The sequence below is a fragment of the Carassius gibelio genome, chromosome A17, assembly GCF_023724105.1.
Source record: "Carassius gibelio isolate Cgi1373 ecotype wild population from Czech Republic chromosome A17, carGib1.2-hapl.c, whole genome shotgun sequence".
NCBI lineage: Eukaryota > Metazoa > Chordata > Actinopteri > Cypriniformes > Cyprinidae > Carassius > Carassius gibelio.
Genome location: NC_068387.1, coordinates 20852501 through 21085340, shown reverse-complemented (window position 1 = coordinate 21085340; position 232840 = coordinate 20852501). Strand labels below are relative to the sequence as shown.

At 37.4% G+C, this 232840-nt stretch overlaps 7 protein-coding genes, 2 long non-coding RNA genes, 1 other non-coding gene and 1 pseudogene across 16 annotated transcripts; 5 read left to right on the top strand and 6 right to left on the bottom strand.

The window, feature by feature from the left end:
- Nucleotides 1–1227: 1227 nt before the first annotated feature.
- Nucleotides 1228–27248, top strand: LOC128031730 (calmin-like). Its single transcript, XM_052620094.1, has 13 exons — nucleotides 1228–1662; nucleotides 14846–14907; nucleotides 16307–16402; nucleotides 16491–16574; nucleotides 16671–16763; nucleotides 17172–17365; nucleotides 17477–17670; nucleotides 19186–19268; nucleotides 19355–21289; nucleotides 22867–23030; nucleotides 23419–23497; nucleotides 24250–24308; nucleotides 25667–27248. Exons 1-13 carry the CDS (start codon nucleotides 1578–1580, stop codon nucleotides 25821–25823), a joined length of 3285 nt encoding a protein of 1094 aa, XP_052476054.1. The 5' UTR covers nucleotides 1228–1577; the 3' UTR covers nucleotides 25824–27248.
- Nucleotides 27249–44195: 16947 nt separating this feature from the next.
- LOC127933232 (zinc finger protein 395) lies at nucleotides 44196–52248 on the top strand. 2 transcript variants are annotated; one of them, XM_052530050.1, is made up of 10 exons: nucleotides 44196–44538; nucleotides 46848–47074; nucleotides 47191–47378; nucleotides 47455–47561; nucleotides 48502–48695; nucleotides 48800–48900; nucleotides 48995–49232; nucleotides 49402–49500; nucleotides 50112–50230; nucleotides 50883–52248. In XM_052530050.1, exons 2-10 carry the CDS (start codon nucleotides 46931–46933, stop codon nucleotides 50992–50994), a joined length of 1302 nt encoding a protein of 433 aa, XP_052386010.1. In that variant the 5' UTR covers nucleotides 44196–44538; nucleotides 46848–46930; the 3' UTR covers nucleotides 50995–52248. The 2 variants fall into 2 exon arrangements, with proteins under 2 accessions (XP_052386010.1, XP_052386011.1); XM_052530051.1 differs by having other exon boundaries at nucleotides 44196–44639.
- Nucleotides 52249–52419: 171 nt separating this feature from the next.
- Nucleotides 52420–65560, bottom strand: LOC127933233 (prepronociceptin-like). Its single transcript, XM_052530052.1, has 3 exons — nucleotides 65433–65560; nucleotides 56217–56369; nucleotides 52420–54283 (listed from the first exon to the last, which is right to left on the bottom strand). Exons 2-3 carry the CDS (start codon nucleotides 56337–56339, stop codon nucleotides 53693–53695), a joined length of 714 nt encoding a protein of 237 aa, XP_052386012.1. The 5' UTR covers nucleotides 56340–56369; nucleotides 65433–65560; the 3' UTR covers nucleotides 52420–53692.
- Nucleotides 54326–90311, top strand: LOC127933234 (uncharacterized). Its single transcript, XR_008147470.1, has 4 exons — nucleotides 54326–54907; nucleotides 86081–86235; nucleotides 87023–87186; nucleotides 89167–90311. It is a non-coding gene; the product is annotated as an uncharacterized LOC127933234 (long non-coding RNA).
- Nucleotides 90312–93124: 2813 nt separating this feature from the next.
- LOC128031727 (kinesin-like protein KIF13B) lies at nucleotides 93125–136293 on the top strand. 3 transcript variants are annotated; one of them, XM_052620088.1, is made up of 40 exons: nucleotides 93125–94292; nucleotides 98978–99062; nucleotides 106899–106914; nucleotides 107060–107120; nucleotides 107609–107701; nucleotides 107811–107991; nucleotides 108082–108169; nucleotides 108756–108890; nucleotides 115206–115318; nucleotides 117896–118007; nucleotides 118177–118389; nucleotides 118473–118583; nucleotides 118738–118872; nucleotides 119246–119376; nucleotides 119959–120045; nucleotides 120166–120353; nucleotides 120779–121037; nucleotides 121139–121301; nucleotides 121496–121642; nucleotides 121737–121886; nucleotides 123028–123153; nucleotides 125087–125260; nucleotides 126047–126204; nucleotides 126341–126473; nucleotides 126810–126956; nucleotides 127036–127065; nucleotides 127344–127443; nucleotides 128003–128129; nucleotides 128400–128455; nucleotides 128584–128708; nucleotides 128797–128973; nucleotides 129263–129355; nucleotides 129980–130132; nucleotides 130309–130386; nucleotides 130471–130524; nucleotides 130616–130730; nucleotides 131175–131272; nucleotides 132243–132308; nucleotides 132567–133245; nucleotides 133342–136293. In XM_052620088.1, the coding sequence occupies exons 1-40, from the start codon at nucleotides 94223–94225 to the stop codon at nucleotides 133548–133550; spliced, it is 5436 nt and encodes a 1811-aa protein (XP_052476048.1). In that variant the 5' UTR covers nucleotides 93125–94222; the 3' UTR covers nucleotides 133551–136293. The 3 variants fall into 3 exon arrangements, with proteins under 3 accessions (XP_052476048.1, XP_052476047.1, XP_052476049.1); XM_052620087.1 differs by having other exon boundaries at nucleotides 129977–130132; XM_052620089.1 differs by lacking the exon at nucleotides 133342–136293 and having other exon boundaries at nucleotides 129977–130132; nucleotides 132835–132992.
- Nucleotides 136294–136571: 278 nt separating this feature from the next.
- On the bottom strand, nucleotides 136572–153758 carry LOC128031728 (homeobox-containing protein 1-like). 3 transcript variants are annotated; one of them, XM_052620090.1, is made up of 9 exons: nucleotides 153532–153758; nucleotides 148566–149102; nucleotides 148344–148429; nucleotides 147986–148096; nucleotides 146603–146759; nucleotides 142483–142565; nucleotides 142279–142374; nucleotides 141920–142041; nucleotides 136572–141157 (listed from the first exon to the last, which is right to left on the bottom strand). In XM_052620090.1, the coding sequence occupies exons 2-9, from the start codon at nucleotides 149099–149101 to the stop codon at nucleotides 141014–141016; spliced, it is 1335 nt and encodes a 444-aa protein (XP_052476050.1). In that variant the 5' UTR covers nucleotide 149102; nucleotides 153532–153758; the 3' UTR covers nucleotides 136572–141013. The 3 variants fall into 3 exon arrangements, with proteins under 3 accessions (XP_052476050.1, XP_052476051.1, XP_052476052.1); XM_052620091.1 differs by having other exon boundaries at nucleotides 141920–142038; XM_052620092.1 differs by having other exon boundaries at nucleotides 141920–142035; nucleotides 153532–153757.
- LOC128031729 (uncharacterized) lies at nucleotides 144207–146592 on the bottom strand. Its single transcript, XR_008188161.1, has 2 exons — nucleotides 145564–146592; nucleotides 144207–144326 (listed from the first exon to the last, which is right to left on the bottom strand). It is a non-coding gene; the product is annotated as an uncharacterized LOC128031729 (long non-coding RNA).
- Nucleotides 153759–155680: 1922 nt separating the features above from the next.
- Nucleotides 155681–161167, bottom strand: LOC128031578 (potassium channel subfamily K member 13-like). Its single transcript, XM_052619898.1, has 2 exons — nucleotides 160286–161167; nucleotides 155681–158327 (listed from the first exon to the last, which is right to left on the bottom strand). The coding sequence occupies exons 1-2, from the start codon at nucleotides 160620–160622 to the stop codon at nucleotides 157426–157428; spliced, it is 1239 nt and encodes a 412-aa protein (XP_052475858.1). The 5' UTR covers nucleotides 160623–161167; the 3' UTR covers nucleotides 155681–157425.
- A 10920-nt stretch (nucleotides 161168–172087) lies between these two features.
- On the bottom strand, nucleotides 172088–184008 carry LOC128031625 (tyrosyl-DNA phosphodiesterase 1-like; annotated as a pseudogene).
- A 607-nt stretch (nucleotides 184009–184615) lies between these two features.
- Nucleotides 184616–232210, top strand: LOC127933595 (EF-hand calcium-binding domain-containing protein 11). 2 transcript variants are annotated; one of them, XM_052530668.1, is made up of 6 exons: nucleotides 184616–184841; nucleotides 186876–186971; nucleotides 188501–188549; nucleotides 192831–192932; nucleotides 199800–199890; nucleotides 231377–232210. In XM_052530668.1, exons 1-6 carry the CDS (start codon nucleotides 184764–184766, stop codon nucleotides 231531–231533), a joined length of 573 nt encoding a protein of 190 aa, XP_052386628.1. In that variant the 5' UTR covers nucleotides 184616–184763; the 3' UTR covers nucleotides 231534–232210. The 2 variants fall into 2 exon arrangements, with proteins under 2 accessions (XP_052386628.1, XP_052386629.1); XM_052530669.1 differs by lacking the exon at nucleotides 186876–186971.
- trnak-uuu (transfer RNA lysine (anticodon UUU)) lies at nucleotides 185140–185212 on the bottom strand. Its single transcript has one exon. It is a non-coding gene; the product is annotated as a tRNA-Lys (tRNA).
- Nucleotides 232211–232840: the final 630 nt, after the last annotated feature.

Genomic DNA, 232840 nt, shown 5'->3' with positions numbered 1-232840 from the left:
TCACTTACACGGCACATACAGTATGCCGCATAACACCGCATACAGACGCGATTCTTTCAAGACGTATTTCGTCAAGTGATTAAGAGCGCGAGAGACCAGTTGTTTGAAAGTCTGATTCACTCAATAGTGAACCGTTCTGACGGTTCGTTCAAATGAATCGAATCGCATGGCTGATTCACCTGTTCCCTTTGAGTCTTCACTCAAAATAGCCTCAAAAAATCATGAAGGATTTGATTCTGTGAGTCACGATATTCAATCTTAACTCTGAATAAGCGATTCTCATAATGGCTTAGGGTCTTATAATAGGCTAATAAGATATTAATATGCATCTAACATATTTTACCTGTTTTGTTTTGTTACATTTTTTACTATGTAGGAACTTTGAATATTTATCAATAGCCTAAGTTTAGGCTTCAGTTTCTTGGGTGCTGCTTTCTAGAAGTTTCTAAAAAGAAGACATGGAGTCAGTTAATGCTTATTATCAACAATGTCATGGATTTTTTTTTTACACCAAAATTTCCCTATACACTCATAAATTTTGGATTATCAATTTACTAACATATTTATTTTCATAATGTTATTTTGTAAAGAAGAACACCTAGAAAATGGAAGCCCATATAAAGCTGAAAATACTTATGTCATACAAATACTATTAGCTCCAGGGTTATTATATTTCTAAATTTCAAAAAGGCATCATGAGAATTATTATGCTAACTCATAATAACAAATAATAATAATAATAATAATAATAATAAAGATATGTAATCATAAATACAAAAAAAGCTTTCTGTTATTATTAGATTCACAATATTATAAAATGTTAACTCCTAATTCCCCGTTTTCTCATTCAAAGCTTAAGCCTAGTCCCAGACTAAAATGCATGTCTGGATTATTTTTAACAAAAAAATAAAAATAAAAAATAATAAATCTTGTAGCCTACTGACATATCTTAAAATATGTCAGTGCCTTTGATTAGTCTAAGATGCACTTAGATGTTTTTCTTCTAAGGCATGTTTATAAAAAATACTTAAATTAGCCTATCTATTTGAACTATGGCCTAATCGTGATTTAATCTAAACCCTGGTCTGTGAAATCCGGCCAATAAGACTTAATATATAATGCAATAACATTTAATGATTTAAACCGGCTTCCATAAATCGCAACTGAGTTTGCCAAACGATTCGATTTAAAAAGAATCAGTTCAAATCAATGATTCGTTCACGAATCAAACGAGAAAGAGACAGTCCCGTCCTCAGAGTATCGGAGGTAAGTGTGGGTGTGCAGAGAATCCTGCAAACATTAACCAGGTGGTTTTTCCTCGCACATTTCCCTCTCATTTTCCTCCTCCAAGCTGCGTTGGACATACTTTACTGTGCGTCCCGAGGAATCAAAGTAACTTTACTTGAGCAATGCGGGAGCCGAACACCAGCATCTCCTTGGATCTAGACCTCTGAAACCTCCACGAACTCCACTCATGGTCACCGCCTGGCCACACATAGAGCACTTTATAAGAGAGAAATCGACCGACATCACGGGACGGGAGCTTTATAAAACGAGCGACTCTCTGTTTGATCCAGATGGCGGGACACGAATGGGATGATTGGTTTGAACGGGAGGAATTGATCGGGCAGATCAGCGACATCCGAGTGCAGAATCTGCAAGGTAAGAGTGCTGGAGTCATCGGATGGGTAAAACACGATAAATATTCATGAGCAATAACATTGGTAGAGGAAGTAACTCGAGTAGATGCAATGTCTCCATTCAGGTTTCGCTATGAAAAAATAAAATAAAAAAACCCGTCACACTACAACAGTGTTGCGCTTTAGTGTTCCACGATGGCAAGCCATTTTAACATGCGTTCATTTTTTTTTTTTACTCGTACCTCTTTTCTAAGTAACAATAATGTATACATTAGTGACTAGCATATATATATTATGGTATTACATTTGCTTAAATAAAAATGAACGTAACTTTATAAAACTGAACCTAACTTTTTCAGAAACTATCAAAAATATGCTATTACAAAAGAAGAAAAACACAATGAAAATGAAAAAAAAAATTTAACACAGTTGCACAAATGTAACAGGCTCTTCAAATATGTTTCATTTTTCTTAATGTTTTTCAAAGATTCATTTTCGCAGATCATGGATTCTGAATGCATTGCCACAGATTTCGCTTTTGCTTCACAGATTTTCATTTGGTGTTTTGACACAAACTTCCCGGGGGGTGGGGGGGGGGAGTTAACAGTGATTTACTCTGATTGGATAGTGAGCTTTTGATGGACAGTGGCGCCCATATTGGAAAGCTCTCGCGGTGCTTTATATTACTAAATATGTAAATAATATTTGACCTTCGATCGTCTCAGTCTGTTAAGATGAGCTCTTGTCCTGCAGCTTGAAGTAAGCTTGTGTTACTGAATGACAATAACTACCCGCAACAACTGTTGCACACTGTAACATGAAAAACTTGAATCAGTGTTGTTGGTTACTTCAGTAACACAAGTTTACTTCAAGCTGCCTTGAAGGACAAGAGATTTAAATCTTTGTATAAACAGGGTAGGACCTGTGTATGAGCTTAAAGTAAATTTCTTTCACTTTGTCTGAAAAATAATTTTTGTGGTAGAAACCAGATTTAATCACCATGAGAGCTTTCAATATGCGCGGCGCACGCCACTGAGTGACGTCTCTACTTCCTGGTCAGAGAGCACCTGTCCATCAAAAGATCACTATCCACAATCAGAGTATATCACTGTTAACCCCGCCCCCACAAGAGGTTTGTGTCAAAACACCACACGAAAAACTGCGAACCAAAAGCGAAATCTGTGGCAATGCTTTCAGAATCCACAATAAGTATGTTTATTTTGGGTTGTTTACATAGACAGCAATTTATATTTACATTCATTTTCAATGACAGCTGGTGAGTTCCAGTAACAGAGGTCATTGCCAATTCTACAGAGTTGACATGTTTAGGTTTTTTAAGCCTCTGACCATGAGTTTTGAGCTTTTGAGGTGACTTGTTATTATTTTAATATGCCGAAACCTATTTGACTTTGAATTAAGATATTAGTCAATTTATGTAAACAATCAGGCAAACAATCAACTAGTCAGTATTTGAGCATAAGCTTTAGATGCTACTGGATAATTTACTATTAATAAATAAGTTTATACAATAAGTACAAATAACATAGATACTGGTTAGTTTTAAAGAATAAAGCTTGCCGTAAGTGGACTTTTATTCAGTACTTTGTATGATTATTAACTTAAGGCTGATGATTATAACCATATAATTTTGAGAGTTTGAATAACTGTTAAAAACCAAATTTGTTTGTTGTGTTATGGACACGATGCAATACCAATGAGGCACTGGAATACCAGTCTTTTTAATTTTCATAGACAACTTTTTAGTGAAGGGAAGCAACAGTTATCTGAATATAGTCTGCATGTATTCACCTGCAAAGCAGCATCTGGCCTGCGTGTTTGACGCATAAACAAGAATAAATCATTACCCTGGAAAGAATTGATTTAATGAGCAGGAGTTTTACACACCAGTGATTGTGCATGTTCTCAGCTTTGCCATCAATTACTTTAATGTTCACTGTTAATCACTGCTCAGTGTTGGCCGCTGGCATTTCAGGGCTGTTTTATGTGTTAAGTATTGCAGGTTGCATGACTAAAAACATGTCAAGTGGGGAGAGAATGAACATTCTTTCAGACTGGATGGAAGCCCTTCTGCTCCTGTGGCCTAGTGCTGTTCATTGCAATAAGGATTAGTTTGTAATGTGGCCTGTATAGGGCTTAGTGGTAGAGAAATTACTGTAGAATATAAAAGAAGCACTGCAGAAAACAGATTCTGGAAGCAGATTACATTAACATCTTCTCTTCATTAAAAGAGCAATGCCCTCTGCATTGGACCACTGGAATTTCAGTGCATTGTTCCCACAGTCAGGCCTTTCAGTGCTTTCCAGATAATTGGGATGCAGATTAATCTCAGTGCATGTCTGCCGTAGGTTTGTTTTGAAAAGGAGGCAAAATCCATATCTGTATTAAATGTGCATGTGTGCACACACATTCACACACACACGCTCCTTACCTCATGGTATTACCTCCTCTGCATATTAGAAGTGCACAAAATATCAGTGACTTAACCATTATTCAGTGGTAACTTGTGAAATTAAATTATCATCATTAATACAGAGAGTAGAGTTAGAGCTGATAATTGAAGGATATTTGCTGTTTTTGCTAGAGGATTATTTTGAGATCTGTTCATCGTGATATGCAAGTGAAACAAATATTCTTCCTTTATTATACTCGTTAATACCTTTATCAACAATATAGGACACTTAAAACTAAATAGATATGTATAAAAAGATGTAAATAGAACATACAAACAGATAGGCTAAATATGCTTTTATAGATTACTGTTATGATTATTGGAATTATATTTAGCAAATAATGAAACTGAAACCAAACGGTGTGCTTCTAAGAAAGCATGTGTTTGTATTTCAGGGTTTGGATTTGGTTTGTAAGTGCCATGAAGCAGAATGCTGCTGATGATGGCAGTATTCAGTACAAGAGTCACATCTGCGAAGTGTTGAACCAAAGCCAGTGTGGGCTATGGTTGAAAAAGTGCAATAAAGTAGAGATCAGTGCGACTATACTCACCTCTCTCTGGATGAAATGGTTTTGGAGTTGTCAAACAGGACAGCTTTTCATATGAAGTGTTGAATGAGAAATTACTGAAGTTCTCCCTCCTCTCCTGCTTCACATGCACACTTGCAGAGCAGGCACTTCTTTTTTGGAAAGCGCTGTTCTATATTAGAAAGCTTTTCAAGAAGAGTTGACCGTAGGGTAGAAGTCTTTGGTATGAGTTTGCAGAGACGTCTGGAAATCAGGACTTTATCTCCCTTTCTTTTCCGTTATTTTGGTTTTCATATCTAATTTTCCTTAGGCAGCTGCAGCAACTCTGATAACTCACTTTAGCCTCACTTTAAAGTCATCCCTTCTGTTCCCTGTTTATGTATGAAGCAAGCTGAAATGATGAAATCTAAGTAGTCCATCCTTGCTGTGTGGCATGTTGATTGGTTCAATGGATAGTTCACTCAAAAAGGGAAGTTCAGTCATCATTAGCTCAGTATTTGTTGTCTAAATATCTCCTTTTAGTGTCCTACAGAAGGAAGTTGTTTGGAATGACTTGAGGGTGAGTAAATGATGACAGACTTTTCATTTTTGGAAGAACTCAACTAACCCTTCAAAACCCAGCATTCATATGTATTGTCTGATTGGAATCCAATCCATACAATACAATGCACCATTCTCTGTTCTTTTCAAAAGTGCTTTCCCTATTGTTTAGCTTCAAACATAGTTCCATATTTTCTTTGTGTTACTTGAGGAGTCCCCTTGAAATATCACTACCATTTTCCACAATTCTCCTTTTTTAGATTTTAGGGATTCTGTTTGTCTCTGGACATCTAGAGCCGAAACATCAGTGAAGGAGAGCCATACTGTAGGTGTACCATTATCTATATTTAGCAGTACTTTCTCCAGCACGCCTGAGCGACTCGCCTGCCTGACACAGGCTGCATGTAAGGAGGATGCAGCTGAGTGCTACAAACCTCTGCAGCTGAGAAATTATGTAAACCTTGTTAACTCTATAGTTTCCAAGACAGTTACTGGCGAATCTCAAAATGGATAACTGCGGGATTGCTTTATTCATGCTTTGCTTATGGGATATTATAATCTGCATTAGGCTTTCATATTGTCATGGAAATATTGGCCTGGCAAACAATGTGTATTTTATTAGTGATGCTAGTGATCCGTGAATCATACGTACAATTATGTAGCTTAAATAATCATACTTGATTTTTAGATGATAAAAAAAACTAAAGAATGCTATATAGTTACAATGAGCATTGAAGAACATTTTAGCAAATGTATAGCATTATGTAGGTGAGATTTGGATGAGAAAGCAATGTATTTGTATAGTGTATAATGAAATTGGCTTATAAATCCTACAAGCTGTCAGTATTCTATAACTAACATTTGTGCTGCTTCGGATAGTTGCCAAACTATATATATATATTTTTTTGTTCTAACATTTTTATTTTTTTCAGTTTTAGGTAAAGAGAACATCAGCAAAGCTATTTTATTCGTTGCAGGTGTTTCTGACTGCTGACACAGCCCAGAATTGATAAATAGCATCAATGTTGTTAAACCTGTGCTGGCTCTGTCAGTTTTTTTTTCAAGTAGACTTGTCTAAAAGAGCCTAATTTTCCTGATTGGCCAGTCGTCATGATAGGAAGATGATAAAAGTCTTATTCAAAAGGTGTAATGTCTTGGACATAAATAAACACGATACAGTAGGTTAAAATTGATAGCCTGAATGCACTTTAAGTCGCTTTGGATAAAAGTGTCTGCTAAATGCATTAATTTAATTTAATTTAATTTAATTTAATTTAATTTAATTTAATTTAATTTAATTTAATTTAATTTAATTTAATTTAATTTAATTTAGTTTAATTTAATTTAAATGAATGACGTCGTTCATCATGAAAAGCACATCCATCCTTTTCTCTTAAACAGAATATTGCTGGATCATCAACGAGTTGCATAAATGCTACGGGCCTCTGTTATGGTTTGGTCAAAGAGGTTTCTCCATGGCAGATTTGCAAAACTGTCAGTTTTACATTGTTCACTGCAAATTGCTTAGGGAGAGAATCAGGCTCTAATTGCTCTTGCATAAGAGTCTCTTGGTGTCAAGTAGAGTTGGGCTTTTGTGAAAGGCTTAATTAAACTCTTTGGGCTGACAGATAATAGCCATTGTCCAACAATAACACCTCTTCTGCTGATATTCTGAGCTAAGCACTACAGGGCTAAATGGTAACATTTTGTCTTATAAACATATATGCTGTGAGAATATCAGCCAACAGGTTTTTGAATATCTTTTGTAAATTTCTTCATTCACCCACCAACATTAATATGTCTGTTTATTAATTCTGCACATCTGTGATCAGAGGTGAGCTGTTTTCTCTTGACATTGCACAGCCTGACTAGGTACCTCATTCCCAGTCTAGGGACAGACGTACGATTCATTTGATGTTTGAAGTGTCATTTCCACTCTGAAGTCCTTAAGCCTCTGAAACAAATATAGTTGTGACATTTAATCCCATTTTTTAAGCATGTAAATGCTTCAGTGTTCACTTCTTTCATGCTGTGAAATGCTTCATATTTCAATTCACATTAGATTTTTATGGGTGAATCTCACAAAACCATGTGTTCATTTATTGTTTTACATTTAACAAATTTCTACTACAGTAAAGATAGTCTAATAACAATAATGTTTTCTAATGAGAAACACTTGTTTTATGAGCATTTTAATGAAAATTTGGGAGAAAAATCTGTTTTAATTAAGAATGTTACAATGCAAAAACTCTATTATTTAGACCAAGGAAAACATTGACATGCTCACAATGGCTGCTTTCAGAGGTTCAGTTAAACTGTAGCATGACTCTGTGACGTTATCCTGTGTTCCATCTTTTAAATGAACACAGTAGAGTTTTTGACCATTTAACTTGTTAATGAAAAGCCCTAAATACATTTCAAAAGACCTTCTTTCGTGTAGCCCCTCTCATTCCATATATGGAAAATGTTCCTGTTAAAATTCACAATGTCTCCTAAATGCAAGAATGGTTGGTTTTCTGCTGGATGATATCTCACTTGCCAAACCCATTCTTTGCATGTTAAGCAAATGAGAGTCACATGATTCTTAGTCTCTATGGATTTATCAGGTGAAGACAGACTGGAAGTAAAGAGTCCTGAATGATAATGAATCTGACCACTGAACCTTAAGTGATTTTGTTAGTTACTTTATCTGAATTGCTTGCATTTGATTCTCAAAATATTGATATAAAATCTGAGCGTTTTGAGAGATTATTGAGAAATTATATATCAGAGACAAGGTTTTCCCACAGAGAAAAATTGTGTTGTTCTATTTGGACAAAGCATTGTTTTCATGGACACATCCACGTTTCTGATTTTAGTTTCTAGCTTTGTTTCTTGATCGATTTACTGTGAACTGCTATTTTGAAGAGCATGTACAATCATTGTAACTTAAGCTATTTGTCCTATGAAGTGAACTTCTGTGGATCTCAAAATGCAAACTTTGGGCAAAATAAAAATGTGTCATGTAATTTTAAGAGATATGTGGGAACATGTGAGCTATTCATTGGGAACTGAAAATGGAGTAGAGTTTACTTTGTTAAGCAAAATGATTGCAAATAAGCTAATACTTAAAACGTAAAGCATATTTCTGAAGCCGTCTTGTTATAAATTCACTCAGCCCTTGATATAATTCAATATTATTAATTACGGTTGGAACAACTAAATGGTTTGTAAAATACGATAATGAAAATGACTGTTTCATTATTGATTAGTCAGTTTATTCATTAATGATTTCATTATGATTAATTTTGTGTTTTCACAGTGCATAGAGAACCTCCATCCTGAAGTGCTGAAAAATGCATTCTTATGGAAAAAAAAACATTTACTTAATTTTTGCCTGTTAATTTTATACATTTTGGTCACAATTCTCCACAAAATTTTAAGAAAAATAAATATGGAATTTTTGCACAAAGAATTATTTTTTTAATTACTTTGTTGCATTATGACATTATTTTCATGACAGTTGAGAACAAACCAATATGTGAACATAATGAACATAATGTCACAATGCAAAATTCATTAGACATTATCATTAGAGCTCAACCGATATGGTTTTTTGGGGGGACCAGTGCTGATACCGATATTAGGGAGTAAAAAAAGGCTTATATCAATATATCGGCCGCTATTCTTTATGTTCAGGCTATATTATAGTACAGTATAATTAAAAGTTTGGACACACTTCCCTTCGTGTGTCCAAACTTTTGACTGGTACTTTATATAGTATACAGTATATAGCCTGCATAAACCGAATATATATACAGTACATAAACCCTTTTTTTGCTCAAAAAGTTATAATGATGTGACAAACATAGGCCTAAGTAGTGGAGGCAGGGTATTTAACAATTTAACAATATCCATGAACATGCAGAACATTCAAATTTAAATAGTCTTTTTGCAGTTTTATATTCACAGACATCAAAAATAAGAAAAATTTTATGAAATTCTGCGTTATACAGTAAGTTCTGTTTTATGACTGGATTCCGCGATTCCATCCACATTTTATGCATCGCGGAAATCATAAGGCCCTACTAATGTAGTAAACAAGTATCATAAGCTCATTGTGAGAGTAATAGATGGGGACATTGTTGTTTATTTACTTAGAATTGAGTCTCTCCAACCAGGTGATAACATAGCATTAAATCACCATCAGACTCAAGCCACCACTTCACTGCTGTCTATTGGACTGCAGAAAGATACTAACTTTTCAATCTGCTGCATTACTGACTGTACTGACAAACTATGCTGACACCGTGTCTGCACTTCAACAGTACGCAACAAAGCAGCCATTGAAAATCATTTAAACTTCTGTCAGCGCATCATAAATAGAACAAGGCATCAGTTTACTGCCTCCAGTTTAGACAACATCACTGATTATAATGGGTTCTGTTCTACACCAGATGCAAGTGGCGCAGCGCAACAAAATGCAAAATGATTATATTTTATTTTATTTTGTCGCACCATGTGATGTGATATGACTGATATGATAAGCAAGAGTTCTGGGCCGCGGTGTGGCCGGTATAAACACCAGCATCAACTGAGTGGCTGTGATCAGCTCCGGGCGCCGTAAGGCTTTATAGTGCCACAGACGCGTGCCATGATGCACAGATCAGCTCTAGTCTCTGACGTCACTGAATCTGCTGTTAAAAATTAACCATCCATTCATCATATCAACATGCAAAACTAAGAAGTAGAAACATTGCAATGAGACGATCAAATATATGTGCGGGTGAGTGGCGGACTGATAATTTGAAGCAGCGGACTTGGGTGAAGTTTAAAGAGCCACACAGATGGGAAATCAAAAATTACCTGTATTACAGTGTATGATGTAGCTGTACATCAGTGTAAACAATGTATAAAGTAATTAAACCAAAAAGTACACGATTTATAAAGTTATTGGCTTCTAAAGTAAGGAGTCAACTCTGAATCGCTAAAACGAGTCGTTATAGATTTCAAATCTTTTGCCCATCTCTATGTACGTCACTAGGAACACTTTGCATAATAATCTCCGCCTACAGTCTTGGGAGAACGGAACTCTGACCTGCCCCACCCCCACACACAGACGCTCTGTTTGGTGTGATAGCATCATGTCGAGGAGACAGTGTGTTTTTAATTGTAAAGGCAAGTTTGTTTTTTTTTCACTGCCAAAGAATGAAGATCAGAAGAACCAATGGCTAAAATTCATTTTTACCACAAAACCAGAGCAGTACAACAAATCCCTTTTATTGTGTTCACAACATTTCACTGATGACTGCTTTTCTAATCTCGGTGAGTACAGCGGGTTTTTCAAAGCGCTTGGCCATAAAAGAGGGTTCATTACCAACTTTATTTAGAACAACGAGCATCTCCGAATCACAACGTGAAGTATGATTATGAAGTTATGTGTTTGTTTTCTCCCGAGCGTCTTATCAGTATGTGTGCTGTTTGCTGCCTTTGTTTGTGCTGATCGTCATGTACAAACACGTCATTAAAATGAAGTGTAACTCCGTGAATACTCAACGAAGAGACATGAGAGAGATATCTATAGAAAGCTTGACATGTCTATTTTAAAACTAAACAAGTGCTGCCGAAAACAGATATTCTGTGATAAAGTAATCCATATGAAAACAACGCGATGTCTGTTTTCCACGTCTTCCTTCACTATATCTAATGTGACCACGCCCCCGCGCTGAACGCGCTATTCAGATTCAAACTGAAGCGCGCGGCTTGAATACACCCACACAGAAGAAAAAGCAGCGAGACTGTTCAAGTTTTTTATTTTACTGTTTGCTTCTCAGTGAGAGGAATAAGACATAATTCACCCCAAACAGATGCTAACGCATAGTTTACCGTGGAGGTGTGTGCGGAACAACCAATCAAACCTGACTATGTTAGTTGACCAATCAGAACACAGTATGCTACCGAAAGGTGGGGTTTAAGGAAATTGAATCTTTTGAACAGCTTTGCGCGAACCGTTTGGGGATCTCTGAGAATTGAGGTAATTTTAAAATGATATTTTGACAAAATGACAATGTTTTTTAACCTTGGATGGATTTAAACCTAATGTACAGGACTTATAAACAGTGATAGGAAGCTTAGAATTTTCATCTTACTGGCTCTTTAAGTTCATCTGTGCATCTCTACACTACACTCGCCAATAGCAAACAATGGACAAACTTAATAATAAAACAATTCAGAAGCATTTCATCTGCGTTATATGTTCTGTAAAAAAATCTGTGGGAAATTCACTGGTACCGATATATCGGGCGACAGGCTGATATTGGCCAATAATATCGACTGGACTATATATTGGTTGGGCTGTAATTAACATAATGCAAATAACTACTTTTTAATTTAATTTTTTAACTCTAAAAATTGCTGCTACAGTAATGATAATTGCTGAAAAATAAAGAGCAGCTTCTTTTAATATCTGATGGAATATTCAGTCAATCAAAGAAAAAATCTGCTATGGTCATACATTTGTTATATGAACAGAATCACAAACAGAACTGCTGGTCACAGCAAAACAAAATAGCTGTGCTAACAAAGATATTTTCATGAAAAGCCACAGCTTTGCTCATGTTGAACCCCCAGATAGCCAGAGTTCAGGCCCTTCTGTCACTCTTGAGTACTCAAAGCTGTCCCACACAACCAGGCAGTGGCCTTTTGTGTTTATGAGTGCTGGCTCTTTGGAGCTGGAAGGTGGCCCCCTCATTAAACAGACACGTCTGTGCAGAAAGATGGAGAGGCCTGTGTTCTTGGCTGGGGCCCCTGGCCTGAAATGCTGGATAGCTCCTTTGGCAAGAAAAAAAAAGTGAAGGCCGTCGTGTTAATGTTCTTTGTGATTTCTACAAAGGGATTGCTTTTGCAGTTTCGTAAAATTGATATTGCTTCACCGAACATCAAAGTCATTATTTAGTTTCATATCTTTTGTATGATTTTATGTAGAACACAAAAGTGTATGGCCTTCTGATATGACAGGAAGTGTTCTTGTGTTCAGAAACTGCTAGATGAGAAATCTAAGGAACATGGTACCATATTGATTTTTTTTATTTATAAGTATCGGTGGATATTGTATATTTATGTGTGCATGTGCTTTTTTTCCTAAATTTTTACATTTAGATTAACTTTACCGTCATCAAACACTTTATATTTAAAAACACAAATTTTTAATAACACTTATATTACATATTTTTTCATACTGTACATTGTAATGTTATCATTAAATTATTTTGTAGCTTTTAAACTATAATTTTTTTAATGTTTTATCATTTATTAAGTAGTGCAGCAATTTAATTTAAACCATTTTGCAATTATTAATTCACGATTTGGTACATAAACACTAAAACATGTTCAGATGATGCACATGTACATATGTTGGATTAACATAGTATTGTGAAAAGACTCCATTTGTTTTTGGACTTGACAAAACATCTTAAGCACTGTAGGTGATCAAAACTGTTAGTCATGCTGGCTCTGGTAATGCAAGAGCAGCCAATAGTAACCAGAATCCTTTGCAAGAATTAACTGTTTATTAGGGCCGACCAGAAAGAACCAGTTCTTGGAAGCCAGGAAATGACAAAACAATGTGTTGTTTCATTAAACATTGCATTAGGCCTGCGTATTTGAATTCGGTAGCCCCCATGTTTCTAGTGAATATAGAAGACGGTTATGAAGTCACATGGAAAACGTAGATAAACATGTAAAATAAAGAAGTGGCCAAGTCGAAACCATTTTTTTTTTGTGACAACGTGTAATAACACCATAAATACCTCACAGTAGAGTGCTTTCTTAATAGAAATGATTTTGGCAGATAATTCATTATTCAGAACCCAAGCCAGTGTTTAGATAACGTGACCCCTATAAAATGTCTCCTTAAATTCAGCTTGTGCTAAATTGTGTCAACAAAAAATTCAATGTGCACTATTGTGCTGTTGAGTTCTGTATGTATGTGGCAATATGCCTAGACTTCCTGTTAGACTTTTCGTTCATTATTCCATCATGGCATTTGGACCACAGTTATTGATTCTAGCAAATGGAGCCTCTTTATGTTTTGGCAGTGAATATTGAATGAGGAAAGCCATGTCTCCACTCGCCAGTGATATCCCCATCAGGATCTTCCTGTGTACACCTATGGAATCCAAGCTGCCACAAAGGAAGAGAAAACTTGTGAAGAAACCATTCATCATGAGGTAGACGGTGTAATCGCTCTGCCTGACGGATCATATAATCAAGCACAGTCTCGTGGGAGTCTCGCCGACCGCCACCATCTCTCTAGACCAGATGTCTTTTATTTTGAAGAGTGTGCACAAGATACAAAGTAATATGTGTCCTTTCCTCCCAAACATAAAGTAATAGTCACCACTTGGTACCATATTTATGACAGAAAATAGGGTGACCGTATGTTCTCTTTTTCCTAGACATGTCCTGGCTAAATTGGTTAAAATATCTGGTATATAACTTTGTTTTCCTATTGACATGCTCTCTGCAGTCCTCATACATTATATGTACCGTAGATATATTGCTTTGCTTTGACCATTCTCTGTAGATCCCACCTTGCCATGATTGGTCAATTATGTACAATTCCTGCACACTATTGGTCAAACCACTTTTCAGTCATTATCTTCAGCAGATATGAAAACAATAGCAAAACAAAGACAAAGTTGGACATTTTGGACAAATTAGAAATCCTGGTCCAGGACATATCTGGGGAAAAAGAGGATATACGATCATCTTCTTGAAACAGTTACTCGGTTAGCTGGTTTTTGAGACAACAGGCGTGTGTACATTTTGTGTACAACTACATTTCCCATCATTCACTGTGGTAAAATGAGAAGGATAAAATACAGATCAAGCATCAGTTATAGAACTAATGTGAATCATTTGCTTTTAATATTTTTTAGAAAAAAAAATAAAAAAAATAATGCAATATTTGTCATTAAGTGCAAGGGCCACAAATTAAGATATAACTGTATCCTAGACAGAACAGCAATAAAGAAGTTTACAAGCAAAACGTATCTGCGGTGAAAGACAAAAATATTGTTGTGTCAGTCTGGGATTTGCATAAACAGTTTATGATTTTTTACGATATAAGAAAAGTTTAAGGCATTTTCTTGATGTTGTGAGCATATTAAGTATAATTGTGTGTGAGTGTGCATATTATAATGCCTTCACTGATTTATTGTGTACTTGATATACTTGCCGGGCTAAACTGCATTGCTCCTCAAGAGCACAATTGTGGTAGTTTTTTTACTAGCCTAATCATAGTTTTGCTTTGCACAATATGTTTAATGTTTATTCTTCATGTCAGCAGTACTCTTACAGCATTTAGGTTTTAATGATGTTTCTACAAGTGTCAGTGCATTATTAGTGTAATAATGCAAAGATAAGCACAAGTAGCCGTTGGCTGCTCATTAAATAAAACAGCTCAGGTTTGCCGTTTATGGGCACTGGTCATTCCACATTGACTGTAATGTTCATGTTCTGTTTGGCTTTTGTTGCAATGGCGTGCTCACAAGTGAGCGATTGTTTCAGGCTACGTGTGATTAATGACATGGAGCTGCTGTTTTAGGTGAAGCTACCTCTTGCTGTTTCATCTGTATGCATCATTTACCTCCGCTGACGTGATGCTGTGTTTTTTGTTTCTCTTCCAGTTGAGAGGGAGGTGGTGCAGAAGAGAACATTTACCAGATGGATGAATCTACATCTCGAGAAGGTCAGTAAGAATATATTTGGATCCCATGAACCTAGTAGAAGGAGTTTATAGACTTCAGATGTTCAGATTTTCCTCGTGGTGCACAGATCAAGCCTTCTTTGTGCTTGAAACATGTAGCCTACTACAAACAGGAAATGTTTACATCTGCCTCTCTGCTGAATTATTAATGAAGGAAATTGAAATTGTAATTTCTTAGCATTAATTATGCATGAGTAGAAACATTAACCTAAATTGTAGGAAGAAATATCAGGGGAGATAGTGGTTTAAATGTATTACTTTATTTTTTTATTTTTTTATAAAATTGGAGCAAAATACAATTTTACTTATAAAAAGTTAATTACAACAAAATTGAGTATTAAAACGAAGGATAATAGAAGAAAACTTACATAATTGTCACAAAAACATTTGATTTATATATATTGTTCATTATAAAATAAATTTTCAATTTTGTTAAATTATACATATTAAATACTTTACATGTCCTATACATATGCATATTAAATAATATCTTTTGTGTGTGTTTGTGTATATATATATATATCTTTATTTTACCCTCTGAAGCTCCCTTTTACAACTTTTACTCTCAGATTTCTCCTCCTCCTTTTATTAGTTACCACACACACACATTTGAACACAACAGTAGGGTGACTTATTTAAGCCTGCTCTTTTATTTTCTCTGCCAGCCCTCCGCTGGTCTTCTTGTGATGTAGACAGCTTATAGATTGTAGTGCTGCCATTCTTCAGAGTCTCATAATACTGACTGAAAACACTCAGCGATGAATCCTTTGTTTTCATACACAATGTCACTCTATTCTGTGACCCCAAGTTTGGCTTTTTCTCAAAACTTCGACCCACTATTGAACAATTACACTTTGTCTGTTCTGTTTTGGTGGAAAATTTCACCCTTAACCCTCCAGTTCCACTGTTGTCCCATCATATCCTTTTTATTCTTCCGAGAAATGTTATTATTGAAGAAGAGTGGGATTTTACTCAATATATACATACACATGTTGGCTTGTTTTAAATCACAAACTCTGTAAAAAAAATAATTACCCCGAAGGAAACTTTTGCTGTATCAACTTTGTCTTAGTTTCTAAAATTTCACTTTTTTTCTCTTAAAAATAAACCTTACTTTTGACCTAGATTAAGAATATATCTGAATATTTAATGAATATTTTAGTTCATATCAAAATATCTGACTACTGATTTTTTTACGGGAGAACAATCTGACAAGCATTTGATCTTTTGACTTTTAGGACAACAATTTTTTATATATATTATTACATGATATTTGGATTTCCCCTCTCTTTTTAGATTTATATATTTATGACAGAAATATAATCTTTCTTTTTTACAAGAAGTTTAAATACTGAACTGCATGTGTTTTTTTGCTGTGCAGTGCAACCCTCGTCTGGAGGTGCAGGATCTGTTTCGTGATATCCAGGATGGGAAGGTTCTGATGGCTCTACTTGAAGAACTCTCAGGATGCAAATTGGTGAGAATCTTTTCAGTAGATTTTCTGAGTCATATTACTTCATCTGTTCCATGAATGACTAAGAAAATGCTGACCTTTGACCTTCTAGCTGCATGGCTTTAAGCCATCCTCACATCGTATTTTTAGACTCAATAACATCGCCAAAGTATTGACATTTCTGGAAGAAAGAAATGTAAGTATGGTTTGAGGCCACACACCTTCACAAAAAGCAAATAAAAAACCCTGAATGCTTTTCCTGAAAGTGTGATACATCTGTTACTGGTTGTAGGTGAAATTAGTCAGCATCGATGCAGCAGATGTCGCAGATGGGAATCCATCCATAGTTCTTGGACTTATCTGGAACATCATACTGTTTTTCCAGGTAGCGTAATCTTGTTTTCTACTCGCGTGTTTCTTTATTTCAAAATTTTGATGCTTTTGCATTTGAATTAGATCACATTTAATTGGCTTTAGTGGGGTAAATAGTTTTGCAGTGAGTAGTTATACAGCACTTAAGAGTCTTTTCTAAGTGTCTGTGGGTAACAATGATGTCTAATTGGACCAACGATTGAATATGCACTTTCTGAAAATGTTGGGAATCACAAAATATTGGATTAGGGTCCAAATGTGCACTAATCGCGTCTAGAAACAGAGCAACTCTCTTATCACTTATGTCTAGTCAGTTTTTAGGTAGGACCAAAGAGTTTACTTAGCAGGATTATAGGAAAAGCAACCACGCAGAGTAAATGCTCATCATCTTTTTTTCAGTAATGACCTGTTTGTATTACAGATCAAGGAACTCACAGGGAACATTAAGAGTCAGTTCCCATCCTCGTCCAGCCTGTCATCCATACCCACCAGTTCAGATTCAGACACTTCTCACTCCAGCTCGCCTTCAGATGAGAGAAAGCCCACCATTGCTCCAAGAGGTCATGGAAGGGTGATCAAGACCCTCCTGCAATGGGTCCAGAGACGTACTAGGAAGTAAGAGATTTTAGTGACCACTGGGACTTATATTCAATTTTTCTATTAGAACTGGCTAGATTTAGGAACTGTTGTTGGTTTAGAGAATCGCTTGATGCTTTGTTCTTCCAGATATGGAGTTGCTGTGCAGGACTTTGGAAAGAGCTGGACTAGTGGTCTGGCTTTCCTTGCTGTGATTAAGTCAATTGACACTAGTTTGGTGGATATGAGGAGGGCTCTGCTCCGAACGCCAAGAGAGAACATTGAGGAAGCCTTCAGAACAGCACACTACAGTCTTGGCATCCCAAGACTCCTAGAACCTGAGGGTAAATATCAAAGTGTTGAATGATTTACAGTGGCCTCAAAACAATAAAATCACACATAAAAATGTACAGATGTGATTGGAACGAAGTAGCATCAGCAAACAAAAGATGCTAGAACCTTTCTCCAAACTAAATTTTCATTTTTTCTTCATTTTTATAATACCCTTTAACCAGCTGATATCAAAGTAATATTTAGTAAACGTATGACTTCAGTTTTTTCTTTATTCCTCTACCAGTTGGGATTGTTATGATATGTTTCTTTTTGAAAGAAGGAATCCTTTTTTTTAGGATTCTTTGACCAGTATATTTTTTGGGGATATTTTAATGAATAGAAAATTCATTAATAGCTTTATTGATCCTAAATTTAGTTCAGTTTGTGTTCTCTTTCTTTAAAATATAATTATTGTATTTTAAAATGTATCAAATAATTGTAACACATGACTAAGACAACCAATGAACCAATCACAAAGCAGAACAAAAACCATGGCTGCGTTCAGCCCCGACAAAACAGTGCAAATCGTTTTATAAACGGAAATGGTGGTGTGTTGAACAACCTGTTCTGATGACGAGTTGGAACTAAGATGAGAAGGCCATTCTTTGTATTCTTTATGAAGATTTTTCAGAGCCTGATGAAATCGGTATAAAAACTTTTTTAATAATGCAAAATACGTTCGATGTTACAGTCCCTGCCCTTGCCATCCAGAATGAAACAGAACATCCCAATCAAAAGAAAGGATTTGTGGAAACTGTGGTTCCTAATTATTGTGATCCAACATTTACCTTGCATTTCAGGATGGAAAGACAAAATATTTCAGGTTAATCCACTTCCGAGACTGTGTTATGATCTATATGACCTTGTTATTTTTATTGTAAATATTAGGCTTATAAATATTACTGATCACTGTTGTTGTGCTATGTTATTGTAATATTTACCATTATATAATCAGAGGTCTAAAGAAAAGTTTATGAAAGTGTCAATCCACAATAAAATAGCAAAATATATAAATATGTATAGGATTTTTATGTTACATTATTAACTAACTTTTTTGACACACCCACCAAACATGAGAAAACATATCTCAAACCGCATTGCACACCAGTAATATAAAATATAAATTTTTATTTTCTTTTCTAAATTGCACTTCTGCTGTCCCTTGAGTTCTGTAACTCTGCATTGTGTACTGCAAATATTGGCTCTTATAATAAAAAACGTATAATGGTGTTCGTTTGCTTGCTGCTTTGAATAGTGTTTGGAAAGTGTCTGCTGAATGAATACATTTAAATGTAAAATAAATAGCACTTGGTTTGATATTGATATATATTGGTTATATAATAGAAAAATATGAATATAGAAATAAAAATAATATTGAAGTGAGGCTGAAGTGTCCAAATTCTTTTGGGGCCACTGTATTATGCAACAAAATATATCTTGGCTACTTTCCATTTGCCATAGCTTTGTTTTGTTTAGCTATTGAAATGCATTTGCACAGTTGAATTAAAAATGATGTGGTTTTTCAGATGTGATGCTGAATCCTCCTGATGAACAGTCCATAATGATCTATGTGTCGCAGTTTTTGGAGCACTTTCCTGGAATCGAAGAGGTAGGAATGTTTCAGTGAATTACATCATCACATCAATATACCGTAAGTCTTGTACATCTCAACTTAATGTGCTTTGTTTTCTCCAGGATGACACGTCAGATATTCTGGAGCGAAACAAAGCCAGCGCTCGAATGAACGAACCTCCTGTTCGGAATGGAGTACAGAGGAAACGGGAGTCTTATATGGTCAAAAAAGACGTGGTTCAGCCACCACCCAAGATCTTCATCTCTTCAATGTCTGAAGATCATGAGCCGATCACTTCCCCAGTTTTTTCACACAGCCCTGAGGACAGACCTTGGACGAGTGACGAGTCATCGGTCGGATCAAGTCCCAGTCCTGCAAATGACAAGCCACTCTTGGACTTGAACGCAGACGCGTCCACCACTAGCTCTACACAACCTTCGTTCTCGAATTCCTCTGTCAATTCGCCAGACTCGTGGAGTGAGATACTCAGCGAGACTACTAACCCCCACTGGATCAGTGAGGATCCAATAAACGAGAGCAGTACTGCTGGTACTGTTGAAGTGACCTCAGATTTAGGATCACCATTTTCACCAGAGAGCACACCGGAGAATCATTTGGACCGTGAGCTTTTCATAGATGAGGGCAACTTTTCCCTGAGCTCCATGGATAGTTTACATGCCAAATCCACTGTGCAATCTGAAGAGGACAATGCTTACAAATACATCTTAGATCTGAAAGAAGAACAATCTGCTAATCATTTGCCCAGTGACGGCATGAGGAATAAATCAGATGCAGAATGTTTGGAACGAACCGAAACCAATCCTTTGGAACACCAGGAACAAGTCAAGCCATCCTCTGATGATTCTTCGTGTTTGGAAAGTGACTCAGGATACTTTCAGGATAATAAGGAAGCCATGCCAGCTCAACCTGAGGATGAGAGTCTTCTCACTTCCACTGGTGATGAAGAAGTGAGTAGAGTTCAGGAATCCAAACCTTTTCAGGACAATGTTGAGTCTTTCAATAAAGAAGCCATGCAGAGGGACACTGTCGAATTGACGGATGGACCTGAGGAGAAGCCTTTCATATTTGAGGATGACAATGAATGTCCAGTTCTACAGTACGAGAGGGTTTCTATATTAGGAAGTGAGGAGGATATTTTACTGTGCGCTGATCTGGCTGAAGAACCAACAGAGGAACCAAGCAAAAACCTTCTTAATAGTAATTCTGAAACCAACGAGAACAGTGACCTCCATGATAGGGAACAAGAAGATGTCTTGGAAAGTGAGGTGAGGGACGTGGCATTTGAGGAGCCAGAAGAACCTATGTTGAATTGGAGCCAAAAAGAAGTTGATGTTCCTAATGAAGATCCAGTGTGTTATATGTGTGGAGTGCCAGTGGTGAAAAGCTCGGCTGAATCAAGCGAACAGGGTGACGAGAGTCCGTCCCATTTAAACTCAATTGAGAATGACTGTAATTCAGACTCAAGACATTTCAGTGAATCAGAAGCAGGTGTAATCTTTGAGGACAATCCAATGGAAAAGAACAATGAATTAACCGTAACTGTAAGTGATCTCAAGAATGAGTCAAGAGAGTTGAACGACTCAAGGAGGATAGAGTTTTCTCACAATACAACTGTTGAAAGCCAGGCTCAGGTTTCAGACAATACGGTGCCTGGAGGGGCCAAGGATAACAGACCCGAATCAGTAGTGGACTCCCACTCTAGTGTTCTGAATTCAGTCACTGAGGCCTTTGTGGAGCCTCTTTCTGAAGCCAACAGCTATGATGGAGAAAACAACTCTAGACCGTCCCAAAGCCAGCACAGACAGCATCCAGAAGTGTCCAGTGCTGAAATACCAAATGAAGAGGAAAGCACCTTTGAGGACTCAAAGATTATTATTGGGGTCTGTGGTTACCCTGAAAGACGTCCCGCAGAGCTACGTCTGTCCCTCAGCATGACTCCGCTTCAGCCAGCACCTCCCAAGCGCTCACTTACTGAATCAGATACGGACACCGAAGACGCTTCAGAAGACCATAGCAAGGGATTCAAGTCGAGAAAGGTTATTTTTCATTCTCACTTTCCTTTGGCCTAGACAACAAGGCACAGTTTAATGCACAGACTGACCTACAAACAGAAGCAGTGGTATCTGCATAATTTGAGCTCTTTCACAGGGTCACAGCCTCCTTTTCCAAATGTAGTTCACTTGAGCACATTACTCCGAGTGATCTCTTGCTTTAATGATCCGTTACAGTTGCTATCGAGTCCTTTGAGTATAGACCAAATATTCAGAGCCAAAAGAACTAATACTGTATTCATTCTCCTATCTAGCATCCTTTTGATTCCCAATTAAAGACTGATAGTTGAGACAAACTATGAAAGACAAGTCCAGTTCTTTCACATATCTTGAAGGTTAACATAAAATTGGGTTCAGTTCCAGTGCTTTGTGTGGCTTTTTTGGAGCCACACATGCTCTTACTGTACATATTGAGCGGTGGTGCTCATATCGGTAGTGTTGGATTAAAGGGTTAGTTCACCCAAAAATGAAAATTATGTCATTAATAACTCACCCTCATGTCGTTCCAAACCCGTAAGACCTCCGTTCATCTTCAGAACACAGTTTAAGATATTTTAGATTTAGTCCGAGAGCTTTCTGTCCCTCCATTGAAAATGTATGTATGGTATACTGTCCATGTCCAGAAAGGTGATAAAAACATCTTCAAAGTAGTCCATGTGACATCAGAGGGTCAGTTAGAATTTCTTGAAGCATCAAAAATACATTTTGGTCCAAAAAAAAAAAAAAATTAACTTTATTCAACATTGTCTTCTCTTCCAGGTCTGTTGTGAGCGCATTCATGACGCTGCTGATGTATGATGCTGCTGACGTGTTTTCTGGTGCACCCAATAACAAAGATAACACATCAGCAGCGTTATACATCAGCATGTACATCAGCGTCACTGCAGTCTTGTGAACGCGCTCACAACAGACCCGGAAGAGAAGACAATGGTGAAGGTGGGACAATGGGGTTTCATTAATGACATAAGTTTAATTTTTGGGTGAACTAACCCTTTAAGTCTGGTTCAGGGAATTTCTCTATTCTCTCTCCTTTTTCTCCAACTTTCCTTTTTTAATAAATGTGGGGAGAAAAGACAAAATAAAAAACAATAGTGGCTGAAATTCTGATATATATTGAATATAAATGGTATATATTTTTCATAGGTCATATTAACTTTAATCTTTAGCAGCCATTAATTTAGTCTTCGGTGTCACATGATCCTTCAGAAATCATTTTATATGCTTATTTGGTGTAAATGAAACGGCTATGGAAACCGTGATACATTTTTCAGGATTTTTTTTTTTTTTTTTTTTTTTGATGAATAGAAAGTTCAAAAGAAAACATGTATTTGAATTTATAGAAATCTGTGAAATTATAAATGTCTCACTGTCACTTTTGATCAAATTAAGCAAAATTGCTTAGTAAAATATAAATAATTTTGCCTTTTATTACTTCAAGTTTTTGAAGTCATCACAGTTGATGAATTACAAAAGTGTATTTTCAATATCTTGGGCTTGTATTTTGGATATTGAACTTAAGTCTTGCATTATAGATTCACTATATTCTACATGTGTCTATCTAGGAGAGAGCGGAATCCGTGCATATCCAGGAGCAAAACCCATTTGACAGGCACCCAGGAGAATGGGGCGCAGTGGAGCCTGATTCACCAGCTGAGCATTGTGAGCTCATTAAGACAGATGACGACCTAACCAGCGCTGGTGCCAGAGAAAACACTGGGGCTCTGAGGTACGGCTCTATTAATAGCACGTGCCACAGCGGAGCATTATGTTTTCTGAAGGACGTGACTTCATAAGCCTCTTAGATCCTTCGCAAATTGCCTTAAATGTACTTAATATCTAGTTTGAAAACTTTGGTGGTTGGTGAACAAGTCATATCCATTCTAGATGAATGATGCAAACGTTTTTGATCTTACAGCATGGTGTGATAATGTAAAAATGTGTTTTCCCTTAGAGCTGATTGCAGTCATGAAATGTACTTTTTTTGGCCTAGATTATATCTGTCATGAATAAATTAGCTTAATTGTAACTTAGCTCCATGTATGGTTTCTTAAATATCAGTGAGGCATATGAAATGTGTTTCATCAGCCATAACAAATTTGTCATTCTCTTAAAAGGGAAGGAGCTGTGCCGGATGCGTACCAACCTTTGACTACTATACACTTGAGAAAGGTCATTGACATCACCGAATCAAAGGTCTGTTAATGCAAGAGGTATTGTTAGTGACAATAAAAAGCATAGACTTTAAAAGATTCAAGCTGTATCTATGTATTATAGAGACTCGTGGATGGGCTCTTTTGACTTTTGCCAGTAAATAAGGCCCAGAAAACCCTAGAAACCACATTGCAATTTGCTAAACAATAGTCAGAACACCTTAGCAACCACATAGGAACAAACTGGCAACCAAAAATCTTATGAATTATTATCATCAGAGTCATCTCTATTCCCGGGGTTTGTGACATTGTTCCTGTTTGTGCCCTCAAATCTTACAGCCTTGTTAATGATATAGAAGTATTCTTTTTATTTTTTTTGAAAGAAAGTCATATTTTTATTCAGCCAGGATACCTTTAATTGAATAAAAGAGACAATAAAATATTTATAATGTTACATAAATAATATGTTTGTAACATTTTGCTGTCATAGTCATAGTTTCCACAAAAATATTAACTGTTTTCAACATAATAATACAAAGAAATGTTTCTGTAATATACAAAATATAAAACAGTTAATATTAATTGTAATAATATTTCACAGTTTTACTGTATTTTTGATTACATAAATGCAGCCTTGGTGCACATAAGAGACTTCTTTCAAAAACATTTGAATAAATCTCACTGATTTCAAATTGTTAAACGATGGTGTATATAACTATCTCAGCTTGCAGTGTAAGTGTCCAGATGTACATTTACATGTTCTTTGATTTCAGTCTGTTGTTTTCTTTTTACTAGGGACAAAATGGGAAGGCCTTAGACGGCAGCAAAGAGCACAGTACCATCATAAATAAAAGGTAACTAAAACTACATGTTCGTACTGAAGATTGGTTTAAATAAACCTAATCTTTTACTAAGTTATGAAACAAAATGTTGTAATGCAATACAAAGACTTGAATCCATGATTCAGCCTGTGGTGTGGTATTATTGTTATTATCTTATCTTACAGAAACAGTCAATCCCAATTTCCACCCTAACCTCATGCAGTGTAGCAGTTGTAGTTTAAAATGACTCGGTGCACTTGAGGGCATTAAAACTTGCTTTGGCAAACACTTCTATCCCTGTTTTATTAGACCTTGTTTTTGTGTTTGAATTGTTCAGACTGGGTGTCATCTTTGTACCTGTAATCCTCAAATGTAAGATGCTTTGTGTTGTCAATGGCAGACTTGCAGTGATGTACTGTAATTGAGTAAACCATTTACAGCAACAGTAATTTAAGAAAGACTGAAGCACAATGTGATAAACCCTCTGAAATTGTTTTTGCACAGAAATGCACAGTAATTGACATGACTTTTAATTGACTTGAAAAGTTTCATTTTGACAAGTCACATGACAAGCACCTCTCCCAATGCTGACATTTTTTATTGAAACCACAGTGCAAGATGATTCATCAATATTTTTGGTTTGTTTTCCCTGGAAGAGAAAGACTGTACATTTTAAATGTGTATATCAGCTGAAGATTAATTTAGTCAACTTTTAGCAGGGCACTAGCATATAAATTAGGTTCAAAGCTAATAGACACAAACTAAATGCCAAAAAACTCATTTTATAGGGCATTTAAAGGAATAGTTCACCCAGAAATGAAAATATGCTAAAAATGTACTCACCCTCAGGCCAGAGATTTAGATGAGTTTGTTTCTTCACCAGAACAGATTTGGAGAAATTTAGCATTACATAATTTGCACACAGTGGATCTTCTGCAGTGTATGGGTGCCATCAGAATGAGAGTCCAAACAGCTGAAAAACATCACAATAATCCACAAGTAACCCTAATGACTCCAGTCCATCATTAAATGTCTGAAGTAAAAAGCTGCGTGTTTGTAAGATCTTGCATTAAGATGTTTTAACTTTCAAATTTTGTTTCCAGCCAACGTGTGTCAATAATCCATAATAATGCTTCCTCCAAAGTCATACATTTGTTTAGAACTGTTTTTTCTTTTTTTTTGTTTTTCGCTTGAGGGCATATTTATGAATAAAAATATTGATTTTAGATAATAAAATACCTAAAAAGTTACTTTGAGTCCCTTTAAACAAGTTTACATTTTTGTGTGAACTAAAGGCTTATTTAAAGCACAAGGGGGAAATTCTAATCTGATAGCTGTAAAAATAAATTTGACTTGAATAATACTTTGTGCACTCTTTCGTTTCATTACAGCTCGGAGAGCAAGATTGCTGCAAGCTCGGAAAGCACAACCTTGTATGACCTTGTCTACATCCTTTTGGCTGCTTGGCTATTTGTGTACTGCCTTCTTGTGCTGCCTCAGATTGACTCAAGAACGCTTCCTAAACTCCTCTTCAACATAGATGAGTGACTGCAATATTAACACACAAGACAATGAATTCTCACACCTACAACTCTGATCACGTCCTTCTAGTTAAGGAATAATTCACCTGAAAATTAAGGTACAGACATTCTGATAAAGATTTCATTTATGTTCAGTGGAACATACATGAGGGTGAGTAAATGATGACAGAATGAATTTTCTTTGTTTGAGTATTTTTGAGTGAACTATTAACATGAACCAGGAATAAATAAAAAAGTTTGAAAAATTGGCCATGTTGATCAGCTTAGTTGCCTTTCTATTTCCTTTCACACATGCACACAAAGAAAAAGTGTTTTTTCTCTTTTAGTTGGAGGGTTTTTGTTTTCAGTCAACTTTTAACTGGTAATATTTGGTGCACATGCAGCACAATTACATAACAGATATACCAGATTATTTATAATGCTTCTGAAGAACATGCTTTTTGGCCTTTTATGTTGTTTGTGCATACACTATATGAAGAAAAAGTATCTGTCAGACTGTGCAGCTGTTTGTTTAATGTAAGAGAAGGTATTTGGTATGCTTTAAGCTATTATGCTATGAGATTTTGAATGTATTTTTTTTTAAGTGATCACATTAGATAAACCCCTTTATTTTTTGCATTATATAGTAAAAATGAAGGCTTTTCAGCACAGCATGCTTTGATTATATTCCAATTACATTTTTGATAAAATAAGGTCAGGGTATTATGGTATTAAGAAATATCATATAGGGCTCTCTTAGTTAAGGGACACTTTAACATAGTATCAACAGCACTTTTTTTAACTCAAGAAAAGAACTGCCAAAGATTCAGTTAAAGAGACTGAAACCTATCCCCAACACAGTGAACAAATTATGAATTAGCCTATTATTTTAGTAATAAATCCTGCACTTACAGTATATTTTATGCAAACTACAAAATGCAAGAGCACACAAAAATCTATCACATTTATTGGTCATTTTACACATTTATAAATACAATATATTGACTGAATTTGTAATATTTTGGACGCTGAAGGTTTTAGTGGTGGTTTTTAGGTCTTTGGGCTGGTATAAATCCTAAAACTGAAGGATTTAATCTGAACCTGTGAGGCCTGTAATATGTTGTAAAAAAAAAAAAAAAATTCTTATATTTTCTTAAATTGTAAGCTGATATTCACAGTAAAGAGCACAGACTGGCTGCATGATCATAGAAAATAAAAGTGAACTCTGGACAAAACCAGAATGTTAATGCATCCTGATTTATTTCTAAACAAAATATGTCCAATATTGCAAACAAGTCAAACTTTCTGCATGAGAATGTGTATGGAAAGTAACTTGTGTCTTTAACATTTTTAAAAGTCACTAAGTGTATCCATGTCCTGCTTTTGTAATGAAAATTGTTACATTTTCATGTTTAAATGCACTGGAGTGCAATAAATGATATATCATTTGGTTGCCATGACTGTTAATTGTGTGTTTTATCATGTCCTAATTTTATAAATTTATTATTTTTATTGCTTAAAGGCAAGAATAAAATTTTGATTTTAATATTTAGACTACTTTATGTTCAGTGTCTATGACTATTCATAAACAGAGCTGGGTAGATTACTTTGCAAATTATAATATCTGTTACTGATTCAAAATTACAAGACAAAAAATTTATTTTAGTAATGTAATTAGTAACGTTACATTATACACTTTAGTAATGTGATGATAATATGATCCGACTACTTTTAGATTACTTTTAACCTAAGAACATTTAAGAAACAATCTTGTGCCATAATGACATAAATATATAAAGAGTTAGTTATTAACCCTCTCAGGTTCAAATTAAGTTTTAGTAACACGTTTTTAGTACTCCAAATACATAAAATATGTATCTGGAGTAATAAGGTAGTTAGTTTTTAACTGTTGCAAAATTAGCAACGCCTGCCTTGAGAGGGTTAACAACATGAAGTGCATTAAATATTATATTACATCAGGGTTTCCCAAAGGGGGGTTTATTAAAATAAATAAATAAAATAAAAATAAAAACTTGAAAATGTTATATTTATTTGTTTAGCTGCATGTCATGTGAACAAAACCAATGTCAGAGAACTAATTAAGATGTAAATGCGATACATAATAAATATATTATTTATTTTTAAAATCTCAGGTTTACTTCAAGTAAATTTTTTAGGTGAAAGAGGATCAGATGACAAAAAAAGTTTGTGAATTTTAATGTGTTTGAAAGACAATGTTGCAACAATGTTGAAACAATTTTCAAACCTTAAATTTAGTCTAGTCACAGGGAATACTGGAAATGTTTATTGCCTTGTAGCGCCACCTGCTGGACTCGAACATCTACGTTTGTTTATAACTGTACACGTCGTTTTAATCAGGCTGTCGACACGCCTCAGTTTAATATACCTGGATATATAAACACATAAAACTTCTGTCAGAGAGATTTATTTGAGATACTTCATGTTCATCATCTTAAACCAATATGAGGTAACATATACGGCTCACAGTTGGTCGACTCAAAGAGTGTCAATCAGCAGCTGTGGACAGGTGACGCAATTAGCCCAAATTTACTTGTGAACTCCACTGTAGTCTTCAAACAGCGATGCATTTGTGTCTCTGATGCGGCTTTGCTGGGATGATTCAACCAAATGTTGTCCAAACTCCCTTTAATCCCACAAAATCTGGTAAATGCTGCAAAAATTCAATCCACCGAGATTCAGTGTCTGTTTATGGATGCATGTGGCACTTTCCAGGAATAGGGACCAATTCGTCCCATTTATTTATTTATTTATTTATTTGAGAATTAGAGGCACAAATCCAATCTTTTTGGACGATTAGATAAACTAGATAAATTATTATCTAACGTGAAGTTAAATTGGGCATTTTGGCCTGTCTGAGACTCGGGATGTTTTCATAGAACCATTAACGTTGTACAATAACGTCACATTTTTGCCATAATCCGTTGAATTCATATTCAGTTAACTAGTAAAAGATCTGAATATTATTATACTGAACCGCATGCCATCTCAGGATTCTTCTCACCTGAGGTTTGTCACCATTTACCAAACATGTAACAACGTTTTCTGGGTACAAGTACATTCAGTTCTCTCTCAATTTCCTCAGCGGGACATGTGATGGTTATTCCTGTTTAATAGTGTTTTTATACAATGTCAAAATACTCAAAAAAAAAAAAAAAAAAAAAAAAAAAAAATGGTTACATAAACTCCTACAACCAGCAGTTTTTTTAAAAATCGTATTTACTTACACCAATAAAAAAGGAATACAACTGTTTACATCTTTATTACGCCATATCTGCAAAAGCCTCTATCATTGCACAAGGTCAGCAGACACCAGCACACTATAGTAATGTTTATAAGTCAGACGAGAGCACATAATTTTCATTTATTAAAAGGGCTTGTGGGTGGGTGTTTTTATTTGGAACAGTTTAATAGCAGCATTGCAAAACTAATACACAGATATAACCATTCAAAGGTTTGGGGTTTGTATGATTTATTTTTATGATGCTCACCAAGGTTGATTTGATTGAAATAATAACAATAAAAAATATAGTGAAATTACAATTTTAATGAAAAAATATATATCATTTATTCCTGTGATGCAAAGCTGAATTTTCAGCATCATTACACCAGTCTTCAGTCTCACAGGATGCTTCAGAAATAAGTATAATATGCTGATTTGGTGTTCAAAAAATGTATTATTATCAGTGTTGAAAATATAGCTGCTTTTAAATTTTTTAATATTTCTTTTTTTTAGGATCCTTTCATTCAAAAGAACAGCATTTATTTAAATATTTTTTTTTTTTAAAACAATCTTAAAGGGTTAGTTTACCCAAAAATGAAAATTATGTCATTTAAACCCTCATGTTGTTCCAAACCCGTGAGACCTCCGTTTATCTTCGGAACACTGTTTAAGATATTTTAGATTTACTCTGAGAGCTCTCAGTCCCTCCATTGAAGCTGTGTGTATGGTATATTGTCTGTGTCTAGAAAGGTAATAAAAACATCTTCAAAGTAGTCCATGTGACATCAGAGGGTCAGTTAGGTTTTTTTGAAGCATCAAAAATACATTTTGGTCCAATAATAACAAAACTTACGACTTTATTCAGCATTGTCTTCTCTTCCTGTTCTGTTGTGAGCACGTTCATGGCGCACATATCTTAAACTGTGTTCTGAAGATGAACGGAGGTCTTACGGGTTTCATTTTACAAATACAAATTAACATTTATAATCAAAAGCATTTGTGAAATACTAAGACACAAAAGAGAGCAAGATTCACTGATAGTGGAAAGGTAAGAATAATAAAATAAACCCTCTCCATCTCCTGCTTCAGTCTGTTCCTCTTCCTCCTCTCTCTGGAGTCAGGTTTGTCTCCTTTTCTCCGTCAGCAGGCAAGTGGCCTCTTCAGCGTCTGTAGTCCAAGCAGGAGGTCTGACTTGAGCCCCGTCACCAGTCTGACTTGGTCCTAAAAGTGAAAGAGTAGAGAGAGAGGAATTTTATATGTATTAATTAATGTATAAAATGTATATATTCAGTTTAGAACCTTTTTGCTACTAAGTTATTGTACTATGGAGCAAACATATAAATTGCAAGTCAACAAAACTATGAAATAACACAAAATGTGAATGTATATATTGTTAAAAATGTTTCTTAATGCTGATTTTGGGGGGGGGGGGGGTATTTTATTTGTTATTTAATAGTTTTGTTGACTTGCAATTTATTTGTTTGTTCCATAGTACACTAAACTGAATTATTAATATAATAAAAATGTGTGAATTATTGCAAAATGTGTCTGAGCAAGTCTTTGACTTACCATTAGGAATGGGATTCAGAGGCCCATTAGTAGCTGGATTCGTCTGGAGTTGGTTATCTTGCAGACACTGAGCAGGTGTTTCTGCAGATTCTAGATCCTCCTCTTTTGGCAGTGGAGGCAAACTGTCTTGTTTAAATGTGACTTGTCTGAAATGTGATCTGTTCTGCAGCCTTGGAAATGGGTAAATAAAGCAAGAACGGGTCATAATGTCCAAAAGTATAAATTTGAGAGTTTGAGGAAAGTTTGATTTCACTCATTCCTTTAAAGAAAGTAAAAAAAGCTGTAATACATAATTTTAGCGCCTCTGTCGCCCTCTGTGGTTGGAACGTAAAATTGCAAGTTACTTCTGGAGTTGTTTCTTTAGTCAATTGTGCTTTTTCGTTGATCTTCTGCATGACATGCAAGAACGAATGACACAAACCTGAAAATTACTACCATATAGTGCAGCTTTGATATTGATTTGATATCCTAGACAGCAGTGATATAAAATGGAATGACTTGCTGAAGTCTAAGAGATTGTTCTGTAGAAATATATAATATGTACCATGATGTTGGGAGGACTTTATTTTCTGGTGGAGCTGTGTCCAGTTTGGGCTTGATTTCATGGATTGTTGCTTGTAGTTGTGGCTTTTTCAAGTCCTGTCCCTCAGGATCACCTTTTGCCACCTGAAATATTTTTTGTAAAAACCACATGCAGTATGTCATGCAGCGAAGAACTGTTTAATTTTATATTTAACCAAATAGCTTAAAAATGATTGTGGTCTCTAACCAGCTCTCTGTTGGTGGTTCTGCGGATGGTGAAATTTGGACTTGAGCTTGCAAGCCTGTTTGGCACTTTCCCACAATGCACCTGGGGCTTTCGTGTAGTGCTGGAGTTCGTGGTATGACATGAGCCTGAACGACGACAAATATGAACAACTGAAGACGTATGTTTGTTTTTTTTTTTATGGGTGAATGAGTACAAAGAAATGGGTTTTATGAGCATGAGAAGTAGGAAAATTCAGAAAGGGAGGTCAGAAAGGGAGTTGGGAAAATAGATGCAAGGCTAGAAGAGTGTTTTAGCACCAGTTATTGCTTTTTGAATCGTGCATTTAAATATTCACTATTATTGATTTTATTCTTGGTGACCCTTCGTGAGCAGTGACCAGTTTTCGGTTTGGTCTTATGAGTTTTCTCCATCGTCTTCCTGCTTCTGTGTATCCTGCTTCTGCTCCCGCTCCTCTAACTTCTTCCGTCGCTCCTACGAGATGTTTCTCGTAGAACTGCTTGGCCCTCTCTTCCTTTGCCAGCCAGCCGTGCTCACGCAGCACTACAGTCCAGGTACACCAAGAAAAACTTAATAAAGCTTTCCGTTTGTTCTTCAATTGGTAATAATGTTATATGTTCAGAGTAAGAAAAATACCCAGCTGTTTTTGATGCGCCTCTCTCCGTTCACGGGCCAATCGCAGTATCTCATCCACTTTTAGCACATTTGACTCTACATTTATAAAATTGAAATTTGTCATGCAGCACATAATAAACTTTGTTGGAATGAATGAGACAAATGAGCAACTGGGAAGATTCAGCTTTAAAGACAATCGTTGTTGACATTGTGTCTATGGCAGCAGTATATCAGGTACTAAAGGTTTGAGATAGGAAAATGCAAATTGAATTGATGGATAAATATTAGCTATTTAAGACCTGTGTTGTTTCCATTTCGTTTGTTGATAATCTGTGCTGATGTAATGTTCAGTGGAGCACATGCTTTTCTTTTTTGCTCCAGGGCTGTGGGTTTCACATCAGATCTGGAATCTGAAAAATAAAAATAAAAGAGGCTTTTTTTTACTTAGTGCTCAGAAATAGAAAAAAGATAAATGAACACCAAACATGAAAGTCTTCTAGTGTTTTGGTCTTTAAACACTGCTGAAATTTAGCAAACTCTTCAGCCCAGTTTGAAAAGCAGACAGGTAGATTAGAAGGTAAGGGGTGTGATGATTTACAGCATTATGACAATGAAGAATGCATAGCATAGAGGAAGCCTTCATGATTGAGCTCTTTGTCTTTACAAATTCTTGAAAAAATAACCATGCAAGGATGTTACTTAAGCCCTTTGAGTGACACATTGGTTTCATTGTTATTCAGGCAAGTAAGAATCCCATTGACTCACTTAAGGGCCAAAAGGCAGATATAGAGGTGTACATGAGGCCTGTCTCATGCCAGTTTTGACTTTGTCCTCTGAATCAAGACAGCAAAAGGCTTGTAGACCATTACAAAGGCAACATTTGTTTTACTCTTTCTGTGTAGAACAACAAATTCAGTGCCTGACTGAGAGTATGTGGAGATGGTGAACTTCACACTCCAGATCACCACAACAATGATATCGAGGGGTGAAGTGTGGAGCATGACTGATGCAGAACATATCAGAGCTGCAGAATTTGCTAGCATATAATAGTCACTTGGTCTAAGAAAATTAAAGCAGAAGAACTTGACATCGGGGGCGTTGTGTAACAGACATCTATCATGTGATGAGAGACCCTTATAAACCCCTTACGCACAGCTAGCATCATCACACACAAGCATAACCCGTTCTTAATGTCACTGAGCTTACCATGAAGAAGTGTATTGTTATTTAGTATATGTACTCAGATGGGTCTAACAGCTTATGCCACATAAAAGGATCTATATATGTTTGTTTCCAGAATTTTAAGATGCACATGCTCTGTCAAAGTTGTGTGCAGTTTATTTTGAGCTCTGAATTAGCAGATGGGGTTAATGAATGTCATATTTATCGTCTGCATCTCACCAACCTCTCTGCTTCCTCGCAGTGTCGCACATATTCATCTGTCCTTTCTCCAAAAATGCAGCGAGACCCAGCTCTGCTGTCCTTGCCGTCTTCCTCCACGCACGTTCCTGCTCTGTCAGGCTCAGATGAGCTGGCATCTTACAGTGAGTGAGTGTGTGTGTGTGTGTGTGTGTGTGTGTGTGTGTGTGTGTGTGTGTGTCCGTTTAATACATGTAGAGCATCTGTGTTCCCTGTGCACAAGTCTTCCACTCCATCCAACGGCTGATCAGTGCATCTCTAACAGGGAATAGACTGGTTGAGAGCGCGAGACCGAGTGTGAAACAGAAATTCATCCTGAGGGAGATTGTGTGAACAGCTGATTTGCTGCTGTCTGGGCTGCGTCTAGCACACGTGCACGGCAGGCAAACTCCATAAGCTTCTGTAAGTACAGAGTGTGCATGTGTCATGCTCTCACAAAAGATGCCCACCCATCTGGAGTCAGCTGTGGTTACTGGAGGTGCTTTTCCCCCTAACAATCATCGGAGCCCTTTGCATTGCATTGGCCGGTCACATTGACCGCATACAAGCAGCTGCAGCAAGGATGAAATATTCACACTATAACAAAAGAGACCTAGTTGGATGCAAGTGCTTTTTTTTTCTAAGTGGTTACCTGGCTGACTGTGATATGCAAAATTGTGAGAGGCATGACACTGCATGCTGGTGTGCAGAGAAAACTTGCTTTCATCTTGTGGATCGATTAGTGAGATGTAACATAAAATATACGGCCAATCATAGATCAGATTTAAGGTTCTAGTACCAAATCTTTTCACATCCCATAATGTTTCTGATCAGCTTGAGGATCTGCTTTCAGACAGAGAGATGACGTTATGCCTTCACTATCAGTAACAACATTTGGATTTTTATGTAATAGTCCACAATATTACATTGCATTAGTCTTCATTTAGTAAATCTTTTCTATCTAAAACAACTTGCAGTACATGTTTAGGGACAATCACCCTGGAGCAATGGGTTGGGTAAACTCATAAATCACCTTTTCAGCACGCAGTTTTGAACCGCACCATTCATGCATAAAGAAGAGATCGAGACGGCAGACTACATTTTCACTCTTTTCCACTCTGTCTGCCCCATATACATTTATTTATTTTTTTGCACAAACTTTGTTTAACTAGAAAAAGGCTATTGAAAATTCCAACCATTATTGCATATGAACAAATGTGCAGTTCATTGAACATAAATTGATTGGTAATGGGGTGGGGCATGTTGTCACAATGGGAATTGACTATAGGTGTTTCCACAAACTATTCAGCAAAAATATTTAAAATATCAAGATTTTTTGTTGTTGTTATTTTAGTATTTCTTATATACTATAGTATGTATTCATATTTTGAGTTGGCTTTCAAAAAATTTGAATTTTTATGTATGAGCAACGTGTGTGTGTGTGTGTGTTTGTGTATTGTTTAGTAATTTACAACTTATATTAATATTACAGTAAATAATATTATTGTAATTTTAGTACTTCAGCTTAAACTTTTATATTAGCACTGGATATAAAACCAAATGCCAAAATATATTTTATATAAAAGTCTGTAATTATTACATTAAAATGTTGTAATTCTTTTAAAATTAAATTATTAATCAGTTTTTATATTATACAGGTAAGTTCCACAATTACATTTGGGAATTTTTTTTTTTTTTTTTGTGTGTGTGGGATAGGACTTTGGAATAATGAGATATATAATGTAGTTTTATCTATATCCTAACATTACACCATTATCAAATGCAAATTACATTTATCTGGAAATGAGTGTCAAAGGCAAGAAAATTATTTAAAAATGTTCCCAGGGTTCCCAGTATGCCTTTTAATTTGTGTAAATGCAAATTTTCTATTAGTTACACTAAAAACTCTTCTGAATGAGGAGCAGCTAAATGGAATAGTAAGTCCCTTCATTACAGTAATGTTCTGTACTTATCAGATTTAATTTCTGATTAATAAACAAACATTTTTTGGGTATTTATGATAGAACGTCATTCATGAAGTGTTTTGATTCTGAAAGTGGATATCAGTAGGCTACGTGCATCTGAAAGTGGGTGAGAGGGAGGAATGTGCATCAGGAGTCAATGAGTGATTAGCAGTCTATCTGATGTGAAAACGACTGAAAGAATGTGGAAATGTGGCTTGTCAAAGCTCATTTTTCCCTTACTGTCAGGAAGGTAAAGTCAGTGTTACGCTGACAGGAGCTGGCTGAAGGATGTCTGTTGTCTGCACTGATATGTAGGATACAAGAGTAGAGGAGGACTGCATCTGAAGGCTTCAAACAAGAGTTCACTGACAGAAGGAGCTCACTGAATTATCTGTATAGGTAATTTATCCTTTTTTCCCCGCTATATTTTTGCTCATATTTTGCACCTGTTATGCTCTATTAAAATGAATCCTGACTAGGTCATTGTCACTATGGAGATTTATCTTATTATATAGTTAATTATTTAGTTTCTGTCTCTTTAAGAAAGTTTCTTTGGTCTTACATTCTTCTTCAATGAGCGTAATAATCGAACAGCGAAACTGGGGGAGGTGTGGTGTTTAATTTTTTTGCCTTTTTTTTTTTTTAGTTTTTTTTTTTTTACTGTTTGTAAATGACTAAGAGCAGGTGCATCTCTAAGTTTTGGTCAGGAACCTGTTCCATGTGTTATTTTGGTTTTGGGGTGAGGTTTACCTACCGTACCTGTAGTTCTGTTGTATTTATAATTATATGTTAAAGACATGTCATTACAGTATAACCACCAAGAAAGAGGGTTTACCATTATCATTAAAAAAACGATCCCAGCTAAAGTTTTATATGGATAGTAAATAAGCAATATTAAACTCTTAGAATGTGCCTTCTATGTTTTATGTAACAGTTTACCCAAAAATTTAAATTCTCTCATCATTGACAGTATTGACCTTCTTTTTGTTCCAAACCTGTATCATTTACATTCTTTTGTGGAACAAAACATTTTGGTTCTGGTTATTCCAGGCAGCGCACTTATTACATGACTACGAAAACTTGGAGCTTCAAAAAGGAAATGAAAACATCATGAGATCATAAAAATAGTCCATACCACTCTTGCGCTATATTCCAAGTCTTCTGAAGCCATAAGTTAGATTTGTGTGAGAAACGGACTGAAATTTACATGGTTTTTCAATGAAGGTATTCGTCCCTAGTGAGCTGTTAAACACTACAAATCTAGTAATTTATTTAACTCCAGATCCGGCTCAGTCAGATCCAGTTTAAGACTACTTTTCTTTTTTTTTTTCTGCACTGGACCAACCAATTCATTCAAAAGGTCTGACTCAAATGAAAGATTCATTCGCATGTCAGGCATCATGCTTGAGCAAAGCCTTCTTATGGCCTGAGAAGACTCAGTTTTATGCTACTTTTATAGTATTTTTGTGACGCACTGTTTTGGAACTTGAAAACTTCAGTACTTGAGAGTTTTAATTTTTAGGTGAACAATGTCTGGTGTTTCATATTTAAGAGCCCTTAAGAGAAGAACAATCTGGTTTATCAAAAGTGAACTGTGACGACTTGAGAACAGTTTAATCGCTTAATTGCAGTTTTGGAAAACTTTTGGTAATACCAGTGGAAACATGAAAAAAAATTTCTGTGGTGACCAATGTGCTTCATGAGCTTTTGAATTTTATAAGTTTGTAGCTAACTTTTGTGACAGGATTCTGAATATATTTTTAAATAGATCCCTTCTTTTATGGGTAAAGCAGCAATCAGGCACAAAAAAAAATTACGATATCCACTCCTTAAAATGTATACATTATGATAAAGACTTGTATGTACAGTATTGTTCAAAATAATAGCAGTACAATGTGACTAACCAGAATAATCAAGGTTTTTAGTATATTTTTTATTGCTACGTGGCAAACAAGTTACCAGTAGGTTCAGTAGATTGTCAGAAAACAAACAAGACCCAGCATTCATGATATGCACGCTCTTAAGGCTGTGCAATTGGGCAATTAGTTGAAAGGGGTGTGTTCAAAAAAATAGCAGTGTCTACCTTTGACTGTACAAACTCAAAACTATTTTGTACAAACATTTTTTTTTTCTGGGATTTAGCAATCCTGTGAATCACTAAACTAATATTTAGTTGTATGACCACAGTTTTTTAAAACTGCTTGACATCTGTGTGGCATGGAGTCAACCAACTTGTGGCACCTCTCAGCTGTTATTCCACTCCATGATTCTTTAACAACATTCCACAATTCATTCACATTTCTTGGTTTTGCTTCAGAAACAGCATTTTTGATATCACCCCACAAGTTCTCAATTGGATTAAGGTCTGGAGATTGGGCTGGCCACTCCATAACATTAATTTTGTTGGTTTGGAACCAAGACTTTGCCCGTTTACTAGTGTGTTTTGGGTCATTGTCTTGTTGAAACAACCATTTCAAGGGCATGTCCTCTTCAGCATAGGGCAACATGACCTCTTCAAGTATTTTAACATATGCAAACTGATCCATGATCCCTGGTATGCGATAAATAGGCCCAACACCATAGTAGGAGAAACATGCCCATATCATGATGCTTGCACCTCCATGCTTCACTGTCTTCACTGTGTACCGTGGCTTGAATTCAGAGTTTGGGGGTCGTCTCACAAACTGCCTGTGGCCCTAGGACCCAAAAAGAACAATTTTACTCTCATCAGTCCACAAAATGTTCTTCCATTTCTCTTTAGGCCAGTTGATGTGTTCTTTGGCCAATTGTAACCTCTTCTGCACATGCTTTTTTTTTTAACAGAGGGACTTTGCGGGGGATTCTTGAAAATAGATTAGCTTCACACAGACGTCTTCTAACTGTCACAGTACTTACAGGTAACTCCAGACTGTCTTTGATCATCCTGGAGGTGATCATTGGCTGAGCCTTTGCCATTCTGGTTATTCTTCTATCCATTTTGATGGTTGTCTTCCGTTTTCTTCCACGTCTCTCTGGTTTTGCTCTCCATTTTAAGGCATTGGAGATCATTTTAGCTGAACAGCCTATCATTTTTTGCACCTCTTTATAGGTTTTCCCCTCTCTAATCAACTTTTTAATCAAAGTACGCTGTTCTTCTGAACAATGTCTTGAACGACCCATTTTCCTCAGCTTTCAAATGCATGTTCAACAAGTGTTGGCTTCATCCTTAAATAGGGGCCACCTGATGCACACCTGTTTCTTCACAAAATTGATGACCTCAGTGATTGAATGCCACACTGCTATTTTTTTGAACACACCCCTTTCAACTAATTCAACTAATTGCCCAATTGCACAGCCTTTAGAGCGTGCATATCATGAATGCTGGGTCTCATTTGTTTTCTGAGAATCTACTGAACCTACTGGTAACTTGTTTGCCACGTAGCAATAAAAAAATATACGAAAAACCTTGATTATTCTGGTTAGTCACATTGTACTGCTATTATTTTGAACAATACTGTATACAAAGTGTATAATTAAAATAATTGCCAATGTAATGAGTAGAGGATCCATTTTTACAAGCTGTAATCAAGTATTGTAGATGTGCATCATATTAATGTAGTTAATTTTCTACTTAAGAATTTCACATTTTAGTGTTACTCGCCACTTTTGCCATTCTTTATGAAAATTTCAGGTTCTAAGTGAAAATATTTTCTACACCATTTTTTTTTGTTCCAGTGTATATGTACATGAAATAATGTGTTCAATATCTGATCTGTTTTCCTGTAGGTATCAAAATCATGGCACCGATCAGCACTGATCTGGTAGAATGGGCGTTCACAGAGCAACCAGAGGCTGCATTTCTCTCCATAGCCATCCTCTTAATCGTTAGCATCGCACTCCTCGTTCTCTGTGCAAGCTGTAAAAAGTGAGTGGTTTCTGAGTGACCTTTAAAAGATTTTGATGGAAGTTAGTTACAAAAAAGCATGCCTCAAAAGATGAAGTCAGGCGAAAAGGGCAACTATACATGTCCTATAGGTACAGTATGTAGCAGCAAATCACCCACTCTGTTGCTGTAAGCCACATTCCTAGACATCAGGTCTTTCTACTGTGGAAAATTGTAAGGAATGAGGCAGGAATGTGGCTCTGTCACAAAACACGAGAGCAGCGTCTTACTCATACTAGATCATGCTTAACATAAGAATACATGAAAAAGAGCCCAAGCAAATAGGCGGTATATTGTGAGACTGTACTCTATGAAGTCTATGCATACTGTCCGCATACTGATGATATATGTGACCCTGGACCTCAGAACCAGTCATAAGGGTACATTTTTCGATTTCGAAAATAATATTTGAAGATAATATTTGCCCAAGAAGCAACTATTTGAAAATTTTGCATTCTAAACTATTAGAAAAAATTGCCTTTAAAGTTGTCCTAATTAAATTCTTAGCAATGGATATTACTAATCAAAAATAAAGTTGACACATTAACAGTATTTATAAAATATCTTCAGGATCAGGTTTTTGGCATAAAAGAGAAATACATTTTGACCCATACAATGTATTTTTGGCTATTGCTACAAATATTCCCATGAGATTTAAAGGGTTCATATGATGTTGCTAAAAAGAAAATTTTGTGTAATTGGTGTAATGAAATGTTTCTGCGGTTTAAGGTTCAGAAAACACATTTTCCACAATGTACATTATTATTTCTTCTCTCTGTCCTGCCTTTCTGAAATGCATCAATTTCTACTAAGCTCATCGTTCTGAAAAGCGATCCATTCAAAGTGCATTGAATTGTGTGAGATGTAAATTCAAATAATATTTATTTATCAAGTTATATGATGTCACGTGTGTGTGTGTGTGAAGAAAACGTGCTTACAGTTTGTGAATCAGAACAGCCAGCATTGTAGTCCTTAAAAAATAGTCATCCATAAAATGCAATGCAAACATCTGAATATTTGGGTTGAACTGTTCTGGAACAATGTTGTTAATACAACTTGACCACGGATTTCTAGTTGTGTTCTAATTTTTTTTATGTTTAAAAAAGCTTACTATTAATCCAATATAATTTTTATATTTTCATATTAATATTCATTTATTTGGCGATGTACCCTCAGCGGTGCTTTTAATCTCGGCCACCAGAGGGCAGTCAAGAACTTTGGTGCATGTGGGATAAACGTTAGGCTTAACACTTTATTGCACTGGCAGTAATTCTTGTTTAGTGTCATAAATTGGGTTCGTAGGAAAACTGCAGTGAAGTTACTTTTGTGTTTTATACAAAAGACTAAACCCATTCAGTGCAAAAAAAAAATCACCAGTAGCATGACAACACTACATACTGATTTATTGCTTTGCAGAGAATCATTTGAGTTAGACCGAAGCAGCGCACCCGAGCAGAAAGCATCCACACTTGTGAACGTGGTGAGTGTCATACTTTGTGAAACCTAAATGGAAATGCATGCATGTAAAATACATACGTTTTTTATTGTAAAATAAATTCACAATATTACGGTTTCATACTTGCAATATTTCTATAAAATATTATATAAATGTGATGTATATCTTGTACTCAAGTGCAATTCTTAATTGAACAGGCGAGAATGGACAATTCAAGTGGTGAAAGACAAAACCCTGCTGCTAATGACATTACAAATGATGAAATGGGTAAACCGAGTTGTGAATGAATTTCTTTTGAATCTGAATAGCTGTGTATCTCTTAGCAATACTATCAACCTCAGTCAGCAGATTTGAGCACTTTAATCTGGTCTCTGTTGGTTTAGAGGCTGTGAATGGTGACTCCGTGTACAGACCCTGGAGAAGTCACACTCTCACTGGGGGTATGTCTCTCCAGGACAAAAAACATGATTGAGAGTAATTCAAACCCAGTGAAAATGCTTCACAATTCACCACACATGAGAAATATACATGATGGTCTTATGTATGACTATATATCTGCTTTTTTGCAGATTCAAGTCCACCAACTCAAGAAAACAGCGGGGCCGGGACAACGAACTGAGGGTTAGGTAACGCTTCAAGCTATCTGAGAAAATGTAAGCACTATGGATGACCCTGTTCTACGTTTATAATACTCTTTAAGTGAAATTTCACTTGATAATACAAACATTTGTGTGTATATATATAAGTACCCTCTTAATATATTTTTTCCCCCCACTCAGATGACAAACCGCATCACCTCTGACCTCAAATGGTGGAAACAAGTCTGCAGAGAGTGCCACCGTATTTATTATGCAACCTGAAATGCTCATACTAAGCAAAAGCCCTCATTACTTGAGGGGATTTTATCAGAGATAAAAGGTTTTTGTATCCTTCTGGGGCTGGTCTGAAGTCCTGCTTTGTGGCATTTACTCCCATAAGTGCCCATCAAACTCCATTTGAAGAAGAAGCAGAAGTGTCCGCATCACTGGCAGAGAGACCTAAAGAAATTAAGATTTTTCCTTTCTTTTTCTAATAAAGTCCAGTATTGTGAAATTATTCTGCATTCACATTTATAGTAGTGGCGATATATTAGATTTATCTCTCAGATTGACTGGTCTGTGTATGTTTTACTTTTTGCATATAATCAGGTGGTGAATATTTTTTAGGTTTTGAACAAATGTATGAATTCCAGTGTGCGTGAATAAATTGGATTTACAAAAAAATCTTATAAAATGTAAAGTAACAGACTCTTTATCAACAGAACCACCCTGTTCTGTTGAGATTTACTTTCTTTTATTTAGAAAAAATATAACCTTACCTTTTTTTTAACTGTTAGGAAGGCATTTAGAGGCTGAGATTCTTAATCATTAAAATAAGATAATAAAATTTTTATTTTTAAAGAAATAAGCGGTTAAACAACTGTACATGATATTTTATGTACTGAACTGATGAACTGTATATGATGTACACTTAATTAGTAGTGTAAACATGCAAGAAACCATTTAAAGAAAAAAATGACTCAATGTATGCTTTTTGTAAAAGTTTTATGACCGTAAACGGGGGAAAATAAACATTTTGCTTTTTTTAGTTGAACGTTTTGTAGAAAATGTAGAGAATTTTTCAAAATATGCTACGCACATGGTTGTCAACTGTTTTTTTTTTGTTTTTTGTTTTTTTTTAATTTCAAACATCCTTTTTTTCATTAATATATTAAATAGACACTATACTGAACTCAAAACTAGATCTCAATAAAAATACTATGTAATACATCAGATATTAGATTACATAAAATGAAGCATTCACCACAGGGGCATTTACCACAGAATTATATATTTTGACAATGTGTTGTTGCATTTATTAATGTTTTATATCTGGGGTCTGTTTCATTACTAAGGATGTTTTGATTCATGAGCAGGTGAACACTGTTTTGAACCTGTTCTTACAATATTAGGAAAAACCTCATAAACCTGATACTTCAATGCAACGCCTATGTTTTACCATATATTACTTTCATTTGCATGCCTTATCTAATAAATTCTTAATGTAAATAAATGTTTTTGCTTATGCACAATGACAAATACACTATTAAAAACATAAAAATCAAGCTGCGCAAAAAGACTGCACCATGGATTTATCCTAAGCTTATCAACACATTTTTCTATTAGATCACACGTAATGTTAGCTGCCCAAACATGTCGAAACCCTGCAGGGGACAAAATCCTTTAAAAATTTCTATTAAAATAACTTTAAACGTATTTCTTTGACATAATTTCTGTAAGTAACGCTTAATACTCACGTTCGATGGTGAGTAAATAAATAACAATAATAAAACCGCTGTCATGTTTAAAGACCCTCTTCACGTGACGCCTGCTCTTGCAGTCTTTGGGAAACGTACGCGGATCTGTGGCCGACGTGCAGCACGCGGGTTCAGTATGTTCCAGTACGTGTACGTGCTCTCGCTCACGTACGCACTTCATTGGCCTCAACTGGTGCACGAGCTCAGCGCGTGGGGAGATACGTCACAGCGATCGACCAATGGGCGTGCGGCGGCTTTGCCAAGGCCTGGGAAAACTCGTATTATGTAACCCTTTCATACCCTCTCCCTTCAGAAAACAGCTACTGAAGAAGAAAGAATATATATATATATAAATGAAAGAAAGAAAGAAAGAAAACTGCTACTGAACTCAATATTCTCTATTGTACGTGTAAATACAACATGCTGTTTGGTAACCATATAGATTAACATTTTATTAACCCTCTCAAAATAAAACATTGCAATTACTTGACTTGCACATCAGATCCCCACAAGAGTTATTCAAAAACGTGAAGTCTTTGCATTGAAATCACTCTGCATATGTTGTATATTTTGTAACAGGAAATATATTTATAGCATATTCTTTATTGAAAACAAGTCAAAGATGACCCAAAGGGTTAATCCTATAAAGTAAATCCATACAATGCAACATCAGCCAGCCACGAGTTACAAGGAACACGAAGCACACACACATACACAGAGACAAATACTGCACCGTGCAGATTTATGATCATTAAATAGGTGCAATTTTAATGCACACTTAATGTTATGCAAAAATTAATATGTTTTAAATTATGATCTGCACAGTAAGCAACAATGCAGCCGTTTGCACGTTGTTTCTCTGCATTCCTCTGAAAACGCATTTTACAGGAGTAACGTTAATGCAAAGCCAGAAAGATTTAATTAAAGAGCTGCAGGAGTACGTGAAATACAGTGCCCTGTGTGTGTCCATTGTGTTTCTTGACCCTTCTTCAACTTCTGAGTAAACAAGTTGGAATTGTAGGGCGTGTGTCTTGGAAAGCGGTGTTCAGCCAATGAGCGTCGACATCTCTACCACATGGTCAGGTTGTTTACTACAAGAGCAGAAGCCCGCTAGAAGGCGCCGAGTGAAAAACCCGGCATCGGATTACACTGGAACGACACATCTCTGTGAAGACGGAAGCAATGCGGATTAAAACCGAATCAGACAGAAGCTCGACGCATCCATGGCGTGTAAAGTGAACACTGTAGATTAGAACAGACTGCTTTAATAGTAGTGTTCTTACGCGCGTGGTGCTTTGTCAAACAAGGACAGTTATGCGTGATTGTGTAAATCCAGGCCAGGGTTTTGAATACATGAACACAATCCGTTTTCTGGGCTCTGAAAAAGGACATTTTCAAGTTGCTGCCGGTCAGAGCGAGCCTTGTGGGAAAGGGGGTGTGTTGAAATTGGCAAAAGGTACGTTCATTGAAAGTTTTAACCTCTGTTTCAATGCATTCGCGTCTTTTCGTTGCTCTGTATGCTTCTCAGTAAAGACTTGCATTGCTTCTGCCATTAAGGTTAGTATACCGTGACTTCATATGAAAAGGCTTTTGCATGTTTGATAACTTGGTTTGTTCATGCGATGTAGTAACTTACTTCGATTTAAAATCCTTTAGGAGGAAGATTGTTTTAGTGTTTCTGTAGGCTACTAATTATATCAACACAATTGTGCAATTTTGCATTTTTTGCGTTTCTAAACAGAATGAAAAGAGTCAGTTGGTTTATTAACTCTGGTTTAGAAATCTGCAGGAACTGTCTCTAACTGTTCCTCATTGGAAGAGATTAACTGTCAAGTTGCTATATTATGGTCAGCATTCAGTGTTTTGAATGAATGAATATTAGATGGTTAATGTGCTCCGGCTGCGGGTTCTAGTCGCTTCGCTTCTGCAACGCGGCTGTGAGCATCCGTTTCAGTATTGATGTGTGATCCTGAACAAACGCTTCTTTTGAGTTCGATATCTTCAGTGAATTGAATGAACGGGTTCACAAAACCGGTCTGAAACAGAATGGGTTTTCAAACATGTCACAAGCGAATTGTTGAATGGTCAAACAACATGCACGTTACAAATAAAACGTTTATGATTGTATATAAGTTTATACGAGATCATGGTTTAATAAATAATGTTTTATGCTAAAACGTATCGGCTCTGATAATGTTCATTGTAGGCTTTTTCTACAAGTTATTAGTTCTGACTTTGTTTTTATAAGCTGAATCTTGACTGCAAAAAAAAAAAAAGGGATACATTTTAATCACCGTTAGCACCACTGTTAGTATAAAACAGCGCTACGTGCCTGCAATGTCGTCTCTTCGGAATGTTTTAGAAACATGTAATATGCCTAGCCGGTGTGCCAAGAAGCACGCTATGACGTAATTACGTTATGACGTAATAGAATAGCCGGGTCGTTTTTTTTTGGCGTGGCTTTCTATCACTAGTATATTCCGAAACCATTATCTCATATTCTTCAACTTTTATAATCATCCAGATATCATTAGTTTTAAACCGATTTAGGAAAGTCAAACGGATTTTGTTGCAGGCTGGATGTAGATAAAAGGCGTTTGCATTTAAAAAAAAAAAAATATATATATATATATATATATATATATATATATATATATATATATATATATATATATATATAACACTTTTGTTTAAATTATTATTATTTTAACATTCAAGGAAAAACTTGTTCTTATTAGACTCAAGCATTTTAATATTATCATCTTGGGCAATATCAAGTCTTTTAAAATGTTTTGCAGTATTTTCTGCTGTGTTGTTATAGATTTTTCTAATACCAGTTATACACAATACCAATACATTTCCTTCAGAAATATGCTGGTTTGGTGCTCAGGAAATATTTTTTATTATCAGGTGTTGAAAATACAGCTGTTTGATATTTATGCTGAAACTGCCATTTATCAGGATTCATTGGTGAATAGACAGTTCAAAGGAACATCATTTATTTGAAACAAATCTAAAGTGGCTTAATAAAGGTCTTTACTGTCACTTTTCAGCATCTAGCTCTTACCCCCCCTGGTTTACAGGACATTTACATTTTGGATTTGGCACATGTTCTTATTTACCTCTGATAATCTGTTTGCAATGAATGACTTTATACATAATACAAATAAAATTGCAAGAAGTAATTTCTTTTTCATGCTGTTAAATGTGTAGTATTTGCCAATCAAAGGAAATTCCACTTCAATCAGTTACAGTTACTCTGAATCACCTTTTACTGGAAGAGAGGAAACTTAATACCTGACAGCAGCTGGTAATAATGGGCGATTCCTTTGTGCCCTAAATTCTTGAGTGAACATTCTCAAGTGACAGGGCCTAGCATGACCATAGCAGTTTTATGAACTACGTCAGTTTAAAGCAGTTTTCCCTGGAGTTCATTCTGTGCTGACAGTGACTCATAGTCAGTGTGCACAGTTGCACGTCAACTTTAGATTTTGCATCATTCGTTCTGTGATGTCTTAATAGTTTGACATTTAGTTGTCGGATGTTTCACAGAAATATGGTTGGTTACTCATGCTGATTTCACTGATCAGATTCAACAGGTGACAGCAATGTTGAGACTAATACTAATATTTTTTTAATTTTTTATAAAACCACCAAATGAGACGTACAGAAAATTGCTATCTCCAAAACATCAGGCTCTCCTTCTAACAATAAAATTTGCTGAGTGCTCAGAACCGTAATCATTTGTTTGTTTCCTCTTCTCAGCTTCCTGTTCGTCATTTGAATAGCGCTGCTGCATCTCCATCAGGAGTTCTTCAAAGCAGTCAAGAAGGTGCTAGGCACAGAAAATGTTGCCGAAGACTAGGCTTGGGAAACGGTCCCCACTGGGCACCCTGGTGTGTGGTTCCTCAGCTGAGGGCCTGACAGAAACGGGACCCCTTGGATGCCTGGATAGTGGGCCTCACAGAAGCAAGCTTTACCCGGGACAGAAGGTAAGCTTTATTCATGTAGATTTAATCAAAATATGAATGGCATGCTCAGGTGCGGTACACAAGGTCAACAATGCTATGCTCAGCCATTTCATGGTGTTTTACCCGATACATTTCAGGTGTATGTGCACTGTGGAGGACAAGAATGTGGAGGTGTGGTCGAACAGCATAACCACGTGGACAATGAGGTGTCTATTTTCCTGCCGCAGCTCAACCAGCACGTTCATCGCAAGCTGGAAGACGTGTGGACGAGCCCCACGTCCAGTCATACCACCTCAGTCTCCTCCTCCATTGATGTGCCAAGAAGGTACGTCATGTTATAATTTTTAGAATGACCTTTTGAGTGTGAAACACTCCTTTATAACTCTACTTCAACACTGCAGGAGTACAGACACAGTGGACATGGATGAGATTATGGCTGCAATGGTGCTTACAAGTCTGTCGTGCAGTCCAGTCATCCAGCACTCCGCTCCGGTGAAGGCCACTCAAGGTAAGGAGAAGATTACTTTTGATTTTTGATTTTTTTTGGTAAAGTCACAAGCAACAATGCACTGCACAAATCTGGCATGAACCAGCTGTGATTAGTCAACGCTTGCTGAGATAGGTGTTAATCACCAAGAAGAAATCCCTAACAACTGCATGATCAGTTTTCATTGGTAAAGCGAAATCCTTAAGGAGCTAGAACAGGATTGCATGTCATTGTGATTTTTAATCACTCCTGAAGGATCATATCCAGAGTAAATAAGATGCTACTTCCTTAAATATTAATATATAAATTTAATAAATTAGATTTTTACTTTTGAAAAAAGTCTTTGTTGCTTACAAGCTGCATTTATTTGATCAAAAATACAGTAAAAACTAACATTGTGAAATATTGAAAAAAATTTTAAGTAACTGTTTTCTATTTTAATATATTTTCAAATGTAATTTATTTCTGTGATGGCAAAGCTGAATTTTAAGCAGCCATTACTCCCGTCTTCAGTGTCACATGATCCTTCAGAAATCAGTCTTTAAAAGCATTGTTGAAAATGGTTGTGCAATATTTTAGTAGAAATACCTTTTTTTTATGATTCTGAATGAATAGACAATTTAAAAAGAACAGCATATGTTTGAAACGGATATAGTTTGTAATATTATAAATGTCTTTACTGTCTCTGTTGATATATTTAAGGCATCAGTGCTCAATAAAAGTGTTAATTTCTTAAAAAAAAATCTTTGATCCCCAAACAATAGTGTGTATATATACATTATCATTTGTTATTTCATCTGCATTGTATAAATTATTTATAGAATCTTTATAATAGAATAATTATATAATTAATCATACTTTTGGTTTTAAAGTTAACATGCTAGACACGTGTCCACTGGTATATATTTTTGATTAAGCTAATCTGAGGTCTAATCAAGGTCTGTTATTGTTTTTGTGTTAGCTTCGTGTCGGATGGAAAATGGTGGTGGCGAACTGTATGATGGTGGATATTGGAGCTGCGACCATGGAAACGGAAGCCCCGCCCCATCCCCACCCATCACAGAGATGGACAAGAGCGCCCCTCTCATTGATGAAGGCCTGGACATGGAACTGGACCAAATGTTGTTTAATGAGCCAATGCCAAGGAAACGCAAGGTACACTGTAAAACCTTAAGAAAGTAATAAAACCTAATATATTAGGTGTTGGTTGTTTATGCAGCGTGTAGCTCATCTTTTTCATGTTGCTTTCCACTTTTTAGAACTCTGTTAAAGTTGCATATCGGTGCTTGTGGCCAAACTGTGGAAAAATACTGACCACAGTAGTGGGCATCAAACGTCACATCCGAAATTCTCATCTTGGGTGAGCATCACGAGCACCATACATTCAAACCAATGAATGCGGCAATCTGGGATTTTTTTTATTGTAATCACATGGTGCATTATGTTTCCTGCAGACATAGTGATGAGCACTCCCAAAGGGAAGAAGATTTCTACTACACTGAAGTCTATCAGGACCTGGAACAGACCACTCCCTCTGGTGGCCACGTGGCTTCCTGCACTTCTCCATCCAGTCCCAGCCGGCACACGCCTCCCTGTTCCTCTCCCACCACCCCAGAGTTGCACCAGCCCAGCCCACTCAGCCAGTCCGCCCCGGGCAGCTTCTGGCAGGTCCATTCTGAGCACTCTTACCAGGTGAGATGCTTGACATTGTTGTGGCGTAATAAACAAAATGTTTCTCTTGAGGGTGTGTAGCACATCAAAGATCATATCAGTGTCACATGTCACTTTTTGCATGTAAATAAAGGATATTGACATGAATGAACACAAATGGCTTAATATGTTGATGTTGATGATTCCTCAGGCTCCTCCACCCATTCAGGTTGTGACTCCGAGCAAACCAGTGTCTGTTCCTGTGTCTTGTCATTGGACTCCATCTCTCACAGTTCACCAGAGCAAACAGGTGAGCATTTCTTTTATGAACTGATTCCATTATCATCTTCAAGGCCGGAGAAATTTCAGCACAGATGTCTTCTAAGAGGCCTTTTCACTGTGAATATTTATAGGTTATGAATTGGCTGTGCAGCATTTACTATAAAGCTTTCAGAACATACAAAGCACCATGCGGTCTCAAAGACATTTTTTTTACTGAAAATGGGAGTAACATCATGCACATGTTTTTGTGTCCTTTGTTCCGCCCACAAGAAATGTGGATGATATTGCAGTGCCATCTAGTGGAGTTGAGGACACTGTGTTCTCTTATGCTTGTTGATGGGTCAAAAATATTGTGGTCTGTGTATTTTGATCTAGCTTTTCAGTTTTAAACATCTTACATGCTGATTTATATCTCCTGAAATATTGTATCATGTAATGGCCTTAATGCATGAAAATTAACAGAAAAATTATATTACAAGAATATCTTATTGGAAATCTTTTAACAGTTCAAAGTTGTGCTGCACTGATGCATTATTTGTACTGTAGAGTATTGTTTGCAGCTCTAAGATAAACTGCAGTGCGTCATTCTGTGACTAAGGGTGGTCTCTCTCTCTCTCTCTCTCTCTCTCTCTTCCTCAGGGGTCACCATTCCGCCGTCGTTCAGTGAGTGTTGGTGAACAGTGGCTCCAGAATAACAACGCCACCTTCAAGCCACTTCCTGCCAGTGTTTCACCTCCAAGAAACCATTGCACTTCAAGGTGGGATGTGATTGGTTTGTTTTGTTTTTGATTTAAAAAAAGAAGAAAAAAAAACGCTTGAAAGCAGAAAAAGATTGGCAGAGAAAAAGAAAAGTGCTTAATAAAATAATAAATACAAAACCATAAAATACTGATGGATTAATTCTAGTCCAGTTTGGCTGGGATTGTTTTACACTGGTTGTTGGAGAAAAACATGGACATTCTAGATTCAGTATGAAATAAAACCACAGACTAGTCCCTGCAAATGCTGAAAATACCTTACGTTCCCATGAGAAACAATTACCGTCCGAATAGGGCGAATGTTGAAACCGTTGTGCTGCTTAATAATTCTGTGGAAACTATATTACATTTGTTTTCAGGATTCTTTAATGACTAGAAAGTTTAAAAGAACAGTGTTTATTTTTGAAACAGAAATCTTTTGTAATAATCTTAAATCTTTACTGTCAATTTTGTTGAAAAACTGAATAATGTATCATTGCTGAATAAAAATATCAATGTCTTAAAAAAAAAAAAACGTATTTAGCCCAAACTTATGAACTGTAGTATAAATTACACAGTTCACCCTTAAAATGTTGCAAATAGCTTTTCATATGATTTTGTTGTGTTTAGCTGAAATGGTAAATTTAACTCTGATTTTATTTCATACTAACAGGAGGATTCGGGGCGAAGCCAAGAAATGCCGGAAGGTGTACGGCATTGAACACAGAGACCAGTGGTGCACCGCCTGCCGCTGGAAAAAGGCATGTCAGAGATTTCTCGACTGAAAAAAACACTTACCTTATAGAGACTCGAGAGGGGATGAACCTGGAACTATATGGTTGGAAGAAACCAAAAGAGCACCTTTTGTGACTTAAGACTTTTTCAACTTTCATCACAATTGCGTGTTTTTGAAATGTGCTGAGGTGCTGCAGTCTTCCTGCATCTTATATCGAGAACTGATGAAGTCGAACCTTTCTTTTACAAGCAGTATGCAGCCATATACAACAGCAGACATATACTTTTTGTTTAATGTGGTTTATACATTGTCGTCATCAGACAGATATGGAAATTTTACTTGTCATTCCAACTTAATAGATAATATAAGACCGGAGAGAGGTTTTTACCACAGGCTATTGCTTTCGGGGCAAAATTGGCAGCTTATGCTTAATTGTAGATAAGCAAGAAAGCAGAGTAAATGTATTAATAGCATATAACATTTATGTTCATGTATGCCATGTTTACCTGCTGAGAAGCAGCTTTTTCTTTCATTTCAAACTTTTGAAAAAGAAATGGGAAGAAATAAGGGTTTTTTATTACGATTTTGATATCTGTGATGTGTTAAATCCTGTTGTGTCATTATCAGTGTATTTCTGTGTCACAGGGTATACTTCTGTGGAATGATATGATTCACTTTTCTGTCACATTGATACTAATGAAGTATCTGTGCAAACATGCATGATGATATGCAATTATTCATTTACTTTTGTGCTTCTCGCCCCAGCCTGCTCACTCGCTGTTTGTCTGTTTGCCAAAGAATCTCAGCAAGATAATAAATCATATACATCTCTGCATAATAATGTGAAATGAATCTGATGACCATTTATGTGTAACCAATTGTTTGATTAGTTTATACTCCTAATACTGGGTCCAAATATTTTCTTACTTTGTAAAACACTTATGCACATTATCTTTTTTTGTTTTTTTTTTGATCTGTTGCTCAATATATTTTGCAAAGCATGATGCTTTGACATCATAAAACTGAATGTACCTGAATATCTCCATAAGTCTTTATGAACTTCCGACAGTCAGTGTCATAGCTTCTTTAAGGATATCCTAGTCTGTAAAGTCTGAGAGACATTCAATTAACCACATAGATAGAGAATAATCTATTTGTACATTTTTGTAAAGTACTTCCCAAGTATTTCCTTTTCTGAAGTCATAAACTGAGATCTGTTTAAGATACAATTTATCATTTCTTTTCATGAAACTTATGTTGCTCCCTGTCTTTTATAAATAAACATTTGTTTAAACAAGTACAACCGACGGTATTGCATTTTAATATTTGTACTTTTGAGGATGAATAGGCAGATTACTTTCAATATGCAATAATTTTAACTGTTGGGAAATATTGCATTTTTTATGTTTAAACAAACATAATGATGAACAAAATACTTCAGGACACACAATCATTTGCTGCATGACAAGCCACAGAAAATAGTAAACTATTTTATTGATATAGTTCAGTTACTATGTACAGTTCATTTGGTGAACATCATGAGTTTTATCATTAGAATAAAGAGAGAAGCATGATTTAGCAATGTTTGCATAAATACATCATTGCATCTGCACAAATACAAATCAATATTATCAGTTAAAAAATAATCCAATGAATGCTTTGGGTTTCCCACTCTTAGATGAGGATGCAAACTCAGTGTGCATGTGCAGGACATAATTTGTTATGTTTGTATAGGCATTTTACAGTGATGAGTTTTTGCTGGAATGGTTTATGTGAAATCTGGCTTTATTTATTTTTTCGGGAGAGACCGTAAACACAGATTAGCTTTCCTTAATCCCCTTAAAGGAATAGTTCACCCCAAAACGAAATGTACAGCAATTACTTATGCTCATATGATTCTGATCCTATTTTATTTTGTTTCTTCCTTAAAACACAAAAGGAGATGTTAAGCAGATTGTTAAAGCTGCTCTTTTCCCCTACACAATCTCATGGCAATGCATATGTTTTGGTCAATTGGTGGCTAATTCATATGAATTTGTACAATCTGTTTACGCCCCAGTGATGGTTATGCTATGCTAAGGGGTGAAACTTCATGCTTTATTTTTTCCAACAAAAAGAAATGCTTTGTAGAATTTCATATGAAATTGCAACTTTGTAAAACAGTTACTTTTTTAAAAACTTTTTAAGAGTTAAATGTTTTTAAAAGTTACCAAACTTTAATTTTAGTCTGTTTCTCTTGCTTTCTTTAGACTTTAATTCTGATTTGCGTTCCATTTAGATCTCTAAATGACATGAGGGTGAGTGAGCATGGCAATTACTTAATTTTTGGAGAACTATTCCTTTAATAATTCTATTTGGTCTAGTAATGACCTCTCCATATGAAGTCCACCTCAATTTCAAGGATTTTCATGGAGATTTAATTATCATTGACCAATAGGTGGCAGTGTCGTAGAGGAGATGAATTTGGAACAAATAACGTTTTCAAATGATGTATAATAAAACTACAGGGGCCTTCATATGCAATACCAGTCAAATCAAATCATTAGAGTTTTCGTCAAATTTCAAGCTAATATCACTTAATGTAAGCTTTGTTTGACACAGATTAGATGCTTCATTGAGTAAATGCACATGAAACCCTGTGGCACTATGAGAGCTTTTTGTGTTTGAGGAGAACGGTGCATGGTATCTTTCGAATGAGCATGACAAAAGGTTTGCTTGGTAAGTTTATTCACTTCAAAGGTCAAAGCTTATTCATTCTGTTGAGTGACATCAGAAGACATACTATTAAACTCACTAGCTCGAGTACTCATGCCCAAATACTGCTTGAGGAACTCGCTAAAGCGCTTCTGGCTGTTCCACTTGCGGGCAGATTGGCGGACGCCTATGAAACCCCCATATCTTTTTTGCAAAGGCCTTCCAGGATCCATGAACTTTCTGTAGCCATACTTGTTTTTGAGGAAGCCTCCGAAGCGTTTTATCAGGTGGACGGCAGCCTCTTCCTCCTTGCCTTCCATCTCGCTATCTCTGTCTCGCTCTTCCTCAGATTCTTGTGCTGAATGTACTTGCAGGAACTTGTATTTTTTACTGAGCTGCATATCTTGGTCCTGATCATCCATTCCCAAGGCCTGTGTTATGTGGTCGAACCTCTGGAGGGTTTCAGAATACTGCCCATCATCCTGGTCCACAGGCAGAGAGGTGTCTGCTTCCTCATCTTCTCTTTTCAGCATGCCATTGGCAACCGATAACAAGGCTATTGGTTTCGGCTCCACAATGGTCCTGCGACACATCTCCCAGGTGTCGCCTGGAGAAAGTTTACCATGACACTCCACCAGACACACCTGAAAGAAGACCCGCACAAACACACACGTTACACGGTCAACATTATCATGCCTTATTACAGTCACACCGTATTATATTACAATAAGAGAGTGTGTAAATGTTTTGTAACTTTATCTTCAGCACAATCATTTATATGTCATCTGGTCCTAGCTGCTTACAAGTGTTCAGATAGTTTTAGCTGGTTTACCAAAGTGCCCCAAACCCCTCTAAAACCAGTTAAAAAGGCTGAGGAGTCTTTTAAAAAAAATACAAAATCTTGCATATAAATAATTTTTAACACCTCCCCTGTCTGCAGCCACTTCTGTTATTCTTTAAAAACTATTTTAAGAGCTATTAAAGATCGATAAAATATTAAACCACGCCCCTTTTGTCTCTAATAATGGTAAAATGTGATTTATTAAGTAAAACCTTAGTTTTATTTGACTTGGCCTAGCGTCTTGTCAATGACACGACTTTTTGAAGTGACTCGTTTGGCAGGTTACAAGTGAATCATTGAATCACCAACTGAACCGAGTCGTTCAAAACACTCGATCTGATTCGATCTGTGAGGAAACACATCTCATTTGGGCTCGTTATAATTTTCTTTGTAGGAGGAAAAACAGACAACTGTAACTGGAAATGTGGTATGTACTGTAAAATGTAAAGTACCCAAAATATAATCTTGTTTTTAACGGTCCATTAATCTGTATGAAAGCAACTCGCAATAGTTGTTTGGTCTGATCTGGAGATCGGAGGAGCGTATATTTGGAACAACAGCTCTCTTGCTCGTGGATATTGCCTAATTAGACCGTTTTATCGATAAGTGTACTGGACCAAAGATTTTTTATTTGTTTTCCGTTTCAAAAGTGTTTCTGAAAATATAATTTCATGAGAAATTAAGTAACGTTGCATCTAGAAACTAAAGTCACGTTAGGACAGGAGCGCGAGCTGTTCCTCGGAATCCAATGTAACGTTAATCAATTAACCCTTAAAATTAACAGTTTCGTTTCAAGGGAGTTGGTAGTTATCAGAAGGGTTATAGCCTATCTGCTCATTCATGCTGTAAAAACGATAAGAACACCTCAGGGTGAGCCTGCGCCATGGAGGGCTATTCAGGCCCATCAGACTTGCAGAATGATGTTATTGTGTTTCTACTTAATTACAGAACAAGATAACTGAATCACCCCGGCTGTTTTGAGTCAAGGGGCCATTTTTAACCAAATTAGCACTTCTGCCCCCTCAAATGCGTGTTATTGACATGAATCAGAGAGTATGTCCTCCTCCTCGGAGCTATAATAAGCCGCAGAGCACAACCACATTCCACTGTTATTATGATCGTTATGATTATGGCAACTAATGGCGAGTCACTGCGAAATTCGATTCAATTTAGGCCATGTGTCTTGGACAGCACAGAAAATGAAATAAGATTAAAGAAGCTGTAGAAGATCTGTGCAGAGTAACATATAAGTCTAGATTTAATAGAGACATAATAACTAAACATATACATAACAGAAACTAAACAAACTAAAAAACTAATAAATAAATATGAATAAATACTTTATATATTAGAAATAATATTCTGGTTTCTATGGTGTGGATATCTACTTTATTGTAAGATTATGGGGTGTTTTCATTCTGTTTTATCATCTTCCAGACACAATTAGAGGATCAACTTTGTATGTTTCTCTGTTGAAAGAAGAAACTTTAATAAATTATATAATTATTGATGTATATAAGAACGTACTAAAGATATAAAACCTATGTGGCTGACATAACCAGTATGTTTAGTTTGAGAATTTAATCAAATGGTTTGAGTTCATAGTAAATGTCTGATTGTTGGCACAATCTGTGATGTTGAGATCTCTTTTGAAATACTTGTGAGAGATTATTATTTATTATAGTTTACTTTTTCATCTTGGGTTACAGGAAGTGATGTACACTGAAGGGAATTACCAAATTATTGAAGGCATATTCAACAGGCAGTTTTTGGCTGCAGAAGAGGCAGTCTTTCTTGCAGTCACCCCATGCTGGGTTACACAGTCCAAGCAACAGTATCGTCCACAGTGGAGTCTTCATCACGCAGTGTTTTAACAGCTGAAGTGCAGTCTGTAGAGAGGATAGAGACAGAGATGATGGTGCGAGAGAGAAAATAGGTTACGATTCCTGGAAGAAAATCTCACCACAACCGTATGTATGTTAGTTCAGTTTATTAAAGGGATATGCCACCCAATAATATAAATTCTGTCATCATTTAATCACCCTCATGTCGTTTCAAACCTGTATGAGTTTCTTTTTAACGTTGAACATAAAAAAAAAGATATTTTGAAGATTGCTGGTAAACACACAGTTGGTGGTTGCCATTACTTCCATAGTATCTTCTTTTATGTCCAGCATACGATAACAACTCATACAGGTTTGGAACGACATGAGGCTGAGTGAATGATGACAGCATTGTAATTTTAGGGTGAATATCCCTTTAATAGGCTTTCTGGAAAATTTCTGATTGGTCAAGTGCATCATTTGCCATCTTTGTGACTCAGATCTAATCAATTCAAAAATAACCAACTGAGAACTTAAAATAGTTAAATATGTAGTGAAAGGTTGATAGCAGATTATACAATTTATTCTAAATGATATTTTATTGGTGCAGTGTTTAGTTGGTTGCTGTGCGACGTGTTTTCTACATTGTAATGGGCTGTTTTTCTTTGCAGAAACTGTAAAGTAATCAAAGATATATTAATTTAATAAAATCATTTCAACGCCGTTCAATATTTAATGACCTGTTATTTGTTTATTTTGGCAAGGAGCTGTGTAATGTACAGTCAGAATGTCATTAGTGCAAAATAAACTCCTTCAGGGTGAGATTATTTTGTGATAATGACTGTATGAATGTCCCTCACATAATCTAAACTAGATTTAGTCAAAAATCCTGCCTGTCTGTGTGACGTTAACTAATCATATTTAATGGTACTTTTTGGATGTATCCGAGACCAACTTAGCATTTTTCCTATTACTTTATTATCAGAACTCATCATCTGTAGTAATTGAAGCTAGAATTAGTGCTTGTGGCGTAATGGGAGCAGAATGGAGAAGAGGAGGAGGATTTGAGCCGCTGTGATGCATGCTGGTTAAGCAGTCTTAGTCACCACATTAGTTCAAACAATAGAAAGGACTATAAAGCGCTTCAGTCCTTTTTATGCCAAAGCTTTAAGAATAATAACCTTATCCTGCAGCTGCCTTGTCAAGCAAATAAAGCACCGGTGAATGTACGTTTCAGCACTGACGGCTGGCCGGTGACATGCTGCCCATTGTTTAGTTGCTTCAAAAGCAACTTCAAGATAAATCAATTTCACCTGCATTACACTTGTACTAACAGGAACAAAAGCAAAGGTGTAAGTCACGGAGAATCAATAGGCACCCCTTGAGTGAGTCTTATTGAATTTAGTCATTGTAAGAGTAACAGACAAGGAAAGAAACATTATTATAAGTGTGAGTGAATTACACACAACTTTATGCAGTGAGAACAAACTGGATATTGATTTTTGTTGCTCCTTTTAGTTCATTTTTGTATTTATTTTTTCTCAGGAACTACAAGATGACGCAATAAATGGATTCAGGCTAGGCCGCTGCATTTTTTTAGAGGGGATATTTCAAGTGGGGATTGTTTGTTACAACTATAGTTTTTCCTTTTCAGCAGTAATTTGTTTCTGGTTGAAGTTTCTCATTTGATTTTAGATTACCTGTACACATTTCTGTGCACTTCAGGTGCCCCAGAAGTTCTTAATCTCACTGCAGTTTGTACAGACTCGTACATACATGTGGGATGGGAGATTGGCAGGCCTTCAAGATTTAATTAACTAACTCAATTATGTAATAAAAAAGACTTAACCAAGATGGACAGAGTTATTTAACTTTTGACCTTTAGAATTATCTCGTATGCTCAAAAGGAAAGAGCAATCTCTCATTGACTAGGAGGAAATCTGTGCACTTTGAGAAACGGTGCTTTCTAAATCATAAGAAAGCTTTTCTGTTTTGAAAAGGAATGACTAATTATTTACAGAATTTTAGTGCTTCATAATCTGTTCTACAGTAGCAGAACATTTAGTGATTTTTGACTTTGTTTAATGTCATCTTAACAGTACATTGCATCTAAAGTGGCATTTCTACCACGATAAGAATTATTTACACAAACAGTTTAATGCTGCACGGATGTGGCAATACATGCATTTGCATAGAAATTACCATTATTAATAAATATATGAAATTTAAGTTTTGAATATGAAATAATTGTAACATATGATGAATGCGTATTTACCTCAATTTTAACTTTTTTTACACTTTATTTCTTGTAATTTTGACTTAATGTGTCATAATCGCATTCTATTTCAGTTCAAACTTTATATCTCCATTACTTAATCTCACAGTGTTATTATAATTGTGCTTCAGTTTCTTGTAATTGTGATTTTTCGTAATTGCAACTATATATTGCAAAGTTTCATTATTTCTCACAACTGAGACTTTATATCATACAATTTGAATTTTTATTTCACATTTGCTTAGTTGTTACTTAATTTTCCATTGCAACTTTTTTTTTTTTTTTTACATGTAGGACTTAATATCTCTCAGTGATATTTTACATCTCACAATTGCTACTTTGTGTGGTACGACTTTACTTCATATTCAATATAGTCTGCGTAGCATTGTTTTTTTTTGTTTAAATCTTTCTGAAAATCCTGCTTCGAATTGTGCCTCATTTGTAAACGAATCCATGGTAAAATAAAGTGATCAAAGGACTACATTCTTACTGAATTTTATCCACTCTTTTCTAATGTTGGGATCAGAAGGAAAGCAATGACCATGTTTTTCCACAACTTGGCACTGCAAAGCACCTTGTTGTCTTCGGAGTATCTTTATCATTTGATTTCTGCATAGACCTACTTTTTCCTGTCTTATTAATTACCCATGTGAGTAAATCGTTGGGCGGTAGTGATGTCATCTCATAACCTGTGGGTCGGGTTGGGTTGGGTAAAGAAATTGTCACTTTATATGCGGGGCGGGTCATGAAAAACAAAATAAAAAGTACATGTATGTTCCGTGCAATTCCCTATAGCCTATATGAAATATTTGGAATAACTATTTTTTATGGCTGCACTATTAATCGCATGTGATTGTCATGCGTGTCTCATCAGTAAATAGAACCGTAGTTCGCTGACAAGCTACGCAATACTGCGTCATAATGGCAGATGAATCACATTCGGTTATGAACGCAGCAAACTACAACTAAACTGTTTATTTAGTGCCACTCCATTTAAAAGCAGGTGATGGATACTTAGTACTAATCACAGAACTTTACTTTACTGACGAGACATGCATGACAATCACATGTGATTAATTGTGCAGCCATGACGAGACACGCATGACAATCACATGCAATTAATCATGCAACCCTACTGTTTTCATATTTTATTAGGTTCTTTGATAAGGTTACAATATGAAGGCCAACGTAGGAATGTAACTTGCGTGATGTCCCCGATGCGCGGGTTGTATCATAACCAGCGGAACCCATGGGTTATCCATGGCTCAGTTGGGGCAGGTAAAGAAATGTTATTTTATATAGTACAATGACCATTTATATGTCAAAAGAACAAGGGTTTTTGATTTCTCAGTTCATGACCCCTTTAATAGGCTTTAGGCAGTTTTGCGTTTTAATGCAGAATCTAACAGAGACACACAGTCTCCTCTGAGTAGCATTAACTCATCGGTGTAAAAACACGCCTTAAGTGTTAATTTAACTCTTAGGGCCCTATCTTGCACCCAGCGCAATTGACTTTGTACACCGACGCATGTGTCATTCCTATTTTGCACCTGCGCAAAGCGTGCTTTTCCCTCCACAGAAGCACGTCGCTAAACTAGTGAATGAACTTGCGCTCCCTGGGCGGTTCAGCGCAAAAAAGGAGGCGTGTTCCGGCGCAAACAATCCCTGGTGCTATTTTGCTGTTCCATTAAACAATTGCGCCACTGACCAGAAAAAACCTAGTCTAAAGTCAGTGGCGCGTTGCGCGTTGTTCATTATGCTGTTTTAAGGGCGCATGCTTGACCATAATGTATAGCGTGCACAACGCGCATACACTTTGCTCATGTAATCTACACAGATGCAACAGTTATTTTTGCAAATCATAAATTGTTACACTAAAAAAAATATTAACACATGAGATGACGGAAATCATTGTGGTGTATTCTGGGTGGGTTTCTCCCATCCCCATACAACACAACTTCTCTGTCTTTCACTGCTCTTACAAGAACATCAGTCTCCTCGGCTGTGAACCGCTCCTGGCGTGCGCCTGGTAAATACGCCACAATAATAGCAATCCATAATGGAACTTGCGCACCTGCTTTTAAAGGGAATGTTGGATGACGCTCTGATTGGTTTATTTCACGTTACGCCCAAACCACACCTATGAATAATGAAGCTACTTCAGACCAACCCATTTTAGATTTGCGCCGGGCGCAAGAGCCATTTATCCCGCCGGGAAAATAGCAACAGCGCCGAGACCCGCCCACAAAGTTACTTGCGATTCGCGCTTTGACACTTGCGTTTCAGATCGTTAAAATAGGGCCCTTACACTTAAAGGTGTCCTGTTTTCATATTTGAATCCACCCTCCACTGTCAGTTTCTTTTCCATTTTCTGGTCATATAAAAGGAGATAAGAGAAATGGTTTCTAATGAGTACAATGAAGCACTTGTGTCATTTGTCATTAATATCATGACACAAAACGACAGACGTTTTCCAGTAAACAAAGCAAGTGGAAAGAATTCCAAGTTCTGCTTCATTTCCTTTCTCTCATCACCAGTCGCTATAGTGTCATAGAGATATTGTCCATCATTTCAAATGTGTAATCTCTTGAGATTTTGATTATTTGCCAAACACGGTCGGCTAAAAACACTCAATGGCTCAATTAAACTCCAGAGGTAAATGGGGCTGGTTTTGCACAGGTCATTTCTCAATCAAACCCAACATAATCAAAGTTTGATACCAGAGGGGTTCTCAGTGGCAGAGACCGGCAGCTCACTGCTGTGTCTAATTAGACCACGATTGTGCAACTGCAGATGGAAAGCTTTGAGAAATTGCTGTAAAAACTAGTTATTTCTGATACATAGTAATATGACACTGACACCATAAACTAGAAAATATTGAAATATGATCATAATGTGCTGCACAATAATTTGAATTACGTTGGAGACTATATGATGCTAACTGCTGTACCTAGTTTTGATTAATGATGTCAATTTCCTTCAAGCATGACACACTAGATCAATTTGGAGAGAAAATAAATCAATGACCATTATTACCAGTCCACTACTAACCCCTTGAGCCTTTTACCAGTCCACTACTAACCCCTTGAGCCTTAAGATCCAATAGTTGATGAGTAAAAGTGTCATTATGGTAGGCTGGAAGTATAGTGAATATATCAATGAAATGTAATGTAATGTAACAACATCTCTGAGGAACATTTATTGCTCATATGTTGCTCTTAGATAGCTCAGGAGATCATTTGTGTTTCTCCTTAAATTCCTGATAAGAAATACAAATGATGTATAATGATATACATTGAGAGGTAGAACTATAAAAAAGAAGGTAGATGACAGTGCAGATGTAATTTGGTTTTAGAAGAATCTGATGAGAAATATTTGCGTTTATATATCGTCATCTCTAATGTTTGATTGCTTTTGAGATCTTTCCTGGGGGGTGGAGAATAGACTGTGTGCACTTTGTTCACCTGTATGTCTCAGTAGGTTTGCTGCAGCCCATGAAGGTCAAATTAGGTTGGACATTCACCTACAAACTCACTATAAGATAAACGCAACCACAAATTGAATGGAAAATTGCCCCAATGACCACAACTGTATCTTTGATGATAAATGAACGATGGCTGGAATAATCAATGGGATGGAAGGATTCACCACACTTAAACATAGCTGTCAGGGCTTTGCATTGACGCCCATGACATAATGATAGATTATCTAATCAGAAAGCTTAAGGTTGTTTTCATGCTTGTGATGTAAAAGTAATTGTTTCATCTGCCATATTGAATGCAGTTGTTAAACTGACGTTAAGGGCTGAGAAACTTCTTCATGAAATATCCATCTTCAAACAAGGCTTTTTAAGGATAGAAGCATACACATAAAATTTTATTTTGTATCATTTTATTCTGAAAATATTGACTTATTTTCGGATTTTTGTTCATGACTTTTTGCACCTTTAATAAGCATGTGAAAACTTCACAAATTAGTATAGAAAAATTTTGATTGTACCTTTTTTTTAAGGTTTTCCTTGGCCAAATTAGAAGTAATAATTCTCCCACACGTTCAGGTGAGAACTAGGGGTGTCTCTGAAATCAGTGAGGGTGCTCTATTCTCAATGTACATCTATTTGAACAAATTTTTTGATAATAATTAAAAAGCTGTCATTCATTTCAGTTTATTACGATCTCACAAAGTTCCGTTATAATCAATGAAGCTGCACAATGAATCTCTTATTTCCATCAGGTTATACTTTGACATACAAGACCCACCCACTTTTTAAGACCAGTGATATTGGACCCATTTACTTTCAAAATCTCTAATTCAGTGCATATGTCTGTTCACTTTTCAGAGAACCATCAATCAAATCCATTCCACTTGAGGAATGCCCTAATAAATTAAACTCCATTCCACATTTTAGCTACAGCCTTGACTTCCAGGCTGCTGCTTCCTCAAATCCATTGCACTTGGCTCATTTAGAGTCCATATAAATTAAACTCCATTCCGTGTTCTCTACTCGCACCTGCAGCACTCCCGCGACACAGCAAGGTAGACAAAGCATCTTAGTATACTTGTATACATATCTGCTGTTCAGATGGGTCTGGCTGTGTGCTCACATACTGTCACTAAACAAGCTGCTATTTAAGTAAATGTTCATTATTTGTCCACCTGTTGTTTTTGAAGGCATCATGTAGTCTTTAATGCTGATTTGAATTACATCTGTGTCTGTGTCACACATAGCAACGTTTCTGCTGCTTCTCACTGTTGATTAACTACTTGGCAGAGGAAAGATTTTTAGTTCAAAATAACTTAATAGACTTTTGTTGCTGTTCATTTTTGGGAAACCTTACCAGGTATGTGGTAACTATTTTAGGCTATAAAAGCAATTGTTAAATAAAACTGCACCAGAATACAGGAAATGGCATCTACTCCTGTAAAATTTTTCTAGGGGAGGACCCACTTTTTTTTTATGCATCCGACGCCCATAGGTTACAGGTAGCCACATCAGTAGCGTGAGAGGGCGCTTATATCATCTTTATATAGGTGCTAAAAAAGCTAGAAATTAAAATTAGCATTTTATATACATTAAAAACAAGCTTTAAAATTTTTTTTAAGCAAATACAAATTTTGAATAATGAAAATTAGTTTGTGTTTGCTAATTCTATTCATCTGTGTTTGAACGATTAAAGAGGAACATCTTTTTTTGCATGAGTTAAAAAACTAAAAATGAACAGAATCAAAAGTAAACGACCACCTTGGTATGTATTAGCTCACTTAATCTTTTATTATAAAGCTAATTATTTTGTATATATTTATATTTGCAGTTATTGTCATTATACTGATATATTTTGCTTTTATGCTTATTAATATGCATTTTGTGCATCAGGATATTTAAAGCACTGCAAGGACAGCTAATCAGGAGTCAATTTCACAGTGTCTAAAACTGAGCAATGATTTTTGGATGAGGCGATACATATGCCTCAGGGCCTTCTGAGGAATAATCTGACTAATATTAGGTTCTGCAAATATCCTAGCTGCACCTCCCCTGAATGAGTTTTGTACCATATTTGTGAAAAAAATGTATATTAATCACCATGTCAAATTGTCTTTTCATAAGTTTTTAAAAGAGGAACTGAGCCAGTTGCCATGATTAGGCTATTGCATAATCACCTAAATGTAATTACACAACATACAAAATTAAGAATTTGCATAGAAGGAACCAATAGCACTTACATTTTCTTTTTGTTTTAAGTCAGCCAGGTATCTTTCTTTTTTTTCTTTTTTTTTTAAATAAATTTTAGTATAACTTTTTTATATATGATCATAGCCACAGTTCTTCATATCAGCTAAAACCGAGCTTTTAGTCACACTCTGTGGATTACAAGAAGTATGAAATTATCTAGCACAGTGCAACATCAGAAAGTCACATTCTGAATGAACCAAGGCAGAATTGCTCCACAATATTTAAAGGCTAATTCATTAGGATCTCATGTGAAATCAACGAACAATTATCTGTCGCTCCTTAGTTTTGAAACTTGAGCAGTGAGCAATAAATCCAAACTTACTCTAGTAGATAAGACATTTAAAGACAATGGCCAAAGATAGTAGGAAATTGCATGGTAATGGTCCATGAATGGAGCAGGTGCCAGGAATTTTGTGCACCGAAAGTCAGCTCCTTTTTAAAAATATTTCACAGTACTGCCAATATTTCTCTCAGTTGAATTAAACACCCCAGAGTACAGTAAATTTCGCCCTAAAATGAAATGTGGTGTATAGTAACCTGGATTATGCCTTGTAAAGAAATGCATTGATTTCACTATGTATCAATCGATGACTCAATTATGAGAGCAAAGTGAAAAATACGTCCATGTCATTCACATAAATAGGTTTCAGAAGAAAACCATAAATCATAATTTTCATACATCATTTGATGTTTTATGTCAGTTAATTATGTGAAGAAACGTCAAATTTCTTGCATGTGGTCAACTGTGAATGTATTCGTATTGTAGATACAAGTGGAAAAAATAGTTATTTAGCTTGAGATATTCTGCAAACACTTGCAATAAACTACAGATTTAATGAAAAGTTTATTTAGAAAATGAAAATATTCTCAATTACACCCCATGTCGTTCAAAACTTGTATGACTTTCTTTCAAAAGAAGAAATGACACAGAAGAAAGTATTTAATTTACAGGTTTGGAAGGACATGAGGGTCAGCAAATGAGTGAAATATCCCTTTAAGTTTAATGAAAAAAGAAATTGTATTGCATGCTCTAAATTAAAAATAATCAGTAAACAGATTCATGCAAGGAAGCTTGAGTAAACAGATGTGAATCTAAAGTGTTTCTTGCCATTTGTCAGCTTACCTGAGCTGTGTGTGGTTCAGGCACCTGTCCTGAGCAGATCTGCTGAAACTGAAGACTGTTCTTTTCTCCTATCTCCTGCTTCTGTTTGTTTCCTAAGAGGATGCTGTTGCTCGGTCGTCTTATAGAGACACACCCCTCCCTGTGGTCCAACCCCTAACCCCCTGTTTTACAAGTGTGTGTGCGTGTGTGTGTGTGTGTGAGAGAAGAGCGAGAGAGAAGTCTGTCTTACGTATTGGGATGGGTGGACGTCAAGACTTCTCTCTACGTCAGGGATTGCAGTCTCTGAGAACAAACTAGAAAACTAAAAATACAAGCAAACATTTTCCCAGAATACTTGCACACTCATTCACAGTGTGTCCTCTGTCCATTCATCCTCTGATGAAGTGATGCTCAATGCTCAAGACAATAATGATGCTTTGAGAGCTGTGTGCAAAAGCCTGACCAATTAAGCTTCAATCTGTGCCATTTTCAATATCTCATTTGTAGTCTAGAAGTTAAAATTAATGTTGATCAAGCAATCAAAACTCTAAACTATGAATTTAAAGGTAAACAATGGGAATTGGGGAGGTTAAACGAAACATTTTAAAAGACGGACCCAGTGAAAGAGAATGTTCTATTGCTCATAGGTTGGTCTTTTAAACATTTTCAAAGTTGGAAATAAAGATTATTGGAGTATTTATAAATAAAATACTATTTATTTGTCAAATTTACTAGGCATTGAGTGAAAATTGATACACCACCTTTTTAATTTTTTTTTATTTTGCTAGTCGCTTCATAAAAGTTAGTTGCTTTTATCTGAATAAATGTAATTTTAATCCAAGTTCATATTCTTGGTGGATCTGAACACAGTTTCAGACATTATGAAACTAATAGTGATGAGATAATCATAACCAATGAGATAATATGAATCTTATTTTGCAGGGGAAAATTAAAGCATGTGCAAAACTTCATTTGTTCACAATGTAATTATATTTCTGTATAGGTGAAACAATTGAGATTTTAAAGAAATCTTATTTGTGAGCTTTCTTTGGGAAAGTCTCCTGAAGTTATGAGTTTCTTTGTGATTTATGAGTTTGTTTGAGACTAGAAATTTTATCTAATGTTTTTATAGATATGGAAGTAAAATAATGACATCTACAGTATTTGAAACAAAAAAGCATGTTGAACTGCACTAACTGAAAAATAATGCATTGCATTAACAGTGCTTGCTTTTTATGCCTTGTATTATCAGGGCTTGCATTTTTAGGGGCTGAAATTTAACAAAGTTGTTTATTTAAGCTGTCAATATTTAAATAAAAAAGTTGTTGCACACATTTTCATAATAAAAAAAAATCGATTATTCATATTCACCTTCTAGAGTTCACTTCCGAAACATTCAGTCAGTTTAAAAATATGATGTATAGTATTCGACAGGCAATTTTCAGTCAATTTTATTTCACTTTACAAATTCGCTTCCACTAATTCAGTGGTTAAAATTTGGAAAAAATTTAGCATTGCACATCTGGGAACTGCAGGGATAGCAGTAGAGTATCAATGCCTGATCTGCATCTGCTGTAAGTCGCTCACCAGCAGGTGGCGCAAGCGGGTGTTGATGAAGAACAAAGCAACAGGTAGAGCAAGTCATTAATTCACAAAAACTGATCTGCAGAAATGGAGTAAGCGGTAAATTGAATGTTCAGTCACTAAAAATGCAAAGCATTATTTTTTCAGCTAGTGGAATTCAACATGCTTTTTTTTGTTTCAAAGACATTTGTCATTATTTTACTTTCATATACAGAATAATAATAATAATAAATTTTTTTTTAAAAAACACTGTCACAGAATTGATTGACCAAAAGTGAAATACAATATAAAGAATCCGCAGTTATAAAAATCAAATCAGTGTTTTTAAATTCTTTCTATTTTCCCATCATATTTATTTTACTATTAATTTTATATTTATTCTAATTGTATTATTCCCTTAACATTTGCATAATCAAGAAACCAGTAGTTTTGAATGTTCTCAGAATGTTCAGAAATAGTGTCTTCATAACTTAATGTGAATATTAGCAAAACATTCTTAGAACATATTTTTGTTAGCTGGGACTATACTTAACAACATTCCCTGAACAAGTTCTGAAAAATCAATCTTTTAAGACAACTCAGTTATAGCGTACTGCCAGTTACCAGTCAGGTGAGAAATTCAGAGCGTTTTTCATTCAGAAATCTATAGACTATTTTTTTTTCACTAAATAGTCTATAGATAAATGTGCCTGCAAATAGCGAAAGCTCTTTTGCATAGTCTCACAATGAATGGCATTTTTAAAATAAAACTATTTAATGGTGATAAAGCAAAATCCAAAATACAATGTAAGGACTCAAAAGCATTGAGATTGCTTTTCTAGCAGTGAGTCGCTTGTGAATTGAAACCCAGTCTTGTCTGGCAAGTCCGAAACAACCAAATCAGAACAGGCCAGCACTCTGTCTACAGGTGAAGGGACCAGAAAATTAGGCCTCCCAGCTGTGGGCTCCACAGTTGCTTAAGCCAGATCTTATAAAGTGAGTTTAAACAGTCATGTGTTTGTCCTTGGGCGGGTATATAGAAAACCTCTGATTATGGTGATGGTAAAAACAGACTCTTGCTGAGATGACCATCTCGTGAGTCGTGATGCTAACAAGGTCTTCTGGCCCAAATGATGTATCATTGTAGCTCTCAGCTGGATGGCATGGAGGAAGAGATCTGATAAGTGTGTTACAGGATGAGTTGTGTTCGCTCATATAGCTGCAGCGTGTCACCATGCTGAGGAAATGGGGCTAGAGAAGAAACTCCTGCTGAGAGAGCAGAAAACATTTTGCGAGATATTCTAGGGATCAGCTCTAGGGTGAGTCTGCCATGGGCAGAATTGTTGCTTTGTATCTGCACTGGTTGCTGATTATTGTGTTATGGACTTGGGGCATGATGCATAGAAGATAAAATATGCATATTACAGAAGTCCCACGCAATTCAGTGAAAAACAAAGGAAATACTTCAAAAAGAGCCCCTCATTAGAATATCCATCTTGATTAAACATTTTCAAAGTGTTTTCTTCAGTGATCTGATAATTAATATCATCACTTGGCACCTTCTATGAATTAGTGCTAGAAAAATAATGAATTTTCAGTTTAACTTTAAGAAAATGTTTTTTTTGTCAACTTAAAGATGTCAAATTGTTACATTTAAATACATTGCTTTAATTTGGCAAGGTGTATTTGTTCGGGGCGAGTGCTGAATGGAGTACTTTTTGTGGCTTTGTGTGCTTTTTGCGTCTTCTAATGCTTTTAAATCGATTGAATGCTTTAAAAACACATGCAAATAATAAACTTTGTGAGAACACAGCAGTGACCCTATTGGGGCAGTGACATCCTCTACTGCCCTGAGCATCAGGCAGTCCTTATTATCGAGCCATGCATGTAAAAATAAATAAATTCCAAAAAAAAAAAATTCCAAATATTTTTATTTATTTATTGGTGGAAATAATGTTGTAATTCAGTTTCTAGTAATAATGTAGTAATTACATTTTTGTTAATCAAAATAAATAAATTGAATAGGAAGATTGTGGTAAAATGACATTTTTTGACATGATTTTGTTTGTTTGATCCAGGCACAGACCCAAATTACCATTTTTAATGGGGACATTTAATGTGTTTAAGACTAGTTCTTTTTCATGCTAGGTTAATTTAAATTTTCTAGATAGTAGTAATTTTCTAGATACTAGTATCACCAATATCTAATAGTCTCAAGACAAAAAGCATTTGGGATGTGTGCCTCTAGTGCTTTAAAAAAGTAATGAGACACCAAAATGTAACATATTAATGGAAAGTATCACAACATAACACATTCCTTTGTTGATGATGGCAGCGTGCTTTGTTAGATCTGTCAATTTCATAATGATATTACATTGTGTATTAGTCTTTTCACTGATTCAACTCTAAGAATGTCAGAACTATGTGATTTCAGAAAGCCTCCCAAAGGTCCTTGTACAGCTGTATTTCTTTCCTGGCATCATCAGCTTGATTGTCAAGTAAACATTGCCGAGTTGTGTCAACCAAAATCAGAGTCATTGATAAGAATGCATCACAACAATGAATGCAATCAATCAAGGGCCCAAGAAATCCCCAGTATCATTAAAAACATGAGAGAGAACAGAGATGTATCATGTGCAATCAGTTTGATTAATAGAGCTGCACCGCACTGCTAGAATCCCACAGGATTGGTCCTATATGACGTTAACATATTACTTTTTCTTTTATTATATTTTTTACTTCTGAAAAGAGGTAAAGATGCACTAAACTTTTTTTTATGGGGCTGCAAAATAAATAAGATAAGAAAAGATAAACCAGAACCTACCAACTCAAAATGATAAGCACTGTTCAGATTAGCTCTTTAAAATACCTGAGACTGTTTCAGCGATTTAAATGACATATTTTCTTTATGAATACCAAACAATGAAAATTTAGGGTTTGCCAGATTTAATACGCCTTTGCAGTAATTTATTCCTTTGAGTTTTTTTTCTTTGTTAATTCCTAGAAAATCACTAGATAATAGATGCAAATGAATCATCTTCAGCATCATTTTTCTGAAAATGGTACATTTTATGAACTTTAGTGTTCATCAGCGGTTCAGCTGTTGCTGTGGTCAGCTGGTAGAAAATAGTGCCAGCAACATCACTGTTTGTATAAAAGCATCTTCTACGAAGTAAATAACTGAAACATTTTGCAAATGCAAATCCCACAACATTTTCTGTATATTATGCACACGTTTCATATTTAAATTGTTATTTGTTGAAACGGACAAGTTTGTCTTTGAAGCAGGCATGTACTGGAACTATTATTAAGTTCAAGACAGCTCCAATTTGCCCTTGTCACTTAACATAGCCATAGTACAGCGTCATATCAGCTTCTATCGCCAAGGGCGAACTGCAAAAGAGTAAAAAGATGTTGGAGTGGTTGTCAATCAAAGAATACGAGCCTCACGTTGAAACTTAATTGAAAAATCTCATGATATTTATGTAGGGTATCATTGCCAAAGGGCATCTACAGCATCTTAAAGAAGCCAACAAATTAAAAACAGTTCCTCAATTAAGGAAAATATTACCGGTTATGCGCTCCACAGCTCAGGCTTACTTTTGCTATATAACAAGTTGTTAAAAGCATGTTTTCCAACATGAGAGTAAATAACTGGACTGCACTTTGCATGGTTAAACATTAAATCCTCTTTCTCATGGTCATATTAAGTCCATACATATGGGGTAAATTTACACAGGAAAGTACCATGTTGATGGTTAATGACCATGCTTAGTGCTTTAGAAACTGAGAGATTGTGAAAGCTTGAGATCAGGGCAACAGCATGTGCACTAAAGCCAGCTCCAGACGGAAGGCTAACATTGGTTGACTTACGCTTTGCACTAAACAGGCTGCCATCAGCAGGCATTAGATCGCTACTCACTGTGATTCACCACAGCAAACTTCATCTGAATACATTACCAGCTGATTATTTCATCACTGCTCAATAAACAGATGGGGTTATACAGTATATTTGGACTCTACATGCCCATATACTGACTCATCAGACTGACTCATAAATTGTATTGTACATAACTTTCAATACGTAAATGTTTTAAAGGGGTCAAATAATGCAATTTCAATTTTTCCTTTCTCTTTGGAGTGTTACAAGCTCTTGGTGCATAAAGATTTGTATAGTTGCAAAGACTAAAGTCTCTAACCCAAAGAGATATTCTGTATCAAAGTTAAGACTCTGCAATGCCCCCCTAAAGCGGCTCGTTTAAACAAGCCCCCACGTCTATGTCACTATGTGGAAATATTTGCGTAATGATGCAAAAATGTACGCACAAAGAAAGAAAGTGTGGTTTCAGTAACACAGAGTTGAAGCAGACATGTCAGGAAGATGCTGTATCTAGACGAAAGCAAAAACACTTTATTTGGCCTTCTGAAAGTAGATGCATTTAGGAATCTTTAAGATTACTTAAAACAGAACACTAAACACATTTTATGGCTACCAATTCGTGAACCTAAGAGAGAGTGTAATTCTGACAGAGAGAAGAGAGAGTGAGAATGCGCAGCTGGGTGTGAAAGCAAAAAAAAAGAGTGTTGAAACTGTTTTAGATACTGTATCTAAAAATCTATATTTTTGACAACACTAGTTGCTATGGGGCATTATTTTTAGGGTGGTTGCTTTAAAATTCCTTGTGGTCATTAGGTGGTTTCTATGTGGTTTCTCACACAAAATAACCCTCTTCTGAGTCTCAAGTTCATTCCTCAGTGTAAGTCTGTGGGATTTGTCAAAACACACCTCTCCACAATAAGCTGCATGAGTCGAGGCCGCAAACAATGCAAGCTGAATTATAAAAGAAAGTTTAATACTTGGGGTTAGGGGTTTTGTGAAAGTATTGATGCTTGCTTTAGTACATACTGTTAAATAAATGGGAATTTGTCTCATTGATTGGTCAGGTATTGATTAAATTGCAGAAAATGACATGATCTGTTACTTATAATGAAATTGTGTACTGATGTTGTCAAACAAAAGATTTATGAAATTACCTTTCGGCAGTAAGGTACTCGTATAATTAATCATACAACGTCACAGCAGACTGTTGTCAACAGATGATACATCATGGAAGGCAGCCATACTCATTGCCGAACAAAATCTCCTTGAAAATGAATCATGATTGTTTAACAATACCACACACTTATTTAGTCAGAGAGCGTTTCTGCCAAATAAACGTGACTCTGCCTGTATGATGTTCAGTGTTGTCCTGTAGGAGCCAAAACACGTGAGGAGAACTTGAGCTTTGGTTAGATGTTTTTAAGACCATTTATGATCTTTTATGTATTTTCTGCATAAAGTTGTCGTTGAATTTTTTTTAATTTTATTTTAGTGTTTAATGTATTTACAAATTTTGATTTGTTTAAATATTTACATAGCTTTAGATCTTAATATTTAGCAATTATTTTTTTTTAAATGCTTCTTGTAGATTCTGCAATTGTTGTGTAAACTTTGTAGATGGTGTAAATTAATGCATTCATTTGACGGTCAAACCATGAAAAATCCCTTTCATTATTTCAGTCATTTTGCCGCTAATTAAATAGTCATTAGGAGTTGCAGCTCATTTATGATTACCCTGAGGAGGAATGACAGAGGGACTTTGCTGGCTCCACGCTATATTTAAAGAAAAAAATAATAATTAAGCCAGTTATTTTCTTTTTTTCCAGTTTAGTACACAGTGAAGCAAACTAATTTATATATACACACAAATATAATCATTGCTTGAGTTCATTTAATGATTTTGATTTACATTTAATAATGCTGTTACTATAAGAAAACACTTTGCCAAGCTCTGTGATGCTGAATTATAACAGTAAACGAGCAATTATATTTTTTATGTGTGTTTCCCCATAATCCAGTGTGAAAGGATGCGGAAACACTGAGGTTTGGAACATTGCGAAGATAAGTAGCTTATCTCTCTTTCTGCAGGTGTTTGAGAATGAAATCCAATCAGGGAATTTCAGAAGGAATTCATTGACTCTTGAACTCCAGTATATTTGAGAAAAAATTATTCTGGATCCTCTAATATGGCAAACAACACTTCAGTGTGATCAAAGATGAGAATATAATTCATGGTATATAATATAATATAATTGGGTTATAATAGAATCTGAAAATTCTATGATAAAATTGGAAAAGAAAAGAGTTTTTTTGTGAATTGAATAGTATATACATAATCAATACTCTGCAGTGTACATTTTACTCTACCTACAATGTTTTATTCAACAAGTGGTAGTTATCATCAAACAGCAATGTTTATTTTGCATTTTAATCAAATTGGAAATACCCCCCCCCCCAAATAAATTAAATAAAATAAAATAAAAAAATGAAAACAAACAAACATTAACTCCTGGTAGTCCAAGCAGTGAATCAAGAAAATTATTCAAAAATCAGATTGATATTAATTTCAGTTAATTTATCATATGGATTTAGAAAGGTCTAATCAAGCATATTTCATTATGGGGTAGACTATATGTACTGACCGGGGGTATTCTGGTATTCTGACTAAATTTTTTAATTAATTTTTTTTATTTTTTACATAATAATATGTTATATTTATATATCATATTTTATGGTATTTTTTTGTAAATATCATATTTCATCATAGTAGTCATTGTATCATTATAGTAGATGTTTTACCAGTGACTAATTTTTTTTTTAATTATTATTATTATTAAAAAAGCAGAACCCTTTAAAGCATGAAATTGATTGTTTTTCCCTCTCTGCTGCTTTGTTTTTTATGGCATGTCAAAATGTTTTCCTGCAGCTCCAAAGTGATTGATCACATGGCTTTTACAGCTCAGTTGATTGGCTTAAAAAGGCCAGTATCAATAAACAAGCACCCATGAACATACATAACATTAATAGCAGAAATGGTAAAAGCAGTGTGCTGTTCAATATGATATTAATATTTGCTCTTTCATAATGTCCTTGTCTGTTATAAAGAAAACTCAGTAGCTTCGGCGTTCAACATACCCGTCATTTTAACCCTAATCCTTAAAGAACAGAAGTACAGGATGTATATAAACTGTGTGTATTAGTTTTATTATTAGAATAAATCATAAGTATGTAAGGAATGACATCAGCATTCTTTTGAGCCACAGAGATTGGCAAAGCAGTGTGTAATATGAAAATCCCAGAAGAGTTTGTTTTTTATTTGTGAAGGACCAGGAACTGTGTGTGTGTGTGTGTGTGTGTGTGTGTGTGCGTGTGCGTGTGTTTATGTGTGTGTGTGTTTATGTTGGTAGGCCAACTGTGAAATTTTCCCTGTACATTCTTGATAAGTCCACTTTAAGACGCCTGTCTTTCTCATTTAAGTTGATACAAGGAAATCCTCCACATTGGATATGAGGTCCTTGGGAGTTATCTGGCCGGAAAGCTGAGAGCAATTTGGGTGTAATTTCTAAAACGGCAATCTCTGTAAGTGCAATGGAGCGAGGAATTACGGAAGCATAGCTTGTCCATATGCATGGTGCGTGGACGTTAAAAATGATTAAATAATTAACTGCTCCGAGACTATTCTTCAAAAAGAACCAATGAACATTAGAGTCCTCAAATTGGACAATAGCAATGATAAGAATGCTGGTAATTGCGATTAGAGAACGTTGTATACGAGTCGTGGCTTGTCGTAATGAAATTGTGTCATTCGGACAGTGTTGCTATTTAAAAAAGTATTTTTGTGGAACTAACCTTTTGAACAGGAAGCTTTACCAGGGTCGGACCTCAGATCAGAACCAACATCGCAGTTCAATAACGTAGCTAAAAAGACACACTGTTGCCACATCTGGCAGGGACACGGTGCGGCTGGGTGGTCGACTCTGAGGTGTTCAGAGGAAAGAGGCAGTGTTTCATTTTCAGTTGAACCATGGTGGTGCAAAGAAAAGGGCAACCCTCTCAGCAGAAACCGCACTACAGATGCCATTCATTTAAGAGCTGCTCAAGTGTGTCATCTCATTCCAATAAAAAAGCCCAAAGGTTACTGTCCCAGCCCCCTCCTGTCTCTCTAACACACTCCCCATCTTTCACAACCACCCTCCGTCCATTAAGTTAATGGACCCATTGTGATGTAGAACACATTTCCAGCTCTCCAGTGTTGACAGATATTCTGGGTGACGATGGAAGTGTTTGATTGTGCATCTAAAGTGTACAACTCAATACTTTCGCACTCACAGACCCCTTTCAGTGCTCTACTTCTCCTAAAGTAAAGTCCTTAACAAGATAAACCAGTAAAGAATAATGGAGGAAATCACAGCAGGCTAAGATAGGGATTCCCTCCTTAAAGAGAAAAAAGCCTTTTTGAACACGACTTCTTAATCAATTCGTTCCACCACTGATACAGTATCTTAAAAGGAAAAGCCTTTCCAGATTGTCCTAATTATATACTGTAATATATATTTACTGTATGTATGTGTATATATGTATGTGTATATATACACACACACACACACACACACACACTGAAAAAAATCATGCAACCCTTTTGTTTTTGCCTTAATTGTTCATGAAATGAGCTCAAAGATATAAGACTTTTTGTGGAATGTTGGTCCACTCCTCTTCAATGGCTGTGCGAAATTATTGGATATTGGCAGAAACTGGAACACACTGTCGTATACACCGATCCAGGGCATCCTAAACATGCTCAAAGGGTGACATGTCTGGTGAGTATGCTGGCCGTTCAAGAACTGGGATGTTTTCAGCTTCCAAGAATTGTGTACATATCCTTGCAACATGGGGCGGTGCATTATCATGCTGCAACATGAGCTGATGGTTGTGGATGAATGGCACAACAATGGTCCTCAGGATCTCGTCATGGTATCTTTGTGCATTCAAAATACCATCAATAATATTCTCATGTGTTTGTTGTCCATAACATATGTCTGCCCATGCCATAACCCCACTGCCACCATGGCACACGACACCATACACGCTGTCTGCCATCTGCCCTGTACAGTGAAAACCAGGATTCATACGTGAAGAGAACACCTCTCCAAAGTGCCAGACGGCATTGAATGTGAGCATTTGTCCACTGAAGTCAGTTAAGATGATGAACTGCAGTCAGGTCGAGACCCCGATGAGGATGACGAGCATGCAGATGAGCTTCCCTGAGACGGTTTCTAACAGTTTGTGCAAAAATTCTTTGATTGTGCAAACCGATTTTTGCAGCATCTGTCCGGGTAGCTGATCTCGGAGGTAAAGATGCTGGATGTGAAGGTCCTGGGCTGGTGTGGTTACACATGGTCTGCGGTTGTGAGGCTGGTTGGATGTATCAACAAATGGTAGAGAAATGAACATTTAATTCATGGGCAACAGCTCTGGTGGACATTCCTGCAGTCAGCATGCCAATTGCCTACTCCCTCAAAACTTGTCATCTGTGGCATTGTCTCTCTGTGATAAAACTGTGTTGTTTTGGAGTGGCCTTTTATTTTGGCCAACCTAAGGCACACCTGTGCACCAAAAGTGTTGTGTTTTATAAACTTGTTCTGTGTGTGTGTGTATGTATGTATGTATATATATATTTACACACACACACATACTCGCTTAAAATGAAGATATTCCCTACTAACAACACCGCCGCGTAAGAGACAGAGAAAATCAGTGGTTCATGTGGGAATTAATTCAAATGAGAGGAAAAGCTTCATTAGACTCAGGCATAATTGATAATTACCCTGTGTATGCGTAAATACATCTTGCGGGCCAGTGTGTCTATAATTTATCTGCCTTTCCATAATGCATCCCAGAGGAACTTTTTGGAAAAAAAAAAAGAAATAAATGATTTCAAAGAGATCATAAAAACCAAATATTAACCATATCTAATACTTAACCCCGAAAAGCATATGTGTGTCAAGCTGACCTGATTATTTTTTGTAATTGTGATGGGTATTGAAGAGAGGGGACTCAAATGCGAGGGCAAAATGACAGTCTTTAATCCAACAAAGGAAAGCCACAGGAAAATCCAACAAAGGAGTACAAAGATGAAAACTGAGGAAGACCCGAAGGCTGGGTTAAACTAACACAGGAAACCTCCGTGGCTGGAACTACCAGAAGGCTGGCGAGGTGGAGGCTTTGATTGGGCTCAGGGGAGAGCCGGGGATCGGTGCTCGCAGTGCGGGGCGGTAGCGGCGTAGAACAGCAGGTAAGGTTCTGTGGGGTATAAAGGGTGAGCACAGAGAGGTACAGGTAGCGATAGTAGATAACTAACTTCACCCCGGCTAGACAGGACAGGACAGGACCAAGACAAACTGCTAACACGGACGCCAAAGGCAACGGCTTCATTCGGAAGTAACAATCTGACAATGAGACACGGGAACGAGAGGGTAGAAGTAGCCCAAATAACAAGGCAAGATGAGAACCAGGTGGAGGGGGAATTATCTTAATGAGAAGTGAAGACAGCTGTGACACATAAGCGAAGAGCGAGGGAGACAGGAGGGGAAAAACCAGCAGGGGGAGACAGAGGGAGAAGAAGAGAGAGATAGAGACAGGATCATGACAAGACCATGACAGTACCCTCTCCTCAAAGAGCGCCTCCAGGCGCTCCAGCGGGGAAATGCTGGCGAGACCGGAGGAAATCATCAATGAGCGAGGGGTCCAGGATATCCTTAGGGGAGACCCAACTCCTCTCCTCAGGACCATACCCCTGCCAATCGACTAAGTATTGGTAACCACGACCCCGACGCCGCCTATCTATGATCCTGCGGACGGTGTAGACCGGGGAGTCTTCGATACGAACGGCAGAGAAGGACGTGGGAGGGGGGGAGCGAGAGGTCGGTTTAATGCAGGAGACGTGAAACACCGGGTGAACACGACGAAGATTATGCGGCAACCGGAGTTTGACGGCGACAGGGTTAACGATCTTGATAATGCGGAACGGCCCGATGAAGCGGGGAGCCAGTTTACGGGAGTCAGACTGGAGGGGTAAATTAGATGTAGAAAGCCAAACCCTCTGACCCGCGGCATAGCGAGGACTCTTGACACGCGATTTATTGGCAGCCACGCACATGCGTCTCTTAGAACGACAAAGTGCGGATCTCACCCTCTTCCAGGTTCGTTTACAGCGACTGATAAAGGTCTGAACGGACGGGCAGTGAGAATCGGTCTCTTGGGACGAAAATAAGGGCGGTTGATAGCCGAGGCAACATTGAAAGGGAGAGATACCAGAGGCTGAGGAGGGGAGGGAATTATGAGCATACTCAGCCCAGGAAAGCTGTTCGACCCAAGATGAGGGATTGCGAAAGGCTAGACTGCGGAGCATGCGGGCAACAATCTGATTGGCTCGCTCGGCCTGGCCGTTAGTCTGTGGGTGAAAACCCGAGGAAAGGCTAGCAGTGGCCCCTATGAGACGGCAAAATTCTTTCCAGAACTGCGAGGCGAATTGCGGACCCCTATCGGACACGACATCGGTGGGCAACCCGTGATACTTAAACACATTATCAATCATAATCTGGGCCGTTTCCTTCGCAGAGGGAAGTTTGATAAGAGGAATGAAGTGCGCCGATTTTGAGAAGCGATCGACTACCGTCAGGATGACAGTCTTGCCGGCTGAGGGCGGAAGACCGGTGATAAAGTCGAGAGCTATATGGGACCACGGGCGAGAGGGAACAGGTAGCGGTCGGAGAAGACCAGCAGGCGGAGAGTTGCCTGCTTTGGTTTGGGCACAGACAGAGCAGGCAGCGATAAAGCGGCGCGCATCACGTTCTAAAGAGGGCCACCAGAAACGCTGGCGGATAAATGCGACAGTGCCTCGAGCACCGGGATGAACCGCTAGTCTAGAAGAATGGGCCCATTGAAGAACCGCTAATCGTGTGGGAATGGGGACAAAAAGGCTGCCCCTAGGGCAGTTACGGGGAGTAGCGACGTGAGAGAGAGCGCGTTTAACCTGTCTCTCGATTCCCCAGACCGTAGCCCCCACCACCCGACCGGAAGGGATAATTTCCTCTCGGGGGGTGCGGCCGACCGAGGGATCGAAGAGTCGAGACAACGCATCTGGTTTACCGTTCTTAGAGCCCGGACGGTATGAAATGACAAAATCAAAACGCGTAAAGAAAAGGGCCCAGCGAGCCTGACGCGAGTTCAATCTCTTGGCGGAGCGAATGTATTCTAAATTGCGATGATCCGTTAAAACAATAAAAGGGACAGAGGATCCCTCTAACCACTGCCGCCACTCACCCAACGCCAGGCGGATGGCGAGGAGCTCTCGATTCCCGACATCATAATTACGTTCAGCGGGGGAAAGGCGGTGGGAGAAGTACGCGCAAGGGTGTATCTTATTATCCGACGCTGACCGTTGGGAAAGAACGGCTCCCACCCCCACCTCGGAGGCATCGACCTCAACGATAAACTGTCTAGAGCTATCTGGGGTGCGGAGGATGGGTGCGGACGTAAAAAGGGTCTTTAGCCGGTCAAACGCCTCCTGCGCAGAACCGGACCAACTGAAACGAGACTTAACCGAAGTGAGGGCAGTGAGTGGCGCGGCCACCTGACTGAAGTTGCGTATAAAGCGGCGATAAAAATTAGCAAAACCGAGAAAGCGCTGTAGCGAGACACGAGACTCAGGGACGGGCCAATCGAGCACGGCCTGGACCTTGGTAGGGTCCATCTTGATCCCCTCTGCCGAGATAACGGAGCCTAAAAACGTTATAGACGAAGCATGAAAGGAGCACTTCTCGGCCTTAACAAAGAGTCGATTCTCAAGCAAACGTTGGAGAACGCGGCGAACGTGCTGCACATGAACCTGGAGAGAGGGCGAAAAAATCAAAATGTCATCGAGATAGACAAAAACGAATAAATTGAGCATATCCCGAAGGACGTCATTGATCAGAGCCTGAAAGACAGCGGGGGCGTTAACCAATCCGAAGGGGAGGACCCTATACTCGAAGTGGCCGAGGGGCGTGTTAAAGGCGGTCTTCCACTCGTCCCCCTCCCGAATGCGTACGAGATGGTAGGCGTTACGTAGGTCGAGCTTGGTAAAGACTTTTGCCCCCTGCAGGATATCGAAGGCTGAGGACATCAGTGGCAAGGGGTAACGGTTCTTAATCGTGATGTCGTTCAGCCCCCGATAATCAATGCATGGGCGTAAAGAACCGTCTTTCTTCTTAACAAAAAAGAATCCGGCGCCGGCAGGCGACGAGGACGGAACGATTGTGCCGGCGCTGAGAGACTCAGATAAATAATTCTCTAAAGCCTCCCGTTCGGGAGCAGAAAGAGAATAGAGCCTACCCCGAGGGGGCGTGGTCCCCGGGCGGAGATCAATAGCGCAGTCATACGGACGGTGGGGCGGAAGAGACATGGCTCGAGAACGGCTGAACACCCCTCGCAAATCGTGATACTCCTCCGGAACCCCAGTCAGATCTCCCGTCTCCTCCTGCAACACAGAAACAGAAGACACGGGGGGAACAGCCGAGGCTAAACACTTAACATGACACGACAACTTCCAAGACAAAACAGACCCCCTAGCCCAGTCAATGTGTGGATTGTGAAGTTCTAACCAAGGGTGCCCCAGTACTAAAGGGGTAAAAGGAGATTGAAAAATTAAAAAGGAAACTGTCTCTTTATGGTTGCCAGAAATGGTTAGAGTTAAAGGGATAGTCTGTTTCTGTACCCTAGGTAGGGCGCTGCCATCAAGGGCAAATAAAGAGGTGGAGTCTCTTAGCGGTGTGAGCGGAATACCTTGTTGGAGCGCCCACTTCTCATCCAAAAAGTTTCCCTCGGCCCCAGAGTCGATCAAGGCCGCACAGGAGGCTGACGACCCCGCCCACTGGAGATGCGCTGGAAGTATCGTGCAGGAAGTGGAAGGGATGGACTTAGTGGTAGCGCTCGCCAGTAACCCTCCTCCTACTGGCGAGCGTTGGCTTTTACCGGACACGAAAACACAAAGTGAGAGGCACTAGCACAGTACATGCAGAGGCGGTTAGAGATCCTCCTCTGACGCTCCTTAGGCGAAATACGCAGACCACCCAGCTGCATGGGTTCCGGTTCTGAGTGGGAGGGGCTGACTCGAGGCGGCGAGAAGAGACTCTCCTCTAGGCGATGAGCACGACGGCGCTGATCAAACCGTCTCTCCACCCGGATGGCCAGGTCGATAAGGTCGTCGAGCCGGGCGGGGATTTCACGGACGAGGACCTCGTCCCGCACCTCTGGAGACAAGCCCTCCAGGAAGCGAGCAGTCAGTGCGGGCTGGTTCCACCCACAGGTGGTAGCGAGGGTCCGGAACTCAACGGAGAAATCCGGCACGGATCGTCTTCCCTGCCGGAGTGTGGAAAGTCGACGGGACGCCTCCTCTCCGTAGGCGGAACGGTCGAAGACCCGGATCATCTCCTCCTTGAAGCGCTCAAAGGTTGAGGTACACTCTGCCTCCGTCTCCCAGTTGGCCGTTCCCCATTCGCGAGCCCGCCCGTGGAGGAGTGAAAGAACGAAAGCCACCTTGGCCCTCTCCTTAGCATATGTAACGGGCTGGAGCGAGAATACCACCTCACACTGGGTAAGGAAAGCGCGGCACTGAGTTGGCTCACCCGAATAGACCGGAGGATTGTTTATCCGAGGCTCCGTCTGACCCGGAGGAGAATAAGAGGCGGAAGGCTGGAGACGCAGGTTGTGGACCTGGCTGGACAGCTCGGACATTTGGGCAGCCAAAGAACCGACGGCGTGTCGGGTAGCGGAGATGTCTTCCTCATGCCTCCCGAGGAGGACGCCCTGGTGCTCAACGGCGGTCTGGAACGGACTGCCACTCGCTGAGTCCATCGTGGTCAGATTGTTCTGTGATGGGTATTGAAGAGAGGGGACTCAAATGCGAGGGCAAAATGACAGTCTTTAATCCAACAAAGGAAAGCCACAGGAAAATCCAACAAAGGAGTACAAAGATGAAAACTAAGGAAGACCCGAAGGCTGGGTTAAACTAACACAGGAAACCTCCGTGGCTGGAACTACCAGAAGGCTGGCGAGGTGGAGGCTTTGATTGGGCTCAGGGGAGAGCCGGGGATCGGTGCTCGCAGTGCGGGGCGGTAGCGGCGTAGAACAGCAGGTAAGGTTCTGTGGGGTATAAAGGGTGAGCACAGAGAGGTACAGGTAGCGATAGTAGATAACTAACTTCACCCCGGCTAGACAGGACAGGACAGGACCAAGACAAACTGCTAACACGGACGCCAAAGGCAACGGCTTCATTCGGAAGTAACAATCTGACAATGAGACACGGGAACGAGAGGGTAGAAGTAGCCCAAATAACAAGGCAAGATGAGAACCAGGTGGAGGGGGAATTATCTTAATGAGAAGTGAAGACAGCTGTGACACATAAGCGAAGAGCGAGGGAGACAGGAGGGGAAAAACCAGCAGGGGGAGACAGAGGGAGAAGAAGAGAGAGATAGAGACAGGATCATGACAAGACCATGACAGTAATATTTTAATATTCTTAAATATTTATTTATTTATTTGATATTTCACATATTATTCACAATTCTTGTAAGCCTCATTGATGTCATTTGTTGATAAAATGTTTAGAATAATTTTTTCATTTTGTAACATTTGGTTTCCATATTTTTTGACAGTTTAAATTATTTTTATTTATTTTACAAATGTTACTTGTATAAAGGTTAATGTATTTACTACAGCACTTTGTCCTAAATTGTTTAAATGTCTTTTTATATATAATTTTTCTGTAAAAAATAAATTGTTACATCTGAAAAAAAAGTCAGTCATGCTGTTTTGGAATGGCATGAGGTTTGCAATCGTAAAATTTTCATCTTTGGGTGAACTGTCCCTTTAAGACATTCTATATTTGAATGGCTCTGCACAACGTTGGCTTGTAACCCTGAGAGATGAATACACATTGATACTTCATCACCATTATCTTCTCAATGTTTGCTGCAGAAGTATTGAATAGATATTGAAGACTATCTTGGTTTTATTGCAAATCATATTTCAGGTGTATAATCATTTAGGGCTTTTATCTTCAGGAGCTGTCGTCATATTGTTTGTGACATGTGGTGCCACGAAGGCAGTAATGGAAGCATAATTGGATATTGAAAACAGAGAAATAATGAGATGAGAAATAACAATGGGAAATGAACCCCTGCATGCATCTGGCCTATAAACAGCTTGAAAAAAAAATGGCCTTTGGATCCTGAAAGGTTTTGGGTAGAGGAGACAATCTAGGTGTGAAATTATGAAATATGATCTAGATTCTAGACTATAAAGACGAGTGTTACTTTGACTTTACAGTTGAAACATGCTATGCAAGTATGTGCAGCTGCAATGATCAGAGAAGCCTGTGATATCTTTTGTGATGAAACTGAACAAAAAGCTTTGTTTTAACTTGTTCCTCTTGACTGAATCCTCCATTGATATGTACCGGGGGTCTTTCTCTCGCTGAGGCAATCATCAGCTCGCTGAACTGAACGGATGCACCAGTTCTCTTTCCGTCCTGGCCGGGAGACACGGACGTCTTAGGATGACAGTGCTCTGTGGATGCTTGTCCTGACTACTCTGACGTGTTGATAGGCTTTCTAAAGATAGAAGGCACCCCCATGATAAATGCTCCCAATCGACTGAACTCTGCAGCTAACGGACCTTAAAGCTTTTTTATCCATTTTACTGTTCTACTGCTGCACTGCAGAGGCTAAAAGACGAGGGCTGTGAGGTGAATAAGTCCAACGAACAAATAAGCACTCTGTGATGCGCGAGAGAACAAATGGGTTTCAGATAATCAACTGAAGCTGAAATCAACATCAGTTTCTGCAAGAAACAAGCACCTTGACTAAAGGAGTGGTGATGAAGACTATTGATTAATTAAATAACAAGTGAATTAAACAAGTGCATTAAAGGAATAGTTCACCCACGCAGCCAAAATGAGTTTCTTCATTAAAACAAGAAATTTAGCATTATCACTTGCTCGCCAATGGATCCTCTGCACTGAATGGGTGCCGTCAGAATGAAAGTCCAAACAGCTGATAAAGTCATCCAAGAAGAAACATATCGATTGTTAACTTGTTTTTAAACTGTTGATTCTGACCAAAATATGAGTCCGTAATCAGTAATAAAAGTCAGTACTCTCACATCATTGACGTATTAGCATATTTCTCTCCTAATTAAAATGTTTCACTGGAGAAAGCAGTTTTGTAGATAAATGACTCCATATTTTGACCAGAAGCAATGATCTGAAGTTAAAAACATCTTAATGATGCATTAGTTTATTACAAAAATGCAGCTTTTCACTTCAGAAAATGTTAAATGATGGACTGAAGTCACGTGGATTACTGTAGATTGTTGTGATATTTTTATCAGCTGTTTAAACTCTTGTTCTGATGGCACCCATTCACTGCAGAGGGTCTACTGGTGAGCAATTGATACAGAGCCAAATTTCTCCAAATCTGTTCCAATAAAGAAACAAACTCCTTTAGAAGGATGGCCTATGGGTGTGTACAATTTCAGCAGCTTTAGATTAAGAACTATTCCTTTAATGAACTTTTCTTCTTTTTAGAAATTCCACATATCAGGAAATGCCATTGAAGAAACAGTTCACCCAAAAATGGAAAATACTGTCTCTCGTGTCATTCTAAAAACTATTAGTCCTGTCATGTCTTTAAATGAAACAAAAATGCAGAAAAAAGTTTTTCAGTACAAAGATGAGTCATATTGAACACATATTAATAATAAAAACATACAAGCAATCCATACAGAAAAAAAAGAAAAAAGTGTGCACTATTTGAGGGAAGCAAATAATTGTTCACATATATTTCAACTGAGTTTAAGTGAATCAATCATGCATTTCTGTTTCTGCTTACTATGTCTGCACAAGGAATTCCTCTCAGAAACTTGCAAAACATGTAATGAGACTATTCAGATCAAATTCATGTGAGTGGCTGACCTGTGATCCGAGAGGCAGTCTATTAACTGGCTTACTAAACACGGTAATGATGGACAGCTGGCGAGGGTCAGGGTGCTGCCTCCAAATTTAGAGAGCGCAAATAGAAAGCAATATAAAAATAACATGCTTATCAGTGTTTATTTTATTTTATTCGTCTGGTCCAAAAATTGGACAATTTAAAAATATTTAAAAAAAAAAAAACTTTTTATTGAATTTGATTAAACTAAATTATATAAAAAGAAATGACAAAAGGATCTTCTTCTGATTAAAAGTATGCAAATACAAAGGCACTATAGTGATAAGGGGCAATAATATGGCAAAATATTATATATAAAAAAAATTGCTTAGTGTCAAACAGTGTTTAGACAAGTGCTGTGATAGTGTTAATTGCTACTTAGTGTTTAGGTGATGAAATAAATCAAATGGGTTGTTGCTCCTACTTACTAGGAAGTAAGTATTTGATCAGGAATTCAGATGTTCAAAGCAAAGATATCAAACTCCGATATCAACTTTTTTTTTTTTTTTTTGTAAGTGGATAGGAATATATTTAACTGTTGTCAACCAAAGTGACTTCCTGGGAGTTGTAAAAGCAAGGACCTGTCTGCGTGTGGTGGACAGGAGGTACGGAGAGGGAGGGACGGGAGGTAATTGGGGTCAAAAACATTTCTGCTGGTGACACAGATGGCAGCTGTCTTGGGCCTGTGAGACTCAAACATCATAGCGATTGTGGCCTTGAATTATACTTCTCTAAAAGATTCTACCTCAAGGACTAGCATTTTTTAAATGTCTTTCTGAATTACATTTATAAATATTTGATTTGGTATAGCTTTCCCAACAAAACAAAGAGCATCCATCAGTCAAAAAAGGGGCTCCACCTTGCAAATGTATACATAATATTTCTATCCCTTAACCTTGAACCTAACCCTCACCCAAACTTTTCTGAATTTTTTGATCTTCATTAGGATATTATTTAGCATGTTTATAATTTTTTTTCCTTATGGGGACTGGTTTCTACAATGTAGGTGATTTTAAGTTTAACAATCTTTCTTGGGACATAAAGTCTCCACAATGTTGGGAACTTTTGTTGGATTTAATTCATTTCTAGTGACAGTAGTAAACGCACACAGGTGCATATCTCTCTCCTGAAAAAGTATTTTCTTAGATCCTCACCAATAAATGTTTTTTTTTTTTTTTTTTTTTTTTTTTAACCTTCAGGTGTGCATACATTTGAATCCCAAAATAAATTTTACAAGTGGTCTCTGTGGGACAGTCAAGGTTCAGTCACAGGCTCATAGACGTCAATAAACAGATCCTGCTGTGCTGCTCTCACTGTGGATGACTGCCAAGTGCCGTGTAGTTTGAACACTAATGTGAGTTTCCTTTTATTTCACACTCATATAAACATTTAGAAATACAGCCTTACATTACTTGCTCACCATGAATACTCTGCAGTGAATGGGTGCCGTCAGAATGAGAGTTTGAACATCTGATAAAATCATCACATTAATCCACACAGCTCCAGTTCATCAGTTAATGTCTTGGTGAAAGAGAAAAGCTGTGTGTTTGTAAGAAACAAATTCATCGTTAAGGTATTATACATTTCTGGCCAAAATATCAGCCCATAATCCATAATACTTCATCCAGAAAAAAATTATATCCCCTTTTTCTGACAATGCGTGATCTTGATCATATTACTCAGTTGATTCAGACGTGAAAACGTCTTCACTGATTAAGCAAGATTATGGATAGAAGACTGATATTTTGGCTGGAAGCCATGGTTTTGAAGTTAAAAACATCTTGATGGATTGGTTTATTACAAATAATCAGCTTTTTGTGATGTATTTTCAGATGTTTGAAATCTCATTTTGACGGCACCCATTTACTTTAGAGGATCCATTGGTGAGCAAGTGATGTAATGCTAAATTACTTCAAATCTTTTCTAATGAAGAAACAACCATCTACATTTATGCATTTAGCAGACACTTTTATCCAAAGTGACTTGCAGTGCATTCAAGCGCTACATTTTTTACCAGTATGTGTGTTTCCTGGGATTTGAACCCACAACATTTTGCACTGCAAATGCAATGCTCTACCACTGAGCCACAGGAACACATCTAGACCTTGTATTATTTTATTGTTACCATTCTTTCTCTCCAGTGGGCCAGCAGGAGCCGAAAGATGCAGACAGATCCAAAGGTCCCAGTCCCTCACTGTGACGTACATGATGGGAGTCAAATCAATGAGATGAGGCTGAATCAATGAGATGTCAGTGTTGTCTTATCATTGCCTTTTGAAGCTTAATGATGATCTTGCAGCTGCAGGTAGAGGACATTCTGGGTTTTTCTGGCTATTTTTCTGTCAATCATCACTCACAGAATATTTGAATATCTTTTAGTCGAATTAAACAGTGTCTGGTGTTCCTTTCTGACTTTTTAAAGATAAATGCAATAGGTTTTAAACAACTTTTGTTAACTATCATTCACATGCCTCTCACACTCTTTGGCTTCCTCACTGCTACAAGTGAGATTGATGGGGTGTACAAACTGGCAAACGCTTAATGGGATTTCTTTATCACTGCAGTGATTCACAAAAAAATGCAGTTTGAGGTTTGAACTCGGCTGATGGAGTGAGCTGCTCTGTTGCTCCATGCACATTTTCCCTTTTAAAAATAACACTTTTAATAGTAATTGTATAGATTTTTCTAACATTACTTTTTTGACCACATGGTAGACACAGAAATCAATTTATAGGGTATTTTTCACAGATTTTTCAACCTTAAAACATTTAGAATGTTTGCCAAAAAAAAAGAAAAGCTTTTGATAAATAAATGCCAAACGGTATGGTACTGATAGAATTCCAAACTTACTGTATAGGTTTGAACATTAACGGGAATAGTGGATTTATTATAACAATTCTAGTAAATATTTATTAATTCAATATTTATTTTGCATTGGAATGACAACTAGCTGTTGTCGGTAAGTTTGATAGTAAACCAACTCTTATAATAAGGCAAATATCAAATCACACCGTAACCTCTCCATCACCTCTTTTAATATCTCCAGAATAGGAAAAGGACCCAGAGGGCTACTCCCTGATTTTAGTAGAGCTTACATCACCCACAATCTAATCTGAGTCATTTTGCGTATATGGTAAAGCCCCAGATGAGGTTCTTTGTCATAGGCAGTGACCCCTCCCCATAAACACGCTCAATTCATTTGACTTGACAGAGTCCTGCATAATGTGAAACAATATATTGCCACAGGACACATTAGGAAAGACCGTAAAAACACAGCAATACACCTGCACCACTGAGAGCTCCATATGTACGGCATCACTAATGCAGTGGTTATCTTCTAAAAAAACAAACAAACCTCAGTTGCTATTCAATAATGGAATACTGATGGATGATGATGAGATCAACACACTAAGTCCAAGGATGCAAAGAATTGAATTGCATTTGTAAAACTGCAAATTCATGAAAGGCAAATGGGTCAACCAAAGAAATGTCTGGGCTACATTTCACTGCAAAATCAATCAATCAATAAATAATTATTTTATTGAATTATTTTTTTTCTTCAACATTATGTTCAACTGTCCTTGCTGTAAAATGAAATATCATTTGTATTTATTTATTTATTTATTTTGAATTTGTGATATGATCCAGGCATTTCTTAATGTTTTCTGTGAGATTCACCCAATTAATCATGACTCAACTATTCATCTATATATTCACGTCTAGAATGTGTTTACACTTGGCAGGTTTGGTTTGATTAAAACAAACTGCTGTTCATTGGAATAAGTGTGAACACAGCCATCCTTGATGTGCACCAAACAAGTTAACCGAGAACCCATGAAAAGGTTCATCTCGGTCCTCTTCCAAACTCAGGTGCTGTGACTTTGTATCTTTGGTTACAATATTAAAAACGACTAACTGGATCTTTTACTTTTTGGTCCAGACCAAGAGAACTGAACTACAAGTGTAAAACACACTTAAAAATAGAGTATATATGTATATATACACACATGCATATAATTTTCACTATTAACTAGTTGCTTATTAGCACACATATTACAAGCATATTGGTTGTTTATTAGCATATTAATGCATTATTTAGCATTAGCATATTTTAGATCTTTTACAACTACCCTCATAACTATTAATAAGAAACAAATTTGGAATTTATTGAGGCACAAGTTAAGCTAATAGTCAGTTAATAGTGAGAATTGGTCCCCAAATTAAAGTGTGACATACACACATCTTAGTGAACTCCCTGACATTGACGTGTCTTTTGTTTTTTTAGGTTATAATTTGACCAAACAAAATAAAGGGGAGACGACAAAGCTGAGAAATGAAACCCAACATCGTGCTGAGTGAAAGAAGAAGGTTGCTCACCTCCGATTTTCCAAAAACCAATTTCCAATCTACTTATTCTGTTCTCGCACAGTATGAGTCATCTAACACACGGAGCAGCGCAGCTCCAACTGTATTCTCTATGGGGCAGGAAACATCATTTAATTTCAGCATTTTTGCTGAAAAACTGCTGATGTATATTTCTGCCTCTTTACCTCTGCTTTCACCTTCTCAGGTTCATGATTCATGCTTGGTTTTTGCATTTTAAAAAAGGTACAAAGTCAATTATATTTAGCCCAAACAGTCACATTAACAGTCATTAAAGTGTGAAAAGTAATTAAACACTAATTTGAGAGCATTTGCAGTGAGTGCTCTTGTTGTCAGATGTTCTGCTTTAGATCATCTCCTCACTGTATTGTTGTGGACAGGACCATTCATAGTCAGCACCTCTCTAAGCTTAGGAACAGTTAATTGATTAGCCATGCCACCTACTCCCTCTGAGCCCTCTCTCTAAAGATAAGTGTCGTCTCTGAAATCGAACCCTCTGCCTGGCATGCTTCCGTCTGATTAGCTGGCGGAACAATTATCTTAATCGTGTCATCTTAACAAACCCCCGCGATAAGCCGCCTTGGGGCCAGTAATCCAGAAGACCTTCGCCTACACGGCAAACTGTCCCTTATCTCTCTTCATAATAAAGATGAATTAAGTTGAGGAAAAGACAACATAAAGTTCCCATTGCGGGTGTTTACGCGTCTTTGTTAGTGACAGTTGATAGTTTATCAAATTAAGAAATTAGGAGTCAAATCATCATGACTTAACAGCATTTAATGTGTGGAAAAACAATGTTAGAAAAAACTAGTTAAGTAATGATGAGTGCATAGCTAGCTTGCAGTGCACAAAATAGCCAACCCTCAATTCTCTATTCTAGTCTCTGTGTGTAACTGTTCAGAAGTTTAGGGTCAGTAACATCTTATGCTCTGCATTTATTTGATCCAAAAAAACAAAACTGTAATATTGTGAAATATTAATATAATTTAAGATATCTGTTTACTATTTTAATATATTTTAAACATAATTTATTCCTGTGATGCTAAAACTGAATTTTCAGCATCATTACAGTCTTCAGTGTCACATGATCTTCAGAAATCATTCTCACATTCTGATTTGCTGCAGTTTTTGTAAATACAATTTATTTGAAATAGAAATGTTTCGCAACATTATATCTTTGTTTAATTTAGTTTTTTCACACTTTTATACATTTTTAAACTTTCGTTTTAGTCATTTTATTAAATTAACTGTTTTTTTTTTGTTGTTTTTTTTTTATTCAGGTAATGTTTTTTAAAAGATTTTACTTTCAGTTAACCAAAATAATAATGGTCTGAATGCTAAAAAAAAAAAAATAGCACAGCTATCCTTAACAAAGCCACATAATTTGAGGTTTCAAATAAGAAAGAGTTTCTATAGCCACAGAAAACCCATACCAATGTTCAATACTTAGGCCTGAAGCACAAAAAAAGTATCAGAAAGCAAGTGTTTCTAGCAGCGTAAGCTCAATTTCAGAGTTTTGCAACATGGCTGAAAGGGCTAAATTGTTTTCTGTGGAGAGCTACAGTTAGAGAAGAACCTTGCTAAATAAGTTAATCGAGAATAGTTAGCACATCTGATTTAATGACACAAAGGGTTTGAAGGTTATTTTAACTCACCTTCATGGTAGTTTGTTACCACCACATGTAGTATGTTTCTGACCTTACGATTGGGTTTGCCTAATCTTATACAACAAACAAATATTTACCCATAATAATCCAATGGAAAGGAGCTCATTAATATTGGTCTGAAGTAAATGTGAATCTTCAGGTCTGAAGTAGGTGAAAGCATAACAGTGGGGTGGAGGCGGCCCGCGTGGTGGGATTCAAAGCAGATGCCCTTTCCCCTGGAAGGCCCCTCCTCTCATAGCCACACAGATCACAGGAGTTCCCTCTCAGGCCCCGTCAGACCCCTCACGCTCTAACATTTACACTAAATTACCAAGCTTCAAAGTGCACTGTATGTACCCAGACTGAAATGATTAAGTCATAGATCCTGACAAACAACAACACAAGGATTCAATTTCACTGTGGAATTTTGCTTACATTGTGATTAATGGATGTGATTTGTTCGGTAAGCTGATCTAAATCTAATTTAGACTTTAATAGGGGTCTTTTTCAATAATTGCACAATTGCGGCAACTCCAAATAAATGATACAATCAGCAAATGTCATATTGTATTTACATTTCTGCCCTTATTACCATAGACAGCTATATTAATTTTGTTGGGTTTTCTCCATATTGTGATTCCTTGTTCTTGAGCAGACATGTTTTCAATGCAACGCTGATGCATGAATGTCTACATAAAACTTTTTTTTTATTTTTCTGAAGAACAAATTAAACTTTCACTAAAGTACAGGCACTCTCTCATCTGCAATTACTGTACCTAATTTCAACCTTTATGTATAGGGTGGACCATGACATTTCAGCAACAGACGACTTACTCATGTAAGTGCAGTGGGTGTATTACAAGAACCAGTGACTCAGCTTCAAGCAAACTTAAGTTACAAGTCTTAATCAAAATTTTTTTGGCCCTTTTTGACAGTATAATAATTATGCTTGCTTTTCAGGTGAAATATAAGATACTTTTATTATAAGTGAATCATAATTGTAAAAATCCAAGCAAATTTATTACGTTTATCATCCCTTTGGTTACATGAAAGTACATTTGGGTGGCTTTATTTGAGAGTTCAGCATCCTCTAGTGGGACATAACAGTATTACGTAACCAAGAGGGACAACACATCATTATCTTAAACAGGCTACATATAACTCACGTTTTACATTATCGAGAAGCCTGCCTTTTGGCATCTGACATACAAATACTCCCTCTTTATAAAATCTCTTTGCAAAAAAAATTATAACCAGTAAATGCAAAAGACTGATTGGACGGTCCAATTTAAACAGCACTGAAAAAAACTAAACGTGTAACACGTGACAGAGCCAGAATACAAACTATTATAGTGCATTTATTATTATTATTATTATTATTATTATTTGGAGTAACGCCCGCTTTTATATTGTGTTTTTTAAGTTCTCTGTAACAACTATTACTCTGTATCTTGCACTTATTAATAAGCATTGATGGTTATACTTTTGTCGTAAAAATTGTAAACTGAAAGCTCAAATAAAGCATAAAGAGAGAGAGAGAGAAAATACAACTGACTGATGAAAAACAGTAAAGTTATATACGGTATTTCTATTTATTTGGTATGTGAGGGTCAGTGTTAAATACGACCAGCAGATGTCGCACAGCATGAACAATTAAAAACTAAACCGTTAAACTTTAAATTCACAGAATGTAAACTGCTGCATTTATTTGTACTACCAGTAAAAGTAGACATCTTATGTTGGTAGTATTTAACCTTCTTAAATCAACCTTTAATCTGGGCTTATGTGAGCATTCGGAACATCCAGCTTTATATGGATAGGACATAAAAACTTCTGTAAACGATGAAAAAGGTGGACTAAAATGGGAAAACTACCGAAATATATCTGACCTCACCACAGTGGCACGAACTTCCAAACACAATCAGATCTTCGTCATCGGAGGCTGAAAGGCTTTTCCAGGAGATCAGCTGATCGTAAATTAATAGTTTCAGTTCTGACTTGAGAAATATACATAATCATTTAAAAAGGATAAAAGTTCGATTACTACTCCTATAATAATAATACTTAATTGTTATTAATATATGACTGGTGGTTTTTGGTCATTAGTAATAATAATACATTGGTGAATGTATGATTTACATTAATAATAGTTTTATTTGTGTTGTATGTTTAAGGACTTTTACTTTGAAATTTAAACTTCCGCTGGGCGTCAATGGATCGCAGTTTAACATCACCGGATTCACGCTGTTCAGTCCTGAAATAAAGCGGCTAAACATCCACGCCGGAGTCCTTAAATCAGTCCAACATTCATTTTCCTGGATTCGCAAATTCTGTCGAAGACGTGTGTCTTGTCTCCGTCGTATTGGATATCAATCCTGAAGATTTGCCGAACTGGGTGGGAATGTAGAGCAGCACCGTTGTTTTAATCAGCTCGTGAAGTTGGACCCTGTCTGAAAAGAAATCAAAATTCAACAGACACGCCTCAGATGCTGTTTGCGATCAGATTTCGGAAATAACTGCCACAGTAGGATTTTATGTTTGTTTGTTTGTTCTCAGTCGTTGACATTTACCTTTATGGTCTTTCTGTCTAAAACCGGTTTCTTTGCCATTCTGTGCATGTTAATGCGCTACATTGACAGATCAGAATCTGATAGCCTAATATTAGTCTAATAATTGTGTGTATTGCGAACATTGTCGTCTTTGTTTGATATCTTTTTGGAAAAACTCTATTCAGACCTGCCTGTATTGCACTTTACCCAGATAGATACGATTAGACCACCACTTAAATAGGTCTGCAGTGTTCCCCTGGATTAAAACACCTGTAAAGATAAATTGTTTCTTTGTTTTTGCTTTTTTTTAAATGCAAAACCTCCTTTAAGCAAAATGTGGTTATTAGACTGTCACAGCCAGGCATGCATTATTAAAACCCTGCTTAATTATTAGTTACTCGGTTTCCTGCTGGACAGAAGTCTTCACATTTGCAGTCTGACAGGAATCCAGGAGGGAGCTTGCTTCGCTTTCGACTACTGTTTTTGATCCAACTAAATCTCCAGCAGTCAAGACATTCCACTAAACTTTGCTTTTACACTATTAAAAGCGACAATGTCTTATCTGTGCCGTTCAAAACGGAGAAAATCAACGCAGTGAGGACGATGCTGGCCATTTTTGGACACGACACGCTTCACTCAGAGATTACTCGGGACTCCTGTGACAGACAAATCTAGATGAGTTTAATTTTATGAACTCGAGGCTGTTGGGAAGCGTATCGATCGTTTTATAACACATCTTCTCGTGGATATATCGACATACATCATGGGCGACGCTAATTTGAACAACTCCAACGTGAAGGTGGCGGTTCGGGTCCGGCCCATGAACCGGAGAGGTGAGTCGAGTTTCAGTTCTGTCACTTGATATCTGTATTTCCAAGACCCAGTGTAGTTCTTTCCTGGACGTCTGAATCGTCCCCGTGATCCTCAAAAAGCTGTCTAGCTAGTTTGCACACTATGTTTTGACACGGCCTTTTAATCTTGTGATCAGTAACAGAGTTTGAGAAAGTTCCGAGAAAGTCCTTCTGATCAGGCCATGCTGGATTCTGTAATGATGTGTGCTGGTCACGTGACCAGGGAGTTCATGAGAAATGTGACTGTCTGTCTAGAATCAGAAAGACCTTTATTGCCAAGTAGGTTTACACACACAAGGAATTTGTCTTGGTGGAAAAATATCTGTCTATCTATCCATCTGTCTGTCAATCTATCTGTCCGTCTAGAATCAGAAAGACCTTTATTGCCAAGGAGGTTTACACGCACAAGGATTTTGTCTTGGTGAAAAATATCTATCTATCAATCTAGAACTTCATTATAGGTCAGATGACATGCAAACTTTTTTATTTTTACATCAGGACATTCAGTTAAGTTGATAAAGTGTATTTTTAAAAGCAAAAAATATGTATAGCCTACATGTAATCAATCATATTACATTTATAGAAGGATTGTTTGAGAGATCTATTACAACATGTTAGACTGCTTGAAGTTGTCAGCTACCTGTTTCCAGGTTCCCTGTTTCTATAGAAACTCTGTTTAGCCTATAAGATATAATGGAACATCTATCTCTCTTTCCATCCGTCTATTTGTCCCTAGGACACCCCATCAATGTCATGCATAATGTTAAATAAAATTCCCCTTTTTCTGTTCACCATTTCTTCTTCCCCAAGATTTGCATGCCATTTACTTAAACGCATCACATTAAAACAGGTCTTGCTGTGGGAGAACGTGTGTCTTGGTAAAGCCACGGATGCGTGGAATTTGCTGCATTGTAGACGCTGTCACGTGTGCGACTGGAGCGTTACATTTGGTCACAAGACTCAAGCACCGATCGAGTGTTGACAGCCTGTGTGAGCTTTCCGAGTCACACATCCTTTTAAACACTTCCCAGTCTCCATTTGCAATGCTGGAATTGTGACCTTCATTATTGTATTATTCAAATACCAAAGATTTTTCTGATGTTATTTCATACAACATGGATAACTTGTTTTTGAAAGTCTCTAAATAATATTTAAAAATTGAACTTTGTGTTATACTTGTGCTGTCTCTCTCTCTCTCTCTCTCTCTCGGTGTGTTTTGGACAAAAGCAGGAAGAGAGGCTGAATGGACTATTTGCCAACGTTGCATAAGCAACATGTTCCCTTGGCCAAATGAGTTTAGGCCATTCTGAGAAAATTTTCATATTAAATCCCAACTCTATGTAAAGATATTTTCTCAAAACCATTTGGTGGATAAAGAGAGATGGAGGTTCAATAGTTAATGATTTCCCGGTTCACCACATCAGTTGAGGACACCAATTGCCTCATTCCCTTCTCGTATGGCCTGAAGAATTCAGTTACAGTTCCATGTAACTAACTGAACTGTGCATTATTAATAGTTTTACTTCCATAAACTTGTGCAAATAATTATAGAAATGAGCTGCAGCAGGGCATTGTCACTGCTTTTTGTTCTCTGTAGTTAAATAGTCGCTTTGTTTTTGTGTTATTGTGTTCAGGATTCTGTCAGTCTTTCCAGTTCGTCACTGTTGCCAAGATAACATGTGTTTATTGCTCTCACCTGAGTGACATAATGCAGGACATTCAGATTTTTGGACTGGCCAGCTGTGGTAAATCCAGATGGCTCTCCTCCTTGGACCTTGGCCACCAATGCTGGGAGGTTTCCTGCTCTAACAGGAAGTTGTTACAGCTAGTGTGGCCTCAGAGTACATCCTTTCCAAGGATTTCTGAGTCAGCTGCAGATGCTTTTCACTTCCCTGTTGTTGTCAGTAGGAGGGTTTGGTGGTTTCATACATGCTTTGGCCTGCCGTCAGATTGGGTATTGGGTTTGTCAGGAGTGCAATATAAACTTTCAGCTGACCGAACCGCAAAACTTTATTTGGAATCTATTTATTTGGACCGGAAGCTGCTTTAGCAGAGAGCGGCTGCTGACATAGTGTTTGAAGGAATCCTGTTGCAGGTTCTTCCCGCTGTTTCTGTCAGTGTGACAGCTCCGGTCAAGCTGAGACCCGATCCAATCCCAGGGTTCCACTTTAAGGATGGCCCGATGGCATTTGGCCTGTGTGAGAGAGTTTCATGCCAGTTCATGGAAGTGTCACTTGAACTATACAGCTGGTGCTGTGTTGTCACTAGATCTTGTGACCATTGTTTTGGTGTTACAACCAAAACTTAATGTTTTCTGTGAGTTTAAAAAGGACAAAAAATCTTTTAATTTATGCATTAATTTCTTTCCATTTCTTTAAATATTTATAACGTTTTTTTATATATAAATTATATAAATTATTTTCATGAATATGAGCATGTAAATATTGTATATATTTTTTATTTGTTTATTTAAATAACTGTGTTTGCCAGCTATTCAATATGATCCAATGTTTTCCTAAATTTAATCAAATGATTCCACTGTTTTAAACTGAATAATGCAATGCATTAATACTGGTCAGTATTGCAAAATACATACAAAAATACAAAATACTTTTTCCAAATCAACTCATAACTGGACATGAAATATTGATGGTCTTAGAATGGTTTTGGCATGTGAGAACTGTGGCATCTCATGACCTGCTGATGAATTTGTTGCACTTTCACACTGAAATAATTTCATTACACTTAGGAGAAATCAGATTTTTTTGGAGAACTAGTTGGTTGGCTGGCAAAATCATTGATTAAAAGGGCTAAATAAGATTTCCCCATGGCATCCAGCATTGTGTATAGAGATGTTCCGATACCCTTTTTCTCTTCCTGATACCGATTCCGATACCTGGGCTCAGGGTATCGGCCGATACCGAGTACTGATCCGATACCTGGGTGTGTATCTGCTGTATATACTACTAGCCCTGTGTAAATTGCTAGAATTATTTTATGGTGTGCTTCAGACTTATCCCTTGATAAAACATGAACAAATACATGGTGAACTACTGTATTAATTACAGTATTTTTTTTATTATCTGACATGAATTTGATAGTAATATTATTTAAAGGTATTTTAGTTTTACAATATAACTGTATAAAAACAAATAAGTCTATGAATATAAAAAATTCTATATTAATCAGATAATCTCTTTACAACAAAACAAGTAAAAAACAAGCAACCGTCTAGGCATAATTATTATTATTAATAGAGACGAATTATTATTACTACATAGAGACGTAGCTAAATCTACTGTAGGCTACAACAGTAGCTTAATATATTGTCAATTTACTCGCCATGAAGATCTTTGAGTGTCTGTGTTTATGATCTGACAGTTTTCTCAAATGAAATGGTAAATTCTCATGAAGTGACGGTTTATGCGTTCGTGTCCTCATATAATGACGCACGGCAGAGACTACAAAACAGCGAGCTCCCGCGCATCGGCTCCCATCTCCCACAGAGATGTAGAATTTGCAGGAGTAATATTTAAATAGTATTTTGCAGTTTAATATTCACAGACACTAGTATATATTTGGCTACAGTATGGAGCCCTGCGCTTAGACTAACACGGAAGCGACTGAACGCAGCTGCGGGTACCGAGTATACTCTGGAGTCGGTAACTTACTACCGGTACTACAGAGACGCTGGTATCATCACATTTTTTAATTTTCAGCACCGACTTGGTAGTGAAATGCCAGTACTTGTGGCATCCCTATTCGCCGTTTTACTGTCTGGTTGGTCCAGTCTGAAATACTGCTAAACAGCGGACATACTGCTAACCACTTATCTATAATCTAGAAGTGGCTTCACTGTCTGTTGGCAGTTTAGAACGTGATGAGTGATCCAGTCATATATAGATCAGTGCTGCTAACGCGTTTTAATTTCTTCACTGCTCTAAACGGGGGTTGCTTGTGGCAACACAGCACAACTTCCTGTGTTTGCAATGCATTCTGAGCAGCGAAGAAGAACCCTGCAGTGGTTAGGCAAAGCAAGCGGTCATAACTAGGTCTTGAAAATGGTATCTGATCAGTATATGGGTTCATGTACTCGCCGATGCCAGAATTTGTTGTGGTATTGGTGATATTTCCGATAGTATCGGAATCGGAACAACTCTAGTTGTGTAGGATCATCGCTTTAGTTTCACAGTTTTTTTTTGCTAATGTAGTTAACAGCCTGTCAAGGGAGATTATGATTGTCCAGAAATGTCCTTCAGTATCCTATCTGAGGACATGAGTCTATAAAACTTGTTTTGCTCTGAATTCTTTTCATAGCTGTGATGATAATGTTGGGTGATTTCAAGAAAACTGTCAGAATGCTTGTTTGATTTCTGTCCTCGAGCATCGTCTCCTGCTCTGAAATAAATCCTTTGATTTCAGCCTTTTGTTCTGCGTAATCAGGATGCCTGGAAACTCAGTAGGTCATACAATTGTCTTATTAGAGTCATCTAAGTGACTGAGATGGGGAAATATAAGATATATGCTTCACCTGATCAGTTTAGTGGCTTTGGATCCTTTTTAATGTTCCAACATCCTGTTTCTTTTCTTGTGACACAGCACGAAAACAAATTGAAAACTCATATAGATCTTTAACCTGCCATCTGTTTTTGTTTTTTTCCCAACAGAAAAGGACCTGAACACAAAATGTGTTGTAGAAATGGAGGGGAATCAAACACATCTGTACCCGTCAAACCTGGCTAAGGATTCCAGGTAAGTTGAATTGGAAAATCTGACATGCAGTATAGTTCAAAAGCTTGGGCTCAGCAAGGTATTTTATTATTTCTACAGAAATTTATACTTTTATCCAGCAAGGATACATTAAATTGATCAAAGGTGACAGTAAAGATGAAAATTCAAATAAATCCTTTACTTTCTAATCATCAAAAAGTCCTGAATAATGTATCACTGTTTCATTTTTCAACATTGATAATAAGAAGAAATGTTTTTGAGCACAGAATCAGAATGTTTTTCTGGAATAATGGCTGCTGAAAATCAGCTTTTGCCATCACAGGAATACATTGCTTTATCAAAGAAATATATTAAAATAGAAAACCTGAAGCAATAATATTTCACAACATTACTATTTTTACCCTAACAAAATAAATACAATTCTTTCAAAAACTACAAATCGTACTGACACCAAACTGCATGGTAGTGTAGATTTACTAACATTGGGATTTGTTTCGGAATAGTACTAGAAGAATACACACTTGCCTACTACATTTGCATACTGCAGTGGTTACTGTATCCCACAATGCTTTGCACTCAGTTTGTCCTTCCTTTTCTAGAGTAATGAAGCAGAAGTAATGTCTGCTGCTGTTCATAACACAATTTTCCTGACTCTTCATTTTATCGGATTGAGTTTAATAATGCAAAAAAGGATTAAAAATAACTTTAAATACAATAATAAAATACCTTTCATCTACAAGATGAAGAATGTAGGCCTTTTTAGAATTAAACATTCATGTTTTATTACTCCTTAACAATAAAAAAAAAAGAATAGTACGGTTTAAAACGTTATGAAGACATGATATGTAGTTCTTCACAAACTTTTGAAATAGTAATATTCAGTGTATATCAAGAAGCATGTAGTATTCTGTACACTAGTATTCCATTAACAACAAGAGAGGCATTTGTTTCTCTTCCTCTTTCAGTCTGATATTACAAGTTTGGGACCCTTCATAAGATAGCTGAGATCAGGGTCTTCGAGAGTGCGTGTATCATTCTCGGTTTCGCTTGGTCGGCTCGTACGATGGGGGCTGAGGGAAAAAGGAATGTGCATGTGCAGTTCTCTTTAACGCAGCCTGCTGTTCGCTCCGTCCTGCCGTGTGTCGGGGCATAACTCTCCTCCGTCTGACTTCCTCTCTTTTTCTCTGCCCTCTGTTGTCACGGAAACGCAGAAGGAGGGTTAACCCTAGGTCATCCATAGCTGAGGAGCTCTTGTTTTTGGAAAAATGGGAAAATACTAGCTAGCTTTAGCATCTGTCGGCCATAAACATTTCCTCTGACTTTTATGGCGGGTAAACAAGAGAGCGCAATTATTTTTTCCCCTCTGCTTTTCTCTTGCGGTGCAGTGCAAACAAAGACAGAGGTTGAACAGGTTTTAAACTTGGAAGTGAATGGTGGAGCCGCCTGCTGCCTTCGAACAACAGACAGTTTAATTGTGGTGCTGAGTTCGTGTGTCGTGCTGCGCTGAATCGCCGGCCCCGTTAATGGCCCCTGCTATGCAGATGCACACGCCCAGAGAAATAAGCATATTTACCAGAAGCTTTTATATGGCTTTATTTATGACTATAGATAGATAGAAATATTGTAGTTTTAGGAAAGTGCCTTTCAGGTACTGTATCATTATGTAATTATATTGTTCTAGTGGTATTGAGGATATTCTCATAGGATCAGAACGGTTATCAGAACGTTATATTTATAGAAAACAATGGGTCGAATTTAGTACTGATAGATTATCCAAATTTATACATGCATTCAAACTTCTCATGAAATCTAATTCAAAACTTGTGAACGCATATTAATTTCTTAACCTTGTTCTAATTTGAATGCATTTTGAGTATTCTAAATGAGCGATCTTGTGCCCGAGGTTAGTCTTTTGCATAAAATACTCCCAAACCGTCTCCATATAAGGGCATTCGACACAAATTTTCCATCATGTTCTTTCATCACTCTCATATGACGGCCACTAAAGGCACACTCTCACCTGAGAGATGCAGAGCAAAGTCCTCAAGCAATGCCAAGTGTGCAGTTCTAGTTCAAACACAATAAACACCTTGCAGACCTAGACAACTGTACATGTATGTATCTGCTTTATTCATTGTACCCTTGCAGCTCCAACTATAATGCAGTTGAGTGAATAAGACCCAATGTCTTTAAACGGGTCATGAAATGCAGTTTCTGATTTTTATATTATGTTTCTCAAAGTTAGTTTATAAAGTGTGCAAAGTGCTTTGCACCAAAAATCCTGTATTTATAAAAAGTTATAACATTCACACTTTGTAAAACATACTCTTGCAGATAAACAAGTAAACACCCACTGCTGTGACTGGGAAACTTCATTGCGCCGTATTGCACACCCTCATTTACATTGTTGTGTGTTTTTTTTTGGATGATACTGGGGATGGCAAGCCCTAGGTTAGAGCCATATATTGTATGTTAACCTCTTATATGTGTAAATATCAAGAACATTTTGACTTTCTAATTCATGACCCCTTTAATACCCAGCAGAACCATTGGCCAAGGATAACACTGATATCATAATCTCGCAATGGCTAATGCCTACTTACAATCTCTCATTTCAGCAAATCAGTTAAAATGACAGAATGAGCATCACAACATTCATGAGCGCCACTGATGAGTTTAATTGTGCACATTGTACTTTTCATTACACTATTGCTTTAATTACCAGAACATTCAGTCATAGTTGGGCAGTTTCAGCTAAGAAAAATCATCTCTGTGTCATGTGGAAGTCATGCCCGAGAGTGCATTGTGTTCCCCTCAGCCTACTCAAGCGTTAAGTTCAAGCATGAAGCCACGTCTGTCAGTGTGCATACATTCATTAGGACATATCTAGTGGATCATAATTTAGGTTAAGAGTACACAACGTCATCTTTCCAAGCAACCGAAGCAGAATCACATTTTTATAAGTGACCTCAGAGCTCAAAAGCTGAAGGGTAGTTCATGTGCATCTGTGTGCATGGTCAGGTTGGCTTTCTTGACTATTCTGTCATGCGAACTCCAGCCATGATGTGTTGGACAGTGTTTGGCACCACCCTCGGTCTCTTGCAAAACCCGCACTGACAGCTGTCACCGTAGCGTACGTCACCAACCCATGAGAAAGCTGCAGTGGACCATAATCAAGGTCCATTCCTTCCTCCACCGTGTTCTCAGACTTGAGCCCCTGCAAGAATGCAGACCGAGACAAAGGGATTTACAGTCCTGGCCTCGAGTCGACACTTTGCTCCCGAGTGGTCAATACACTCTCGAAGAAGAGATTTAATCGGTTCTCTGTTGGAAATGCTTTCCTGAAGCATTCAGTCCTATTAGGAATATTAGGATAGACCGAGGGGTAATGAGTGAATCCATTAGCTAGCTCAAAATGGAATCGCAAGCATGTTTCTGGACCCTGAGTTTGCATGAAAGCCTCATTGAAAGCGGTGGAATTAAATGTGTGTTTGAGGCAGTTCACTTGTTTGCTAAACTATAAACTCAAATCAACCACCACTTTTAAGCCTGTAAATAGAGGGTTGTTCCTCCAGTGGGGTCAGTGTGGTTTTTCTTTTCCGCCTGTGGTGCTTTGGTCTCGGTTTCACTTGTATAGTGTTATAGCACCAAGCCAGAGTGGTGATTTCCTCATTGTTTGCAGCACCAATGGAATGATAGAAAGAGTGGGGGAAGGGACGACACTGTTGACTCAGTCTTTCATAGCAGCTTCCTCCCCTATAGACAGCTCCTTGGATAATAAAAGTGCAACTATTAAAAGCATTGCGATGAACTTGCTGTTATTATGTGGTAAATGTGTCACGAACACAGTCTAATTTGTTCAAACCAATGACCTTTGTGGCAGTGTTTGCCAAAACTTTGCCAGAGCGTGTTTTTGAACGGGTGGTAAACATTTAATTATTCATTCGTTCGACATATCATTACTTTATGTTTTCAGTGAGCTAAAGTGATTTATATGCAGTAACACGGAGTAGGACTAGATGATAAAATGTTTTTTTTTTTCAGTAATCTGGTTGAAAGTTATTATGCATATATGCATTTATTTAATCACAAATCATTTAATCAATAAAATAAAATACTAATTTAATCAGACATTGTAATTTTTTTTTTTTTAATTTCATTAAAAAAAGTTTAAGTCATTTAAAAAAAAAAAAAACTTTTGAATGGAAGAGCTTAAAAAAATTGGTATTGTTTTTCCTAGTATTTATTTATTTTATTTTTTGGTAAAAAAGCTTGCATTTTTTTGCGTTTTTTTTTTTTTTTTTTTTCTTGTTGCTTTAACATTTTAACTTTTAAATTTATATGTGGATGTAATTTTTGTTAATGCTCGTCCAGCCCCAACTGCAAGATTTTTCCTGGTTTGGGGGAAGGGTCTTATGCGAGTTCAAAGACTTTGCTGCATGCTGCCAAACCGTCACTTTCTAAATGAATGTTTTTGTGTGTGCGATTTGCTAAAGATAGTGAGCGTTTGTGTCTTCCTCAGCAGCTGAGGACTCTGCTCAGTCTGTACTGCCTCACATATCGAAAGCCTCTGACTCACTCAGACAAAACCAATGTCATAAAGCAACGTACAAGGATTACTCGCGAGGCTACTTGGTGACATCATGAGAGAAATCGTGTGATTAACAGCACCGCAACGCTGATCCCAGTTCTAGCTTCAATGTCTCTCAGCGATTGGTCTCACCTGTCACTGAGGCATTTTTGGGGTAATAGCCACCACATGCCTCAGTCTCCTGTAGGGAAAACAGACACAGGCGTAGAGGCACAGCATACACATTTTTCATTTGTACAGTTGGCTCAGGGACAATTCCAGTCAGTGCAGATGTAAAGGACAGCCGCGGTAGAGAAAAACAGAGTGATGCATTATGGGGTTAGTCCGGGCAATGTTTGGAAACCAGACTGGGAACTTGGGAGCAGCTGCCAGTTTTCCTTGGGTTGTCATTTGGTTGTCATGGCTGCTGTCATTGGAAAAAAACATGTATTTGACTTTGCTCTGATAAAAGAAGTACCCATTTTACTTTTACAACTTATACCTAAACACCTGTGTATTTTTATTTAATTTATTTTTATATAATGGTTTTATTTTATATTAGTTGATTTAATTTTTATTTTGCAACTTATACCTAAAAACCTGTTTATTTTCTTTTTAATGGATTTGTTGTCTTTATACCTATTTTTAATTTAATTTTTAAATATATTTTGTTTTTGTTTTCTTTAATGGTTTAAAATTGTCTTTGATTTAATTATTTAAAACTACTAAAATTTTTGTTATATAGATTACTATATATTCTGGAATCAGAGCAGTATTTTTCTAGCAAAGAAACTATAAATATTTCATATTTGGTGACTGAATTAATTTAAACAAATACGGTTACACTAAATAAAATAAAAAAACTCATACAAATTATTCAATGTAGTAAATATTTTGCTTAAAAAAAGACATCACTGAATCATATTTGAACTGTTTCGTTCACACCTTTTCATCGAAAATTATTTGGATTCTCAGCCCGACATAAAAAAGAGGAGACTGTGTAACAGAACATGTTTAATGTTTCATTAGCAAAAAAGCAGCCATGTAGCTTATTGAAACCGCTATACAGTTGTGCTCAGAATGATGAAGACGGATAAAATTAGAAACATTGCTAAGTAGTGTCATTACTGTTAGAATGATTCATTTCAGTACTTCAGAGATTGTACGTCATCGTATTTGTAATGTTGGCGAATGAGATATGATAAGATGTAACCAGGGGTATAGTTAGTGTAGACTTTGCCAGATAGTACAGGGTCAAAGTCACTAGGGCTTGTAACAAGTGTTTGGGAAAGGAGGTGCCAGGAGCGGGAGCTGCGAGCGTGAGCAGTGGTCTGGGTGTAGCACACAAATCAGTGAACTCATGTGCCATTACACACATACCTACTACAAGCTACACCCTTTGGCTGTGGAGGTTTGGTAGAGACCTCCTCCTCAAGAATTAGTGATGTGTCCTTTAGGTGTCTTGGAAAGCATGCGTTATTTTCCTTTGATGCATGAAATTTGATTTGTTATGCTCTGAAATATGTTATCTGTAAGATTCAGTTTGTGCCCTGCAGTGACAAATTAAAGCATAGAGAGGCTAGATTTCGAGAAACCGATAATATCGAGACGGGATAATTTTCTAAGAATATATACATCTTTATTTCAATGTCAGAGTTGAGGGCTTGTCACTCGGAAGCAATTTTTTTTAGTGTTCCAGATATACAGCTGTCTCCACAAGAGCTTTCCGTATATCCGCCCTGTGTGTTTGTTCACCCGGTTTGCCAGATCTCCTCCAGGACCTCAAGATGAAGATCAGTCTGACACTTCCTTCAGGGACCATCATCTCTCTCAGTTCTCAGTGTGGTGTGATGGGGGACGTCAACGTGCAACTTATTATACCACAAGTGTGGCTTGGCCTGATTTTAGACGACAAGCTGAGCCCGGGGTCGTTGGAACTGAATCCAGGCGTATTTTGTCCCAGCTTTCCATCCCTCACTCTTTCGTTTGCTCCCTGTGTAACTGCATGGCTGGACACGCTTTGGTGATTTCCATAAGCTCTCATTGGTGTAGATTTTCTAGACTGGGATCATAAAACAGGTCGCCATTATTAAATATTGTCGTTATAGGTTTTTTTTTATTATATGTGCAGGAGACAAAATAAATTGCCAATAATTCCACATCATAGATGTTTTTAGTTATGAGATTCTTAAAGTAGTTTTTAAATCGAAATTGACCCTTTTTACTTTTACACAAATTTTTTTGGCTTATTGTGTATGAGCCATTTGTGCAATATAATATATAATATGTCATACAAACATACAGACACACATTTATTAATAGTTCAATACTCAAGTTCATGGCACAAACAAATATTGGGTAAAATAGTTAGAATTTTCCCTCAATTCTGTTCATTGTTTAGGCAGCTCACTATGGTTTGGAACATAGCTTTGCATTTTGCATTTGTGTTTTTTTTCATTACCCAGAGAACAACACTAGAATTGAATTAATTTGGCCTGGAAAGGCACAGTGCTGTCTCAGCGATTAGGAACCTTCAATTCGCTCCAACAGTCTGTCAATAATGCTTATATAGGTCATTGTGTTCACAGAGTGCCGTGAAAAGCCACTGAGGTGCCCTCTACAGATAACACAACTTTGAGTCAGGGCTCCGAATGTGTATTTACCCTGTAAACGGCAGGGCTTTCTCAGTGAGAGACGGTCTGTTTGTGTTCAGGTCCACTGAGCAAAGTACAACTGATGACATGGACACACTCAGGATGTGTGTTTGTGTGTAGTGCTGCCAGTTCCTAGTCCCTGTTGAGTGCGCTTCTGGTGATGACATGCTATTTTGGTCAGCTGTGAGTCAGTGGGTCCACGAAATTTGTACAATTTAAACAAGCTCGTCTGAACTTCCTGGAATAATTAAAGCTCAGATTTTGTTCAGGGAACACTGCCTGCCAAACATTGGGAAATATTTTTATCTTAAAATAACTATTTTCTATTTGAATATAAATAAAAATTGAATTGATTTCTATAATGGTGAAGCTGAATTTAACGTTTTAATATATTTATCCAAAGCGACTTACTGTGCATTCAGGCCATGCATTTTTATTTATTTGTCCTTCTATGTGTTCCCTGGGAATCGAACCCACAACCTTTTGCGCTGCTAGCAATGCTCTACCACTGAGCCACAGGAACATTGTAATTGTGCTTCCTTCTAAAATACATGCATAGGTGATTTGTTTTAACACAAGCTCTTGTTTTTCTCTCTTTTCCCATATGCACCTTCTCCATGGATCATCTTGCAGTAGGGGTCAGCCAAAGGTATGATGACCCCCATTTCTGTTTAAAATGAACATGCTTGCATCATAAAAAATAGAAGTTTAATATGAATAGAACAAAAGGTGATACTTGTACTATATTTATACAGTTATATTAATCTCTCTTTATCTGTCTCTCTTTTATCAAGACCTTCGCCTATGACTACTGTTTTTGGTCAATGGATGAGTCGGAAACAGAGAAGTTTGCTGGTCAGTTTCTGGAAACCCTTCTCAAAGAAGCCACTTTGTTTATTTCTTGGTTCAGTACCAAGTTTCTCATCTGTATCATCTTGTTAGGATGGTTCTTGTGCTGGTGCTGGTGGTGTTAGTGAAGATAAGGTTTTGTTTACACATCAAGATCATTTGTACTAACATGGTTTTTCCAGAAAATCAACAGTGTGTCACCTCGAGGTTGACAGTACAATATCAAGTCGTGGCACACTATCTACAGTACCGAAAGTAATCTGATGACAATAAATATATATATATATATATATATATATATATATATATATATATATATATATATATATATATACACACACACACACACTTCATTATGGCATTTATTATTTAACTGTATTTGTTTAGATATCATAATGTATTTGCATCATGCATGGTTTCTCCTGTTTTACACTTTTTCTCTCCTCATAATGAATCATTTTAAATCCTATTTTCTAATAATCATATTTTAACAGGCCAAGATGTAGTGTTTCAGTGCCTTGGGGAGAGTCTTTTGCACAATGCCTTTCAGGGTTACAACGCCTGTATTTTTGCATATGGGCAGACTGGTGAGTAATACTTTGTTCACAGTGACCTTTGCTCATTTTTTTAAAAGCATTCTTAACACAATCGTTTTTATAATATTTACTTAACATTCTTACTTTTCATTTCCCTCAGGCTCGGGGAAGTCGTACACCATGATGGGTTCGGTGGACCAGCCTGGTCTGATCCCCAGACTCTGCAGTTCTCTGTTTGAGCGGACCGTGCAACACCAGCGAGAGGAAGAGAGCTTCACCGTGGAAGTCTCTTATATGGAAATCTACAACGAGAAAGTTCGGGACCTCTTGGACCCCAAAGGGTGAAGCCTATTGTGTCTCATGTTTAATCCCTTTAATCTTTACTCTTGCTGTATATGTCAAACAGACACAATATCCGTTTGTTCCCACAGGAGTCGGCAGCCCTTGAGAGTGAGAGAACATAAAGTTTTGGGGCCTTATGTCGATGGTCTATCAAGGCTTGCAGTAGAAAGTTACAAGGTAACAAAATAAGAGAAAATATCTTTATTGGTGCAATGATATGCACTTTACACAATGATTGCTCTTTCACCTTTTTTTTTTTTTTTAGGGGTTCAAGCACGCAGTGTAATTTTACAATATATTCTGTCGTTCAGTTGATCATGTGGCTCAATTATCCCCTCTTAGGGTCTGCATTTGATATTTAGCAAATCCCACTGTAGGAATGTTTATAGTCCGCTTACAATATGTGTACAGTACATAATGTGTCACTGTTCTAAAAGCAGATTGCAGAATTCTTTTAATTCTACTGAAATATATTGAGTTTGTGTTAAATACTTTGGATTATCATATTTTTCGAAAAGTAAATCCATTCTGTAGAATTCCACAGATTCCGTGGATGATCATTGTGGAAGTCCTGTTTAACTTGGTTCAAGGCCTAAAAACAGGTTACTTTGCAGTAACCATAATTAATTAGCATTATGCTTGCCTTATTTTGAGAGGCCATATTCAGGACATCTTTTATTTATTTATTTTAAATAAGTGTGCAGTGCTTCTGACTTTTAAATAATGTCTGAGATTCTAATCGTCTCCCTTCTTCAACCCAAAGGACATTGAGTCCTTGATGTCTGAGGGGAATAAATCCCGCACTGTGGCGGCCACCAACATGAATGAGGAGAGCAGTCGCTCCCATGCGGTTTTCAATATCATCCTCACGCACACACTGAAAGACCTTCAGTCGGGGGTAAGGACACTTACACATACTGTTCTTAAGCTGATTTTAAGTGGAAAATTGCTTAAATGGGTCACACCCTACACGTTTTAAGTTTTATTTTTTCATCAAAGTCCACTTATGTTAGTCAAAGTTTCTTGCAACGTAAAATTCAAAATCATTTACATTTTTCACCCTTAGCTTTTACTACTGTATATTTCTAGACTTCATGTAAATGACCTTTTATTATTGGCTCACCTTTGCATACCAGCATAGTTTGTTATTGAAGCTTTGGTATTGTACATGATCTGGGTGGCCTTGGTTGGGAGCATCAAGAGTCTGTCCTCAAAATCTCTTAATCGAAAAGAGCCAGGAAAACCATGTTTGGGTAGTTTATTTTTGAAAGAGTCCTGATTCTGCTATTTGATGGTAAAACTCAGACCTTAAATATACTTACAAGGTATGCATGACATAAAGCAAAGTACTGCAGAAAGGAGAAGATTGAGAGATAAGTCATTGTTTCCAGCCCTGATGATCTCATATTGATGTATTGGATACCTTTTATAAGATGGACCTGTGATTGCACAGTCTAGTGTTAAGTCTCAAATGTTCCTCTTACGTTATATATTTACCACCCTTGCTTTTGTTTCATCCACTTTGAATCATTAAAGATTGTTTTGTATATATAATATTGCATAAATGCATCTCCAAAGATTTTAGTCACTGTACTATTAAGTGCACTCTGGCCACGTAAACCTTCTCTTATCGGCTTTATCGTGCGCGAGGAAAGAGCTCATGCAAATGGCAGGAAAATTGATGAATAAATTATAGTGTGTCCGAGTTTAGATGTCAGCTGATCTCCTCTTTCTCTGTCCTGGTGTCACTGCACTTTTCTTTTGTGCCATATGTCATGATTACCTGACTTGACTCTATTATTCATCAGGGCCTGGACTGTGCTGGTCACTCAACAGTGCAAGACTACAGCCGAGATCTAAACTTAGCTTGTTGTCACTAGAACAGAGCAATTACAAAGTTTTAGCCTGCATGCGCACACACACGTGCTCCGAAGTTCGAACCCAGCCCTTATGTATGTGGTGTTTTTGTCATCTCAGCCACCAATAAGTAGTAATGTGTTTATTTTTCCAGCGCAGTCATCAGTGCTGTCTTTTGCATGCTGTGGTTTTCCACGAACACAGCGCTGTGGGGAAATGTGAGGCAATAGACTTCCTTTGATTTCCATATTCTTTTGTATTAAGATCTGTGTTTAGCATGTTATGGAAATCAGCTCCTTTAGAAACTAGATTTTCACATAGTCTTTGCTTGACTGTGTAAACTCACCACTATCCAATACTAGCGTGTTCTCCTAGAGTATTGCTATGCAGTTTCCAGTGTTCTGAGTGGTTGCAAGGGCATTACTAATCAGTTGCTGAAGTTTTTGAGGGGTTACTGCATAACCTTGCGGTTTCTGAGGTGTTCTTATTAGTTGTCAGGGTGTTGCTATGAAGGTGCTCTGAGAGGTTAATGCTCAACTTTGTGGTTGCAAGGGTGTTCCTAAGGGGTTTGTGCATAGCTTCTGAGGTTCTGAGTGGTTTCCAGTGAGTTGGTGTTTTGGGGACTATTGCATAGCCATGTATTTGTTAGGGTGTTTAGGTGGTTTTGGAGGCATTGCTGCACAGTTCACATTTCCCATTCCCTAAAATTCCCTCGTTACGGTTCAGATGCCTCGAATTTTTACATTTCGAGGAAGGAGGGATAACAGAGAGGTCATGGATGTGCTCGAAGCACTTCATGCGCGAATGCTTCAAAAATTGTACAGAACACGAAATGCGGTTTGTGAGATATCTGTCATTAACTACTTTTCTAGAGTTGGAAAATAAAGCCATGCCCACTATTTTTCCTCATTTAGTATTCCGTTTCTCTCGGAAATACGTCACAACACTGGAGAAAAATAGTTTGCAACTTCCGGTTCACACGAACTTTAATGCACAGCTGTGGTGTTGCCAGGGCATTGCTGTGCGGTTTCTGAGCGGTTGGTGCATAGCTATGTGGTTGTTAAAATGTTCTGTTTAGCTGTCTGGATGTTACTATGGAACTGCAAAGACATTCTGAGTGGTTTATGCAAAGCTATGTGGCTGCTAGTGTGTTTTAGTTGGCTTTCAGGGCATTGCTGTGCAGTTGCTAGGGTGTTCTGACTGGTGGTCAGGGTGTTGCAATATAGTTTCTAAGGTGTTGTAAGGCCTTATGCATAGTTATATGATATGATATGGTGTCGTGAGGGGTTGTCAGGGTGTTGCTATGCAGTTTCTAAGGTATGATGAGGGGTTAATGGATGGCTATAAATAGGGCTGCACAATTAATCGAAATTAAATCGCAAAGGCAATAAATTGTGATTAGGCAGAAGTTATACGTATCTTTCAGTGAAGCATAGTTCTGTGATCAGCAATAAATCTCCATCCGAAAGCCAGAGGGCGCTCTCGCTGAGATGATATGCAAACAGGTTTCATTATCGGGAACGATTTCGTCAATTTCATAATATTACAATTATATAGTCTGCGATTTATGAACGCGATTTTGCATAGCTTGTCAGAGAACTATGGCTCTGTGTAGTAAATGCTGCTCTACCTGATGGATGATGGAGATTTACTGCTAATCACAGAAACGGCTTTAATGCGCATGACAATTGCAATTAATTGTGCAACCCTAGCTATAAGGCTAATATTAAAGGGGGTTGAAATGCTATTTCATGCATACTGAGTTTATTACACTGTTAAAGAGTTGGATTCCCATGCTAAACATGGACAAAGTTTCAAAAATTAAGTTGTACGTTTGAAGGAGTATTTTTGTTCCCAAAATACTCCTTCCGGTTTGTCACAAGTTTCGGAAAGTTTTTTTCGAGTATGGCTCTGTGTGACATTAGATGGAGCGGAATTTCCTTATATGGGTCCTGAGGACACTTCTGCCGGAAGAGCGCGCGCTCCCGTATAGCGAGGCTGAGCAGCACAGACATTTCACTGATCAGAGCGATTCACTGATCAGAGCGAGAGCGTCGCGAAAAGTCACAAAAGGAGTGTGTTTTTGGTTGCCAGGGCAAGACAACCCTGCACAGATTACCAAAAAAAAAAAAACAGCATTAAGGGACCAGTGGATGGAGTTTATTTTTACAGAGCATCAACGTATTGTGCATGTGTTTTTGTTTGTTCCCTGCATTTCGAAGATGCTTGTTTTACAAACAAGGCCCAGTTTGACGACGGATTTGCAAATCGTTTATTTCTTAAGGATGATGCAATCCCAAGGAAAAAGGGTCACGATCGTATGTTGGAACCACAGGCGGTGAGTAAAACTGCTTAAAATATCTCTGCCTCCTTGTTAGTGTGTCCCCTCCAATGCCGGAGACCCGGGTTCGAGCCCCGCTCGGAGAGAGTCGTTGCTGCTGCTGCTCTCGTTCAGTTTCAGCCTCGGGATCTGATTCTGGATCATAAATAAACGGCTGAATCTGACTGTTAGCCATTGTTTGTTTTGGATGATGGTTTTTCCCACACGGTAATGTCACAGCTTCCACATGCTCTCAACGCAAAAGCCTACTGGCGCTCGTGATTCTTTAGCTCCGCCCACACGTCACGCCTCCAGTCTGTCGTGTTTTTTTGGGAAAAATCGGTACAGACTATCTTTCTTTTATGAACATAATAAAACTAAAGACTTGTTGGAGTTATGAAGGATGCAGTACTACTCTATAGGTACTCAAGATTAACAGGATATTGAGTGGAAACGAGCATTTCACCCCCCCCCCCCCCCTTTAACATCTGGGTGGTTGTCATGGTGTTGCTATGTAGTTTCTAAGGTGTTCAGAGGGGTTAATGGGGTTGATAAAAATTTTGAGGTGGCTGTCAATGTGTTGGTATGTAGTTTTAAGGAGTTATGAGGGGCAAGTACGTGGCTAGAAGTTTCTGGGACTTTCTGTGCAGTAATTTGTATTCTCTGAATTCAAGCTCTTCACACTGGATCTCACAGTGCTTTTTAGTGCTCGCATGACCGAGACTTATCAGCAAATAAACGCAACTGCTCTAGTAACCTCAGGCTGCGCTGCCATTTGAGACGAATGGATAAATGGTCCGTGTGGCGTGGTACAAATGATTAGCACTGATTTCTCTTTTGGCACATAAGCATTTTATTTAACATTTATCAAACTCCTGTTATTGGTTTATCGAGGAAAATTATATCGTTATCGTTTTATCATCCAGCCTTAAAGGTAAAGAAACAAGAGCAGCCCTTTTAATTCTAGAGGTCATTGAGAAGGTGGAGGTCTGTCATGAAGTAACTTGAGGCAGTGTAATATAAAAAATATTTTTTTTACAAAAGTGCAGAATGTGTCTCTTTTAAATAGCTGATTGTAGATTAAAAAGTGAACTCCGGCTCTATATGATTGTGTATTCTCAGCCAATGTGCTTTTGCAGCACAAGGACTCTCTTTGTTGTTTTAATGCACTGTAATCAGGGTAGAGTTGTTCCGATTCCGATACTAGTATCGGAAATATCTCCGATACCACAACAAATTCTGGCATCGGCATCGGCGAGTACATGAACCCATATACCGATCCGATACCATTTTCTTAAAAAAGACCTAGTTATGACCGCAAGCTTTGCCTAACCGCTGCACGGTTCTTCTTCGCTGCTCAAAATGCATTGAAAACACAGGAAGTTGTGCTGTGTTGCCACAAGCAACCCCTGTTTAGAGCAGCGAAGAAGAAATGAAAACGCGTTAGCAGCCCTTATCTATATATGACTGGATCACTCATCACATTCTAAACTGCCAAAAGACAGTGAAGCCGCTACTATATTATAGATCAGTGGTTAGCAGTATGTCTCTGTAGTACCGGTAGTTACAGACTCTCGAGTATATTCAGTACCGGCAACTGCGTTCAGTCGCTTCCGTGTAAGTCAAAACGCAGGGCTCCAGACAGTAGCCGAATATATACTAGTGTCTGTGAATATTAAACTGCAAAATACTATTTAAATATTACTCCCGCAAAATCTACATCTCTGTGGGTGACTGGCACAGATGCGCGAGAGCTCGCTGTTTTGTAGTCTCTGCTGTGTGTCATGAGGACACGAACGCATAAACCGTCACTTCATGAGAATTTACCGTTTCATTTGAGAATACTGTCATATCATAAACACAGACACTCAAAGATCTTCATGGCAGCCCATTAAAATAAATGTTTGGTTTACATGAGTAAATTGACAATATATAAAGCTACTGTTGTAGCCTACAGTAATAATAATACATCTCTATAATAATAATAATTATGCCTAGATGGTTGCTTGTTTTTTACTTGTTTTTTACTTGTTAGAGATTATCTGATTAATAGATCTTTTTTTATATTCCTAGACTTATTTGTTGCAGTTTTTTTATACAGTTATATTGTAAAACTTAAATACCTTTTTTAGTTTGCGGTGTTAGATTTTTGGCTGCATTTGAAGTTCTTTTTTGCATAAGAAAATAAATAATACTGTCAAATTCATGTTAGATAATAAAAATACTGTAATAAATACAGTAGTTCACCATGTATTTGTTCATGTTTTATTGAGGGATCTGTCTGAAGCACACCATAAAAAAATTCTAGCAATTTACACAGGGCTAGTAGTATATACAGCTGTATATACAGATATACACCCAGGTATCGGATCAGTACTCGGTATCGGCCGATACCCTGAGCCCAGGTATCGGAATCGGTATCGGGAAGAGAAAAAGGGTATCGGAACATCTCTAAATCAGGGTCCGGCTCCCAGCCCCCTCACGACTTCTCATGTCCTCTCAGCTCGCACTTACATCTCTCTGCCTCTCCTCTCAATTAAACCTCATCTCTGATGCTCAGACATGGGGATTGTGTACAGTAGGGTCTGATGCTGGGGCACATAAAGGAACTCCACCCCACATACTGCTCCAGTGCTGTGCAATACAGAGGAGAACAATAGATGCTTGTCTACGGCCCGCTATAGCCTCTCTTGCCATTGTTCCTTCTTAATATAGGACAGCTAACCAGAATTTGTCCAGTGCGGTCATTCATACACAAATTCAATGTTTAAAGCCGTTTCCCTGGGTTTTTTAGAGAGGACAAGCACAGACAGGCTTGGCAACCATGGAAATGTTCAGTAGTGAGGGATTATTATGTTGCTTTTTTTATTAGTTCCCGTCACAGCTAGTTCACTGTTTATTTCCAGGATAACTAGGCACCAGTCATGGAAACACATGTAATAAGGTCATGTGACATCCTATTTGGAATAAAAAAAAAAAAATTGATTTTAAAACATAGCATCTCTAATTCTTTTTTCTTTTCTATTTTCTTTACAGACAAGTGGTGAAAAGGTTAGTAAACTGAGTTTGGTGGACCTGGCAGGAAGTGAGAGAGCTGCAAAGACAGGCGCTGCAGGCGAGCGGCTCAAGGAAGGCAGCAACATTAACAAGTGTGTGCAACCCTGACTCATTTTGCATGATGGGGATTTTTTTTGTTTGTTTGTTTTTTGTTTTTTTTTGCTTAAGCCACCTACACAGGCTTTGTATCTATCTTAAAAAACCTGTCAAGAACAAGTTTAATTCCTATCGCGGCCCAAAAAATACAAAATTATGTTTAACTTGAAGCCTATACAAGTTTATTTCTCCATTTGGACACTTTTTTTTTCTTTTTTTTTATAAAAAAAAAACTAAATGCATTATTTAATTATGTTATAGTAGGTTTTTTTTTTTTTAACAGTTAATCTTCTTTAAGTAATAAACTAAGTAATTAATCATTTTACTATATAATGTTACATTTTATTATACCCTACCAAGAACAAGCAGTGTGTTTGATGTTTAGTCATGTAAGAATGTATTTTCGTTGAACACCATCCCCGTGCACTGTGCTGAATCAACAATTGGACAAAGTACAATTGCAGGTTTGAAAAACCCATCTCACCCCAAAAACACTCTGACCCTCTCTCCTTGGATCCATTAACACCTCCAGCAAGCCCCATCCCCATCCTCCTGCACTTCGGATCAATCAACATGATATGCGTCCGGAAACAGAAGATAAGAGAAGCACCAGTTCAGAAACCCAAAATCATAGGACTAAATAACTAAAGACCTGTTGCTTTAACATCTGTGGTCATAAAGTAATTTTGAAAGACAAATACAAAATACAACATCTGCATAAACCATAAACCAAACTTATGTTTAGTATCCCGTTTATGGACTTCAGCTCGGCCTTCAACATCATCTCAAATCTCCTCCTGTCCAAATTAACCCAGCTCTCTTTGCCCACCTCCATCTGTCAGTGGATCACCAGCTTCCTGACAGACAAGCAGCAGATAGGAAGACTGGGAAAATTCTCATCTAGCACTCGCACTGTCAGCACTGGTGCCCCTCAGGGATGTGTGCTCTCTCCACTGCTCTTCTATGTAGTTCTCCCTCTACACCAGGGTTCCTCAAACCTTACCCTGGAGGGCCAATGCACTGCAGAGTTTAGCTCCAACCCTGATTAGACTCTGATTTTCTAATGATCCTGAAGACACTGATTAGCTTGCTCAGGTGTGTTTGATTAGGGTTAGAGCTAAACTCTGCAGTAAAGTGGATCTTGTGTGCCAGATTTGAGGATCCCTGATCCTTGAGCTGTTGCCATCTGGTTGGTGCTGCAGAGCACTGAGCACCAGAACAGCTATTCAAGTTTATTTGTATAGCACTTTTTATGATACAAATCATTGCAAAGCAACTTTACAGAAAATTAAGTTTCTACGATATTTAGTAGTAGCTTATAAGTGGTGATCAGTTTATGTGTAAATTACAGGAATTTTCAGAAAAATGTATACAAAACATAGTCAACCAGACGATGAACACCATTAACAGCAATTATAATGTGATTGAATAGTAAGTAGCAATATTTGTTAGTTCTGTTGTTGTTTCAGGGTTAGCATCATCTGAGGTCCTCTGAGGGGTTGGCATCATCTCTTCTCAGGTGTTCTGGATCCAGACTGGAGCTTGTGTAAATCCTAGTTTCGTCTCGTGGCAAAACAGAGAAACAAATATACATCATTACCGTAGCTGCTGTTCCAACTAAGTAAAATTAATTAGTTTAACCCAAGCTTAAGAATAAGAATTTGCATTTGATCAAATACAACTGCAGTCACAATGAGATGCATTATTCGAATGCCTGGCGAAAGAGATGCGTTTTTAATCCAGATTTAAACAGAGAGAGTGTGTCTGAACCCTGAACATTATCAGGAAGGCTATTCCAGAGTGTGGGAGCCAAATGCAAAAAATCTCTACCTCTTTTAGTGGACTTTGCTATCCTAGGAACTACCAAAAGTCCAGAGTTTTGTGACCTTAGGGAGCGTGATGGATTGTAGCGTGGTATAAGGCTAGTTAGGTATGCAGGAGCTAAACCATTAAGGGCCTTATAGGTAAGTAATAATAATTTGTAACTGATACAGAACTTAATAGGTAACCAGTGCACAGACTGTAAAAAAACAGTTAGGCATAAGAACAGTTCAATCCATCACATGAACAGTTAACTTTCCAATAAACATGTAATATAAAACACAATTTGTACATTTACTTATTTAACACACATCCTACTTATTTACATTTCCTTGCAATCTTGCATAACACACCTGTACACACAGATACCATCTATTGTCTATTTTGTATATTGTGTTTTTCAGATTTATTTCATGTTAAGTATTCTATTTTTATTATCTGTGTCTTGTCAGTGTCATTCGGTTTGTGCTGTGCAAGCTTCTGTCACCATAACAAATTCCTTGTATGTGTAAACACACCTTGCAATAAAGCTCATTCTGTTCTGAGAGGGAGGTTTTATACAGTGGAGAATAAGACTTGTTAAAATGGCTACATTTACAGGCACAGTTTGTTCTGAGAAAGGTTTATAAATCTGGTGAAGGCTTTTTGGCTTGCCAGTGCATATATCTGTGTGAGAAGTGTGTCTTTTTCGTTGGTCTGTTTCTCTCTCACTTATTTTTTCCATTTCTATCTTTCCTCTCCACACCGGACAGGTCTTTAACCACTCTGGGTTTGGTGATCTCAGCTCTTGCAGACCAAGGTGCTGGAAAGAACAAGAACAAGTTTGTGCCCTACAGAGATTCGGTGCTGACATGGCTGCTCAAGGTATGAACACTCATTCTGTCCAATAAACACCAGGAAGGGGAATTTCCACAGTATTTTTTACATTTTCCAATCCAGTTCCATCCACAGACTTGAATGTATAATCTCTGGAAAGTGACCGCTCTGCCCAGTGCTTTGATGTTTAATGTCTCTTCTTCTTGTGCAACCACAGGACAGTCTGGGTGGAAACAGTCGGACTGCTATGGTTGCCACTATAAGTCCTGCAGCAGATAATTATGATGAGACGCTGTCAACATTACGCTATGCAGACCGAGCAAAGAGCATCGTCAACCACGCCGTGGTCAACGAAGACCCCAATGCCAGGATTATCCGGGAGCTCCGAGAGGAGGTGGAGAAACTGCGAGATCAGCTGACACAGGCTGAGGTAGACACTTCATATCGCTTCCTTAGTGTGACATGCAAAAAATCAAAAACTGTATGTTAAGAACCTGTCATGTTCCACCACAGTCTATGAAGGCACCAGAGCTGAAGGAGAGACTGGAGGAATCTGAAAAATTGATACAGGAGATGACAGTCACCTGGGAAGAGAAGCTGAGGAAGACTGAGGAAATTGCACAAGTAACAGCAAGAATAATTTGTGCTGTTTTGTCTGGACTGTAATTTTGTTTATGTCTGGATGTTCTGTAGTTTATGTTCTATAACATCATCCGTCAAACACAGAAGAAAAACGCTAATGTTCTTCTCACATTGTTTTTTTTTCTTCTTTGCACAGGAGAGACAAAAACAGCTGGAAAGTCTTGGCATCTCTCTGCAGTCATCTGGTATCAAGGTTGGAGAAGATAAGTGCTTCCTGATCAACCTCAACGCTGACCCTGCCCTTAATGAACTATTGGTTTATTATCTGAAGGTAATGTACAACTATTTTATCTTATTTTTTATTTCGTGTTCATATCCATTACCTTTGATCTTATATTATTGCTATTATTTTCTACTTATTACATATTATAGTATTATGCATGCATATTATTTTTATTATTATAGTAAGTTTTAATGTAATAAAATATATATATATTATATACAAATTTTTAGAGGTAGTAGTATTACAGAAAAAAAGCAATAAATATAGTATATGCTTTTTGTGCTGTCTAATGTCAATGTCACCATGTTGCAGTAATGTATAATAGTTTAATTTCTAATGAAAATGTGGCATTCGTTAATTGTTGATTGTGCCTCTATGACTGTCATGTGATAACTGCAGTTAATGCTGGGATGTTTTGCAGGAACACACTAAGGTTGGATCAGCAGATTCACAGGACATCCAGCTGTGTGGAATGGGCATCCAAGCAGAACATTGTGTCATTAACATCACACCTGAGGGAGCGGTCTTTCTCAATCCTTACAGAAACTCAAGGTAAGCGTTGAGGATAGTAGTGTAAATATGATAAAAAGGTCAAATCAAAAGGTCACCGGTTCAAATGAATCCATGAACCGGAGAGCACCTAACTACAGGCTTTCTTTGAACTATGTATAGTATATTTATGCATTTGACAGGTACTTTCATCTAAAAATGTAATACTGTAAGTTAAACTATGGGGAATGTGATTTTGCCAAGTACAACAGTCTTGTTGATCCTGGAGCAACATACCAATCAGAATCAAGGGATACATAGGAAATGTCAGTTTTAGGCTTACAGTCAGGGTTAGATGCTTCTACACCCTTGTTATTCACTTATTATTTCCCTCTGATTGTAGGAATAAATTATGGGTAGGGTTAGGTTTAGGTGTAGGGACTGGGTTAAGTCTATATTTCTAGACATCAGTGTTGATCCAGGATCAACAAAAGATGTTGATCCAGGAACATGTCTTACTTGGCAAAATCACGGCGACCTTAAACTATAAAGACACATGTGCTGAATCACAACAACAGCTAAATCATAATCTTGTTTAGATTTAAATTTAATCTGAAGTTTTATAAAATAACTTTATTGTTGCAGAACATGTGTAAATGGATCTCCAGTCACCAGCCGGCAACAGCTTCACCATGGTGACCGTATTCTTTGGGGAAACAATCACTTCTTCAGGTCAGTGATATTACCCTGGACTAAAGGATGTCACACAGGGCTTCCTGTATTTGTACATGAAAGTGCTTTATGGTTATCTTTTTATTTTTTATGAAGGCTATATATTTGTGTCTTCTTCAGAATAAACCTACCGAAGCGGCGCATACGGGGTGAGGAAGAGGAGGGTGAGGGCGGGAACATGAAGAACAGTAACAGCAGTGAACAGCTGGACGGAGAGGGAGACTCGACCAGCGAGGTGTCCAGTGAGGTCAGCTTCAGCTACGAGTTTGCTCAGACTGAAGTCATGATGAAGGCTCTGGGCAGCAACGGTGAGATTTAGCACCATACCTACTTTAAAAACAGCATTTATATGACTTCATTTTAAACAGATGTGTTGTGTAATTTTTGTGTGGAAACAGGGTTTTTAATTAACAAAGTTCAAAAGAACAGCATTTATTTGAAATTAAAATCTTTTGTTGCAATATAAATGTCTTTACTATCACTTTTGATGCACATAAAAGTAATAGTGTTTCAAAAAAGAAATCTTACTGATCCCAAACTTTAGTGTAGCTGTAATAAAAAGTAAAACATTGCTACTATTTAAAATATGAACACTTAGCATTTAAGGATACATGTTACTCATTTCACATTTGAAAACTTTCGCCAATCAAAATATGTACTTTACCTTTAAATCTTAAATGTACAGTAGCCAACTAGATCCAATATGATTTAAAATGTTTTTGTTGTCTAACAGACCCCATGCAGGCTGTTTTGCAGTCTCTAGAGCGCCAACATGAGGAGGAGAAGCAGACTGCTCTTGAGCGTCAGCGGCTGATGTATGAGCAGGAGCTGCAGCAGCTGCGCAAACAGTTGACTCCAGACAGACAGAGCATGCAGATACCGCAGTCGCAACCCTTGCAGCCACAGTACCGCAGCTGGGAGAGACTGAGCCAGGGAGGAATGTCTTCTTCACCCAGCGCCCAACATCGTCTGCGCCAGTGGAGCGAGGAGAGGTGAGGTTTACATTTTTAGTGGAAACAAGTGTTTTGTTTTCCCAAGGTAAACTTTGGACCATGGTGAGTTTGTTTTAATGATCTTATTGTGATGTCACCAGAGAGGAGGTGCTGAAGCGGAGCTTCAGGAAACTGAGGGAGCAGATCGTAAAGGCCAATCTGTTAGTGCAGGAGGCAAACTTCATCGCTGAAGAACTGGACAAGAGAACCGAATACAGAGTTACTCTACAGATCCCTGCTGCAAACCTTAATGCCAACAGAAAGGTCAGGCACTTTTAAGACCCATATAAGGCTTTCTGCAGGTCTTAAAGAGTCTTAATTCTCCCTTCTACATATTACGGTTAAAAGGCAGAAAGTCATGAGTTCATAAAGTTATGGCATTAAATGTTGCATGTACTGAAAAAGAATAAATATTTTTGTGTGGAGGCAGTTTACATTTTTTGTGTTTGTGTATTTAGCGAGACGCTGTATTGAGCGAACCTGCCATTCAAGTGAGGAGGAAAGGCAAAGGGAAGCAAATATGGGCCCTTGAGAAGATGGAAAACCGGCTAGTGGACATGAGAGAGCTTTATCAGGAGTGGAAGGAATTTGACGAAGACAACCCTGTAAGCTCTTATTATTCACAGATGCTATTCTGTCCCATTAATAAAAGAAAAGGTGACACTAAAGGAGTGTTTTTTTTCTCTCTCCATCTCATAGGTAATGCACTCATACTTCAAGAGAGCCGACCCTTTCTTTGATGAGCAGGTGAACCACAGTTTAATTGGGGTGGCCAACGTTTTCCTCTCCTGCCTGTTCTATGACGTAAAGCTACAATATGCGGTTCCCATCATCAATCAGAAAGGAGAGGTGAGGATGATGTGTTCAGATCTGCCTGCAGCAGTCAGGCAAATATGATCTGTGGTTTGACTGCTATGAATATTTCAAGATAACTTACTCATTTGATTTGAAATCAAAAGATGAAAAGGAATGTAAATTAAATCAAGTGCAGTTTCATCTGTGAAGTAAAATCCAATTAAGTCATTATATAAAGCATGAGATACACAGAAGAGGTCTTCACAGTGCCCCGACCCGGGACCTGTACGGGTTCGGGTCTATATTTTAAATGATCAGCCGGGTCTGGGTCTGTTTAACATTGTGTGTAATACCCGTGTGATTGGAGTCATCGGACTCGGAGAATGCCCGGCCGTGATCAGACACTTGTGTTTTTTGTAACTTGCAACTTCTAAATTTAGGAAAAGAAAAGTGTGAGCCAAAAAAAAGCGATCTCTCCCTCTCTCTACCTTTAGAAGCAGAGCGCGCAGTTAATGCAAGTGCACGCACTTTATAATGCTTGGAGACTTGACACACTCATATTAAATATATTTCAAATCAGCAACACAATCTGAAGTGAACTGTCACATGAATGTTTTCTATGACACTCAAATTGCGTTAAAGCATATTTTAGGTTGATCCATCCATGTGTAGTCTCGAGCGTGTTTCAAGTTTCTATGGCAACCAGTGAGGGATACTTTGACCGCCAAACCGCGCTTTACATTTTCTCCCATTTTTATAATAATATAAATGAACCATTTAATCTTAAAGTTTTATTGGTCAGATTCAGACTCCATGCAGAGCAGAAAGCACAGAGATGTTAGCAAATGAATAACGTCAGCGGCCATGGCATTGCATGAGCGATCGTTATTATAGTTCAAAAGGGCAAACAGTCGAAGTTATTATCCGAGTTAACTTGAGTCAGAATATACATGTGCACTGTTGCATTTGTCATCAGTTACCGGGATATTAAGTGGTCCGGGTAGGCATTTCTCGGATCTACACAGGTCCGGGTCCAGCTTTTGAAATAATATACTGGTCTGGGTCAGTTCGGTTTAGTACATTACGGGTCTCTTTCGGGTTCGGGCACGAATATTTTGACCCGTGAAGACCTCTAATTAACAGTCCATTTCCAGCGGACCAGTGAAGTGTTGTGTTTACTTGTTGCTGGTGTCAGGTTGCCGGGCGGCTGCACGTGGAGGTGATGAGAGTGGGTGGAGGATTTGATGACAGCGTAGGCGGAGGAGATGACAGTGATGGAAGCCCAGACGGTGATGTACAGGAACGCAAACTGGTCTGTATGGTGAGTAGAGGTCGACCAATGTTTCAGTTTTGCCGATTGATCGGCACCAATAGTTGATTGTTGGAACAATCGGTTATTGGCAAAAATCCATTATCCATCAAAATGGATTACAGTCCATTATTCAGTAGAATGTACATAGTCTACTTCTAAAATTAAACAAACATTATTTTTTAAGGAATAATCACGCAACTTTTCTTCCATATTTTAATAGTAAATCCCCTTTGTTTGCCAAAAAAAGTTTGCTTAATTTTCAGTAATTAAAAGATAAATAAAATTAATGTTTCAGAATTTTTGAGGGGGAAAAAATCATTAGGCTTCTTTAAAAAAAAAATTCGCTCAAATATGCGTTCAGATAATTAGACATACTAAAACAGAATTTGGTAACAATAAAAAAATATGGTGAGAAAAAATTAACATTTCATAAGGCATAAGTTTTTTAAATACATATGAAAATGATTTAAATTAATAAGTCTTGCTTTATGATTAATAAACTTTAATTTAAATATTAAAAAGGAGGGGAGAAAATGAAAATGGAAAAAGCAGAATCCAGAAAAATTGAATAACGGAATTTGGAAAAAATGTAAATGGAATTTAAGAAAAAAATGTAACTGATTTCATAGGGCCCTATTAGAGTATGGTAATTTCAACATTTACTATTACTGTTGTTGTTATTATTATTACTTATATTACTTTTGTTATTATTATTATTACTACTACTACTACTATTAGTATGGTTCAGTACCGTTTTTTTTTTTTTTGTAAATAAAGCACTTTTACTTTCTGTTCCATATCCATTTTAAAAACTATCGGTTAATTAATTGGTATCGGCCAGTTTGGTCCAACCTAGCTATCGGTATCAGCAAAATCCAATATCAGTTGACCTCTAATGGTGAGTACTGAAGTTCACAAAAGCAGATTTTGTGCATGTAAGGTTTGAGAAAGTTTTAGAAGGTTTTATCACGGTAATTAATATGCTCGGTATTGTTATCGTGGGTACTTCTAAATACTGTGAATAATTATGTATTACAAATTATACAGTATTTGGAATTCATTTTAAGAATACTTTTCCCATCAACTGGTCAAAATGCACAACACCGCTGTATGCTGCTTGAAAGCCATGTGTGTGTGCTCTGATGTAAACAAGCACGCATGAGAAGCACATGGGGAACACCTGAGAGACACGCTGAATGAAAGTACATTCACTCTCTGACAGCAGATGGCGCTAAACTGCAGATAAAAAGCAGCCTTTACTCTGGAAACCCCATAAATAAAGCAGCCTATTACTTTCTAAAACGTTATTTAAATAGCCATTCAAATTTGTGGTGTTCATCACAGCACCAAATACTTAAATATTTAGGCTATTTATTTTCAAACTTTTTTTTTTCATTTTAATCTGGACTACAACATTGATTCTTTATTTTTCGTTCACATTTTACATTAGGGCTTCATCAGTTAACATTAGTAAACTGCCAATAAACTGCCATAAACTGCCAATTCTTCTGAACATGAACAAATTCTGAACATTCATTAATCTTAGGTATTCCAATATTTAATAACACGTTGTTAAAATCGAAAGTTGCAACTGTGTCATTTAATGAGCTAACAAAGCTCATTTTTTAATGATACCTATGGGTCTTTATAGTTCTTTTGCACTTAAATCTGTGTAAAACTTTTAACTTTATATATTTTCTGTATTGCTTTATTGTATTTAAATGTTCATTTATTTTTGTTATAAAAAAATAATTTAACCTGTTATACTGTGTAATGACCACTTTTTGAAACTAAATTGCAATACAGGGATAATACCGTATGACCATGAGGAATTAATTGCAACAGGATAATTTTATACCAGCATATCCCTAGTTTATATTTCAAATGTATTAAGTTTAAGAAATCTTACCACATATTCATTTTACTCATGTCTCTCAAACAGATTAAGATCCTGCAGGCTAATGGTCTCCCGCAGTACCTGTCCAATTTTGTCTTCTGTCAGTACTCTTTCTGGGACCAAGCAGAGCCTATTATTGTTGCTCCAGAAGTGGATCCCTCTGCCTCCTTCTCCAGCAGCAAAGACCCCCACTGCATGGTGGTGTTTGACAGTTGTAAGGTACAAGTCAAGACATGTGTCTTTACAAGCAGAGGGTAAATTAGGCACAATGTGATATACCCTCCTGAAAATCCCGTCCACCATAGCCCAAATTGTGAATTATTACTAATATTGACCTTCTGCATTTAAAACCGAAGCATCGTTGTTCATTAAAGGAATAGTTCACCCAAAAATGAAAAATTACTCCACATCAGATGAGTTCGTTTCTTCATTGGACCAGAGAAATTTTGCATTGCATCATTTGCTCACCAAGGGATCCTCTGTGATGAATGGGTGCCATCAGAATGATACTCCAAACAGCTGATTAAACCTCATAATAATCCATAAGTAATCCACACCACTCCAGTCCATCACTTAACGTCTTGGAAAGCGAAAAGCTGCATGTTTGTAAGGAAGTAGTCCAGCAAGATGATGTTTCTGTCTAGAATCCATAATAATGCTTCCTACTGTGGAAAAAGTCCAGCCTTTGTTGTCCCCTCAATTAAAAACTTTTGATTTACAAGACATCACGTGATCGTCTGGAGTCATGTGGATCACTTGTGGTTTATGATGTTTTTATCAGATGTTTAGAGTAACTCCCATTCTGATGGGACCCTTTCACATCGGTAAGCAAGTGATGTAATGCCACATTTCTCCAAATCTGTTCCAACAAAGAAACAAACTATATTTTAGATGGCCTGAGGGTACTTTTTCAGCAATTTTTCATTTTTGGATGATCTATTCCTTTAACACTGGAGTTTAGAAATGATTAACATGCATTTATTTGTGCTTTACTCTCTTCTGTAGGAGTATGCTGTGACTGTAACAGAGGAATTTATTGAGTATTTAACAGAGGGTGCTGTAGCCATCGAGGTATACGGACACAGGCAGGCTGATCCGGGCAGGAACCCCGCACTGTGGGACCTCAGCATCATCCAGGCCAAAACACGCACTTTACGTGACAGGTGAGCAGAAAATTGAGCTTCAACTCCCTGTAATTATCCGATTATACTGATACAAGCTTTCAGAAATGTAGAGAACATTGGGGTGGTTTATATCTACTGATCTGCTTCCTGTTTTTGAACGGCTTTGTGTCCTCAGGTGGAGCGAGGTAACACGCAAGTTGGAGATGTGGGTGCAGATTTTGGAGCTGAATGAGAACGGCGAGTACATGCCGGTGGAGGTGGTGCCAGCACGAGATGTTCGCACGGGGGGCGTCTTCCAGCTCAAACAGGTCAGAAACCTCATGTTCCTGCAGGGTTACAAATGATACCACTGCAAGTCTGTCAGCCCACAGCTGCTGTCTACAGTTGTTTATCACGATCAGAATAAAGCATAGCATGAAATAACCTTATGACCTTTTTTTTCCGCATGTTCGATGCAGATGAGAATAACGTGTTCTTGACTGCTTGCTTTGTGCAAACTCTGTTGCTTGTTTTGGTAGATTTATTTTCGGCATGTGAACTCTATATTTTACTTGTGCTCTGTTATTGTATCAATGCAGTTGTTTACCGTTTGGCTTTAGGGCTTTTGTCATGGGGTATTAACTGTTTGAGTGTGTCTTTCTCAGGGCCAGTCTCGGCGGATTCAGGTGGAGGTGCGCTCAGTGCAGGACTCCGGCACGATGCCTTTGATAGCAGAGATCATCCTGGGAGTGTCCATCGGCTGTGTGGAGATCAGGCAGGTGCGGATGACCAAAAACAATGAGCCACAAGAGGTAAATGTTCTTTTTCACCAAAACTTTTAGCGTTTAGCAGGATGATGTTTATAACATTTCTATTGTTTTTCTTTTGTAGCTTGAGGGAGATGAAATGGACAGTTATCAGGTATGTTTGGTTGTCAGTACATTTATGACATTGACTTTTAGTTTTTAATCATAAGTTTTATTTATAATTTTTTATTTTCCTGCTGAGATTCAGTTTTGAATCCATTCTGCATGATATGCTCATCCCATTCCTTTCTCTCCCTCTTACTTCTTTCCTGTCTTTCTCCTCTGTCCTGCCCATTAAAGGCATAAAAAGCCTTTTAATAAGCAAAAAATGAAATGGCCAAGCAATAGCAGCATTAATTTATTCTCAATTAGCATTTGTCCTTCATCCTGTAGGAGCGAGATTTGGAACGTCTGCGACGTCAGTGTCTCACTGCTCTCACTAAGAGACAAGAGTATCTGGACCAACATCTTCAGACTTTGGTCAGCAAAGCAGGTAAAAACCAGATAGATGTGTACAATTTTTAGTCTCAGCTCAGTAATGGACTATAAAATAGTGTCTTTGAGAAACCAACCGATTGATTAGAAACACAAGCAGACAGAAGAAATGTGATGTGATCTGATTTTGGATGCCCAAAATCCGACATAGCTCCTTTTTGTTTCTTTTGTCTGCCAAAAAATTAAATAATGCACACTCAAAAACAGGTGGGGAAAAAGCTAGAGATTTGACGTAATCAGAGCTACAATGATTGGGCAGTGTTTTATCACTGCATGTCCATTGGTTTTTTTATTTTTATAAAATTAAATTATACTTTTATAGATGAGTATAGATGCATTTAGATATATTATTTAATTATTAATGTTTTATAAATATTTTAAAAACTACATAATATTTTAAATATATAAATAATAAAGTAAAAAAAAAAAAAAATTAGAAAAAAAAAGATATAAAATTAGCAAATGTATATATGCTTAAAGGAACTTCTCTGCAGAAATGGGTTTTGCATGGCATTAGATTAGAGGAAACATTGGTGACTAGTTTGCTCTCTGACCAGATAAGTCTGAGGATGATGTGGAGAGGGAGGCCCAGCTGCTTGAGTGGCGTCTGACGCTCACAGAGGAGAGGAATGCAGTGATGGTGCCCTCTGCTGGCAGTGGAATACCAGGAGCTCCTGCTGAGTGGTACAGCACTTCTACAACCATACTGGATCATTTGCATTTGATCTGAACACTTAAATCATTTAATGTCATAGATAGCTGGTAAACCTGTGGGCTGTGAGAGGTTTGAATGATATTTAATGTCAGTTTAGCTTCGATTTATGTAGTTTGTGGTTTAGGGAGGTTGTTATAATCCTTAAATGATGTGATTTAATAGATTGATGTTTGGGTTTGAGGCTTTAATTTTTACAAATATTTAGTCATGAGTCATGATTTTTATGTCTGTCTTGGCAGGGTACCAGTGCCTGGGATGGAAACCCACATTCCAGTGCTCTTTCTTGACCTGAGCGGTATGTTTTTCCTGCTTGCTGAAGAAATGCAATGTCCACTGTGACCTTTCTTCCGCTGCAAGCTCGGTTTATCTTAACGTTCATTTTCACACTCATTCTTCCTGTGTTTCTCCTCTTCCTTCCTCCAGCTTACGACTTCAGCTCTCAAGAAAACCTGGACGTTCCCGAGGCGGGCGGCTGGGATGGCACGCTTAGCTCTGAAGATGAGGATGAATTTTTTGACCTTCAGATTGTCAAACACTATGATGAAGAGGTGTGAATATGACCCACGCACCCTCAGGGCTCTCAAAGGCTCCCTAGATGACTTTAAAGGAATGAATTAAAAACTCTCTTTCTTCCAGGTGAAAGCCGAAGCTTCGTGGGACTCCACGGTTCATGAATGTCCACAGCTGAGTCGAGGTGCTGCCCCAGATCAGAGAGTATATCTGATTGTCCGCACCGTGGTGCAGCTCAGCCACCCTGCAGAGATGCAGCTCGTCCTGCGCAAACGCATCTGTGTGAACCTCACTGGACGACAGGTGCGGCATGGTCAACTTTGTATGACCTACACTATCATCAGAGCCGAAGAAAAGTGTCTTTTTACACTTTTCTGCACTTCAGTCAGCTTTACATACAGCTGTGCCATATATATGTTTGGTGCTTGGTTGCTATAAACTTTTTAAAGAATTTCAAGCTTTAGATATGAAAATGATCTCTGCATATTTTATATATATATATATATATATATATATATATATATATATATATATGTGTGTGTGTGTGTGTGTGTGTGTGTGTGTGTGTGTGTGTATATATTGGTTTAAACAGGGTTTTGCTCAAAATTTCTTGAGGAGAATGTCCACCAGGAGCACTATTCCTGGCTGTGGTGTGACCTTTGAAGTTGTCTCCAACATCCCAGGGGTAATCATACAAATTTTTTTCTGTCTATATATTGCATGAGCTGAATCATATTGGTTTTTCAGTGACCAATGACAATATATAATACATTCACTTCAAATTCAGAAGTGTTTTTGGTATTGGTAACCAAAACTCAAAACTATTACAATTTACTGTTACTGAAATAAAGCTGATTAAAAAAAAATTCAAGTATTAGATTAAAAATTAATCTTGCCTTGGCAACTAACTGAAATAAAATAAGGTTTAGCTAACATACTATAATTACTTAAACTGAAATAAAGCTAAACAGAAATAAATAAAAGTATAATAGAATATATAAAATAAAACTAATAATAGTATTGTAAATAAAACTAAAATAGCACCAATTCAGAATATAATTGTTAGCAGATTTCAAAACTGAAGCGAGGTGAAATTGCAATTTTCTTCATATTTGCTGACAATCTTAAAATATTAAATAATGTAAATATTATTCGCTCATATGCATCACTGCAAAACTCTCAGCAACACTGAAAAGGCAGTTTTAGTTGGCCATTATGCACAAGAAAGCTGCTCTGATAAAGTTGCACACCTGGTTTCTTGACTTGGTTTGTTTACGAGCACCTGTCTCTTGGCTGTGTATGTCAGCAGGACAGCCAGAGCTCAGAGGACAGGGAGATGCTGGCTCGTGTGGCCACCAGCGCTGAGAACCCGAAATCCTCAGATAATGAAGCTGCCATAGAGAAGTACCTGCGGAGCGTCCTGGCTGTGGAGAACATCCTCACACTGGACCGTCTGAGACAGGTCACACAGCTAGCTCCACTAATATTTTTTATCCGATAAAATTGCATTTTATCATCTCTTTCTAATGTTATGTTTATTTAGGCATATAGCATGGGAAGCAGATGGTGACTTCCCAGTACGATCTAGTTTTCTCTTTCGAGTTCAGCTCAGCATGTTGTTTTTATCATGTGCAACAGGAGGTGGCAGTGAAGGAGCATTTGGCAGGTAAAGGCAAGGGCAGCAGACGCAGTCTCAGCTCTCCGAGTGTGCACCGGGTAAGCACACCTTCTTACTAACAGAACTGCATCATTGGAGCCTGGCACTTTATGTATTCACACATCACCTTTTTCATCCTCTAGTTATCTGGAAGCAGACAGGATCTGTCATTAAACTCCGTTCTGGATGACAACAAGGTAAGATTCTAGTGTGAAGATAAGACATATGGTCCATCACAGGAAATGTGTTCGTTTATGTAACCTCTAATATCCAATTTGCTTATGTAAGAATCGATGGGAGAGTCAGCAGGATATCTTTGCGACATCCTCTCAGTTCAGCAAAACACTGCCACGACCATCCAGACCTCCTACCCCACCTACACAGAATCAGGACCCCGAGCAAGGTACAAAATAACGGTCACCCTTCAGGATGTGGACCGTTTTTTCTGCAATAAAATAATCTTCTTTTTCCGTTTTGAGCATGACCCATTCTTTATTTGACTGTCCTTCCAACCATCAACTCTGTGCTCTCTACTATAAATTCTTTCTGCCTTAACTCTCATTTCTAACCTGGTTTCTGGTTGCGGAGAAAATCCTTGTATAATGTCCAAAGGCTCGTAGTCTGAACCTGCAGCCTTTCAGTTACCACTGATTTTCTTTCACCTAGTTAGTTTTTGTCAGTGTGACATTTTTGTGACTGACTTCATACACTCCTTTTATATCTTTTCTACATCTGTCTCCGTTTCACCATCATTGTCGTCTTTCTCCACGCCTCTACCTTGCTGTTGGCCTCTTTCCCAACCCACCCACAGGTTTTTCAGGGCTTGCTGCTTCTTATATCTCCCCAGTCAAGGCCCTGGTTCCTCAGATGCCAAAGCTTCTCAAGTCCCTGTTCCCTGTGCGCGATGACAAGAAAGATTTGAGACCCTCTCCACACTCCCAACAGGTCTGGTCACGTTTTTGACTGTTTAAATGAGTAAACCGTGCCTAAAACCTTGCTTTGTCAGTCTCATGAAAACTGTCAAGAAATGTCCAGGTCACGTTTAACCCTAAAACCAAAAGGAAGAATTATTTAAACATTCTAATAAATAAGAATATACATACAAACATACATAAAAACATCATCAACAAATACTGCATTTTTTTTATGCAAAGTGACTTCCATGTGGTGATTTCATGCATAAATGTAGTCATAAAAATAGCCATTTTAGTGCCTGCAAAGCCTCTGTTAGAAATATGCTGCATTTAGATGAATAAATCATATGTGGTAATCAAAGAGGGATGCAAATCCTCCCGGCTGATTTAATTTGAGTCAATTTTAGATTCTAGTGTAATATCATTCTGTCTTCATGCCTCCTCATTTCCATATAGACAGAAATTCCATATGCTACTATTACATTGCCCATATATCTGTAATATATTATCCGTCTTATATGAGGAAAATTAAGTCTTTAAATTAAGCCTTTTTTGCCTGGTAGTGGATTTTTTTTTTTTTTTTTGAGAAAACAGACTTTTTTGGTTTTCCATGATTAAAACAGTGTCCTCATTTTGTCAAAGTAAATCATGTCAGGGAAACCTGATTATATGTTAGGCAGGAGTCCATAGATAAACTCCAGTGTTTAATTTCCCCAAGATTAATTGTCAAGCCATACCCTTTCATCATATCTCCCAGCATGCTTTTGACAGAGGCGTACAGGGGGAAAAAAAATGTGATGGTGATATTTCATCGTGTACATCACTCCTCCCCTGCACACAGACGTTTTGATCTGTCAGTACTTTAGATCAAACGTAATCCAAAGGCTCCCAACATAAAAAAAATGAACCCGTGACACTTAAATCAAGCTTTGTGCTGCCTCTCTGAAAACCATTACCAAAATTGTAAAAACAAATTTAATATGTTCCATTCATCTCTCCAGCATCTGCCACGAATAATGATGCAAACAGCAAACAACCCTGATGAAGGAAGAGTAAGAATAGAACCGGTAAGTAGATCTCCACTCTGATCGCATGCTCCATCTTTGGCAAAATTAAATAAGTATGAATGATGAATTGGGTTACAGACTTGTATTTTGCGAAAGTATAGCCTAGGAAGATATTTTAAGAGCCCAGTCTTTCTCTCCTGCATGTGATGTAAATTGCATGCTATTAAATCTGTGGTTTTCCTAGCATGTGCTAGAGTCAGATGATAAGTTGAGGTGAAGTTAAATGTTCCTTGTGGTTTTGGACGTGCTTCCCCGTAGGCTGCAGTAATGGGGAAGAGTCCTGCTTCAGATGGGCCTGATGCCCTGTCCTCTATGCATGATCCGCATGATCTGCTTCTGAGCCCCATCAGCGAATCTTCCAGTGGCTATTTTTCTACTAGCGTCTCCACTGCCACCCTTTCCGATGTCTCCATAGCTTGTGGGGACCTTACCCCTACTCCCAATTCCCAAGCGGGTCCCGTAGCATCCAGGCACGACAACGAAGACTGTCTACCACCCCCTGTTAATGCCTCTGTTGCTCCTGTAGAAGCTGGGATAAGATCTGACAGGCCTAGAAAAGAGGAAGATACCCAGGCGGCCCACAGGAATGGTGTCACCACCTCTCAGCAGGAAGCACAGCTAAATGCAACCCCTCCCATGGTGTCGAGTACCTCCACAGACAGCCCTTTATCCCCCCAGAAGGTCAAAGCCAATGAACTCAGGTCTTTCTGTAACATTCTCGGAGATGGAAAAGCAACTACAATGCAAGTGCAACAAATAAACAGCTTGGAGAAGCTAGAGATAACCTTCGAGGATGTGGAACCCAAGGAACTTGCTTGGCTTAAGGTGGGAGGTAGAGTCACTGTCGGATCCAGCATGTCCGGCACAGTCCGCTACATTGGCCCGACGCACTTCTCAGAAGTCGTCTGGGTCGGGGTCGAGTTGGACACTCCCTCAGGTTAGTCAAGTCTTCCGTTATGCAACAAGAGATGTTCAACTTCTTGTTGAGTTGATTTACAGACCTTGTTCTTTTTTTTTATCATGTGTCCACTAGGTAAGAATGATGGTTCTGTTGAGGGCCACCAGTACTTCCAGTGCAAGCCTGGTTACGGGGTGCTAGTCCGTCCAGATAGACTGACTCGATGGGAAGCTTCCAAAAGGAACAACGAAAATCGTCGCAGCGGGGAATTCAGTCAGCAACTGAGGGGAGGAGCCAGCACTGCCATTCAGAAAGGAGAGAATCGCAAATCCTGGACCAGCTAATTAACAATGAGCTGAGCCGGACAGAACCTCCGCTTCCAACATCTGAATCTAACCGAGGATGTCAACTCCATCCATCACTGTGCTTGGGCAAACCCAACTTTGCACAGAGGATGGTACAACATTCCCTTTCAAGCTCCTCTATCAGTTCCGGTGCTATGCTAATGTGTAGCATGTGGGAGTGCTATCAAATTTCAACATGCTGCTTCAGTTGTGTTCCTTTATTTGTTTGCTTGTTTGTTAACTCAAGCAAGTCTCCTGGAGTCGACCATAAATGAATCTTCCGGGTCTTTGAGATTGAGTCCATTTTTGGACTTGATGCTACAAATGATGCTTGATTTATCTTCTCTGCACAGTCAGTAATCGATTTTTAGTTTCCTGAATGTGCCTTTTAAGTCAAGCCATTTCTTGTTTGTCATCCCTCATTGCACCTTCCAACACTAGTTAGAATGTGGTAAATGGTATGGTAGGCATGTAAGAGATTATCTCAGGGATCCGATCGGAGTCTTTGGATACACCCAGTAGTGTTCTCAGCTGTAAGCCACTATCAAGCAATCAAGCCACTATCAAATCTGGCTTTTCATGGAGTGAAGGGGGCTGCATGTATTTTACGATAGGTGCCATCATGAGCAGGTCACTGCAGGTTTTTGATGCAAGTTTCATGTTGTGAAGTACTATTATTACTTGGCCAGTGATTGGACGACTAAGTACACAAGATGGGATGTTTTATTTGGTTTGGTGTCATTGGAAGACTTGCCTATCAGTATTTTAGGAGGTAACTGCCTGCTTAGTGTGTATCCTTAATTGCATGTGGTGAATTTTTAGACTTGACTGAATTGGCACATTCAGGCTTAATTGACTGGCTTAATTAGGCCCTCTCTTAATGGTTTTGATGATTGGACAAAAAAAAAAAAAAAAAGGATTTTAGAGCGGCTTATTTACAATCTGATGGGTTGGGGCACATTTTACTAAGCAGCCTTTTAATTGGACTTGGATTATTGGAACTACTTTAACCTCAAATAACTTTTTGCTGCAATTTAGTGACAGTTAAAGTAGCTTGGTTTAATGGTTTCTGAAGGACTGTCTTCCACAAGAAGGTCACAGTAGAAGCACATTCCAGTTTTGTGTATTGGACCAATTACTGGCAATAACTTCATCTTATTTATTCAAATTAAAATCTCTAAAAGTGATTTTTTTTTTTTTACACTGTATGGGCAAATTGGTCAGATTTATATCGTTTTTTTTTTTTTTTTAATGAGCAGCATGATTCCATGCAGATATGTTGGTTCACATCATGATGGCGAGAAAATGTTATTTCATTCCTTTTATATTCTATTCATGGAAATCATCACGTGATTTCTGGAGTCTAATACAATATCGAATATATTTTAATTGTTGTAGTTATGTAAATTGAATTTATAAAGTGTAAAAAATCCTGTGAACTGAAAATCTATTTGCACATTTGATTTATAGTTCGATAGCTTATGTGCCCAAAGGGTGCTTAGTTTTGTTGTAAATTAAGTAAACTAACCGATGATCCACTGTAAATCTGCTTTCACTGGATTCGATGCTCAGAAGTCAAAAACATTTTGAAATTTCCATCTGAGAAGAGATGCGTTTCTCCACTGTTTGAAGTTGCCTTTGATTTTTCCTGTTTGTGTTCAGTCTGATCTGTGCTTTATTCATAATGAGAAAACGCACACATGTGGAGCACTGAAATGAGCACTGTGATTAGCAACAAAGGCTTCAGGGGATAAGATTTTAAGGCCTGCTGGGTCACATTAGTAACTAGTCATTCTTTAAATATTAATTTAAAGGTAATACAAGAACAGGTTGATTGCCTTTTAGAATGACAAATCTCAACTGTTTATTTTAATAAATTTCTGTCGTAGCAATAATGTTACCAATGCTTGTAGGGATTTGATGGTTCATTGGTTTGAACCTAATGTGTTACTCTAGGGGAAATGAACTTATTGAAGACTTTTTCAGTAAGCTGATCTCCATGGCCCAACATTTCAATCATAGATGCTTTTAACTTGATGTGTACTAGTTGTTTATTTTGTTTTTAAGTGCAATTCACCAATTTTCTTCATCATTAATATGGTTGAATGCACTCTACATCCATTCTGTTTAACGTCAACAAGTCTGCAGCAGCAGAAATTACACCTTGATCTATAATGAATGGCACTGATCCAGAACCATATCCGAGCAACCACACTGTGGCCTTTTGTAGTCCAATACTAAATACAGGTGTGGAGACTCGTACTTTCCTTCTGTTTGAAATCCTTCCCATTAAGCGCTTCAGGAGAAAGAGGTTTTGAAGGAAGCTTTGGGCTCTGCTGTTTACACAGATGTCAGACGAAGCTCTTGGCAGTACGTTTCTGCTCTAGTTCTGTAGTTTTTTTTCTTTTTCCTGAGCAGTGAGTGGATGTCTCCATCATTCACTACTAGTCTGTGCCTTGTCCTGATGATTTTGTCATGAAAATTGTCCCGAATATTGAGCGTTAGAACCCAAGGCATACCTGTGTATGTGTTTTGTATATAGTTTTTTTTTTTTTTTCTTTTTTTTTTTTTTTTTGCATCTTGAGTTCAATCTGAGCACAAGGCTGGGTTTGATAAATTGATCTGCAATTCTATGCTGATATCCAAAGAATAATCATGTATAATAATTCATTTAGAATTTCTTTTATATTGACTGAACAATAATCTGGCTGTAAAGAAAAAATAAAAGTTGACTTGATTTACACATCTATTTTTATTTTTTTTAATATTTTTAGGGGACAAAAAAAATATTGTTCTTTAAGGAGCTATGTTAAAATTGAAATTTTTAATTAGATTAAAATCGACAGCCAATGATGATTTTTTTTCGCTGTATGGAAAAGAGCAGCTGCACATACTTATATCAAATGATTGTCTTCAAGTAACAATCCTCTTACAATTTCAGAATTGGGAATATAATTCAGAATTTGCATAACTGTAGAATTCTGGAGTGCTGTATAAAAAGTGGTACAATCAGCCAGTGTCTTACAGCTCGTTAAGTCTTTATTCTCTAGAAGGTACAATTCTAAAATAAACAACTTAAAAACAAATTTTAAAGAAAAAAAAAAGTAACAAAGCATATGCGTTTTATACTACATATTAATTACAGAACAGTCTACTGTCCAAAAAAGGCACTAAATTCTGTAATAAGAGATACATGATTAGACTATTTCAAGTTAATACAACAGTGATATATATTTTGCATTTTTTATACTCATAGAATATATTTATATATATTTAATATATTCACATATTGAACATGGACAGATTAAAAACAGTCAAAGTGTTCCCTCATTCTTTCACAACAGATTTCTGTTCCAAACACATCCCAACACTAGCTTAATAAAGACTTCTGGGTAACTGACTGGGCACTAGTCCATCATCACATTGTACCTCAATACTGTTTCTAAGAAAGTGTTTACTGAGGTACTCTGTGTTGGTAAGATTGGACTGTCTGTATGCTATGATATAATATACAAGACCACATGATTGCTGAGCAAGCTCATGAAACTTCACGCTTCGATTTGGGTTGGCAAATGAAAGTATGATTTGGCAGTTTGCAATGTTCATAGTCTCACTATTATACCATCTAATATTTTTTTGACAACTGTTTAATGAAAAGATTTTATAGTCAATATATAAAATTGAAATATAAAACAGAGACCGGGGCTAGTTGTCACATAAGGAAGATATTACATTTTTTACTTATATATATATATATATATATATATATATATATATATATATATATATATATATATATATATATATAATCAGTAAAAATGTTAATATCTTCCTATAAGTGCAGTGCTGCTCATATATATATATATCTCTCTCTGTGTGTGAGTGTGTGTTTTGTTGTTGTTTTTTTTCTCTCATATCTGTTACACACAGCAGGTTCCCAATATGGCCAGCACTGTTAGAGACTAAAGTTTTACTCTATATACCGTAACTATCTTTCCACAATAATCACATCCTGTCAAATATTCACTGAAGTAAAAAATGTCAACTAGCCCTGGTCACCCTTATAAAAGAACAACTTGTGTTTGATACTCAAATAATATATTTGAACTGACCATTCAACCAAATTACAAGTCATAACTAAAGAAACAAATAATGTCTCTTTTGATGGATTTATCTGCTTAGCAGAATTTTCTAAAGCGAGAAATTTCATTTCCAATTAATTTTCTCTCCTAACATACAATATTCTTTCGATACATATTTTAGCAAACAGACTTGGTAGATTTTTGTTAAGCTTATGTAGATTTGTGGAATAAATGTATTTAGTAGGGATGTAACGATTTACCATGAGCTGGTTGAAAATTTATTTAAATATGTAACGATTCAAATCGGTTGAGATGACAAACAAATAACGATTCAATTAGGGGTAGCAGTTTATATGAATGTATTTCTAAGGGGAACTTACTGTCTTTAGAAAAGCTTAGATGGTATTTTTTATTTTAATCTTGCCTCTGTGTAAAGCATATTAAAGTTCATAAGTGCAGTGCTGCTTTGTTTACAAGGAAACGCCTTAAGGGCCACCTGCTGGCAGAAAGAGAATCTGCGTCTGCGGTTTCTGTTTCTGTTTCATGCAGACAAGTGTAATGTATAGTTTCACAAAACTGAAGTCTAACCATTCTGTTTTTGCTTCAAATTATACAATTTAACTTAAGATTAAAAACTACTCCTGTTGCATGTTTGCAGCATCTTTGTATGGATCTTGATTAAAATGCAGTGGTTGCCTCTCATTTCAAATGGAACGGGTACAAACTAAGCCTTATTTTGTTTATATGAAGATATTTCTTTTAATTTGTGTTATTTATTGGATTTGGGGCTTTTGTTTCGTTATTGACATTTACATTACATTTAAATTTTGTTATTTAGCAGACGCTTTTATCCAAAGCGACTTACAAATGAGAATAGAAGCAATCGAAACCAACAAAAGAGCAATGATATGCCAGTGCTATATAAGTATATTATCATAGTGTTAAATTTCAATTTCACAAAGAAACGTGCAGCATTTTGTCCAAGCAATAATAAAATTACACATTTGTCTTAAATCTCATTTTGTAAAAAAAAAAAAAAAAATCATGAATCGTGTGTTGAGTGAATCGTTACATCCCTAGTATCCAGGAATATTACCATAACGTTAACTTAAACAGCGTCATCAACAGTTAATTTTCACAGAAACGACTAGTCAATAGATTTTACACATTCTGTAATTTAAGTGCTTATAAATACTTGCATTAAGGCTGAAGCCCATGTTCAAAAATCTCGCTCAGCTGCTCCTGACTTTTTAAATACAAGCTTGCTTGTTAGCTAGTGGCGATCTCATCGACTGAAATCTTACACTCAATTGGAACAAAGGTATGTTGATGAGCTGAAATGGTATTTCAGACATTCTGAAAGAACTTTTGAAGCAGCTGATACTTTTCACAGGTTTGTCATCTGATAGCTATTTTGATACGTCTAAAAAAAGCTTATTTGTGACTGCCAGGATGTGCATTACACACAGAAAGCAGCTTCCTAAAAGGCAAAGAGAAAGACTGTAAAGGGTGGGAGAGGGAATGTGGTTAGTATTTCCTTTTTTAAAACAAGCACCATATTTCAATTCTGAAGCACAAATAAAAATAACCTGAAATAGTCCATTTTCTTTCTTTGAAACAGTACCTTATGAAACAAACAAAAAAATATATATATGTTGGGGTTAAGAACCCAAAGCACCATAACCCTCCCTCTTAAAGTGACATTTTGTGAATATTCAACAAAAAAAAACAAGCAATTACATGGGATAATTATTAGAGTGGTTAAATCCACTTTAATTTAAGAAATGATGGTTATTAATCCCCATCGAAGGGACTTTAGATATAATTACTTTCCAGAAAAAAAACATTATTTGGACACATGGGCAAACACCAACAGGTTTTTTGTAAGGGAACGTCGTCCCCCTGATTGTCAAGTGTTTTCCCGTTCGCTGAGAGACAAAGAAATTCCCAATGCTACAACACTTTCCAGCCGCGTGCTGCTGAAACGTTCGCACAGTTATTGGCTGAGTAGAACACTTTGAGGTTATAAACGTTCAAATAAACGGCTTTTCTGATTGCTTTTAGAGAGGCCTGCAGAAGAGCTAGTCTGCTAATGCTGAAATATAATGGCACAATCTTCACGAGTAGGCTTCAGATTCCTGACAGCCTTCGACGCCTCCCTGCAGAGATGCACAGTTGTGTAGCGACAGGAACATAAATAAGCTGCCGCTAGTAATTAAAAGTGCAACACATAATTGCTGAAGCCAGCTGGCCGGTTATGGTACTGCAAAAACTGTCCTATGCAACATTTACGCTGAAAACCAGGGTCCAGAATTAACATTTAGCCAATTTTATGACTATAAGTATTTCATACTGCTCATAAAACTGCACCTTGTTTTACTTAAACTACTTTTGTCACAGTGACAACTAAATTTAGTGACAAAATGTGCAAATTGCAAAAGATACATACCAAGACTGCCAGGGACGACGCTCTTAAAGGAACAGTTCACACAAAAATGAAATGAAAATTTGCTGAAAATGTACTCAATCTTAGACCATCTCAGATGAAGATGTGTTTGTTTATTCATCAGAACAGATTTGGAGAAACTTTGCATTGCCTCAAAGTTAAAAATACCTTAATTATGGATATGTTTCTTACAATCATGCTGCTTTCGCTTTTTAAGACATTAACTGATGGACTGAAGTTGTGTGGATTACTTGTGGATTATTGTGATGTTTTTATCAGCTGTTTGGACTCTCATTCTGACGGCACCCATTCACTGCAGAAAATGAAGCAGACTTGGCAAAGCTGCAGGTGCACATTTGGTGGTAGGCAAGTGTTAACTTTAGACCCTGGTGACTAAACTGCACTGTAGTTTAAAACACAGGTTTAAATGCAATTTCAGCAACGCTGGACTGCACATACATAAGTTAAGAAGTGAGAGAGAATATGCTTCCCAACACACTTTCCCTTGAGAGACTGAGGCAGTGAGCATTAAGTATGATACTGACCTCTTGTATCCTGCAAAGAAGACTTCCTGAAAGAAGGAAAAACAGAGGCAAAATTCCCTATCCTGGTGTGAGATGGCAGGGTGATATGTCGCATGAAGTTTTTAGCGAACGTGTTTCGTTAACAGTTTAATCGATTTGCCTCTCCAAGCTGCTGCGTGTAGGAGAACGGCTTTAATTAAAAGACTATTGAGGCGTCACACGTAGGAGAGAGGTGGAAGGAGGGAATGTTGGGTTAACAGTCTTTATAACCTCCGCATTCACTTTGGTCATCCACGACCTGGGCATATTCCTCATAATCATAGTTCTCACACAATCTGTTTGGCTTTAATTTGCGTAACCCCACATTTCTTCTTCGGCTTCCCTCCATGCTCCACGTCAAAGGGCGGATTCTCACTCGTCGTCCAGCACCTCTGTTTTGATGTCACTGGTGGCTCCGCCCTGCCTCGCCAGTGCCAGGATGCTGTGATTGACAGCGGCCATCTCCACTGCCAAAGCTATGGGGTCCTGGTGTTCATTTGGGCCTGTGTTATCATCCTATAAGAAAGCAGAGAACCAGACATTGTTCTGAAGCCCTCTGCTTTTGCCTCACAAACCTTTGACTTTGTGTCATTAAAGGACAAAGGGGCTAGACATAGTTCATACAACTCATGGTATATTGGTACCAGTTTGGTCACTGGCTGATTTTAGAGATTTTTATTAATTTTTTTGATTTATGTTGGCTGGTGTTGGATATTTAATTGTGCATGTTCATTTCCACCATTTTCAAATTTAGATTTACCTTTGCTGTCTTTCCTAAATTCATAAGCAACATTTAAAGTGATTTATTTTATTTACAAAACAGCATAAAATGTAAATATTAATCATTTAATGATAATCAGCCATAACATAATAATTATAAGCTATAGCCAGAATATTTAATTAATATGTGATAAAATATATAATATATGAACCATACTGTATATCACAAAATATTTGGCATACTAATATTTTATATAGGATTTTTTTTTTCTTAAATTAGTATATAATTTTAATATTGGCCAGTTAGTGATTATCATTATCAGCCATAACGACATGACAATAATTATTAACTAATTGGTATTAGTCAATTCAATGTAAAAATTAAAATAAAAAAAAACGAAATATTGTTATATATATATATATATATATATATAAGATAAAATTATTCAAAAATAAAACCTTTTTTTTTAAAATATAGATAAAACATGTTTGAAAGGTTGATTCATAAAAAGAAAATAAATCTATAAATACATAATAGTAAACAACCAAGTACCTTACCATTCCCAAAACATGGTCAGCAGCTACTGGCTCACCGTAGTCATTTCCATCGATCTCATCACTGTTGGAATGACCTCCCGGGCTTTGGACATCAATCCCATGACTCTCCAGGATTGCTGCTTCTTAGAAAAAAACAGACCTTGCCATAACATATCTGAGCCCATTAGGATATACCCAACATGAGTTTTCTGAAAGGCATTTTTCTGTAAATTCAACATTTCTGCCGAATGCACATTTTGAATGAAACGGCTGCAGCATGGCGATAACAATGCAATGGAAATAATTACATTGTCCATATTCAAAATGCATTGTTGCGTGAAATTTGAGCTTTGTCTGTCCCCAGAGGGCTTCAACATTACCTATGTTGGCTCTTCTCTTAATTTCCTTCCGTCTGTTGGCAAACCAGTTGTAAACTTTCAGAGACGTGACCCTCTCAAGATCTGAAAGCTTCTTCCCTTAATCAAATCACAGCAGAGCTCATCAATAACGTCTGGGGCCACGATAAGTAACCGCATTTACACATGCATTCATCTTCTTTATGGAGGTTGTGTTAAACATCCTACCTGGTTTCTGAATAACTGCATTGCAGGCGTTGGCAATTTCCTCTCGTTTGGCTTCATCGGGGTACTGGTTGTCATTGAAATAACTTGTGTGAAAACATACGATAAACATAACGTAAGGCAGATAACCATTTTATAAAACATTTTTATAGCTTTAAATGTATATTTGCATTATGACTGCATTATTCAGTCTAGCTTGTCACAATACCAACATTTCAATAATCAATATCAGTATCAGTGAAATTTCACAATTCTTGATAACAGTTATGATGCCACAGCAAACTGTGTTTACAGTATACTATAATTCATTAAAAAGGCTAATTATTAATATAAGCATTAACATTAACATGAGGCCTTATGTATGTGTCAAATAAGATTTCATTTCTTCAAGTAATTATTTAAATAAACAGTGATCATTAAAAAGAAAATAACACTTTACAATAAGGTACACAATTCCTGTTAATACATTAGGTATCATGAACTAGCAATGAGCAGTACTTTTACAGAATTAATAAATGTAGGTTAATAACATTTCTACATACTATACTGATACATTTCTAACATCTCAAGCTGTTTAATTTAACATGAATGTATTATGAACAAGCATAAATGAATAAACATTAGTACATTTATAGATGAAAATGAAATGTTAAATCCTGTTGCAATCTGTGATTTGGTCTTATAAACAACCATCTTTTAAAAAATTAATTATTAAAAAGGGTTAAGTATATTCACAGAAATTAGTATTATGCTATTAGTAAGCATTTACTTTCTAACAAGAATCTTGTAGTGTCATGACCTTGAGGACAAAGCGAGTAATATTTAACGGCAAAAAAAGGGTCAAATGTAAGGATGCCTTATTAAACATTAGTTAATGGATTCACTAAAATGAATGAATGATAAGCATTGCTTACAGTATTTACTAATCTCTGTCATAGTTCATTTAATAAAAAAATAAAAAAAATAAAAAAATAATAATAATAATGTTCATTTTAAGCTCACGTCAACTCGGGTCCATTAAATAATGTTAACAAACAACTAAAATTTTAATGGTATTACTGTATTAACTTTACATTTATCAGGCGCTTTTACCCAAAGCGGCTTACAGTGCATTCAGGCTACCGTATTTTTCTAACTATAAGTCGCATCAGTCCAAAAATATGCAGGGTATCTACACATTTTTTAACAGCAAATTTAATAACTTTTAAGACCTTTTTAAGTCCTCTAAAAGGAAAATTTAAGACTTTATCTAAACAAACAAAAAAAACAGGAAAATGTTCAGTCCGACAACACAGATTGATGTGTTGAAGCATTAGTGTGGCACAACTCACCACAGCCACGCTCAAGACAGGTCAAAGGGGCGCGAAAACTTTTATACCAAGTGCTGATTGACCTTACAACCCTGACATGGTTGACTATGTATAAACTATCAGCCTTTAAGGTACTTCAGGTAATTTCTAAATTCTGGCCCCTCATAGCAGTTTGAAAAAGACATGGAAGACAGCCCCAGGACATTACAAAAGCCCACGTATTCATCATACTTGATCTAAATTATGGGTAAATGTTGCTGCCTAATAGTCTTGAGTTGGGTTTGGGGGTTCTCCCCCAAGAAAATGTTGTTCAGGATCTGATTCGTGTTTTCTATGTCATTTCAGACACAGATAAATGCAAGCACATTCAATAATCTATGCATAGACCTAATGAACGTCAGACAATTGTAGGAAAGATCAGGATCAGAAATTTATTGCATGTTCCAGTTGTAGGAGATCCATGACTTTCCAATTTACTGTGGGTCCATCCATTGACACAGAAAGCATGTTCCTTAAATTAAGTTCCTTGGTGCCCTCCTGAAATTATAAAAAAATAAAATCAAAACAAAGTCCACCTCAAGAATGATAACATTTTCATTCATGTTCACTCAGATTAGATGGTTTGTCTAAAGTAGTGATTCTCAAACTGTGGTCTGGGGACCACTGGAGGTATGCCAGATTACCAAAGAGGTCTGTGAGCAAAAGTCATCCACCAAAAATGACTGACATGGACTGTGACGCCGTTGAACATTTCCAATTCACTTCTCATGACTTGTTTTCTAATCATGCACATTATCAGCAGGAGAAGTTAGCCATGGTTTCAGAAGACTAAAATGGCCTGCATTTTTACATGCATTAGGGATGATCATTAAGCCAAATATGTCAAGATTGTTTTTTTTTGTTTTTTTATTGACCAAGTGGTCCTTGATTTGAAAGAAAAAATGTTTGAGAAACAAGTTAAGCCATAATAGTGAATGCTCACAAATTGGGCCTATGTGATAGGGTTCAGTGTCAACATTGTTAACCTAAAATTTAGAAGCACAAAACAGATATTTGGAGTCTAATTATGAACTGGGCTACATCATTTAATTCAATTCAATTTTACTTTTCACATAAAAAATATGCAAGAAGCATAATGCATATTGAATGCTTTATACAGTAAAGTTATGTACAGCACTGCCTTCCGTCCATAATGCAAAAGTCCTATGCCTAGATGTCACCCACCCACAACATTTTTTTAACTGATTGGCTGGGACAATATATCGATGCATTTTGAATCGAGAAATTATTCTGGATCGATTCCAATTTTTCTGAATGCATCGCGATTCTCTCTCGAAAACGATTCTTAGTTTAGTTTTTAACAACAGATGCCACTGCGTTTAGATGCCTTACACACACCACTTGAACCTACTATAAAATAACAATTAATAAAGTTTGAAAACGTTGAAGCGAAGTACAAGGGTGTTTGCAGTGGGGCGTTTACATTAATCTCGCGTCATAAAAGCAATATATCAATTACATTCTCAGACTCAGCAGAACGCACGAGCGCTCTTCGTCGTGAGCATTTGAGTGTTCGGTTAAAAACTAGCCTAGAGCGCCATCTGCAAAAACTAAGCTCAGAATCAATTCGCAAAGTATTCTGAAAAAATTTAAATCAATCCAACAATTGTGACGCATCTATATATTGTCCCAAATATTCATTAGGAAATAACAAAAACACATGAAGCATTTTAACATATTCAAATAATTTTAAATGTTACTTTTAGAGTCTTACCTTAAAGTGCTCCAGCAAGTCTTCTGCCGTTGAGGGGCTCAAAACTGAGAACCAAGATAGGGAGACCTGACAATCGTGGTCTTGTCCACAGCTTTATCGTCTTTGCCCATGCTTGCGATTTCGCAAAATGCCGTGGTGGCGAACCATCAACGCAACGCGTTCATTAATCACTTACTCGTATGTCACCTATGGAATGATGCAGGTTGCACCGACGAAGTGCTGCCCCCAAATGTTACGCTGGTCAAAGTGCGGTCGAAAAAATAAATAAAAATGACGAGTCGGACATGAAATTTAAGATCCCACATGAAATTTAAGACATTCATATGGAAAATTCCAGGATTCAAGACATTTTCAGACCTTAAAAATCGAAAATTGTATTTAAGACATTTCAAGACTTTTTAAGGACCCGCGGGGACCCTGATATGTCATGATGAGGAAGAAAACATATATAAGTCGCACTGGACTATAAGTTGCATTTATTTAGCACCAAGGGAAAAAAAACATTACCATCTACAGCCGCAAGAGGGCGCTCTATGTCTTCAGTGTAGGCTACAGGAGCAATGAGCAGCATAGAGCGCCCTCTGGCGGCTGGAGACGTTAATGTTTTCTCTTGGTTAATATCTCTGGGTTCATGTCAAATTAATTTTGATAAATAAGTCGCACCTTACTATAAGTCGCAGGAACAGCCAAACTATGAAAAATAGTGCGACTTATAGTCCGGAAAATACGGTATACACTTTTTTTTACCCATATGTGTGTTCCCTGGGAATCAAACCCACAACCTTTTGTACTGCTAACGCAATGCTCTACCACTGAGCCAAAAGAACACAATAAACTTATTAATACACTTTAACATCAAAAATGATTTAGAATTATTTTCCATTGTTTGTTCTTGTTCACTAATGTAGTTAACTACATGGAATCTTGTTGTGAAGTGTTACCTCAAAGATCACGGTTACAAAATCAAAAAGTCATTATCCTGGAATGACCTACAATGACTTGTCCTGAGCAATCAGACACTTCACACACATCCTCTCACCTCTCCATCACCGCCAGACACTCTTTCCTCCAGGTGAAGCGGCTGCCACGCCGCAGACGGAAGCTGCCCTGGGTGCTGCTAATAGGGGGAGGGGTTTGACGCCACTCCACAATGTCCTCCAGGGCCATCGGGGTGGGCCGCATCGCTAGAGTCGCACCTGGGACACAAACATGACGTGTCATCTGAGATGAAGTGTCATAAGGGTGACAGTCTGAGTGCTTCTGAGGAAAGACTTTCCGGTAGACCAAAGCCTTTTCACTGAGTCCGGAAGCAAATTTTAATGAGAAAACCGGCGCCTGACCTTCTTATCTATTCACTCAATGTCTGATATCTTTCCTCAGATCAGCCTGAGTGATCTGAGATGAAAGACTCGTGTCAAACTAATACAGACAAACACAAATAAACAATTATTCCTTTTTTGCCAGGGCTATTTAATGCTGTATAGTTCAACCAAAACTGAATTTCCGTCATCATTTAATCGGCCTCAAGTTATTCCAAACCTGTATGATTTTTTTTTTTCTATTGAACACAAGAGAGAATATTTTGAAGAGTGATGCTAACCAAACCGTTAACGGTAGCCATTGACTTCCACAGATTTTTTTTTTCATACTACAACTTGGTGAGTAAATGATGACAATTTTCATTTTTGGGTGAGCTATGCTATTAAGGTTTATATTAAGCACCATTTAATGTCACATTTAAAGTATATTAAACATACAAAATTCAATATAAAAGAAAATGAAAACAGTATCAAATGACAAAACAACACAATAAATCAAACATATGGCAACTTTTGAAATCAAATATTATGAAAAGTATCATTGCACTTCTTATTTAAAACCCAATTTTATAATCAGAAAATGTGATATGGTTTATACAGAATTATGATTTTTTTTCACATTTCACATCTAATAAAATAATAATATAAAATATATGCAATGTGCAAAGCAGCACTGTATTGATATTACTTGCTACTTCGATAGATATTATGATATGCCCATTGAAATCCCATATGGTACTCCAGATCTTATTAAACTAAATCAATCATTTTAAAACAGAATTTATGCATCAAAACATTACAATGTACAAAATGAAAAAGTAATATTCATTTTCAGATTTGATAAAGATTAAATTATGAATGTTTTTTTATTATTATGCAAAGCATTGCAAAACGTGATATGAAATGTAAAAACAGGGAAATGAGCTCGTACTCAATCAAAAAATTAAGTTAGAACCTGCATTACACAAGTAGGACGTGGAACAACATTTTTATCAGCCAAAGATGTTTTGTGATTGTGATGTCTTGAGTTTAGAGTTAGAGCTATTATTAGATGACAGACACGAGGTGCTACATGGGTAAAGGACTCTGGGGTTGGCTGTTACCAGGTGTAGTTTTCTCTAGTTGGTACCAGCGGTAGAAAGCTCTTTTCTTCTGCTCGCTGAGGTCTGAGCCCTGCTGGAGCAGCCAATGAGAGATCCGGCTCTGACTGATACCTGCAGACAACCACACAAAGCTTATAAGGGCAAAAACTGACTTGCATATGCCTCTCGAAGGCATGCCATGACAAATCCCACAGCTGTAATAAAAAGCAGCCATACAGATGACATTTCTGTTTAAATGTTACTGGAATATAGCTTGAAGGAACATAATGGGTCTCTAAATAATAGGGAAATATTATATCAATGGTCATAGCATAAATCACAATATATTTGTTATTTGTTTTGGCAAGAGCAAACTAACCTGTAACTTGGGCAACTACTGCCTGTGATATTCGCCGGTTCCCCAAGAAGGCTTTAATCTCTTCTTTAATTATAGCACTGTCCATTCTACAACAACAGAGAGAGAGAGAGAGAGAGAGACATCAAAATGAAAAACATCAATACTATTTTTGGGAGCATTTCTTAAAGGACTATTTAATCATTCTGAATGGGAACTGTCCTATTGTGATGGTTTCCCACTCACCTCATGAGCTCCTCGACTTTATCATCGATGTCCACGTCCTCATCTGGGTGCTCGAAAGCGAAGGCCCGCGAGGAGGTGTTGCTAACGGCGAAGCGGGGCGGGGAGAGCTTACCATTGGGCATAGAGGCGAGGCTGTCCCGTCCATTTTGGACCATGGGTGCTACTACTGGCACGGGGGTGGGGACAGTCGGGGGCGGGGAGGTGTCATAGTTGTTGCAAGGGGATGGAGAGAGGCCATTGCCACGGTACCCTGTCTGCGTGGCTGTAGATGTCGTTGAAGAAGAGGCTGTGAGGTTGTTAGAGGAGGTAGTGCAGGAGTTTGAAGAGGTGGTGGTGTTGCCGTGATTGATGCCGGCTGCCCCATTTCCGGCGTGGGCGTGCCGGTGGCCGAACTTCTCCACGTGCTCGCGGTCCAGCCGGTCGAGGGTGTCCAGCGCGTTCAAGATCTCTTGCTTTGTCATGCCGCTCCGACGTAGCCGCTGCAGCAAGTCGATCTGCTCAATGGTAAAACGAGGCTCATCTGTGTAATGGGACATTCTGCCAACAAAAAGAGAGACGGAGCTGCTGCATTAGAGATTGATGTTGGAGGAAATCCTTAAACTCACGCTGATAAATGGTGACACTTGGCTGCATAGTGTATAAAAGTCATAATAACAGTCTAAACTAAAAAAACTAAAACATGTTTTTATCTAGGAAAAGGAGTGGAGCTCTAACTGAAGCATTATTTTTCTAAGAAAATGTCAAAGTCACTGCACCGTTATTGACCACCCATTGCAACAGAAGTGCATAGCCTGTCTGAGGTCGAGGCAAAGACACTGCATGCATTACCACAAATTTTGAATAGACTTTAAACAGCAGAAAGCCGGGACACGTGAGGAGGGGGAAGGAGGTTAACTTTAGGGAAAACTGCCAAGAAAAATTCCATCCGAGGCGGTCAACCTACTTTCAGTGAAGAAGCGGAGGATGAATCACTGCATACGGACGCTTGTCTGAGAATAGTGCTCTCAATGCCAGGCTGTTGCCCACACACACATGCGTCTGCTTATCCCGTAAAACACCGTATTTCAATTCATTTCGAGTTTAAAAAGGAAGCTACAACTTATGACGCTGCAAATGCAAAACTCGTGCCAGCACAATACGCATTCCATATGGCAGAGTTTAATGCAATGAAGCAAACGAGAAAACAGGGAGGCTCCTTTTAACAAAATGAAGAATTCAACTTCCCTGCGACATGTTCTTCAAGAATTAATTCTGCTGATGAGCGAGTACGACTGTCTTCTGGTGTCTGCGCTGCATGAAACGCATAAAAAAAGATTTCTGCTCACCCATGCACCCTCAAAAAGCTTCAAAAGGTTTAATTATGCAGAGGCATCAGACACACCAAATAAGCAAAAACACCAATAAATCTAAGAGGTTTTAAGGATTTGTTCAGTATTCATTTTGCAATACACAAACCTTGTAACAAGCCTTTAGTGGTAGAAACCGAACAATGCAAGTCATAAAATAACCAACTGATGCATGCGCCACATAGAGGTATATATTACCAGGCTTTCTGATATTGGAATACAAAACATTCCAAATGTAAAGGTGTCACCTTAGACATCAAATCTGGTTTTAATAAGCTAGCCGAACCACAGTGACACAAGATATCAAAATCGCTCATATGGAGACGTGTCAAACCACAGGCACGCAAAACTGCTTCTACTGAAATTACTTGATGACAAACCAACAAAGTTTACTGGCCTGCACACATGAAAATAGTAACACAGATAATTGTTTAAGAATGCAAAATGCATCGCTACTTTTAACAATAACAATCATCAAGAGAGTTGCAATCTTGCTACAACAAGCATTAAATGCAAGGCTACTGTTGTGCATGCAATTTAAATAATGTATCAATGCTCTGAGGAATTTAGAGTTGCTCATTGTTTCTTTTATTCGCATATTCACGGTCTTGTCTGACATATGCATGGAAGCATAAAAGCATCTATAGATTATAGTTATGAACCTACAGCATAAAAGCATCTATAGATTATAGTTATGAACCTATAGTACTGAGGCAGGAGGTTGCAGGAAACTCCTCTGTTTTACAGCAGCTCAAGATCAAAGTTGATTCTGGCCTAATGCCCCTGGTTCTGTTCATCAGCACAGCCTCCAAAAAGTCCAAATCCTCCTTGACTTCTATTCTCTACATTTTAAAACACTTTTTACAGCCCATTTGTTGCATAGTAACTTGCATCTATTACATACAGTAGGTACGGAAAGAAACCCCCTTACATTTTTCACTCTTTGTTATATTGCAGCCATTTGCTAAAATCATTTAAGTTAATTTTTTTCCCCTCAATGTACACACAGCACCCCATATTGACAGAAAAACACAGAATTGTTGACATTTATTAAAAAAGAAAAACTTAAATATCACATGGTCCTAAGTATTCAGACTCTTTGCTGTGACACTCATATATTTAACTCAGGTGCTGTCCATTTCTACACCTTCATTTGAGTCCAGCTGTGTTTGATTAGACTGATTGGACTTGATTAGGAAAGCCACACATCTGTCTATATAAGACCTTCCAGCTCAAAGTCCGTGTTAGAGCAGATGAGAATCATGAGGTCAAAAGAACTGCCTGAAGAGCTAAGAGACAGAATTGTGGCGAAGCACAGATCTGGCCAAGGTTTCAAAAAAATTCTGCTGCACTTAAGGTTCCTAAGAGCACATTGACCTCCATAATCCTTAAATGGAAGATGTTTGGGACGACCATAATCCTTCCTAGATGTGGCCGTCCAGCCAAACTGAGCTATCTGAGAGGTAAAGGAGAACCCAAAGATCACTGTGGCTGAGCTCCAGGGATGCAGGCGGGAGGTGGGAGAAAGTTGTAGAAAGTCAACCATCACTGCAGTCCTCCACCAGTCAGGGCTTTATGGCAGAGTGGCCCGACGGAAGCCTCTCCTCAGTGCAAGACATGAAAGCCTGCATGTTTGCTAAAAAGCACCTGAAGGATTCTCCATTAACCATCCACCCTGACAGAACTGGAGAGGATCTGCAAGGAGGAATGACAGAGGATCCCCAAATCCAGGTGTGAAAAATTTGTTGCATCTTTCCCAAAAAAAGAGTCATGGCTGTATAGATCAAAAAGGTGCTTCTACTAAATACTGAGCAAAGGGTCTGAATACTTGACCATGTGATTTCAGGTTTTCTTTAATAAATGTGCAAAAATGTCAACAATTCTGTGTTTTTGTCAATATGGGGTGCTGTGTAACTTAATGAGGAAAAAAATAACTTAATTTTAGCAAATGGCTGCAATAAAACAGAGTGAAAAATGTAAGGGGATCTGAATACTTTCCATACCCACTGTGTGTAACTGACACCTGGTATTTATTAGACCTTCATGCCCACTGATCAACGAAAATGGAGAACATCTAGAATATATTGTCTGTAGTACCTGATGACCACTGTGCTGCTACAATTAAAGTTATAAATCTACGAATAAATTGAATAAGCATCTACAGAAACTGTGGGCTTAACATTACACAAATAAAATGAATCTCTAGGTCACACTAAACCGCATCAAAGCTGTATATTCCACTGAAGAAGCTTTTCCAGTGTTGGCTGCATATTGTAATTGTTCAAATGAAGAGATGATAAACGCAATGCATCCTGATATGATTTATTTTCCTGACATTCAAAGGCAATACTGGCATTTTAATAGATCACGAATAGCAAGTACATGACGGAGCCTAAGTGATGCTCCCAAAGATGCAGAAGAACAATTACAGTTCTGAATAGAATAAAAAATGATAAAATGGTTAATTATATTTAATATAAACAGAACATATTCAAGCTAAAATCAGATTTAAATCTCTGTAATTATAATCCATATACACCACGTTTTTGTCATGAGGGCTTATAAAGAATGCTTTTAATGCACTATTAACCACTATTCCCTGCTTCAGAAGCATACGAAGCTAAGACTTAACCTCATCTAAAAACATTAACTGAATTTGTGCTCAAACACATTCTTTTATTTTATAAACTTCTAAATTTTTCAAGGTAGGTGATAAGAACCGGTTGAAGGGACTAAGGTAAAACTAGAGAAACATCCAGATTGACTTTGGTTTTCGTTGAATTGATGCTGAAAAGTGCAAACTACTAAAGCTTTATTTTAGCTTCATCAGCAGTTTTTACAGTTGTCAAGTTGGTCAATCAAAAATGCACCGGAATGATCTTATTTCATGTAATGTGCAACATTTACAATAAAAAGCATGATGCGATACACATGTACAATGCATTAAAAAAACTGCTCTGGGTTTATAATATTTACAAATTAAGCAATTTTAATATGATCAGTCTATGACAAAAATAATGTGTACTGGACTGTTTTAATTGTAAAATGCATATACACTTTATTAAAAAACTATTAATGTACAGTATCTTCAAAAAACAACTTTGAATTTGGGTGGTCTTAATAGGGCCATTTTGACACCTTCCCAAACTCAAAAATCACTGCAATTGATAATAACATTAATTAGCATGACCTATCAAGCCCATTTTCACCAGACATCAGCTTACCCCAATATTTACAAACCCTACACCCAAATAACAAATCTTCAGAATGCAGTAAGAACCTTGTTAAAACAAAACATAAATGTATATAAATAAGTAACAATAGTCAATAATAATAATAATAATAATAATAAAAAATAAATGCAAAGAGATGAGCATCAACACAACTATTAGCTGATTTCGCCAATGTCAATACAGTGTCAGTTGTTGCACAGTTGCTGGCATTTCTTTTCTAAAGCCCTATCCCAGCACAGAAAGAGCAGATGCGACTTTACATGCGAGCCAGCGGTCGAACCGAGCTCATCTCCCCACGAGTGCCATTTGCACGTGAAAGCACATTTCATGTCTCCAGTCAGATTTTATAAATGACGCCTTTCTTATAATTTGGCATCTCATACTTACCTGATTGTGCGCGTGCAGGGCCTCCGTGCACCACTGCATTTATTCAACTCAATTGACAGTGTTTCCGTCTCTTTAATCCACGTCGCCAGACATGAACCAGCAAAACAGGACGATGTCCGACTCTCCCGCTACCTTTTCCTAATTTGATTTCATTTCAAGGCATAAACTGATTCGCCTTTGTCTGACTGACAGAAGCCATATTGATAATAACAGAATCGCTGCAGTAGTTTCATGGGAGTTGTAGTTTATCTCGGCGGACCGGATAGTCACACTGAATGGGAGTTCGTCGAGCGCCGGACTACAAATCCAGTGGAATGTGGTACAGTTTCATCTTTGATCATTTTTCACCAACTGCTGCACGGACCAAAAAAAAAAGTAATTTCTGACTTTTTATTCGCTGATGACGTGTCGACAGATATGGGATTTACTGCTTATATTTCTTAATTTTCTTTTCTGAAATTTAAAAAAACATAATATTCAGATAATCATGCAGATTTGTTTTAAACGAGATAAAGCCCCCCCCCCCCTTTAGAGTATTAATATTTACTATTTATTCCACATGGTACTTTTAACGAAATACTCAACTGCATTTCATTAGATATTAATTTTGTGTGACGGAAAGACCTTAAAAAAACTTAAAAGATCAAAAGTTATGTTTGACTACTGGATTAAATTTCAACACCTGCAAGAGGGATTTACAGTTTTATTACATACTACCGCCCTCTAGTGGACATTTATAGCAATCACCATGAATTTACCTAGTGCACAACAGTGCATAACAAAACGGTATATAACGTTTCCAAAAATGTATACGTCATTTATTTTCTTGATTTAGTAGTAGATAGGATGTCAATTTTATAATTTCATTTAAAAACAGTGTTGGTCAAAACAATGGTTTGATAATCTTGTTACCTTTTACATTTTTACAGTTTTGTTTTGTGTTTCAAAGCAAAAGCACTATTACACTATTATCAATTAATAGTTATGAAATTTCAACAATTATGAAAATCGTGTTAATTTTTCCAGTTTAAATTTCATGCAGTTATAATAATAATAATAATAATTATAATGCTTATAGTATAACATGTACATTTATTTATAAAAAAGAATATACATTCAGACTACTGGTCTCAGACTTTGGACCCCACTGTAGATCTACCAGCATAGCGTCTGTGCTTATTTATTTTTTTGTCATGAACATGGTGGGTGTTTTGAGTTCAGTGAAGCTCATTTGTAGCCTAGACTTATGTATATGTGTTTGAAAATCTAATCACCGCCGAATAACCCAGGGCTTCTTGAGTTGATTATACTTTTGTATTTGTGCAGAAAAAGAAATGTACATTAGGCGTGCAACAATATGACTGTTTTGGATCATTGACTTTCTGCATTGATCTACTAATTTTGACAGCCCAGAATGCACTCGAAACAAATAAGACGACGAGAATCTGCTAGAAAACATCTATTTTCTTTACTGCTCGGAAAGAGGTTGAACATCCACTGAGTTGCTTTTGCTTTCACATCACCTCTGAGATTCCACTGAAGTGACAGCAGAATCATATCGATACTAGTGGGTGTGAAAACTGGTGAGGGCCACAAGTCTGCTGGTGACAGATGTTAATGGAGGGAACACAGACATGTCATGACTCACTTAACAATCTAAAGAAATTGATTTTCACTTACCAGCTGTTCAGTCAAATAACAGCCTGCATTATCAGATACTGATGTGCACAAAAGTAATCTCACTTTGCTGCTCATACACCCAATAGACATAGTTATCATTGCCAATCACCAAATAAATAAATACGTGCGGCTTGAGGCTTAATTATTTTATAATTTTCAATAAAAAAAATTATAATCTTCCGCAATAAAAAAAATAGTCCCCTACAATGTAAAAAACAGTCTGTCAACTCCGCAATAGTATTTCAGCAATATTAATACTTAAGTACTATCAAGTAATTTTCAGTACAATACATGATGATGCATGACTGAGATGCAAGATAGAGAGATATATTGTTGAATGAAAGTAGAGCGAGCTTGCTCGCGGAGTAATAGGAGAGACATGAAAGTAGCGCCAGTTACGAGCGGGCTGATGTGCAACATTCGCTGAATGTTGCGATTGGTCATAATTCGGATTAGGCTAATCAAAGTATTACAAAGAGTTAGTAAAAGTAAGTAAATAAAAATGATGTATCGTAATGAAACTTACTCGGATACATGTTGTTCAAAATTATAATTCTTATCACACATTCACACACCCATTTTGACATTTACAAGATTTACCAGCAAAAGCATATTTTATTAATTCAACATGCATTACACCTTCTACATAGGTACAAGCATTCATCTCAAAATAAAGTAAGCAGATTTCAGAGCTCAAGATACAAAGTGCTGGAGAAAATGATCTGATGTCCTGCATCATACCCATTTTGGCATTGCACATATTTCATGAACCGTTCTGGACGACATGGTTCGTTTTGTTCTGTGCACTTCTGGTTGTACAATCTGAAATACCTGATAAGCAATTCAATCAGTATGTTGACTTATGAATTCTATACAACTGGTAGACACTATGAAGTATCTGAAGTATGGCATGCATGAAACAGATGGCATTTGAGCTGTTTGGCTCTCATAACCGTCACACCTTGTGCCTCATGCCCATATCTACATACCTGCACAGTGAAAAAGACAGCAAGTTACTGGCAGATGAATGTAATTTGCATCACTTTATCACTTAGATTCTTCAGCTGAACCTAAAAAGAAATGTTCAGAAGCTGACAGAAGTGACATAAAAGGAGTCCAAAGTCTCAAACCACAATGAAAATCTCAGACCACATTCATGCATATTCAAAAGCTCGGGGTCTGTAACATTTTGCAAGTCACTTGTGCTTAAGGGTGCATTTATTTGATTTAAAAAATCAGCAAAAAACGTAATAATGTAAAATTTTGTTTCAGTTAGAATGTAAAGTTGCTACTCAATAAATATTTATTATCAATGTTACAGACAGTTGCACTCTTAACATTTTTGTGGAAATCAGGATAAACCTTTTACAGATTCTTGATGAACTGAAGTTCAAAATTACAGCATTTATCTGAAATAGAAATATTTTGCAAGTTTATAAATGTTTTTACTGTACATTTAGTGCATCTTTGCTGAATGATTATTCTTTTTCAAACATAAACTAAATTTTTAGTGTATATATGATATTTAACATATTTAATACTTAAGATTCAGAACTACTAGGTCACTGATCAAATAAGCTAATTTGTGACATTGATGATGTGACTCTAGAGAAAGTCTAAGATGCTCTTTGGATCATCTGATCCAAGTGCTGCAGTAATTTAAACCATGAGGGACAAGCAAAGCACTATTACACTATTATCAATTAATAGTTATGAAATTTCAACAATTATGAAAATAGTGTTAATTTTTCCGGTTTAAATTTCATGCAGTTATTATAATAATAATTATAATGCCTATAGTATAACATGTACATTTATTTAAAAAAAAGAATATACATTCAGACTACTGGTCTCAGACTTTGGACCCCATGTAGATCTACCAGCATAGCGTCTGTGCTTATTTATTTATTTTTGTCATACAAAGTGCTCTTGCTGATTGCAACATCCTAGAGAAAAAATAAAAACCCTACAATCATGAGAGAGTTTGAGTCAAAAGTCTCTCCCAGCACATCAATCTTAGAAACAGACCTGAGCTCCATTCTCTTTACCTTTAAGCCAGCAATGGATATTTAAACTATACAGCATTCAACTCACATAACAGACTGTGTTTACGAGCCTACATCTGTATTATAAAAGTAATAGTTACTAAACTTTGGGCAGTGCATTCTGGCTTTTCATAAAGCCATTGTGTTATTTTATTTGGAAGGGTTATATTTATCTGTCCACACTGGTTTCTGCAAGCCTATTATTCATTATGCCCAGGGCTCCGACCCCACCAGAAAATCCATTGTGTCTATTTGTTGACCCGCATGGCCTGGGATGGCCGTTGGCAGTCTCCGAGAGTTGTTTCTGCATGATCGCCAAGTTGACCTTATTAGCCACCAGGAAGTCTCTCATGGAGATCATCTCTCCAGACATCCTGCGTCCATCCGTCTCACTGTCGTTCACTGCATCCGTGTCTATGGATATGTTGCGAACACGTGTTCGGACATGGGCCGGCATGACTGCGTTCCTACGGGGCCGGAGAGACCTCCCAGGGCAGTGAAGGCATGGGATCTTGAGCCTTTTCAGGAGCCAGTTGAGCACCTGCTTGATAACAATGGAGATGACATTGAATAGCGAGTAAATGCAGCAAACGCCCATTAAAATAAAGAAGAAATTGCCAATTCTGTAGACGGTTTGGTTCTCGTAACTGGCCCGCTGGCTGCTGACCATATCCCCGAAACCAATGGTGCTAAATGCCACAAAGCAGAAGTAGAGTGAGTCTAAGTATTCCCATCCCTCGATCGAGGAGTACATGGCCGAAGCACAACAAGAAATGATTATTGCTGCCACACAAAGGATCAGCATCACACAGTACACCGAGGGCTTCCATCCTGCAAGACTGTCTTTACTGTTCAGCCTTGCATTTCTTGAGTCTTGTCTGCTGTCGTGAGGTAAAACTCCTTTGCGTCGCCGTTGGATTTCATGGCAGGATTTGAGGACAAAAGCCAAGACCGTTATCATTCTCTCCAAAAACAGATTAAAAAATAAAATAGTGGCTGCACAGCCAATGAGGCCATAAAAAATCAGGAAGATTTTGCCACCGACTGTGGCTGGTGTGGTCATTCCAAACCCTGTGGGAAATATGAGAGTAAGAAACGTTAATTTATACCCAAATATAAGGGAATAAACAAGATATGCCACAGGCTTTATTGAGTTGAATTGTCCAAAATATGATCTTCTTCCTTGGAGCTGGAGAAAAGTGTTGTTATTGGTGACAGATTCTGAAACATCTCCCACTTTTAGTTTGTCACACTGATTGAATTGCAAATAACAAGTGGATTGCATTATTCTTCTCATAGATGATTTTGCATGAGAAGGACATTACGAAGACAAGCTCATTCACATCGTCAGCTCTGAAGACTTTGTTTTCATAAGTGATGTGAAGTGTGGCCAAGTATGGTGTCCCATACTCTGAATTTGGGCTCTGCATTTAACACATCCAAGTGAACACACACCTGGAGCAGTGGGCAGCTATTTTTGCTGTGGTGTTCATTGCCTTGCTCAGTTTTGGTATTGAGGGTGGAGGAGAGTGCTGTTCATTCACTCCCCTCACCTACAATCCCTGCCAGTACCGAGACTAGAAACCACAACTTTTGGGTTACAAGTCAGATTATCTAACCATTAGGCCACCACTGCCCTCAAAGCAGTCATTTTGCATCTAAGCCACTGTGTCTAAGTGCGTTAAAGAGATGCAATGAAAAACCAAACAGCAAGAAAAGACAATATAAGCCACAGAGGTCTGCGGTTCATCAGTTGGAATACTAACAGTTGTGTGTTTGTTGATTTTCCCTTTGGGAAATTTTCTTGGAATTAGTGAGGAATACAGACAAGGGGAACTGGGAAATTCTGTAAACACATATTTGATTGCATTACCTGTAGACTTCAGTTTAGATGAACAGCATCTTTATTAAGTCTTAGGGAAGACTGCAATGTCAATATTTAACGACTTGTTAAGAATAGAAAATAAAATGTATTATGTATTGAAATGTATAGAAAACAGAGGGGAACATGTATCAGACTGATTTTACTTCCTTTATAAATCTCAGTTCTTGAGGTGTTGGGTATAATATTGTACCAAAAGCAAAGCTTTCAAAAGCTACGAAATTTCAGGTTAAGTACAATAAAATCACTTCAAAATCTTTACACTGTATAACATGCAGGTAAAGTGACCTGCATCAATAGTCCAATACCTCACTTAATGTACAATGTAACAATTTACAACACTACATTTATTGTGTTCTTGCATGTTTTATATATATTTAAACTAAATTTTCATTTTAATCATAAAAATCCTGACAAAGTGTATTTACACAAACATCCACAAATAAATAAATACACAACAATGTGAACGCTAAAGTACAATATCACAACACAAGGCAACTGTTACTACACAATCCCTACTTGCATCAGTCAGTAAATAAATAATAAATAGCTGCATCACATACACTGTAGGTTATGCGTTTTAATATTATTTTTAATTCAAGCCTCTCTTTATTTAGATGTGTGTGTGTGTGTGTGTGTGTGTGTGTGTGGATCCTATCCTAATGTTTGCTGTGTTTCAGGTAAACAAGTTAAGATGATAAAACCACACTGACATACATCAATGCAGGGACAACAAGAAAGATTTGGACATTTTAAATATTCACAATCTATTTATTACAATATTTGTTGGCTAAAGCAATGGTTGTATATATTTGCATCCTATTTCATTAAACTGTTTAGACTTTGTTAAAAGATTATAGAAGGCTGATTTCACTGTGAGAATATGCCCCACTAACAGAACAATAAGGTATTTGCAATCTACTTTTTTTTTTTTTCAGTCAATAGACTGTAAGACATATTCACTGGATTGAAAAGTGTGACTAGTATGACACACATAAATATCATACTATTTATTTTTATATATTCGTTGTACATTTATTTGCAAATATTGAAGTGAATTTAGATATATACTATATAATATATCCACCAGATTTAAGAATATTTCTTAATCTTTTCAGTCAAGATATATTTCAAGTGTCATTCTTACCGATGGTGGACACGACAGTACCGACAAAGTAAAAGGCTCCGGTAAAATCCCAGCGCGGTCTGAGGGTGTCCACCCGTATTCCTGCGATGTTCGCCTCTTCATAATGTCTCAAGAACTTCTCCAGATCACTTCTGTTGAGATTGTACTTTTGGCTGAAAAGCTCAAACCTCTGAGCCCACTTTTCCTTCGCCTGTCTCTCCTTGGGATGCTCCAGGGCTGAAAAGACCGCGGCTCCGCACAGGAGGTAGAGGATGATGAGGAGCAGCAACATAATGAACCTCGCATTATCTTCATTCACAGGACCACAGCCACAGCAGCACGCGCCTCTACATGCCATTATGTGACTACTGCTGGACAGGACTGGTAATAAAGTATCCACATCTTACATTTAACGGTGGTGGGAAAGCATCTGTAAGAAACTTCCTCGTCTTCCATTATCCTTTGGCTGCATGTACACCAGATGCACTGCATAGGAGCAATGATGATGTAAGATGCTCATACCATCCTTTGGGAAACGATTTAGTGCCAGCTGAAATCCTGATAGATTAGATTGTGGGTGGATCTAGTAGTTCAGCTCATCTCCATGTGATGCATCTCACTAGGTCTCTTCGGAAAGCTTACCTTCTTTCAATCCACTCCATTCGCCATAGTGCGTCCATCAGGTGGCTGCATGTGTGAGCTATGGAAGAGATCTCCGACAATGAATTTGTGCACGAGCTAGAACTACTATAAAAGGCTTTCCACAACAGTTTACACTGGCTAAACTCGGAAGAACTAGAAATATTCACGATGTGCCTCAAGTTCAGTAGACAAACCTCACAAAAAGCGCACGCTCCCTGCGACTGCACGAAACTCTCGGAGCCGACGCATATGGCAAGCTATTTCAACTATTAGACACTAAAACTAACGCATCACTTTCTGTGTTGCTGGTACTTGTTTTACTATTAGACTCAAATAGTGACTACTATCTATTTTTAATTTACTACTACAACTACTGCAGTCACTAGTAGGCTACCTATTCATTTGCATCAATCCTATCCCAACAAAGAAAGGTTCTACTGTGTAAGAGAGTCTATTGTAATTCTGTGTTTTACCACTGGGTGGAGTGTGGGCCTAAATTAGTATATAGGTAGGTAAAGAGTAAGAGAGGGCAGGTGTGTAATTAGAGGGAAGCACAACATTTTTTGACCGTGTTTGACCATGTCTGGAGACAGTGTTTGGATGTGATTATGTGGCAGCATTCGATGATATCATAAGTGCATTGTGCAGCAAAACTGTGAGTTATGACCAGTACAATCTGTGTTAGTTTTGCCATTAGGTTCTTTAGTGAGCTGTGGTTCAGCTATTCATGACTAGTGTGTACTCCAGTTGTATCACACTACTTATACAATTTCTAAATAAATATACACTAACACCTTTATCAGATATATGCATGTATTCAAGTTAATACTTTTACTAGCCATAATATAAAAAATAAATAAAAAAAGATTCTAAGAGTTAATGTAAGATCAACCACTGGGTAGATAACTACTGCTTCATAAATAAGCATTAGTAAAGCTAGACTAATAAGTATATGGACCTAAATAATAGTCACTAGTAAAAATGGAAAATATGTCAGAGAAAACTCTAATACACATTGATAGGTACGTTTTAGATAATAAATGTTAAATCAGCTTTCCATATGATGCCTTCATGTCTTTTTTAGCCACATCCAAGCACAGCAAACCATAAAAAATATGTAGCCTGATTGCATGTAACTTCATCAGTGGTCAGATACAATAAAATGCTCCTTAGAGATTGATAAATAGCTGCTAGTCTGATACTTGAGTTTGATATTCAGGAAATTTAAATTAAAATGCATCATTAGAAATGAAAATTACATTAGAAATTTTGAACCGCAAAATGCAGCAATCTATCAGTCTTTATCAATCACAAATATACTTATTCAAAATGTTGAAAATAAAGTTTGACTGGTCTTAAATGATAAAATAAACTATATTTTAAAATGTTAGTGGAACATGTCCATAGTTAATGTAATGAACTACACATGGTTAACTTTGGACACCTACATATGTACGTGTGTATGTATGTGTGTATGTATGTAACTCCTGAAAAATATTTGCAAAAATGTCATACCTAGACAAAACTACGAGTTTAGCAAAATGGGGACAATTATTAGTAATTGCAGGTAATCATTAACACAGTAGTCACTAATTGGAATGGTAAACACATTGATCCTTGTTGTTTCGGACAGACTTCTCTGTTAGGAATTACTCTAATGATCTGGGATCGATACTAAAAGACCTTTTTAGAATGGAGGAAAGTTCTCTAATATTTATCGGATTAAAGTCTAAAGCGATTTCAACAAATGTCACAGATAGTTGTGCAAGAGAGATCTACATAATTCAGAACGAATAGTTATTTTTCATTACAATGCACAACACAAATTTCAGAAGCGACATGCTATAACTTTTAAGTACAGACGCGCTGGAACAAAGGTCTAGGTGAATATTGAAATAATACACAGAATCAAAACTGTATTCATTAAAGAAAAAGAAAAAAGATTGGGGCCACAGGGATTTCCTGCATCAACGTGGAATTAACTTTTCCAATGTTGCTAAGCAACATGAAAATTTCAGTATGAGTAGAAAACAGCAACAATTGTTCTGTATTTTGAACACTTTCAATATATCACTGATGCCGGGGGAGAAAAGTCCTCCTCAAACACATTACTGCATCACTGTAGCCAGGAACGAAAAAATCAATCTGCCCTTGGAGCTCGTCTGGAATTCATTTCAGAGGATATGGCCATAATCAAACTTTAAAAAAAGACCAATTTGAGTTATTTTCACCATTTCATTTAGTCCTCTTTTTATCTGAACTCTATTCATTATATGACAAATCCGGTTCAAAATGGATGTGAAAAATCTTTTTTTTTATTTTTTCTTCTTCTTTATAAATGGTACCTATTACCTGCTTCTGAGGTTTTTGAATCAAGGAGTGAACACGACTGGGTCAAAACCATTGACAATAGTTGTTTTGCTGAATAAAAAACATCATTTGATTGCTGTTTTCAACATACATTACTGGATTTCTAGATTAACATAAGATCTTTCCACAAGTAATAGGAGGACACTACTACTGAAAAATGTATTTAGTTCAAGGTTTTCCCATTGTAAAATGCATTTGGCCTTTTTACAAAATGTTTACAATTAAGGCATAACTAAACATCTCAACAGTTTCTATGATTACAAAACATTATGGGTGCACACTACTATGGTGTACATTTACTATTTCTGTCAAAAGTTAAAGTGTGTTATTTAGGTGTCTTAATCCTCATTAAGTGTGAAACCGAACAGACCCAAAGTGGAGTGAGACGTCTTATGCAGATGATCCCAGCACCTCGAACTGTTTAAGAAGGAACCCATACAGGGCTTGAGCATAAGGAATATTCCAGATCCACGGTTGATCTGCAAGAAGAAAACACAACTGAAATGCAACCGCATATATTAATGGAAACCCAAGAGATTTATAGTCTGAGTCTGACCTGCTCCAGGCAGAGTTCATGATGCTTTGTGATGATGCAGAATTACGTATTTGCCTTGGGCCAACAAAGAATCCTGGTATAGACCGAGTAGAAGGCTCTGACCTTTCCCTGAAGGCTGCCTTGAGATAGATGCTCACCTGTGGCATAATTGTACTGTAGTGTGTGGACTGTATCAGTATAACGGATCATGCACAGACTGCGGTTTACTTAATAATGTATTATAGGATATACGTAGACTTCTGGAAAAGACTGTAGAATGGCAGTATCCATGGTAACTAGCTGACACAACTGGATTTGATCACAAAATAACCCAGCAGTTAAAATACCTCTAAAAAGCACATGAAACAAAACAATTTAGTGAATGAGTCAAACGGTTCACTGTTAAGGCAGCTGAGATATAATACCTGTAATATGAGAACATTACACTTTATAACTGGAAAATAAAGTGAGTCACTTGTCTCAAAGGAGTTCTCAGAATGATATACAGACGTATACTATAGTCAACCTTCAAAAAGCTTGTCTTATATATACATATGTATACATATTGCTTTAAAAAGTAATATATAACAGTGTTATTTTAGTATCATTGAGATCTATTTGTTGTTAATCAAAAAATGTTTTTCTAAATCAAGTCAAAATGAACAAATGGTGCAGGATGAATTATGCATTAAAATTTAATATTTGAAGTTAGGGGCTTTTTCAGATTCCTAAGCCCGAATGTGAGCAATAGTAATAACAATGATTGCCTTAGCAAGAACTACTAAATTATTTAATTAGTGCAACAATTTCAAGACCGTTCAATAATGACATTCATCTAACAGCAGGAACACACAGCAGTAGGGCTACACAAACAGTCACATCCAGACTTAATTGTTGCCTGGAACAGCACCAATATACGTGAAGATGAAGGGAAGCAAAATTAATCATCTAGGGTTTGTCTTATTGGGGGAATGGGTGCATAAAAATGGCATGCAATTTACCAAAATAAAATTCTTGCACATTAAAAAAGCATTCATAAAGAACAACCTCATGTTTTTGGAAGGAAGAATCTCCTAAAAATGAACATTACTCAGTATAAACTTACTTCACAGCTGTGGTCACCATTCACTTGCATTGTATGGAAAACTGCACATTCTGCTATAAATGGGTCCAAAATTAATTAAAAAACATGAGGGTAAACAGATGACAGAATTCAGAACTATTCTTTTAATGGTTCTTAAGCAGCACTCAAAGGTCTCTTCACTGAATTAAAGTAGCAGCCTCAAGTAGCTACTGAGTAGCGGTCCATTAATTCACAATGGCTGGTCCTCAATCTTTAGTCGTGAGCTAAGTCTGAGCCTGTTTAAAGAGTAGAGAGTGATGAGAATTCTGAGCTGAAATGAATCTATCCTTTTCTCATCACTGAGTAGAAGCATCAGCAGTCAGGTCAGAAATAGAAATGTGTTAAGATTGTCTTAATATAGAAGTGAAGGTACTCTTTGAGATATAGATTTGAGTCTGTCACTGTGTTCGGTCTGTATAAACATCACAGGTGTTGACTGCAGGGGCACAGGTGAAATGAGAGTGAGCATGACACCGATGCTCTTAATAAAGGAACCATAACATATTCCCTTCCCCTTAAAATAAGTCATCTTTGAAAAATAATACCGAAAATAAGAAACCACTTCTAACACAACTAATACATTTACTCATCATTTAAAATGACAAAAAGTTATATACACTTATGGGTAAATAAAAAAAGAAAGTTTCTTTTGTTGTTGTTTTTTTATGACAATTAAGCATGTTTTTCCTTCCGAACCCTCAATAATTTAATGTATAAAAACATTAAGCTTTTTTTTTTTTTTTTTTTACCTCAGCAATGATTTATAATATGTTTTTATAATATGTTGTTCTCTTAATAAGATTTTTTTCCCATTACAATAATGAGTATTAGGATGGAAATTTTAATCTTATTATTTATTTTCTTCGATTTTGGGGTGAAGTATGACCTGGACAAAGTTTTTTTTTTTTTTTCCTATATGAGAATTCCAAACTGTTCAATTCTAATTTTTAAAACGAATTAGTTTGGTCCTTAAAAATTATTAAATACAAATTACTATTAATCAAACCCCATGCTGGTGCTCTGGCAAGCAGAAATATCACTCAAGACAAGATTACTTCCAAGCAAAGAGTTATGCAAAAATGAAATCAAGAGCAAAAGAAAGTCTCTTTACTTGAACATTTTCATGTATTTCCCTTTGTGTGAAGAAGGTCAGGTATATGGAAGAGCTGTTGCCATGGTGCATGCAGAGCAATTTGCAATTGCACATTTGCTTTGTAAAGTCCAGTGTTATCGGTCTCAAATGACCTTCTGGGTATTATTTAGTATAGTGTAAAGGTAAAGATTTGGGTGGCTTGAAGAGGCTAAAATGCTTGTGTGACTCCATTGCAGTTAATTGTTACACACACACGGTTATGTAAATGACTGACATTGGAACAGATCCAGTGGGAAACTGAATATCACATGAATGAGTGTCAACAAGGACAGTGACATGACACATTTGATTTGATTGGATAAGTATCATCTGTAGGAAATGAAGTGCCTCTATTAAGCATTTGCACACAGATAGCAGAGGCGAGACACTCCGAAAGGCCTTGGTGGTAATAACTTTCATCTGAGCTTTCAATGAGTGATGTCTGTCCTGCCTGCGACCCTTTTAGTAGATGACTGGAAAATCATAGACACTGTTCTGTCCTCCACTGGCACTCATTTTAGAATATTAAAATATGCTCAATTTATTGTCTATTACAATAATAATAATAATTATTATAAAAAAATATATATAATAATACAATAATTCAGTCAGACATGAATGAAATTCAAGCCAAGCTGGGAGATACTCTTCAAACAGTATGTCATCAAATTGGAATTGCATTTTAACCTAATTTGAGTATACACATTTGGCAGTCTGATTAAATATTAGGTAAAAATCTATATTTATATATAATCTATATATTATATAAATTAAACAGATTATATAAATTAAATATAAATACATTTTAGTTCAAAAGTTTGGGGTCAGTAAGATTTTTTTTTTAAAATGTATTTGAAAGACGTCTTAGGTGATAACCAAAGCTGGATTTATTTAATATATTAAAAATAGTAATATTGTCAAAAATTATTATAATTCACCGTTTTCAATTTAAAATAACTTTAAAAATTTTAATAGAAAAACTGAATTTTCAGCATTTCTATCAGAAGTAATTCTAATATTCCTATTTGGCGCTCAGGAAGCATTTATTATTATCAATTTTGAAAATAGGTACAGCTTAATATTTTTGTGGAAACAGATTATTGCCATATAATTATTTGATGAATTGAAAGTTCAAGAGAACTGCATTTATTCAAAATAGAAATCTTTTGTAGCATTAATAATGTCTTTACTGTCACTTCTGACCAATTTAATGTATCCTTGCAAAATAAAAGTATTAATTTCTTAAAAAAAGAAAAATAAAATAAAAAAAAAGTACTGACCCTGAGCTTTTGGTACATTGCAGAAACAAGTATGACATTCAAACACAAATAAAAAGATTCACTGAAAATGTAAATTTAGAGTGGAAAAACATAATTTACTGCTAAAAACAGATTGAAACCACACTGATGCATCACAATCAGTGCAGAACCCCCAGCTCACTAAACTGAGAATCCCGCCCATTTTTCTCTTGATCTGCAGGCCACACCCACTCATCCCACTTCAGGCTGAATCCTCTGTTATCAAAAGACCTATGCTGCTATGGAAACCACAGAGGGTTTCTGCCTCAGTTCATAAACTGATGACACCCTTGGTTTCAATAGTACCATCGATTGCCACCTCTATTTTCTCACCATGATTAAAGGTCGTCTAACTGACGTGTCAGGGGCAGGGCCCATAGCACTGTTTTCATTTACATTTACTAAGAATGTGGTGCCGATTGCAAATTGATTTTCTCTGCATTTATAGAGCTAAGCAATCAAACGGTCTTTGCCAAGAGACTGGCATAAATACTAGTGATTCCTGACATTATCAGTAGCATGTCATCTAGGGGATATACCCAGCCATATAAGCAATTTCAAAAACCGAAAAAAAAAACCGAAGGAAAGGACCATCACACGTTCAGACAGTTTAGTATGCGCTATTTTCAACATCAGGTGCTATGACAACATCAAGTGCTTTATTTTTCTCTGCCAAACTGCTATACCTAATACCATATTCATAACCTATAATTTTAAGTTTGCCCCGTAAGTCATGGTTAAATATCATGGCACTTCCAACAAAGGAATGACATTTCTTGCACACGTTCCTATGAGCGTGGGTTAAAAAACGGAGATAAGTATGAAATGAAATACTGACATGCTTTCCCTAGAAATGTATTTGAACTGTAATATAGGTCTCATAAAACAATAACTGCATACATATCCTAAAAAAAATATATATTTTTTTCTTTTGACAGAATATGTTGAATGCAAAAATGGTGAAATATCCCTGTAAGCTTCCTGCCTCTGAATCTACGTATTTGCACAGAAATCTGAATCACAAAACACTGTAATTACCCAGCAGATGATAATGGGTTAATTTAATGTCATCAGCATGCCCTGCAGGCTATAGTTTGGGTTCATCTGCAATTATGCAGTCAGTCAAAACAATGCACAGTTTTACTAAACTGCCATATACTTGAATGCCATATACTCATTTACATAAAATGAAAGGCTTCTCGTTTACACAAACTGACCTACGGGAAGCTAAGTAAAATTATTTTTCTTCTTGCATATATACATGTGTATATACACACACACACACACACACACACATATATATACATTCATATAACTGTTCATAAAAAAACTGTTGTGTTTAAAAATAAAACAAATGAACTCATTAATCGACTAGCTAGAGATGAATATAAGTGAATATTAAATTTTTTGATTTTTGATAAATGCTTTATGACAACATAAGAGAATTTGGGTGGCAGTAAATGTAATGTTTCCTCATTATTAATCCTACTTGATGGCTCAAAACACACACTGTGCAGCAAATTAAATGGCCATTAATTGTGTCATGCACACCTCTTGTGCATCACTGCTGTTAGCAATTAAAATATGAACTTTGCCATCACGAGAAGCTGTCTTTGAACACCTTGCTCATCAAATCCAGTGATTTATACTCGAGAAACACACTTACATAATGAATAACTGTTGGAGTGAAAGAGCAAATCAAGACACTTGTATAATTTTTTTTATTTATTTATTCAGCCTGGATACTGGTCTGCCCTGCAAGCTTTCATTTGCTGTTTCATCTTATGCATTTAATATCTACAGAGTGTTTCCTGAGCAATCATTTGAACTCTGAATTTCAAAGTAAAGGTTAACCTTTCTTCAAGTGATGATTCGGTGTACTTTTTAAGTATTAAGCAAACCTTTAAACGTTGATGCAAATGACTCATTGAAGTGTAAATCTGTCATTTTTAATATGTGTGGATTTTCAGGGTTCAGAAGAACATCGATGACATTTTAATGAAAGTTGGAACTACAAAGTTACTTTTGGGGAATGGTGCAATGTCCAGTCTCACCTTTGCTTGAGTAACGCAGACGTGGGAGGTTAAAAGGCACTGGGAAACCTTTGGAGGAGCTGGAGACTGGAAACACATTCTTCTCCACAGGAAATGTGCTCATATTGTACACACAGACAAAGAGAAAGCACATGTTTCATGCTCAGTAGGCATATGCAAATCTGTTAATGTTCAAAATCAACAAGTCTGATATTCAACACAAACAGGGCAATTTAAGTTCTATAAATAGGCAAAATATAAAATTTTGGTTGTTAGATGAATAGTTGACTAGTTAATCATCCCGCCCCAACCCTAATGCCTAAAGATTTAGTTAAGAATTAACTAGGATTCAAAAAATAAATAAATGTTTTAACCCAAATAAATAATTATATGCATAATAATAAGTACAATTCTGAAATATATGGCAAAAACACAACAGCATTTACATAAAAAGAACCAGTGCATTACTCACACTGTCCAAAAAAACAAAAACAAAAACAACCTCAGATGATGGAGACAATACATGACAAAAATACTCATCCAACTCTAATAAGAATGTGTCACATCCTGTTTTCTGCGGAAAAAGCCAGAGGGGAGCAGGGCTGTTCTGAGGGAAGCTTAACTCTCATTTGTGTGGTGGGCATGATGATGGAGGGGGCTGGATAGATGTAAAGGGCACGGGGGGAATATATCACCCAGACTCAGACAGCTAAAGCTTTCTCAAAACCCAGAGAGATGCAGCAGGTGCATGCAACTCACAAACTCTGTCCTGCTATTTGTAAAAAAAAAAAAAAAAAAAATAAGAAAAAAAAAAACCGAAACGTCCTAGAAACATATTATAAAAAGTGTGAAAAAGGTTAATTCTGAATGTGGAAGGCATCTGGGGAAGTTTAGCAAGCTTTTTACATACATTTAATCATTTAGCAGACACTTTTATCCAAAGTGACTTACAAATGAGGAGAATAGAAGCAATTAAACAAGCATTTAGGACTCTTAACCTTTGAGATTATTTCAAGATTAAAGACCACCAGCACTGACCCCCATATATATAATTTAGCAGATACGCACAGGTGAATCTAAAAAAAAAAAAATAGATTATCACGGAAAAAGTCTTATTTTTTTGTAATTTAATAAAAAAAGCAAACCTTCTTATGTTCTAGATTCATTGCAAACAAACTGAAATATTTCAAGAAATATTTTTTTGCTTTGTTTTAATTCTAATGGTAATGACTTACAGCTTAGGAAAATTAAAAATTCTGTATCTCATTGTGTGTGTGTATTTAAAAACAAAAGAAAAAACAAAGAAAAACTCCCTAATAACTTTCCAACTTCTAGTTGCCGTCACAAATAATGAAGATAAATTGTGCTTGCGTAACTAATAATAGCATCTTAGTGGTTGAGCAGAGGCATCATTGAGGTTAATGTGGTCTGGAGTAACATGAGGGTGAATTAATAATTGAGTGATCTATCTGAATTTCTGCCCAATCAGCAGATGTCAGACAAAATGACAGAGTTTAAGCATATTAAATTGTTTAGCACTAGTTTTCTCATTACTTATATCCCTGGTTCTGATGTTTTTCACTAGCATCTTCATGCCTATTGAATCCAGCTGTTCTGTTTGGCCACAGCTGCTTTTGGCTGCAGTAAAAAAACAAGTAGACAATTTGATGGTTCAAGAGGATACCAAGTAAAGTAAACATCCAATTGGGTCAGAGCTTAAGTGGTTAACCAAGAATATTTCAACTCATCTAACAGTTTGGAAAAGCAAACAAAAATTAATTCACTAAACCGAGCGCCATGAATTCATACACATTGTGAAAAACATCATTTCTGTTTACCTGAAGCCTTATAATATGGTTACCTTCAAAACATGTTTCATTTTTTGTTTCAATTTGTGGTGCAATTTAGGGTTCGTTTACACTATAACGTTTTCAGCAAAAAACGGGTAACTTTTTATGCATTTTGCCTGTTCGTTTGCACATCAACAGCGTTTTGAGGACTGAAAACACATATTTTTGAAAACAGGTTTAAAAGTGCAAGTTTTTGAAAATGCCACCGTTATGGTTTCTGTGTCAACACCCAAAACAGGAATATTTTTTAAATCTTTTTTTGCAGATATGTGTAAACGCGAATTGAGTCGTGTATACGTGAACATTTTTAAAAATGAAAGGGGAAAACTTTTCTGTTTTTGACTACATCATTGTTATGTAAACATAGCCTAAGTGCATCTCAATGTCAGTGCATGTTAAACTGAACATTAATTTCCTTCCAAATTTCTGTAATGGCCTTGACCGCTTGGATGAGCTAGTAATGAGCAATATATGTAAATACTGAATCAGAAAAATTGACAAAATTATGAAATCCTTAATTAAGCAAAAGCATGACTCATGAACTGCTTTATCACCTCAGGAACATACTTTAAGTCCACTAGCTTTGTTGGTGGTAAGAGAGGACATGGGCGATCTTGGCACATTAATAACCACTGGTTATGATTAGTGTATGCCAACACAGCATGACTGAGACAACGTGATGCTGTACTGAAAACAACGAACACGTTGTCAAATGTTTTTCGTTAAGAACAAAAACAAATTGTAATTCTCTGGTGATCTTCAAAAGTCTGATCTCAGACTTACTTAAACAAGAGAACTTTAATTAAAGCCCCACACTGTGGTGAACAAAAAAAAAAAAAAAAAAACGTGACTCATTATGAAAATTATGGAGCATGACCTCGAACAGATGCAAAAATAACTTCAATAGTCAACATACAGCCTCATTTGTGACTTAAGCATGCAACCAATTATTATAATGTGTATTGAACGCAAATATAATGTCTTAAAAACATGCTAAGTTAAAAATATTAGACAACCTAAAAATGGCTAATCACTATAATGCAACAAACCTTGTGATTTACTCAAAAATGACCTCTAGCAAGAGCTAACCATGACACAAACAAGACTGTGTTCAACTAAAACAAAGAGGCTTCTGGCCAAAAAAAAAAAAAAACATATCCCTTTTAAATAAGACAGCACAACCTTTCACTATCCTCTTTCAAACTCGTGCTTTTCCCCCCTCTTTTTTTCCACGGTAAGAGAACTGAACCATACTGTTGCTTAGCAACTTTTGAAGTAATTCTAAGACCTACCCTGACAACAAGGACAAATTACCCTGCGAGTATTGAGCAAATACAAAAGTGCTCTCTCTACATATGAAGAGATAAGAGATCTACCCAAAGACATTATGTATAGTATTTACACCCATAAGAGTAGTTAGATGTAAGCTCAGATAATTTTCGTCTTTCTCATGAAGGTCCTTCTCTTGAGAGTTTTACTGGAGATCTTCATTTCTCTTTTAAACTAGAACCCTGCTGGAAAAAGGCTAAAGTGCGAAATATTTTGAAACATGACTAGAAAATCTAGGTAACACTAATTGTGGTTAGCGTTAACATGGTTTACACAGTTAACTCCATGATTGTCCATGACCTTTCCAAGCTTGGAAATCACCCTTTTGAAATTCTTGTTTTTGCTCAGTTCCGGGAATTTGGGAGTCCATTATATGCCGCTTACCAAGGTGGTTTCCCAGTCTTAACCAGACTGATTAAGATGCTCTGATGGGCCAACTTTTGTAGCCCGACTGTGTAATAACCTAACATAGCTTCTACCAGATAATGCCCATCTTTGATTAACTAGACCTCCAGCCACAATCAGAAGCTAGTTTTAATCGGATTTAGCAGATGGCCAGAAATGCACAGATACTAGAACAGGCTTCTGAAACAAATAAATATTATGAAGATCTCAGTTGTCATGTATTGACTTGAGTCACAATACTCACAAAGGCTGAAGGCAGGTTTAGGACTCCCAGTTCATAGGAGCGAACCATAATCTGAGAGTTATTCTTCTCCAGGGCGCCCCAGGCAGCTTTTGATAAATTGGCACTGTGGGAAGATACCAGCAGATGAAGTTTCACACATGTCTCAGAGTCAAACAATCATGTAAATGTCACCTAAACCAGAAGTGTTAGCTTTAAATATGTCAAAGCTAAATGATATTGTTGAGGAGACTTTCAGACTGTAATTACTGAATAATTCATATGTCTTACAAGTTTAAGAACGATAAGCTATGCCTGAAGGCTTCATAAAAAGGTCCATGAATAACTCGTCACCAGACACAACTGACCTAGAGACTCCCTATGCATTTTAACCATAATTAAAACCACAGCCTTGAGAAATGCCGTAGGAACAGTGGCCATTCATGCTGCCTTGAGATGAAAATAGCATGTCAATGCAACAGCCTTGGGAACATCATGTGTTAAAAGATTTGACTAAAGAGTATCTTTGTCTGCTGGTAAAAGAGAGGTGTATCTTATCTTCTAGGTTTTAAAACCAGAATCTCTCCTCAGAGATTGGTTTTCTAGGGAACAACAGGCAAAAAACAAGCTTTCAACTGCTGAACTTAACATGCTATTCCTGGAAGTAATTTGAAAGATAATCAAAGACAAGAGTGTTCATCATTGTGTTTTATAACCCACCTGACGCTTGTCCACTCCACCACTAAGACAAGTCTTTACCACTTCAATTGACCAATTGCAATAAAGGGCTTTGACTTTGATTATCTGTAAAAGCACTGTATGAGAAAACTTGTTAATGGTCCATGGTGCTAACTAACAAACATATAACCTACCAGACTGATGAAACCGGAAAGTGGTTATGATTTTGCAGCTAAGAAACCGCTAATGAAAGGGGATGATATAATCTTAAATAAACAAACATATCAGGCTCATGTTGTGTAAATATACATCTACAGGGCCTAAGGGATCCTTCGAGTGGAACACTATCAATGCAGCACAGAAGACGCAAATCTGCCAGGGATCAGGGAAAACCAAGCCTTCTGCCAAGAGCATTATTTAGACAGCTATGTGTATAGTTCTCTGAAGAACGTAAGAGCAGAAAGGGTGCTGATCTCATCCAGCTCATCATTGAGATGTATTTTGATGTTTGTTACAACAAACTAACACAATCACATCTGAACTAATATATGAGAAAAGTTTCATAATCTCATTTTGCTAAAGCAGCTTGAATGTGAATTAACAAAAAGGCAAAGAATCGTAATAAAATAGGTGTTTAACATGATGTGCAAAATCAGCGAGTGATAAACAAAGTTAAAATTTCGATGTAAATAAAAAAAAAACAAATTATTTTTCTTCTTGCATACATACATGTACGTACACACACACACACACACATACATATACAAAATTAGCAAGCAAGTTACTTTATCATTCTAACTTTGTGACCAGGAACCAGGCTGGGTGTGAAGTCATGTAGGTTTTAATGTGGGGCATCGCATTGCTCCTACCATTGACATCAGCATGCCAGCCACTGTTTAGAGGAGAAAGATTGAAAAAGTAAGAGAAGGAGAGAAAGAAAATGGAGAAACACCAGCTGATATACCATTCCTAGGTGCAAAAACACCCAAAAAAGCATTTCATGCCATTTGCAGGTGCAGAGAGATGATGTTTTAGGACGTACAGTGCAGACGAAGAGGAGAGCTTTCTGTCTGATTGCTGTCAGCATTCAGGCATGAATACTGAAATCTACATGGACTCATTTAAATATACTGAGCAGAAGAGTGTGCACTACAGAGGGGGACTGAGATTGAATCTACATCGCAATAGGCCCATCTCTGATCATTGAGCAAAATTGAGGCGAACAGTAAAATAGCTTATTTATAGTGATAATGTGTTAAAATGATGGGAGAGATTGGATAAGAACCCAACTGAAATTTCTAAGGAGCAATTTAAGGGTCAGATAAATCTTGGGAAAGACATCTGTTTAGATCACGAGGTCTGGAGCATTGCTTTTCAGGAGAATATTTATGGTAACATTTAAAAAAGCTCATTATAGACTGAATATTGATGAGTATAATTGTCAAAATATGTTCTTTTTTTCACAGAGATAGGAAAACTTACTGGAAACATACTGCAAAAACGAATGAAGCCAAAGCTGTTTTTGTGCTGTCTATATGCTGTGGGGTAAAGATCCCCAGCTGCAGGGATAAGAACAGTCGGTTGTCATATAACGATTGTGGAGGTGTGAGGAAAATATTGTTACTATTTTTTTCAGAATAAAATAATGGATGATACCTGCATAGCCCCCCAAACTGGTTCTCACATTTTCCACAGATGGATAAACTTAGAAATGACAGAATGACAGGACTCTAAAAGAAATGAATACTGCATTTAGGGGTCAAAGGATGGATTCAATTGAAAAAAAAAATACATTTTTACTTTTAAAGATTCTATTTCAAATAAATGCTGCTCTATTGAACCATAATAAAAAATAATCCTGAAAAAATAAATGTACTGCAATGTCCATAAAAATATCAAGTAGCACAACTGATAATAAGAAGAAATGGTTCTTGAGCACCAAATCAGCATATTAGCATAATTTCTAAAGAACTGTCTGTCAAAAATCTTTTGTTCCCTGAGGAACTGGACAGAACTAAACTGTGTTACTCACTATATACAGACGTGAAAATCAAAAAGTAGCTTTGTGCGTATGTTCTTTATATATCTACATTTAGAATTTCTGAATAGTTTCACCCCTACATACCAGTTATGGAACTGAATCACCTCAAAAGTTCAACAGAGTTTCTGAAGCCTGCTAATTGTAAGAGTCTTCGGTCTTTAGAGATGACACATGATGATACGGTCTACCACCTTGCTCTGTGCTGAAGACTCTCTGTGTGGTGCCTTGCCTTTTCAACTGACATTTAACAATGGCTGCATCAGACAGAAATCAATCTTCTATCCTTCCATCCGAGCAGATATTGTTATGCAAATAACAGGATGGATGAGAATTCTTCTTGTAACTATTGTCTCTTAACAGCTCGTGCCGAGTGAGACGTGAAATGGTTTCCTTTTTTGTACAATTGGAATTCAATTAAAGCAAATGGGAACGTGCTATGAATACTAATAGCTAATTAAACACGCGGGACATCAACAAATTTCAAATTTCATAGCTCAGAAGATTTATATACCGGAATGCGAATGAGGAACATGGAGAAACTGGCAGAAGCACATGCACCCCGGCGTCCCTCCTTGATTATAAGCTAACTGAAATTGATACAATTGAGGGATAATTTATAGTGATCGATAAGCAAGCTGGTAGAAGAATATGCAACTGTGTTTATTGTAATATCCATCTGGCCACGCTGTTCGCAAACCAGAGAAGGTACGGCAGTGATACGAACAGATCCTTTCACTGTTTCAGCATGCTCTGTCTAAAGGGCCTGTTCAAAACACTCACCAGGAGCATCTGTGTTTCTGGACTGGCTAATGATTTCCCTGGCTTCCCCAGTGTGGTCAGAGTGCGCTGGAACTCAGCTGCCAACCATTTAGTCTTATCAAGTCCCATGGAGCCAATACTGGAGAACTGGCCGAGCACGGGCCATTGCTCTTCATTCTGCACAGGCTTCGTGTGCTCGCCGAGCAACTGAGAGAAACAAAAACAATGAGTGCATGTCACACTACGTCAGTATTTAAATGCGTCTAATTTGGATAGATTTTATCAAGTGACAGATGAATTAGCAACAAAATTGAACGCATGGCCTTTGAAGTCAACAACAGAAGATACTTAAAGCGTCTTGCCTCTCTTTTAAAAGATGATAAGCCTATTTATTCTAGCTTTCCTAAGTATGCACGATTTACGTTTACATGTTATTTTGTTCACCAGTATTATTTTGCTCTTCTGTCAGCAATCTATTCAAAACAGCCCTTAACCTATTTTTGATTCGCAATCCACCAGTTAAGATCCACTGATATGGCATGAACCTTACGTAGGTCACAGTCATTCAGTCAGTCATTCATATCAAAGTGCTGTTTTAAAAAAAAAATCAGTGAGTTCAGTGTGACTTCACTTCAGTACAGAAACTGAGTTCTCCTGGCTCAATTTCTGAATCTTGCCAATCCAGCACCTCGCTCTGCCTGCGTTATCTGAATTCCCTCAGTAAATAAAGGCATGAAGAGTACGTCTCAAGGCATCCTGCAGATGTACAATGCTTTTTCATGGACTTCAATCATTCTTAAGTCTGGGGTGGAGAGGAGCTATTGCCTTTGAAGAAAAAAGAACTTGAATCACACAAAAAGACTGCGTAACCACACAAAAACATTACTTTTCTCAATCGCAGATGGCCCCACTTCTCCATGGCAGGTCCTTGATATCTTCCTGGAGTTGAACCAATGAGATATACCCTATACAGAAAACATAGATAAGAAGTTACGTGCTTAAAAAACAAAACTGTATTTTTTATTTTAATTATTGTTCATTTAGATAATATTTGATGACCATATGAATGATGGAGGTGGGATTTTTTTCCTGCAATTTTCAAAATTTATAAAATTAACCGTATCCTATTAGTAAAACCAACCTTTGGCATATGCATCATTTTTTTTTTCCTTTTAAATCAAAATGCAAATTAACTAGATATTAATGAGCAGAACTGTATAGACTTCTGAAAACTCATTCTAATGATTCATTCTAAAATCAATCTAAAAATCATCAGTAATAACTGCTGAAAATTCAGATTTGCCATCAAAGTAATACATTATTTTTTTTAAATATATTCAAATTGAATTATTTTTTTTTTGTTATAATGTTTCTTAATATTACTGTATTTACTGTTATATTTTGTTTAAATAAATGCGGCCTTCGCGAGCATCCTTCAAAAAATAAATAAATAAATAAATAAATAAACCCGTAACCCCAGACTTTTGAAAGGTAGCAGACATGCCATTCTTTTACACTGGTATCATTTATTTCAGATAAATCTAGAATTTCTGGCAAGATAAGCAGCATTTTGGATGCCTTTTGCAATTAATCAAAAGTCACACTATGCTATTCTGATATAATGTCAACTTTCTAATTTAAATAAAAGATTCTCACCTTGTTTCTGACAGATCATGCTGTTTAATGCGGTCAATCCACTCAGCGAGCTCTGGAGCCTGATATGCTTCCAGGTATTCCCGCAGGTCTCTTTTGAAGTTGGTTGGAGACTCTCCAGCTGTTCCCGGACTTCCCTCTGGTAACCTGGGGTACAGAGGACCCATCCACATCCTGTCATAGAGATACAATAGCATATTTACTAAGGTGAATCATCAAAATGTTACAAAGTTCATGCACAAGACTGTGAGATCCTGAAGTGGCGACAGGTGTTTCATATTCAGCTTGCTTGCGTTATATGCCTGGTAAAAAAAAAAAGCCTCTGAAAATCAATTCCAAGAGCGACCACAACATTCATTCATAAAAGTCATTTGTTTTGGGAAACAGACTACACTGGTTTGTTTTTGCACACATACCACAATGACAACTCAATAGAAAGATGTTACTTGATATCATTCCATATCTTGTTATTGTATCACAATACATACAGACTGAAAACTCACACTTAAATGTTTAAAATATGATTTCTTTTGCCATGGCTTTAAAGATTCAGTAGTGACGGAGCATCACTGCTGAGAACAAAAGCAATGGAATAAAGTTATAATATGTCCCTCAATAAAATTCAGTTACAAAAGATAAAGAAAACATGGGTTGTAAAAATTCCACATACATTTTCATTCACCTCAATTAAAAAATAGGTTCTATTTTTATTATATTTACTATTGCAGAAGCATCAAGGGTTCTGCATTCCACAAGTGCACACATACATGCAGAAAAAGACTTCAACATGCTAGACGTCTCTTAGAGAAGTCCAATAACTCATGATTGGAGGAGTGTGGGGACTCTTCTTGACAGACTGGTTATAGAATGTTCCCATAAGGCTCTAGGAGAACAAATCAATATGGATTCAGATCGGAGCCATTACAATAAAGGCAGCAGAAAAGCCCTTCAGAGGAGATTTGAGAGGAAGAACCTTCGTCTGTGTGAATAATAAAGAGAATATGGCCTGGGCTGCAATATAGAAGGGATACCTGGGATCAGACAGAACAAGATGGGGAGACATGTCTGACCTGTAATGATATTCATTGTGCTGTACTGAGGTCTGAAGCTGATAGAGACAGGTTGGCAAAGTGAATATATGTGAGTAACAGAGGATGTATTCTGCATAACATTGATGCAATACTCTGGCCTTCAGCCAACTACATCTAGCATTCACCCAGCCAATTCAAAAAGATGCCCTATGCCTTACTATCGTGAGAGAGAAAAAATTGTTGCTGTTAGAAATCTTGCAATTTTCATGGAAATAGTAGCTCTCTTTTCTATTCAGCCATGGTCTCAACCTAACTTATTACTCGGGGACACACACAGGCACTAAAAGTAGCAAATTTATATTTTTGTTAATTAACTCCAGGACATCATGGGCTACAGTCAAAATTATTATTTGTCTTTCTCAATCCTATAGTACTCAGTGCAAATACATTTTCAGCTGTAGCTTATAATGTTTCATTGACCTGTGCATTGTTTGTACAATATCTCAAAAATCGGTACATACTAAATATCTGAAGAAGACATATGCCCGATTACACCAATGTTTATTTATTTTTTTATTTTTTATGAGTGCTCTAACTGAACAAAACTGTAGTTAATTACAAGAAATGTTTATTGAGCACCAAATCAGCATTAGATTGATTTCTGAAGGATCATGTGACACTGAAGACTGAAGTGCTGGCTGCAGAAACATTAGCTTTGACAGGAATAAACTGCATTTTAAAATTAAAACTTTAAATTGCAATAATATTGAGGAATGTTGCTATTTTTACTGTATATAAAAACACGGAATAGAATTGAATCCATTATGAATTGATTGGCAGAGGGTTTGCTTACTATGCTATGTGAACTGACTCTGATTTCGCAACACAGGTTGAGTGAATGTACCAATATACTCCACTATGTCAGATTGTCTGAATATACTGTATGTAGGCCAGAGGCTTTAAATATTAAATGCTCAATTTAGAGATTTCATCTTAGTGTGGGTGATAACCTAACTGCCAGCCAAACCCTGTGACTCCAAAGCTTCTGACTCCTTAATGGTATTCTGTTCCTGATAGACCACTAATAAAATCGAACCTAATAACCGAAAGCGATTCCTAATTCATTAGCCATCGCTCTGACCTGCCTGCTAACTTCTGCTGCTGTGAATATGACACCACGGAGAATATCTTTATTAATGAACATCATTCATAAAACGCTGCTTCATTTAAGCAATTATTCCATTTAGCTAATTTAAACAGACCATTTCAGGTCAGAGGAGTCTATAACAACATGATTGGTTTATCTGGATTTGCAGAGCTCGACAATCCTATTTAGGATACATCAGCTTAATTTCAATTTACTCTAAGTGTCTGCTCAGTGTGTTGTCATAGCAACAGACAAATGAGTCATTAGGACTAGCAAACGCACGACTTTCAGATATGAAAGAAATATTGCCATATTCGGAAAATGAGCAACTCTAAAAGAGAGCAGAACATAAACAGCTTGTTTCTAATTGACCGCAGCATCAGAATTAACATTTCCGTTCTGATTCTTCATTGTGCTGCATGATCTGTGTGAGTGTGATTTTAGCTCCTCCCATTCCACACTGGACCATCTTACCCCCGGGTCTTCTGGTACCAATCAGCTGGGATGAGGTTTGAGATAAGAATGATGACTCTGAATCCCTCCTCTTACCAAAGCAGCATCATTTTCCTGCAGAAGGCAACTATGACATGAATAAAACTGATCTTATATAATGCCATCCATTTGATCTAATCTCTTTCTTTCATTTCTGTCCAACAAACAGTATGAAACACTACCAATGGCACATTTAGCAAAGACTCAGAATTACTTCCCTGCATAATAACATTGATTTGCCCTAAAATCCATGTCTTTTTGTGGCAAGTGGTATAAAAGAGTACATTTAAACACTGAGTCACATTTATTAAGCCTTCAGCTTTTGTGTTGCATTAATTGTAACAAGATCAATTCTACGCTGTTCTTTGTCAGGAAAAAAATTATTAATTTAATAAAAAACCCTCCATGCTTTTCAGAGAGTGATGTTTAGCACTCATTTAAAGGCAAATTAGCACATGAAGACTTAACAAAGGTGTTCGAGAAGGATTATACTATCAATCTTTTTGTTCTTTTGCTTCATTTTTGTTGAATTTATATGAAATAAGACAAGCAATTTAACTCACTCCTCTGGAGTCAAAAATGCTCAATTCTGTTATGTCTTTCTCTGTTGAATAAAACATGAAAGATTCTTGGGAGAGAAAACAGTGCTCTAGGAATACATTACATTAAAATGCAATACTGCGCCTGTTTAACATCTAATTTCAACTCATTACAAAAGATGCACAGCTGATAATCTGCACGTCTGCCAAGACGTTAATACTCTCTCAACTAGCTTGGGGAGTGCTAGGTTCCATATGCATTATTATGCTACTGAATGCTTATAAAACCTAAATCCTGATCAAGGTATTAATGAAATTATATAAGTGAGCTACAACACTACTACTATTGCATTGTTACTTAAGTGTTTCATTTCATAACTGTGAGCATTAATATGTTGTGTAGTTCTCAAATTGTTTTATCTATATTCTGTGATGGGACTGACGGGATATAGCTTTCAGTTCATCCCAAAGGAGTGCAATGGCTCAGGTCTGGACTTTGTGCAGACCAGTAAAGCTCTACACATTAGACTCAATTTGGCATTTAACTAGTGGCATCCTATGTTTAAAGTCACTGAGATTTTGGTGTGACCCATTCTACTGAGAAAGCTTATCATATGGCTGAATGCTTTGTTTTACACACCTGTTTTATGCCTACACACATATGTTTAACAATGTACTGTCCAGGATTTTTATAGAAACTTTAAGCTTAAGTCTTATTTTCTATAGATAAATAAAATGTCCAACACTCACGTATGATGTGTGCCAAATGCAATATCCAGAGACTTTAATATTTACTGTTTAACGTAATTTTTAAAAAGCCTTAAAGTTTTGAACTCTCACTGAAAAAATGTTTTTTAGAGAACCTCAAACTAACATAAAGTTTACAGTAATGCTTCCCTCTAGTGAAAAAAGTAGGTTATTGCAAAAATGACAGAACCTGTCAGAAACAAATATGTGGATATTGTTTGGCTTGCTCGATTAACCGAACCTTGGACTCTCTTTTTTCTCCATAAACGAGTATGACCGGCTTGTCCCTAAAAAACAACAACAAAAGCACTCAGTTTAGGCACAAAAGCACTCAGTGGCATGTGTTCAGTTTGGTGAAATGATGTTTTATGTAACTGTCTTACAGTTTGCAATTCTACATCAAATCCAAACAGTTTAAAGGTGAGATTTCATCCTACCTGAATTCAGGCGGATACTGCTCGGCTCCACCATCCATGGAAGGTCAAAGCATTAATTAAACTATAAAAGAAGAAAAAACATTAAAACATTTTGTATGGCTGGTTGTAGACTTCTTAGTTGCAACTTCATTCATTAACACAACACCTGTACAGACTCTTTCAGGGATCCGAAGATTGGAGAAAGTATCTCTGATTATAAGACAGAAGAAGAAACAGATTGTTAGAAAATTATTAGAAATGCATCAGGACTTTTTTTATTATTATTTTTAAGCAGACATACATACCTTTGATATGCAGCGCTCCAGTGTTGAACTTTTTTGGTATCCCAGTGACTTATTTAAATAAAAACGATACATGTCGTTCAAAGACAATAAATTTGTCTCAAATAAATCAGCTGGCTCTTCTTTATAATAACCAGTGCTGTGTGGACTCGGAAGACGTTTGACTTCAGTCTTCTTCATCTTGGGCTTACTTTAGACTTCTTGGGCTCATTTTTCAGGGCAGATGTTGTTGTTTCATCATCACTGCTTGAGAGGTTCCAGCCTGCTTCCTCTGTTTCTCTCTTTCTCTTTACAAAAGGTGAAGGGTTGCTTTCATATTTTACAGGGACGGTTTGATTCACATGTGTGGCTGTCCTAGCTTCAGATCCCATGAAGGAAACTGGCGGTTTATTCACAGAATGGGTGTCCACATTGCGTTTTGGACTCAGCTTGGGCTCTTGTATAATGAAAGTGGTGATCTTATCAGGTTTTCATTCTAAATCAGGTTTAATACATGGTTTGTTCAAATCCTTCTGAGGTGTTGGAGGAATAATGTTGTCCTGATATGGTCCACTTGCCATGTTGACTGTCCTGAGACATTTTTGTTCAGCTGTGGATCACAGTATGATTTTACTTTTATAGTTGCAAACAGTAAACCATTTACTTTAAACTTTCATACTATATAATGTATACAACACAGTTTTTCTCTCAAAACGGATAAAATGCATTGAAAGAACAACTTTGTGTATTTGCACAGGTAGATGGAGCTATGTACAAGAGATAAATGTCATATGAACAGGTGATAGATAGACTTTATTACATAAGAACTTAGACTTACAAAAAGGCAGGAAGATAAAACTTACAGGCTACAACAATAATATATATTTTTTTAAATGTTACGTTTATAAAGAAAGATAAGCGCTGCATATATACAACTGCAAAACTGCTAAATCATTTTCCATTTTAAACTCATATCAAAACAACAACACAACAGCTCGTGTTTTAATTCGGCATGCTCTCGCTCTGTCTGTACACGTCACTTACAGCCTATATGACAATGTTCTTCAAAATAAAAGTCTGTTTCGACTTTAATTTCAGAATTATGAGTTATGTCATCATTTCTACTTTTTGCTTTCAGCAAACGCGTGAGTTTTTTCAGATGTGGTGCAAGTGGGCTGCTATAAATATCATAAATATGCCTCTGATAGTGTTTTTACAGACACAAAGTTTCATGAGATCTCTAGTCAACGCATGGTTCAACATTCGAAATGTTTTATTTATTAGTTATTTTAAAAGACAATTATGACAAGCAAAATTCATATACTACTAATAATAGAATTCTAATTAAAAACAAATTTGTGTGACAGTGTTTCATTACAGTTGTGTATTCAGTGTAATAATACTTAATAATACAAATGATAGCTACTTAATTCATGAAAATAATATAAAATGCAAATATCCTTAATGATCCTAAAATATACTTTTTCTTTAAGCAGTATACAATTTTTCCTTACACGTTAATACATTGTTTTGGGTGAAATATGTTGATGACAGATTTCTTGAAATTAACTTTTTTATACAGAACTTTTATATTGAAAATAACGGACTCTTCATCGTGGATCATTCTCACGTTTCTGTCCAGTCAACGTCTCTGGTACTGTGTAGTTAAACTGGTCTACTCTGCTTAGACAACCAATCCCTCATAGCCATAGGGTTTCCATGCTAACATCTACAACTTTCCAGAAGCCTTCAGGTTTTTATAAATATAGGTTGTCAGAATGCAAATATCCACAACTGGAAGAAGTTTTAGGATTGATCGAGAAATAAACAACGCCGAGAGGAAAAAAATTGAGTCGGTAAGATTTGAGCTAATGTTTAAGTTAGTGTTGAACGATGTCATGACATTTGTGAAACAGCTTGGTGTGGATGCTGAGTAACGTTAAATATACATATACGTTATCAACAAGATGAAAATATTGTGATCAAGATAGGAGGTTCAAAAGACACAACATGTCACATTTTTGTTTAACTTTAGGTGAACGAGCATGCGATGGATTTTGGCTAACGTTAAAAAAAAAAAAAGCTTGCCATTGGGGCAGTTAGATAAGTTAACACGTGAGGCGCGAATAGAAAAGTATCGATATTAAAACGTTTCGCCCGAACAGGGACTTGAACCCTGGACCCTCAGATTAAAAGTCTGATGCTCTACCGACTGAGCTATCCGGGCTCTTAGTCTGTTGTAAGAGTTGGGCATCTAAATCACTAACTGCAAAATATATTTCGTATGTTTATCTGTTGTGAACAGCAATCTCATAAATCATTACAATAATTGCAAAGAAGTGGTCTGCATAATATTGTCTGGCCATAACGAGCGTTGTGCCGATTTCGGTAAACTACCATTAGACAAATCCGTTACTAGAGGTCGCTATTCATTATATGTTTGTGCAGCATCGCGCCTGGCGCTCGTGAACGCGGCTAAAATGACGTAGGCTACTTTGGCCGAAATTGGAAGAAGCTTGACGTGAAGATCAAACTCCTTCAGGTGCTTTTTAAGGCTTTGAGGGAAACCAATGCATATAAAGGTGCATTTCAATAAATTAGAATGTCGTGGAAAAGTAAATTCAGTGCACATAGATGTTTTATTTTATTGTATAAAAATAGAATTAGAATTTATTTAGATTAGATTTAACACTATTTGCATAAAGCAGTTTTGTGTTTAATGAAAAATATACACAAAGTTGAAGAACAGTTACCATTCTTCAGTGTCCTTGCAAATATACACGATTACTGACGTGACAGACGGTGATTAACCTCATCTATTTCCATAGATGGGTGTATTCCTATTGAGCACCCAGTTTGTGCATGTCTATAATACAAAATAAAAGCTTACGTTCACAAATTGAGCCTACAAAAGCAGAAATAGCAGAAAGTATAGGTCTGTCCGTGTATAAAAAAAATTTCAATTAGAAAAAAAATAAAAAAAAGAGATTGTTCAGTTTAGTTTATACATACATTATTATATCCATATATATTTTATATATTTTCTAATGTCACAATAATATTATCAAGGTTTACTGGGTTTTTCACTCTTTTGTGGGTTTTCACAAATTTTGAGTGTTGTACCTGTGTCATGACAAATCAGGTTCTCCCTACAAATCAGGATGGCTAATTATTATCCTAAATACAGAATTTAAAATGCGTATGGCTTACTATATTACATATATATTACTTATATTACTATATTACAGAAAAGAAAACTTTAGACATTACCCAGGGTAGCTTTGTTTGTTTTTTTAAACTAAAACAAATTCTGTGTGAAATAGAGTGGTGACAGATTTTGGTAACCTGTTATGGTGCCCTGTAAGATTCTGACCCTGCTGTATCTGTGTTCTAGGATATAAAATAGAGGAGGTTAGACATCATTAGAGTAAATTTGTTTAACATTAAAGCCATTTTGTGTCAAATAGTGCAGGGTAACGGTAACCTCTTGTGCTGACTTGTTGGATTTGGTGACCAGTGTATGTAGTTGTTCACATTAGAAAAATACATAAGAGACAAACTTATTACATTTCTTTTCAAGTATTGAAAAGAGGAGGTTAGCTATCATCAGAATGAGTTTGGGTAATATTAAAGCCACTCTGTATGAAGTAGAGTGGGCATCCATTTATTTATTTATTTTATTATTAATCTGGTCACAGGTTTTTTTCAGTGTTAAACACTGATTCTTTTCTTAAAATCGAGAAAACATAAAGTGTGATCTCTCTGTTTACAGTCCAATGCCAAATAAAAACTTAGATTTCTTATTCTAATGTTGCCACTGCTGGGGTTATACATCTTAATAAAGATTGCAGATCAACTCTAAATGTAATATCCATGTCTATGTTCTTTAGGTTTTCCAACAGTGTGATGTGGGTCAGAAAGGTTATTTGTCCAGAGAAGATCTTAAGATTGCAGTTGTCATGCTTTTTGGATACAAGCCATCAAAGGTACAGAAAATAATCAGAATTGCTTGCTTGATATTCTCCAAAATATAGGGCCCTATGATTTCCGCGATGCAGAAAACACGCAGCTTCATTCATTACACACACACGGAAGCGCGCGGGACGCTCGCGTTCATTTCGGCATCTTTCCTCTCATTAAATGAGGACGTGAACACATGAACAACATCCAGAACTGCAATGAGAGTCACTTCATGAGCATCTGACCATATGATTTCAGTAAAACTAGTAAATGTAGTAAAACTAGAATGTAGTATCACATACACAGAACTGTAAAGGTACCCCGTCAAAATAAAAGTCCGGCTTAATTTCATGACAAGTATTTGCCATTTGTTCTATTACTATTGTTATATTGCAGAATGTACATAGCCCAGTACTACTTCTACTCAAATAAAACATATTTTTTTAAGGAATAATCACACAACATTTCTTCCATGTTTTATCTTTAATAGTAAATCCCATTTGTTTAACAAAAAAAAGTTTGCTTAATTTTCAATAATTAAAAGATAAATTAAATGAATGTTTTATGCCTTCATTTGATAACCAGAAAAATGTAAATACACAACAGAATTTCAGAGGGGAAAAAAACATTTCGTAAGGCTATTTTAAGAAAGAAATATAACGAATTAAGTTGTTTTTATGCATTTAATAAGTACACATTCTAAAACACAGAATAAGGTAACAATAAAACATATGGTGACGAAAAAATTAAACATTTCATAGGGCCCTAAACATGTAATTTTTGTTAATCTTTGAATAAACTGATGTGAAACTGTATAAGTTTTATGATTTTATTTAATTGGACATGCTTTTTGATGAATACAATTTAATTTAACCATTAAAAAGGAGTGGAGAAAAATTAATGCAGATAAAAACGGAATCCAGAAAAATGTAAACTAAAAAAAATGAATTTTGAATAAAATAAAACGGAATTTGGGAAAAAGTAAAACAGATTTCATAGGGCCCTAAAAATATAAATTTACTCTCTATTTAACTGAGACCCACTAGGTTTTGAAATTGTATTCTGGGATATTGACTAGTGATATTCGATTCCCTGAATGAATCGTTCTTTTGGTTTGGATCTTCTCGGTGACTGAACGGCTCTGAGTTGAACCAGTTCACACAACTGATTTTAACAATTCGTTCAGGATGAACTGAAATCAATTTAGCTGTTCTAGATCCAAAAACTCACGATAGCATTAAGCATGCACTGTTTTTATGCAAGGTCAAATATAATAGCTTTCCATAGAAACAGCCGCTATTAGGGAATCTAGGTATACTTATCTATGTCGATAACTGCCAGTGGATCTATGTCAACAGTTTTACTGAAAACATGAGTGAAAACATGGTTTTAAAAACTATTTCAGTGTCAAGTATATATATTTATTTGACTGTTCCAACTCGTAGAAAACAAATTTTAAACAGAAAGCGATTGGAGATGTTTTAAATACTATTTCAAGTTTTGTGTAATTTTCTTTTTATATTAATTAACATCAATTTTGTATTTTCTCTTGCAGTCAGAGACAAATATTTTGATGGAGAATGCCTCTATTAAGGACTATCCAGGTAAGGAGATAATTTCGTACCTGTCATATCGCTGTGTATTTTAGTGTTTTGCGCTTCACCTTCAGCAGATGCTCAACCCACATTAATGTGCAGTCCAAAATTATATGCACAATTTCACTCCTGATTTATTTTTGTAGAAAACCAAATGTTCTACCGCTCAGGCAAATTGAAAGGAAAAGGAGCTTGATGTAGAGACTGTGTAATCTTTTTACACGTTGCCAGTAATGAAATCCTGACAAACAGCGGTAAATAATGTTGCCGTGAAATGCATACAGGATTTCTACAGGCCCTTTTGACAGACGGAAACACTGAGGAAAATGGGGGTTTGGCAGGACAGCATTTTGAGGGAGACATTAAATGGTTGAAGACCTAGATTAGTAAGTAATTTGTTTCTTGTTTTATCCCACAAGCAAATTGCTTTTGTATGCTGCCCTGTGGGAAACCAGAAGATAATCTAGTTAAAGTGGCATGCTTCGAGTGATGAAATATTCCACCATTAAATCTCGCTTAGAGCAAATGGTGAATTAAATTACCCCTCTTTTGAATTTCAGATGATTACTAAATTAGTGATGGTCTGGAGGAGAGGGTTGTTGGTGGTGATGTGGGAGGCTTGACTAGACTCATTCCATGGAAAAGAGGCCGCTTAAGGCTTCAGTGCACTGTTGTCAACAAATAGGCAATCCCAGCTTCAAAAATAAGACCAATATCATTTGATGAAATATTATCAATTATTTATTACCAATAAATGAGCCTGCAATATATTAAACTGAAACCACTTTTATTTGAAAATCTCCAATAACCTGTGAGCAGAATAGGATTGGAGAGATGGAAAAGGAGAAAAAGACTTTAAGGGGAGCTGTAACATAGCCACATATTTATATTTAAATATGGTCTATTAAAATTTATTCGAACCGATATATATTGTTAGTAGTGGCCTACAGTACTTGTTTGTTATTATAGCCTGTGATAATTAATAAATTACAAAACATTGTAAATAATAAAAATGTATCAAAAGAAAGTCATCCCACTCCACCATTATGTCTAATATCATCGCTTGGATCACGTGTCTGCATGTTGAACGTGATTTTTCTCCAATGAGGGGGAGGTGGGGGCAGAATGTTTGACGAATTCTATTACTTCACTGATTGTCTATTAACTGTGAGCAGACAGTGTCAGTCAATGCATTGGGGAAAACAGTGAACATAAATGGAAAGAAACAAAGCTGTGTGTCAGATTTTCCTAGCAAGCAACCATATTTTTAAAAAGAAGCCCCCAAAAAACACAACCTGGGACCCAAGATTTTTTCACGCAACTTAAAAAAAAAAGGAAGCACAGAGTTGCGTATTATAAGCGGATTTGGCAACTCTGCTTCAGTGCTACATGGTGTACACAATACTACTGCCACTTGACTAGTCCACTCACCCCCTTGCCTCTGTCCTTCTCTTTATCTCGAGAAACGGAGGAAAGTACTCACAGCTAGCTGTCACCTAATTGCGATTTCTAGTGCATCTATTTTTATCACAGAGGCATAAAAGCTTTAGGATGTGAGAAGTCATTGATTCAGAAATCCCTCCACAACAATAACTGATAAATATTTAATATCAGATTTTTGTTAGGATACAATGCAAGGCTCAAACTCTCCTTGCCCCCATGAGCGCCACAGGTTTATATGTCAAAGCACATGCGGTAACCACTAGGCCTTTGAATAGTTTAGTTTATAGGTTTTAGTTTATTGATTCATAAGTTGCTTGCATGTGTCTGTGGCATTTTTATAGGAATACCTATAGGTTTAAAATTTTTGGTGTGGTAGAAACAAACGTTATGAAGGTATATGCACAATTTTGTGCTAAATTATTACACATTTCAGTGTAGCACATATCTCCTGCTATGTGTGTATTTTCAGTGTGCATAAAAGTAGGAATGCATGGTCTTATTAGTACCAAAATTATTTTCTATTTATTGGTATTGATAGATTTGTTGATATTGACTAATTTCCCACATTTTTTTATTGTTGTCATCAAATGATCCGTTAATCTTAATCAGTTAAATTTGTAAGTTTTTTTTTTTTATGTTGCAATTTATGGGTTTATCTCCCCTAAAAGTGTAAACGTTGAGTTATTTTAGTTTTTACAGTTTATATATATGAACTAAAATATCAATTTATATTAATTTATTATTAACAAATTATCTGTTGGCACGAACATGCATATCATATAATCAGTATTGATGTGAATTTTAATTATCTGTACATTCCTGCATAAATAGCCAGCATTTGTTGAGAATACTAGAGGAAAACACAGATAATGTTGAAGCCCTATTTATTGAACTGCATTCAGATTCATGATAATGTAAACATGGGCTCGTATGACAAGTATTTGATTATGACGGCCCTGGATTTGAAAAGCCCAGACAAATGCTTGACTAACCAGAATGGGACAGTAGATTAGAGCTTAAGGTTTACATTTGGCCTTTGATTCTCCAAAATCTTCTTATATTTAGGCTGTTTGTACAACATTCAGCATTCATTTAATGTTTGTATTCTAGCATCCACCCTGGGCTGGAAGGGTCCGAAGTGAAAAGGGAGGAAGGAGGACAACAAATCATGTCCATGATTTGAAATAGTAGCACAAGGCGAGAACACTGTTGCACATTTTCCTGTGTGTGTGCGTGTGTGTGCAATTAAGGCAGTGGCCTGTTCTGCTAAATGATTCATGTAAAAGAGGAGAGAAGATGTGAGGATCAGAGGGAAGGGGAGGGCAGTGTGAAGAAAACTAACTGAAGAAAGAAGAGTCAAGTCAAGTCTGTTTAATTGTCAATTCTTCCACATGTACAGTACATACAGAGAATCAAAATTGTGTTACTCTCAGACCCCCGGTGCATAACATTAACAGTAGAGCGTAAAAATTAAAAAAATTAAAAATAAAGTTAAATAAAGCAGCGCAAGGCACATTGCAGATAGAGTGCAAATCAGTGAAGTGAACAAACAGTGCAGATAAAATATTTTTTAGTGCAAAAAAAGAAGCTTATTCAGTCTGATAAATTCACCAAGGGCTCAAGAGCAGTTATTTTATTTAACTGACTGATGAGGTAGTGGAATGACGTCAGTTCCATGGTTATAGAGGTAGTGAGCAGACCAATGATGCACAAAGTGACTGGTGCATGACATTGCATATTAGTGGGGGGGGGGGGGGGGTAGTACTGATCATAGGGAGGCAGAATTTAAGAAAGGGATGGGAAGGATATACCACCCAGTTGACACATCCTTGACTGATGGGCTCTGTATCACAGTGAATCAGTCAGGCCTGAGCTGGCTTCCTGCATCAGCAACGTTTAAAGGCATTCATTTGTTGCCAAACATGCTGTCTGGCATATGTGTAAACCTGTGCAACTTCTTCTTTTTATTCTTTTTCTTTTTATTATTTTTAAGAGACTGCAAGTTTTAGGGTATTAAAAACTTAACTAGGTATGTACTTTGCGTCCATAAGATACTTTTATATGTGCTTAATAGACTTAATGGCTATGTGATGATAAAAGAAACATATTGCTTAGGTGGTGTTTGAAATCACTTCAGGCCAAAGTTGTCCCGATTCTATCAGAATTTGGCAGCACACATTAAAGTCAAAGTGAAATGAAAATTTAATTTATTCAAAATTTGTGTATCTTGTACACATTAGAACATGTCTAATGTCAAAAACATATCAGTAACCACCTGAACCCTGGCAATCACTCTAGCATTGTGGGTGTGTTTCATTTTTCACCACATTTTTTCTTCAGGAAAAAGTACAACTCTGTTTACTAACTTGTTTTTAGAAAACAGTCCTTTCTGTGTTCATGTAGTATTCTTTTATCACCTGGTGTGAGATTCTCAGAGGATATATTACAGCGTATGTTTTGGCATGACTCGAAGTGCAGTGGAACCATCATGTCTGTCCCTGGATATCTTAATTAATTAATTAATGCCTTTCCCAATAGAGGTTTATCCCCAAGTTTCTCAGTCATGACTGTCAGCATGGCCCACCCAGATCCCCTCGCCAAACTCCCTCTGTAGGTTTGGTGTTTTGCGAGAATGCTGTCCAGAACTCCCCAGCCTACCCTTTTTCATCTCAATAACAGCACTCAGTGAAAAAATTACTACCCTTCAGGCAGGAGGGAAAGATATAACTCCTTTAAACACAGTGCTTTCGGATGACTGCCATGTAAAGGAAGAGCATGCACTTCAGACGAGAGCTTTGTAATAAACCCAGTATTGTTTCTCTGTCTCTTTTTCTCTTTCTCTGAAAGGGGTCCTGCTGGAGCGGTTTGTGTCTCTCATGGGAAGGAAAATGTCAGCAGAAGATCCATATGAGAAGAAAAGGCAGATCTTCAGTGCATTTGATGTACACTGTATGTTCCTCCTCTCTTTCTCTCTGCATCCTGCATGTTTGACACTTTTGCTTCAATACAGTTAAGTCGATAGACTGATGATAAATCTGCTTGCAGATCTGAAAATGCTAAAGAATGGCGAATCTGTTGAAACACTGGTCCACTATGAGCGAATCATCTTTTGGGATTGTTTTTTTTTTTTTTTTTTTTTTTTTTTGTGCAAGTACTTGGCATATGCACATTAAAGGAAGAGTGTGGTAGGCAAGGCAAGATAAGTTTATTTATATAGCACATTTCGTGCACAATGGTAATTCATAGTGCTTTACATAAAAGAAAGTAAAATATACAAATATAACAAAAATAAAACAAGCAATTTTAAAACTGTGGAAATGATTTACAAATGGACTTATTTAAAATGAATTTAGAACGAATTTAAAACAAGTAAAAATACGAAATGATTTTACATAAAATACAGTGAATACGTAAAATACAGTGCAAACAGTTCGGACATTGCACATTGCTCATTCAATAAATGGACAGCTAAACATCTTAAGTTTGAGTCTAGATTTAAATGTGACTAGTGTTTTAGCACATCTGATCTCTTCTGGAAGCTGATTCCAACTGCGGACTCCCCGTGTTTTGTGTGAACCCTTGGTATTTCTAACTAACTCGATCCTAATGATCTGAGTGCTCTGTTAGGTTTATATTCAGTGAACATATCTGCAATGTATTTCGGTCCTAGGTCCTTGAGTGACTTATAGAACGTGGTACAATGTCTAGGGTTTCTAGCCCCCCCCCCAACCCCCATAAAAACATACATGTTGGCAAGAGAGGTACCTTTGAGTCGCTATGAATAAGTGTGTGCTCACTGGATGCAATGCCAGGTGAACTTGTCTCAGGGAAGGGACTATTTTTTTCTGAATAAATGTCAGTTCTTTGATAGCATATTTCTAATGTGTTATTTACACACGATGGTGGTAGTAATCCCTGTTACTGTGTTTATGACTGCAGTTTTAAAAGAGACCTGTTGTGACTGGGAAGTGTTTTCATATTATTGCAGTAGAGGGCGCCATGCTTCTTTTTTTTATCATGCAATGAATATGCTCCATCCTGATTTTTTTTCTTCCTAGATATATATGGAAAAAGAAATCTATTTTGTGTGATTTAGCTTAAACTGAGATCTGATTTTTAAACAGTTATTACCTTGTAAACTACAGTAATGGCCAAAAGTTTTGGCAGTGACATACATTTTGTGTTTTGCAAGTATGACATACTGAAAAACAATGGTAATCATACCATAAGTTTTAAAGGCTTTTATTGGCAAAAAAAAAATATATATATATATATGTCAATATTTACTGTGTTGACCCTTATTCTTCATTACCTCTGCAATTCACTCTGGCATGCTGGATATTAGCTTTCTGGGTCAAATCCTGAATGATGGTACTGATGATGATCTGTTCTTGCCTCATTAGTTGTCGGAGTTGATCAAACTTTGTGGGCTTCTGCTTGTCACCTCGCTTTTTGAGGAATGACGACAGGTTCTCTATGGGATTGAGATTCGGGGAGTTGACTGGCCACAGATCCAAAATTTCTATGTAATAATTTGAGGCACTTCTTTATCATTCTTGCTTTGTGGCATGTGCTCCATCATGGTGGAAAATGCACAGATCATCACCAGATTGCGCATGGATCGTTTGAAGAAGTCACTCTTGCGGGACGTTTTGAAACCATTCTTTATTCATGGCAGTGTTTTGGGGCAGAATTATGAGAGAGCCCTCTTTCTTGGTTGTAAAACAACCCCACGCATGGATGGTCTCAGGACGCTTCACTGTTGACATGTAACAGGACTCATGGACATGGTAGTGGTCAACTTTTCTTTTCTGAACAAATCGATTTTACAGATGTCCCAAACAGTCAGAAGGGAGCTTCAACAGAGAAAATAACTTTACACCAGTCTTCTGCTGTCCAGTCCTTGTACTTCCTGCAGAATTTCAGTGTGTCCTTGACATTTTTCTTGGAGAGAAGCGGCTTCTTTGCTGCCCTTCTTGACACCAGGCCGTTGTCCAAAAGTCTTGGACTCACTGTGTGTGCAGATGCTCTCACACCAACCTGCTCCTCCTCAGGAGGAGACAGTCCTGGTGCTTGCAGGACACTATAGGACATCCTGAAGACTTTTTCACTGCAGTCAAACCTCTCTCTTTGAAGTTCTTGATGATCCGGTAAATGGTTCTTTCAGGTGCAATATTCTTTGTAGAAATGTCCTTGCATGTGAAGCCATTTTGATGCAAAGTGATGATGGCAGCACATGTTTCTTTGGAGGTAACAATTGCCAACAAGAACATAATGACTGGAAGTGCTTTTTTTTAGCAATCAGTCTGCTCTTACAATCTAATTAGTATGATAGTGAATTCACCTGACAAGTATTCATTCACATTTTCTCATATGCTGCTGATATGATTAGTCAGTTAATGTTAGATGTTCATTTTGTGTCAGGAAAAGTATTATTTTTTTTTTGGCCAATAAAGCTTTTAGCAGTTAATTACAATGCATATGAACACAAGATAATCTAGAATCATGCTGAATGAACACCACAACAGCTTAAGCAGTATGTCACTGCCAGAACTTTTGGCCATGATTGTAGAAAGTAAAATACAATGTTCCCTTTATCTTTAACTGCTGTTTCTGAAGTATTTTGCCTTATATGAAGTCATACTATGAAACAAAGTTTGAGGCTTCAAGGTTGGGTAGAAAACAGTAAAATGGGTCTCGCTGTCTCTGTGGATAATTTCGCCCTGTTTGTAGGATATTCCAATGAGAGGCAAATGGATAATAACTAATTAATTTTGTTACAGAAATAATTTCACCGAGTAAGTTAGGAGTGACCACAGGAGGAGGCTATCAGCTGCCCTTGATTGAATCAGCTCAGAATGGTCGAGGGATCTTATTTCATTAACCCTGCCGACCCACCGTTACAGAAGAATTATGGTGTGTTTGAGCAGAATATTTCTACATGTGAAGGCTTGCAGCTTCTTGCCTGAAGCTGACTCTTTCATTCACTTATTGTTTATCTCTTCGGTATCTCATTTGCTTTCTCAGACTGCTTTGAAATATCTCCGACTTCCTGCGAGACTCCCAATCAGGTTTTGGAGCATTTTTACATCCTCCTAGGACCTAAAATAGTCTCCAGCAATAAGTAGTAGGCATTTAAAAAATACAGTTGGCTTTTAATTAGAATTGTGAATGTTAATGAACCATCACATTCATCTCAAGGACCAAATTGCTGTGAGCGAGTTCACTCAACCCTTGTGTGAATTCTGAGCTACCTGAAAATTAGCTAATTTTAGAACCGAGATTGGAAGTCAGATTCTGACTTATATTTAACTCAACCAACCTAGTGTGTTTTTGGACTTAACTTTGTAAATCAGCATTGACGAATGATAGTGCTATGAAGTGCACTTAGTATGAAATCTGGATCGTTTTAAAAATCAAAATTGCTTTAGAGATGCACCTATTGAGCATCCAGGGACTGGAATCAGCCGATTTTCCACATGATCGGCCCGGACAGGTGATCAGCCGGTTAGCCACTTTACTCTGTTTCTCAACAGCGCTGTTTAGAACTAAAACTCATGGATGGCGTGGTGGCGATAGTTATGATACGTTGTAAAGGCCCTCGCATAGACGCATACTGAAATTGTCATATGCGTTTTTCCGTATTTGGCATCCTAAAAAATTGTCACACTGAAAGCCCTTGCAAATTGAGTCCGAAGCCTAATAATATATCCGTTGCAAAAAATTTGCAAAACAAAATGCAAGTCTTCAAGCAATGAGGGTGATTTTGTTGTCCTCTCTTCTTTCTTTTGAAATCAGTACCTACCATCCTATTTCCAAGCTGTTCTACAATCACCTGCCACAATCTGTCTATATATTCTGTCTATTTGTATTCCGCACTTTGTTTTTCATACAGTGCTTTGTGCTGTGAGGATCAACTTGTCAGATGCCATTCTGGATTTTGCTATTCGCTTGAATGGTGGCGCTGAAATGTCAAAACACCCCTCAAAATGCAATTTTTTTTTAATGATATACAAAGGTTTTGAAGGCAGTGTGTAAACGTGATTGACACAAAATGAGGTCGTGATTTATTTTTAACACGCAAAAACTCCTGATGAGAAGGACCTTACTCACAGAAAGTTATAGATACATACTAAATTATTATTTATATATCTTTTTAAAATATATAATATAGGTAAGCAACACACAACCAAGATGTTTCCCTGATTAACAACACGATTGCAATGTGACACTGATTTTATACAATAATAGTTCAATAAACAAAATTCAAATAAAATTACTAACATTATAGACACAATATAGTTTTTGCTCAATTTCGCAAAGGGAAACCAATCAAAAGCCACAGGAGAACTGTTGTGTGTCTCACTTAAAAAAGAGCTCTGTGTTTCTTTGCAGTGGAAAGATAGAGTTTGTTGAAACCGATTTCATTTAAATGATAACAATTCTACAGTTTCTTATTGTGACTGAATTAATTGAAACAGTGTCAGACTTGGGTGTAAAAGATGACACATTCACTACATTTAATAAGGTTAGGGGGGAAATTCCCATTTATAAACAAAGTGTTTTGTTATATACAGCAACTCATTTCAGCTAATTTGTTGTTTCTACCTATTTCCAGTCACAGACCACTTATTTTGAGAGTTGTTTTAGTGAAAGAGCATCTGTAACTAAGTAACTAATTTTATTATTTAAATTAGGGTTGGGCCGATAGGCGATGCCAGCCGGCATCGTGACCCCCCCCCCCACCCAACTCCTCTTTTGAATGCATAATCGCTTTTTAGTTTCACTTTCACTTTCGAGATTCTGAGGATCTGCAAATCATTCGCCATCGTCCTCAGTCATCTCTTCTTACAACCCTAATTTAAATACTTTTTTTTTTTTGCATTGAAAAAAGTAGATTTTTATTTGTATATGAACTATCAATTATAATTCTTAGAAAGCAAATCTTTGAACAGAATCGGAAGGACAGCTGTCCACCAGAGCTTACATGCCAGCAAAGTGTGTTAATAATTTCAGCAGTTCCCTGATTGATTATCTTTGTTCCTTTGCCAGCTAAGCTTAAACCCTCTGTTCTGACTTTCTTTGCCTGATGTTCCTGTCAGACTGCCAACAGAGGCAAGTCCTCTCCTATCTGTGGCTGAACAGTTTGCGCTGGATGGGATGTTTGGCTGTTTCATCTGTGCCGTCACCCCCGTCTTCATCTTCAATGGGGACGCGCTGGAAGCTAAAGCGTGCTGAAGTGCGTCGCTCCCATTCAGAGCTGAAGTGGCAGCCTGCCTGGTTACAGAGCATGCTCCGTGCAGTTGGAAACCCTCCCGTTCTCACCTGGTGTGAAAGTGAGCTGAGTTCCCTGCTGATTCCTGCTCATGCATTGTCGTCAAAACATTTGTTTTCTTGTGCATTCAGTGAATAAATCATGCAATTATGCACCTTTCTAACATCTCAGATCTTTTTACATTTAATCATTTAGCTGACGCTTTTATCCAAAGCGACTTACAATTGCTATATTTGTCAGAGGTCGCATGCCTCTGGAGCAACTAGGGGTTAAGTGTCTTGCTCAGGGACACATTGGTGTCTTACAGTGGATTCGAATCCGGGTCTCGCACGCGTGTATATGTGACTTATCCACTGCGCCAATACCACCCATATTACATATGGGATGTGACATTTTTCTAGATTTGCACAGGTCCTGTGGTTTCCGCAGGTGTCCGCTTTCATCCCTATTGTCGTGGCTGTGGAGGGCAGTGTTTGGTTTTGCTTGGTGAGCTGCTGTTATCATGTCCGACGTGTTGACATGCATGTCACAGTGCTCCGTGACCCCCACCTCCCCATAATCCCCCCACTCAGTGCGCCACTGTGCCTCTCATCAATTCAGCAGACACGCTAAACAGATTCCACTCTCAGCTCTGACTTTGGATGCGAATGCTCTAAACTTCCTCTTGGGAGACATTTCCTACAAATCAAAGTAGGATTGCATGCCAGCCGCTGAGAAGGCACAACAAGCTGTTCCTTTGAGCGCTCAGGAAGAGGCTCCAGGAGATACTCTGAGATCTCAGCCAGTCTTACTTCTCGCTCTTCCAGTATCAGGCAAAAACTGCAAGTGGCCTTAGGTATACTTCATTTTCCACGCCGTCTTGCACACAGTTGAGTGTGCAAGCATTTCAGAGCATACTCCTTTAACCACAAGTGTGGATGGACATGTTTAGTGAACCATTCTTTTCAACTGCTCAAGATCACTCACACGTGCACTGTTGTATGGCTGTTGATTTTATTGTTTAATAAGATTACTTCAATTCCTTTTTTTCATGGTTTTGAATAAAGATTAGCAAATGTTACAATTAAACCTGTTGGTGATATGCCAATTGTTACAGTTAAGAAAAAAAAATTAGAACATTTCCATAGTTGTAATCAGCCAAGACACGGTCATTGAAATGAGAAACAATGCAAGTTTATGTGATGTGAATTGAACTTCTTTTAACCTGAGCACTGCATTGTAGAATGCCATTTAATGCACCAGACGTTACAGAAGATTTTAGATGCTACCTCAGTGGACTAAACTGATGACAAAATTACTTTACACAGACAGTCTGTGGGCCAGAGCAGAATGCACACAAGGGAAGGTTTACTTTTGGCTTTATCCACCAGCCTTTTAGGTGGTGGAACAAGCAGAGAAAGCAGATAAGCAAAAATAATGAGCGAGCGCTCTCAGGTTTGCTTATCTCATCCTCTTGCTTGATCTCATGCAAGTGTAACATATTTGATGTTTTAAAAGTATTAGTCTTGTTAACTCTTGCTCTGGCTTTTTGCTCTCTACAGGTCGTGGCTTCTTGAAGCTGGATGACTTCAAAAGTGCCTTCAAGCGAGTTGCTCCTCATCTGCCAGAAAGGACTGTGCTGGAGGCTTTCCGGTAAGAGTTCAGGTGCATGTTGTCTGACCCCCCCTCTCTATCTCTCATGTTTCCATCATCTTTCTTCTTGATTTCCTTCTTTTCCAAAGTAGATTACAGAGGCAGATGGATGTAATTATGCAGTGAATGTGTAGTTAGAAAAGGATTTTTGCGCCTATCAGTCAGAGCAGGCCTCCCACTTCAACCTCAGCAACAAGCTTTTGGCCGGAGCTTTGTTACTCGAACTCCTCCTCCTGAAAATGTTTGATACCGTCCCGTATGAGAGAAGCACAGGTCTGAGAGTCTGGAGGCTTGCGGTGTTGAGATCTGGCTGCTCATTAGGGTGAGAACAGTTCCTTTGTGCCATGCTCCCTGTGGATTTTTTCATCCCCTTTCCACTCGTGTTCAGGCTCCTTGGCTACACCACATGTCTCTGAGCACCTCAACTTCACCGCCTCACTCAAAACTGCTCTGAAGAGGTGGGATTCTGAGTCTGTGCATGCTGCGCGTTCACACCCATTTCAAACAGTTATCACTAGACCCAGAGCTATTGCTGGATCCCAAAGCCAATATGACATTCGACAATCTCCCACTAAGATCTCTGCATTACTTTCGTACCATGATGTATCTAGAGGTTTCAGCGTGTCCCTGTGCTTGCAGTTATAGTGACACGTTATTATCAGCCCTCAGCTGAGTCTCTCTTCTGGGTTTCTACTGCTTTTGAAGAGGTGATGTGGTTACCGTACGCAGTTGTGAGACGAGGGCAATTAATCTCTTTCATCCTTTGTTTGAGGGCTCAAGAGCTCGGAAATGCGACACACATCTCCGTGTGCGCAAACAGTTTTTTTTGTTTGTTTTTTTGGACAGATTTAGTGCTGTGTTTGATGTGACTCATCCTCACACAGTTGGCCACTGCTGCGAGTTGCAGCTACTAACTGTTGAGAGCGCCGGTTAACATATGGACACCCTCTCACACCACACAAACCATGATCACAGACAGCGTGGATACCTGCGTCCATCTGACCTTAAGCTCAGATGACCTGTTAGGAGGCGATAACCTCAGTGAGTCACTGTTTTGCTATGACATTCCAGCACCGCATTGGTGGAGTGACTTATGAGTGCAGGAGGCATTATGGCATTTTTTTTTTTTTTAATTAAATGCCACAGTTGTGTCAGAACTAAAGCGCTTAGGGCTTATGTCACGAGAAATCATGTAGAGTGACTTCGATTTGTATCTAGCGACTTCTCATTTGGCATTAGGATTGTAGCTGATTATTATTTTCAAAATCGATTAATATAATGATCCAATATTAATCTGCTATGTGATGAATCATCTTCATTAGACCAGACCATCTTGATATTCTTTAGATCCCAAGAGCACTCTGTATTTCTTCACAGTCTTTCCTGTGCCATTTTTTATGAACACAATCTTTTTAATAAGTAAGGGATAATCATACACGGTTAGCCGTTGATTATCATTTATAGCTCAGTATCAGAATCCAGTATTCAGACAGACAATGTAATAAATAAAAAATATACACCACAAGTAATGTCTGATTCGCAAACTTTTTTTTTTATACCCAAAAGTAATCTAAATTGGTATATCATTAGCTTGATAAATAACTTTTGAGTAAAATATTGTCATTCTTTTTGTATTATTTCTATACTATTACTATATAAATTTGATACATTTTGTTACATAGTTTTTGGATTTTTTTATTAGATATTTATAATCTATTTAGCTTTATTTTAATAAATTCTAGTTTTAGTTTAGTTTAATTATATACATTTTTAAGTTAAATTTATCTAATATTCAGTTTATTTCAGCTTTATTTCAGTTTATGAAAACTGTTTTCTTCTTCCTCTTTTTCTTGTTGACATTTCATTTTAAGGACCAATTCTCACAAATTACTAGCTGCTTATTATTAGATAATTACTAGAATATTGTCTGTTTATTAGTACTTAAATAGCACATATTAAGATCTTATTCTGCATGACCATGTTTTAGAGCACTTAATCCTATCCCATAACTAAACTTAACAACTATGTTACTAGGAATACATTGAAGCAAAACTCGTAATTAATAGTGAATATGTGTTCCCTATTCTAAAGCATAATATTAAAAAAATATATATTAGTAGTAGTTAACAATAATGTCAACCTACTATTCAACAACAAAAATAGGAATTAGCAAATTTTTACTACCAAATGCAGACTACTTGTTTTAGCTCTATTCGGCTAATCTGGTGATTCCCCTTCGTCCTCTCAGGTGTTGACCTTCACCAGTTGATGCGTATCTCCCGTTATGAACAGCTGTGTAGATGTTTGACTTAGCAAGAGTAGAGAAGCACCTGGAACAAAGAGGAACACTTGAAGCTCTCTCTTTTTGTGTGTATGTGTGTGTGTCAGTGTGTGTGCGCTCCGGTCCCCAGCTAGCGCACGTTCAAAGTCATAACCTTCACGCCGCTGTGGGATCTTTTTTCCTCTCTCCACCTCCTCCGGTTCTCCTCCGCCCCGTCATCCTGCCACCGCTGACAGAGTGTGGTAGCAAACGGACCGAATGGAAAAAAAAATTGAATTCCAAAGAAGAAGTGAAGGAAGAGCGAGAGAGCTCACCTTGAATGTTATGTTTGGAGTTTATCTGCAAGCCCAGGGCTGTGTTTAGAAAAGATTATCACAATGATAAGTGATAAGAGGAAATGTCTGCCGTTGGTGTCTTTTTTAGAGGGCGCATGGGGTGCCCCGTGTGCGTGCATGCATGTTTGTGCATGTTGTCAGGTTCGCTCTTCTTTTATACCCTGAGATGAACTGAAGTCTCTCTTTTGAATCTGTGTTTGTGTTGCGAACCCTTTGTGAAGAAAAGAGCAACACCCTTTTCCTGTAATTTCTTTGGCATAATTAGAGCAGAACAATGGAGCGCCCTGTAGGCTTCACACCATTAGCAGACGTGCTGTTGCCTCTTTATGTGCTAGAGATTGATGGACATGTGCTGCCTCTCTGAATGAATGTTAACACCGCCATTTCTCCCCGCCGCTTGTTGCCATGACGACGTGGTACGCAGGGCTGGTGCCATCACACCTTGAGCGCTGCCTGCAGTTGTTTTTCTTTTTTTCTTCTTGTTCTTCTTTCACTACTCTCTGCTTTTCTCTTTTGTTGTCGCCGTTTCCAGAGCAACTATCTGCCATCACCTTTCCATAAATACCTGCTGCACACACATTCTTACAGTTCTTGCGTTACAAGAATGCAGCTTTTTTTCCCATCTTATTCACTTTATCCTCCTCCCCCTCCACATCGCTCTCGTTCTCTCACCCGCTGAGGAATCTCAAGTTTCTCATTGTTCTCCTCTCTGAAGCCCAGCTTATGCCTTGTTGTGCTGACAGACTTGTCCTTACTAATAAGTCTAAAGGAAAAGCCCATTTTGCACTGTACATCCTTTGGTGTGCATCCTTTTATGTGCATTTGTCGACTGAGTTATTGTATATCCATTAAACCTGACCACTTTGCATGCATCTTCTTTTTCTTGTGACTGTACAGGACAAACTGAAGTGTTATGAGAAGTGTTATGTTGGTTGCTAAAACAGAAATCCTCCAATTCGCCTCCAGCACAGGAATCAGGACCAGCAGGCTTCTAGCGCAAATTTTTTAGGATCTGCCATTGTCTCAGCAAGCATAAAGCATTCAATTTTAGTAAATTCAGTAAAAAAAAAAAAACGAAAATCGCTGTTTTTACCTGGCCCTAGTATATACTGGATGTCATTTACAAGCATAGTGGATTTTTATTTCAAACTTGTCAGTTTAACTTTTGAATTAAGTAAAACAATGAGAAAAGCCTGTAGAATAATGGAACCACTTGCCCTTATCAATGAAAAATGTAATTGCATCTCTCTCTCACCAGAGCGATGAGTGCCGGTTTACCCGTACTCTCTAAAAACGTTGTGTTCTCTGCGTCTGTCTTCAGACTCTCCCTAATCTGAAATAGAGGCTAATGAAAAAGTGAATTAATTAGCATCCCTAAATTAAACTTCTCTTGGAGTTTCGCTTATTAACCATTGAGGGCTTTTTATGTGCCTTTAAAAACTATTCATGCAAATTACTTCACAATGTAAACGCCTAAAGCCAACCACAAGGTTATGGCGAGTATCTCACTTTCACTCTCTCTCTAAAATAAATTATTTTCATACCTCTTTTTTTAAAATATGCATGCATCATGCCTCCGGTATCTCATACTGGCCGGTTTGGTGGCTTCAGTACTGAGGAGACCTGCCTCATGTAGGAATAGGGTCACGACTCTTTCATGATATTTTTTTCTCCAAGAGTGGCGAAGAGAGAGAGATGAGGAAAAACTCCTACAGATCAGTAGCAAATTAGCCCTGCCTGGTCTCAGCATGAGTGCATTTACAGCATATTGAGAGTCTGCCCTTTCCCTTTGCCACCATATCAAGGTAATTACATTTCCTTTGTAGTGCTCTGAAAGGAGGTATTGCTGGCCTGGAGTTTCACTGCCCGCCCATGGAAGCACAGAGTGCATAAATCCCTTAAAATAGCTCTTTTTTTCCCCCACTTCCAGCTGCCACAATAAGCTTAATGAAGGCACAATAACGCCAAAGATTCAGCTCTGTGCTTGACACTCAAAGCCAATGGTGAGCTGAAGAGTGGCTTTTAGAAACATAAATGTTATTCCTTCATACATATCACATACACAATCAAACTCTCTCTCACGATCGTTTGACAGTGCAATGGATCCGATTTTGTGGGAGGTGGAATTGTTGAATCTAATATCAGCTGATTTCCTCAGTCGCTTGCGTTTTTGTCACTCTTTGTTGGAAAAATAAATTGCTTAAAAATGGCAAAGCCTGTATCAAGGCTTGCATTATTTTCCCGTCTGTACTGAAATCTTCATCAGCCATGCACAGATGCAAAACGGTGATTAGGAGTGAGACAAAATTATGCTTAGATGAATCTTTTCATTTTAGATTTTCCTTTGTTGACCCATTATCCGCTTTGTCTTGTTCTCTCTCTGTCTGCTGCTCAGTCTTTAAACGAACGAGCCGGTTAAAGGCAGACTCAGAATTCAAGCAGGTTTGCCAGAGGGTAATGCAGTAATCACATTGGTTCCCCTTAGAATGGGTGAAGGGGTGAGGAGTGCTTTCCCCCTGCTAGTGGCTGTTCCTCCAGCCTCTGCATACGTCTGGCTGGCTTCACTTGCACATGGAGGATAAACATACACTCTGTGTAAAGGCATAAAATCCATTTCTTTTTGGATTGTTCCACGTCTGCCTTAAAGACATTTAATTTTCATATACGTACCATTTCTGTTTATAATTTGGCTGCCATATATAACAGATTTTTATCTGGAACCCGATTATTATTATTTAGTGCTTGTCAGTTCATCGGAGTTTTCCAAACTGAAATGTCTTCGGTTTCTTTTTAAGCCAGTGGCTTCTAGGGAAAGGAGGAAGGGGAAAATCAGAGTAATTCCACTGGGATATTTGTACATTGTGTAGTTGCCATGACAATTACATTAGTCTCCACTGGCAATCATCCACCTTGTTGGAATTCTAATGAGGAAGTTTCCCCCTCCTCTTTTTTTTCTCCTCCTACTTTTTTCTGTCTGGGTGTGTGTGCAGCTATCACGGATCTCCTGCCATAGTGGAAAACTGCGTTCCTTGAAGCGAAAATATAAGTGCCTTTTAAATAGGGCCACGGAGGGGGCCACGGTCTGCTGTCTGAGAGAGATAGCAGCATGCTGCTGGGCTATGCCCATTACTCTCTTTCCCGGGGTCTAGGCTAATAAAGATGGGTTGATACGTCCCTCAGAACCTGCCTCAGAAAGTCTGATAGAGCAAGAAGTGTTGTTTCCAGGAGGGAGTTAACATTGGTGGTGCTCCCCGAAGATGGGCGATAAGCATGCATGCCGAAAATTGCTTTAAAACCGTACATTTGGTCAGAAGCATTGTAACAAACAAGCTTGAATTTTTGCTCTCTTTTTTTTAAATGGTACATTTCTGTGTTTAATATGCTTTTTAAATGTTATTCATTTAATTTTCACCTGCAGGCATATCCGTTACTGCACATAAGACACCGAATTTCATGCATTTGATGTGTACTGGTGAGATCATAATCTAATGAGTGATTTAAGGAGTCTCTGGAGCTCTGAATGAATCAATGAATTAATTAAGGCTATCAAAGAAAAAGATCTCTCTTCTATTGAGGGTACGTTCTAACGGAGCTCAAATCACGCAATCTATTGAGGTTTATTTCCTGATATGAATGCAAGGTCACTGTAGCCCTTTTTTACCAGCATTGATGTTGTCTGTGCTCTTTTTTTAGTAGTGGTACTTTTTCTTACCTTTGATGGTGTGTTTTACAGTAGAGGATACGTCTGCGGCAATTTTACATGTCAATATTCTGATTCTCATTGTGGAAGAAGAAGCAGTGGGAGCTTATTTGGTCTCAACACTGTAAGCTGCTCTTTATCAATGCTTATGTCTCTCATAGTAATAAATTAAGATGCTGAATTGGGCTGAAGCCACAGGACAAGCAAATTCTCTCCAGGATGAGGGGATACAGGAAGTGCTCAAGCTCCAAGCCATTCTGAGCCAGGGGCATTAAGTAAATCCTGGCCGTTTACTGTGTGTTGGCTGTGTGTGTGTCTGATGCTGATAGGATGGGATTGCAGGGATGGAAGGAAGCTCACTGCAGCACTTGTGTTGGCCCCGCATTCTCCTCCCATAAGGACCTTATATAACCCCTGTTCATGTTTCTGCTATGTTGTGCCATGCTCATAACGTTCTCTATGACTTATCAGAAAAAAAATCTTACACAGACAGCCTTTTCAAAACTGCTTCAGAAAGGAATTGGCCACCTAATAGAATATTTGAAATGTGTAATGCAGGGGTCTTCAAAACATTTAGAAAGATGTAGCAGCCTGGGACACCTTTATATGTGGATGGTATGTGGTGTATATATAACTAAACTTTTGATTCTTTAGCTTTGCTTTGGTTGTTTTCACCAAAATTGTTTTATATCAAACAATAATTATCGTGGACCCCCTGATGAAGACCTCTGCTCTGTTGGAATGAATAGCTTGCTCTGTGAAACAACATGGGTAGAGGCAACAGAGCTGTTCTCTAGAAAATATCTGGGAAAGCCAGATTACTAGTAAACCAATTATGTTGGCAATCATATTATTGCACTGGACAACATTTCTCTTTATAGTCGTCATTTATGAAGTACACTGCAGGCTTTAAACTGTTGGTTCACCAATATGTTGTACGTCAAAGACAACAGAGCTTGTTTTAGCACAGTGCAATAGAATTATGCCGCCGTGATGCATTCGCAAATAGTTTTGTCAGAGTGACAGATTTTCTAGTGCTTATATGAAATACTGCTGCATTGCATTCTGCTGAACTGTAGTGATTTGCAAATGGACTTTAAAACATAATGAAGATAAAAATGTTTGTCAAAACACTATAGAAATCCTCCACTACATTATAAAAGTATTTTTAGCTAGACTTGACTGGTTTTAGACTGATCTTGGAAAGAGTGTCCACTTGTATAAATTTCTTTTACCATGTTGGATATTCGAAGGAGCTATTATTGTAAAAGTAAATGCTCTGTAGGAATCATTTTAAAGAATTTGTTTCTGCACTTAGAGTGAATAGCTGCTCAAAAGCTCTTATGGTTAATGCCAAGTATAGTTCTTATTTTTAATATCCACCTCCCTTCGGTCAGAGAAAACAGGCGTATTTCTATAATATAAGAAGTCTTTTTTTAGGGCTTATTCCATCATGCATTTTCTTTCCTCCCTCTCTGTGTAGTTCTGATATTCTGAAGTGGAGGAGTTTTCCTTGAACTTCTTTCGTGTGTCTTGGATCTCATTATGTTTAATAGAGGCTGAGGATAGGGCTTTAGTTGACATGGTCCATTATTATTTGAATGAAATGTTTCTTTGAGCTATTAGGAGCATAGAGGCAGTAAGCATATAAGAACTGTCTCAAAATAAAGCAGTCTTCTAAAAGAAGCTACGTTTAGTTTTGGTTTAAATAAGAGTTTTTTTTTTTCCTGTGTCTTTAAGCTTAAAGGTATAGTTTACTTAAAAATAAAAGTTGTGTTATGTATTCACCCTCATGTCTTTCTAAACCCATATGAATGACTTTCTTTTGTAGATACAGCATATAAAAAATGTCCACACTGAACTGAACACTGAACCCAGCACTCTGTTAAAACTTGTACGTATCCAACAGAAAGTCCTTCAAAACCAATATTGTTAGATGCAAAAGAGTATCTTTGATCTCCACAGGCAGTTTGCTTATGGTCTTCTTCTGACTGGTCAATGCAGGAATTAGGTTTGAACCGATATGTGTTTTGAAGGCCGATACCGATTATTACAGAAGTAAACTTATAAACAATATTTTGATCCGGTATATAAGTCCGGGTTTAAACTGAAAATTAATGTTAAAATTTTGAATAACAAGGGCTCTGACAAAAACTTTCTTTAAATGCTTTAAAATTATTTTATCGGCAAATCAAAAATGAGCAATACCGATAACCATAAAAAAAGCTTAATATCGACACGATAATCAGCCAGGCCGGTAATCGGTCGACCACTAGCAGAGATGGCTACCCATAATTTCACTGCGGGTCATTACAGACTGCTGATCTGAGGACATAGATCAGCTTATGCTTGGTTTGTGTTTTATTACATTTCTGAGACATGAATTCACCATCCTGTAGAATGTAGCTGTGAACTGTTCACTCAAACAGCCTGTTAGTTTAGAGAACTAGAAGTATGTCTAAGCTGTGGGTCTTGTGATTGGCTGTCTGAGGATGAGGCTGAGGCTCATGGGAATAGCAAGATCGTCTCTCTCTCTCTCTCTCTCTTTCTCCACAGCCTTTCCGCTGTCACATTTTTATTATTAAACAAACACTGCATGGAAGGTCTGTCTTCAAAGGTGCAGGCCATTAAAGTTTTTGCAGCCGGGATTTGAGGCGGCGTGTTTTTGTGACACACATTACGTAAGTCTTGTCTGAGAGATTGAAAAGCGAAGCTGCGGATTCTGTTTGTGTCAGTTAGTCGCAGCAATGAATACTTACTCCAGATAATGCTTGTTTGTTGTTTTGCACAAAACAACTAATAATAAAAAAAAAAAATCTGGGACGCTTGTCAGGGGGCAGGTATTTTGTGTCCTTGACTGCATCACTTCCTGTTTAGGCTTTGATATCTCTTGCGAGAAAAGAGATGATTAACTCTCTGCCTCATTTCTACAGGGTTCGTTTTCACGTCAAGCTACATTTTGCAACTGGAATGGAAATCGGTCCATCTGCCAAGTCCAACTAGCCAAAACATTCTGATTGTGAATAATTAAGTGGGTTTTAACCTACATTACATGAGTAAAAGATGGTTTCAACTCATGTTACAGTCGTCAGACAGACTGAATCAGGAAATACTTGAATATTTAAAATTAAATTTTTGCAACTTCTGAGTTTAGACACTTTCTGTGTCTCTAAAAGCTTCCAGTCAGATTCAGATTATTCTTGGACTCCTGAGCTGCCATAATGATGTCTCTCTCATCATCAGCAAGTGTAGCATGAGCGAGAGAGTATGCTTTGGAGATGAAGATGACAGCCCAAAAGTGCTTTTTCTCCCCATGATCAAAGAGGATAACTGGAAGGATTGTCCCATGAATAAAGCTATCAGACACCTGCAGGTATAATTACCTTGTTCAGACGTGAGCAGAAGGAGAGAGCAGGGTTGTTCAGACCTGAGAGCACAGAGTGGTGAGGAGACATTAGAGACTCAAAAACAGGACTTCTGTTGGAGACGGTGCTGTTTACTGTCAAACGAGAGGTTTTTATATTTTTATATTTGTTCAGTGAACTAGTTGCAAACAAAATACTGAAAAAGTCATTAGATGCTTTGTATTATGTGAATAATTCAACAAATAAAAGAACAGATCAAAATGAAATAAACACTTATTCTGTGATTTTGCCCTGGGCTTTTCAAACTGGAATTAAAAATTATTTCCAATTTTTTTTCCATTATTATGATTCAGCTTTCTAGATTTCAGCATCACTTTAGCTTGCTAACTGGGGTTTGTAACCTATAAAAGTGTGGCCATATTAACCTTTATTACATAACCTTAATTTAGCTGAAGTTTCAGTTAGTATGACCAAATCCCATTCACTTGGTTCCTATTGAAATTATTGGAAATTCGATGGTGAAAATTCACTGTGCTATAACTTTGATCGCAACTTTATGGGTTATTTCCCAACCCCAAGTATTAAACTCAGTTGAGTAATTATTCCTCCATTATTTATGATATGGCCACAAATGTGTGTTTGGTTACTAAAATTGTGTGGTTTGTTTAGGGGAAATACTAGCACTCAGAGTGATCAGACTTCACAAAACATGTTTTAAAAGTGAGGGTGTGCACCTTTGACTGCTCTTAGCCAAAAAGCATCCACGCAGAACACCAGTGCTCAGAACAACTACAAAGCACCACATATATTTATTTATTTATTTGTAAACGTGTGCATTTATAGTGCATCTTGTATTTTTAGATTACATTAGATTAGATTATACGTCCATATGTATTTGTTTCAGTGTTTCAGATGTGTACTCAAGCTAGTATAAAGGTGTAGACCTTACTGTAATTCCTTCAAAGGAAGTAAAAGTAGAAATTATTCATAGGGAGCTCTCTCACATGTGCTCTGTGGGCATTCTTAGCTGTTGTCTTGGAAACAGACCTCCAGCCATTTGTTGGTATGACATTCCACTGCTGTGCTTATTTTGGGGGAATTTTTATTTAGCACATCAATGGATGAGATTTAGGTGTAGAAGATGAAGGGTGTGTGTGTGTGTGTGTGAGAAAGTGTACCTTGGGGCCCAGGTGCCCTTATGCAGTGCACCTTTTATGGGTGCGTCCCACTCTGGGCCATGGCGCAGCATGTCCCCTCTCACGCCAATTAAAGACAGCACATAGCCGGTTATAACAGGCCCACCTCCTCCACACAAGTCCTGTGCTTCCTGGACAGGGGGAAATACATTAAATGGTGTGATTAATCCATCTTGCAGAGCCATGGAAACAGTAAGCTGCCGGGCTGTGATAATAAAGACAGGGGTCCCAGTGGAGAAGGTGCTGGTGTGTGTGTGAACAGGAGGGGGAGGCGAGTGAGTCATAGAGGGTTCAGTGAGAGGACTGGTTTACAAGACACACACCAGGAACTGTGTGCCTCCAGTACCACAACTTCAATGTGAGTCCTCAGCTGTAATGGGTTTACTGCTCTCCTGGCACAAACGCCTCACTCGCTACCTTCAACACAGAGGTTGCACGGAACCAAGGCTTGTTTTCTCGCTTGAGGAGAAAAAGAACAAGAGGAAATGGAACAAGTTCATCAGTTCAAAAACAGTAGCTCATACATGTAGTCATTTGGCTTTCATTTATAAATAGCTCCGCATAGCGCAGCAGAATGTATTTTTATCTGAGAAAAATAAGCAAGTACACCTTCAGCGGTGAGAGTGCTTAGTATTCACAGTATACTCATGCTTCATATTAGATCAAAGCTCAACGTGTGTGTGTATATGCAGTAGTGTGTGTCTTTGTACTTGAATGTCACATACTGTAGGAACAAGTGAAGTGATTGAAGATATGTAATTTTGATACAGTAATAATATAGATATTCGAATCTGCTTTCTTTTATTGTAAATGTTACACATTAAGGGGTGATAAGCGTCTTATTTTTACCATGGTTACAAGGTTGTTGTTTAGCATGAGTGCCTCTCATTTGAAATGTGCTTTGAAACAGTCTGTGTTGTATAAAATCTCATATAACTAAAGTGACTTGACTAATTGTGGAAAATTCGATGTAACACACAGCATCAAGTGGCTTATTGCTTTTTTTCAAATGGTGGCAATAGTAATTATAGCATACTAATGTTTATATGAATTTCATGAATATCAAAAATGACATTAAACAGTTCTTCCATTCTTCCACCGAGTAATATAGACAGTTTCAAATGTAGCCCAACCAATCTAACCTAAGCTATCTGTTTTATTATATATGATGAGCCATTATATAACTTCTATAAAATTAGGTGATATGACTTTGTCAGATGTTTGATACATTGCCTACAACTATGAATAATTTACCTTTAAGAAAAGAAAAGGGTGAACCATTTATTCCTGTCAAGTTTGTTGCAGTGGATTCCATCCATGTGTGCACAGTACTATTTACAGTAGCCTTTAACAAAAGGAATCCCTTCTGTGTCTGCGGTAAACATCTCTGTCACTTAGAGGCTGTGAAAGAGACATGTGTAACCTTCAGGATGTGAGACACTCTTAAGAGCAATCCGTTCCCCCTCAGACAGCCAAAGGGTGTGTTGGATGTTCGTGGAAAGCCCTGAAATACGAAAACCAAGGCTGCCGCTTGGATCTTTTCCTCATCCATATTGGACTTTTATGTCATAACACCCTTCGTCTAATCCATTTTTCATCATATAGGCCGTTGAGATCAAAACTGAAGCAGGGGCCCATCAAGGAATGCATAAGTATGTTGGTTTTTTTCTTCCCAGGCTCTCCACAGGTTCCTCACACGTTGAGATGGAGTGGTCACGCAGGCCTTCCTATCAAACAGGCAGACTTCAGTCAGAAGATCAGAGTCAGATTATACAACTAGGGAGCCTTGAACAGGGCCACCGGTTATCACAGTGGAGGGATGAGTTTTCCATTTCCGTGGCGTCTGCCTGACTGGCATTTTTTGTGCATTACCAGCGACACAGAAAGTGAGAATCACCGTCTGCTACATGCTTCAGGCCGGCAGGATTTAGCCTAAACAATAGCAGGAGTTTCTTTCCCTTAAGTTGTCTCCACTCCATCTCAGGTAAACCAGTAACAAAAGCCCCTTGTTGGTGTTGACATTCAAGTTAGCTCCCTCCCTTGCTTTGTGCGGTGGGGAGAGGGATGGAAAGACATGGTGTGCGCTGTCTCACTGTCTCTGAATGGAAACTGAGCCGTCTTCTCCTCAGACATTTCTTTGAACATGAGGGTGGAGTCAGGATTCCTCTCGTGCTGTGCTCTGTGGGCTGACTGTCACAGCGATGTTGGTGCAAGCTGGTGTGTGGTGGTAGGCGCATTAAGGAGAGTGACAGGCTGATGGGGCTGTCTAAAAACATCAGCACACTTTGAGCTCCACATATCCCCTTCAGGTCATTCCCTGTTGGTACGTGGCTAGCACAGGCTCAATTGGCTCCTGCTCCCAGACACAAGACCGTGCACAAAGTGCTCTGCCTTTCGACTCAGTGCTAGGGCAATTGGACTCCAACTGCAGGGTGGTCAAAGCAGCAGTGAGCCTGTAAGCACTGCTCTCTAGGGTGAGGTTGCATTAGGGTTTCATAATGTGACTTACAGTAAATTGTGGTGTAAGGTTCACAATGAAGGCTTAATTACTAGTAAGTTTGTAACTGTGTACCTAATTTGGTCACATCATTGGTTTAGTTTGCCGATTTTCAACCAGATTTGAACCAGATTGTTACCTGCACCCAGATATCTCTGTTTATTTGTCAGCAAAAGTCAACTGGATAATGCAAACATGTCATTTTGCATCATCCGGCAGACTTTTGACAGCTCCAGCACTTTTATTAAAATTAAAAATCAAATATCTGTGTTTTTCTGTTTCACAATCCTTTCTCTGTTTTCTGTGATCATGTAGCACCAATTTACCCCCAAAATTTTCTACTGTATAGCCATCTTACTACCAGTGAATTCCTCTAAGGCAAAAACTTACATACTTTTGCAGGAAATGACACTTACCATTAGATTTATTAATCAGCCTTAAAATTTGTGAGCATAAGTAGTGTTGATAAGCTGTGCATTCAGTCTATGTTGGTTGGTGGTTCTATTTGGTGAAATAAACATTGCTCTTCCACCCTCAATACCCACGGCTGAAGTGCCCTTGAGCAAGGCACTGAACCCACAGTTGCTCCCTGGGCTCTGGTTTTATAGCTGCAATGCTCCGGGTGTGTGTTCGGTGTGTTCACTACTCACTGCTGTGTGTGTGCACTTGGATGGGTTAAATGCAGAGAACCAATTCCAAGTATGGGTTACCATACTTGGCAAATGTCAAGACTTTCACTTATTGATGTCTACAAATAACTGTAACTGTAACGGCTTCTGTAAGTAGTTTAAATGTAATCCTGCATATAAACTAAATAAGCTGCAACTGTCAGATATTTAGTAGTGCATCAGATGTAACTTAGTGCTCATTTATGCTTCTACTAGGTTAAGTAACGCATAGTTATGCAGAGCTGTAAGTTATGCATAGCTATTGTAGTTGCAAATGTCCCTAGAAGAGAAAACGTCTGTTTTCTGCTGCATCCCTGGCAACAGTACCTGAGTCCTTCTGTGTTTACTACTTTTCTGCTGCTAAAAGAGAGATGGAGTGTTTGTGTGTTTTTCACAGATCTGTGCTTCCCCATAGCGTCATTGAACACAAGGGCAGATGGCTCTCAGTGCAAAGGGCTTCATTTCCACTCTGTCATTGGGAGTTGATGGCACAGTGAGTTATAGAGAGATACAATGCTCTGCCTCCACTAGAAGAACACAGTCTGCCTCTGCATACCAGTTGACGACCTCAATGTCAATTCGGAATCAAATCAATATAAAGTTTTATTGCTTTGTCCCTGATAGTCCCTGATATTCCCTGATAAGATTAATTTTTTTTTTTGTTTTTTTTTTTTTGTGGTTTTCAGTTCTAAATTGTTTTCCCCCTTCCTGGTAATGAATTCTATAAAAGGAAACACTGGAGAGCTGTAGAAATCAGGCAGCTCTGTGTTCTGAGAGGATTAAATGATTATGATCTCTCAGCACTCCTGATCTTATAATCATGTCCAGAATGCCACTAGATACCTCTACTGAAGTGATTAGAGCTTTGTTACAGATGTGCCGGCTTAATAGAGCCGGTAGACCCCTTGGGCAGAGTACAGAGGAAATTGTCATCTGCTGCTGGATGCCGGCTGTTCAGCAGGGTCAAGGTCAGCGATGCTCGAGGGCTCTCAAGCCTAGCCGAAATGTGTGTTAGCAATATTAACAAAGTTAGTGGTGCTGCTGATGTCAGCTCGAGCAAATTTTAGGACACTTCACAGCACACATGCTTTCTTCAGCTCCTTGCTTAGCTGCACGATATTACAAATCTCAGTGTTCATGTTAAAGCCTCATCGTTTTCTTTTAATATGAATTTTCAGGGCAAAGAAATACTGCATTGTAAGTAAGGCAAAGTGTGTTTTATTTGCCTTAATTCATTTTTTATTTCATACCATTAAGTAAAAAAAAATGCGAAATGTTGCTTGATTTTGGTAATTTGCTAATTGTTCAGATTAGTCACGTCAAGGAATACTTGAGTGTTTATATCTTAATATCTAGACTGTCTCTCCAGCTCAAAAAACATTGTCTTTCATGTTGCCTTTCCATTTCAGCAGAAGCATTTCTACGATTATAGAGAAGTGTCCTCATCAGTTACTTGCTAATCAAAAGCCTTTGAAAACTGTGTTTGCCTGAGGGCAGTATGTTTTACATCTTGAATGCATTACGCATTTCGCCTGCGGACTGCATTGCCTGTGTCACAGGCAATTTGAAGTAAACACCTGAACCATTTTAGGGGCTCTCTGTAGATGCTACAAGTGCTCTGAACAAATGAAAGGGGTCAGAGGACACCACACACTGGTATTGGGCACTCACTATTGTGTTATTTATCTGCAAGCTATATTTCTCAGGTTAGAGTCCTATAAATAGATGCTATTAAGAGTACAACAGTGGGGTCAATTATAGCCTGTACTCTTAAAAATACAGGTTTCAAGTAGAACCAGAAAGAGATTTTACAGTCTGATGTCCCTTTTTAGGTTCACAGAGATGTTTTCATTCTTTTAGTGGAAGTGTATAAAAGCATCTATTGTATGTTCTTCAGTTTTACTCTGTCAACAGATTGTGTCCGTTCAGAGGCCTGGGGGTTTGTTGAGTGGTGGTGCTGATGCAAGGGTAGTCCAGGTTAGATTCTGGCTCTCCTCTTTCCTCACTTTTCCTCTGTCAACTGTCTGTCTCATTCACCAAAATGACAATACCAAGAATAACCAGTGTGCTGATTTGAAGTACATTTAATAAAACATTTGGAACCAGAATAGTTCATTCAAATATGAAAAATCTGTCATTTATTACTGTTAGCCAGAATCTTTTCCATGGAATGAAATTCAGTGGTAATGGGTGTGTTGTCCATTTGTCCATTCACTTTCATTTTATAGAAAAAAGCAATGTGGACATAAACATACCTATGCTCTTTTCTGAACCTAAAGTGCTATAATCCACTGAAGAACCTTTAACTTCAGGAGTGTTTGATAAATTCTAAAGTTGAAATGCAACATGTGATAATGACTCGAGCAGTCACAAGGAGGATCAATAGCGAAGCTGGGATCCAAAGGATATAAGAGCTTAAAACAAAGATTGTAATAAAAACTGTCTAAAACTAGAACTGCAAGTACCAACTCTTCTCTACAACATCGAGGATGGAGTTTCCTTGCTACACAGCACAACAATCTTGTCCAAACTCTCAATAGCCCCTTTCACACTGCCATTCCGCCAAATACACAGGTAAAGTGTTCCTGCAATTGTTCCCGGGTCGCTAGATTTTGCACTTCCACAATGCCAGTGATGACCCGGTATATGTGCGTGCTTTCACACACAACCCTTGAAGATCCCGTAACGACACGTGACATCAGCACGTGACGTGTAATGTACGAGTCGACAACGCTAGGCACGTTATACTTTCACAGAAGCAAGCAAACGATCTCTGCGTCAGCACGGAAAGTGAGGAACTAACTGATCTCTGCTTCATTACAGTTTGCACGTAAGTCTTCGTCGCGAACGTTGATCTTCCTTCAAAACAGCCGGTAAAAGAGTCGCGCGAAAATCAATCACTTCGACATGGAATTAGATCTGGCTTTTGTTCACACAGCGCTCATCCCGGGTCGAACCCCGCAATGTTACTAGGTCCCCGACTCGGGTTCAATGCGGTAATCAATCCCGGGACGTGGTTTTTTTCACACAGAAGGCGACCCGACAATGTTCCGGAAATATTGCGGGTCCGACGTGCAGTGTGAAAGGGGCTTATCTGTCCACCCCCAACTTCTAGTGGCGACCATTTTAAATACACATTTTTCCCAGTCTTCTCAAACTGGAACATACTATTTTTTTTTTTTTTACTCTTGACTTTGACTCTTATGATATATATGAGATTTAGAAACAAGTTTAAGTAAATAAATACAATTAATAATACAGTTAAAAAGAGAAAGAATAAACCAAAACATTTGCACCAACATTAACAGTGAAACCAGTGATGATAGACAATTTCAAAGTCTCTCCATCACACAACATTGCTGTTTTTTGGACTGCTCCTTTTTTAAGAAAAGGATTTATGATACAATTTTGCCAGAAATGGCTTGTGATGCTCTACGGTTCGATAAATAAAGAGTTATCAAAATGGAGTCTCCGAAGTTAATTTATATTATGCTCACAATGAAAACTGTTGAGTAATAACAGAGAAAAAAGCTCCAAAATTAAAGTAGCATTTAAATGCTTTCATAATCTTTGCTTGTCAGCGGAAATTTGATGGTGTTCAGCGAAGCACCAGCCCCACGCACACTGAGTGCTAATCATATTCTGTCAAGTTTTCAAAGCCAGTTTGTTAGAAAATATTATAACATCATACAGCAGTAAACGCAGATCAGTGTGGATGGGAGTGGTAGTGTAGGTCACGCAAGAGATAGATAGGAGGCGGCACATCACTGAAAGCTGCAGTTAATGGATTTTTGCGTTCTCTCTCTGACAAGTCAGTGGGCATTTGTTGGTATTTTCATTTGTGAATGGATGTAATTAGCATGCTAATGAATGAATTGCAGTACAGGATCCCTCAGTTTTTGCTCTGTGATGCGGCGGACCTCTGAGCACTCTGTAATGACTGGTACACCCCCCCCTTTAGTTGATGTATAAAACCCGTAATCAAATCAGACAAGGGCTCAATCACCCGTGTTTTTCTCTAGCAGGGGCTGTTTACACCTCAGTGCAATATCTGGATTTCCATTTGTGCATAAAATGTAAATACTTTTGAGAAGGCCACTGTGGTTAAGTGATCGCGGGATTAGCAGCTCACTTGCCATATTCAGCATTATCTATCTATCTATCTATCTATCTATCTATCTATCTATCTATCTATCTATCTATCTATCTATCTATCTATCTATCTATCTATCTATCTATCTATCTATCTATCTATCTATCTATCTATCTATCTATGTATCTATCTATCTATCTATCTATCTGTCTGTCTATCTGTCTACCTGTCTACCTGTCTGTCTGTCTTATTTATGCTTTTATACTTTCAGTAGCTGTTTTTAATTGGCATTCTGTGCTTTTTAAGACCAATTTGTTGACTTGTAGTTTAGACAACTTACTGAAAATGTGTTGTTTGACACATCCCTGAATGATTCACGGATGCATTTTGTGGACTTCACTTGATGAAATGATGACTCACATTCTGACATCTGTTTGTCACAGCCGTATAGCGTAGCTACCTTAGTGCATCAATGTTCGTGCAATCAGACAGTATATGAAATCTACCCCATCATTCAGTGGCATATGCACAAGCTCCCAGACTTCTATCTCCACTGTGCCTTCACTGTCAGGACCAACTGAATGTTCCTCTTTACACACAAGCACCTTTTTCCATGTTTTATTTTTTTCTCAAGTAGGCAGTTGATTTTATATCCTGTATACTCACAGTAAAGCTGCTGGGAAGTCAACATTAAATGGTAGAAACCTCTAAAAGCCTCTCACTCTAGTCGTCTGTCATAGTCAGTCATACATAGCCTTTTTGAGAGCTCATTCATTAGAAATGTTTGTCATTCCTCTTATCTGTGTTTGATGTATGATTAGGCAACCTCAGGTAGAGGTGATTTGTCCCTCAGAAAAATTCAATCTATCTGGATTCAACAGGCCAGCTGTGAACAAGTAATAATGTTCAGGTAGGTAATGTGAACAATTGAAGTCTTTACTTCGGAGGCATAATGCATAGACACAAACAAAGTTTTTCCTTTCATATAATCCATGATCTTCTTCAGTTAAACTGGTAAAACTTAACTTTGTATTCTTAAAATGAACTGATGGGAACTAATCATAGCTTGTTAATTATGTATAATGCATTCTCGATGTTAACCTTGTCAGTGATCTTTATGCCAATATGTCCACCTTACTGTTATGATGAGAACAGTAATATCTGCTTTGATTTTGAGCAGGTGCACATTTCATAGGTATAGATTCTTTATTCTGACCTCCGTTTAAAGATTGTGTTGCTCCAGACTTTTAATTTCTCTGGAGCTTCACCGAGCTCAGCAGTGTTTTTTTTCCTTCTGGAGGGTTATTTGAATATGTTGTTATGTATCCTATTGCCAAGAAATCTGATTTGTAAAATACAGCACTTTTTGGAGTGTAATGGAAACTATGCTCAATAGTCTTTTGTCACATGAGCACTGAGCAACTTTTATGAGCAATAATCTAGAAATTTGTATTTGCAGCAGAACTGCAACAACTCATGTACAATCAATTTGACCAGGACAGAATGGTTGGGTGTCATTTAAATTTTGTTTTTGTTTTAAATAAACCATACGTAATCTTCTATGCCATTTTATATGTAAATATGCTACTTTATATTAATAATAACGTCAGTATAATTAATATTATTCTAAGTCAGTGTGCTTCTAGTTTATGGTATTATTTACACAAGTTATTTAAACTGTTAAGCTAAATAGTTGTTTTGTTGTTGTTGTTTTGTTTTTGTGGCTGATTTTTATATTTCAGCCATATTTGCATAAAATGTGTTTTATATATTATATAGTCTTTGTTTTGCAGGTATGTTTTTAAAGGACCACATTAAACAAAGCCCAATAATCCAAAATATAATCTGCAGAATAATAAATTGTCAAAATAATTGTTTGTTGCAGTCCTAAATTGCATTTTTTTTGTTTATTTATTTTTTAGCTCTAGTTTTTTAAAACTCCAGATATCACTCAAGAGGCTTAAAGACTGTAAATAAATTAGAGGAAAGGAAAAAGGAACTGCATTGCTCTGATATACTGTGGCCCAGCATGCAACCTAATTTCAACTAATTACCATCAGTCACCAGGCACAATGAGTTCTCAATGCAAAAAAAATATGCTATTTCCTTTAGTTTTTCATTTCTGAGCAGCATGTGTGTTGTTGTTGTTGTTGTTTTTTTGTCTCCCTGATATGTCTTGGTTTTTATTTCACTCTTGGTTGCCATAAACATCTTTTTATGCCTGATGCCTCATTTAAATCACATGTATTCTTTATGAAGATAAGTCATTGATATGATTTCTTGGATTTTTATCTTATTCTTTGTATCCTCTTGTAGTGACTTTATAGCTCTCTGTGCTTTACTGTTAACCCCTCATGTCCATGTTGAGAAGCCCTAAGGTCTATCAGCATCTATATCTGAGACCATAACTGGCTTCCTCCTTGGCAAACCCCCACTCACATTGCTGATCTCAAAGGCTTACATTGTTTCTGACATTTGCTGCAGTGCTCCACATTTGAATTTCCTCCCAAGCATGTGTTGACTTTTTGAGAGGGGGTGAGTAAGAGATATCGGAGAAACATCAAACGAATGCCTCTGTACGGACAATAGCTTGAATTGTTAGTGCAGTCGTCCTCAGGGGCAAAACATCTCTTAAATTATGTTTAGCATGATTTGCCATTGTGCACATCCCATGGGGGGGTTTCTTATGGCTATGACGACACTTTCTGTGGCCTTGGTGGGTTACCGATAACAAGCTGCAGAGGACCTCCGGCAACTTACCTAGAGCTTTGTTTTTTTATGTTCAGACCGTGTTTATCTAAGGCATTTAATATTTTTCATTCTGTAATCAGACTGATTATACTAAATCTTCTTACTGTGACCCTGAAATTAATTTCTTTGGTGTGCATCGTGTGTCAACCCTGGCACGATGAAAAGTGGCATATGTCTCAGTGGAGGGTCAGAAAATGCTATAACTGTATCAGAATCAGAAAGAGCTTTATTGCCAAGTATGATTGCGCATACAAGGAATTTGTATAAGTGACATAAACTTCTAGTACACAGAGACCACAACAACATAGACAAAAAAAAAAAAAATATATAAAGACAAATGTTGCAAAATAAATTGAAAAATAAATAAGGATATTGCAAATTTTTCTTGCATAAATAAGGAACAATTAACGGTTCATGAGTTAGATTGCTTGGGGGAAGAAACTGTTCTTGTGATTGGCTGTCCTGGTATTTGCGGCTCTGAAGTGCCGGCTAGATGGCACAAGTTCAAAAAGAGGATAACTTGGATGAAAGGGATCAATACCAATAATCCTTTCAGCAGTCTGAACCGTTCTCTGTGGTCTTCTCATGTCTGATTTTGTAGTTGAACCAAATCAGACGGTTAATGAAGTGCACAGGACAGACTCAATGACGGCTGAGTAGAACGGTTTCAGCAGCTCCTGTGGCAGATTAAACTTCCTCAGCTGGTGAAGGAAGTACACTGCTGTTCTAGACAGCAAAGAGAAATCAAATTAAAAACACAAATTCCCAACAGCATTCCGCAATTCCACTGATTTTGACAAAGTTGCATGTGACTCGTCTTGGTGGGCCCCCTTGCCCCTCCCAAAAATATGAAGGTCTTTCTATCAGTTGCGTCTGACAAAAGAAATCGCGACTTGCCACAGAAGCAGCAGAGGCATATTTTAAGACACAAAGAAAGCGCTTTCTTTTTCAGTCACAAAGCACAGAGGAACATCCAACAAGAGCACTAGAAGCTTGGAGGATCAGTGCGTTTTCTTCAGCTGGAGAGTACTGTGAAGCGCTTGATCTGAATATGTAACCGGAGCACTGTTGGAGAGTGTATCTGGGGTTCCAATCACAGAACATTTGTGTGGGGGATAAACTGTACATGGGCGAGTGGAGGAGTTTGACTGTGCATGTTTTGTCTGCTCAGAGATTTTCTCTCTTCTCTGCTCTTTATATTTTGATTTCATATTTCAGCTCCCCTCAGGTGAGCGAGATGAAGTGTTAATGGAGACCATGTGGAACCCTGGTGATGTCCCATCAGTCCACATGGCCCAGCTCATGCAGGAGAGCATCAGTCCTACTAATCAGTAGCGAGAGCAACGCACTCGGAAAGCTGCCATCCTTACCTCCTCAATACTAGGGTCATTTCATCCCCAGCAGGGCATCCTCATATGGAACCTCATTTCTCCTCTGGATTTCTCATCTGTGCCTGACTGGGCCCACATACTCCACACCCACTCTCTCTGCTGATCTTTAAAGTCCTGCTGTATAACCCAAAAATTTTACACTTGATTTGTAACCATGCCTCCTCCTTCAGACATGAGCAAAAATCGACTTTTGATATTATGGTAATTCGGTAGCAGGAGTTCTGCTTTTTGTTGTGAAGAGTGCACTCTCACCGTGTTTTCTCCATCAGGGTGTCAGCATTGGTGCGAAGCCAGTGCCCTGATCTGGAACTTTCTATGTGTATGCAGTGTGGTTGAATGGATACAAAACAAGATCGCTCACTGCAATCAACAGGGTGGGGTAAAATTCAGAATATAAGTTGCATCTATTTGTTCTTTGACTTTATTTTCTTTTGGATTTAAATTCAAATGTAATTTCTCACATGCAAATTCAAATGGCATTTCTGCATCTTTTTTACTACCTAAATTAAAATTCAGGATCTTGAGTGGATTTTAGAATTCAATGGCACACAACCCAAACCAGGGCTCAAGGCTAAGGATTTTTTCTACTTGCCCGGTCAGGCCAGTTGTTCAGTTTTTTTTACTTACCCTGCCAATATGTTCACTGGCCCTTCCACAAAAAAATGAATAGTTGCTATTATCTTTTTTATTATTATTATTATTATTATTATTATCTAATTAACATCTGGCCATGTTATTTTTTATTCTAAAAAATAAGCTTATTTGACACCAAAATTTTATTCTCAATTCTAATGTCAATACCACAGCAAAAACTACTAGCCTAACAAATATAAAATTCAAATGTTATTAAAGACAAGTGAACAGTAAATAATAAGAACAAATTAACTAGAACAAAGACACATATCAAATGATGCTTTAGGAAAAATAGCAGATGGGCTGAATGAGATGCAGATTCACTCTCTGACAGCTGGTGGCACTTATGGAACAGTAGAAATATAGCATTTCCTTGGTTACTGCTGTAAACAAAGCAACACTGAGCTTATTAACACTACTTAAAGTTTTGTGAGGTTTTTTTTTTTCGTTCAAGCGCAAGAAGGCTTGGAAATAAACTCAATTTGGTGTTCATGCCTTGTCAGAGAAGCATCTCTCTGTGTGCGCATTGTACACCCAAAAGACAGCGCATGAGTAATGAATGGATTTGTCTTTCACATCTTGCTTGAATGCTTTAAAATCGCTTGAATATTTAAATTGGCAAGGCTTAAAAACACATGCAAATTATAAACTTTCGTTGACGAATAAGTCAGCTGTCCTGAGTGTTTTTCACACTGTATAGAATGCAAGAGTACACTTTGTTTTTCCATTCCCCAACATAAAGGCACCAAATTACTTCAAATTACTTCAAGCACGTTTGTGGGCACCGGTGTGAAGTAAAATAGTTATGACATAACTTTCAAGGCAGTGGAAACTCTGACCAGTTCTAAAAGAGACCAGCTCCAGCTCGAGAACCATGAGCATGTGCCTGACTGATACCCTGGTTGTTGGCCTAAAAGCGAGGAGGTGCAGGAGATGTCTGCTCAAGTCTCTGCAGGGACACAGAAATGGATTGATTACCCAATGAGTCTGCGTTTCTGTGTTCCAAGCTTGACGATACAAACAATACTGGCAGTGATTCAATGGATTTATTTGTACCAGAGCAAGTTCCATGTTCGGCAGACATGTTCATTTTGTTTTCCGGAATGTGTCTTCGCTGGTAAGAAAATGCTGGTCTCTCTGTCTCACATTCCATCAAGAGGCTTTTCTGGAAAAGTTTATGAAGTGCAGAGAGAACTGAAGCAGCAGAAGTGTTTGAACAGAGCAGAAGAGTCAGTGGTCATCTGAATAGACTGTGACTCTCTCTCATTACACTGCCTGATTAAGCAACAAGAAAATGTTCACAATGAATCATTATTGTAAAGAGCCTCCAGTGCCTTCCCTCTCTTCCATTCTCACTCTCAGAGCAGTCTTTGGAAGTGGGATAAATTGTGGAGTAATATAAACAGAAGATTGGTCTCTCCTGGAGCAGACGATGATTGAATACGAAGGCCCCTGCGTTGGGAAGTGGGTTAACTCAAGGAGTTATTAAGAAGACGGCTGGAAATGACAGCGATGCCAAATGGAGCCAGTGGCTTGGGACGGGTTTGAAGCCAGGATGAGTTTTCAGGATAAGAGCTGGATTTAAATAAATTGACTTTCCCTTCCTGTGTCTAAAACGGATTGTTGTTGAGCGTTTTGGGGCCAAAGCAAGCGGTAAACATTCATTAGGAATCCATAGCCTTGGAACAAACCACACAGCTCCTCTCGTTTTCCTCTGCATGCTCCACAAAGCTTCATCGTCGTGACTTTCAATCCCAGTTACGTAATCCATTTACCACCTGTAAAGCTTTGAGGAAATTGCCTTCAATTGGTCAATAAGCTTTTTAAGGATGTCACACAGACATCTCTTTTAATTCTGTTTAAGAAGCTGCTGCGCCCAGGATGAGTGCAGATGTGGAAAGTCACAGCGATGTCCTATTAACTAAGTGAGCGAATCACAAGATGCACACTTCGTAATCATTAATCTCTCCTCCCGGTAAGCACATTCTAATTTACAACCACAAGCTGTGGGTTTACAGCCTAGTTTCGCCTTCATGGCTTTGTGCTGAAAACGTGTCAGGATTTTAAGCATGGCATAAATCAAACTGTGGCATTCTCCTTATTTTAGTGTGTTATATCCTAATGTCGGGTGCACAGAGAGGTGACTGGTTTAGGGTGGGTGTGTGTGCAATGGTTTTAGGTTGTGTTAGCTAGATGTGTGTTTGAGTTCATAATAATGTGTGTGTGTGTGTGTGTGTGTTTGTTTGTGTGTAAGTGAAAGAGAAAGAGACCGTTCATCTGACAGGCCATGAGTGTTGTTTGGCATGCACTCTCTCTGGGTGTGTGGGACTACTGGAACAACAGCTTAGTTTTCAGCGCACTCCTGTCAGACTGTTAAGAATAGACTGTCCTTGCTAACACTGCTCTTTTTCTTCCCTGGTGACTGGTGTTTGCAGACCACCTGTGCTGTAGAGAAGAGACAAATAGAGAAATGCAGATGGAAATATAGTTGTTGCGTGCAGTGTTTTGAGTGTATCCTATGCAACCACTCTCAACAGAAAGGATTAGGTCTGGTCAGGCCAGTAGTTTAGATTTATACTTGTATGTCATGCCTATTTGAGTGTATGTAGATTGTATATATATATATATATATATATATATATATATATATATATATATATATATATATATATATATATATATATATATATATATGGGAATGTTTGATAGATAAGATGATATTAAAATTACCTTGATGACAAGCAAATTTCACAGAAATCCAAAGTGCATACATTTGCAAGGCATAAAAATGCATGTACATAATAAAAAAGCAAGGTTGGCCTATTCACCCTGGGTCAAGAGACCATCTTTATTGTTGAGCCTTGGTATGTATACAGATAAAGTGCACTATTTTAATGATCTAAGCGTAAAGTGTAAAGCGCAGGTGCACTCAGGGCGTGTCCAAATCCACTTTTGCTATTTTAATGACGGAAAAATGGTTGGCGCACCCGGGCGCATGGTCTAAACTTGTTGCCCTATTCTCTTAATGAGTAATGGGTGTTTTTTGGACGTAACTTGCATTAAACCAATCAGTCTCATCTTCCATTCCCTTTAAGAGCCAGTTGCACTCGTGCCATGACGGATTTGCTATTTACACGGCGGAATTTGGCAAGTGCAAAGATAGAACGCGTCTCCGAGATGAAACGGAGCTGCTCATGTGCGAGCAAATAGATAGCCTAATTCTGATACATGCGATGACTATCCATTATGACTTGTAGGCATTTATATATATGTATATATATATATATATAGCCTACAAAAAAAATCTTATGCATTGCAATCCTTTAATTTGTAATATTTTGCATGTTTGTGTGCTGCTTTTTGTCCCTGTGTTTAATAAGCAGTGTGTATGCTCTTTAAATAACAAAGAAAAAACATTGCGCCAGACTTTAGACCAGGTTAGAGCTGGTCTATGGTGCAGTCTATTTTCAGCTCCTTAAAATAGCAATTCACCAGCAATGTACCTGAACACACCTCTTTTTTTGACCAGCACGCCCATGGGCGCAAAAATGAGCGCAAATGCATTTGCTAATTAAACGACTGGACGAGAAAATGTGAATGGCGTCGGACTGACACTAGCAATTTTATGTATTATGTGTATTATAGGGCCCAAAAAATGGTTTTCATCTTTTTCATCTTTACAGGTCTTGGCTTGTAATATTACACACTCAATAACTCAAACACTGCAGCGTTGCTAATCGCATGTATTGTCTAAAAAAAATAACATTGCTTAGGTACATATATGATTAGCATTCCTCATGCTTAAGCAGCTTGAGGGATTATGTATACACGCATGAGGACGAGATGTGTAGATTCTTGTTGTACGCTGCCAGAATTAACCTGCATCTTGTTTGTAGGCTCGACAGGTAGCTGTGGAGCTGGAAGCCAGCCGCCCCTGACAGCGGCATCAATATCACGTCTGGGGGCCACAGGCGGGGAAGAAATTTCTGCTGCACATTTCACAACTCCCATTGATACTTTCAGCAGTTGCCATGACAGCAACGTGCAGTGGTTTTAATGGAAGTGATTTTGTTCATATAAAATTGAGCTCTGGCCGTAACATCTCTCCCACGGTGCAGCAGGTCTTCATTTATCACAGGTGAAAATGCAGCTCTTCAGGTTCCCAACCCCACCCCTCTTTGTGCACTCTTATTAGGACAAAAGAACAGCAAATAAAATGAAACAGGCTTAGGAGCCATGATGTGCCACAATTAAGACACAATCAGAGCACATCTCAGCAGTGCAGTGGCTCTTTCCCTACCCACCGGCTTGCAAGAGCAGAAGGTTTTCTTTTCTACAGTGGCATGCATCTTTGATTGCTTGTTGAGCTCCTGTGCCCTCTGCATATCCAGAGATCTGTCGCATTGTTTATTTGAAGTAGAACCTGATTATGTCTGTTTTCTCCTTTTTGGATGATGAAACAATGTGTTAGAGAAGATGACAGTTATCTACAGATACTTTAACTGTCTCATAGTACAGGGGTTTTCAGTCTGCAAGGCCATTTCACTGGAAAGAATAGTATTATAAATACTATATATATCATAATTTTTATGATTTTAATTTACAGTTTCATTAATCATGAGACTAACCATGATTATGTAATTCTGTTGTTTTTAGCCATAATAATTCAAATTCAAATCTATACTAAAATCTATGGAATGGTATTTATTGTCTGAAGTGGTATGCAAATTCATTTGAATTAAACTGAAAATTGTTATATCTTTTCATGCTTATACAGGAGGCATGTGTTGGGGTCGTTGGCATCAAAGTTTGAAAACCCGTTTTAACATTTTCATATTGTTCTGTGTCTTAGAATAAAAACTGTGCTGCTGTAGAGAAAAGTTACGCCAATAGAGCATCTTTTCTTTCAGGTTTGTGCAGGGTCAGTACAGGAGCAAGGCGTGCATTTTCTTGACAGTGACAGAGTAGCACTTGCAGTCTGCCAGGCTTCTCCTCCCCATCTCCCAAAATGTTTCAAAATGAAATAAATAAAGAGAGCAGAAAAAAAGAACATCTGAACACCAATCAGAAGAATACACCTGTTCCTGTGGGCTACACTGATGATGTCATCACCCGCCTCTTTCCATCTCCGGGGAAGGCTGCAGTGTCCTCCACAGGGAATCCTGGCACGGAGGTGTGAGACAAACGAATCGTCTAGGCAATATTTATCTCACTTATGGCCATCCAACACATTGCTGCCGAGCAAATCTTGCCCACTCTCTCACAATTCCATGCTGATTTCCATCCCAACACAAATCCTGTGTGACTAAGAAGACTGGCTCATCGTGCTCACTACGCTCAGGTTCCATCTCGCCGCTCTGTGGTGCGTTATCAGAAGCGGCGCAGATCACACACAGTGAGTGTTTCGTAGGAGTCGTGGCCTGGGCGGATGACTTGGCAGGTTCTCGGCTGAGTTGATTAGCTGAGCGTTCACAGATACAGCAGCCACACTGCGTCGTAATAAGAACAACATCCGCGAGCCATGCGCCATTATTCTGATTACAACGGTATTCTAGCTATGGCAATGTGGTAATTAGAGGATCTGCATGCTTCGATGAGTCTTCATCGCTGCTCAGCCCCAAAGATATTCCTCATCTCTGGCTGAAGGCTAATAAGCACCCAAGCAGACACTTGTGCACATGGAATGGCAGGCCCATTTAGGGACCAACAACTCAGCCCTTCTTAAAAGTAGTTGGCCACCATCTGACAGTGGTCTGAATCTGACACTGACAATTCAAGGGTTTGTTCACACAAAAATAAAAACGGTCATCATTTACTCACCCTTGTGTTGTTTCAAACCCGTAAGACTTTTCCTGTGGAAGATATTTACGTTTTGGACAACTGATACATTTCTCAAAATAGCTTCTTTTGTGTCCTGCAGAATCTCAAAATGTCTTTAATAAGATTGAATGGCATACAGGTTTGGAATGACATCATGTTTTATTTTATTTTTTATTTGTTTTGTGATTTATGAATCATTGGAAAGCACACGTTAACAGTTTAATTGGCCTGAAACACTGCCTTGTAAAATTGACTGCATTAGCATATAGAGTGTTTTTTTTCTTATGTACAGAAAATGGACATTATAATACAAACATAAAACTGAAAAGAGAACTGAGTCAAAATCAGATTCTATCAGAAAATCTGTGTAAGTACACAGCCGTATTGTTACCTTCATTCAAACAATAGATCGTTTATGGCGACTCCATTGAAAGGGCTTTGATTGACACTGCCATGTTAACTACAACAAGCAGCGTATGAAAGAAGAGACAGCTAAAATATCACTCGTCTGTCTCTTCCTGCTGAGCTAGACCGTGAAGACTATACAGTCCCTCCATGTCCAGTACTGTGCCCTCTTTTATGACAACCTGTCAGTCTGTTTGATGCAAAGCCCTAGCTCTAATATCACATCACTCAGTCAAACATGGCAATGCCGGAATTGGTCCTCTTCGCTACGTAAATTAGATTGTCAGTACACTCAATCCTCTTCACGCGTGATTATACTCAACCTTGTCACACTTTAATTGCAACCTCTTGATTGCAGGCTAGCAAGAGAGATATGTTGCCTTATTTATCTAATCAGTGGGAGTAGTACAGGTGTTCAAAAGCTGTACGTGAAGTTTCAAGCAGTCATTCTCACTCTTTGCCATCATTCTTTCTGTTGAAAGCCTCGAAGAGGTGCGGAGGTTCATGCTTGATGTCTCAACGGTCCTCCTCCATGGGGAGGACTTCATTAGTATCTAATTAGATGTGTGGTACACTTCCATTTGAATGTGAGTCACCGGCATGGAAAAAGGAAGTGTGATTTTCCAGTTGCTGGATGGTTAATGTTATTTTAATTTTCCTCCCTGTTGCTACCAAATTTCCCTCACATCTGCTGCGTTTGCACACGACCAGTCTGCTGTTGAAAGTAATAGAGAAATCACCCCAGTGAGTGAGAGGCAGGAAAATTCCAGCTCCCTCTATATCTTTCCCCTTATGTTTGGTCTACCTCATCTGCAATTGGAGGAGCAGTTTCCCTGTGGCGGTTTTTATCTGCATTAATCTTGGTCTTGGTAAAAAACATCCGCTTAATGAGTTTTACGTGATTGCAATCTGATTCTGTGCTTGCAGACTTGCGTGATACACTGTAGACGATAAACAGCTGAACCAGGGATGGCCAAAAAGCAGGAAATAAAGTTCTCTCTCCAGCAGAATAGCTATTTTAATTTCATCTTTGAAACAGGAAGTGAGCACTGAGAGGAAGAACTGTCCACCTCTGCTCTTTGGACACAATTCAATTTGCTCACACTGTCTTTATCTGCTCGTTATGTCAGATTGTGGATTCGTTTTTTTTTTTTTATATGCTTCAGTGTGTTTGCTTTTACTTTTTGTATCAAGGGACTTTTTTGGTGATTGCTCCAGTTTGAAAAGCTAATTTAATTTCTAAACTGGTACTTCCTGAAATTCATGGCTTTTTACTTTAAGACCTTTAGTCGGAGTCAAGGCGTTTTTGCCTGCCACATGACTTCCCCCTCAGGACTCATAAAAGACTCAGTCAGCTCAAAATGAGCAGCTCTCCACACATCTGCCACCTGCCCAGGGAATGACTACCACCAGGAAGTGAAATAAGTTGGACGCTGACTCGCTCAAGTCAATCAGACAGCACTTACTTGCAAGGTTAGAGTGTATCAGTCACTTTCACACCTGAGAGTTTAAATACATCTACCACCTCTACAGGTATTCAACTGTGTCGGCCCACAATGATACAGTACTTGACTACACCTGCTAAACCAGAAAACCTCCACAACTCATTTGTCGTCATATTTATGGATTATCAGATTGCATCAACTGCATAAGAGCATTTGAAAAGGAATGCTATTGCAGGCCATGTTAGTGATGAAGTGCCTGGGATATAGATCAAAGAAAGGATGTCATTTTGAATTTGAGCGAGAGAGCTGAAGCATTGCATATTACTTGCTCTCCTGCTATTCAGTTTAAGTTTATATCAAACGCTGACAGATACTCAATAGTGTTTTCTGAGTTTAATATTGCAGAGGACTTTGCCCCTCACTTCTTTGCTTTTTTTGATGCCATTCTGAAATTCAGCTTTAGTCTGAATGCTTTTAAAATGTACAAACTAATCAGATCTTATGTGCATTATGTCCTTAAATGTCTTATAATGATTTGACTCAAAAAGTCGAGGGGTAAGATGGTGTAGGATTTACTCCGGGGTAAGATCTCTCACCACTTGACCACATGTCACTAAATATTAACACATTTTGTTGTTGTTTTTGAATTTTTGCGCTCTTAATATTCTTTCACTTTATGTCTTTAAATGTCTTTAATATTTTGAACATTTTGAATTATTCTTTCTAAAGAGTTTGTGCTTTTGCTTGTACATGCAATCAATACATCTCCAAATATGGCTGTTTGGATACAATAAATGGATACTTTTCTTAAAAGGGGCATCTTCCTCCATCTTACCCTTCTATACTTGCTTGTTGATACACTAACATTAACACATTTATTTGTTGTCCATTTATTTAATTGTACAGGCATGCAGATCAGGATTCTGATGGTCATATCAGCTTCAAAGACTTTGAAAATGTCATCAGCTATGGTTTGGCGAACATCTGCAGCTCCACACAATATAAGAGTCTGGAAACTGCTTCTGAAAAAAAAAAACATCAAACTAGATCACCCATAAAATAACCTTGCAATTGTTTTCCCTCCTTTTGGCTTTCAGTATAAAGCTTTGACAGTCAGCTGTTCACATTGACTCTCCAAAAGATAATTGTTAGCAATTTAGAGAACACTGTTTTGGCCTTGTCTGCTGAAAGGCAGAGTAACCTCAAATGCTTGATACTTGGGTTTGATGATGAGTTTTGATGTTGTATCGATCCATCTGGACTGAGGTTGCACCATGTAATAGAGAAGCACACATTCTATTGTGCAGTTGCCTTACAAACTACATTAAATTTAAGGAAACCTCTCAGGGTCTACTTCATTAGGTGCGGAAACAACATTCTTGTCCCAGCTTTCTGATATTGTGTACTCTGTGTCTCTTAAAATAAATTCTATGAGTTCTGTCACCCCATTTTATGGCAAGTAAGGGGTCGAATCTTTACAATTCTTCTTCCTCATTCAATTTCCATCTGCAAAATAGGCAGTTTGTCTTAAAATTGAATATTAACTATCCTATTCAGATTCTGTTTTTGCAGAACTCCCTGCTAGTGACATACAGTATATTAAAAAGCCCAAGCGTACTCGTTCAGGGAGGATTTTAACCAACTCGTCTTGTTATATGTGATTATGGAACTGTAAATACTTGTTTGTGTTTCGAGAGATTTGCTGCACTCCCATCTGAATAAAGATTCATTTTTTTGTAATCACTCCCGAGTCTTCATCTGTATGACATGACGCTCATTCTATCCACAATCCATTAGGCGGCTCAGGAGGCATCAAGTAAGGAAATGGCCTTGGAGAAAAATAATCAAATTCAGTTTTAATCAAATACGTGCTTAATCCACTCATAGGTTCATTTTTGGGAATGGCCCGCTGTTCAAATATAAACAGAGAGGCGCTAGTTTAATCTTCACTTTCCACTTTGAAACTCGATACTTGCCGTATTGTGATGTGGAAGAGAGCACGCAACACGTGAGCTGAGGAAAAAAGGTAGAACTGTCTTGCCACGTGGCATCAATCTAAGACTTGCCAAAAGTGCAAAGAGATGTAGAATAACACATTGTGTGCCTGTTGTTTATGCCAGCCATTTGAGGGAATAGAACATGTTTCTTTGTGTTCTCCACTGATGTCGATAGCTTTCTATGTTTCTCATTTGTTTTCATGCCATGGAGCTGCTATGAGCTGATCGCGAGGAAAAGAATTCAACAATTGACAGTTGTGGATGACCAAATGCATTTGTAAATTATTAATTACTTTAATTATTTGAAATATTTGAAAAGTTATATTTATATAGTAATTAATATTTGAAAAGTCAATTACTGTACTTTACATTA

Coding starts and splice junctions, on each gene's coding strand:
- LOC127933232 (XM_052530050.1), top strand. CDS start 46,931: ATGTTGCCGAAGACTAGGCTTGGGAAACGGTCCCCACTGGGCACCCTG. Junction 47,562..48,501: donor TCCGGTGAAGGCCACTCAAG/GTAAGGAGAAGA, acceptor TTTTTGTGTTAG/CTTCGTGTCGGATGGAAAAT. Junction 48,901..48,994: donor ATCCGAAATTCTCATCTTGG/GTGAGCATCACG, acceptor TGTTTCCTGCAG/ACATAGTGATGAGCACTCCC.
- LOC128031578 (XM_052619898.1), bottom strand. CDS start 160,622: ATGGCATGTAGAGGCGCGTGCTGCTGTGGCTGTGGTCCTGTGAATGAA. Junction 158,328..160,285: donor TACTGTCGTGTCCACCATCG/GTAAGAATGACA, acceptor TATTTCCCACAG/GGTTTGGAATGACCACACCA.
- LOC128031727 (XM_052620087.1), top strand. CDS start 94,223: ATGGGCGACGCTAATTTGAACAACTCCAACGTGAAGGTGGCGGTTCGG. Junction 94,293..98,977: donor CCGGCCCATGAACCGGAGAG/GTGAGTCGAGTT, acceptor TTTTCCCAACAG/AAAAGGACCTGAACACAAAA. Junction 128,130..128,399: donor CCAGGAGCTCCTGCTGAGTG/GTACAGCACTTC, acceptor CTGTCTTGGCAG/GGTACCAGTGCCTGGGATGG.
- LOC128031728 (XM_052620090.1), bottom strand. CDS start 149,101: ATGTCCCATTACACAGATGAGCCTCGTTTTACCATTGAGCAGATCGAC. Junction 148,430..148,565: donor AAAGTCGAGGAGCTCATGAG/GTGAGTGGGAAA, acceptor CTGTTGTTGTAG/AATGGACAGTGCTATAATTA. Junction 146,760..147,985: donor ACTAGAGAAAACTACACCTG/GTAACAGCCAAC, acceptor TTTGTGTCCCAG/GTGCGACTCTAGCGATGCGG.
- LOC127933595 (XM_052530668.1), top strand. CDS start 184,764: ATGCAAATATCCACAACTGGAAGAAGTTTTAGGATTGATCGAGAAATA. Junction 184,842..186,875: donor AGAGGAAAAAAATTGAGTCG/GTAAGATTTGAG, acceptor TATGTTCTTTAG/GTTTTCCAACAGTGTGATGT. Junction 199,891..231,376: donor ACTGTGCTGGAGGCTTTCCG/GTAAGAGTTCAG, acceptor TTAATTGTACAG/GCATGCAGATCAGGATTCTG.
- LOC128031730 (XM_052620094.1), top strand. CDS start 1,578: ATGGCGGGACACGAATGGGATGATTGGTTTGAACGGGAGGAATTGATC. Junction 17,671..19,185: donor AAGACTCCTAGAACCTGAGG/GTAAATATCAAA, acceptor GTGGTTTTTCAG/ATGTGATGCTGAATCCTCCT. Junction 23,498..24,249: donor TTGACATCACCGAATCAAAG/GTCTGTTAATGC, acceptor TCTTTTTACTAG/GGACAAAATGGGAAGGCCTT.
- LOC127933233 (XM_052530052.1), bottom strand. CDS start 56,339: ATGAAGACTCCACTGTGGACGATACTGTTGCTTGGACTGTGTAACCCA. Junction 54,284..56,216: donor AATATGCCTTCAATAATTTG/GTAATTCCCTTC, acceptor GTCTTCTTTCAG/GTGTGTCTGGTGGAGTGTCA.